General features: G+C 43.9%; 4 protein-coding genes across 5 annotated transcripts; 2 read left to right on the top strand and 2 right to left on the bottom strand.

Moving 5' to 3' along the window:
- Positions 1-9,681: 9,681 nt before the first annotated feature.
- Positions 9,682-128,902, bottom strand: LOC115463413 (cyclin-dependent kinase 16-like). Of its 2 annotated transcripts, none has more exons than XM_030193879.1 (17): positions 128,748-128,902; positions 80,447-80,598; positions 78,205-78,366; positions 76,582-76,718; positions 75,644-75,769; positions 75,416-75,472; positions 68,206-68,320; positions 67,964-68,058; positions 67,662-67,724; positions 66,684-66,807; positions 40,944-41,064; positions 40,739-40,836; positions 29,558-29,663; positions 29,274-29,316; positions 27,358-27,448; positions 13,887-13,964; positions 9,682-11,047 (listed from the first exon to the last, which is right to left on the bottom strand). In XM_030193879.1, exons 2-17 carry the CDS (start codon positions 80,574-80,576, stop codon positions 11,016-11,018), a joined length of 1,578 nt encoding a protein of 525 aa, XP_030049739.1. In that variant the 5' UTR covers positions 80,577-80,598; positions 128,748-128,902; the 3' UTR covers positions 9,682-11,015. The 2 variants fall into 2 exon arrangements, with proteins under 2 accessions (XP_030049739.1, XP_030049741.1); XM_030193881.1 differs by having other exon boundaries at positions 76,582-76,715.
- Positions 128,903-157,385: 28,483 nt separating this feature from the next.
- On the top strand, positions 157,386-168,587 carry LOC115461975 (mitochondrial cardiolipin hydrolase-like). The gene is made up of 4 exons (XM_030192025.1): positions 157,386-157,962; positions 164,983-165,211; positions 167,683-167,692; positions 168,447-168,587. Exons 1-4 carry the CDS (start codon positions 157,386-157,388, stop codon positions 168,585-168,587), a joined length of 957 nt encoding a protein of 318 aa, XP_030047885.1.
- A 12,738-nt stretch (positions 168,588-181,325) lies between these two features.
- LOC115461974 (olfactory receptor 1361-like) lies at positions 181,326-182,258 on the bottom strand. Its single transcript, XM_030192024.1, has one exon. The coding sequence runs from the start codon at positions 182,256-182,258 to the stop codon at positions 181,326-181,328; it is 933 nt and encodes a 310-aa protein (XP_030047884.1).
- Positions 182,259-212,419: 30,161 nt separating this feature from the next.
- LOC115461973 (olfactory receptor 1F1-like) lies at positions 212,420-213,352 on the top strand. Its single transcript, XM_030192023.1, has one exon. It carries the CDS (start codon positions 212,420-212,422, stop codon positions 213,350-213,352), a length of 933 nt encoding a protein of 310 aa, XP_030047883.1.
- The last annotated feature ends 30,441 nt before the right edge of the window (positions 213,353-243,793 follow it).

Genomic DNA, 243,793 nt, shown 5'->3' with positions numbered 1-243,793 from the left:
ATAAGTGATTTTCAGTCTCGGGCCCCACTGATTTAAATATCTTTTCACCAGGGCAGATTTATCTATTCATTGGTTAAAACATAAAATAAACCTCAACTATAAGCTACGAGGTGATTGCTTTAAAATTCAGGAATGGGACTCTAGAGCAGGGGATGGGAACCACGGTCCTGAAGAGCCACTATCCAGTTGGTTTTGGGTCCCCAACAATTGGTTTAATGACAGTTCATCTAATGGGCAATTGGTGTAAAATACATGACGGGTAATGGGTCAGTTGTTCTAATGGTACAATTGGTCTAAACAAAAGAGAATACTGATGCAAACATCAATGTAATTTTTGTAAGAAAAAACAGCAAGATACAGGTCTCAATCCTTTGATTTAAGAAATTAAAAGATTAGCACACAAACTTTATGGAAGAAGTTAATTTTATAAACATGAGTAAAGCAAGTTAATATGAGAAAATTAGAAAGCACAAAAGTTTGTCAATGTTGTTCTAAAAGCGCAAATTATGGACAATGCCGTGTAGAGTTAATGTCGATTAGATTAAAGCGTGTGGCGTATTCTCATTATTTACTTTAAAAAAGTGATCTGTCACATGACAAAATATTACTTCACATCTTTACCTTGATTATTTCATTTACACATCAATTGTCCATTAGATTAATTCACTTTTATATGAATTGTCTATTTGGATGAATTGGTGTTTAGATGAATTGTATCCTTAGACAAACTGTCATTAGCCAAATTGTACCAAACCAGACCCCCCCCCCCCCGACTCTCTCCACCCCCTCCCACTGTCAACCCTCCCCCGCTGCCGTTGCTTACCTTTGCTGGCGGGGGACCCCAACCCCCGCCAGCCGAGGTCCGCTTCCACCTGCCGCTGCCTTTAAAAATATTTCTTCAGCTGGCGGGGGACCCCAACCCCCGCCAGTCGACCCGAGGTCTTTAAAGTTCTTCGTCCGCCGTGGCCATGCTGCTGTTGAAAGCTGTTGAATCCAGTTCGGAGTCTGACGTTGCAGCGCCACTCGTGTTTTCAAAATGGCTGCCAAGACTGGAAGCCTCGGCAGCCATTTTAAAAACATGGCGGTGGCGCAGAAGAGCAGAGACAGAGTAGTGGCAGAGGGCAGGAAAGATTGGGATTATTTCCTGCCGCCACAGAGGCCACTACACCACCAGGGTGGGCTCTTCAAGGTAGGACTTGGAAGGGCTGTAGTGTGCGGCGGCAGCAGCCAATGGAGTGCAACGGGTAAGCAAAACATTGGCAGTTCCTGCACCCCTCAAATGTTGGTGCCCTCCTGCCGTGCATACCCTGCTTACCGTATTCCACTGGCCCTGGGACAGGGTGAGGGCTTAGAGACTGGTGGGGAGAAACAAGGACAGCAGCTGTGCAGTTGTCTCTTCCCTAACAATTTCAGTACGAGAGGTTCAGAGATTGGTGGGAACAGTGTAGGGAGAAAGTATTTGGGTCAGACTGGGAAGTGTGTGTGTGCATGAATTCACTACCATGTCAGGGGAATGCTCCTCAAAAAGGACGGGAAACTGAATTTCAATAAGCTCTTGAAATGAAGGCTGTGTTTTGGCAGGAAAACGGTGAAAGCCAAACAGCAGGCACTTGCTAGATTGAAATAAACAACTAATCAAGAAAATCAATCTAAACAAATTGATCGGAAAGGAAAAGTTAGTGCTAGGTAGGGATCCAATCTCCACATTTTCTGATTTAAGGGAGTATTAAACTCAATGTCAATGTCATCCTTTCTCACACACCCCTCAGCAAAACAACCCCATTCACACACCCCAGAATAGCACACCCCCGCTCACACTCACCCCTCAGTACCACACACCCCAGAGTAGCACACCTTCACACACACTCACCCCTCAACAGTACGCCCCAATTCACACACCACAGAATAGCACACCCTCATTCACATCCAGTCTCACACACCCCTCAGCAAAACACACCCTCACTCACACTCACCCATTCTAACATATCCAGTCACACTCTCAGCAGTACACCACCACTCAGACATTTTCACACACCCCTCAGCACTGTCAATGTTTAAGGCTCACTTAAAGTAGAATATATCTAAAGCAGGTCATAGTTTTGGGGCCAGATTTATCACAAAGCAGGATCATTATCACATTACCTAATGAAAAGCATACATTTCTACAAATCTATTAACAATTAAAATGTTGAAGCTGACTTTTGACAAACATTACCTGTTGCTCAAAAAGGTACGATGAACTCAAAGCTTGTCTCAAGTTCTCTACTCTGGAGTTCTATGCAGCATTTAAAACTGACCAAAAATATGCGAACAAAAACTTTAGGTAAAGAATCTGTTGAACTATTTTCAAAAAAGCTTCTGGAGTTAGGAGAAGGAAAAATAAAATGTGATGCTGATGGACAAATAGCTTTAATTCCAGATTTATTTATGCAACATTTTAGAAGAAATTAAGGGCCCTGTTTACTAAGGTTTGCTAGCGTTTTTAGCACACGCTAATGCTAGAGACACCCCGTATATTCCTATGGGTGTCTCTAGCGTTAGTGTACACTAATTTTTAGCATTTGTTAAAAACGCTAGTGCACCTATAGCACAGCTTAGTAAACAGGGCCCTAATAGTTTAAAGGAGAAAATATTTCCAAACATTGCAAATCATTATCAAATATACGTAATGAGAGCAAGTATAAATCTCCGAAATGGCAACTGTTAATGCTAATAGAGGAAAAGACTTCAGAATCTCGGTTTCAGCTGTTACCATATAATTCAATATTTAACTAGCTGACCGCTCTGCTCTGCGTGTTAAACTTTTCATACACGCTAGCGAGAATCCTCATCAGTCATAAAAACCTCTACTTAAACACTTTCTTTTGTTATGTGACTATTATTCAAATAGTACTTAGCTGTAGTGTGTGCAAGGGCAAAATATACTAGTCCAAGCCCAACGGCAAGCTTCCGCTTCGCTCGTGGCTTCTTAAGGAGCTGGACGGCATAACCCTTCTTCGCACCTTCACAAACCCTCAGCTTACACTTATACTTGCTCTCATTACGTATATTGTATTAACATTAAGTAAGAGCAAGGACCAAAGAGATTATTGTTGTAAAAATCATTATCAAAACCACAAATGGTTATGTGAACAAGCAATTCTAGCTCTGAAAAACTTAAACGTCAGTGAAATGAACAAAATCCACGAAATGCTACCAGTTGAAACTAAAGAGTATTTGTCCATTGACTCAATGCAAGATACTAACAACATTGTAAATTATCCGGTTGAATTTCTAAATTCACTGCATCCACCAGGAATGCAATCACATCAACTACACTTAAAAATTGGTTCACCAATCACACTGCTACGAAATCTAAATGTTCCAAAGCTATATCAAAAACCAATAAACCTATACACACAGTCACCCCCCCTCTCCTTGTCACAGATGGTGGCCTTTTTTTGATAATGGCTGCAAGAGCAAACCTTTCACTGGATGGTAATCATGGGCTCCTGGGATACGGACTGCAGTGACAGACTGCACCTGAGGAACAGCTCGAAATGGCAGCACATCATTAACACTGATTGCTGCATTGTAAGCATGCTGAAGTGCTCATATGGGGGGGGGGGGAAGGGAGAAGGACGGGATAAGGGAGGTTTGAGGCACCTGTTTCTGGCAGGGGGTTCTTTCTTTTGGGTTTTGGGTCAAATAGGGGTTCTCTCGGTTAAAGCGTGGGTATGTTTGTGTGGATGTTCTAATGGACAATGGATATGTATATGGTTCCTTTTCTGTGGGAATGTTCAGACGGGGAAAGTATTGGGGGATGTTGGGATGGGGTTTGGGGGAGGGGTTGGATTGAGTTTCCTGGATTTCTGGGGTTCTTGAGAGTGTGTTCAAGACAGGTAATCTTACCATGCCCTTGAAGCAGCCTGGTGGGGGAGGCATGGCTGGGACGCTGCCCTCACCTTGTTGACCTGTTGATTAACCTTTTGGGGTGGTCCTGCTCTCTGCAAACTGGGTAGCTTGAGCACTGCATCTTGGAATGTAGATGGCATCCACTCTCTAGTAAAGCGCATGAAAGTGCTATCGTATTGCTCCAAGATGAAACTAGATGTAATGTTCTTACAGGAGACCCACTTGTCTAACATGGAGCACTTAAAATTGCTATGAAATTGCGTGGGCAAGTTGGCTTATTCATCCTTTAATGGGAGACAACAGGGAGTGGCCATCCTAATCCACAAAAAGCACCATGTAGAACTTCACAAGCTCATTCAAGATCCTGATGGGCAGTATGTCATATGGGCAGGGGAACTTGCGGAAACCAAAGTGGCCTGCTTAGTGTATGCCCCTAATATTTATTCCCACTCCTTTTTTTCTCGATTACTGACCCAACTAGTGTCATTGAGTGGGTACCAACTAATTGTAGGGGGTGATTTCAATGTTACGGTAGAACCCTTAATAGATTGCCATCCTTCTAAGCCCCGATCTGTAGATTGGGAGGGTAGGGGAGCCAATCTGCTTCTCTGAGCGCTAAGGTTGCTAGATATTCGGAGGGTGTTGCATCCTGAAGACCATGACAACACTTTTTTTTCTCCATTACTTGGATTACTTGCTATTGGGCCGTTCCCTTTTCTCTCAGGTGACAGCTGCTGGAATTGATGATGGGGTTATCTCAGACCACTGTTTAGTGTGGGTGGATGTTCGCTGGTGTTCAGGGGATACAGCAAGGGTGTGGCATATAAATCCTTCTTTATACTTGGACCCCCAGTTTCGTACATTTCTACACTAAGCTTGGGCTGATTATTTGATGGATAATGATCCTGAAGTTGTTGGTCACATAACATACTGGGAAGTCAGCAAGGCAGTGCTTAAGAGGGAAAATACTAGCTTACACAGCACGCGCTCGAAGGGATAGAGATGACTGAATAATGTCTTTGACAGCGCAACTACAGACGGTATGGGGTAGTCATATTTTGACCTGCGATGTAGGGGTGCGGCAGGAATATCTTGAACTTCATAAACTTAACAATCTTTTACATAGGGCTGCCCAGGATATTTAGTTATATAAATACAATCTTCATATGTTGGGTAATAAAGCTGGTAAACTGATGTCAGCGCTAATTAAACCTAGGGGAGTGAAGCAGGTTATAACCCGAATATGCACGCTGGCGGGTTACCCGGTCACTGCTGCACAAGAGATACAGGAGGCCTTTGTAGATTTTTACAAGGCTCATGATAAAGGAGTTAGTGATTCTACTCAGCGGGTTCCACTCAGACTCTTCACCATACTTAGACCTGGCTGAATGAGTCTTGTTTCTGCCTTAGCTCAGTGGAGCCGTGTACACGCCCCAAAAAGCTCCAAGGTACAGCCCTATGCTCTGATTCTGAGGAAGCTTTCTCCAATGTCGAGAAAGGTACTGTATGTGCCGATGTCGACACCCTTCGAGGTGCCGGTGTTGAAGATGTCTGCACGGGCATGGGCTGAACCTCAGGAAGAATCTGGAGCTGATTTGCAGCTGGTGCAAGCGCCCTCGATGCCTGAGCAATTTGTAGCTGCTGCAGCATCTGCACCAGCTCCTTCCTGAGCATGGCTCGGAACCACTCATCATAGGAAGGCAAAGGCGGGGGATCCAGGAGACAGGCAGCCTGAGAAAGCGATGGTGCCAAACCGATAGCGGGGACCTGGCTGCCCCATAGACTTGCACACCAGCACCTCTTCAAAAGAGGGGAGAACTCCTCCTGGTGCTGGCATTGCTTGGGTACCGGCGAAGCCGATGCCCTGTTGCTGTCGGCACCATGCGTCAATGAGGATTGATGCTTGTGCTTCTTGGGTTTCTCCCGATGCTCAGCACCCCAGTCCTTTGGTGCCGACATTGACGACGTTGAACCCGGACATTTCCTCAGTGTCCGGTCTGATGCTGACCGGTCCTGGGGCCTGCTTTTAGTGTCTGATGTCAAGAGAGGTGGAGACCTTTTCGATGTTGGTGCGCTCCCAGTGGATGTTGAAGTCTTGGTAGCCATCGAGGTCGATGTTTCCAGTGCCAAAGACAATGTACCAGCCTTCAAGAAGCCAAAATGTTTCTCCTGTTGGACCTGCCTTGCCCTCTGTGTCCTTAACTGCATTTTTAAACAGAGAGAACAAGAGTAAGGCTCATGGTCAGGCCCAAGGCACCCGATGCACCAAGAGTGCGGGTCCGTCACAGACATCACCCACTGGGGATCTTCTGGGACATCAAGAAAAAAATCACTCAATTATGAACCGAAAAAGGGGCAGCATTCAAACTGAGGTTGGTGCTCCACCTAAATGGGCCTAGCAGCTCGAGCAAAATAAAGGAAACTTTGAGGAGCCGAAAAAACTAGTTAAAATAAAGGGAAAAGGAAGAATAAAAAATAATAGCCTAAAAGAGTAAAAATACCCAAACAGAAAGGCATTGCGAAAGAGAGAGAGACACATTGTGAGGAGAACACAAAATGCGTCCTCCCTGTTCCGTGGAAAAAATGAGACTGAGGGACCTGTGCTTGTGTGGCGAGTGAGAAAGTTCTCAGTCTCTCTAGTCTGCATTAGGCTCCGTCCAATGATGTCACCCACTGTGAGAATATGAAGGCCTGCTTGTCCTTGGAAAAATAACAGTTTATATGTTTTTCCAAAGGTGTGTGGCAGACCTCTTCTACTCCTGCAAGACATAATGACTTTGGGTTTTTGATGTGATGATGCACTGAATTTTAATTTGCAGTTAGGTCATATATTTTCATCTTCGGATGATACGACAATTGAAACCTGTATTGACTGAAGGTAATCTAATAATATTGGTGCATGCTTTAGTCAGTAGCAGGCTAGACTATTGTAATTCTGGTTTGATTAGACTGAGTAAAATTAGCCTTCAACACTTGCAATTGCTGCAAAGTACAGCTGCTCGTTTGATAACTGGGTCCAAAAGATTGGACCATATTACACCAGTACTGTACCAACTGCACTGGTTGCCTGTGGCAGTACATATTACACTCAAGATACTGTGTCAGGTATATACAGCGTATCATTTGGAACGTCCAATTATCTTTCTGGCAATTTGTCAAAATATATCTCAGCAGGAACTACGCTCCTCACAAAAGAATCTTTTTCAATTCCCAAGTGTTGATTTTATTAAGCTTATAACAACTAGAAAAAGAGTGTTTTCATATGCTGGACCTTTTCTCTGGAATTCTTTGCCTGAGGAACTTCGTAAAGTTTTGTTCTTATTTTACCTTTTGCAAACTTTTAAAAACCTGGTTGTTTCAACAGTATTTTAATTGATGTGTTGAGATTTTACAATAATGGAATTGTATGTTGTACTTTTTGTTTTGAAATTGTTAATTATAAACTGCTTTGACACTAAGGGGCCATTTTACTAAGTGACAGTATACACTACTGCAGATGCTCAGGCATCCTGGAGGCACCCCAGCCAGTCAGGTTTCAGTATATCCACAGTGAATACTCATGAGAGAGATTTGCATGCACAGCCTCCACTGCATGCAAATCTAACCTCATGGATATTCATGGGAGATATACTGAAAACCTGACTAGCTGGGGTGCCTCCAGGACCAGGTTTGGGAATCACTGCCCTAAGGTATTTATGCAGTATATAAAATCATTAAATCCCAATCCAATCCAACCAGATCAGTCTAGTATTCATCAATCTTTAATATTCTGTGCACTCTATTGCATTGAATTCAACAAACCATAGAAACATCAGGCATAGATGGTTCATATTACAACGTTTACAGCATTTCATTAAATAGTTCTATGCTAATTATTTGGTATCAGCATCATATAGATGGATGTGGGGGAGGGATTAACTGTTCATCTTCTGAAAGTGCATTAAATTCACTGAGATTCAGTGAGAGGACTCTGCTGTTGGTGGCAGGTGGGATGAAGGGTACAAAGGTTTCCCATTACTACAGCCAGCACAGGGAGGTGAGGTGACTGTGCTCTGTATATGCTTTCTTCAGGCTCTCTTAAGTTTCGGGAGGCTTGCTGTGGATTTTTAGGAGATTTGGTGGAAATTTGATGAAGCTTGGTCAGGTGTGCTGCAAAAGGATTTGCCAGCATTGGTGACATTGATGGAAATTTGCCAGAGAGAGTTCAGAAGGCTGGTGTGAGGATACTCACATACATGAGCTTAGCTCTCAAGTCAGTACTATTAGCTGATGTGACCCTCCCCCCCCCCCCCCCCCCCCCCGACACACACACACTTAGCACTTGAAAATTCAGGACTTAAGATGACTTCTTAACTACATAAGGAAGGTAAAGAGTTGCATTTCTCTCCATAAATCTGAAAATGTTTATTGACCTTCCTAATATATGTACTGCATTCATTTTTCTTACACTGGTAGAATTGTGAAATAACAGAGAAGGAAATCTATGTGTATGCAGTTATCCTCTGAGGTTACACTCATCTCAACCAGCTGATTACCTTTAGCATTTCGTCTCTCTTAACCTGGGGGAGCAATTCTTGGTGCTGCAGGCAGATACATGGAGGGCCTGGATTTATAGAGTCCTTTCACACACTTGCTTCTGACTCAAGTTTGTTCAGGGGTTCAAGTGATTATCCCTCCCCCCCAGTAGGGAAGAGGATGGATTAAGTTTCCTTAATTAGTCAGGGTGGCCAGAAATGCCCAACACTGGTCACACTGGAGTCAGGTGGGATTTCTTAGCAGGTTTAAAAACATCTCTCTCGTAAGTGTACTGTGACTTTTGAGGAGCTTAACAGCATTTCAGCTAAGATGGATAAACAAGAAATGATTCTCAAGCAGAACGAATCCAAGCTTGGGGAGACAGTCTGGCCATGGAAGAGGCTGAATGGATTAATACTGCTCCTGATAGGAGATGAGGACTGTGTGGGCCGAAAGGTGGAATTGTTGGAAAATTAGAAGACTGAACTCCAGACTGCTGAACTTTGCTAAATCTCTACCTTATTTCCCCCTGAAGATATGTTAAATAAATATTTTTTAAGATACTGCAAATCTTTCCCCTAGGCAATGCTACCTATATAGCTCAAATTTTTTGTACTTAACTTCTGGGACTGAAGGAATTCAGGACAAGGAAGAAAACCAGGGGAGGTCAATAATAGATAGCTTTGGGTGTGGTGGCAACCAAGGCACTGCTGTTAGCTGTTTTTGTCTTAGAGCCAGATTTTAATGCTATATTTGTTTATGCTTTAAACATATCAAGGAAAAATTCCTCAGATCATGTGTTCAAATCTATCTAGGGCTATGCAAGGATTTTCTAGCCCCTTAGGTGTAGGACCATGGCCTTGGGAGCACATTTTCAATACAAATTTCCTTGTAAATGCTCTGTTATTTTGGGGGAAGGGTAATTCATATTTGTTTTTTGAGCCCAGGGAACACAAACTCCTATGATTGTCATCTTCTCCCACAGGGTCTACTTGATTACAGTTGTGTTGCTTTGTCATAAGCTCCTGATTACTTCACTTTACCATGACACTTGTATCCTATATTCAGCCTCTTGAGTTCAATGTGGCTTACAATTATTGTCAAAACTATTAGAGGAAAATGGCTAATACAACGTCAGTGTGGACCTATAGATAATGTCAAAACAGGGGCATAGCCAGCACTGGATTTTAGGGGGTTCTCAGGGGTGGACTGGGGGGTGGGAAACACATTACCTCCTTCCCCTGCCACCGCAACGTTAATCTTATCTTTGCTGGCGGGGATGCCAAACCTCCATTAGTGGACAAGATCCACTGCCTGAACTGTCCAAGCAGGAAGAAGTCAGCGGCCTCCTTTCCAGCTGCTGCTGCCTGCACTGAGCATGCGCAAAGAGTGCAGACATCGGTAGCCACTAACTTCTTCCGGCTGAGGCAGTTCGGGCAGTGGATCTCATCCACTGGCAAGGACTGGGTATCCCTGCCACCCATCCAATATCTGCTCCAGTTGTGGAGGGGACCTGAGCCAAAAGTGGGGGTGGGGGGCCCAGGCCCCCCCATGGCTACACCACTGTGTCAAAACATGCAAAGGTAGCTAATACAACCTCAGAAGCTGAGTCAGTTACACAGCCAATCTCTTTTTTTGTTACAATTACCAATTTGAAAGACATTTGCACTCCATCTGACGGGGGGTCCTTGTTCCCTTCAATCTGGTGAACAATATTTAGAGATGTATATTTTTCTTCCTCTTTTGGGGTATGTTTCCTGCTACCTTACTTGCAGCTTGCTATTTCCATATTCAAGTAATTGTTGAGTTTCTTGAATTAAAGAATTGTAAACTATAAATAATAATAAAAAACTTCCACCATGTGACTTTGTATGGCATTATGGTCCCTGCTTTTTTTTAAAGGAAATTGAAATTACAGGTCTCAGCATACAATATGGACAAACCCAAGACAGGTTTAGTCTTTCCCCTTGACTAAGAGCATGTGTGTTTGTTCTGTTTCATACTCACTGCTGTCTGATTTTTGCTCAGTTTTCCCTACTGTGCTTTGCAAGGTCCGGTCGAGGATTTCTCTCTCAGAGACTCCATAAGCAGAAAGTAATGACACTCTATAGTTCCCCCACCAGTAGATGGGGCTTCAATCATGGAGAAATCACTGACCCAGAGTCAGAGACCTGCCCTCTTGTCAGACATCTTTGTCCTTTCCTTAGACTCCAGGCTTTGCCTACATTTTCTAAGCCTTTTTTTGCCTCTCCAAATGTCAAGTCCCTCCCCCATGCCCAATGCCACGCTCCACTCCTTCCTTGAGTTCCTGTACGTTGGAAGATGATGATGAAGGAGCATGATGATGGTAGGTCTTCGCTTTAATAATCAATGTAGGAAACCTCTCCAAAACATGGTGTGGCACTGATATGTCTTTGTAGTGTTCATAGTGGGCTGCCAGAGCCACCGTAATCCTCCTGTACGTGAGGAGTATGCATTTTGTTAAAAGCTTTGCTGGCCACACTGAAGCCCTGGTGGTGTTCTCATTCTTCTGCTGAGATCAGGCCTACTTTACAGGTCTCTTGGCCCAATTCTCTTCAGGAGGAGCCCCAGCTACCCAGCGAGTGCTATAAACCTAACTTTCCATTCTGTGCAGGTACTGTAGGAATATAGAGAGAGAAAGAGTCAGAGGCCACAGATGGCTTTCCATGAAATAAAGCTATTGATAGTAAAATAATACTTGAATAACAAATGATGCTTCATAAATTATAGGGCCCTTTTACTAAGCTGTGTTATGCGCTAACACACGCCTTAAACACAGCACAAAATGGAGTACCACAGGACATGTTACAACATCAAACAATCTGTGCACACTAACTGGTGCTAAAAAATTATTCTTTTTTTTTTTTGGGAGGGGCATGTTATGGGCGGAGTGTGGGTGTTCCAGTGCTAGCCAGTTATAACAGCTGCGTTATCGCATGCTAACTAGTTAGCACAAGGGTACTACGGGGGTCCTTACAGCCTACAAAATGGGCGGTGGTGGTTACTGTTCACATGGTAATTCTAAAAAATTGTCCACAAAAAAAATGGAAAAAAATCCATTTTTACAGCTTTGATAAAAATGGCCTTAACGAGCGGGAAAGATCCACGTAAGGGTGCACTAAGGCCACTTTTTGCCAGAGCTTTGTAAAAGGACCCCTAAATTACAATAACAGAATAATAACATTAAAATGATAAAACAATATAAGGCCAATCAAATAATGAATACAATAAAATAAGGAATATTATTATAATACAACGCTGATTTGATATTACCAATAACAAAATGATCATGCTATTAATAATAAAATAAAATCAAAGACAGAAATAAAAGGAATGATTTCCTCCAGATGGTTGTGTGGTAGCCGTGTTAGTCCACTCTTAAGGTTATCAATAGAAATCAAACAAAATAAAACAGGCCAGATGCTTAAGACAAGATTCAATTTACATAGACATCATATAAACAATGCTGGTGCCAGCAGGGTTCCCACGCCTGTTGGGCAGCATTTTACAGGACCAGGACACTGCACCAGTGACTTCACAGTGAGAATCCTCAAAGGTAACTTTAAAACCATACAAGAACGTAAGACCTTTGAAGTCAGAATGATTGAATATTTTAACACCCAACAGAAAGGACTTAACAAGGACCTGGGGTTCCTAGCCCATTATAAACCATAAAGCTGTATGTCTCTGTTGATCACCCTCCCCTCACCTATCCACACCCACCCTGTTAGAATACCAATGATATGCTTTGATGTCCCCATGCATACTTCCTACCCACTCCCATCCTCCCACCCTGTCAGACTGTCATAGCAATGCTTGAATGTTTTCACTTATATACACTGTCAGCTAGCACATTTGCTTATTTCCGATCTGACGAAGAAGGGCAACCTTCGAAAGCTAATCAAGAAATGTATTAAGTTATGTCCAATAAAAAAGGTATCATCTTATTTTCTTTTCCATGTTTTATTTTGTTTGATTTCTATTGATAACCTCCAGATGGTTGAATTTATTTACATTTAAGTACCCTTATTTACCCGTTTACCCCCGGATTCTATATAGTGCGCCTAGAGGTCCTCACCAAAATCGGCACAGATTCTATAACAATGCGCAGAAGTTAACAAGCTTAACATGCGAATGAGCGCTGATAGCAGCTCTTAACAAGCTAATTTAGGCGCACAAGTCGCTAAGAGTATTCTGTAACGATGTACGCCAAACTTCTAATATGCGAAGGCAAAAAGGAGCGTGGTTATGGGCAGGGAAATGGGCGTTTCGTGGGTGTTCCAAAATTGACACGTCTAATTATAGAATATGCCCATTGCGCTTAAATCTACACGCTGGAACCTATGCCACGTTTTCATTGGTGTAAATGGATGTGTGTAGATTTAGGCACTGAAATATCAGCTAAGCGTATTCTATAATCTAGGCAGAGATTATAGAATATGCTTAGTTGGCACTGATTTCAGCGCCGATTTTTTTAGGCGCCATATATAGAATCTCCCCATTAAAGTGGTATACTTTGGGGGTAATTAATTCTGTAATAAGCCTGCCTATTTTAAGATGAGAAGAATGTGTGCAAATGTCACCCTTCTAGGGATTTATATGCATATGTGAACACATACATGTGTAAATGACCATTTTCCAGCTCGCAGTATTCTGTAATTACATGCCAGTGTCAGTAACTGTGATCCTTTCCTCTTTTTTTTTTTTACATAAACCACTTTGAGGACCTGAAAGGCAGTATATCAAGAACCAATAAACCTATACAAGCGGCCACCTCCCTCTCCTGGCCAATAGGGCATAGAAACCAGATATCATTTGCATATATGAAAGGAACTAAAAGCAGATCATGACTCATTCGCCCTGCAGACTGAATATATAGTAGATATTAATAAAGAATAAGGAACAAAACTGAGCCCCATGGAGCAGTTCTGTTGTACATCTAGATTTGGTTCATGCCTTTTTGTGAATTATATTCAGGTACAGTATATATTTTTCCTGTCCCTGGAGGAGTTGCAGTCTCATTTTTTACCTGAGGTACTGGAGGGTTAAGTGACTTGTAGGAGATCAGAGAGCAGCAGTGAGAATTGAATTGTTTCTCAGTCTGCTACTCTAACCATCAGGCTCCAGCTCAGAGATATCCTCAGCCAGAGCAGTGTAGATAGAGAGCAAGTAAGCAGGCCAAATGAGTCTTTCTACCACCATTTACTATGTGTTAATTCTCTAAAATAAAATAATAACGCATGAATAGAATGCTAGCTAATAAGAGCATAACAAGGTAATAATTAGGATAGGAATAATACAAAATGGAAGGGCTATGTTTAATGTTGTTGACAGATGGGAGGAAGGCGCTAGCTAAGTGGGAAAGGACATGTATTTGAGGTGGTCATGGAAATGTGTGTGTCGGGGGGGGGGGGGGGGAGTGCAGGATCTGCACTGCCATCATTAGCGCAACCCACCTGAACTATGTAACACAGAAGATTTCTGTACCATCTCCTTCTGCAGCTGAATCTCCTTTAGTGCAAATATTGAAGATGCTGAAAGAAGAGAAAGAGAAAAAGGAAATATTAAAGTGTACACAGGGTCTTGCTAATGGAAAATGTCTATATGCCCAATGGCACTGGTTCTCAAACCTGGTCCTCGAGGCACCCCAGCTAGTCAGGTTTTCAGGATATCCACAATTGATATTTATGAGAGATTTGCATGAAGTGGGGGCAGTGCGTGTAAATTTCTCTTATGAAAATTCATTGTGGATATTGTGAAAACATGACTGGCTGGGGTACCTCCAGGACCAGATGTGGGAACCACTGCTCTGTGGTCAGGATTACATTAGTACAATAGTGATACCCTAAGGCCATGGTATTCACTTCAGTCCTCAAGGACCACAAACGACTTAGGTTTCCATGATGTCAATAAAGAATAAACATGAGATAGACCACTGGTCTGACCCAGTATGGTTATTCTTATGTACAATTTGTTTGCAGCTTTGAGGACCACTGGTGAATACCCTACCCTATGGCCAGTACATATACTGCAGGTATATATTTTCTGGATTCCACTGACACCTAGTAGTAAGTAGTAAATGAATAAGTAACCTCCTGGTTGTAGATGTGGTCTAGGTGACTGGCTAGTCACTGCCTGAGATGATGGAAAGAAGGACACATAGATAATCTATTTGTTTGGGACCAGGATCAGGAACGTCATGTCAGGATGGAATGCACAGCATCAGATTCATGGCTTTTACCAAATAAGTAGTCCACACCAGGTGTTATCTTGAACCAACATCAACGTTATTTATGCTTTCAATTGATGAATCCCCCCCACCAGAACAGTTCTTTACAGGTGGCAAACTTATTTACAGCAGTCCTCCTCCTTCTCTCCTGTACAGAAAATTACTTTAAAAGTTGAAGTTGTTACTTTCTACTACTACTACTATTTAGCATTTCTATAGTGCTACAAGGCGTACTCAGCGCTGCACAAACATAGAAGAAAGACAGTCCCTGTTCAAAGAGCTTACAATCTAATAGACAAAAAATAAAGTAAGCAAATCAAATCAATTAATGTGTACAGGAAGGAGGAGAGGAGGGTAGGTGAAGGCGAGTGGTTACAAGTGGTTACGAGTCAAAAGCAATGTTAAAGAGGTGGGCTTTCAGTCTAGATTTAAAGGTGGCCAAGGATGGGGCAAGACGTAGGGACTCAGGAAGTTTATTCCAGGCGTAGGGTGCAGCGAGACAGAAGGCGCGAAGTCTGGAGTTGGCAGTAGTGGAGAAGGGAACAGATAAGAAGGATTTATCCATGGAGCGGAGTGCACGGGACGGGGTGTAGGGAAGGACGAGTGTGGAGAGATACTGGGGAGCAGCAGAGTGAGTACATTTATAGGTTAGTAGAAGAAGTTTGAACAGGATGCGAAAACGGATAGGGAGCCAGTGAAGCGACTTGAGGAGAGGGGTAGTATGAGTAAAGCGACCCTGGCGGAAGACGAGACGGGCAGCAGAGTTTTGAACCGATTGGTAGAGGTGACTAAGTGGGAGGCCACAAGAAGCAGATTGCAGTAGTCTAAACGAGAGGTGACAAGGGTGTGGATGAGGGTTTTGGTAGAGTGCTCGGAAAGAAAGGGGCGGATTTTACGGATGTTGTAAAGAAAGAAACGACAGGTCTTGGCGATCTGCTGGATATGAGCAGAGAAGGAGAGAGAAGAGTCAAAGATGACCCCAAGGTTTCGAGCTGAGGAGACAGGGAGAATGAGAGAGCCATCAACAGAAATAGAAAACGGGAGGAGGGGGGAGGTGGGTTTGGGGGGGAAAATGAGATGCTCGGTTTTGGTCATGTTTAATTTCAGGTGGCGTTGAGACATCCAGACAGCAATGTCAGACAAGCACGCTGAAACTTTGGTTTGGATGCAAGGTGAGATATCAGGGGTAGAAAGGTAGATTTGGGAGTCATCAGCATAGAGATGGTAGGAAAAGCCATGGGATGAGATTAATGCACCAAGAGAAGAAGTGTAGATAGAAAAGAGGAGGGGACCAAGAACAGAACCCTGAGGTACGCCGACAGGCAGAGGGATAGAAGTAGAAGAGGATCCACCAGAGTGAACACTGAAGGTGCGGAGGGAGAGGTAGGAAGAGAACCAGGAAAGGACAGAGCCCTGGAATCCAAGTGAGGACAGGGTATCGAGGAGTATGCTGTGATCAACAGTGTCAAAAGCAGCGGAAAGATCAAGAAGAATGAGGATGGAATAGAGACCTCTGGATTTAGCCAGTAATAGGTCATTGGAGACTTTAGTAAGCGCAGTTTCGGTTGAGTGGAGAGGGCGAAAACCAGATTGTAGTGGGTCAAGAATAGCATGTGAGGAGAGAAAATCAAGGCAGCGGTGGTGAACAGCATGCTCAAGTAATTTGGAGAGAAAAGGGAGGAGGGAGATGGGTCGGTAATTAGAGGGACAAGTAGGGTCGAGTGAAGGCTTCTTAAGGAGAGGTGTGACCACAGCATGTTTAAAGGCAGTAGGGACAGTTGCAGTGGAAAGTGAGAGGTTGAGAATGTGACAGATAAAAGGAATAAGAGCAGGTGAGATGGTATTAAGAAGGTGGGTGGGAATGGGATCAGAGGAACAGGTGGTACATTTTGAGGAAGAAAGGAGAAGTGTAGTTTCCTCTATAGTAACTTCAGGAAAGGAGGAAAAGGAATGAGGGGAAGGAGAAAGAGGGGAACTGACTAGTGGAGGGAGAGGTGGCGAGGTAGAGAATTCAAGGTTTATCTTTTGAACCTTTCACTACTCCTCTTTCTATGCACAAACCCCAGTCACTGGGTAGGTGTGGGATATGCACCATCACTCTCTACAAATGCAGTTCCTTGTAGATGTTGAAAATCAAGATGGTGCACGCTTACAGGCTAGCAGGAGGCTTTGCTGATGGCCAAATTAGGCTACCCAAATAGCAGGCATATCTTTGGCTGCTATAAAATTAACCATCCAGTGCTGAATATTGACTTTGCCGGTTAAGTTTAAACCGACCAAATATAAAAAATGGATATTAAATGCCAGTCATCGGAAATGCCCAGCATTGAATATCTGGTCTAAATGCTGATCACAGCACATAGCCGGTCTGCCTCCTGCGGGCTGAATATTAGCTGGTGAAACACTACAGATTAAAGACAAAGAGAAACTGATGGCAGACAAGACCTGCAAGGCTTCTTTCTAGGCTGCTCATTCCAAATGGAATACTGCACACACCACTTGATCACAGACTTTCCTTCACATCTTCATATCTAGGAATCTGCGGTTTAACCTAGGTTTTCTTGAATTCTGTTTCTATTTTCGCTTCCGCCACCTACCCTGGGAAGCTAGTTCAATGTATCATTTATCGTTTATTTATTTTACTATACCATCACTTATTGTCAGGCAAATCAGAACAATTTACAATTCAAACATTATAATAAAACCATAAAATAATAAATAATTTGAGAAATTCATTAAAAGATAGGAAAGGACAAACAAATCTTTCATTTAAAGAATAGCAACAAAGCATCAGCTAAAATAACAATCATACATGAACCCGTTCAGTCTACCGTTTTAAAGTGCAACAGATTCAGTGAGCAAAAGCTGTCTGATAATAAAACATTTTCAATGCTGCACAAAAAAGAGGGTAAGGTTTTTCTAATCTAATTCCACAAATAAAAAGCTGATTTACAGGTCGATTCCCATTTAGCCCTTGATAGTGCATTCACTCTACCGCTCCCCAGTACCTCTCCACTCTTGTCTCCCTATGCCCCCCCTCGGGTACTCCGTTCTGTGGATACATCTCTCTTGTCTGTCCCCGTCTCCTCTACTGCTAATTCCAGACTTTGTTCCTTTTATCTCGCTGCACCTCACGCATGGAATAGACTTCCCGAGCCTGTGTGTCCAGCCCCGTCTTTGGCCGTTTTCAAATCCAGGCTAAAAGCCCACCTCTTTACCACTGCTTTTGACTCCTAACCATTACTCACTTGCCCTGTACCCTCTTATCCCCACCTCTTTAATTCCCTTACCTCTTAATTGTTCTGTCTGTTTACTTGTCTTACTTAGATTGTGAGCTCTTTGAGCAGGGACTGTCTTTTTCATGTATGGTGTACAGCGCTGCGTATGCCTTCTTGCACTACAGAAGTGATAAGTAGTAGTAGTAGTAGATAGTGGAGGTAGTAGAAGTCTGTTATCTGTCAGTGAACAAAGAGTTTGTATGGGATAGTCATAGCTGCTCTCTGTGAGGAAATGTGATCTCATGTTACTCCTCAGTCCATCCCTTCAAATATCATATCATGATCTCTTGTTTCAAATTGGGGGAGGAGGAATCACGTGGTACCATGCAAGAGAGCAGACACTGAACTGCAGAGTTCCTGCACTTCCCCACTGTTTTAACCCTCATACCAGCTACAAAGGCTTTAACTTAAGACAGAATTACCTACCTAGTGTATGATTTATTTTTTGATTAATTTTTATATCCTACAATTATCCAAAAACAAGTATCGGTCCAATGTGGCTAACAATTAACAGTTAGAAAAATTACAATTTAGTTATAAAATTACATATCGGTGTTGAAACATCAGTAACAGATTCAATTAACCATAAGATTTATTGAAAAGGTAGGTTTTTTAATTCTTTTCTAAATACTTCTTTGTCCTTTGGTATTGCATTCCACCATTTAGAACCCAAATAGCTGAAACCAGCAGTGTAAATACTCTTGTAAATTAATTTTTTACAATTGGGTAAATGAAGTAGTAAATCACTCACTGCAAACTGGACACCCGCCCCAGCTACCTTATAAAATCCGCCCCCGATCGATTCACAACAGATCTCACATCCCACCTAAACTTCATGCTCCAAGAAGGTCTCTTTCCCAAGGAAAATGGCAACATCCTACTCACCCCCATACGAAAAGACACCAAGAAAAACACAAATGAACTCACCAACTACCGCCCAGTAGCATTTATTCCACTAGCGGTCAAGCTGATGGAAAGTATGGTAAGAAAGCAACTCACTGATTACATACACAAATTCTCAATACTACATGAATCACAATCAGGATTTCACTCCCGCCATAGCACCAAAACAGTGCTAACCACCCTCCTGGCCAAATTCAAGCAGGAAATAGCAACAGGCAAAAGAATACTTCTCCTTCAATTCGACATGTCCAGTGCATTCGATATGGTAAACCATAACATACTACTAAGACTCCTAGACTACTTCGGGATTAGTGGAAACGTACTCAGCTGGATCAAGGGTTCCCTAACCACCAGAACATACCAAGTGAAATTGAACTCAAATATATCATCACCGTGGAAAGCAGACTGCGGAGTCCCTCAAGGGTCACCACTATCACCGATCCTTTTCAACCTGATGATGACCCCATTAGCCAAGTCTTTATCCATGCAGGGCCTCAACCCATTCATCTATGCAGACAACGTCACAATATACATCCCCTTCAAACATGATCTGACAGAAATCACCAACGAAATCAACCTTGGCTTGGACACCATGAACTCATGGGCAAATGCATTCCAACTAAAACTCAATACAGAAAAAACACATTCCCTCATCCTCTCATCCCAATATAATACAAACATACCCACAAACTTAGTCACCCCAGACCACATCCTCCCAATTTCAGATAACTTGACAATCCTCGGTGTCATAATCGAACGTAACCTTACACTCGAGAGCCAAGTTAATTCCATAATCAAGAAAATGTTCCACTCAATGTGGAAACTCAAACGCGTGAAACCATTCTTCCCAAGGGCAACATTCCGTAACTTAATACAATCAATGGTACTAAGCCATGCAGACTACTGCAATGGAATTTATGCAGGATGCAAAGAGCAACTCATAAAGAAACTACAGACCGCTCAAAATACAGCAGCCAGGCTTATATTTGGAAAATCACAATTTGAAAGCGCTAAACCCCTCCGAGAAAAACTGCATTGGCTCCTAATCAAAGAATGTATAACTTTCAAAATCTGCACCCTGGTCCACAAAATTATCTATGGCGAAGCCCCAGGATACATGACCGACCTTATAGACCTACCAACCAGAAACACAATCGGACCATCACGAACATACCTAAATCTTCACTACCCTAGCTGCAAGAGACTCAAGTACAAATCAACATAAGCACGCAACTGTGGAATGAACTACTGAAAGCCATAAAAACAACATACAACCACCTTAGCTTCCGGAAATCATTAAAGACCATCCTGTTTGAAAAAGTATACCCTACTGACCCTACTTAAGTGCGTAAACCCAGCAACACAACGAAACCAAAACCCTTCTCTACGATTCTCCTAATGTGTCTGTAACACATGAACCTCTTTGATAATAACATCACTTTGCATTTGTTTCATCACCGGAGGCGACTAACGCCTCACGGTACTAGGTAAGCCACATTGAGCCTGCAAATAGGTGGGAAAATGTGGGGTACAAATGTAACAAATAAATAAATAAACTCAGTCAAGTCTAACACCTATTCAGGAGACATGCCAATCAGTATTTTGAAAATAAGAGTGCTAGTTTTGAAAAAATAACATGGCTTAAATTGGGAGCCAGTGTAACATTGCAAGCAGTGGGGTTACTCCTTCATATTTTTATTTTTTAGATATCAATCTCGCTGCTGTGTTTTGAGTGGTCTGCAGGGATTTTAGTATGTTTTCTTTGCATCCTACATAAACTGTGTTGCAATAGTCTAACTGGGACAATATCAACGATTGTACTAAAAAACAAAATGATTGTCTGGGGAAATAATCTCTAATGCTTTTCAATTTCCATAAAGTTTTGAAACTTTTTTAGATGACTGCTGAAACTTGATTTAACAATGATAACTTTGGTACCTCTGCTACAGGAGCAAAATTTCTTCTTATGGCCGCAAAACCTCCTAAAACAGACAGGAAGAAAAGCAAGATGGTGGATACTTCGCAGTTGGAACATTTAACCCGTCCCAAACTTGAGCTCAGGGCCTTTGCGTTGGATGCACTCTTGCTCCTGTGACGCTGCTTTGCCAGCAGTTTCTTGAGACAATTCTCTCTGTCTGTGAGTGAGAGGGTTACTGAGACATTTCTTTGTTTGTGAGTGAGAAGGTTCCCGAGATGCTATCCTGTCTGTGTGTGACAGTGGGTTCCAGAGACGCTATTCAGTCTGAGTGGGGTCCTGTGACGCTGTTGGGCTCCTAAGCCAGTTCCTGGCTCCCTTACCCAGAGATGTTGGACCTGCCAGGGATGCTGCCTTGCTCTCTTCTGAGATTCAGCGCTGTTCCCTGGGTCGCTGACCTGTTCCAGCTGTCCTGGACTTGTTCCAGTAGCTTCTCTTTCTCTCTTCCAGAGACTCGCCTCCTGTTGTCCTTCTTACTACGGACCAGGGGTTCTTCACTAAACATCATTAGTCTTGTTCCTGAGAGCCTAGCTGTACTTCAGCCCAAAAGCTGTTCCTGTGTGACTTCTAAGAGCAGCCACCCTGTCCAGCCGGTGGCTCGTTCTTCACACCACTGTGGACCAAGGGCTCACAGCTCTAGACCTAACAGTGCACATCAGCATCTAATGCATCTTAGTAAAAGGGCCCCACTGTAAGTTATGTGCTAAAGTGCTGTATTTACATGCACTCACGTATGCCTTCTGTTGACATAGAGTAAGGTGGCATGCCTGAATGTAGGCTTGTAGATGCCAGTTTTTGCTAGTATTCTAGAATAGAATTTGGGTGCTCAAATGCCGTTATGGAATTAATGTTCAGTGTGCTGAGTCTAGGCACCAAAGTTTTGTCACCCAGTTATCAAATTACCCCATATGTGATTTAGCAAGTAATCTCAGCAGGCCTCCAAATCAGCAAAATGAGAATATAAATGTGACACTATTTCCAAAAGTTTCTTGCTTTCTTGAATGTTTTAAAAATTAGGTTAAACCAGCGGTTCTTAACCGGTGTGTTGCGAACACCTGGGAGGTGTGTCACGGGGCCATCACATGGAATGGCATTTTTTTTCCTGTTTGGGTTTTTCCCCTGTTTTCTCTTCTCTACCACCGCAGATCTTGCACCTCTTCCTTCCCTCTCCATGACTCCAGTGCCTCTTCCCCCGAGTCTGGCACTTCCTCATCCTCCCTAGGTGCCCCCCCCCCCCCACGTCCACAAATACCTGAGTTCTTTGTTGGTACCGTCAGCAGCAGCAAACAACAGGCTGTCTGGGCCAACCCAGGTCCTTCCCTCTGCAGCATCCCACCCCCTTACGTAACCTCCTGTTTATGCATAGGCGGGATGCTGCAGAGGAAAGGACCGGGTCGGCCCAAAAGCCTGTTGCCGTTGCCGGCACCAGCAAAGAAATCAGGTTTTTGTGGATGGGAGTGCTGAGGGAGGATGAGGAAGAACTGCTAGATTTGTTGGGGGAGGTGAAGTACTGGACTTACCAGGAGGGAAAGAAGAAGCTGGACCCACGGGGAGGAGATGGAGGAAGGTACAGGGAGAGGTGCTGGACATGTGTGGGGGAGGGAGACAGAAGAGATGCCAGACCTTAATTGAGGGAACAGAGGAGAGAGGAGGGACATGTCAGACCATGGTGGGGGGACATAAGGAGAGGAAGACATAAACCGTGGAGAGCGGGGGTTGGGGAAAGAGAGGTACTGGACTCATGGGGAGGAGATGGAGGAAGGCAGATGAAGATGGGAGAGGTGCTGGACCCATGGGGGGAAGAAAGAAGAAGGCAGAGGGAGAGGTGCTGGACATGTGTGGGGGAGGGGGGCAGGAGAGATAACAGACCTTGATTCAGGGAACAGGGGAGAGGAGGGACATGTCAGATGATAGGGGGAAGGTGGGGGAGAGGGGTACATATCAAACCGTGGAGAGCGGGGGTTGGGGAGAGAAGGAAAGGAGACGTACTGGACTCATAAGGAGGAGATGAAGGAAGGCAGAGGAAGAGGTGCTGGATGTGTGGGGGTCAGGAGAGATACCAGATCATGGCTAAGGGAACAGGGGAGAGAAGAGGGACATGTCCTTCACCCCCATCTCCACCCTCATGGTCTGACTTGGACTTGTCAGACCATTGAGATTGGGGGCTGAGGAGAGGGTGACATGTCAGAAAGAGGAAGACAGGACAGAATACCTAAATAAGCGAAGAGAAGCTGGAAAAGCTATCAGGAAAGCGAAGCGGCAAATGGAGGAAGAGATAGCTAGTACCGTAAAATTGGGGGACAAGACCTTTTTCAGATATGTAAGTGACGAGGAAGTGCCATAACAGCATTGTGAGGCTCAAAGCTGAGGGACAGAAATATGTGGAAGATGATAAGGATAAAGCTGAACTGCTTAACGATTATTTTAGCTCTGTGCTCACGAATGAAAGACTGGGGGTAGGGCTGCAGAAAACAAAGGCTAAAGGGGATGGATGTATGGTAGACCAAGACCCATTTACGGAGGACTGTGTTCGTGAGGAGCTTGCCAAACTAAAAGTAGACAGAGCGATGGGGCCTGATGGGATACACCTGAGGGTGCTTAAGAAACTTGGAGAAGTTCTTTTGGCTCTGCTGACGGACCTCTTCAATGCTTCCTTAGAAACTGGAGTGGTCCCGGTGGACTGGAGAAGGGCGGATGTTGTTCTTTTGCACAAGAGTGGAAGTAAGGAGGAGGTAGGGAATTACAGACCTGTCAGTCTGACCTTGGTGGTGAGTAAGCTAATGGAAACGCTTCTAAAGAGGAGGATTGTGACATTTCTTGAACTACATGGAATGCGGGACCCAAGGCAGAATGACTTCACTAGTGGAAGGTCGTGTCAGACGAATCTGACTGTCTTCTTCGACTGGGTGACCAAACAGTTGGATGTGGGAGGGGCGCTTGATGTGGTATACTTGGATTTCAGCAAAGCCTTTGACACGGTTCCGCACAGGCGATTGATAAATAAATTGAGTGCCCTCGGTGCGGGACCTAGAGTAACTGATTGGGTAAAAAATTGGTTGAATGGTAGGCGACAGAGGGTGGTGGTAAATGGAGCTTGCTCCGAGGAAAAGGAGGTAGTCAGTGGAGTACCGCAGGGATCGGTCCTAGGGCCGGCTCTTTTTAATGTCTTTGTGAGCGATATTGCGGAAGGGCTGTCTGGTAAGGTTTGTCTCTTTGCGGATGATACTAAACTCTGCAACAGGGTGGACACCCTGGAGGGTGCGAATGACACGAGGAAGGACCTAGCGAAGCTAGAGGAATAGACCGATATTTTGCAACTGAGGTTTAATCCCAAAAAATGCAGGGTCATGCACTTGGGTCGCTTCAGTGTGCGAAGAGCAGGACTTGGGGGTGATTGTGTCTGACGACCTTAAAGCTTTTAAACAGGTAGAAAAAGCGACGGCCAAAGCCAGAAGGGTGCTTGGGTGCATAAAGAGAGGCATGACCAGCAGGAAAAAGGAGGTGATAGTGCCGTTGTATAAGTCTCTGGTGAGGCCTCATTTGGAGTACTGTGTGCAGTTCTGGAGACCACACTTACGGAAAGATATAAACAGGATGGAGTCGGTCCAGAGGGCGGCTACAAAATTAGTAAGCGGTCTTGAATGCAAAAATTATAGGGACAGGCTTATGAGCCTCAACATGTATACACTGGAAGAGAGGAGAGAGGAGACATGATAGAGACGTTTAAATATCTCAAGGGCATTTATGTAAAGGAAGAGAGCCTTTTTCAAATGAAGGAGAGCTCTGGAATGAGGGGGCATACGACAAAGTTAAGAGGGAACAGGCTTAGGAGTAACCTAAGGAAGTATTATTTCACAGAAAGGGTGGTGGAGGCGTGGAATAATCTCCCGGTGGAGGTGGTGGAGTCGAGGACTGTTCCAGAATTTAAAAAGGCATGGGATAAGCATGTCGGATCGCTTAGGAACAGGAAGAATTAGGGGTTACAAAGGATGTGCAGACTGGATGGGTCATGTGGCCTTTATCTGCCGTCATGTTTCTATGTTTCTATGTCAGACTGCGGAGGGTGGGAGTTAGGAGAGGGGGACATGCCAGACTGTGGGAGTGCAGGCTGGGAAGAGGGGGCATGTCAGATTGTTGGGGCTGGGGGGAGAGAGAGAGTAAGTATGAGAAAGAGATGCTAGATTGCAGAAGAAGGAGGGAGATGCAGCTACACAAACCCCAACGCCTGTTCCTTCCCAGCTTGTGTAGGTGATAAACCACACTTAGCAGGCTTTCATTTCCAGTGCTTGGTTTGCTGCTTACACAACCTGGGAAGGTCACTGGGATTTTTGTAGCCGCATCTCCTGCTGCCAGGCTGCCTTCCCTCTGACCTGCTACCCTGATGAACACTGAAGCTGCAGTTTTTTGGTGGTGGGAGGGAGAGGGGGACACAGAGCTGCTGGGCTATACGGGGTTAGGAGAGACAGGGGGGACATGGAGTTCTGCAGCATAGGGGAAGAGGGGAAGGTAGAGGGGACAGGGCATTGCTGGATCATAAGGGGAAGGGGAGAGAAAGGAAAAGGAGTGCTGGACCATAGGGATGGACGGGAAGTGTTCAGCTATCTCAAAGGAGTGCACTTTGCAACTCCTTTGAGATAGCTGAATTTCTGGCATGAGTTCTTCAAGTTTGTTCATTGTGTGACACTTGAACATTATGTGGTAACGCCCTAATTATGCAGTTTCTCCAGCACCCATGGAATGGCAAGAGCTCAGAGGCCCTGATGATATACAGTGATTGTTCCTGCCCATGCCAGTTCCAGTCTCAAAATGGCGGGAGGCCCCAGCAGCCATGTCGACTGTGGAGCTGGCATGGGAAGGAGTGACTGGTCATCAGGGCTTCCAAGGTAGGCCTAGGAGGGCCTAAAGGTGGTGACTTTCGGTTGGGGTGGGGGGGGGGGAGGATGCCACCCCAGTTTCAGTTGAAAGTGTGTGGCAAATTTCGGCTGCTCATTCGGTTTCAGCCAAAACTGAAAACTTTAGTTTTGGTTGCCTTCTAAGTTAAGGACTATTTGCTGGAGGAGTGGCCTAGTGGTTAGGGTGGTGGACTTTGGTCCTGAGGAACTGAGTTCGATTCCCTGCACAGGCAGCTCCTTGTGACTCTGGGCAAGTCACTTAACCCTCCATTGCCTGCCGCATTGAGCCTGCCATGAGTGGGAAAGTGTGGGGTACAAATGTAACAAAAATAAAATAAAATGTTTTGCAAACAAAGTAAGGCTTCTCTCTTTGGGGTGCTTTTACTAAGGTGCGGTAAAATCTGGGCTTAACACACTCTAATGCTGGACCTTCCTGTGCACCAAGCCCAGATTTAACACAGAATTATTTTAGGACTTTTATTTTTTAATTGTAGGTTGTGCTTTAATGTTCCCATTATTTATTTATTTGTGACATTTATATCCCACATTATCCCAAACAAGTTTGAGTTCAATGTGGCTTACAGTAAACAGTATAGGATAGGTAACAAAGTATAAAGCACAAGGAAGTAATTTGTTGTAAGGAGGTGCTAACTGCTGCTGCATTAACCCTGTCTTATCCAGTCAGCATGCACTAATCCTAGCATGCTAGTTGGATTAATGCAGGAATACCCACTCTCTTGCCTATGACATGCCCCCTCCTAAATACATATATTTTTTAAATAGGTAATGCATGGGTTACCATGCAAAACAGGCAAAATGGTTACCTGTTAGCGTGGGCTAACTGTGTGTTAAGGGCATAACACCCTTTAGTATTACCTCATCGCTGTCTTATATACAGTAACTGTACTGGTGTCTTGCTTATCATTTTAAATGACTGTATCTATAATGAGACTAGCAGCAATTTTGATTATTCTATTTTATTTGTAGGTGGCAGTTTGATCCAGTGTATAAATAATCTGTCAGAATCCATGTGTTGATGGCAGTTTGATCAGTTTAACTTGGCTATGAAATCTCTCTTAATTTAGATGGTTTAAGATTTATTTTCCATCCTTGTTGGTCTTTCTGTTTGGTTGTTTTGTGCTATTTGCCTCTAAGGGATATGATACTAAGGTGCGTTAGCGTTTTTAACGCGCCTATAAAGTTAAGGTGCATAAATACTAATGCACCAATACATTCCTATAAGCGCATTAGCGTTTGACGCACGTTAAAAACGCTAACGCATCTATACTGCGCCTTTATAAACACAGGCGTAAGTCTGTCAGTGCTATTGATTATAGACTCTACTTGTTTCAAACATTTTAATTTTATTGGATCGTAGACTTTCTGTGTTACTTTCTGAATACATGTTTAAATATTTAATTTTAAAAATTAGATGTGATGTTTATTTTAGGTTACCACGTTTTGCACACCTCTTAGCGCTTGGTTGATATGGCAAATAAACAGAAACTACCCCAGGGATTCCACATGGAAAATGTTCCTGCAATGCACACACAGGCCACAGGATGCTGCTAATTTTCTCAATCTTATCCATATGAAACCTATCTGCAGGGCATACACTGAACATGTCAGTACAGTCTGTGCTATGCTTACTGTCTGGGAGCTTATGAACCCGCTCTCCCAGGAAGTGGAAGTAGGGGTGCCGCATGGCCTCCTCCGCTGAGATCCTCCTCTTCCCTTCGAACTGTAACACACAAATAAAAAGCAGAAAAACCTGTGAGGGTCTCCCTGGACTCTGGCTATATCCCTGTCAACGGTGGTAACCAGACAACAGCTGTGTAATAAATGAGAGGCCAGGACATCGCCTCTGATCCCCTGTCCAGTGCATAAATAATCTGTCAGAATCCAGAAAGCTGAACTCACTTCTGGCTTGCTTGCATAGAAAGGACACAGCTGTTATATTTTTCTTGGTTCCTTTATATTGATTTACGGGTTTGTGTAGGAGTATTACTTAAAAATGCTGGAAATTTAGAAGGATACTTTTGACAGTTTGCACTTTGCATGAGACGAGGACCCTAGCCGTCCCCCAAAAATACATCTTAAAATGTTCATTAGCCTTACAAGGGCTTCACCTCTGTCCAACTATCCTTGGTTTCCATTTAAATCATTTTAATTTTGTTGGGCTTACACACCTGGATTGGGCTCTTGGGATTAGTCTTCCATCAGATTCTGGATATCCTTGCACAGAGTTGTTTATAAATAAATGCAATATATTCCTAGTAATGTGTATTATCCACAGAAAGAGGAAGAGAGGCAAAGCAGCATCAATAAGTGATGTGTGAACCTTTGATTCCACCACAACTGCACACTTGGAGAGAACCTAGAGATGCAGAGTGCACAGGCTGTCAGCCACATAAAGGAAAGAGTAAACGAGAAACAAGGGCATGCCTTTAAAGATGAGACTCTTGGACGCTGTAGTCTACCATAGAGTTAGGACTCCACACAGCTGGAGGCAGACTGAGGGATAAGGCGCTGATAGTCTGCCAGGGAAGCAGAATCAATGCAAAGAGGAAAATAAGAAAGAGACACAGTGATGTGGAGGAGTAGCCTAACGGTTAGTACAGTGGCCTGAGAACCAGGGGAACCAAGTTCATTCCCACTGCAGCTCCTTAGGACTCTGGGCAAGTCACGCAACCCTCCACTGACCCAGGTACAAAATAAGTACCTGTATATAATAATATGTAAAAACTGCTTTGACTGTAACCACAGAAAGGCAGTATATCAAATCTCATCCCCTTTCCCCTGATGTCACTGTAGCCAAGAGATTTTTGGGTAGTGTGGTTCTGAAGATATGGAGACCTGGTGTTGCCAGTTAGGGCATAGTTTAGGTAGAAAGCAAAGTCCATTAGAAAAACTGGTCATGGAATCAGAGGATCAAAGAGCTGTCAGGAAGAGGCCTAAGGGGCAAGACTCTGAAAGGGAGGCAGGGCAACCAGAGGGGTCCAGAGGGAAAATACAAGAAGCCTAAAAGAGAGATTGGCTTCAAGCTTCAGCCCTTCAAGTGATGCGTGCCAGTCGAGCATTCAAGATATTCATGTTCAGTACACAAGAGAGGCATTTGCAAGCTTTCCTTCACTGGATGGAAAATATCTCATGTATATTCAGCGTGGATATCCTGGAAGCCCAACTGGCTTGTGGCACTTGAGAACTGAAATTGGTCTAGAGCTACCAATCCAGGGAGGCAGAGCCCTGTGGGAAGCCTATGGCTAGAGGACTGGCTTCAAGAGTGTCAGGTTAGAACTGTAAAGGGAGATTTAGGCTCTTGCATAGAGATTTTATACCTACTTATATTCAAATGCTTGTTGTCTCAAGGTAAGAATAAAGGACACTGTTCCTACAAGTCTGATTGCTTAATTATTTTGGGCTGTCTGCCAGGGATGCAGGATAGGATGCCAACAGTGTCCTCACTCCAGAAAGGTGAGAGGAAGACTGCATATGATACACAAATATGAAACACTGTCCTCTGCAACTCCTGAAAAGACAATCCTAGGAGCAAAAAATTCTCTCACCTGCAGCAATTGAGATAAGAGATCTGAGCCTTCAAGATCCAACCTGTCAATAAAACAAAGATTAGAGGAAATTAAGGGGAGGTTCAAAGATGCATCTTGTTATGAAGCTAGCACCATCAGATCCTCTCTTGTCATTATCTCCTTTTTGTTGGGTCTAGCCAGCGGGGACTTCAGTTTCAAGGGCTGAACTGTTCTCTCTCCCTCCCCCCCCCCCCTTGCAGGGGATATAGAAAGGGGATTCAGTCTCTAGAGCTGTCACTGGCCCTGTGCTAGGGTATACAGACCTGGGTGCATGTTTCTGTATAGGATCTGGATAGTATTTAGGATATTTGCAGCTTTTAAAATCTTTGTTGGACATAATTCCAGGCCACGTCTCCTCCGTTGGTGTACCTGATTGTGAAAAGAGAAGAAAAGATTGAACAGAAATGATTCCTTACTATGTTGTTAAATTCATTTAATGTAATATTCCACCTCTGACAATATACAGCACATAAAAGTGGTTTACAATATGAAGTCTTCACATAAAAATTCTAAATACATCATTATATCAAATTTGAATAAAAATCTCTCGCTCTCTAAATGCATGTACAAACAACCAAGCTTTCAAAAGTTCTCTAAAACAAAGGCAGTATGTGTTTCCTCACATAATACCTGGGGCAAAGCATTCCACAGTTTTGGCTTTAAAAGGTTGTTTCCTGGAAGCTGCTAATTAAACCAAATTCACAGATGGTGGCTGCAGCAGATCCAATCGAGAAGATTATAATGCCCTGCTAGGAAAATAGGACACTACTACACCTTCCAAATTAGTTAGTTAGTTATTATTTATTTATTTAAAAAAATTGTATACCACATAAAAACTAGGTGGTTTCCATAAAAACACATATACAGTACTATCACAAAACCAAAAACAACACAGTAGATTACACACACTATACAATTCTTCGTCCTGAATCACCATAAAAATCTGACTGTCCAACAAATGGACAAGACCTCTGTAACAATACTTATGAACCACACAAGACAACTTAAATTGCACCCATGCCTCAACAGGAATCCAGTGCAAACTGTTAAAACAGAGTGCACACTTTTTCTGGCTTATTAGTCACATTCTGTATCATCTGCAATCTCTTCAAATAAACATAAACCCCAAGCCCAGGTACAAAGAAGTACAATAATGAGTTCTAGATAAGGTCTAGAAATGCCCCAGCAAAGGTGATTTACTCATATCCAAAAATGGGCGAAGCCTAAGCAACAAGAAACTAGAAAAAAAAAACACGAATCTGTTAAGACATTGATAATGCCACATGAAATATTACTCCAAAACTTGTCAGATCCTTTGAAAAGACTAATGGGGAACCCATTATAAATGAGCACTGCCTCTAGTGTGCTTTGCTACTGTGAAATCCACAAACCCCTATTTTTTTTCTTGGATTCAATTTTAAACATTTCTTCCACAACCAGGCCTCACTCATAGCTAAATAGCCATTGATTCTGCTAATTTCTCTTTGATCACAAGGCACAAAAACAAGCAACTGCATGTCATCAGCGAAAAAATGGACTTCCGTACCAAATTTTACATTCTTTTCTATGAGGAGAGCCAGATGTTCATACAGCCAAGGTATTGGAGCCACAGGTAAAAAAAAAATGTATAGAAGAATGTCTTCTTTAGACTTAGACAGCTTAGGACAATCTGCCAATGTTTTTTGGAAGATCATTTTGTCTTGCTGTACAGAACTTGATCGTGACTTTGTTTGATTATTGTAATTCCATTTATTCTGAGGTATCACTTAAGGTACTAAAGAAAATTTGGCTTCTTCAGAACACAGTTGCAAGACTGATCTTTAAAATAAAAAGAAAAGATCAAGTCATTCCATTGTTTATAAGACTTCATTGGTTGTCAGCAGTGGCGTTCCTAGAGGGGCTGACACCCGGGGCGGATCGCCAATGCGCCCTGCCCCCCGGGTGCAGCGCCCCCCCCAGTGCAGCACGACCCCCCCAGCGAAAGGACACCCCCCCACCCCAGCGAAAGAACCCCCCCCAGGTGCACGCCGCTGGGGGGGGGTGCCGCGCGCCGGTCAGCGTCGTTCATTTCCATGCTCCCTCTGCCCCGGAACAGGTTACTTCCTGGGGGGGGTCGTGCTGCACTGGGGGGGGGGGCACTGCACCCGGGGGGCAGGGCGCATTGGCGATCCGCCCCAGCGGCATGCACCCGGGGCGGACCGCCCCCCCTTGGTACGCCACGGGTTGTCAGTGCATTTGTGGAAGGGTGGCCCATGGCAATCTGCCACCTGAGACGAAGGATGAGATGGCCTTCGTCCCGAGTCCAACATCTATCTCTTCACACTCTCTCTCTCTTCCCCCCAACTCCCCCCCCCCCCCCCACGGTGCCACAGTCTGGCTTCTCCCCCCTTCCTTTCTCAACCCCCTTTCTTCTCTTTTTGTTTTCTAAAATACGGCGGTGGCAGCAAGTCCCAAATGCTGCCCTGCCGCCGGCACCAGCTTTTTCTCTCTACTGCGGCCCACCTCTCTGATGTAACTTCTTGTTTCCTCAGAGGCAGACTTGCAATGAATCAAGTTTGCTTTTGTTTGGTGATATAAAAAAAATCCCACAGAGCATATACCTATTTCAATAGTGACATGCAAACAGTGAAACACTCTTAAATACATTTTTTATGTGTGCTCATCCATTTTAAAAAAGGACCATCACAGACCACAGAGGTCATATCGCCTTTTCTTCAATCTAATCATTGCACGCTTTTTAAAAAAAAGATTTTCATATATATCAAAATGAAAATTAACTTGTTTTAAAATGGGGTTTTTTTCAAACTTATCTTGCTTAGTGATATTGGATATTACATCAGCATTCAACATGGTTAATCATACCATACTGATAAAGGAATGATATGATTTGGGGATTTGTGGATTTGTGGAAAAGTATTGAATTGGTTTAAGTCCTATCATTTACATGAAAGGTCATTTGTAGTTAAAATTTGTGAGTGTATTTCAACAGATATTTGATAAATCATGGTGTCGCTCAAGAATCTGCTTTATCGGCTTTACTTTTTAATGTGTATATGATATCATTCAGTAGGGTGTTTCAAAAATTAGGGATATCCTTTAGAATTTATGCAGATGACATTCATTGTTTTTTTCCTATTACGGGTGATGCCCAGAAACCTACAAGATCACTGACTGTATATTTTGATGCAATTTCTGAGTGGATGCAACAGTATGAGTTGTCTGTACATTTTGCAAAAACAGAAATCATGTATGTTGGTAGGCATATAAATCCCTCATTGCTTCCTATTGTGAGATGTCAAGGAATGGATTTGAAGGTAAAACCATTCCTTTGTAATTTAGGAGTGATGTTAGATTCAGAATTGGTCATGCGAAAACAAGTGGATCATGTAATTACAACTTCTTTTGTCCAACTTCGTGTCCTTAGCAAGTTGAAAAGTATGATATTGGCCTGTGATTGTTGAACAATTGTGCAGAGCCTGGTAATACCAAGTTTGGATTATTGCAATTCACTATACCTGGGCATGTCAACAGCCAGGATCCAGGCACTGCAGGTCATTCAAAATGCAGCGGTATAATTACTTACTGGTGTAAACAGATCTGATAGGAAAGAAATCCGACAAAAGACGGCTTCCAATAAAACTTTGAGTTAAAGTATTGTTTCTGATACACCAGCGAGTGTACGCCACAGTTCCAAAGTATTTTATGAACGTTCTGTCTATGTGCCAATGTGCCAACTAAGTCGAGCCTCACGCTCTGGGGCAGCATTTTTCTGATACACACCATCAAGCCTTTTCCATTGCAGGAGCAAACTTATGGAATCATCTGCCTGGTCATAAGACTTTGTTCAAACAGACAACAATTTAAGAACTATCTGAAGACTTATTATTTTATGAAAGCTTTTACTGACGAATGATCTTGGATTTTTCTGGTGATTCTCCCTAGATAGTGTATTATTCTTGAATGAAATTATTGTAGTTTATTGTATTCTTGTTTGTTATGATTTTATGAATGTTTTAATTGTAACCCGCTTTGGTAATAAAGCAGGATATAAAATTTGAAAATAAATAAAATGGATCATTTTCTGTTACATTTCACACCATGTGGGGAGAATACTCAAGAGTTCTTTTCCTTTTCATGCCGCCCAATTCTGGAATAGTATGTCATTATTTGTCAAACAACAACCTACTTATGCCTTGTTTTGCAAATATTTAAAAATGTTTCTTTTCAAAAATATTTAAAGTAATATTATTTTCACCATACATTAATAAATATTTATTTAATTGTAGGGTCAATATCTATATTACTTTATTGTTAGCCACTTTGAACCAGATATTTGGGACTGAGCAGGTTATAAATACCTGAGATTGAGAGTAAGATTGAAATTAAAGCTGGAGAAAGAACAGACCCATGAAGAACCCCACAAACCACACTACTACGTGCCATATAAGATCCATTCCAATGCATTCACCGCTACCAGACTGACAAAAAACAACAGAAAGCTGGCCTGAAATCCACATCTCACAAAATCACCGCACAGTAAGCTGTAACTTGTAACATCATACACAGCCTTCAAATCAAACTGCAATCACATGAAATCATACTCCTGACCTGCATGAACCTTAATTCCAATTAACACAGCATAACTGTTTCAGTGCTACAGCTGCGCTGATAACCTGTCTGTACTGAATGGTACCCATTAACCATATCTAAAGGCTCTTCTGCTTGAGACAAAACTACCCTCTCCAGCAATTTATCTACTCAGGGAGACTAGAAACAGTGTGATATGAAGCAACATCCTTCTCGTCCCTCATACCACTTTTGAAAATGGGAGTAACATAGCCTGCTTTGAAACCTGGAGAATTACTCCTTCCCACAGTGACTTGTTCACTAATTCTGTTAAACAAGAATTAACCTCCACTACCAGATGTTGAATCACCTCTGCAAGAACTGCTTCCAGATTACTCATACATCGATTCCAAGACCTTACTGGTCTCCAAATGCAACAAAGAATGAAGGTGCAGACCAAGTTGTCCCAATTCCTGCACCATTATCTACCCTGTTTGGGGGAGCCTTGCCCAGCCCTTGATTTCCTGCCGGATCATCCAAACCTTCCACAGCTATTATGAAACTCTGAATGGACTCCTCAATGATTCCTAATGATGTACAAATAACAGAAACAGTCTTTACCAAAAAATGACAGGGAGTTCCCCGTGAATTGCCAAACCATGCTGAACAGCTTCCTTGGTTGATCACTGGCCTGGACAGCCTGTATATTCATTAAAGATCTTTTCACTAAACAAAGCTGGTGGCAATAAAATCTAGAATGCTTCCTACACCTATCTCTAAACTCTGACTTTCCATTTCTTCTCTCAAGGACATTGGAATGCGGTGAGACCTATCCTGTCCAAATTTTAGAACCCACCTCTGCTGTGCTGTTGCATCTCAACAGGACCACAGTAGTAGTAAAACAAACACTAAGTGTTGTCTATGGAACCTTTGAGTTCATGTAATCAGCACACTGACTCATCTGGCCCCTTCTGGAAACAGGAAGTATAAGAAAGGACAGGATGCAGGAACAGACTAGTCTGTTCTGCTACTGGGGACAGGCTTGGTGGGATGCAGCAGCAGGAGAGGGAGAGATGTTTCATGGGAAATGGTGGACTGAGCAAGGGCAGGGAGAGAGGGAAGCAAGGAGTTGCTGGACTGAGGGAGGGCAGGGAAGGGAGAGGAGAGTGGACGCTAGACTACAGGGAAATGGAGAGGGGAGATTCTAGATCAGGAAGGGGGAGGGAAAAGAGATGGGAAATGCTGGACCATAGAGGGAGTAAAGGCGGGATACTGAATCACATTTGGGGGAGGGAAAAGAAGGATAATGCTGGACATGGGGAGGGATAATAGAGAGACAGGTGAGATGGTTGGATGGAGAGTGGGGGAGATGCTGGATGGTGAGGGGCTTAAGAGAGAGAAAAGAGAGGGTAGAGAAGATAAGAGGGCATGATATTGGGAGAAGAATCTGAGAGGTTAAATAGAAGGAGCCTGGGAGCTTGGAAATGAGTCTGATGCTGGAGATGGGAAAAGAGAGCTGATGTTGGCAGATGGTGAGGGTGAGAGAAGGGGACTTAGGAAGTGAGAAGGAAGAGGACAGATATTGTGAAGGGGAGAAGCAAGAGCAAATGCAAGGGAAGGTGGAGATGGAAGAGTAGAAAGATGGATTCTGGGGTAAAGGAGGAAAGGCAGGCTAAATGGATTACTGAAAGAGGGAACAGGCAGGGGAGTGCTGGAGAAGGGAAGAGAAGAAGCTAGAGGTATGGGGGAAGAGGTGAGGGAATGAATGATGGAGATGGGAGAGAGGCAGGGGCAATAGATGTTGGGGAGATGGAAATAAAAAGCAAATGGCTATAAAGAGGGTAGGAGACAAAGGAAAGGGACGTCTTTGAAGAAGGTGAGGGGGAGTGGAAATAGGGGAGGGAAAAGGAAAATTGGGAACCTGGAGAAGGGAATAAAACATAAGAACTGGACTGGAGGGGGAGAGGGAATGAGAGGCAAAGGAAGGTATTTGATGCTGTGAAGAAAATGAATACGGGGGTAGAAATGGGGGACTAGAAAGTGGGTGAAAGATGGGGGAAAAGGAGGCTGGGGAAGAAACTAAAAACAGAAATGAGACCTTGCATAGCCAACAAAAGGATGTGGTAAAGAGAGACCAGGACCAACCCAATTAGAAAAAAAAAATCAGATAACAAGGTACAAAAAATTGTTTTGCAATGTTTGGTGAATGAAATATTTCAGCTTTGAAAATAAAAGTTTCTTCGTATTTTGTTCATTACAGGAGGAAAAGTATTTCTCTGTCTTTTTCTTAAGTGCTCCACACCTTTTAGATTCTGGGTTTTTTTTTGGTGGTGGTGGTGGTGTGTGTGTGTGTGTGTGTGTGTGTGGGGGGGGGGTTCCAAATCACTTTTTGTCTACATATTTTTTCTGGTCTGTAGTTTCTTTTTTTTTTTTTTTTTTTACTAGGTGATGGTTTGTATTTTCTATTGTAACCAAAGTGAAGGATTTTGTTAACATGTAGATTCTGTGTAGAAATCTGTAGCAGTCCAGCTTGTTCTCTTTTCTCAACTGGAAGTGTACTGGTGTTCTACAATATTTGCAGTGCTGACTCTTCATAGGTAGGGTTTATGCAGTTTGAGGTTTTTGGATATGGTGCTGGTATGGCTTGGTAAGCTTCTGAATATCCTTTTCCAGGGTTTTGTGTTACTTCACACACTGTCTGGCAGTGGAGGGTGTTTGTGATGCTGTTACTCATGTGACAACAGAATCTGAATAGAACTTTTTTTGTATGCTGAATATAAAGTGAACATTTTACTGCTCTGAATCCATTTTTTATTGGGTGATCTGGGAATGTCCAATTTGAATGAATAATTATGCGCTGCATGATTTACGTAAAAAAAGTGTACGTAAGAATGATTAAAGGTAATATGAGAAACTGGGATGGAAGTGAGAGGATGGAGCTTAGGTCCTACCAACCAAAAAGGCATTCCTCTGTCTCTGTCTTACCTGAAGTTTCAATAGCTGCAGCGCCAAATGATGCCAGGTCTGCATATACCAACCTTCTGTACTGAAGCAGATTGGAGAAAAAGAGCATCTAAAAAATACTCATGGGCCTCTTTCCACAACTGAACTCCCTTATCAAGTGAGACTCGTTAATCTGAGGCTCAACCTTTTCTACTGAAAGTACACATCTATTCCTTGCATTTTATACTCCTCTTCAATCACGCCTTTAACAAATAGCCTGTCAACTCAGTATTTAATATAATCAGGGCTTTTTTTGAGGGGGTACTTGGGGGTACTGAGGACCGGCACCTTTTCCACTGTCTGCTAAAATTGCCCCATGGTTCCCAAGTTTTACTGAAAGAGCTCAGGCTCTACACACCAATTCTGCCTCGTCATAGATTCTGTGACTGGTTGCAGTGGGCTTGGCTATTGTGGGGTGGGTCCCTCAGTGACCATGCCACCCCTGAAAGGTGGCCTGTCATTTGAGTACCGGCACTTTTTTCGCTAGAAAAAATGCACTGAATATAATCATCTTACAGTCAACACATAGAAACACAGAAAAATAATGGCAGATAAAGATCATATGGAGGGGCATAATCGAACAAGGACGACCATCTCTAAGGGCATCCATCTCTAAGGATGTTCCGGCGAAGGGGCAGGGAAACCTGTATTATTGAAACAAGATGGGCGTCAAGATGGGGGGTCGGGGACACCCAAATCTCAACATTTAGGTTGACCTTAGAGATGGTCGTCCCCACTTTTCGGCCATAACGGAAACCGAGGACACCCATATCAAAAACAACCAAATCCAAGGCATTTGGTCGTGGGAGGAACCAGCATTCATAGTGCACTGGTCCTCCTCACATACCAAGACACTAACTGGGCACCCTAGGGGACACTGCAGTGGACTTCAGAAAAAGCTCCCAGGTGCATAGCTCCCTTACCTTTGGTGCTGAGCCCCCCAAACCCCCCCTAAAACCCACTCCCCACAACTGTACACCACTACCATAGCCCTTAGGGATGAAGGGGGGCACCTACATGTGGGTACAGTGGGTTTTGGGTGGGTTTTGGAGGGCTCAAATTTACCACCAGGTGTAACAGGTGTGGGGGGGGGGGGGTCCGCCTGCCTGAAGTGCACTGCACCCACTAAAAACTGCTCCAGGGACCTGCACACTGCTGTGATGGAGCTGGGTGTGACATTTGAGGCTGGCATAGAGGCTGGAAAAAATGTTTTTTAAATTTTCTTTTTGGGTGGGAGGGGGTTAGTGACCACTGGGAGAGTAAGGGGAGGTCATCCCCCATTCCCTCTGGTGGTCATCTGGTCAGTTCGGGCACCTTTTCGAGGCTTGGTCGTGAAAAAAAAGGGACCAAGTAAAGTCGACCAAATGCTCGTCAGGGACGCCCTTCTTTTTTCCATTATTGGCCGAGGACGCCCATCTCTTAACCACGCCCCAGTCCCACCTTTGGTACACTGCTGACACGCCCCTGTGAACTTTGGTCATCCCCGCGATGGAAAGCAGTTGAGGACGTAAAAAATTGGCTTTCGATTCTGCTGATTTGGGCGACCTCGGGAGAAGGACGCCCATCTCCCGATTTGTGTCGGAAGATGGGCGTCCTTCCCTTTCGAAAATAAGCTAGATGGTCTAGCCAGTCTGCCCATCCATGCCATCTACTCTCCCTTTCACTCCCTTAGAGATTCTACGTACTTGTCCCAAGCTTTCTTGAATTCAGATACATTTTTCACCTCTACCACTGCACTAGGAGACCATTCCACAGATTCATCACCCTTTCCGTGAAACAGTATTTCCTCAGCTTACTTCTAAGGAACAATGATCTGACCAGGAAACTGTCTGTATATCTACTTTACCCCAAAACTCCTTCCATGCACATGGAATAAAAATCAAGTCCCAAGTTCCTTCTTGCTCAAGGGTGGGACTCTTAATCATTTGCACATACCTTAAATCACCCACTAAATGTAATCAGAATAAAGTATACTCAACAAGGCAATCAACTCCTCCAATTCTAAATGTGCTTGAGAATCACATACTGGTGTCCTATAAACTGGTAAACAATAAAGGACCAATATCAATTCACTTTCTCTATAAGATACTCAGTGCATCTTATAGACATTTGTGCAAGCAAACACGTAGCAGTCCAATGTAGTCCTTTGTTTACTAAGGGGCTCTTTTAATAAATTGTAGTAAGAAATGGGCTTAGCACATCCTTGTATGGGACTTTCCCACAAGCTAAGCCCATTTTAACACAGCTGTCAAAAGGGCTTTTTTCCATTTGTTGAATATATGTTCATGTGCTAATGTTAGCATTAGTGCGCAGCCATAGGAAAAAGATTACCACAGGAGCGCTTACCATCTCCCTTTTTGGAAGGCACTAAGAGCTAATCAGTTAGTGTGGCAGTAATGTCAGCGCACTAGCTGATTTAACATATGCCCTTCTCTGAACCGAAACACCCCCTCCAAAATAAATTTAAAAAGTACATACCATATGCTTAGATTGCAACATTGATAGGGAACGCTTTGGCATGTCCCATTAGGCCATCTTTGCTGCATTAAGCACGCATTAGCACCTAATTTTCTCCTTACTCAAGACCTATGTACACCAGATGGACATGCTAACTTGGGTGTATTGCTCTCATGAATCCATCTTTCTGTCATAGAGATTAACTGCAGTTCAGTTCCTCAATCCTATAATTTTGAGCAAGAGGAATTTCTGATAGACAGAACAAATATTAATATTAATCCCAACTTCTCACACATAAGAACCCTACTAGAGATAGATGGTGGTTTGCCCTTCAGGACTCTAGCCCTATGTTTCCCATTCCATCAATACCTCTTCCTCCCCACATCCCATCTAATCAAAACTGTGGATTCTGCGGCCACACCCATACTAACACACCATCAATAAAATAGAAAATATCCCCAGAACCAACTTCTATTCCCTCTCACTAATCCTTACAACAAAACACAAAATAACTCTTATCAGTTCTCACATCACCCAGCCAAATTTCAAAAAGCACTAAAAGAAGAGAAAAAAAACCCCCAAACCAAAGTAGTGAACTTCAAGGCGCATATTAAGGGGCATGCTTCTTTGGCATGCTCCTTCAGTGTGATGCCTCAGCAAACTGCCCCACATTACTTCCATTCTGCCTTTTCCAATAGCTCATCCCATAGGAACCACTACTCAGTGGCGTTCCTAGCCTGGCTGACACCCAGGGCAGATCGCCGATGCGCCCCCCCCCCCCCGGGTGCAGCACGCCCCCCCCCCCGGGTGCATTTTTACCTGCTGGGGGGTGCCGCACGCCTGTTAGCTCCGAGTCCGCTCGTTCCCTCCCTGCTGCTCCCTCTGCCCCGGAACAGGAAGTAACCTGTTCCGCGCAGAGGGAACAGCAGGGAGGGAACGAGCGGACCCTGAACAACAGGCGTGCGGCACCCCCCCCGCGGCATGCACCCGGGGCGGACCGCCCCCACCGCCCCCCCCCTTGGTACGCCACTGCCACTCCTCAACCATTCCCTAGAGTAACCTAAATAGTTAGCATCCTTCCACTATTCTCTGTTCACTCCTTCCAGTCAGCTCCACAACTCTCTACAGCGCTCTCCTCACAGCCAGCAGTTCTTCAGTCTTTTTTCTTACAACCCTCCGAGAGCCAGTACTCTTCTATCGTGCTCTACAACTCCCTCACTGTTAGTGCTCTTTACTATTACCTACAACTCCTGCCACAGCCAACACTTCTCTACTACTCTGTATAGATTCTCCCAGAGTCAATGCTCTTCCATCATTTTCTTAAGTTCCTTCACTGCCAGTGTTTCATTCTGTTAGAAGACATTTGGAAGGTAAAGGTTGAGCTAAGATGATCTCATTCTGATTTTATTTTTTCTTACCAAGTGTTCGAAATATGAAATGTAGTTGCTCCTCCACTGTTGAGCCTGGAAAGAGGGGTCTTCCTGTTATCATCTCATAAAATATGCAGCCAACACCCCTGCAGGGACAACAGACATATTACCTGAGATATAACTGTCAGCTTTCTCCTCAGCCAACATATCAGTCTCTACTTTATCTGCTTTTCATGAAAAATCTTAGACTCACCACATATCTATCTGAGTTGAATACTCGATGGACCCCAGAAGTATGTCTGGAGGACGGTACCAGAGAGTCACCACTTCATTAGAGTAGGTCTTGGTGGGGATTGATTTGGCCCGGGCAAGTCCTGAGAAACCAAGAAAGCTGCAGGTTAGTCCATTGTCAGCCACTTACATTTTATTGTCAACTGTGTAGGAAGCACAACTATAATTGTCCGGTCTGGGTAGAGGTGAGCCCTTAGGTTCTCTGAGGCCCGTAGGACCTCAGAGGACTGCCGCGCACCTCGGATCTTCACCCGCGGCGACCGCCGTTCACCGAGGGTTGAGCCCCCAGCTGCAGGCGGCCAGCGGGACTGCTGGAACCGCGGGGTGACGGCCGGCCTGGCTGGACGCCAGCAACACAGTCTCGACAGAGCCGCTAGCAAGGACGGCTAGCGCTGCCAAAGCACAGTCTCTGAAGGCGGCTAGCAAGGGCGGCTAGCTGAAGAGAACACAATCACTGAAGGTGGCTAGCAAGGACGGCTAGCTGAAGGAACACAGTCTCTGGAGGTGGCTAGCAAGGACGGCTAGCTGAAAGGAACACAGTCTCTGGAGGTGGCTAGCAAGGACGGCTAGCTAAAAGGAACACAGTCTCTGGAGGTGGCTAGCAAGGACGGCTAGCTGAAAGGAACACAGTCTCTGGAGGTGGCTAGCAAGGACGGCTAGCTGAAAGGAACACAGTCTCTGGAGGTGGCTAGCAAGGACGGCTAGCTGAAAAGAACACAGTCTCTGGAGGTGGCTAGCAAGGACGGCTAGCTGAAAGGAACACAGTCTCTGGAGGTGGCTAGCAAGGACGGCTAGCTGAAAGGAACACAGTCTCTGGAGGTGGCTAGCAAGGACGGCTAGCTGAAAGTCACACAGTCTCTGGAGGTGGCTAGCAAGGACGGCTAGCTGAAAGGAACACAGTCTCTGGAGGTGGCTAGCAAGGACAGCTAGCTGAAGACAGTCACTGGGGTAGCTAGCAAGGACGGCTAGCTGAAGGGACACAGTCTCTGCACTCCACGGCGTCGGCTTCTGACAATCGAAACGGAAGCGCTGGGCCCTTCTTGCTTCGGGGTTTAAATCCCCCGCCCATCTCTTCTCTTCCTGGAAGGGAGCCAATCCCGCCGGCCCTGATAGGCAAGGAGTGCCCGGATTGGCGGTCCTGCCTACCAGGCGGAGACTCCCCTACCACGCACCAATCCGGCGTGAGTGGGCAGGACTTGCCTGCTGCTGCTCTGGCCGGGGAGACGACGACGCCGGCACCGCCATCTTGGCCGGCGTCTCCCCTTCCCCGAGGCCGGCGTTTGCTCCCGCCGGTCGCCAGCCTCAGAGCGACCCGCGGTGATGATGGCCCCGTCGGCGGCTTGTCCCTGCCGCCCTGGAGCCCGCGCCCCCCGGCGATCATCGCTCCCCGCCGCGGGAGCACCGGTAAGGACCCGGGACGGGACAGTATCCTCCCCGGATGCCCCCTTTTCCCCGGGCCCGGGTTTGGACGGATGCCGGGTGTGGAAGGCTTTGATCAGCTCCGGGGCATGTACATTCGCCGCGGGCTCCCTGGAGTTGTCCTCGGGACCAAAATTCTTCCAGGACAATAAATAATATACAGTGGTGGAAATAAGTATTTGATCCCTTGCTGATTTTGTAAGTTTGCCCACTGACAAAGACATGAGCAGCCCATAATTGAAGGGTAGGTTATTGGTAACAGTGAGAGATAGCACATCACAAATTAAATCCGGAAAATCACATTGTGGAAAGTATATGAATTTATTTGCATTCTGCAGAGGGAAATAAGTATTTAATCCCTCTGGCAAACAAGACCTAATACTTGGTGGCAAAACCCTTGTTGGCAAGCACAGCGGTCAGACGTCTTCTGTAGTTGATGATGAGGTTTGCACACATGTCAGGAGGAATTTTGGTCCACTCCTCTTTGCAGATCATCTCTAAATCATTAAGAGTTCTGGGCTGTCGCTTGGCAACTCGCAGCTTCAGCTCCCTCCATAAGTTTTCAATGGGATTAAGGTCTGGTGACTGGCTAGGCCACTCCATGACCCTAATGTGCTTCTTCCTGAGCCACTCCTTTGTTGCCTTGGCTGTATGTTTTGGGTCATTGTCGTGCTGGAAGACCCAGCCACGACCCATTTTTAAGGCCCTGGCGGAGGGAAGGAGGTTATGAGGGAAAATCCACCAGAAGATGGAAAACTCAAGCACCCCACGGTAAAAACAGTGATCAAAAAGTGGGAGTACGACCAAGGAGACCAGACACTGGAAGACGTTCTTAAATAAAAAACTTTATTAAAGATTTGAAGACTCGACACGTCGTGTTTCGGCTGTCAGGCCTGCATCAGGAGTCTATAAAAAGTACATTTATATATGATATGTGTGATAAAAGGACAACAAAAATATTAATAATAAATAAAATAAAACACATATAATGCATATAATAAAACTAATTATAAAAAAATTAATTATAAAAAAAATTATAAAAAATTATAAAAAAAATATATATGCTGTGTATGAATTTATAAAATAATAATGCAATACACAAACGTCATATATAAATATATATAAATAAAGATCATTAAATAATTCAAAATGTATATGTACATATAAATTTAAACAATAAATATGAAATGATAAAAGTTACACATACATATAAAAAATAGTTATGTATACTTACATGTGCTGTATTAAGATAACATACATTTAAAGAATATGATAATATTGATCAGAAGTTTAAATTGAACTAAATGATTTAAAGAAATTGTGAAAAAAGAACTATGAGGAAAACATAGAGAACCTTATTGTTTTTCATGATACATAACCGCATTACTTGTAAAAAAATTATATGGAGAAAATAGCAAATTTGAATGATTGGGAAAGATCACAAAAATATAAATTAGAGAAGTACTTACTCAAAAAATAATATTGTATTTATTGAAAGGACTAACCTGCTGTGCAGAGTGCTGCAGAGTAATGACGATGAAAATGCTCTGGAAATCTTACAGCAGTCTGTCGAATGATATGTAGAAAACCAAATAAAAGGCTTACTCATTGAAAAAAAGAAAGAGAGAAAAAAAAAAAAGAAAGAGAGAAAAATGGAAAATAGTATATGGTGTATTGAAAAACACTAACCTCTTACACGGAGAGTTGCTATAGAATGATAAGATTAATTCTTCAAAAAAATGGCGTGGTAGTCTGATTGTAAATAGACAAATAAAAGAATGATGTCACAGAAGAAAAAACAGAAGTAACAATGCAACGTTTAGACAACAAGGGAAAACATGAAGCATAAGTGGTGGTATGGTCCGATAGGAACTATGATTATACATGCAAATAAATATATATGAAAAAAGCACGCATGAGAGTGAATTAAGGATAGAAGGACAGAATGTTATGTATAGTCTTTACATGGGAAAATGCATTAAAATGCGCAAATAGGCATAAAAAACAGAAACGAAGATATAGGAGGAAGTTCATATAAATAATGCTACTCACCTTGAAAAAGACTGTTCTGAAAAAATTCGTCATGAGCGCTGCTCGCACTGTTAGTAGTATAAATGAAAAAATGTATTGGTGGGGAGCAGGGCTTTAAACAAAAAAAGGCGCCAAAAAAACTTACGTACAAACGCTAAACCGGAAATAGTATCTCAGGAAGAATATTGAATTGCTAGTGCAACGTACGTTCCGCAAATAATACAGGCGAAAAAAAGAGATTTCGAAAGAGATGTGTTAAAAAACGGAACAGGCGCTAAAGAAAAGAAAGAAAAAAATATATTAGAAAAAATCGCTAAACCGGAAGTGACGTTCCGGGATATAATGAAACTTTGCATTAATGGTAATAGAATGAAACAGTTTTTATCAATAAAATAAATAAAATGAAAAACATAAAGTTAAAGATAACATGCACTTGAAAAGAATAAATATAAGAGAAGAGATGACGATGTGCCAATCCTGAGAGACAAGACAGACATTATGTAAAATAAATGACGGTTAATGCTATCTGGGGAAACAGAAACTGGACAAGAGATATAATGAAAAAATCTGTGGGTGAAAAGAATTAGAAAGTGAAAATAAATATAAAGACAAAATTTATTAGTACTTGGGTATTATGTCAGTTGTGTATGATAAAAAATAGAATGAAATATATCTACATAAGAATACATTTAGACAATTATGGTGCAAGAATACAAAAATGCAAAACAAAAGATATAACAAATGACATAAATGTTAATGTAAATAAATTAAACAAGAGTATGATTTGAAAAAAGGAAAAGAAGATGGTTAGTACTGAATTGTGAAAAATGTATATCAATGGAAATAATGACGGTTGGTTGCAATTGTATGTTTTAAAAAATTGGATTATATTTACATTATAAGAGGTAATGGTATCACATATACTTAAAAATTATATATATAAATATTATATACACAAAAAAGGAACAATTGATGGAGGGTGCTACGATGGGTAATTATACTAATTCTCTTCAAGTGTTTTTAAAAAAAAGTTATTCATAAAAAAGACCGATAATCGATCTCGTTGTTTAGTCCATCAGGTGTTAAGGTATTAAGGTCAAAAATTAATTTCTGTTCCTCCTGCAACAGTTGTTTATCCAAATCTCCTCCTCTCCATTTCTTCACAAAAGTTTTAAAAACAAAGTATTTTAAATCTGAGATGGAATGATTTGCTGAGTACCAATGTTCAACCAGGGGAGCGGATTCAATCTTTCGTTTAATGCAGCTTCTGTGTTCAATAATACGGGTTTTAACTGCTCTGAGAGTTTTACCCACGTATATCATTGGACATGGACACACAATAATATAAATGACGGATGAAGTAGTGCAATCTGACGTATGATTAAGTTTGTATGATTTCCTAGTTTTTGGATGGATGAAGTTGATAGTTTCAATGCAGTGAGTGCATACACTGCAATGTCCACATTTTTGATGTCCAAGTGGTGCTGTAAATGTAGTGATATCCGGTAATGTAGAGGGCACGAAATGCTCCTTTAAGTTCTTATTCCTGGAATAAGCAACAACCAATTGTTTATTCTGAAAACATTCTAGACCTTCTAGGATGTGCCAGTGTTTCCTAATAGAGCGTGAAATATGTTTAGCTAAAAAAGAATATTTCAATGTGCAGACAATATCTGGTGTTTTCTTTCTTGTAGATGGTTGTAATAATTCTGAGCGATCTTGTTCAATAGCTTTGTTGAGTCCATTATTGATATGTTGTGGTGGATAGCCTCTTGCTGAGAATCTATCTTTCAAAATTCTTGCTTGGTAATGAAAATCATCAAAGTCTGAACAGAGGCGTCGAAGACGAAGGAATTGACTCAAAGGCAAGTTGCTTTTCAAGCTAGGATTATGATAACTTGAATAATGCAAAAACATGTTGCGGTCTGTAGGTTTTCTATATATATTTGTTTTGAAGAAATAATCAGTTTTGGTAATTGAAATGTCAAGAAAATGGATATTATTATTGTCATATTCTAAAGTAAATCTAAGATTGGGATCTTGACTATTCAACCATTGATGGAATGTGAGGAGAGTTTCCTCATTACCTTGCCAAAGGATAAAAACGTCATCTATATAGCGCCGGTAAATTTTGATGTACTTTGCAAAGGGATGATTAGTGAGGAATTTTTCTTCAAAGTTACCGACGTATAAATTGGCTAGATCAGGTGCCATACTGGAACCCATCGCGGTACCTTTAATCTGCTGATAGTATGTGTTTTTAAAACAAAAATAATTTTTAGTAAGTGCTATCGTTGCGCAGGTCAAAATCAGATGGTTAGGTATTCTTCGATGAGTAGTCCTTTTTTGTAAAATTTCTTCAATTATGCTTAATGCTTCAAGTTGAGGAATGTTCGTGTATAGTGACTCGATATCCATGGTTACCAAAATTGTATCTATTATAGGGCCATCATATTGTTCAAGAATGTTAATCATGTGAGTTGTATCTTGCACATAAGATGGAATGGTAGGAACATAAGGTCGTAAAAAGAAATCGACAAAAATAGATAAAGGTTCTAGAATAGATCCATTACCAGAGATAATGGGTCTTCCAGGTGGATTTTCAGTGGATTTATGGATCTTCGGAAGTATATAAATGGTTGGAACAACAGGATGTTTAACTTGTAAAAATTGTTTTTCTTTTTCAGTGAGGAAGCCCATCTTTGATGAAATACTGATTAGTTCGTCTATATCTTCCTTAATACCTCCTGTAGGATCTTCTTGTAGGGGAATGTAAAAGTTGGAATCATCTAGTTGTCGTTGGACTTCTTCTATGTATTTGTCCCGATCCATGATTACTGTTCCTCCACCTTTATCTGCTGGTTTAATTACTATGGAAGTATTGGTTGAAAGATCTTTAATAGCTGTACGTTCTAACTTGGTGATGTTATAATACCGAGGTTTGGTATTCTTTTCAACCTTCTTAAGATCTCTATTTACACATTGATGGAATGCCTCAATAAGTGGATGTGGTGGACCAGGAGGTATCCAAGTAGAAGGTTTTTTAACCACAGAGATCTCTTGTCTTATATCTGAAGTATTAGAAAATGCTTGTATTATTTGTAACTTACGGTTGAATTTAAAGAGATCTACTCGTGTCTGGAAAGCATTGTATCCACTAGTGGGCACAAAAGATAAACCTTTCTGAAGGACACTAACTTCTGTTACTGTTGGAGTATATTGCGAAAGGTTAAAGATAGGTATTGTTACCTCTATTGATGATATGGATGTCGAAAGTGGCCTCTGTATGGTTGATTCTGTGAGTATGTGTTCTGTGTTCTTCCTCTTCCTCTGCTTCTTCCTCTTTGTATATGTCGATCCTGTGGATGGAGTGGATACCGTTGCGGTTGTAATCTCATATCTTTCTTCCAAAGTTCTTCTAAAAAAGAATTGGTCTGGATTTCTTGGCTGGCTAAAAGAGATGTATCACGCTCAGTTGAATGTCTAGATGTTCTCGTGGGTGGCTGTTGCATTATAGGGCTACTGATTGGGGAAGTGTATTCATCCCCAGAGTCACTTCTCACTCTTTTTCGTCTTTGTTCTGTGTGGATATTTTCTAAATGGTTGTTTGTATGGAGAGACTTGGGTTTAATTTGGTTAGACTGTCTTGTTGGTCTTTTGTTCTGAAAATATTGTCTTGATTTTGAAAAGGGATATATAGATCCCCTTTTGTAATCTGCCTCATCTCTTCTAAATTTGCTATTTTTTACTTCCTTTGTTTCTTTTTTGAATTTATCAATTTTGATATTAACATCTTTTGATATTACCTCGTAATTTGGATCTGAGTTATGTAATGCGGTTATTTTGGGTTCTAAGGTTTCCTTTAGTATTTTACTTTTTGCTTGTGCTGTTTCAGCTATCAAAATCATTAAATCAAGACTGCATTTATTGAGAATAGCGCACCACTTATCTAAAAATAATTGATTGTCTAAAAACATAGTTGGAGCCTTATTTATCCTAAGGCCTCTTGGTATGCGTCTAGACCTGCAATAACTAAGCATTGTACAGAAATGCAAGTCATTCCTGACAATGTTCTTTCTAATATCTATGATATTTAACCACTGTTCCATTAGTGATGTTGAAGGTTGGTTGTAGTCTTCTTCATCATCTAGATGTTGTAATAATTGATTGAGATGTTCATCACTATAGGTAAGAACGTCATCCCAGTTCTGAAAAGCCATGGTCGAGTTCAGGGGTAAATATGAGGGAAAATCCACCAGAAGATGGAAAACTCAAGCACCCCACGGTAAAAACAGTGATCAAAAAGTGGGAGTACGACCAAGGAGACCAGACACTGGAAGACGTTCTTAAATAAAAAACTTTATTAAAGATTTGAAGACTCGACACGTCGTGTTTCGGCTGTCAGGCCTGCATCAGGAGTCTATAAAAAGTACATTTATATATGATATGTGTGATAAAAGGACAACAAAAATATTAATAATAAATAAAATAAAACACATATAATGCATATAATAAAACTAATTATAAAAAAATTAATTATAAAAAAAATTATAAAAAATTATAAAAAAAATATATATGCTGTGTATGAATTTATAAAATAATAATGCAATACACAAACGTCATATATAAATATATATAAATAAAGATCATTAAATAATTCAAAATGTATATGTACATATAAATTTAAACAATAAATATGAAATGATAAAAGTTACACATACATATAAAAAATAGTTATGTATACTTACATGTGCTGTATTAAGATAACATACATTTAAAGAATATGATAATATTGATCAGAAGTTTAAATTGAACTAAATGATTTAAAGAAATTGTGAAAAAAGAACTATGAGGAAAACATAGAGAACCTTATTGTTTTTCATGATACATAACCGCATTACTTGTAAAAAAATTATATGGAGAAAATAGCAAATTTGAATGATTGGGAAAGATCACAAAAATATAAATTAGAGAAGTACTTACTCAAAAAATAATATTGTATTTATTGAAAGGACTAACCTGCTGTGCAGAGTGCTGCAGAGTAATGACGATGAAAATGCTCTGGAAATCTTACAGCAGTCTGTCGAATGATATGTAGAAAACCAAATAAAAGGCTTACTCATTGAAAAAAAGAAAGAGAGAAAAAAAAAAAAGAAAGAGAGAAAAATGGAAAATAGTATATGGTGTATTGAAAAACACTAACCTCTTACACGGAGAGTTGCTATAGAATGATAAGATTAATTCTTCAAAAAAATGGCGTGGTAGTCTGATTGTAAATAGACAAATAAAAGAATGATGTCACAGAAGAAAAAACAGAAGTAACAATGCAACGTTTAGACAACAAGGGAAAACATGAAGCATAAGTGGTGGTATGGTCCGATAGGAACTATGATTATACATGCAAATAAATATATATGAAAAAAGCACGCATGAGAGTGAATTAAGGATAGAAGGACAGAATGTTATGTATAGTCTTTACATGGGAAAATGCATTAAAATGCGCAAATAGGCATAAAAAACAGAAACGAAGATATAGGAGGAAGTTCATATAAATAATGCTACTCACCTTGAAAAAGACTGTTCTGAAAAAATTCGTCATGAGCGCTGCTCGCACTGTTAGTAGTATAAATGAAAAAATGTATTGGTGGGGAGCAGGGCTTTAAACAAAAAAAGGCGCCAAAAAAACTTACGTACAAACGCTAAACCGGAAATAGTATCTCAGGAAGAATATTGAATTGCTAGTGCAACGTACGTTCCGCAAATAATACAGGCGAAAAAAAGAGATTTCGAAAGAGATGTGTTAAAAAACGGAACAGGCGCTAAAGAAAAGAAAGAAAAAAATATATTAGAAAAAATCGCTAAACCGGAAGTGACGTTCCGGGATATAATGAAACTTTGCATTAATGGTAATAGAATGAAACAGTTTTTATCAATAAAATAAATAAAATGAAAAACATAAAGTTAAAGATAACATGCACTTGAAAAGAATAAATATAAGAGAAGAGATGACGATGTGCCAATCCTGAGAGACAAGACAGACATTATGTAAAATAAATGACGGTTAATGCTATCTGGGGAAACAGAAACTGGACAAGAGATATAATGAAAAAATCTGTGGGTGAAAAGAATTAGAAAGTGAAAATAAATATAAAGACAAAATTTATTAGTACTTGGGTATTATGTCAGTTGTGTATGATAAAAAATAGAATGAAATATATCTACATAAGAATACATTTAGACAATTATGGTGCAAGAATACAAAAATGCAAAACAAAAGATATAACAAATGACATAAATGTTAATGTAAATAAATTAAACAAGAGTATGATTTGAAAAAAGGAAAAGAAGATGGTTAGTACTGAATTGTGAAAAATGTATATCAATGGAAATAATGACGGTTGGTTGCAATTGTATGTTTTAAAAAATTGGATTATATTTACATTATAAGAGGTAATGGTATCACATATACTTAAAAATTATATATATAAATATTATATACACAAAAAAGGAACAATTGATGGAGGGTGCTACGATGGGTAATTATACTAATTCTCTTCAAGTGTTTTTTAAAAAAAGTTATTCATAAAAAAGACCGATAATCGATCTCGTTGTTTAGTCCATCAGGTGTTAAGGTATTAAGGTCAAAAATTAATTTCTGTTCCTCCTGCAACAGTTGTTTATCCAAATCTCCTCCTCTCCATTTCTTCACAAAAGTTTTAAAAACAAAGTATTTTAAATCTGAGATGGAATGATTTGCTGAGTACCAATGTTCAACCAGGGGAGCGGATTCAATCTTTCGTTTAATGCAGCTTCTGTGTTCAATAATACGGGTTTTAACTGCTCTGAGAGTTTTACCCACGTATATCATTGGACATGGACACACAATAATATAAATGACGGATGAAGTAGTGCAATCTGACGTATGATTAAGTTTGTATGATTTCCTAGTTTTTGGATGGATGAAGTTGATAGTTTCAATGCAGTGAGTGCATACACTGCAATGTCCACATTTTTGATGTCCAAGTGGTGCTGTAAATGTAGTGATATCCGGTAATGTAGAGGGCACGAAATGCTCCTTTAAGTTCTTATTCCTGGAATAAGCAACAACCAATTGTTTATTCTGAAAACATTCTAGACCTTCTAGGATGTGCCAGTGTTTCCTAATAGAGCGTGAAATATGTTTAGCTAAAAAAGAATATTTCAATGTGCAGACAATATCTGGTGTTTTCTTTCTTGTAGATGGTTGTAATAATTCTGAGCGATCTTGTTCAATAGCTTTGTTGAGTCCATTATTGATATGTTGTGGTGGATAGCCTCTTGCTGAGAATCTATCTTTCAAAATTCTTGCTTGGTAATGAAAATCATCAAAGTCTGAACAGAGGCGTCGAAGACGAAGGAATTGACTCAAAGGCAAGTTGCTTTTCAAGCTAGGATTATGATAACTTGAATAATGCAAAAACATGTTGCGGTCTGTAGGTTTTCTATATATATTTGTTTTGAAGAAATAATCAGTTTTGGTAATTGAAATGTCAAGAAAATGGATATTATTATTGTCATATTCTAAAGTAAATCTAAGATTGGGATCTTGACTATTCAACCATTGATGGAATGTGAGGAGAGTTTCCTCATTACCTTGCCAAAGGATAAAAACGTCATCTATATAGCGCCGGTAAATTTTGATGTACTTTGCAAAGGGATGATTAGTGAGGAATTTTTCTTCAAAGTTACCGACGTATAAATTGGCTAGATCAGGTGCCATACTGGAACCCATCGCGGTACCTTTAATCTGCTGATAGTATGCCTTCCGGAGCAGGGGGACCTTGCGGGCACTGCAGGATTGCAGTCCGTTATGTCGTAATGTGTTACCAATGGTTTTCGTGGTGACAGTGGTCCCAGCTGCCTTGAGATCATTGACAAGTTCCCCCCTTGTAGTTGTAGGCTGATTTCTAACCTTCCTCATGATCAAGGATACCCCACGAGGTGAGATTTTGCGTGGAGCCCCAGATCTTTGTCGATTGACAGTCATTTTGTACTTCTTCCATTTTCTTACTATGGCACCAACAGTTGTCTCCTTCTCGCCCAGCGTCTTACTGATGGTTTTGTAGCCCATTCCAACCTTGTGCAGGTGTATGATCTTGTCCCTGACATCCTTAGACAGCTCCTTGCTCTTGGCCATTTTGTAGAGGTTAGAGTCTGACTGATTCACTGAGTCTGTGGACAGGTGTCTTTCATACAGGTGACCATTGCCGACAGCTGTCTGTCATGCAGGTAACGAGTTGATTTGGAGCATCTACCTGGTCTGTAGGGGCCAGATCTCTTACTGGTTGGTGGGGGATCAAATACTTATTTCCCTCTGCAGAATGCAAATAAATTCATATACTTTCCACAATGTGATTTTCCAGATTTAATTTGTGATGTGCTATCTCTCACTGTTACCAATAACCTACCCTTCAATTATGGGCTGCTCATGTCTTTGACAGTGGGCAAACTTACAAAATCAGCAAGGGATCAAATACTTATTTCCACCACTGTAGCTTTCCCCGCCGTCCACTTCATACTCCGGATCGGGGTCAGCTTCTAGATCTTCGGACTCCTGCTGTTGGGGATGCCATCGAGACCCTCGGAAATTCTTCAATAAGGAGATGTGGAAAGCGTTTTGCACTCGCAGGGTCCTCGGTAGTCGCAACCGATAGGTCACAGCTCCAAGTCGTGATTGGATTGCAAACGGTCCAATATACCGAGGTCCCAATCTCCGAGAGGGCACCCGGAGTCGGAGGTATTTTGTGGTTAACCATACCTTCTGCCCTGGTTGCAAGACGGGAGCCGTCCTCCGGTGGCGGTCTGCGAAGACCTTGTATTTGGCAGCTGCCCTCTGCAGTTGTTCTCGGGCCATCTCCCAGACTCTTTGCAGGTCCGCCAGAGTTACCTTCACCATGGGGGTCGTAGAACCAGACGGGAAAGGTGCTGGCAGTCGAGGATGTCGTCCATATACCAAGAAAAATGGAGAGTCTCCCGAGGCCGAGTGGACACTGTGATTATATGCAAACTCGGCCCACGGAAGTAGGGAGACCCAGTTATCTTGGCGCTTGTTGACAAACGCTCGTAGGAACCCTTTTAAGGTTTGGTTCGCCCTTTTGACCAGGCCATTGGTCTGGGGATGGTATGCTGAGGAAAAATGGGTCTTCACCCCTAAAGCGGAGCACAGGGCCCTCCAGAAACGCGAGGTGAATTGAGGACCTCGGTCGCTAATAATCCGAAGAGGCAGCCCATGAAGTCGGAAAATGTGTTGGATGAAAAGTCGGGCCAACGCGGCCGCCGACGGAAGGCCCGGTAGGGGAACGAAATGGGCCATCCGGGAAAAACGGTCAATCACCACCCAGATCACCGTGTGTCCGCGGGAGCTGGGGAGGTCGGTGATAAAATCCATGGAAAGCTCCGTCCAGGGGCCTGTCGGTACGGACAGTGGTTGCAACTCGCCCATGGGGGTCCCGATGGTCGGTTTAGTCCAGGCGCACACAGGACAGGTGGTGACGAAGTGAAGAATGTCCCGCCTCATCTGAGGCCATCGGTACTGTCTGGCAATGAGACGCAAGGTTTTGTGATACCCAAAATGACCCGCCCACCTGGACGAATGCCCCCATTGCATTACCTTCGCTCGATCAGTGGCCGGCACTAGTGTCTTCACTGGCGCGACCTCCCCTACGGCCGCGCTGAGGCATGCCGGGTCCAACATGGAATGGATCTCCCTTGTCTCCTCTGGGACCTCAAATGCTCGGGAGAGAGAGTCCGCAGGGGTATTCTGAGCGGCCGCCCGAAAGACCAGTTGAAAACAAAATCTAGCGAAAAACAATGACCACCGGGCTTGTCGGGGATTGAGCCGCTGGGCCTCCTGCAGATATAGTAGATTCTTATGGTCGGTGATCACCGTGAACCGATGTTCCGCTCCCTCCAGCAGATGTCTCCATTCCTGCAGGGCTAATTTCAATGCTAAGAGCTCTCTATCCCCCACGGTATAATTACACTCTGCCGGGGAGAATCTACGAGAGAAGAATGAACAAGGCTGGCGCCGGCCCTTGAGATTCACCTGAGAGAGGACCGCCCCGGCTCCCAACGCGGACGCGTCCACCTCCACAATAAAGGGTTTCTCTGGATCCGGGGCTAGCAAAATGGACGCTGATTTGAAGGCCTCTTTCACCTGGCGAAAGGCCACTTGCGCCTCGGGCGGCCAGTCCCGGACGTTAGCATTTTTTCTAGTAAGGGCTGTCAGCGGCGCCGTCAGTTGGGAATACTGAGGAATAAACTGGCGATAGTAGTTCGTGAATCCCAAAAAACGTTGTAGGGCCTTCAATCCCAGCGGCTGTGGCCACTCTCGAATTGCCCGGAGTTTATCCGGCTCCATCTGTAACCCCCCGGGTAACAGAATGTGTCCCAAAAATGGTAGCGACCTCTGATGAAAAGCGCACTTACTGAGCTTAGCGAACAGGCGGTATTGCCGTAACCGTTGCAGCACGGCGCGAACATGGCTCACATGGTCCGTGGGGTTTTGGGAAAACACCAAGATATCGTCCAGGTACACAATCACTGTGGAGTTCAAAAAATCCTCAAGCACAAAGTTGATAAGTCGCTGAAATACCGCAGGGGCATTACACAGGCCAAAGGGCATCACCCGATACTAGAAATGTCCCTCGTGGGTGTTAAAGGCCGTCTTCCATTCGTCCCCTCGCCGAATTCGAACTAAGTTGTAGGCCCCCCGCAAGTCCAACTTGGTAAACATCTGGGCTCCTTGCAACCTGCCGAAGAGTTCGGGGATGAGCGGTAGAGGAAAACGATCCTTTACCGTGATGGCATTTAACCCCCGATAGTCAATACAGGGCCTTAAGGAGCCATCCTTCTTAGTGACGAAAAAGAATCCGGCCCCGGCCGGGGACGTAGAGGGCCGGATGAAGCCTTTCCGCAGATTCTCCCGGATGTATTCCTGCATTACCTTGGACTCTCCTCGGGACAGGGCATATAGGCGACCCCGCGGCGGCACGGTGTCTGCCATCAAGTTAATGGCACAGTCAAACGACCGATGGGGCGGTAGAACCTCCGCCTCCATGGGATTAAATACATCTGCAAAGTCTCTATAGTCCATCGGCAGCGAGCCCAGCTCTACCCGTGCCCCCCCGGGTACCACCGCCAGGGCAGGGCAGCTGCCGGTCCGGCCCTTACAACAGTTCTCCCGACAGGCACTACCCCAAGCTTGGATGCTTCCCCTGGTCCAGTCAATAACAGGGCAATGCCTCCGTAACCATGGCAGTCCTAGGACCACTAGATGAATGGTCCGGGATAGAATCAGGAATCGGACCTCCTCTCGGTGGTCCTCCCCCACCTGTAGTTCCAAATAGGGGGTGATCTCAGTGACCGGCTGCGGTAACGTCGTTCCCTGGATGGAGGTTATTTGCAGTGCCGGCCGCCGCGGGAGCGTGGGCCAGCCCATCTGTTGCAGCAGCTCGTGCCCGATGAAATTGCCCCCCGACCCTGAGTCCACCAGGGCCCGGGTCTGGATCGTGGTCTCGTGCCATCGTAGGGTTACTGGCAGAGTGATCAAGGCATCCGGTAGGGGAGCGGAATGCCCCAAGACCCCTCCCCTCAAGGTGCCTTGGGGGAGACGTTTCCCGCCCGAGAGGGACAGGCTCGGATAAAATGTCCAGCCTCACCACAATAGAGGCACAGTCCGTCCCACAGGCGTTTCTTCCTAGTGGAGGGAGCCAGCCGTTGAGGCCCATCACCATCGGCTCCTCCCCACTCTCCTTGAAGTCCCGGTTCCCACGGCGAGGAGGCAGCCCCTTAGCAGTCCGGGACGTTCCCCGCGTCCACTTCTGCCGTTCTGCCCGGGCTCTGGCTCGCTCCTGGAACCGGGTATCTACTCGGATACTGAGCGAAATCAGGGCATCCAACTGGCCTGGGACCTCTCGTCCTGCCAATTCGTCCTTGATTCGTTCTTGTAAGCCTTCCATAAAAATTGCCATCAAGGACTCCGGGTTCCAACGGAGCTCCGTGGCTAAAGTCCGGAAACGGATGGCATAATCGGCCACCATCCCCTCCCCCTGATGAATTCGAAGCAATTCCGACGCCACAGAAGATGGTCTCCCCGGAAGGTCGAACACCATCCGGAACCGGCGCTGAAATTCACTATAGTCGTCCAGGATAGGGTCCTGTTGTTCATTCAGTGGGGCCACCCAGGCCAGAGCCTTCCCTGCACATAGGCCCATGATATACCCCACTTTACTTTGATCTGAAGCAAATGTCTCCGGTTGCATCCGGAAGGCCAGGTTGCACTGATTGAGGAACCCCCGGCAACCTCCGGGGGCGCCATCATATCGTGCCGGCTCAGGGAACCGAGGTCCCGTGCGGAACCCTCCCGAACGGGGAGCTGCTGCGGCCCCCTGGACCGCAGCGGCCTGGTTCTGTACCTGAAGCGTTGAAAGTTGAGAGCAGACGTTCTGAAGCGCCCCTGACAGGGCGTTCAGCTGCTCCTGCTGCTGCTGAAGTACCTTGGCCAGGTCCCGTAGATCAGGCTGCGTCGGCGAGCTCATGGCTTCCGTTTCCTGTCCGGTCTGGGTAGAGGTGAGCCCTTAGGTTCTCTGAGGCCCGTAGGACCTCAGAGGACTGCCGCGCACCCCGGATCTTCACCCGCGGCGACCGCCGTTCACCGAGGGTTGAGCCCCCAGCTGCAGGCGGCCAGCGGGACTGCTGGAACCGCGGGGTGACGGCCGGCCTGGCTGGACGCCAGCAACACAGTCTCGACAGAGCCGCTAGCATGGACGGCTAGCGCTGCCAAAGCACAGTCTCTGAAGGCGGCTAGCAAGGGCGTCTAGCTGAAGAGAACACAATCACTGAAGGTGGCTAGCAAGGACGGCTAGCTGAAGGAACACAGTCTCTGGAGGTGGCTAGCAAGGACGGCTAGCTGAAAGGAACACAGTCTCTGGAGGTGGCTAGCAAGGACGGCTAGCTGAAAAGAACACAGTCTCTGGAGGTGGCTAGCAAGGACGGCTAGCTGAAAGGAACACAGTCTCTGGAGGTGGCTAGCAAGGACGGCTAGCTGAAAGGAACACAGTCTCTGGAGGTGGCTAGCAAGGACGGCTAGCTGAAAGTCACACAGTCTCTGGAGGTGGCTAGCAAGGACAGCTAGCTGAAGACAGTCACTGGGGTAGCTAGCAAGGACGGCTAGCTGAAGGGACACAGTCTCTGCACTCCACGGCGTCGGCTTCTGACAATCGAAACGGAAGCGCTGGGCCCTTCTTGCTTCGGGGTTTAAATCCCCCGCCCATCTCTTCTCTTCCTGGAAGGGAGCCAATCCCGCCGACCCTGATAGGCAAGGAGCGCCCGGATTGGCGGTCCTGCCTACCAGGCGGAGACTCCCCTACCACGCACCAATCTGGCGTGAGTGGGCGGGACTTGCCTGCTGCTGCTCTGGCCGGGGAGACGACGACGCCGGCACCGCCATCATGGCCGGCGTCTCCCCTTCCCCGAGGCCGGCGTTTGCTCCCGCAGGTCGCCAGCCTCAGAGCGACCCGCGGTGATGATGGCCCCGTCGGCGGCTTGTCCCTGCCGCCCTGGAGCCCGCTCCCCCCGGCGATCATCGCTCCCCGCCGCGGGAGCACCGGTAAGGACCCGGGACGGGACAATAATCACCTTAACAGTATCATAGCTATGGTTCTCATGCATCATTATTAGCCTTGTTACCATTCAAACTATCCATATCAACATCAGAGATGTTATTGGTCAAACAGCCTGGGGACTATCACTTCAACAGCATCAATATCATCTATAGCACTGCCATTGATATCAAATATTACAATGTACACCCCATACACTGCTCATAAACACTGCTCATTATATCACAGATCCTATCATCATCTTCAATACCTTCATAAATGGATCACCAGTAAAGCTACTGTTATTTCCCCTAAAAACTATTACTATTTGTATCAACTCTCTCATCTATAGCACCACAGTTAACTCAACGGGATCACAGATATCATCATGTTTTGTCACCAGGGCTTAACTGTAGACAAAAAGGAAATTGAACTGTGGAGCTGGGGGAGGGAGAATGCCGGGGGCTGGTGTGAACTGTGCAAAGGATTGAGTGGGGCTAGGGCCAGGTGTAAATTGTTACTCTCCAAAACCTTCCCCCCACACACATATTCTCAGGCATACACGCAAACATATTCTTAACACGCTTTCTCCTTTCTTCATGGAGGGTTGGTGGGTAAAGGATGGCTGGGAGTTGAGAACTCATAGAGCTAGGGGTGGAGGATCACTGGAGTAAAGAGGCAGAGGAGAGTAGAGAGAAATTTGGTGCTTTTCCTTTATCCTCTTTCTCCCCTTTGTCATTATGGTCTGAATCCTACCTCCCATGTCCCCAAATCTGAACTCAGAGAGATAAAGCGAGGTTCACACTCTCCACGGCAATCGAACACAACAGAAATGGGGTGGAGAGGGCCCAATGTCAAGAGATCAGTCACCACATACTAGGGTAAGATGCTCCAAAAAACTTTTATTAGGACCCAACACGGTCCGTGTTTTGGCTATATCAGCCTTCCTCAGGGGTCAATCGATTGGGATTCAGCAATACATCGACTGAAGGAGCATTTAATAGTCAATTAGTCGATGTATGTAGAGGCTGGAAAAAATGTTTTTTAAATTTTCTTTTTGGGTGGGAGGGGGTTAGTGACCACTGGGAGAGTAAGGGGAGGTCATCCCCCATTCCCTCTGGTGGTCATCTGGTCAGTTCGGGCACCTTTTCGAGGCTTGGTCGTGAAAAAAAAGGGACCAAGTAAAGTCGACCAAATGCTCGTCAGGGACGCCCTTCTTTTTTCCATTATCGGCCGAGGACGCCCATCTCTTAACCACGCCCCAGTCCCACCTTTGGTACACTGCTGACACGCCCCTGTGAACTTTGGTCATCCCCGCAATGGAAAGCAGTTGAGGACGTAAAAAATTGGCTTTCGATTCTGCTGATTTGGGCGACCTCGGGAGAAGGACGCCCATCTCCCGATTTGTGTCGGAAGATGGGCGTCCTTCCCTTTCGAAAATAAGCTAGATGGTCTAGCCAGTCTGCCCATCCATGCCATCTACTCTCCCTTTCACTCCCTTAGAGATTCTACGTACTTGTCCCAAGCTTTCTTGAATTCAGATACATTTTTCACCTCTACCACTGCACTAGGAGACCATTCCACAAATTCATCACCCTTTCCGTGAAACAGTATTTCCTCAGCTTACTTCTAAGGAACAATGATCTGACCAGGAAACTGTCTGTATATCTACTTTACCTCAAAACTCCTTCCATGCACATGGAATAAAAATCAAGTCCCAAGTTCCTTCTTGCTCAAGGGTGGGACTCTTAATCATTTGCACATACCTTAAATCACCCACTAAATGTAATCAGAATAAAGTATACTCAACAAGGCAATCAACTCCTCCAATTCTAAATGTGCTTGAGAATCACATACTGGTGTCCTATAAACTGGTAAACTGGTAAACTGCAGCGGCCTGGTTCTGTACCTGAAGCGTTGAAAGTTGAGAGCAGACGTTCTGAAGCGCCCCTGACAGGGCGTTCAGCTGCTCCTGCTGCTGCTGAAGTACCTTGGCCAGGTCCCGTAGATCAGGCTGCGTCGGCGAGCTCATGGCTTCCGTTTCCTGTCCGGTCTGGGTAGAGGTGAGCCCTTAGGTTCTCTGAGGCCCGTAGGACCTCAGAGGACTGCCGCGCACCCCGGATCTTCACCCGCGGCGACCGCCGTTCACTGAGGGTTGAGCCCCCAGCTGCAGGCGGCCAGCGGGACTGCTGGAACCGCGGGGTGACGGCCGGCCTGGCTGGACGCCAGCAACACAGTCTCGACAGAGCCGCTAGCAAGGACGGCTAGCGCTGCCAAAGCACAGTCTCTGAAGGCGGCTAGCAAGGGCGTCTAGGTGAAGAGAACACAATCACTGAAGGTGGCTAGCAAGGACGGCTAGCTGAAGGAACACAGTCTCTGGAGGTGGCTAGCAAGGACGGCTAGCTGAAAGGAACACAGTCTCTGGAGGTGGCTAGCAAGGACGGCTAGCTGAAAGTAACACAGTCTCTGGAGGTGGCTAGCAAGGACGGCTAGCTGAAAGGAACACAGTCTCTGGAGGTGGCTAGCAAGGACGGCTAGCTGAAAGGAACACAGTCTCTGGAGGTGGCTAGCAAGGACGGCTAGCTGAAAAGAACACAGTCTCTGGAGGTGGCTAGCAAGGACGGCTAGCTGAAAGGAACACAGTCTCTGGAGGTGGCTAGCAAGGACGGCTAGCTGAAAAGAACACAGTCTCTGGAGGTGGCTAGCAAGGACGGCTAGCTGAAAGGAACACAGTCTCTGGAGGTGGCTAGCAAGGACGGCTAGCTGAAAGGAACACAGTCTCTGGAGGTGGCTAGCAAGGACGGCTAGCTGAAAGTCACACAGTCTCTGGAGGTGGCTAGCAAGGACGGCTAGCTGAAAGGAACACAGTCTCTGGAGGTGGCTAGCAAGGATGGCTAGCTGAAAGTCACACAGTCTCTGGAGGTGGCTAGCAAGGACGGCTAGCTGAAAGGAACACAGTCTCTGGAGGTGGCTAGCAAGGACAGCTAGCTGAAGACAGTCACTGGGGTAGCTAGCAAGGACGGCTAGCTGAAGGGACACAGTCTCTGCACTCCACGGCGTCGGCTTCTGACAATCGAAACGGAAGCGCTGGGCCCTTCTTGCTTCGGGGTTTAAATCCCCCGCCCATCTCTTCTCTTCCTGGAAGGGAGCCAATCCCGCCGACCCTGATAGGCAAGGAGCGCCCGGATTGGCGGTCCTGCCTACCAGGCGGAGACTCCCCTACCACGCACCAATCCGGCGTGAGTGGGCGGGACTTGCCTGCTGCTGCTCTGGCCGGGGAGACGACGACGCCGGCACCGCCATCATGGCCGGCGTCTCCCCTTCCCCGAGGCCGGCGTTTGCTCCCGCCGGTCGCCAGCCTCAGAGCGACCCGCGGTGATGATGGCCCCATTGGCGGCTTGTCCCTGCCGCCCTGGAGCCCGCTCCCCCCGGCGATCATCGCTCCCCGTCGCGGGAGCACCGGTAAGGACCCGGGACGGGACAATAATCACCTTAACAGTATCATAGCTATGGTTCTCATGCATCATTATTAGCCTTGTTACCATTCAAACTATCCATATCAACATCAGAGATGTTATTGGTCAAACAGCCTGGGGACTATCACTTCAACAGCATCAATATCATCTATAGCACTGCCATTGATATCAAATATTACAATGTACACCCCATACACTGCTCATAAACACTGCTCATTATATCACAGATCCTATCATCTTCTTCAATACCTTCATAAATGGATCACCAGTAAAGCTACTGTTATTTCCCCTAAAAACTATTACTATTTGTATCAACTCTCTCATCTATAGCACCACAGTTAACTCAACGGGATCACAGTTATCATCATGTTTTGTCACCAGGGCTTAACTGTAGACAAAAAGGAAATTGAACTGTGGAGCTGGGGGAGGGAGAATGCCGGGGGCTGGTGTGAACTGTGCAAAGGATTGAGTGGGGCTAGGGCCAGGTGTAAATTGTTACTCTCCAAAACCTTCCCCCCACACACATATTCTCAGGCATACACGCAAACATATTCTTAACACGCTTTCTCCTTTCTTCATGGAGGGTTGGTGGGTAAAGGATGGCTGGGAGTTGAGAACTCATAGAGCTAGGGGTGGAGGATCACTGGAGTAAAGAGGCAGAGGAGAGTAGAGAGAAATGGGGTGCTTTTCCTTTATCCTCTTTCTCCCCTTTGTCATTATGGTCTGAATCCTACCTCCCATGTCCCCAAATCTGAACTCAGAGAGATAAAGCGGGGTTCACACTCTCCATGGCAATCGAACACAACAGAAATGGGGTGGAGAGGGCCCAATGTCAAGAGATCAGTCACCACATACAAGGGTAAGATGCTCCAAAAAACTTTTATTAGGACCCAACACGGTCCGTGTTTTGGCTATATCAGCCTTCCTCAGGGGTCAATCGATTGGGATTCAGCAATACATCGACTGAAGGAGCATTTAATAGTCAATTAGTCGATGTATGTTACTATGTTACTATGTATTGCTGAATCCCAATCGATTGACCCCTGAGGAAGGCTGATATAGCCAAAACACGGACCGTGTTGGGTCCTAATAAAAGTTTTTTGGAGCATCTTACCCTTGTATGTGGTGACTGATCTCTTGACATTGGGCCCTCTCCACCCCATTTCTGTTGTGCCCAAATCTGAACTGTCATGGCTGGCTGTATTCATGAAAACACCAGGGGCCAGCAATGTCCTTCTTCACATACAGCAGCCCCATTTCTCTTTGGGTTGAAGCCTCCACTACTTAGAAGCTGCCAGGACTTCAGGCACAGGGAGAGGAGTAGACACTGGATAACTGGTAGATGGAGAAGGCAGGAGTATATTGTTCTCATAATGTGTTCCATGCATTATAAATAGTTACCTAAGCAGCCCAACATCCAAAAGAAAAACATGCCTCAAGGGTTGGTACTGGGGCCGATTCTGTTTAATATATTCGTGACAGACATTGCTGAAGGGTTAGAAGGGAAAAGTTTGCCCTTTTGTGGATGACACGAAGATAGCCAATAGAGTGGATACCCCGGAGGGAATTGAAACCATGAGAAGAGATCTCCAAAAATAAGACAAATGGTCTTATAAGGCGTGGGCCAGGCGTACCATCATCTGGCTCAAAATAAAATCCACATAGTGTCCCTTGGTGTGTCTAAATAAATGTTGGCTACTTCTCTCACATCAACTACTGGGGTAACAAACGTGTATATATGCTTGTAGAACACAGAATACAGTTCAAATCAATTGCTTTCAGTTCTATTAGTGCAATTTATATCAATTCAATAATCATTGTCAGCCCTAGTGATCCAGCCATAAACAACTTAGCTTATAATCCAATTGCTGCAATGTTCTGCTGTCCTTGATATCACCAGCTGATCAACCCAACAGGGAGTCCCCGTTTCGGTTCAGCTGCGTCAGGGGTTTCAACGCTACATCTGAGAGTCCAATCCTGAGGTTTTTTGGATACAGCAGACTGGACACAGGATTGGACTCTCAAATGTAGCGTTGAAACCCCTGATGCAGCGGTTTTTGAGCCAGATGATGGTACGCCGGGCCCACGCATTATAGTCCGAAGTCTTGGGCTGGCTGGGTGGCGTTACTGAGGCTTTTTTTTCTCCACCGCTGAAAGCGTTGTGTGTGGTTGGTTGGGTGAAAGCAGGAGTATTCAGCATTTCTGTACGCAGTGTGTGTGTGAAGCTGCGTTTGGAGTTTCATTTAATTTCTAAGCTTGAGTGGATTATTAGTTCAAATTTAATGCCAAGAAGTGCAGAGAGATGCACTTGGGGTGTAGATATCCAAAGGAGATGTACCAGGTAGGAGTGAGATTGATATGCACAGATCAGGAGATCTGGGGTGATGGTGTCTGAGGATCTCAAGGTGATGAAACAATGAAACGATGTGGTGGCCACGGTCAGAAGGATACTAGGCTACATAGAGAGGGTATAACCAACAGAAGAAAGGGGGTGTTGAGGCCCCTGTACAAGTCATTGATGAGGCCCCACTTGACATATTGTGTTCAGTTTTGGAGGCCATATTTTGCTAAGGACATAAAAGACTTGAAGCTGTTCAGAAAAAAGGGACAAAAAATGGTATGGGGTTTGCATCACAAGACATTATGAAACACTTTTCTTTAACAGGTACTTATCTTAACAGTCCTCCAGCAGAACATTCCAAAATTGGCTGTATAGTTCCTCTTTAGCAAATGCAATGTAGAAAAAAATCCAACACATACTCCACTACTCATAGAGTCATTGAAAATGAAGCATTGTAAACGTCAATCCATTGAATCAATCCGTTAAGTCTTCACACTTTTATGGTAGTGTTCCAGATATCACATCCAACCAGGTGCAATGGGATACTGCTTAAATGTTTCACAGAGCTCCGATGTTAATATTTCAATCCAATCCATCTTAATATTGGTTTATGGACTTTTCTTTTAGAAAGCTATCCAAACCTTTTTTAAACCCCGCTAAGCTAACTGCGCTTACTACATTCTCTGGCAGTGAATTCCAGAGTTTAATTACATGTTGAGTGAAGAAATATTTTCTACAATTTGTTTTAAATTTACTACTTTGTAGCTTCATTGCCTGCCCTCTAGTCCTAGTATTTTTGGAAAGAGTAAACAAGTGATTCATGTCTACCTGTTCCACTCCACTCATTATTTTATAGACCACTTATTTATCTCCCCTCAGCTGTCTTTTCTCCAAGCCGAAGAGTCCTAGCCACTTTAGCCTTTCCTCATAGAGAAGTCATCCATCCCATCCCATTTATCATTTTCTTCACCCTTCTCTGTACCTTTTCTAATTTCACTTTATCTTTTTTGAGATGCAGTGACCAGAACTGCACACAGTATTTAAGGTGCATTTGCACCATGGAGCAATGAGTGAATCCTAAATAATATCTCTGTCAGACCTCTTATATGAAAATATGGAACCCATCCTACATTTATGGAGGATGGGACTTGAAAGTTGCTGTTCTATTATAAGCTAAACAGGGGAAACATTAGTATGTTGATCTGTCAACCACCAAGAAGCCAGCTTTCTGATGCCCTCAAGCAATGAATCATCTGCTGCTCTGCCATCTGTAGGCTGCTCCTCTGAGATCAGCAGTACAGAAAGGACCGTAGATATCAAGAATGCCAGCTCATCCCTGTGAAAAATGCAAACTACTGATTAATTCTCTCCTCAAGGTGCTCCTTTGTGGAAACCAAAGGGTCTCTCTCTGGTTCCTCCAGCCATGCTAAGGAGTTTGCTGAATCCAAGGATCCTGTGTCATCAAATCCTCTTCTGGGGCCACCCTATTTTTGTTTTTTGCAGATGGAGCAGCCCCTCAACTGACCTCCTGTTCCCAGGTCTTTTCTTAAGACAGGCCTGATGCATCAACAAAATAAACTCCATGGAAAAGCCCAACCCCAAGCTAAGGATGTGCCCATCTGCAGGAGAAATCAAAGATCTCTCTCTTCGGACCCCCACGGGGTTTAATACTGGAGGGGCCTTCTTCTAAACTCTGCTCCACAGCTGTGTCCAACAAAATGGCAACCATTCCCATAAGAATCACAGAATCATCTACTCCAGGCATGCCCTTCATTAAAGTTGTTCCTTCTGCACCTCCAATGTGGATAGATTCACTCAGGCTACCACCACCGGCACTGTACTCCCCTGTGACTGCAAACCTGCCTTTTCACAGGCATGATACCTGCCACTAGTGTTGATACTGGAGTTGCAGCTGCCACAGGCTGCACAGTACATGTGGTCCTTTGACACCTCCGTGGTCCAGCACACCAACCTGGATCAACTCCTCTTTGGCAGCAAATGTCCTTCATTGCTCTCTGTCACCTCTTTTTTCTGTTTTGTTACTCAAAACTTTATTGCCCAACGGACGCTTAATCTCCTGCTTCAGGCTCCCTCCCAAGATACTGCAGTCAATACTCCAAGCTAGTACTGGAGGGGAGGGGAGGGGAGGGGAGGGGAGGGAAGGGACCCAGCCCTACTGGATTTTGCACCCACAGACTCTGCAGACCAGACCAGCTAATCATAATCCACTTTTATTTTTCAAAGTCCACTTTAAGGGTGGCGAACCAAACCAGACTACCAGTCTCCCTCAAGGACCAAACCCTTTACCTATAGGTACCTCATTGCCACAGACCATATACAGGCTATACATCTAGTAGTGATACAGAAATAAGTAGTAGTAGTAGCCTACCACCTGCTGGAGATTGAGAAATACAGGCTGGTTGTGGGCTGCATAGGTCCCTTTATAGAATGATGTCATAAGCCACTGATTCTCAGTCTCCATCTGCTGATAGAAGAGTGCAAACCCACATGTCTGGATTGGTCTGGAAGGATGAAGAGGAATCAGCCTTGCTGCTGCTGTAGTGTATTGAGTTCCCTTTGTTTCAGCTCTGTTCTTTTTGCCATTGGTTATTCCAATAGGAAATATTTTTAATCATGTGAATTGGCTTGGTCCACCCAAAGCTCAATAAATGGTGAACATGGATTTCTCAAGAAGTTTAAAAAAGGAATATTTGTGCAGCATCCTGCTCTCAAAGAGATAGAGCAAGGCTGAGAGAGAGGGAAGAGCAGGCAGATCCGAGAAGCCTCAAACCTACCAAAGTCTGCTAACTTCAGCTCCCCCTTTTCATTGATGAGCAGGTTCTGAGGTTTCAGATCACGGTGTAAGACCTTCCGCTGATGACAGTATGCCAGCCCTCGCAGTAACTGGAAGAGGAACAGCTGGGAGAAAGATGAGAAAAAAAATAATATGCTGAGAGATTCCTCAATCTGCCCCACTCCCACCCTGAACCTCAGTCTCAGAAATATACAAGTATTTGCAGCTAAAACCTCATCTGCTACTGGCAGCACAAGCTGCTTCAGCCACATAGTACTAGATATAGCTGACATATAGAACCATTTGATACACTCAGCAGAATGGGATGATGACACAAAGTACCTGATACGCCTAGAAGCAATAGACAACAGGATATTATATAGCTGAGACTTGGAGAGTTAACTAGACCCAGAAGCATGGGATGGCTGAAACATGGTGTAGACACACCTAGCAGGAGGAAGAAATAGGCCTTTTTGGGGGTAACATGTCCTAATTGGAGTGGAGGAGTAGCCTAGTGGTTAGTGCAGCGGACTTTGATCCTGGGGAACTGGGTTCAATTCCCACTGCAGCTCCTTGTGACTCTGGGCAAGTCACTTAACCCTCCATTGCCCCTGGTACAAAATAAGTACCTGAATATATGTAAACCGCTTTGAATGTAGTTGAAAAAAACCTCAGAAAGGTGGTATATCAAGTCCCATTTCCCTTTCCCTAATTGACCTTGATGCTATTGGCTTATCAGGGGCCAATTCTAGCCATGCAGCAAGTGGAGGGAGATCATTCACTGGGGCCAGGACAGGAATAAAGCTTACTGAAAAGCAGTATTCCACAGAAGGAGTCTGCAGGGTTAGCTTTGTATGCTAATTCCACTTGTTGAGAGGGGCACCCACTGGCAGGTACAGGAACCTTTAAAAGCTAAGTGAAAGTTGACTCAGATCCAGCAGGGGGAGGAAGGGCTAACATCCATCAATGGAGCACAAACCTTCACATTATGTAGGCTGATGACATTCCTGCAGTCCTCCATATACTGCTTCAAGTCCTTGTCCTAAACCAAGGGGAGATATATAAAATAGAACACTTATCTTCCATCACCACCATTCATTCAAGTGTAATCCAGTGATCACCCGATTCTCTCTACTCTACCAGCCCTCTCACCCTGTGTAAATCAGACATAGAAAAGCAATTCTGGATGCAGTTTGGATAAAATGAACTGCATGTCCTACAGTCAATTAGAGTTTGATAGAAGCAAATTACAACCATGTAATCATCGTAAAACATACTCACCAGATATTCAAAAACTAGAGTCAGACATTTCTCTGTGTGAATGATATCGTGCAGGGTAACAATGTTAGCATGTTTCAAATCCTTCAGCAGAGACACTGAAATAAAAACACCATTACTTAGATTTTAAGAGACAGCCTCACCACTATCCCCTCCCCTTCCATGCTGGGGATATACAGAGAGGCTTTGGTCTCACTTTCTTTGCATGTCCCCAGAGAGGCTGTAATGCACAGATGGGTGTGTACCTTCCCGTATTGCTGTGCAGGGGGCGCCTTCTTCGTGCTCCAAGCGTATTTCCTTCAGAGCCACCAGGTTGTCAGTGAGCTTACTCTTCCCCTTGTAGACTGTAGCATAGGTCCCCTGAGTGACAGAGAGATACAGTCAGGGCAAAGGTAGTGCTGTTTACGTAGGTATTTTATTCTCGCCACAAAGGGACAAATTCTATTACTGGCCGCCTCCATTTCTGTGCCCTGATGCTGTGCACACAGATTCCATTATAGAATACTAGTGTAAGTCGGCAGAAATATGCACACATTTGGGCGGCCACTTACTCCATGTCTCTACAGGTGTAAATAAGCACACCTAAAGGTGGCATCTTTTGTGTGTAACTTATACTATTGTTAGTTATGTGCATAAGTGGAAAGGCAATTTTATCCCTCCTAAAAATGATTCAGTAAAAACACCTAATTTGACACCATATTTTAAAATATTAATCAGGTAAAAGCATGGCTTGATGGTTTTCTGAATTTATGAGGTTGACAGGATCTACTCTGCTGTGATTGCAACTGCTCTCTCCTAACACCCTTCCCTCCACACTACCAGAAGATGGTGCCCTGGGTGACCGCCTCGTCTGCCTAATAAGTAAGCTAGCTCTGGCCCCAGTACAAGCCCAAATCTCTTGACTGGCAGTATGAATTTCCTGCCCTCTCTTAATGTCCATTACATCTTCTCTAACCAGCTCTCTTTATCCTCCTTTCGTAGGACACACTCTCGTGGCAGAAGACCTTGAGTGAAAAGTAGCAAGGTGTTCATACAGTAAAGTGAGGGAAAGAGATCTCAGACTACAGTGTGGAGGACTCTCCTAGTATATCAGCCGAGGGGAGAGGCTGTTTGAGATATGTGCTAGATATAATTCCTGGTGAGGAGGCCTAAGCTTGTGGACTGAAATCCTGATGGTGGGGGAGGGGGTAGATGATTAAAGTTGGTTATAAGTACAAAACCAAAGAAAATTCTAAGAACCTTTTATACAATAAGGAAAACCCTCAACCAACTTCTGCTCCTCCAAACATATTAAAAATTTCAGCTGTATCATTCAGACAGTTTACTTACTACTTATGCACACAAAGAAATATTCAGATTTTACTATCACTTCAGTAAGTGACACAAACTGTCTTTGTTATCAGGTGTGTTGTAAAGAAGCACAAAACCTGGTTTAAAAAACCCCATACAACGCCTATATAGCAAACCTGCTACACTATAACAGCGATAATCCTACCTAATAAAAGCAGTGCCACAGCTATTACATTGTGCTCTACAACATCAACACACTTTCTAGTGGGAGGTGCAAATTGAAGAACAGAACAATCTGGGCTGCTATGATCCCAACCCAAAAACTACAGGCTAGCAGAATCCCTCACCTTGCTCACATATGCAGAACACTGACAGACCATCACCAAATTTTATGTTTCAACAATTTTATTGATGAAGGTGATGAAACCGAACAAACCATACAATATCCAAATATACAGCGGTACAAGTTTTGTTCATACATTATCCTGTATTAAACAGTACTGAAAAAGTCGCTTAGTGGGAAGCTTAATTAGACAAATTTGTCTGGTTAACTTTAGCTAGAGATTCGGCTCAAATTTGCTCTGATTATTAGGGCAAACTCAGTTACCTTAACAATTTTGACAATCAAAGTGAAACTGCATCCTGGGAATGCTCTCAGCACTGCTTTTTATTGACTAATCTAATCTAATCTAATCTTGATTCTCATAGCCCGCTAACTCCCAAAACAGGTTTAAAGCAGTGACATTTAAAGAATAATGGCCAGCTATTGCTAATACAAAGCGATGTAACATTAATCAAAAAAATAATGAAAATGTGTATGATAAGACGACTCATCAACTTGTAAGCTTCCTCAAGAACTTATTAAACAAAAAGATCTTTAACACATGACAAAAAGATATGGGGCTCATTTTCAAAGCACTTAGATGTTCAAAGTTCCATAGGTGAGGTGCCCACCTCTACCACCGGCTGCCTTTCAGGTGCTGTGGAGGACTTGCAGCTCATCTGCATATCCTTACAGCCTTCTCCGGGGTGACACCCAGGTCCACCCCGATCCACTCAGGGCCTCCGCTCTAGGTGCCCAGGGCTCCCACCAAGTGCTGTGGAGGACTTGCAGCCCTTCTGCATTTCCTCACAGCTGTATCCGGGGTGACACCCAGGTCCACCCCGATCCACTCAGGGCCTCCGCTCTAGGTGCCCAGCGCTCCCACCAGGTGCTGTGGAGGACTTGCAGCCCTTCTGCATTTCCTCACAGCTGTATCCGGGGTGACACCCAGGTCCACCCCGATCCACTCAGGGCCTCCGCTCTAGGTGCCCAGCGCTCCCACCAGGTGCTGTGGAGGACTTGCAGCCCTTCTGCATTTCCTCACAGCTGTATCCGGGGTGACACCCAGGTCCACCCCGATCCACTCAGGGCCTCCGCTCTAGGTGCCCAGCGCTCCCACCAGGTGCTGTGGAGGACTTGCAGCCCTTCTGCATTTCCTCACAGCTGTATCCGGGGTGACACCCAGGTCCACCCCGATCCACTCAGGGCCTCCGCTCTAGGTGCCGCGCGCCTAATGGCGCGCGGGGCATTTTTCTCTTTGTATCTAATCTTTTTCCAGTTGCTAAAGTACCTTAAGCGTTTATGGCCCCTATTCACATTCTCTTCCTAGCTCTGTCCCTTCCTAATCTTTTCCCTCACCCCCTACCTCTCCCCGCTACAGGAACTCACTTCCCATCCATTGACTTCATCACCTCACCTTCTCTCCTACCCTCTTCCTCCCTCTTGGCTTTTAATCTCCGTCTCTTTCTTCCCTCCATTTTGCCTTCCCCATTCCACCTAAATACCTCTCGCCTTCGACACCTTCGTGGCCACACCTCTCCTACTCTCCTCCGCTCTCTTTTACTCCTTCTCTTACTCTCAGCTGGTGACATCAATCCCAATCCTGGCCCTCCTCACCAACTATTATCCAAACTCTACAGATCTCACCGTGACCTCTCTAACCTCATCTCTATTCCTCTACTCCCCTCCTCTTCTCTGCCCTTCTCTTGCGCCCTATGGAATGCCCACTCTATCTGTAACAAACTACCCTATATCCAGGACCTCTTTATCTCGCGTCACCTCCATCTGCTCGCCATAACAGAAACCTGGCTCTGCCCTGATGACTCTGCTTCAGTCGCAGCCCTGTGCCATGGCGGTTATATATTTTCACATACTCCTCGCCCTGCTGGCCGTGGGGGCGGTGTTGGACTACTTCTCTCTCCCTCCTCCAGATTTCAACCCCTTCTTCCACCTCAATCTCACTGTTTTTCCTCCTTTGAAGTCCACTCTATCCGCCTTTTCTCTCCTCTGCCTCTTCGAATAGCGGTCATTTATCGTCCCCCTGATAAGTCCCTTTCATCCTTTTTCAGTGACTTTGACGCCTGGCTTGCCTTCTTCCATGATCCTTCCTCCCCCTCTCTCATCCTTGGTGACTTTAATATTCCTGCTAATGATCCTTCCAACTCTTATATTTCCAAGTTACTCGCTTTAACGTCGTCCTTTAATCTCTAACTATGCTCCACCTCCCCCACTCATCAAAATGGTCACTGTCTTGATCTCATCTTCTCCTCCAACTGTTCACCTTCTAGTTTCCTTGCCTCTGATCATCCCTCCTCTGATCACCATCTTATAACTTTCACACTTAAATCTCCTTCCTCCCAGTCCCGTCCTATCCTATCTAATTTATCTAGGAATCTTCACGATATTGACCCTTCATCTCTATCCTCCCATGTTTCAAACCTCCTCTCTACTGTGGCACCATCCACGTCTGTCAACGAGGCTGTTTCTTCTTACAACAATACTCTATCCTCTGCCTTAGACACTCTTGCACCTTTGATGACCCGCCCTGTAAGGCGTACAAAACCCCAACCTTGGCTGACTTCTAATATCCGCTACCTACGTTCCTGTACCCGCTCCGCCGAACGCCTCTGGCGGAAATCTCGGGCCCTTGCTGATTTCTTACACTTTAAGTTCATGCTGACCTCCTTCCAATCTGCTCTTTTACGTGCCAAACAGGATTATTATATCCAACTGACCAACTCTCTTGGCTCTAATCCTCGACTTCACTTCACCACATTGAACTCTCTCCTCAAGGTGCCCCCTCCCCCAACTCCCCCTTCATTATCTCCTCAGACCCTTGCTGAATTCTTTCACAACAAGGTTCAAAAGATAAACCTTGCTTTCTCTACCTCACCACCTCTCCCTCCACTAGTCCGTTCCCCTCTCTCTCCTTCCCCTCATTCCCTTTCCTCCTTTCCTGAAGTTACTATTGAGGAAACTACACTTCTCCTTTCTTCCTCAAAATGTACCACCTGTTCCTCTGATCCCATTCCCACCCACCTTCTTAATGCCATCTCTCCTACTCTTATTCCTTTTATCTGTCACATTCTCAACCTCTCACTTTCCACTGCGACTGTCCCTGCTGCCTTTAAACATGCTGTGGTCACACCTCTCCTTAAGAAGCCTTCACTTGACCCTACTTGTCCCTCTAATTACCGACCCATCTCCCTCCTTCCTTTTCTCTCCAAATTACTTGAGCGTGCTGTTCACCGCCGCTGCCTTGATTTTCTCTCCTCACATGCTATTCTTGACCCATTACAATCTGGTTTTCGCCCTCTCCACTCAACCGAATCTGCGCTTACTAAAGTCTCCAATGACCTATTACTGGCTAAATCCAGAGGTCAATATTCCATCCTCATTCTTCTTGATCTTTCCGCTGCTTTTGACACTGTCGATCACAGCATACTTCTCGATACCCTGTCCTCACTTGGATTCCAGGGCTCTATCCTTTCCTGGTTCTCTTCCTACCTCTCCCTCCGCACCTTTAGTGTTCACTCTGGTGGATCCTCTTCTGCTTCTATCCCTCTGCCTGTCGGCGTACCTCAGGGTTCTGTTCTTGGTCCCCTCCTCTTTTCTATCTAAACTTCGTCCCTTGGTTCATTAATCTCATCCCATGGCTTTTCCTACCATCTCTATGCTGATGATTCCCAAATCTACCTTTCTACCCCTGATATCTCACCTTGCATCCAAACCAAAGTTTCAGCGTGCTTGTCTGACATTGCTGCCTGGATGTCTCAACGCCACCTGAAATTAAATATGACCAAAACCGAGCTTCTCATTTTCCCCCCCAAACCCACCTCCCCGCTCCCCCCGTTTTCTATTTCTGTTGATGGCTCTCTCATTCTCCCTGTCTTCTCAGCTCAAAACCTTGGGGTCATCTTTGACTCTTCTCTCTCCTTCTCTGCTCATATCCAGCAGACCGCCAAGACCTGTCGCTTCTTTCTTTACAACATCCGTAAAATCCGCCCCTTTCTTTCTGAGCACTCTACCAAAACCCTCATCCACACCCTTGTCACCTCTCGTTTAGACTACTGCAATCTGCTTCTTGCTGGCCTCCCACTTAGTCACCTCTCCCCTCTCCAGTCGGTTCAAAACTCTGCTGCCCGTCTCATCTTCCGCCAGGGTCGCTTTACTCATACTACCCCTCTCCTCAAGACCCTTCACTGGCTCCCTATCCGTTTTCGCATCCTGTTCAAACTTCTTCTACTAACCTATAAATGTACTCACTCTGCTGCTCCCCAGTATCTCTCCACACTCGTCCTTCCCTACACCCCTTCCCGTGCACTCCGCTCCATGGATAAATCCTTCTTATCTGTTCCCTTCTCCACTACTGCCAACTCCAGACTTCGCGCCTTCTGTCTCGCTGCACCCTACATCTGGAATAAACTTCCTGAGCCCCTACGTCTTGCCCCATCCTTGGCCACCTTTAAATCTAGACTGAAAGCCCACCTCTTTAACATTGCTTTTGACTCGTAACCACTCGCCTCCACCTACCCTCCTCTCTTCCTTCCCGTTCACATTAATTGATTTGATTTGCTTACTTTATTTATTTTTTGTCTATTAGATTGTAAGCTCTTTGAGCAGGGACTGTCTTTCTTCTATGTTTGTGCAGCGCTGCGTATGCCTTGTAGCGCTATAGAAAAGCTAAATAGTAGTAGTAGTAGTAGGTTACTATGGAACTTTGTGGTCTAAGTGCTTTGAAAAAACATCTCCACATTAGTCATACATCTATCTGCAGGAAGAGTATTCCATTTGAGGGAGCATGAAAAAACAGATGATGTAGTAAGTACTCTTTTCAACAGAATACCTTTTGTAGCAATGAAGTAGAATAACAACTGATCAGTAGAATGGAAAAATCATCTAGAAATGACCTAAAAATGCAAATGGATCATATAACCTTGGGCTATACCAGCCATTATTCTATAAACAAAGCATAGCCATTTAAAAATAACCCAGGCCTGTACTGGCAGACAGTGAAGTTTAACTTGTAAAGGACAGGCTCTATCAAATTTCTAAGCCTTAAAAATAAGTTTGGCTGCTGTATTTTGCAATAATTGTAACTTAAATCTTAGCTTAACAGATGAGAGTTGCAATAATCTAATTGTGCCACAACCAATGCCTGAACCAACAAAATATATCCACCGAATGGGGAAGAGAATTAGTTAGTCAATAAAATCCTTTGAATATAGACCTCTACGTGATCAGCAATTAGAAACAGAAAGATGCAGAGAAAAACTGAAGTGGAAACCCCAAGAAGCCAGACTCTGCCTGTAATGCAACACAGGAGAAACTGAAACAGAAATGCTGCTGCATTGTGTGGAATAGAAAAAAAATATCAGAGATTCACATTTCCCATAAAACAACTACTGTATAATGTTGGAGGGAACTGGAGAAACACCAGCAAACTATTTGGTATCTGCCACCAGGCCAGAAATGTAATCTGACTAGATCAGAGGTTCTCAACCCAGTCCTCAGGACACACCATGACACAGATTTCCATGCAATGGAGGTAATACAGGCAGACATATCTCATGCATATTCATAGTGGGTATCCTGAAAACCTGACAGGCTCGGTGTGTCCCGAGGACTGGGTTGAAAACCCTTGGACTAGATATAATACTGGGAATTATCTTCATAATTATCTTTTCTATAACAGAATAATAAAAAAATGAAATAATGGCACATGTATTACTTTGGCTACACATGTGACATGTATAGATTGTTTCCTAATTAGGTGTCTTGAATCTGAAAGGCAGAGAAAGACACATACACAGAGGGCAGTAGAGAGAGAAGAGGACAGGTACCTCTCCCAGTTTATTCAGCTTCACGTAGGTCTCCAGTTTTCCAAAGCCAATCTGAGACTGCAGGGGGAAAAGACATGAAGAGGTGAGGGCTTTCTTATGAACGGGATTTCAGAGCTCTTTACAGACACACCACACGCGGCAGATAAACCGCACAATGTGCACACCACAATTACACACACGTAGTACAGACAGACACAGGCTCTAGGGACAGGTGGGACCAGAACTCACCAAGGACACGCGACGGAGGCGGCGGCTGAGCGGCCCATCAAAGGGAGGGCTGCCGAGCCCCAGCTTCTCCAGATAGCCCTGAGGAAGCCGGATGTCTGCCGGCAGAGAGAGACGCTTGTTAAGGTCCTGAAAGAGGAAACGCAGGGGTAAATTCTCGACATCTTGCAGAAATTTAGGCGCCAGAATGATGCACACAATTGCCATTCTAGAATACTAAGTCTGCATTTACACGCCTAAGTTTAGGCACAAGCACTTATGCCGGCTCAAAGGCTGGTGTAAATGGTTGCGCCTAACTGTAAACAGTAAGGCGCGTAAATGCTAGCGTTCTACAACCTGTGCATGTAACTGACCCCTTGAAGTTACATTTTCTGGAATTTGAGCATGCAGCTGATAGCATAGCAACTAAAGGCAGTTACACAAGAAATTGGTGCCAATTATTGAATTAAGTTACGTGCGCAACTGACCTTGTTCTATAACCTGCATGCGCACATTTGTATGCTAGTTGGAAATGTGAGTGCGCAAGTATATAGAATTAGAGGGATGGGCATAATGGGGGAAAAGCAGAGATGAACCTGAATGCTAATTCCCCAGAATCCTAATTCAATTCAAAAAAATGCCGAGAGTGCAGCTGTGGCAAAGCTGGATGGGCTGGTGAAGGAGCACTGGCTGGAGGGGGAGCTATAGAGAAGGGGTGAATAGTGCTGGCTGGGGGAGGGAGAGCTGGAGGGAATGGTGGAGGAGTGCTGGTTTTCTGAGATGGGGTATTGGAGGGAATGGTGGAGGAGTGCTGATTGTGGGATGGGTTGGAGGGAATGATAGAAATGCATTGACTTCAGGAGAAACAGTGGAAGGTGCTGGAAGGGTAATGGCTGTAGGAGAGGTGCAGGAAATAGTGAAACAGTGCTTATGTGTGGGAAGCTATGGGGAACAGTTATTACCTCAATCGAGATTTTTCTTGTACTGCCATTGCGCATCTTGACACAGACAGGAGAATGCACCTCATCAGAAGATGCCCCTGAGGCACGGTCACTCTCTCCATCTGAGCCCATCTTCAGATCCTCATGAACGATTTCTGCTTTTCAGATACAGAGTTATATGGATTGGAGAATAGCGCAAGAGAGAGAGAAAGAAAGAGGAAGAAAGAGAGAGTTCAGACTCAATTCTTCTGTTAAGGGCAAATCGCCATGTCTCTGGACTTTTCTCTGTAGATATGGTACATTGAACGTATCAACTACTTTCCTAGAAAAGGATGAGACTGCAGGAGCTGTAATCTCCCCACATAGCCAGCAGCAACCCTGTACTATATCCCCAGCATCTCCTGCTGGGAAAGGCTGGGACTGCAGGACTAGCTTCTCTGGCTGAGCAAGGATTGAAACCTTCCCTCACCATTTTACCCTGTCACACACCGCAAAAGATTGATTACATCCTGTGTAACACTGTGGTTTGTGCATTTGCTTATCACAGGATATGGTGATGCACTATCTTCATAATGCACTACCTTTCTTGGTAACTCCAATATGTCTATTTCACAGTGCTAACAGAAACTGACTTCTGTATTGTAAGATCTAGCATGATCCCTCAGAGCTCTGCAACCCAGTGCCAGGAAAAATCATGATAAAGTATATATGGTGCTCGATAGACAAGAAAAAGTTATCCAGTTAAAACTGGCTTTTAACCAACTGGTAAAAATTCTCTTTCCACCCTTTCTAACTATAAACCTGTGTGCCAAAATCACTGTGCTCTCAGATTTAGCTGTGAGAGCCAGTTTGGGTATGCCATGGGCTGGGTTTTCAAACTTAGTCAGTTAACGGCTTTCGGTGCTAACCAGCTAAATCTATTCTCCTAAGTGTGGCCATACAAATGTCTGCCTTAAATCTAACCACACCAGCTTTGTATGCTTAAATTTAACCAGATATTCAGCCCCAACTTTAGCTGGCTATCAGTGACTGAACATCCGGATAAAGTTAACCGTTTACAATTAACCTGTTAACATCACTGCTCAGTGAATCTTTGAAAATCTGTTCATGTTCTTTGTATTTTGTGCTGTATGGCATGCTACATCTTATTCCAAAGTAAACAATCCACAACATGGAATATCATTAAAAATGCAAAGCCCTAACCCTGTCTTTCACCAAGTGTGTGACTACAAGGGAGTCACTTTATCTCCTTCTGTCTAAGTTCTAAACCCTAGACTTCTCACTGGTCATATGTCCGATGACCAGAGGAGTCACTTGGATGGTCTTATGGACAAGTGGGCTATCCATCAATTTTGTCGATCTGTGGCTTTTTAGATCTGTACATCAAGACATCAATATTTACTTATGGACAAGTGGACTATGCTAAAGGCCAATGAATTTTGCAGACTTCTGCATGTAATTGAATGAACTATTCCCATAGGCCACATGGGCAACTGGGCCAATCACCTCAGGTGTGAAGAGTGGGTTTGCCTACTTGTCCAGAAGACCACCCACTTTATCTCTTTAAGTCTCAGTTCTAAGCCCTGGCACTGTCACTGACCTCAGGGGAGTCCTCTCAAGGAGGAGAAAGAGGGTGATAGGTACCTAGTGTTCCAGTCTGGTTCAAGAAGGAACTGAGGCTTCTGCAGAGAGTACGGTTCGGCCGGTGAGCTGATGGTTTTCGGAAGGCGTTGGTGGCGTACTGGTGCAGGAAGGCATGCATGCTGCGGGAGGGAGGAAGGGGCTGTCCCTTCCTCTTGGCAGGATCTGAGGGTAGATGTCACAAGGTACAGAAATGAAATGGGGAGGGAAAGGGAAAAAAAAAGAAGAAAGATGGAAAGAGTGCGAGCAGAAAGGAAAAGAAGATGAGAGACAGCAGCAGAGAGAAGGAGAAAGAAAGTGAGCAAAAGGAAAAAAGACATGACATCAAAACAGCACAGAGGGAAGAAACTAAAAGGGCAATTCTATAAATTGATACCTAAAGATAGGCGCCAATTGTGCGCATACATTATAGAATAACAGCACGTGTGTGCGTGATTGGGTCGCTAATTGGCAATTACATGTATAAAGACTAGGTGCTATTCTATAACGTAACATCAAAATTGCTTAGCGCTTAAGTGCGAGAGGGTGTAAACATGGGAAGGTCACGGGCGTGTCTCTGAGAAATGAACATAACTTACAGAATGCTAGAATTAGTGCTAAGCGCATGGCCTTGGGGCACCTAAATCTTGGCGCCAATTTACAGAATTGCCACCTAATTAACAAATAAAGAGAAAACAAAACAAAACACACTAGAACAACACTCCCAACCTCAATCTATACTTCAATAACAAAAGAGGTAAAAGGAAGCAACATGCAGCTGGCAGCCATGACACCTGGCTTACCTTAGCAGGACACAGGGCACTCACTAGACACTGACACTGTCCGCACAGCACTGAACTTCAGTATTTGGGTCCTGAAGGGGCCCACAGCACCACAGGGTGCATCATTGGGGGAGGGGGGCAGCTCAGAGACGCTTTGCAGAGCTGCTCTGGCAGGGTTCAGAAAATGTTCCAGGGAGAAGCTGCAGAGGGATTTAAAACCCTATTTGGATGACAGACAAAACCTTAGGTTTTGTTCAGTGTGTGAGCTGCAGTTTTTCTTCCTGCCCCTAAAGGGAGCACATTATATTGTTGTACCTATGATGCTCCATATCTGACTTGAACTCACCCTTGTCATGGATGCTGCTTTTCTCATTGGCTGCAATGCTCAAAACAGCAGTTTGCCTCTCTCCCTATCCCTCTCTCTCCCTGACCCAGGCACACCGCCCCTTTTGTTTCTCTCCATTCCATCTCACAACACACTCTCTTTTCATCTCCCTTCTCTTTAGCGGGCATATTACTCTGCTGCTTCTCTTTGACCTTCCCGCTTAGCCCCTGGCACAATCTCTTCTTGTTGTCCATGTCCTTCTCCATCTGATCCCTCAGGCACTCACTCTTTCTCTCCCTGACCTCTGGGCTTCTCCTCCTAACCTCTCATAAACTTCCTCTTTCGTTCTCATTGACCTTATGAACCCATCCTGTTCCTTTTTCTGACATTGTGGCTGTCCATTGTTTCTCACCTATGAAACTCTCATGTTTATTCTTTGACCATTTCTCCCTCACCTTAAATCCTACTGCAGAGTTTCCAAGTTGCCCAGGTCCAGGAGGAACACCTTAGGCCATTCCTGGATTTCTGACAACTTCATCTTGATGCATTATGGGGACCTGCAGCTCTGATTTAAATTAGAGAATTGCATGGGGACAGAAATTTCACCTGTGCCCACTTATCCCTGCTGGAATCTAACCTATCCCTGCTCGTCCCCACTGGAATCTCCTCCATCCCTGCCTGTCCTCTGTGCTAAACTAACCTGACTTGTGGTAAAATAACTCAACAGTAGCCCATGTTGATAACTTCCCCTTTCAGTTCTTATGGGGATTTCAATGCTATCAACCATATCCATTAATTTTTTTGTGCTATTATAACTGCCATGACACAAGGAAAGGATAGTTAGCTGGCCTGGCACTACACTACTGTGGGAACCCCATAGGACCCACATCTATTCCCGTGGGATCCCCACAGGGCCTGCTTCCATCCCCAAGGGAGTCCCAAGGACATGTCCCGTGGACATTGAGGGGATCCCCGTGGGATTCCTGCTAGCCTGATTCCCATGCAGCTCTCTAATTTCAATGACAAGAATCAGGGACTACAAATACAACCCTACTCTAGGATGCAAGTTCAAAACCAGGGCTGGTCAACAAGATCTCCCTCCTGGAAGTGGGTAACTTGGCAGCTCTGCTACTGCCCTCTTCTCAGTTTCCAGACTGACCAATGTCAAGGCTGCTGGTCTTTTCCTCTCTGGGGATTTGTTCCAGCTGTTCTGTTCGACTCTTCTCTCCCGTTCTTCCTCCCCTTAATGTCATGGAGAGTTGCCGCTTAATCTTCTTCATGCGGTCCATGCTTAGAGCTGGGTGAGGGGCACTGCAGGAAGAGGGGTGAAAACAGAGAGAAATGTAGGACATGTAAAGGATGTACGCAACACACAGCATTTGAAAATACTGAAGATTCCAAACCATTCTCTGAACCCATTCCATCCCCTGAAATCAGTGACCAAGGGGTGAGAAACCCTGCATCCCTCCCCTGAATCCATCCAGTTTCCTGAAAACAATGACCTAAGGGGACAGATTCTGTATCGTTGTGCCAGACCACCCTCAAACTTGTCCTTTCTTGATAAACCAATAGAAGTGATTCTAAGACAGTCGCTGCCTTTTCTGGATGTCCGTGATCTACTGGACCACTGTCAGTCTGGTTTCTTTTCTCATTTTAGTTCAGACACTGCTTTAGTGGCTCTTCTGGATGATTTGCACAGTTTTTTGGATCAGGATAGGAAATCGGCAATTGTCTTATTACATCTGATGGTGGCCTTCAATACAATGCAATATACATAGAATTAGCAAAATACCCACAATCAAGATGTAACATAACAGCCAAAATAAACAGTCAGTAAAAATAGAAAATTAAGCATCATCAAACAAGGCCAGATTTTCAATGATTTTCCAAAGAGATATGTCTTTAGTTTTTGACAAAAAGACATAATTAGTTTGAACGCCGTGAACCACGGAATCCTAATGAGAATCCTGTAGTCCTGTGGTGTTGAGAATCTATCCAAATAAGCTGCAAACTGTTTACTTACAAGAGTTTCCATCAATTTTGTAAAGAAAGGAATATTGGCTACTAGTCTAAAACTCGCAGGAAAAGAAAAATCCAAACTAGATGCCTTAGGATGAGTAAACAAAACTATTCTACCCATATCAACAGGTAGAAGACCTGACCTCAATAGATCACTGACAGGTGAGGATAACCGGCCTAACAGTTCTCATGGCATATAAGAGAACAAATAAGCAGAACGTTCATCCAAACAGCAGTGAGAATGAAGTTTCAACAGGGATTCCACCTCTTCCTCCATAACCACAGATATCATCACTTCGGGAGTTCTTTTGTTCTACATGTTTTATGATTCTGTGAAGTTGACTGACTTGAACTGATTCGACCCCTGAGGAAGGCTCTTCAGCTGAAACACGGTCTGTGTTGGGTCTTTTCTTTGGGTCAGATTTATCACTGGGAAATAAACTTTTGGACGCTCTTTATCCGTGATTTGCTTTGGTTATTTAGTACAGTCCCACACACCAAACTCATTCACAGCTGAACAAAGCATGCCTAAATAGTAACTTAAAGTAACATAGTAGATGTCAGCAGACCATCCAGTCTGCCCAATGAGATATGTATGCCTGTTGTTGGATTTATCCTTGCCATTTTAGGGCATAAACTAGAAGTCTGTCCAGCACTGGTCTTGTTCTAAAATTTCTGAAGTTGTTGTCAAAGCCCCCGAAAAGCTCCACTCTGGCCCATCCAAATCTAATTCAGCCTCCATATTTCATTGTTTAACTGTGTATAGTATGAATTTGCCTATTTCATATAAAAAAACTGTATGCAACATATCAGTCCAATATTTATATTCCAAGTCTGGTGTTACCTCAGTAACAACACAAAATCCTTCCACTGCCAGATAGTGTGAAGCAACCCGGCGGGGGGGGGGGGGGGGGGGGGGGGGGTCGGCAATGGCGGGAGGGTCGGCGGCGCTGGGGGGGGGGCTAAAATGTGCCCCCTCACCTCGGGCTCTGGACCCCCCTCCCGCCAAAGTCTGGCTACGCCCATGCGCACTACCCACGTGGTAGCTCTTCCAAACCTTTGTAAAAGAGCCCCTGTGCTTGTTCTTTCAAGTAGTGTATGGATTACTAAATAATTTATTGCATCCTTCTTTATTTGGTTTCTCATCTAGATTGCATAGTTCATAAATTTTTCGACCTCCTTGTGTACGAGGCATTCGATATTTGCATATTTTTAGCTTACAACCTCAAAAATTCTCATCCAAAAATTTCTAAGTGCTATGACACCATAAAAGTCAGCTGGATTTGATGTTCAATAAGGACTTGGAAGTCGTCATTACAGACTTTGGGGGACAGTGAGCTTAACCAACAGATAAAACTTTTCAATTTTAGTCAGTCAGTGAGTTCTCGTGGCATTTTTGTTTTTAAAACATGAAGTTCCAAGAAGGACTGTGCTGTACCAGAAGGATACAAATAAGCTTCCAGCAGTGACCTTTTGAAACATTTGAATGTGCCAGTGCTGTCAGATGTAATTGATGGGGTAATAATATTTTGAACATGTGCAATATGGGATATGTGTTTTATAAAAATAAATGTTTTTGGTTTATCAATAAAATGTTTTAATATAGTAAAGGTCTGATAGTTACCAATATTGTTTGGAACATTGGATGCATTTTCATACAGTGCCTGTATTATTTATTTATTTGTTTGTTTGTTTGTGACATTTATATCTCACATTATCCCAAACAAGTTTGAGTTCAATATGGCTTACAATAAACAATATAGGATATATAACAAAGAATAAGAAAGTAATTTGTCGTAAGAATCCAATTTTACAATACAGTATTATGCTTAATTTTCTATTTTTACTGACTGTTTATTTTGGCCTTTCCTCTTACTGGAGGAGTTCCATCACCTTTATCATTTTGGTCGCTGTTCTCTGAACCTTGAGATACGGCGACCAGACTTGAACATGATACTCAAGGTGAGGTTGCACCATGGAGCAATACGTAGGCATTATAGTATTCTTGGTCTTGTTTACCATCCCTTTCCTAATAATTCCTAGCATCCTGTTTGCTTTTTTTGGCCACCGCTGCACACTGAGTAGAAGATTGCAGCATATTGTCTACAATGACACCTAGATCTTTTTCTTGAGGGCTGACTCCTAAGGTGAACCCTAGCATCAGGTCACAATGATTCAGATTATTCTTCCCAATGTGCATCAATTTGCATTTGTCCAATTTGCATTTGGATGCCCAGTCTTCCAGTTCCCTAAGGTCTTCCTGCAATTTTTCACAATCTGCATGTGTTTTGACAACTTTGAATAGTTTTGTATCATCTGCAAATTTAATCACCTCACTAGTCGTTCCAATTTCCAGATCATTTATAAAATATGTTAAATAGCACCAGTCCCAGTACAGATCCCTGCGATATTCCACTATTCACTATATGAGGAGTCTAATATGATACCCATCACTTTCGTAGAGTTTTCAATTATCAATGAGTCCTTAGAGACAAAACCCCTCCCCCTTTTTATAGAGCCATACAGCAAGTCTGACACAGCGAATGGGTTGTGTTGGCATTACTGCACCAGCAGGCACTAGCGCGGCTTTGTAAAATGGGGGGAGGGGTGTAAAGCAGAGCTTCCCAAACTGTGGGTCGGGACCCAAATGGGGTCACAAAACCTGCTTTTGGGGTCATGACCTAGGTGGGTTATCCATAGGTACATCATTATTCTGTATCTCTGGGGGGGGGGGGGGGGTCACACAATTTTATTTGGTTGCAATGATGGGGTCACAGGCACAAAAAGATTGGGAAGCACTGGTCTAAAGGTAAATTTGGGGTGAAGATCCGGAATGAGGTCCTAGCCATAAAATTTTGGTTTTACTTGTATTCAGTTTCAACATATTAGAGAGTGTCCATTTTTTTATCTCATTTAGGGCTTCTTTTATATAGCTGCACTAGCGATTCCTGTGCAGTAAATGAGAGAAAGCCCAATCAATTCCTATGGGCTTGCTCTAGGGTAGCTTTGTAAAAGAGGCCCTTATGCAATTAAAAAATGTTAGCAAAGGTCTCTTCTGTATGAAATGAAGCTGTCAGCAAAATAAATATATCATTGGCATAAGAATAGCATGCTCCTTTATCTAATTTAATAAAATTTAATGAAAGCATAAAGATATTAAACAATATGGAAGACAGGAGAACCTTGTGGAACCCCACACACAGGTTTCCAAGACTGAGAAAGGGCACCTTCCATTTTCACCACAAAGGATCTTTCTTCCAAAAATCCTTTCAGCCATTCCAGAACTGCTCCTGTTAGTCCCAAGTAACTCAGTCTTCCCAAAAGAAGGCTACGATCGAACATGTCAAAGGCCACTGATAATGTAACTAATAATAATCCTCAATAAATAAATAAAACAGCCCCCTGAAACCAGCTCTGAGTCCATGTGTCAAACCTGAATCATCCAGTCCACTGGAACCAGTGATCTAAGAGTGACAGCTCTGTATCCCCATGCTAATCCCTTGAGTCTCACCCCACCCCTCCAAAAAAGTCTTATTAGCCAACATCTCATATATATAATAGAGAGAATACATTTCTAGGTGCCTGAGTTTTCCAGTGACTCATTCAGCAGGAGTCTCTTTTTCAGGATGCATGTGATGTACTCCAGCTCAGTATAAACAGCTGTTGTGTGTTCAAAGTGCCAAAATATACAGCTGTCTCCAATGTTAAAGAGAGAGAGAGAAAGAGACAGGTGTGCTAGAGGACACAGTAATGCTTCAATATCCTTCTCTCCAGACTCAAATTTACAACACGCTTCAAGGACCCTTACCCCTCCTGTAAAAACATTAAAAAAATAATCTAGATTACTCAATCATTTCCAACTCTTCGTAAACACATTACTAGCAGAGGGTCACTTACTAGACTGCCTAAAAATAAGCCATAGTAAAACCAGCATCTGATGCATCTTCCTGTTGCTGTATAGGCGGGACCAGGTCAGAGAGAAGCTTTGGGGCCAGCATGAGTAACAGTATGAGTAGCTGCTCGCTGCCAGTGAAAACCTGAAGGCTTTAAAAGGTACCAACGGGTTGTGGAGGGAGGCGGAGGAGAGTTGAAAGACCTAATCACATGCAGAAGGAGAGATGCTGGGCAGGGGCGGAAGACCCATAACTCATGGAATTCTTTCTAACGGCTATGTGCGTGTTGTCTCTGTGAATGTCTGAGACCTGGAGGGGAGAGAAGTGGGATGGCTTGAATGAAACAGTACCCAAACATTCTGCTGGTTTTGGAAAATATAATAAAAACAAACTAAGTCCCATTCAAAAGAATCATGTAAAGATGGTATATCGTTGGTATATTACCATTGAAATACTAACCATATGGTTTTCTAATGCTTCTCCGAATTGTTGGGAGGGGTTGTTCTAGTAGAGGCACTATGATGCACATTTGGTGGACATGCCCCAAGGCAAAGGCATACTGGAAGTGTGTTCAATTCCATTTTCACATACTCAAAGGTTTCCTAATAGCATGGGACCCAGGAATTTTTAAATTAAACAAGAATATTCCTGGATATATTGTTGCTAAAACACCTTAGTGCGGTTTGCTTAAGCGCTGGAAGACTGGTCTTCTCAGCATCCTGGAAGGACGCATGAGTTTCCTCTGTATATAAATGGTTGAGTAAATTCAGATATATCTGTGAGATGGAATACAATCCAGCTTATAATCGAACGAGAAAAACGCCCAAGTTCCGACCTAAATCGGGAGATGGGCGTCTTTCTCACAAAAACAAATAAAGCGGTATAATCGAAAGCCGAACTTTGGACGCTTTCAACTGCACTCCGTCGCGGATGCGGACAAAGTGGATGGGGGCGTGTCGGAGGCGTGGTGAAGGCGGAACTGGGGCGTGGTTATCACCCGAACAGAGATGGGCGCCTTTCGCCGATAATGGATGCGTTTGTAGCTAGAATTTAGGGCACTTTCCTGGACCCTGTTTTTTCACGAATAAGGCCCCAAAAAGTGCCCTAAATGACCAGATGACCCCCAGAGGGAGTCGGGGATGACCTCCCCTGACTCCCCCAGTGGTCACTAACCCCCTCCCACCACAAAAAATGATGTTTCATAACTTTTTATTTTCACCCTCAAATGTCATACCCTCCTCCCAAGCAGCAGTATGCAGGTCCCTGGAGCAGTTGTTAGGGGGTGCAGTGGACGTCAGGCAGGTGGACCCAGGCCCATCCCCCCCCTACCTGTTACAATTGTGCTGCTTAATGCTTAGTCGTCCAACCCCCCCAAACCCACTGTACCCACATGTAGGTGCCCCCCTTCACCCCTTAGGGCTATAGTAATGGTGTAGACTTGTGGGCAGTGGGTTTTGAGGGGGATTTGGGGGGCTCAACACCCAAGGGAAGGGTGCTGTGCACCTGGGAGCTCTTTTACCTTTTTTTTGTTTTTGTAAAAGTGCCCCCTAGGGTGCCCGGTTGGTGTCCTGGCATGTGAGGGGGACCAGTGCACTACGAATGCTGGCTCCTCCCATGACCAAAGGGCTTGTATTTGGTCGTTTTTGAGATGGGCGTCGTCGGTTTCCATTATCAGCGAAAACTGAGGTCGTCCATCTCTAAGGTTGACCATCTCAACATTTAGGTCGACCATCTCTTAGGTCGACCTAAATTCTGAGATTTGGGCATCCCCGACCGTATTATCAAAACGAAAGATGGACGCCCATCTTGTTTCGATAATATGGGATACCCCGCCCCTTCGCGGGGACATCCTCAGAGATGGGCGCCCTTAGAGATGGGTGTCCCTGTTCGAAAATGCCCCTCAATGGCAATATGTCATAAGATGCTGTCTAAATGCGGTGAAATATGGGGTACTCCAAATATAAAAAAAATCAGCCTGGATAGCACCATAATATATAACAAATATAAAGAGTATCCAGGAAATTACATGAAATCAATAAAATATAATAACATGCTCAGAAATAAATCAGTGCCCCAAAGTAATTTTTAAATCACATCTAGGCGCCCTTATCTCAATCATCACACACAATACCATTTTTTACTTAATCAAGAACAATGGACAAAGATACTTAGCTTGCAGAGGACACTAGCAATACTACAGCATGGGCGAAATGAGAGGGTGTCCATTAAAAATGAAGCCCCAACAAAGATCCGTGTTTTAGCCATTATATATGGCTTCATCAGGAAGTAGTTAAAAACCAGGTCTGTGGCTGAGTGTTTTTTGACAGTTAATCCAAGATGGAGTTGGGTGGAGTTATCTAGCCTGGTAGCTTCTTTAATTTTGTTAGAATTTTGATTTATGTTTGATGCTTTTTTTTTTAAATTATACTATTTTGACGTAAGACCCCCTGATGAAGCCGTATATAACAGCAAAACACGGATCCTTGTTGGGGCTTCATTTTTAATGAACTCCCTCTCGTTTCACCCATGCTGTAGTATTGCTAGTGTCCTCTGCAAGCTAAGTATCTTTGGCCATTGATCTTGATTAAGAAATGATATTCTGTGTGATGATTGAGATAAGGGTGCCTAGATGTGATTTAGAAATTACGTTGGAGCACTGATTTATTTCTGAGCACATTATTATATTGATTTCATATAATTTTGTGGATATTCTTTATATTTGGTGAAATATCGGGACTATTGAAGGACAAGATCTGAGCACCTGTATCCCATGATATTTCCTACTATAATTATGTATATGATTTTTTATATTCCCGTCCCCATTTTTCTTTGTTCCCCTTCTTTTCTTTTTCTTTTCAGAGTTCTGTATAAATCTTCTTGACAACCCCACAAAAATGTTTTTTTGGGAGGTTTCACTTTAGTATTGCCGTATTGATTGACCAGCATGAGTTTTATTTATTTATTTATTGCATTTGTATCCCACATTTTCCCACCTTTTTGCGGGCTCAGTGTGGCCTACAATATGAGATGAATGATGGAAATACAGTTTGTTACAAATTGGTTATGGATTACATTGTGCAGAGTTATGCGAGACAATCGAGGTGTCGTTAAGGAATGTAACAATGGAACACAATAATTGAAACGTTGGAAGGAGACAATGGGAGCTTAAAGGGCGATATTCTATTGTAGATGTAAAAGCTTTTATAAGTTTGTTTGCTGCAATTGCATTATACCTCTATTCTATTCTATTCTATTCTTAATCTTGTATACTGCTTTTAACAAAATTTCAAAGTGGTTTACAACAACAACAAAAATCTGGTATTAGCTGTATAAATGCTGGCAGACTATTCCAAATTCTCAGGCCCTAAAATACAAAAGAATGTTCCCAGACAACTTTCAACTTCATCTTTCTCATAGATGGCATATCAAGAATCAAATTTTTTGAACTCAAGTAATGTCTTAATCCTGGAAGTAATATTAAATTTCCTACCATAACAGAGTTCATACTGTAAATACACTTGTAAATTTGGCATACAATCTTGAATTGAATACATGAGTCCAATCTTAACCAATGTAAATCACTGAATAAAGAACTAACTTCACTAAATTTCCCTAAACCAAACATCAATCGAACGGCTACATTTTGGAGAAATTGAAGCCGACGCATCTGTTGTTTATTTACACTGCAATGTAGTGAATTACAATAATCAAGTAATGTAGTTTGTGCAATTATTCAAAATCCTGTAGGGCTTAAAGATATTCGAATCGCTCAAAGTTTTCTCAAATGGGAAAAAAAATTCCTTACTGTAGGGCATTAATCTGATGTTCATAAGTAAGGGCCCTGTTTCCTAAACAGTGCTAATGCTAGAGACACCTATATATTTCTATGGGTGTCTCTAGCTTTAGCGTGCGCTAACTTTTAGCGCGTGCTAAATAGAACGCCTACAGCTCGGCTTAGTAAACAGGGCCCTAAGTCTAGAATCCAAAATTATTCCAAGTATCAATCTTTAAGGATCTGCTTGAAGAGAGACTTCTTATTTCTGAAAATTAAAACAAAAAGGAACTAAGGGGCTCATTTATTAAAGCTTAGCATGCGCTAAATGCTAAGAAGCCTACAGGAATAAAGGGGGTCTTTTACTAAGGTGTGCTAGCGCTTTTAGCGTGCGCTAAAAATGCTAGCACGCTTTAGTAAAAGAGGCCCAAAATGAGATTCTTAGTATTTAGCACGTGCTAATTCTGTTAGTGCACGCAAAGCTTTAGAAAAAGGGACCCTAACCAGCTTATTTTCGAAGGAGATCGCCGGCCATCTTCCGACACAAATCGAGAGATGGCTGGCAATCTCCTGAAGCCGGCCAAATCGGTATAATCGAAAGCCAATTTTGGCCGGCTTCAACTGCGTTCCGTCGCGGAGCCGGCGAAACTTCAAGGGGGCGTGTCGGCACAGTAGCGAAGGCAGGACGGGGCAGGACGTCCCTGGCGAGAATTTGGTCCGCTTTATTTGGTCCCTTTTTTTTCAGGTCCAAGTCCCAAAAAAGTGCCCGAACTGACCAGATGACCACCGGAGGGAATCGGGGATCACCTCCCCTGACTCCCCCAATGGTCACTAACCCCCTCCCACCCTCAAAAACACAACTTTAAATTTTTTTTTTGCCAGCCTCTATGCCAGCCTCAAATGTCATACTCAGGTCCATCGCAGCAGTATACAGGTCCCTGGAGCAGTTTTAGTGGGTGCAGTGGACTTCAGGCAGGCAGACCCAGGCCCATCCCCCCCTACCTGTTACACTTGTGGTGGTAAATGGGAGCCCTCCAACCCCCCCCAAAACCCACTGTACCCACATGTAGGTGCCCCCCTTCACCCATAAGGGCTATAGTAATGGTGTAGAGTAGTGGGGAGTGGGATTTGGGGGGCTCAGCACCCAAGGTAAGGGAGCTATGCACCTGGGAGCTATTTTTTTTAATTTTTAGAAGTGCCCCCTAGGGTGCCCGGTTGGCGTCCTGGCATGTGAGGGGGACCAGTGCACTACAAATGCTGGCCCCTCCCATGACCAAATGCCTTGGATTTGGCCGGGTTTGAGATCGCCAGGCTCGGTTTCCATTATGGGCAAAAACCGAGGCCTGCCATCTCTGACATTTGGCCGGCCCCAACCGTATTATCGGAAAAAAAGATGGCCGGCCATCTTTTTCGAAAGTAAGGTTGGCCCCGCCCCTTCGCGACACCGTCTTCGGAGATGGCCGCCCTTAGAGATGGGCATCCCCGTTCAAAAATGCCCCTCCACATGTAGTAACAAATCAAACTATTATATGTTACTGTCAACAGATTTAAGAGGCTGTATTTTTCAGTTTCATCGTGACCACTTGTTGTCTACACATTCAGCCCTGGTCAGCTTCATCCCCTCTTTGATGGCCCTGCCACAGTCACCCAGACCTGTGTGATCTCCTAGTTGGATTACTGCAACTTGTTCTACATCCCGCGTCCAAACAAACTCAGCTGGTTCCTGCAACTTATACAGGGGTCTTTTTACAGAGGCATGGTTTAAAGTGGCCTGCGGTAGTGTTGGTGTGTGGGATTGCCGCCTGACAAAGCCACTTTTTACCGTGACCATAAAAAGCCTTTTTTTCCATTGGCATCTTTAATGGCCAAGCACTAATTTCATGATTAGCGTGCAGCCATTACTGCCTGAGCCCTTACCGCCATGTATTTAATTGGCTGCAAGGGCTCACATGCTAATCCGGTGGTAATTGGGCAATGTGCGGCGATGGATATGCGCTGCTCGATTACCGCTGGGCATGTCTACTCCCCACCCACAACGCTAGCATATAATTTCTATTTTACACAGGAAACGGCACGCGCTGAAGCCAGAACTATCACAGGGCATCTGGCCACTCCCCATGGTAGTGCTGTTTCGCTGCTCGCTACTTGCGCAGTAGCCCTGTCACCCTTTAGTAAAAGGGCCCCACAATATTCTGCAAGTCAAATACATGCTGGATACAGGCAAACTCAAAAGACTTACACTAACCTTACAGTGTCTACATTGACTCCTGGCACTCTGCCATGCCAAATTGAAAATCTTGTTTTTGCCCTACATGACCATCAACGACTATGTTCAGCTCTAGCTTGGCAGTCATCTTACCCCATATATACATTTCCATCCACACACAACAGATGGAGTTCCTTTTTTAGGATCAGTCCCAAGTCTATGAATCTCTGCTACCAAACACCAAACTAACTAGAAATCTAGTTTTCAGGAAATTGCTAAAACATGGCTCTTTGAAGCAGCATTTGGTCCACAGCTGTACACCGAGCGCTTTGATTATTAAAGTCGTGGTTCACAGAATAGAACTGTAGGGACTTGATTTACAGTCTCAAATTCACATTAAGCACTGCAAACATTGCCCTATGTTTATTCTTCCATGTTCTACCTCATTGCAGCTTGCTTCCTTGATAGTATTTAATGTATTTGACTACCTCAATTTAATTGTTTTCCTGATGTTTACTGTACTGTGTTTAAATTGTAGACTATTAGAGCTTTTCTTGTTGGAAAAGTGTTAAATGAATAAATGAGGATGATGACGACGATGATAATCTCATTTAACTAAACAAAAAAATGTATAGGGATGGCCCAATGACTCATTGTTAATGCTGTGCACTACCATATAATGATAACTGTAATAATTTCCAAATTGTCTGTATTAATGTTGCAAATATACAAAATTCCCTAAAAAAAACTCTATACTAAACTCCACCTTCTACCTATATGCTTCCCATTATCTAATGCTCCGCTCATTCATCCACCATTCACACCCCATTCAATAGCATTAAAATCAGTGACCTTCATATTATGACATCAGAGTACAAAGTACAAAGACTAGGGGATACTTGAGGCAGTTACATGGAAACACTTTTAAAACAAAAAGGAGCAAATATTTTTTCACTCAACAAATAGTTAAGCTCTGGAACCCTTTGCCAGAGGAGGTGGTAACAGCGGTTTGCGTATCTGGGTTTAAACAAGGTTTGGACAAATTCCTGGAGGAAAAGTCAATAGTCTGCTGTTGAGGCAGACATGGGAAGCAACTGCTTGCCCTGGGATTGGTAGCATGGAATGTTGTCACAATTTGGGTTTCTGTCAGGTACTTGTGACCTGGCTTGGCCACTGTTTGGAAAACAGGATACTGGGCTAGATGGACCACTGGTCTGACTCAGTATGGCTGTTCTTATTGTAAGAATATCCTGATTACATATACTGCCACTATGAGTCCATACTATGGGCCCTGTTTACTAAGGTGCACTAGCGTACTTAGCACCCGCTAAATGCTAGAGACACCCATAGGAATATATGGATGTCTTTAACGTTTAGTGCGTGCTGTTTAGCCTGCGCTAAAAACACTAGCGCGCCGAGTTGCTTAGTAAACAGGGCCTTCTATGAATAACAAGATTTTAACAATAATATTCTTACATCACTCTATTTTTATAACATCCCCACAAAAATATAAATCCTTATGTTAAATATCAAATGTAGTTCCTGATGTTAAATATCAAATCCATAAATGAAACGAAGACGAGGTGATATAGGGATTATTTCTTCAAAGTATCATAACGTCTGTCTTCCGTGATAATAAATACCACAATTCCTTCATTCCAGGGAATCAGTTCCTTTGAAAATCATTATCCAGCCATCTTGAATATATCTCAGTTTATCTGGGTTTTCACTGCAGATGCCTTGAAAAGCATACTGTGTCCTGAGGTTTCAGATGAGAACCCCTGTTGCAGAGAGATGAAACTTATCACTAGGGGAAAGGGGTAGGGTGGGGTGGGGGTTTGTCCAAAAAGATTTGTACTTGATACTCATCTAGGAGTTTGAAAATACAGAGAACCGACATACAGTCTGAACCTACAAATCTGTGGATAGTGCAAACAGTGTCACATTGTCCCCATATACAGAGTATTTTAACTGGTTCTTCTAGCCAGGACTCAGTCTGATAACTCATATGCTCGTGTACTTGCTTATGAAACATAGAAATGGGCCAATGAAAAATATGTATAGGAGATGCCTGAAAGGATACCTAGGCAGCACTCCCGATTATTTTTGGGAGGGTTACCCCCCATGTCACAGGACTCCCTTCCGTCATTGTATAATGCAACATAACCCAAGTTACAAATTGTTCTCTGTAAGCTCTTTGAGCAGGGACTGTCTTTTTTGTGTATAGTGTACAGCGCTGCGTATGCCTTGTAGCGCTATAGAAATGATAAATAGTAGTAGTAGTAGCTTTCCAAAATCTATTCTGTATCATCAGCAACACTGCTATTTAAAATGAATCGGAGAAAACATTTCTTCACTCAACAAGTAATTAAACTGGAATTTGTTGCCAGATAATTTGGTAAAAGCAGTTAGCTTAGCAGAGTTTGAAAAAGGTTTGGCTAATTTCCTAAAAGTCCATAAGCCATTAGTAAGATGGACTTGGGAAAATCCACTGCATATTCTAGGCTAAGCAGCTGTTCTGGGATCTTGCCAGGTACTTGTGACCTGGATAGGCCACTGGGAAACAGGATACTGGGCTTGATGAACCTTTAGTCTGTCCCAGTATGGCAATGCTTATGTTCTTATGTTCTATTGTAATGTCCAAGTGCAACAGATCTTTCAGTTTAAAAAAGGATCAGCTCTGGCTAGTACCTGGATACCTGAAGGTTGCAGAACGCAATAGCAAACTAGTGTAGCATCTTCTCAAGAATGGTACAGTTCCATAAAACAGAGGTAGGCAATTCCAGTCCTCGACAGCCCCAGGCAGGTCACGTTTTCAGGATATCCACAATGAATATGCAGGAGATAGATTTGCATACCAAGGAGGCAGTGCTTGCAAAGCTATCTCCTGCATATTCATTATGAATATCCTGAAAACCTGACCTACCTGGGGCTCTCGAGGACCAGAGTTGCCTACCCTGCCATAAAGGGCCATGACTGCCTCAGTCTGGATTGGATAAGTTACCACCAACATACATATATTTTCTGTATTATAAATACAGTCGAACCAAGGACAGTTCCAGATGACTGGAAAATCGCAACTATCACACCTACAGTAAAAGATATCTTTAAACTCATGGACAGTAGTAACTACCAACCAATTGCTAACCTTCTGTTTCTTATAAAAATCACTGAGAAAATTGTATTTGACCAACTGCAGGACTTTCTACATAAAACCAATGCTCTTCATCTGAATCAAACAGCACAGAAACTGCCCTTTTGGGGATCACTACTTATATTTGTTATCGATTAGACTCCAACAGCTCTGTCGTCATTTTATTTATTTGTTTGTGACATTTATATCCCACATTATCCCAAACAAGTTTGAGTTCAATGTGGCTTACAATAAACAATATAGGATACATAACAAAGAATAATGCATAAGAAAGTAATTTGTTGTAAGAATCCAATTTTAAAATACAATATCATAAACATACTGGGATAGCTATGGATGTTTAACATTTAGAAAATCTATTATGAATGAGAAATTGTACATGAAGCAAAGAGAAAGTTAATGGTAAATACAGAAATAACCAATTCAGGAAATAATTAATTGTTTGAGATATGGTCATTCTTTGTGAGGGTTTGTCTGAATAGGCACGATTTGAGTATTTTCGGAATCTAGTATATTCCTGTATATTTCTAATTTTGGGTGAGAGGTGTGGTAGCCGTGTTAGTCCACTCTTAAAGGTTATCAATAGAAATCAAACAAAATAAAACATGGAAAAGAAAATAAGACGATACCTTTTTTATTGGACATAACTTAATACATTTCTTGATTAGCTTTCGAAGGTTGCCCTTCTTTGTCAGATCGGAAATGAGCAAATGTGGTAGCAGATAGTATATATAAGAGAAACATCAAAGCATTACTTTGACAGTCTGACAGAGTGGGAGGGTGGGGGTATGCATGGGGACATCAAAGCATTTCATTGATAGTCTAACAGGATGGGTGTTGGTAGGTGAGAGGAGGGAAATAAACAGAGAAATACAACTTTATGGTTTATAATGGGTTAGAAAACCCAGATCCTTATTAAGTCCTGTCTGTTGGGTGTTAAAATATTCAATCATTCTTATTTCAAAGGTCTTACGTTCCTGTATTGTTTTAAAATTACCTTTCAGTATTCTTACTGTGAAATCACTGGTGCAGTATTCTTTTTTAATTTTGGGTGGTAAGGAGTTCCACCATTTGGTTCCTAGGTAAGTGAAATCTGCAGAGTGGACAGTTTTGTAGATCACTTTTTTGCAATTTGGGAGGTGTAGTCTGAGATAATTGCTTGCCTCATATTTAGTGTTTCTTTGATGTAAGCTTATTAATGGTACCATATAGTCTGGAGCTGTGCCATTTAGTATTCGAAAGATAAAGGTACATAATTCGAAGGTAATTCTCGCTTTGATGGGAAGCCAGTGTAATTTGATTAATAAAGGGGAGGCACTTTCAAAACGAGAGACTTTATATATGAACCTGGCTACAGTGTTTTGAGCTGTTTGGAGTTTTTTCAACAGATACTCCTTACAGCCAGCATATATGGCATTACAATAATCGAATTTGGATAATGTTAATGTTTGTATCAATAGTCTGAATGTTTCTGATGAGAAATAGGGTTTGATCCTTTTTAGTTTCCAAAGAGACTTAAAAGCTTTTGTGATTACTGAGGAAACGAGTATCGAATGTTAAATGCTTGTCTATAATTATACCTAGAATTTTCAGATTACTGTCAATGGGGAATGAAGTGTTGTCAGTTATGAAACTGTTGTAGTCGTTTTGGTCAAATAGGTTGGTAATGACCATGAATTTAGTTTTTTCTTTATTTAGCTTTAGTTTGGATTCTGAGGCCCAGGTTTCCATCAGATTTAAGCCAAGTTTTGCCTTTTGTAAGATGTCTTTAATGTTCTTTTTTAAGGTTATATATATGGTAACATCGTCAATGCATATGAATGTTTTGAATCCTGCTGTTTCTAGTCTGTTGCCTAGTGGTGACATCATTACATTAAACAGAATGGGCGATAATGGAGAACCCTGAGGGACACCACAGTCCGGTGACCAAGAAGAGGATAAGGTTCCTTTCATTTTCACTTTGTAAGATCTTGATTTCAGAAATGCTTCAAACCATTTGTGGACTGTGCCACAAATACCAAAGTTGTCTAGTATGTTTAGTAGGATATTATGATCTACTACATCGAATGCGCTAGACATATCGAACTGCATTATTAAGATCTTAGACCCTATGCTAATTTCTTTTCTGAGATTTGATACTAGGGTAGTAAGGACAGTCTCGGTGCTATAACATGGTCTGAAACCTGATTGCGATTTGTGTAGTAGAGAGAAATGTGAAAGGTAGTCCATAGTTTGTGCTGCTACTATTCCTTCCATCACCTTTATCATCAAAGGAATGGAGGCTACTGGTCTGTAGTTTGTTACATCACTTATGGTGATTGAATTGGGTTTTTTTTTTGTATTGGCGTTAGGATAATAGAACCTTTATTATCAGGGAAAGTGTCGTGGAATAGTAGGAAGGAGATATGCTACTGAATCAGATTGATGAATATATTAGGAGCTTCCTTCATACTGTAACTAGGACAAGGATCTAATATGCATTATGAGTTTGAATATTTTAGGAGGTAATGTTTTACTGTGTCATGGGTTGGTAGTTGGAAAGAAGACCAGATTCTGTTGGTGGCTATTCCTGTATGTGTGTCTGACTGTTTTTCGTAAATATCTTGATGGTTGAATTTTAAGTTGAGAACTCCTTCTCTGATTTTAACTATTTTTTGTTCGAAAAAAGTAGCCAGTTGCTCTGCTGTTGGTGGAGACTCTGTGGTTGTGGATAATAGGCTTTTTATCAGATTGGAAAGTTTATTGGTATTAAGGAAATTACCACCGATTATTTTGTTATAGTATTGAGCTTTTGCAATTTTGATCTCATTTTTATGTTTTGACGGCAGTTTTCCAAGGTAATTTGTTTTTGTTTGATTTGTCTTTAGCCCATTTTCTTTCCAGTTTTCTACATTTTCTTTTCAAAAAAAGGATTGATTGATTAAACCAAGGTTAAATTTTCTGGGTTGGTTTGGATGTAGATTTGAGGGGAGCTATGTTATTTAAGGCATTTTTGCACAGGTCATCCCATTTAATCATGAAGTTGTTATTGTCTGCTGGAGGAAGAGCAGGATTATTCAAGACGTTAGACCAGAATGTTGTTGTATTTATTTTTCCTCCAGTTTTGTGAGGAATCATAGTACATTTATTTTTCATTGATTTCGTATTTTCCCTACAATAGAGAGAAAACTCGAGTTTACTGTGATCCGACAAGGGAGTTTGAGTCCAAGTATGGTTACTTAGATGAAAGCTGTTGTTATCTGCAAATTTATAGGCTAATAGGTCAAGTGACCTTTATTGTGAGAGGTATTGCTGAATGGTTGTGTGAGTTGCCAGTAGTTTAAAAAGTCAAGTCGATGTTTTGTATTACTGTCATTCTGATTATCTAGATGTAAATTGATGTCCCCTATTAGTAGGGAATTATCAAATTTAGTGCATATACAAATTCAGTGAGGATGTTTTCTGCTGATTGCCACCTCCCAGGTGGGCGGTAAAAAAGGATGATGCAGATAGGATCACTATAGAGTGTCACTGTTGATTTTGCAAGCAATTGTTTCAATAGTAGGGGAGTTAATATGAGATATCAGTTCTACTTTGAAAAAGGATTTATATATTATGGCAATGCCTCCTCCTTTTTTCCTTTTTCTAGCTTGGTGAAGAATATTGTAACTTGGGGAACATAGTTCATTTAATATTGGATCACCTTGCACATGTAACCAGGTTTCAGTAATCAGCAGGAGGTCTAATTGTTCTTCTTCTAGCCATTCTCTGATTATCTGTGTTTTGTTTATTATAGATCTGGCATTAACATATCCAATTGGGACTGGTGTAAATGAGAGTGAATTATAAGTGTTGCATTTAACATTTATGAGATGCTTTCTTGTTGAGAAAGGGTTATGTTTTGTTTTTGAGTATGGTGTCTTTGAGTCAGGTGTTATTTGAAATTGCCATATTGTGTATTTTGGTTTCCTACTTTAACTTTAAACCTGTTAGAAATAATGACTGGGATATTAAAGTAGGTTTCTAAAGCGATGGAGGGAGAACCAGTTAAAATGTGACATAGAATAGCAATACATAACCAATTAACTGTGAATAATTGGAAGAACATTTTTAGACTAGTGTGAAATAATGTCTGGAAGTAGACTTACTGCATATGATGAATTTAAGACAGATATTTGATAAAGATGAAGCAGGTGAAGAACTCAGGAGGCAGCACACATTTAAATAATACATTTAGTGGTGTCACCCACCAGTGTCTGGTTTACAGAGGCCACTTTTTCCCTGTTCTGAGTACTGGAAACTGCTCTCCCAATGTACAAATGTACAAAGGCGCAGACAGAGGACTTGGAGCTGGAGTCATGCTGTCTCTGGGTTTATCTGCAGCATTCAATCTGGTAGATCATGACATCCATTGAAGAATACGCAATACAGCTTTCAATTGGTTCCAATCATATCACTCAAACAGACTTTTACATTGTCCATTTTCAGAATGACACATCAGAACCATATTCAACATGATCAGGAGTGCCGCAGGGCTCTATTTTATCTCCCATGCTATTCAATATTTTTATGGCACCTGTTTTGACCTTGGCTCAATCTTTAGGCTTTACAGCATACGTCTATGCTGACGACATTCAACTCCTACATCCTGAAATTAACTCTAAGCTGACCTCATTAACCACTTGGTTTAACAATAATAGGCTTGCTCTTAATCCTGGTAAATCAAAATGTGTTTTATTTTCAAATTCTCTAAATACTGTTTTGCCACAACCTCTCATTCTTTCATCAGTACCGGTTCCCCAACATTCTGCTGTAAAGGTGTTAGGATTATCCTTGGATGAGACATTATCTTTTCAACTACAGATTACCTATCTGTAGATGTTTCTTGCATCTGAAACAAATTAGAGCAATTAAATCTTTAACCTTATGCACTAAACATCTTGATTCATTCTTTTATCATAAGTCAACTTGACTATTGCAATGCTTTATATAATGGTCTTAACTGCAAAGATATCCGTTGTCTACAACTTGTGCAAAATACCGTTATAAAACTGATTACTGGTTCAAAACAATTTGATCATGTTTCTCCACTTCGCAAGGAAACGCATTGGCTTCCAATACCACATAGAATTACATTAAAAAAACTATGCTTTTAGTTTACAAGATCAAAGTTTCTGGTGAACCTCAATATCTTTCTTGCCTTCTAATTCCATATGTTCCTTCATGAACACTACGATCGGCGACTCATTCCCTTTTGATTATTCCATCTTTCCTGGAAATGTTCTGTGAGCCCATACAATCTGTTATCTTTTCGGTCCAAGGCCTGAAAAACTGGAATAAACGCCCACAATCGCTGAGGGAACATGCAAAGCTTGAGGATTTCAAAACTGACTTAATAGCGTTCCTTTTCTGGGATGCCTATGGTTAGAGTTGTTGCATACATATAAATACTTTCACCTTCAGATGTGGGACTGGAATGCAGTGCACCCTTCCTCTGTACCTTCCCCTGCTGTCCTATTAATATTAATATTGTGTCTGGTTTTTGTTCATCCCTTTCTTGATTTTTCTGTTTTTAGCATGTAAGCCACCTAGATGTAATTGATGATGGGCTGGGTAGTAAACCCACAGTAAACTTGGAAACTTGGACACATATATCACTAAAGCAGGGATGTCCAACCTCAGTCCTCGAGGGCTGCGATTCAGTCAGGTTTTCAAGATTTCCCCAATGAAAAAGACATGAGATCTGTTTGCATGCACTGCCTCCACTGTATACAAATACATCTCATGCCTATTCATTGTGGAAATCCTGAAAACCCAACTGGGTGAGGGCCGAGGCTGGACACCCTTGCACTAGGAGTAACAATCTAAAAGCACTGGATTACTACAAAACAGGTCATTAGTCACATATCCCACAGAGTTGGTATTTTCCTGTCCCCTAAAGACTTGTGATCCAAGTGTATAGATGTGATGGGGGATTAAGCAACTTGCCCAGGATCTCAAGGACTTTCAATGGGATTTGAACCCTAGCCTTCCTGGTTCTCAGTCCATCACTCTAACCATTAGAATACACCTCTGTGCCAGTAACAGAAAGGAAGGGTACCCATCCACCCATGAGAGAAAAATCTAAACATTAAATAAATTCAAGCTACTATCTCTGTAACTGAGTACTACAACATGTGTAGTAAGGGTTCCAGATCTTGTTATACATATATCTTTTTGTTAACCTGGCTCCTCCATGCATCATTCAACAGTTTCTTCTTCCAGAAAAACACCATGGTGAATTTCATAGCATGAAATAAATGCGTTACTAGTCTTGTATTACCCTTAGGGAGTGCATTGTTACCACCAAAACTCAGAAGACATGGAGGCCCACTTTCAAAGCATCTAGACTAAGATGCTATGTAATTTTCTAAGTGCTTTGAAAATATGCCTCCACTTAATTTTGTAAGTCTAAGTGCTTTGAAAATGAGCACCATAATTGTGATGTAAATGATATTTGGGCTCCTATCGTAACCACAATTTCATTCCTTCCCAAAGATCAACACATGTGTTTATGTGTGCACTGTTCTCCCCATACCCACTAATACACTAAGTTGAATTAGATTGTGTATAAGGGATTGGGTGTCTGTAGGTATGATGCGGCAAAACCTGATGAGCACCTCTGTTCCTTTGGAGAAAAATGGAAACCTTATGCACTTGTAGCCAGAAGGAATGCCAATCAACTTCATCCAAATTAGACAGAAATTCTGCATTCCATTGTAAAATAATTCTCTGAGGAGTAAAGCATGCACCATTGCTGTTGAGTCCAGCACAGGTTTATACAGCAGAGGGAGCAGACTATGAAATGGGCTGCTATTATTTCTTAGCTCTTCCAGGTAATCAATAGAAATCAAACAAAATAAAACATGGAAAAGAAAATAAGATGATACCTTTTTTATTGGACATAACTTAATACATTTCTTGATTAGCTTTCGAAGGTTGCCCTTCTTCGTCAGAGCTCTTCCACAAAGTGGGATGCCTGAGTGGCCCTTCTGTGCTGTCAAAGTGTGCCAGTGCAGTCCTTACTTGTAAATAAGCACTAAAGGGAATCTCTTAGGATGTCAAATATTTCAACTCAACTGTCAAACAAAGTTACCCCCAGCTGCTATCCACAAATTTTGGCTATACTGTTGCTATCCTTTGAAGTCATTTGAAAATGTACTGAATGCAATGTAGGAATCAGCATGTAATGCATCTATGGGAGGATAAGCGTTTTGCTGTTACTCCATATTTACACAGATACCACTAGACTTGGACCCTGTGAGTCTACAAAATACTGAGTGGAGTGGAATGGGTAGAGGTGAATCACTTGTTTATGCTTTCCAAAAATACTAAGACTAACGAGCATGCAATGAAATTACTAAGAAGTAAATTTAAAATAAACTGGAGAAAATATTTCTTCACTCAATGTATAATTAAACTCTGGAATTCTTTGCCAGGGAATGTGGTAAAAACAGCTTAGCAGGGTTTAAAAAAGGTTTGGATCATTTCCTTAAAAAAAATGTCCATAAGCCTGCGTAAAATCTGTTCTACTGTTCTGGGATCCAGGTACTTGTGACCTGGATTGGCCAACAGGATACTGGGCTTGATGGACCTTCAGTCTGTCCCAGTATGGCAACGCTTATGTTCTTAATTATAGGGCTGGATCTTGAGATCTAACTTACTCTTAGAACTCCTGGGCTAGCTGTCATTAGAACTCTCAGCAGAAGTAGAAGTAGATTAGACATTTATCATTCCATTTACAGCTGTGGGGTTTCACACGCTTCATCCAGCCACTCCCTAAGGCATTGAATTCTGGCTGCCAATTAGAATAACTTGAGATGCTGTAGTCTTATCCCCCAACCTCTTCTCACTTCTGAGGTGCGTCTAATCGAATTCTATACACTTTTGTGTTCTAAATGTAGCTGAACGTATATCCATTTACCTCAGCAAATACCATTAATACAATATGGCATAAAATATGCTGGAATAAATAGAGAAAATTGGGAAGGACACACATCTTAGGGATATTTATGCTACCAGCTCAGGATGTCTAGAGCTCAGATCACTCTGACACATCTTGCTTAACCCTCCTGATTAATGGATTACAGTTAACTTTAAATAGATGTTGCATACATGCTACAACTGTTCTGGCCAAGTACACCATTATAGTACTAGCTAACTTAAAATTACACAAACACCAAGGTACCTGTAATTTAGGCCCTAATGGAAAAATCTTTTGACTACAATTTTCTAGTATCTCCAGTATGGCAGATGCTGATCTGTCCACTTGCATTAAGTATATCAGCACATCATTTGCATAGAGGGATATTTTCTGTGACTACCTGTCATATCAATCTCTGTCAACGTCTTCAAGAAGTGTGTAGTGTCTTTAATATAGGAGAAATTCTCCATCACACTTGGTTTCACTTGACAGAGAACGAAATGACTGTTAATTCACCGTTTCTAATGGCCATGTTGGACATCAAATTCCTATATACCATGATTCCACAAGAGGAGGCTTTGGAAGTGATTTGGGATACATCAGACTCCAGACTAAGGCCGCATGAAGTTCCAACAGAATTCTTACACGCACTGGTCAAGTTAGCGTTATGTGAAAATTATTTTTTGTTTTTATATGACCTGTATTTACAGACATTGGGGGTACGATGGGGGCTACCTTTGCTTCCACGATAGCCAATTATATACATGGCAGCCTTTGAATGTAAATGGATTTTGCAGTCACCCTTTTTTGTAGTACATTCTCCTTTGGCGTAGGTATATAGATGACATCTTTATGCTTTGGACGGGAGACGAATCTACATTTATGACCTTTATAACATGATTAAATTAATGCCACAAGGATATGTGGAGGGGCATAATTGAACAAAAACGTCTATCTCCATGGGCGTTTATCTCCGAGAACGGGTCCGTGAAGGGGCGGACCGAACCGTATTTTCGAAAAAAATAGACGTCCATGTTTTATTCGACAATTTGTGAGCTGGGCGTTTTTGTTTTTCAGTGATAATGGAAAATGAAAGCGCCCAGCTCAAAAACGAATAAATCCAAGGCATTTGTTCGTGGAAGGGGCCAGGAGTCGTAGTGCACTGGTCCCCCTCACATGCCAGGACACCAACCGGGCACCCTAGGGGGCACTTTTACAAAAACAAAAAAAAAAGTAAAAGAGCTCCCAGGTGCATAGCACCCTTCCCTTGTGTGTTGAGCCCCCCAAATCCCCCTCAAAACCCACCGCCCACAAGTCTACACCATTACTATAGCCCTAAGGGGTGAAGGGGGGCACCTACATGTGGGTACAGTGGGTTTGGGGGGCGGTTTGGAGGGCTCCCATTTACCAGCACAAGTGTAACAGGTGGGGGGGATGGGCCTGGGTCCACCTGCCTGAAGTCCACTGCACCCCCTAATAACTGCTCCAGTGACCTACATACTGCTGCCAGGGAGGTGGGTATGACATTTGAGGGTGAAAATAAAAAGTTGTGAAACGGCATATTTTGTGGTGGGAGGGGGTTTGTGACCACTGGGGGAGTCAGGGGAGGTCATCCCCGATTCCCTCCAGTGGTCATCTGGTCATTTAGGGCACTTTTTGGGGCCTTATTCGTGGAAAAACAGGGTCCAGGAAAAGTGCCCTAAATTCTCGCTAAAAACGCATATTTTTCTTCCATTATCGGCGAAAGGCGCCCATCTCTGATCGCCCGATAACCACGCCCCAGTTCCGCCTTCACGCCTTCGACACGCCCCCATCAACTTTGTCCGCATCCGCGACGGAGTGCAGTTGAAAACGTCCAAATTTGGCTTTCGATTATACCGCTTTATTCGTTTTTATGAGATAAACGTCTGTCTCCCGATTTGGGTCGCAATATAGGCGTTTTTCTTTTTCAATTATAAGCTGGATAGTTTACTTCATCATATTCAAGAACCACCATACATTTTTTGGACCTCAATATCCAGAATCTGTACAGTGGATGAAGATTTCAAGAACCAATCTAAATAGGTTCCATCACAATTTCATCAAAAGGAATTATCCTCAGGATGTGTTGCGGCAGGCTTATAAGTGAGCCAAATACAATAACAGAGTGTTGTTATTGGGAGATAAACAACAACCTGTACTTGATGGCAACATTACTACCTTAGTAATGTGTTTTATGTTGGGGGGGAGGGAGGATGCAGTAGTCAATATCATCAAGAAAAACTGAGATGTTATGAGAACTCACCTGCTTTTTAAAGATCAACACCTAAGGGTGGAATTTTCTCGAGCTAAAAACTTTTGAGTCCAGCTCAATTATCTATCATGAATGTGGAACCAGGCCCAAAGAACTTGCCTGCAGGTCATTTCAAATGCGGTAGACTAGGCTGCAAGACTTGTAAAATCACACAACAAACTAGTAGCTTTGAGAATGCAGTGGATAACAGGACCTACCATTTGAAATATCACACAACCTGTCTGACCACTAATGTAATCTACATATTGAGATGTCCCTGTAATAAAATATATATAGGAAAGACCAAAAGACCCGCACACACACGTATCACTGAGCATCAGTGTTGCCAGGTGGGCGGTTTTACCGCCCAATTGGGCGGTTTTCCGCGACCTGCCGCGGGAAATTTTTGCCCGCGGCGGGTTGCGGTTTTTTGGGCGGTTTTTTTAGGCTTCCGGGCGGCTTTTTGGGCGGCTTTTTGATTTTTTTCGGCCGCGGGGGGCGGGGTTAGTGACGTTTTTGGGCGGGGTTAGTGACGTTTTGGGCGGGGCCGATGACGTGGGAGGCGGGGCCGATGACGGGGAGGCGGGGCTGATGACGGGGAGGCGGGCCCGATGACGTGGGAGGCGGGGCTGATGACGGGGAGGCGGGCCCGATGACGTGGGAGGCGGGGCCGGTGACGGCGGGGGCGGGGCCGGTGACGCGGGGGTGGGGGTGTCAGGGGCGGGGTTTGTGTTTGGGCGGGTTTTGGGCTGGTTTCTGGCCCGGATTGGGCTGGAAAAAAAAATTCTACCTGGCAACCCTGCTGAGCATCGATCATGTGTGACCACACAACTTTTAGGAGCACCGTTAGTGCAACATCATGTGACACAATCCCATAATTTTTATGATATAGTTTGCTTTGCGATAGATCATATAGCTCCCTCCAGTGCATTTTTTCTAGCAAAAAAGGTGCCGGTACTCAAATGCCAGGCCACCCTTCAGCAGGGCCGCCGAGAGGGGGGGGGACAGGGGGGACAAAATTCCCCGGGCCCGGGCCTCCAGGGGGGCCCGGCGCCTGAAGTCCCACCCGCCCTCCGTCGTCAGGAGCGGTCGCACAGGGCCTCGCGCCTCCAGGGGCCCCGCGGCACTTCCTGTCGCTCCCTGCCACATCGTTGGCGTCTCAGCTTCTTTCCAAGTTCCAGCCGCCCTGCATTTAAAAAGTTGCAGCGGCGGCGAAAACGCAGGCTCGACGGCTCGTCTCTCCTTTAAGCCCTTCCCCTTCTCTTTAGCGTGCACTGATGTAATTTCCCGCTTCCGCGAAGGCGGCACAGTGCACGCTGAGAGAGAAGGGAAAGGGCTTAAAGGAGAGACGAGCCTGCGTTTTCGCCGCCGCTGCAACTTTTTAAATGCAGGGCGGCTGTAAGGAGAGGAGGGCTGTGGTGGAAAACTGATGGCACAGCTGGGGCTGGGAACTGAAACTCGGAGGGGGGGGGGTGAAAAGGGGGGGGTAAGTTGGGGCCTGGGGCGAGTCATTGGACATGAAGGGGAAGGGAGGACAGGGAGCAAAGGGGATGGGTAGGGAGGGCAGGGGAGAGAGGATAGTTGCTATGGATGATGGGGAGGGTAGGAGAAATGCTGGACATGGATGGAAGTGAGGGAAGACAGGAAGGAGATGCACATGGATGGAAGGGAGAGAGAGGAGAGGGCAGGGGACAGAGGAAAATCACTGGATGTGAATGAGAGGGGAGGATGGGGCAAAGGAGAATCACTGGACATAGATGGGAGGGGAGGGCAGAGGAGAATTGCTGGACATGGATGGGAGAGAGGGAAGACAGGAAGGAGATGCACATGGATGGAGGAGAGGGCAGGGGACAGAGGAAAATCACTGGATGTGAATGAGAGGGGAGGATGGGGCAAAGGAGAATCACTGGACATAGATGGGAGGGGAGGGCAGAGGAGAATTGCTGGACATGGATGGGAGAGAGGGAAGACAGGAAGGAGATGCACATGGATGGAGGAGAGGGCAGGGGACAGAGGAAAATCACTGGATGTGAATGAGAGGGGAAGATGGGGCAAAGGAGAATCACTGGACATAGATGGGAGGGGAGGGCAGAGGAGAATTGCTGGACATGGATGGGAGAGAGGGAAGACAGGAAGGAGATACACATGGATGGAGGGGAGAGGAGAAATTCTGGCTACAGATGGAGGAGAGGGGAGAGTTGAAATGCTGGATATAGATGGAGGGGAGGGAAGAGAGGACATGAGACGAACATGGATGGCGGGGAGGAGAGACAGAATAAATGCTGGACATGGATGGAGGAGAGAGAGGAAGGAGATGCATCCTGATGGAGATGAGGGAAAGGGAAAAGAGGAGAAAAACTGCACATGACTGGAGAAAATAGGCAAAAGCTGGATCCACTCTATACCTCTTCCAGTCAAGTCCGCGGAGGACCCAGCTTTTACCTATGGATGTAGGGCAAGAAATGAAGAAGAAAGGAGGAAAGTAAAGAAATAAATGGAAAGGAAACTCTGAAAGTGGAGTTAAGGGAGCAGAAAGAGAGCAGCAGAATCAGAGACTGGGACCAACATGATCTGAAAAACAGTCACAAGACAACAAAGGTAGAAAAAAATCATTTTATTTCACTTTAATGTTTGGAATATGTCCAATTTGAGAATTTACATCTGCTGTCTTATTTTGCAATGTATAGCAATGTTCTGTTTTTCTGGTATTGTGCTGCATGCAGAATCTGTATGCTAATTTGTTTTTTGTCATTTTGGGTATACTGGAGCGGGGCTGGATGGGGTGGGTGGGCCCCAGCGAACTGGTCTGCACAGCTCCTTACAGTTGCTAAGACTGGCCCTGTCCGTCGTTGACTGTCTGCCACTGGGCCGGGCCCCCTGCATTGAAATCACAGCGCCTCTCACCTCTATGTGAAAGCACTGCAGGCAGCAGCAGATCGCCTCCCTTCGGGCTTCCTTCCCTCTCTGTGTCCCGCTCTCACGGAAGTTATGTCAGAAGAGAGCGGGACACAGGGAGGGAAGGAGGCCCGAAGGAGGGAGGCGATCTGCTGCTGCCTGCAGCGCTTTCACATGGAGGTGAGAGGCGCTGTGATTTCAATGCAGGGGCTCGGCCCGGTGGAGGGGGAGTGGCGGCGACCTCAGGGGGGGGGGGGCCCGGGTATGGCCTTGTCCCGGGCCTGGCCCAGTCTCTCGGCGGCCCTGCCCTTCAGGGGTGAGGTGATCACTGAGGGACCCACCCCACAATAGCCAGGCCCCTTGCAACCAGTCACAGAATCTATGACAAGGCAGAATTTGCATGTAGAGCCTGAGCTCTTTCATTAAAATTTGAGGTCCATGGGTCAATTTTAGCAGACAATGGAAAAGGTGCCGGTACTCCGTACCCCCTCAAAAAAAGCCCTGGCTCCCTCACAACGTAGAGGTAACACAGACAGAATCTTGCTACAAAGAGAACTCTTTTGGATTTATCATTTACAATCTCTGGAGCCTACTGGTTTGAACACGAGCGTTCATTGGGGTTGCTTCATGTGAATTTGCCCCATGATGTCACTAGGACTGCGTCAGTTCCTGTCTTCTGTATCGTAAATTTCCAGCTATTATTCAGTTAAAAAACGCTGCCACCATTGTTTTCAGTCTGGCGGCACAAGCATTGAGCATGCCAGTAACATGCAGCGTAAGCCAGGTTATATTTAGTTGATTTTGTTCACTGTTTTTGTTTTACAAAGAGTTACATTTGTTATTTTTTTCTAGGTATTCAATTGGCTCAGATCCCTTGAAAATGCGGCAGCAAAATGGGTACCTGTTGGGGTTCAACAAGCTTTAAGATAAGTGATACTGCATTCTGTGAGCTTCGTGCCAATTGTCAGTCGCTCCGTATAGGATTTTTTCAGTGTTATTATTCAGTTGAAAATATTTTGAAAAATGACTAAAAAAGATACCTTTAAAAATATAGGAAGGATGTTTGTTCTGTTATTGCTCTGGTGTTGGGAGTTATTTTGATCTGGTTAACATATATGGAGGGGCATAATCGAACGGAAACGCCTATATCCATGGGCGTTTATCTCCGAGAACGGGTTCGTGAAGGGGCGGGCCGAACCTTATTTTCGAAAAAAATGGACATTTTTGAGCTGGGCGTTTAGCGATAATGGAAACTAAAAACGTCCTAATCCGAGCCATTTGGCCGTGGAAGGGGCCAGGATTCGTAGTACACTGGCCCCCCTGATATGCCAGGACACCAACTGGGCACCCTGGGTCAGTGCGATTGACTTCAGAAAAAGCTCCCACATGCATAGCTCCCTTACCACAGGTGCTGAGCTCCCAACCCCCCTCCCCCCAAACCCACAAATGTACAACACTACCATAGCTCTTAGGGGTGAATGGGGCACCCACATGTGGGTACAGTGGGTTTTGGAGGCCTCCCATTTACCAGCACAATTGTTACAGGTAGGGGGGGATGGACCTGGGTCCCGTCTGCCTTAAGTGCACTGCGGTACCCACTAAAAGTGCTCCAGGGACCTGCATACACGCAGGCCTCTAGGACTTGTTGCTGTTGTATAACATGGGCACACCAGTTGACACCTGAAGACTAATCTCTCCGAAAACGTCCTTTATTGGAATAAGCACATTTACTCACAGTTAACTGTAGATCAGAGGTTGTGCCCCACTGGCAACGAGTCTCCCTGGTACTGAGATTAGCAGTAGGTCAGAACTGGCAGAATGCTGTACAATGCCCTCTTTCAGCCACATTCAAGGTAAGAACTAAGTTGTCTAACGTGGCTAACACAGGAAAGGGATCTAAAACTGGCTTACAAAAATGGCCACTACCTCATGGACTACCGGAAACAAAACTGGACACCCTCTGACCCAGTAGGCAGGGGGAAAAGCACCATGGGAGAAGAGCCTACCAACTACCAACATCGTGAAACTGTAACACAAGCTAATGAAATCACGGAGCCCAATACCCTACACCCATCACAATGCAATGCTGATGTGACCCTGTAGTGCACCCGAGAGCCACATCTGACCCAGGGAAAGGCTATGACAGGATCGAACACATTCTGCTGTCATGGAGGTGGGTACGGCATTCTGCTGTCATGGAGGTGGGTACGGCATTTGAGGCTGGCATACAGGCTGGAAAAAAAGTTTTTAAAGTGGGGGTTTTTTTGGTGGGAGGGGGTTAGTGACCACTGGGGGAGTCCGGGGAGGTCAACCCCGATTCCCTCCAGTGGTCATCTGGGCAGTTGGAGCACTTTTTTGGGACTTGTTCGTGAAAAAAAAAGGTCCAAAAAAAGTGACCCAAAATCGCGGTAAAAACGCCTTTATTTTTCGATTATCAGCTAAAGACGCCCATCTCTCCTCGGCTGATAACCACGCCCCAGTCCCGCCTCCACCACGCCTCCGACACGCCCCTTCAACTATATTCGTTTCCGCGATGGAGTGCAGTTGGAAACACCCAAAATCGGCTTTCGATTATACCGATTTGGGCGCCTTTGCGAGAAAACGCCCATCTCCCGATTTGGGTCAAAATATAGGCGTTTTTCTCTTTCGAAAATAAGCAGGATGGTGATATGACACTGTTTTTGTAAAGAAGGAGAAGGGATGACATATAATGGGGGAAAATGAACAAATCACACAAATTCATGGATGTAATGTTTTATTGATTGTTCAATAAAAAATGTTTAAAACTAAAGTTTAGGACGAAAGTGATAAAAGTAAATTTCAACTTTTGTTAAAAGAATTTCAGTTCTGATGATCATTACAATTGCAAATTATATTGTTTTGTGCTGTATAATAATAGATAATAATAAAAATTTTTAGCCCTCCAAAAAAAAAAGATAGGAAGGAGGTTTTTTTTTGTTGATGATAAGTCACCAGTGGGTTTTACCTATTTACCTGGTGTTGATGACAAGGGTACTAAGACCCTGTGACAAATGAAACTCTTTCCACCCTATATAATAGTTTTAAAGTGAACATCACGACTACTATTTGTTGAGTCAACTGAGAGTCAAACATAGAAATCAGAAGCTTTTTATATTTAATAGCTCTGACTTCCAGAAAATATGCTCTGTTTGAAAAAGGCAAAGTAATAAGGGAAGTCAGATAAGATGGCGCTATACCAAGGCGGTTTAATGATAGGAGATGGCATGAGCCTATCTGGCCCATTACCTGGACTGAAGGCAGTGGGCAGCGCTTGCCATCATATTGGTTTGTCCAAAACAATAGCAAATTTGTGAGGTTTATATTGTTTTATTAAACCTCCTTGGTTTTGCATTTTCTCTGTTAGGAGGGGATGGGGGGTTGTAAAGGGAGTTTGGGTGGGGTCCGTGAAGGGGGAGAGGGTTAATGTTTTTGTCAGCTAGCTTTGTTATTTGCAATGCTGTATTGTGGATTTCAGTGATGCACTAAATGCCTTTTTTTCTCACCTCAAAAAGACATTTATTAGAGAACATGCACTGCAAGTTATATGAAAAGTTGATACAACAACAAAATTGGTTCCCTTCTAACATTTAGCATATAATGAACATTCATTCCTGTCTGTCTGATATGATTAGACTCCAACTGCCCAATGCAAAGTGATTTAACTGGGCAGGAAAGGCTCCTGCCCGGCTAAATCGCTTGTGGTGTGGGCTGAATACTGACCAGCAAGTCTCCGTCTTCCTCTCTCTCCATGATTCTGCTCATTGTCTTGCACACAGAACCCCCTGGAAGCCTTTCACCACTCCACGTGCTCTCTGACAGCTTTTTTATTTATCTGAAAGCTTCCCATATGTAGTTTCTCAGTGTACATCCCTATGCTGCACAAGCTGGCATGTTTCTAAATATAACTGAGCTAGAATAATGCACAACATGGATACTGCAGCTGATAGTCTGTTTTGGACATACCAAGATGGCAGCTGCTGGGGGAACCAGCTTCAGCTTTTTGACATCATGCCGTCTCTGTATTAAACCTCCTTGCACTAAACCATGCAAACTTTTAAAACCAAACAACAGACTTTAAATTGTATTTGTGCTTCCACAGGAAGCCAATGAAGCTCATAGATATCATTTATCTAAAGCAAGCATAGGATCTAGACTGAAAAACGCCAAATATTTTTCAAGTAGATTCAAAGGGAATAACAGTATTATCAACTTACAGTTGCTGACAAGGTGAAAAAAAAATATTGCAGAGTTAGAAAAGGTACAGAGAAGGATGACCAAAATGATTATTTATTTATCTATTAGGATTTATTTACTGCCTTTTTGAAGGAATTCACTCAAGGCAGTGTACACAAAGACTAGAACAAATAAGAGCAATAGGCAATTACAGCAGTAAAAGTATTCAAATAACAATACAAAATATGGCATGGTATACTACTTACAATGTCAACACGATACATAGAACATTTTAATTGATAGTGAAGGGTAAAGCAAAGATGGAACATATAGATAGGTAAGACAGTAAGAGATTAAGAAGATGCGTAAAACTAACCCACTTGGAGAAACTGCCCCCCCCCCCCCAAGAGGAAAGGCTAGGGAAGTTGAGTCTCTTCAATTTGGACACCACTGAGGGGAGATACAACAGAGGTCTAGAAAATCATGCAGAGTGGAACGGGTAGTGTGAATCGATTGTCTACTTTTTCATAAAAGGGCAAAGAGTACAGAGAACACACCATGAAATTACTAAGTAGTACATTTAAACAAATCAGATAAAACGCACAATTAAGCTCTGGAACCTGTTGCCAGAAGATGTGATAAAAGCTGGGGTTATAAAGTTTGAATAAATTCCTGGAAGAAGTCCATAAACAATTATTAAGTTAAATTTGAGAAAAGCCACTGCTTATCCCTATGGACAAAGCAATGCTACACATGCACTTGAGGCAGTTACCGGAATTGGTGACTCCCCCTTGACAAAGTTAGTATGAAACGGGGACCTGTCGGGGTTCTTGAGTGCACCAACTTGCCTAAGTTAAGTGCTGCATATATTTTGTTGACTACGATTAGATTGTGAGAGATTTATCAATATAAGTTATAAGTTGGTTAATAGTAAAGGTTGGTGGAGGTCAAGTCAATGATTAGATCATACACACGAATTATACATTCAGTTATTGAGTGATAAAATTACTCTATTCGTGTTATTTATATGAGACTTCACTCCACTTTATATACAAAAAACCTGCATTCACATTTGTTTGAATATTTTGTGATATCCCTATGGGTAAGCAGCATAGACTCTTGCTTCTTTTTGGGACCCTGCCAGGTACTTGTGACCTGGATTGGCCACTGTGACACAGGATGCTGGGCTTGATGGACCTTTGGTCTGATCCAGTATGGCAATTGTTATGTTCTTATGTAATATTTATTTTTCTTATTTGTTCTTGTGTTTTAATAGCTGATTAAACATAATTGCTTTGATATTTTTGGTTTGGTTTATGATGTAATGCCAGATTATTGTTATATGATGTTGACTTTGACTTGTAGTTTATATTGCTTTCCTAAAGCCAACAGTGGATAGGCATTTTTCTAAATGTAATAAATACATCATTTTTTTTAACTAAGTCATTGCAGTGATGGTTGTTGGCTAGGGACTGTAAGACAGAGGTATCCTTCTCCCAGGAGCTGGGAACACGGCTTCTGTGGTGTCCTTTGCCTTGACAAAGCTGAAACATGAGCACAAAATTGAACCCAAACCTTTCCCATAAATGCGCCACTAGGCCAGTCCAATAAAAATGATCTTTGGAGCCAGATCCACTGAATTATTTTTCCTCTTTATACAAAAAGTCACTTAACCCTCCATTGCCTGCCGCATAGAGCCTGCCATGAGTGGGAAAGCGCAGGGTACAAATTTAACAAAAAAAAAAAAAAATGGGAGAAGACCATTTAGAACACCTGGGGCTCAATATTCAGAAAATGCATTTTCGGTCAAATTTAGGAATATAACTTTTCAGTTGAAAATTCATCTGAATTTAGGAGCTTAACAGTTATGCTTATACGTTTAGGCCTGACATTTATTTGCCTAGACATAGGAGCCTAATTTATGAGCCTAGGGGTTCTTTTACAGAGAGGCGGTAAGCCCAACGCGGGACTATCACACGTTAATCTGGAACTACTGCTGGCCGAATGCGGGCGCCATTGGTATTTCCAGCCCTGGCGAGTGCCATTTGCTGCACTACAGAAAATAGGTAGATATTTCCAGTGCGGCGCTAACCCGGTGGTATTCGGGCAGCACCGCATGCTACCCGGTTACCACTGGGTTAGCATGGGGACCCTTAACACCACTTCAATGGATGGCATTAAGTGCTCCCCAGCCACGAGGTAAGTGAAATCTGACCGCATGACTGTGCCATTTATTGTCCAAGAAAACAAATAGGCAGGCGATTCTCAAAGGTAGTCAACTCTGGAATGCACTACCCAGACCCATCCGCTCTATCAAAGACTATCTACCCTTCAGGAAATCTCTGAAAACCCATCTATTCAAGGAAGCTTACCCAAATGCCACGACCTAACTCTATTAATCTGTCTATTCATCACATGATCCTGCAACAATGGCTATGACTCAGACCACACCTTGTTTCATTTTCTCTCTATACTCACCCCGACCTTTCCCCTGATTTCTCTATTTAACCTAAAACTAGCACCTCCTTCTACCTCTTTTACCCCTTCTCCTCATAATATTACCTATCTACACATCTCCATCACTCTGCATCTCCATCACTCTGCTAAGATTAGCCTGTTTTCTCTACACTTTACTTTACTTTGTAATCCTATTACTATGTAAACTGCATTGAGCCTGGTATGAGTGGGAAAGTGCAGGGTACAAATGTAACAAATAAATAAATAAAATGCAGTGCGGAATAGAAAAAAAGATGCGAATCACCAATGGCAATGTTGAGAAAAATAATTTATTCACATTTTAAATAATGTGGTGAATAAATTATTTTTCTCAACATTGCCATTGGCGATTTGCATCTTGATGCCATTCATTGGCCTTTGTTCCCTCTGCAGTAAAAGCTTGGTAAAAGGACCTCCTAGTGCTGAAACAGTGCTCCTGTTTTCCCTGCCCTAAATCCACCCCTATTGCCACCTTCTTCTTATACTCCTAAATTTAAGATTTTAATGAAATTTTGAGTAAAAATTTATTTTCTAACAGGGGCCCTTTTACTAAGCTGCAGTAAGTGCTAGTGCGTGTGTACTGCAGCTTAAAATGGAGCATGTACTGTGATAAGTTCCAAATCGGCACGCGGTAACAGTGGGCTAAAAATATTTTAAAATTTTTGTTGGGGGGGGGGGATCGTTCCTGCACTATTCAGTGCAGCTACATTATCGTGACTCTTAGTGCAGGATTAGCGCAACAGCCCTTTCCACCTACAAAATAGGTGTCAGTATGTGCCACATGTTAATGGTAACACTAGCACATGGATTTTAATACAAAAATTTTAACACTGGCTTTAGCAGTCAGGAAAAACCTGCACTTTTTACCGCAGCTTAGTAAAAGGACCCCATAATTAGGAGTATAAATGCTTTGAATATCAGGCCCTTGGTTCTTAAAGACAAACTCTTCCTCAGAGTTTGTGATGTTAGGGACCAAGAAGTTATCAGGGACATAACAGTGGGGTGGGTAGACAATCGTACCGATCCTGTCTTGCTCTGACACATACACACAAACACATGTTTACACACCCACCCTCAGAGATATATATATCTATACATTTACATCTGCACGACACATACCCGTGTACAGAGACGCAAACAAAAGCAAACACACTGGGATATAAAAATCATAACCAGGGGCATAGCCAGACACCCAATTTTGGGTGGGCCTGGGCCCAGGATGGGTGGGCAGAATAACTTTGCCCTATCCCACAAGTGATTTGGTCCCTCCCTCTCTCGCCTGCATGCCATTTGGTCTCTTAAACATCCTCCCTCCCTCGCATGCAGCAACTAATACACTTTGTCTGGGAAGAGTGTGAGCCCTTAGGTCCCGCAAGGCCCCGAAGGACCTCAAAGGACAGCCGTGCAACCCCAAGTCTTCACCCGCGGCGACCGCCGTTCACCGGGGGTTGAGCCCCCAGCTGCAGGCGGCCAACGGGACTTCCGGAACCGCGGGGTTGACGGACTGACCTGGCACCGGAACCGGGAGCAGGGAAGGCAGGTGGAAATCAGAGTAGTCCAGAAACAGGCAACAGGTCAGGGCAGGCGGCTATCAGAGTCGTCCAATGACAGGCAACAGGTCAGGGCAGGCCGCTATCAGAGTTGTCCAACAACAGGCAACAGGTCAGGACAGGCGGCTATCAGAGTTGTCCAGTAACAGTCCAAAGGTCAAACCAGGAGAGCAAGGGAAACGCACTGAGTACAAGAACACACGAAGACTGGCCTCGGGAAACAGAACCTGAAGCAACGTCCTGTTCCAGCCCCGCTCCTTAAATACTGTCAGCAATCAACCACCCAGCCCCAGCCGACATGGGCGGCCAATCGGAACTCGGCTACTGAAGGAATCCCTCTGGTTGGTTCCGTCCGGCCTCCCAGGCGGGGCTACAGTACCGGCATCCAAATCTGGTTCCTCTGAGGTGGAGCTTCGGGTTCCCGCCCCCGAATGTGGAGAAGACGCCGGCCATCGCGTCTCGGCGCCATCTTCCCTGCTGGTGCAAGCGCGGACTCCGTAGCCGGCGACTGAGAGCCTGGAAGCCGCAATCACCGGCCTACGGGCCCGGCTGCGAACAGGGCGGCTATCGCTGTGACGGGTCCTGGCTCTTAGCCACGGTTCTAGAAAGGCCGGCCATCGCCGCAAGGGATACCGGCTCGGCCCCAACTGTACTCGAGATAGGCGGCCATCCGGGGAACCGTCGGGTAAGTCCTCCCTGGCTGCGGGTCCTTCCTCCCGGCCCTTGCTTCCCGCAGAGGAGCAGCCTGAGGGAGCGAAGGATGTGACATACACACTGCTCATGTTGGCCCCACAGCCTTCCCTCTGATGCAACTTCCTGTTTCCGCATAGGTGGAAATACATCAGAGGGAAGGCTGTGGGGCTGGTGTGAATAGTATGTATCCGTCACTCCTCGCTGCAGGAGAAGATCTGCTATTTACAAGATATGCAGGAGGGACAGTTGTTGGGAGTTTTTGGCTGGTGAGGCTTAGGGATCCCTGCCAGACACATCATAGGTGTGCTGCTACGCCACTGATCATAACACACATTCATCCAAACACACACACTTGACAGAGAATTAGTGTGAGATAGCTTTAGGTGGGTTTAATCCCTCTGCTGTGTCATGAGCAAGTAAAATGGGCCCATCACAAACCACCAGTGACCCATGACAATAAAACCTTTGCTGAATTCTGCAAACACCCTGCAATTGGGTCACACACTCTTTCATGCCATAACTAAACAGCACTTTTCTAAGAAGAATGACTATGACCCCTTCCCTACTTCTGGTAGCTCTATCCCACTCCTGGGGGCAGGGTAGATAACCTAGGAATTCAAAGATGACAGTAACATTTTTTGACCCCTCTACACACTTATCAGTCCAGCAGTTGCCTGGAGGTATTAAGGCTGCCTATGTGCTGAAGGAAGGCTGAATTATATACAAAACCAAAGATGGGCGAGGGAGGTTCTTTTTGGAGTACAAAGATTTTGTGAAAAGAAAAGACACTGCTAAATAGCTCTCAGCAATGCGGATCTAAGAAGAAGCTGGAATGCGGAGCAGAGAGAACTGAACAACCTGCTTTTCAAACCCATATAAAGCCTAAAGAGGTCATTTTAGGACACCTGTGTGCAGGGGCTATGGAACATCTTTTTGTTTGGCAGTGCATATAAGCTTGTGTTGGCAGCAAAAATCGTCACCCACAGATGTAGGTGCCGGCGCTGAAAGGGCTTAATGATGTCACTAATCATATACATAAACATTTTCCTAAGTACACATACATTTCCTTGTGGCCCTATACATATTTTACAAAAGACTCTGCAGTTCAGTGAGTCTTTTGTAAAACAGACTGGAAATTATGAATGTTTATTTATTTAATTGGATTTATTTACCACCTTTTTGAAGAAATTCACCTTAGACACTTACAGCAAGAATAAGCTGGACATAGGCAACAGGCAATTAAAGCAGTTAAAATATTCAAATAACAATAAACATTATGACATGGTATGCTATTACAATCTTAACACAATACATCAGTGGCGTTCCTGGGGGGGCTGGCACCCGGGGCGGATCGCCGATGCGCCCCGCCCCCCGGGTGCAGCGCCCCCCCCCCAGTGAAAGGACACCCCCATGAAGGAACCCCCCCCCCCCCCGCTGGATGCACGCCGCTGGGGGGGTGCCACGCACGCCTGTCCTCCGTTGTTCCATGCTTCTTCTCTGCCCCGGAACAGGTTACTTCCTGTTCCGGGGCAGAGAAGAAGCATGAACAACGGAGGACAGGCGCGCGTGGCACCCCCCCAGCGGCGTGCACCCGGGGTGGACCGCACCCACTGCCCCCCCTAGGAACGCCACTGCAATACACATTAAAACTTCTTAATAGACTGCATAGGTATAAGTGAAGATAGAACAAATGGGCAGATAAGATCAAATAACATGAGTTAGGACTAATTTAAGGAAAAAAAATGCACATGGGGTGTGTAAATAGAGGAAGATCCTGTTCTTCAAGTATTCTGGCCCATTTCCTCTAAGTGCCTTGAAGATCTGACAATAGAGTTTTAAATTTAGCCCTGTATTGTACCGGTAGCCAGCGCAATTTTTGCAGAAATGATGTCATAGAACGCAGCTCTGTGGGTGTTTGAGCACCCCCAATATTGAGCAAACTCCTTGTCTGTGCCCAGGGAGAGGTAATTTCCATTGAGTTTAGCATCCTCAATCATTTTGAAAGTTGGCTCCAAATGGGTTAGTTTTTGCGCATACCATGACAGGAATGAACCTCACTCCTAAACCAGGGCATGCGATGATCTCAGTCTCTGAAATTTACTGCTAATGCTTGCTAAAGGCTGATCGAATCTGCTTTTTTCAGTTTAGCTGAAATTGAAACTGCTACCGGAACTGAAACTACAGCCACAATTTATTACCTGGGTTTGACCAAAGCTGAAACCGAAACTGAAAAACTAAAGTTTGGTTATGTGAATGTGAACCAGTGAGGCCCACTGGGGATTGTCAGAGCTTGCAGTCAGTAGCCGTCTGCTAAACCTGCAGGAGATTATTACCCTCCAGTCCCAGGAGCAACAAGCACAGGCTGACAACTTGAAAGAGCCATTTTAACAAGGACTTCCCAATAAGTCTGGCACCTTTAGGTTCCAAAGTCAATGCAGATGTAGTTAAATATCCTCTAAGTCAGTAACATTGTAAGACTATGTAAAACAGATCATGATTCCAACTTTTTATGCTTACCCAAACTGAGCACAAGTAACAAGAGAAAGTAGCACTGTTTTGTGTTTCGTTATAAAACTAATTAAGGACAAATACAAGGGCCCTTTTACTAAGATGCGTGTCTACGCACGCCCAATCCCCGCCAAAATGGAGTTACCGCACGGCTACCGCTTGGCTCTTACGGTAATTTCATTTTTGGCAGGCGTCCGATACGTGCAGCCAAAAAATAATTTTTATTTTCTGCTGCGCGTATCAGACGTGCATCAAGTGGCATTTGGCACGTGTAGGTCATTACTGCCCGGTTACCGCATGAGACTTTACCGCTAGGTAAATGGCTGGTGGTAAGGTCTCAGACCCAAAATGGATGCCCGGCAATTTTCATTTTGCCGCACGTCCATTTTCGGCAAAAATTTTAAAAAGGCATTTTTTGTAGGTGCGCTGAAAAATAATTCTGCGCGCGCCCAAAACACGCGTCTACACTACCGCAGGCCATTTTTCAGTGCACCCTAGTAAAAGGACCCCATAGATTTTTTACGAAAATAGGAGATACTGGTCTACACTGTGGACATTATACCAGCCTAATGAACAATTAGGAATAGAAAAAGGTGCATTAATGTTACTGAATATGAGGACTATATGCTCTGAAAATTTACAATCAAGAGCAATATATTTCTCAAATTATTTTCTAATATATAAACATAATTTTATTGTAATATAATTTCCCTACTAATTATATAAGCTGACCGGTACTTGTACTTGAAAACAATCACTGCAGATTCCTTTGTCATAGAATCTAGCTTCTGTGCACCACAAGTTTGATTAAAATGCTGTATCTTCATCATACCTAGCAGAGCCTGGAAATTCTTTAGAATCACCCACATAGTATCCAAGACAGAATATATCTAATTTAAACAATGAAAGGCCATATTTTACCTCCCAGCAAAATAGCCTCCGCACACACACGGACCACAGCTAATGAAAACTGAAACTGCAAGCCACAGTGCTTTTACAATGGCTGACTTTGCGCCACATTTGGGAAGCCAGCTGACGTCATATCTTCACAGAGAGGCTAATTCCTAAGGAGCTTATCATCCCAAATTTACAGTCTTAAATTCCTGCTAAACTTTTGTATCAAACGCATTTATCAGGAGAACTGTTTACCATGAAAACTACAATGCAAGATCATAACTGCATTACTTGCAATCACATTTCACAAAAACAAAAAAAAAGAATGCAAAGAATAGCCTCCTCCAAACTACCTTACAATTCAATCTATGATTGTCTAGTGGTGTAGTCAGTACAGAAGTGATCCACAGTCGCTCTTGCCCATGTCAATTCTGCTCTCAAAATGGTTGCTGTAACCTCTTGTGAAATTGCCACTAGATGTTTTGGGGATCACTCCTGCCCAGACTATATCTCTAGATTGTCAGGGACTGTAGGATAGGCCCGAGAAGGGCACCTAGGTGAGCAGGGAGGAAAGGCAACTCCTGTTCAGAGGGAATGAGACAAACAGGACAAAACACAAATTTTTGGCTTCTATGGAAAACACACAGTCAGTTTCAGCCAAAATTGAAACTATGGCCATAGTCTTTTGGCCAAAACCAAGACCAGGCAGAAAAAGGATTTGGGGACAGTTTCAGCACCATAACCGGAACTAAAACTGAAATTTGGTTGGCCTCTAACTCTCACTGTAGTACTTACATTGTGCTAAACTGGCTGCTATGAATGGTGTGATGTGATCAGGTTGCTTACAACCTTGTATCAGTCATGCTGCAGCCTTCTGAATCAACTGGAGTTGGTGCAAAACCCTTTGTAGTCACACCAATGTAGAGTACATTATAACAATCCAGCCTGGGTATCAACATGGCATGAACCATATGTGCTACATTCTAAGGGAACGGGTAATAGCTTGGATGCAGATAAATTATCACAGTATAAACTAATTATTTATATTTTCCAAAGAAGATAAAGGATAATTAAAATCAGAAGGCAAGATGAAGTTTAATGGGGGGGGGGGGGGGGAGGGGAAGCTCTTCCAGTTTGAGACATTCAGCTGTAGCCTGCCTCTCTCAATTGTGCTTAAACAGGATTACTGTTTTGTTTTCCTCAGGTTTTGAGAGCCTGTATCATGGAACTACCAACTTTCCACTGCAGAAGAAAGGTAGACAGGGAGCAGTGCAGCCGCAATCCCCCAGGTCCAGGAGGGAGATTTGAAGTTGTACACCGCCTTGAGTGAATTCCTTCAAAAAGGCGGTAAATAAATCCTAATAAATAAATAGTTCTGGATTTCTGACAGCCCTATCATGATGCATTATGAGACCTTCCACACTAATTTCCATAGGTAGAATCAGAAACTACAACTACCACACTGCTTTGTACTGTATGTAAAATTCAAAACCAGGACGGGCCAAAAATCTCCCTCCAAGAAGTAGGTAACTTGGAAGCTTTGGGGGAGGGCTCATGAAAGGACTCAGTCTGGAGTTCAGTAAGGGCCACACAGCCCATCTCCATGTCACCAGTTTCCATAGGGATCCATGGCATCACACAGCAATCCAAGTGATGCAGGCCTAAGCCAGTCACATTACGAGTCTGTTTAACCTCAGACAGATACAATTCGTACACAGCATAAATAGGGGAACTGTATGGCATGTCAAATTATTTCACTGTTTACTTATGAGCAGGGTCCTTAAGCATCTCTAGGCTATTAGAGACAGGTTGAGCCGTGCCTGGGTTCACTCCACTGCACTTAGGAAAGTGTACTGCTTAGAGGCACTGACATGACATGCTGCCCCTTAAAGTCATGGGAGCAGGGAGTAGGACTGGATCAGCCTTCCAGATGGCTAGCAAGCAATTGATACATAAGAACATAAGCATTGCCAAACTGGGACAGACAAAAGGTCCACCAAGCCCGGTACCCTGTTTCCAACAGTGACCAATCCAGGTCACAAGTACCTGGCAAGATCCCAAAAGAGTAAAACAGATTTTATGCTGCTTATCTAAGAAATATGCAGTGGATTTTCCCCAAATCCATCTTAATAATGGCTTATGGACTTTTCTTTTAGGAAAGTAACCAAACCGTTTTTAAACCCCATTAAGCTCTACTTTTACCACATTCTCTGGCAAAGAATTCCAGAGTTTAATTACACGTTGAGAGAATAAATATTTTCTCTGGTTTGTTTTAAATTTACTACTTAGTAGTGTCATTGCATACCCCATAGTCCTAGTGTTTTTGGAAAGGGTAAAGAAGTGTTTCACATCTACCCATTCTACTCCACTCTATGTTTTATAGACTCTATCATATCTCCCCTCAGCCGTCTCTTCTCCAAGCTGCTTTAGCCTTTCCTCATGGGGAAGTTGTCCCATCCCCTTTATAATTTTTGTCGCCCTTCTCTTTACCTTTTCTAATTCCAATATCTCTTTTTTGAGATGAAGTGATCAAAACTGCATACAGATTCGAGGTGCGGTCACACCATGGAGCAATACAAAGGCATTATAACATTCTCATTTTGTTTTCCATTCCTTTCCTAATAATTCCTAACATTCTATTTGCTTTCTTAGCCGCTGCTGCACACTGAGCAGAGCGTTTCAATATATCATCAATGATGACACTTAGATCCTTTTTCTGGATGGTGACTCCTAATGTGGAACCTTGCATCGGTTAGCTATAGTTTGGGTTTCTCGTTCCCACATACGTCACTTTGCACTGGCTCACATTAAATGTCATCTGCTGTTGGGATGCCCAGTCTCAGTGGTGTGCTGGAGCCGGCTCGCAATGGCTCTGCAGAGCCGGTTGTTAATTTTTAAAGAATTTTGCGAGCCGGTTGTTAGCAGGGACGGGAGTCGGGACAAAGTTTTTTTCCCCCTGGCTGGAGGCACGCGCATGCCCGCACACACCAGTTGCCCTGCCTCCTTGTGCTGCAGGCTGGTTCCAGTGACGTGCCGAGGGCAGCGGGGGGGGGGGGGGTGCAAACCAATGTGTGCGTGTCCTTCTGCTCTGGCCTCCGTCCGTGCTGCACCGGCGCACGCCTTATCTCTCTGGCTCACTTGTTGTCTCCTCCCAGTGGCTGTCTCCTCCCAGCAGGCTCCGTCCTCTTGCTCTCTCTCGGCCTCGCCAGTGCGCCTGCCCCTTCCTATTGTGGTAGGCTCCTCTCGCTCTCTCTCCGCCTCTCTAGCCGAGTCCTGCCCATCAACATCAAGACGCCTGCTTCCTCCCCCTGCAGCACCGTGCGCGCCAGTGAGTGCGCCCTTTCTGCTTCGGCTCCTGCAGACCTGCACGTGTGTTTGTCGTGACTCCTCTCGCAGCCGACCACCACCACACTCTTCATCCTTGCAGCCAGCCACGCGCTAGTAAGTAGCGCCTTCTCTTCTGCTTCCTGCACTGCTAGTGCACGACACCCTGCCCTGCCGGACCACTAGTCTATCGTCGTCCTCTTCCATCCAGCCAGGTAATCCAGCGGCGCGATCTTAATATTTATTTATTAATTGACAAAAAAAAAACATTTTTCGGGGCATTTTCTGCTGCTGCTACTGCTAGTTTCAGCCAGGGGGGATAATAAATGTGAAAAGGAAGGACGGGGGGGGGGGGGGGGGGGGGGGGCAAGATAGAACAGTAGCAGCTCTGGAGGGATTGGGAGAGAAAGGGCAATGGCATTGGGCATGAATGGCTAAATTTCAATCCATCCTGATGCCTGGGTTAGTCTTAACTGTTGTTGTTGTAATCTACCATGGGGAAGCCTGGTGTTATAAAGTTGATGGAATATTGAAATTAAATAAAAGTAGAATTATTATTAAACTCTCCTTTCATTGAGGCACACATGGAATCAGATCTTCATCTGTTCTGTAAAAGTTTACCTTTTTACACAAATAGATTATTCTGTTTTGAACATGTTTCAGGGGGAAGTGGTTTTATTAGTCAAAATAAATATTTTGTTTCATGCAGATTTCTTTTGTTTATACATAAATGGGCTATATAAGCCCCTAATGCAGCCCATATTGGTTTGCTTATATTTTGTGGGGTGGGGGGGGGGGGGGTGCAGAGGTGGGGGGGGGGGGGGGGGGGGGAGAGGGCCTGTTGTTAAAAATTTACCAGCACACCACTGCCCAGTCTCCTCATCTCATAAGGTGTACTTGCAATTTTTCACAATCTTCTTGCAAGTTAACAACTTTGAATAACTGTGTCATCAGCAAATTTAGGAACTCTTTTATCAAGCCGTGGTAGCGACTCCCAGTGCGGTAATGCCGACAAAGCCCATTCACTTTGGGCCATTAATAACCTCACTAGTTATTCCCATCTCTAAATTATTTATGTTTAAATATTTTTATGGCATCAAAAGAAGAAAGATACAATAACCATTATTGAAAACTGCAACAAGTTTACAGAAATACTTCCTATCCCTACCCCCCACCCTACCCACAGTAATTATTTATAAATATGTTAAAAAGTGGCGGTCCCAGCACAAACCCCTGGGGAATCCCACTATCTATTCTTCTCCATTGAGAATACTGACCATTTAATGCTACTTTCTATCTTTTAACCAGCTCTTAATCCACAATAGGACATTATTTCCTATCCCATAACTTTCTAATTTCCTCAGGAGTCTTTCATAAGGTACTTTGTCAAATGCCTTTTGAAAATCCAGATACACAGTAGGCACCAGCTTACATTTATCTACATGCTTACTCACCCCTTCAAAGAAATATAGAAGATTGGTGAGGCAAGATTTCCCTTCACTAAATCTATGTTCACTTTGTCTCACTAAGCCATGCCTTTGTATTGGGGACCCCCGCCAGCAAACAAGGTACCTGATGTGGCGGCAGGGCGGGGCGCGGCAGGGGGGGGGTCGGCAGCAGGGGGGAGGTGGCTAAACAGTGCCCTCCCCACCTCTGGCGCTGGCCCCCCCTCCTGCCGAGGTCTGGCTACGCCCCTGGCGCAGATAGCATGCAAATGTATTCAAGCTCATTTAAATGAGGGCATTTTGTATTCCTCCCCAATGATCAGAAAAGAGCACCCGAAAGAAAGGTGCCTTACCGCTATAAAAAATAACACCAGTTGCGAGCAGGCATTAGGGTGTTGGAAGAGATTCTCGTTTCTTTCTGCAAAATCTACCAGTTTTGATTGCTTTTGGAAGCAGAAGGAAGCTCGTGGAAGCCCTTGAGTGTTGGTTGTAAGAAACAGCAGACCCGATGCTTAAAAAAAAACAACCCCAAAGCACACATTGGCATCTGTTATTTGCATCTAAATATAAATATCCAGAAAAAAAAATTAAAAACACTCATATTTAGGCTGCAGAAAACAGACGCCAATGTGTGCTTCATGTTTGGGTTTTACCAGGTGCAGGCTCACAGGAGCTGAGTTTACCGCTGAACTCTTCTGTGCATGTGCCAAGCACAATCCTCCCTCTGAACTCCTTAATGCTCAAAGCTATGAGCGCGCCTATATTTGCATATCATTAGCTTTGAGCATTAGGGTGTTGTTCTTCTGCACTGTTCCGATGCTATTTTTTTTTTTTTATTTCAGAACAGCACCAGAGTTTTGATCATCTGCCCCTCAGAGCATCATGAATGGACCTACTGCTAAGGGGCAGAGCTCTTATAACATACATGCACTACAAAATCCCCTCCCATGAACAGTGAAACAAAGTCTCCTGTACTCTCTTGATATCAGGCACTACCAAGAGCTGTAGCACCAGTGGCGTAGCCAAGGGTGGGCCTGGGTGGGTGCAGGCCCACCCACTTTTGACTCAGATCCACCCAGTAGTAGCACACCTATGATGCGGCTGGCAGAGATTCCCAAGCCCCACCAGCTGAAAACTCCCAACAACTGTCCCTCCTGCATATCTTGTAAATAACAAATCTTCACCTGCAGTGAACAGCGACTGATACATATACTTCTTGCAACAGCCCCACAGCGTTCCCTCTGACATATTCCCGCCTCTGTGAAAACAGGAAGTTGCATCAGTGGGAAGGGTGTGGGGCCAACATGAGCAGTGTGTATTAGTTGCTGCTTGCTGCCAGTGAAAATCTGCTATTTAAAAGGTATGCAGGAGAGGGAGAAAATTTGAGAGAGAATATGACATGCAGGTGAGAGGAGAGACCAAATCACCTGTGGGACGAGGAGGGGTTCTTCTGCCCACCCATCTTGGGCCCAGGCTCATCCAAAATTGGGTGTCTGGCTACGCCCTGTGTAGCACTATGCTTCATGTCACATGACCAGAAATAGAGGCCTATATCCTATTTCCTGATGGTAAAAATTTCCCCACCTCATCCAAATTACATAGAAAGAAAAGACCCCACCACACAACACTGACCTAAGAGCGGCTGAGCGTCAGGGACATGTAAACAGGGCAGTTTCTCTGGGCCCATAAAGCTGAAGGAGATATGGTCTGCTGGCGGGCTTTGGGGTCCCCCTCTCCAGCTTGCTTAACTACTGGTGTTGCCTGAACTGCTGAGACGCTCAGCAGAGACAGGTATGGCTTGTATGTGGGTAGATTGTCCAGGAAAACCAGATACTGTGGGCTGCAGAATACATCACCATAGTATACTGTCAGAAATGCTACTGTCACTTAGAAGGGCTCTTAATACCCACCCAAAATTTTAAAAAAAATGAGGACAAGAAAAACTAAGAAATTAAAAATGCACCAGGGAGATAAAATGATTATAAACAGAAACTATATTAACCAGAGGAAAACATAATTAGAAATATCAGGGTTAACATTCAATCTGCATTTTTTCTTTTTTAACACTAACCACCACTGGCTAAAGTTGACCCAGATATTCAAAGGCAGGCTTCATCCAGCCACCAATTCTGAATATCCAGGTCTTTGGCAGCACTCGATACTCTCCAGATATGGCCGATACTCATTGCTGTATCCACCTAGCTAACCGTGCACAGTCAGGATCGCTATTCATGTGGTCCTACTTGCCTGGTTAGCTATGCAGGGCCTAGCATTGAATACTGCCAATGCCCACAGGTGCCCACATAACTCCCGGCTTCATCCCAGCACCAACCACCAAAAAAGTGTCCAGTTATATGCCACTGAATATCCTCTCCTGATCCATTCAACACTATTTAAACAGGCAGGAGCCTCTTCTGCCCAGTTCAATTGTTTTCAATATTGGGCCCATTTTAGTCAGCTATTAAATAACGTAGTAACATAGTAGATGACGGCAGAAAAAGACCTGCATGCTCCATCCAGTCTGCCCAACAAGATAAACTCATATGTGCTAGCTTTTGTGTATATCTTACCTTGATTTGTATCTGTCATTTTCAGGGCACAGACCGTATAAGTCTGCCCAGCACTATCCCCGCCTCCCAACCACCAGCCCCACCTCCCACCACCGGCTTAAAGGCCGGTTGGGCTGGGAGTCCTATGGAGGTAGTTCACACTAGGTCTGAAGTGAGGAGACAGGAGGTAGGATGGTTTCTGTTACTGTGACAACATCTGCTGGCCAACAAGTAGCGATTAGGGTGTGCTTTTGAGGCGGTAACCTGTAACCCTCAGGCTGGCAAGGCCTCCCTGGAAGAACTGGTGGTTAAAGATACATAGCTATAAAAATAAAATAAAAAAAAAACAAAGCTTTTTGAAAAGTAAGCTACCTTGTTCTGTGTACCCCCAGCACAGCCTTGGGAAGTTAATGATTCTTCCCTAGGTGACTCTGCTAATACATGTGGAGATTTGACAGTTTTAACCAGGGCTAAATTAACTTTGATAATAGCCCAGGGCATTTAAATTCTGCCAATCACCGACCCCCCTATCCTTCCCATTTCCCAGCTAGATGCCATCTGGCATCTTCTGCTACCTGTCTCTCATCTAACATGTGGTCTCACAGGATCTGTGGCATGCCACAGGGTTCAATTCAAACTGCAATTGCAGCCAGGTGGCAGAGGATATTCATGTGGTATGAAGCTCTGCTTGCATGCTGGCTGGGGGGGGGGGGGGGGGGGGGGGAGGGGAGGGGAGGTGGGGAAAGACAGAGGTGATCAGTGTGGTCATGTGAGGAAAGGACTGCAGGCACAGGTCAAACAGTTTCTGTTGCCTCCCTCCCACTCCAAACATGAAGCCCCTTTCTGCACACACACCCCCCTCCCAGACCCCACTGGATAAATGCAAACCTTGCTGTAAAGGGATAGACTCCAGCACATAGCCGGTGTGAAGGGTGGTGGGCACCCCCTCAGTTAAGTTTCAAATCCCTAGTTTATAGGTCCTTCCTCGTCATTTGACTGCAGCTGCTCTTTACTGCCCCTCCACCAGAAGCTGTTGCCCTAGGCGACTGCCTAGCCATGCCTAGCTCTGCCAGCCCTGTTACAAGGAGAATCTGCCACTGTAACAGAGCATACTAGCACTACTGTAAGGGCCCATATATAAGAGAGAAGGGTCCTGGCAGTACAGCTGAGGGAATTTCTCTTATGTGTCCTGCAGTTCCCAATTACCACTTCTCCCATGCTTGGGGAATAAACTCACAGAGCACAATAATTCCCTCTCCTATGTATACCTATCTAGTCTTTCCCGTTCTTTCTGGTCCCTTCTCACTAACAGAGCAACTAATCTGCCTTTGGAGAGAGAGAGACTGCTGGAAACCACTTTGGAGGGGAAAATAGATAGAGGCTGCTTTGGTAATGGAAATCCTTTGCTCTTCCTACCTCGGTCTCTCTCCTTTCTCTCCAGTTGTCCCTGCACCCCTGCCCTCCCTTTGCTCTCACTGCAGAGACGACAGGGCCTGGCTGCTGACCCAAAGGATGTTGGTGCCCATGGGTGGAGGGTGGGGGTAAAACATTTCTCTCATGTTAGTAAATACTGTAATCAGGCCCGGATTCCTACACACTGACAGCTCCCGGGAGGGAGACTAGTACGGAGAGAAAGAATGCAAAGCAGGCTTACCCTGGAGGGGGGGATCTGTAGGGGACGGTCAGACGACAAAGAGGTGTCACTGCCACCCGAGGGGGTCTTCCTCCCAGTAATCTTCAGCCATGGCTACGCTGGCTGCCTGAGATCCCAGCAGCCATAATCCGAGTGGATAATCTTACTGCTGCTGTCAACTCAGCTCCTCCTCCTCCTCCCCCTCCCACTCCTCCTGCCTCCAGCCTGAGAGGCCAGGGCTCACCCTCTGCCACCTCCTCCTCTCCCTCTCCCTCCCTTCCTGCTGCCTCAGAGTTCAGAGCTTTTGCCTTATTCTCCTCCCTCCCCTCGCAGCCCCTGGCTACTTACTCCTCCTCGCTGTCCTTGTTATTGTTCTCTCTGTTCCCTGTACAGTAATTCTATCCTACTGTCACTGTTATATAATATTTTCTCTTTTAGTTTAACCATTTACGTGTTACTTTGGCAACACTATCTGTACACACTGTCCTGCCTATAAAGATAGCTGAATAATCCTCCTTGTCTCTTTCCTTTTCTCTTAGGGCCCAATGCTCAAAACTCCAGTGCTAGAGGCAAAAGCACATATCCCATAGCGCAGAAAACTAGCCTCCCCCCCCCCCCCCCCGTGCCCAAAGCAAATGGAATGCAAATTTTATGTACGCTCATGCCTAAAAGTGAAAGAAGGGTGAGGAACGTGACTGACACATTCGCACAAGAGCTGCGCTTACCGTGAAACGCCTGTATGCATGTGCCAAGCACCCTTCCCCGCAACACGACATATAAGCCCCATCAAAACATTTTGCAGTTTAAATCACCTAAAAGGCTCACACCAAAGCACAGGAAAATAGGCACCAATGCCTGCCCCTCACCCCCGGCTTTGCTCGGACACGCAGACATGTTTTTCCCTCACTATCAGCACTACAGGCTGCACCTTTCAGGCTTTCTCCTTTCAAAAGAAGCCCAAATCTGGCAATTTAATTTGAAAAAAAGCAGGAGAAATCCTCTCCTCAAAATCTGAATGCCATCCCTGACCTAGCATTTTGGACGTTAAGACCAGCGTTAGTTTCTGCGCTGTCTTCTGAGCATTGGAGCAAAAACATAATGACCTGATTTGATTTCAATGCATTTAAATACAATTTGTGCACAGATTAGCATGCACCCAAGCAAAGTCCACCATAAAGAAAATGTTTTTCTCAATGTGGAAACTGAAACGCGTAAAACCATTCTTCCCAAGGGAAATATTTTGTAACCTGGTACAGTCCATGGTATTTAGCCACGCAGATTACGGGATGCAAGGATCAAATCATAAAGAAATTTCAGACCGCCCAAAATACTGCAGTGGAAAAACACGTTTCGACAGCGCCAAACCACTCAGAGAACAATTGCACTGGCTACCAATCAAAGAACGCATCACTTTCAAAATCTGCACGACTGTTTGCAAAATTATTTACGGCGAGGCACCGGGCTACATGACAGACCTTATCGACCTGCCAACCAGAAACTCCACACAAATCTGCACGATCATATCTAAACCTCCACTACCCAAGTAGCAAAGGACTCAAATACAAATCCACCTATGCAACCAGCTTCTCCTACCTAAGCGCACAACTATGGAACGCATTCCCAAAAGCAGTAGAAACTACGCTCGACCACCTACATTTTCGGAAAGCACTAAAGACAGACCTGTTCAGAAGAGCATACCCCAATGGCCTGACATAAAAATACCGGTCACTTGCGACACAACATAACCAAAGACTGCAACGGACATTACCTGACTCTTCTTCCCCCTTTTCCTCTCTAAGTTCCCCCCAACTGTTTCCTACCATACATATACCTCATTATACCACAATATCACTTTGTATTCATTCATACTATGTACATGTTCAAACCGTAATCGGCTAACACCGTTAATGGTTATATGTAAGCCACATTGAGCCTGCAAAAGGTGGGAAAATATGGGATACAAATGTAACAAATAATAATAATGTACACTGGAGCAGTGGCGTAGCGGGGGCGGCTGCCACTCGGGGCGGATCGCCGCTGCACTCCCCCCAGGTGCAGACCAACACGACACCCCCCCACCGGCGTGGACCCTCCCACCGGCATAGCGCCACCCCGACAGGGTCCCCACCTGCCTATGAGCTCCATCCATCTGCAGCGCTGCTGTAAAGAAGAAATCACTTCGTCGGCCCTTCCCTCACTCACTGTGTCCCGCCCTCTGACGTAACTTCCTATTTCCTCAAGGGCGGGACACAGTGAGTGAGGGAAGGGCCGACGAAGCGATTTCTTCTTTACAGCAGCGCTGCAGATGGATGGAGCTTGTAGGCAGGTGGGGACCATGTCGGGGAGGGGGGGGCGCTGCGCCGGGGGGGGTGGACGGATGCACCCCCCCACCCGTTGACACCCGGGGCGGACCGCCCCCACCGCCCCGCCCTTGCTACGCCACTGCACTGGAGGGATTTATGTATGCTGAGACATTAGAATACATGCGGTTCCAGTGCTAATCACTTCTAGCACTGGTGTTAGGTTTTAAGCATCTGGGCCTTAGATCTCAGGAATTGTACAGTTGCCGATTTATCTTGTTCCAATAGTCCTCCTTTTCAAACTACATTCCCCTATTGAAATCAATGCTGAAGTCACGTGGAGGGGCATTTTCTATATGACGTCTAAGTCTGACTTTGGATGTTTTGCAAAAAGAAGTCCAAAACTTGAATAGGAAAGAAGGTCATTTTCAAAAAAGAAAAATGTCTATCTTTTTTTTTTCCTGAAAATACTGTTTTGAATGAGGTTTTGTGATTTGGGCGTTTTGTTTTTTGGTCCATTTTTGAAAAAAAAAAAAAAAAGTCCAAGTGCAAAACGCACAAAATCAAGCCATTGGGATGTAGGAGGGGCCAGCATTTTTAGTAAACTGGTCCCCCAGACATCCCAGGAAAGCAATAGGGCACCCCAGGGGGCACTGCAGTGGACTTCATAAAATGCTCTCACGTACACATCTCACCATTGCTCCCTTTTCTTGTCTGTTGAGACTCCCCAACCCCACCCCCCCAAACCCCAATACCCCCAACTCTACACCACTAGCATAGCCCTTATGGGTGAAGGGGGCATGGGCACAGTGGGTTTCTGGTGAGTTTTAGTGGGGTCACAATTTCCTCCACAAGTATAACAGGTAGGGGGAGGTATGGCCCTGGGTCCACCTGTCTGAAGTGCACTGCACTGCACATACCACTAAACTACTCCAGGGACCTGCATTCTGCTGTAATGGACCTGAGTTTAACATCTGAGGCTAGTAAGTAATGTTTTAAATCACATTTTTGGGGAGTGGGAGGTGGTCAGTGACCACTGGAGGAGTAAGTAGAGGTCATCTCTGATTCCCTCCAGTGGTCATCTGGCCACTTAGGGCACCATTTTATGCCTTATTCGTTATAAAAACAGGTCTAGTGCAAAACATCTTAGTTTTAGTCCTGGACAGTTTTGTTTTGTTCCATTATGGCTGAAAAATGTCCAAGAGGCTCATTTTCAAAGCACTTAGCCTCCCAAAGTTCCATAGAAACCTATGGAACTTAGCCTCCCAAAGTGCTTTGAAAATATGCCTCCAAGTGTTAGGAACGCCCAGATCCCGCCTTTAACATGCCCCTGATATGCTCCCTTGTGATTTGAATGCATTTCTGACGAAGTTTGTAGAAAAATGTCTAAAATTTGGTTTTGAAAATACCAATTTGGACGTTTTTACGAGAAAAACATCCAAATGCTGCGACTTCAGACTCCGAACTGGATTCAACGAATCAGCAGCGTTACTTAGAGCATGGCCACGGAGGAGTCGGAGGAAGACGAAATATGAAGACTGCGGGTCGGACCTCGGCTGGCGGGGGTTGGGGTCCCCTGTCAGCAAAAGTAAGCAGCGGGGGAGGGTTGACGGCGGGGAGGGGGGCCAGGGCGAAATCTGCGGGGGCCCAGGCCCCTGTGGCCCCATGCAGATACGCACCTGCGATCAACTCTCCCCATCCCTCCCGCTCCCATCTCTACCTGCCCGCCCTCTTCTCTGTTCTGTTTCAATTCTTCAAGTAATATTTAAATTTACCTCCATTGCAGCTGCACAGCGTCAGTGAAAGCGCTGTCTTACGTCTCTCCACCAGCCTTCCCTTGGCTCGTTCATTCCCTCAGTGCCCCGCCTTCTTCTGACGTCATTTCCTCGAGGGCGGGGCACTGAGAGGGAACGAACGAGCGAAGGGAAGGTTAGAGACGTCAGGCAGCGCTTTCACTGACGCTGCGCAGCTGCTGCGACGTCAGAGTCTGGAGCCATGTAAATTTAAATACCGCGAGTGCTGGGATGGAGTGGAGGAGGCTGACTGAGGTGCGCCGTGCGGGGCCCCCTTAAGCGCGAGGCCCTATGCGGCCGCCTCGGTCGAAGACTGGCCCTGCTGCCTCCATTGCATGCAAATCTCTCTCATGAATATTCATTGTAGATGTACTGAAAACCTGAATGACTGGGGTGCCTCCAGGAATAGGCTTGGGAACCACTGATTTAAAAATCCTCTCTTCAAATCCCCCAACGCCAGCTCTGAGCTGGTGATAGGTTTCCACCAGTAAGAGCAGGGTTTGTTTGTGCCAGTGATTCCCAAACCTGGTCCTGGAGGCACCCCAGTCATTCAGGCTTTCAGGATATCTACAATGAATATTCATGAGATTTGCATGCAGTGGAGGCAGTGCATACAAATCTCTTATGAATATTCATTGTGGCTATCCTGAAAACCTGACTGAGTTGGATGCCTCCAGGACCAGGTTTGGAAACCACTGCTCTGAGCATTGGGAGGGCAAAGTAAATGACCTCATTAACATCTGTTTGACTACATTTAAATATAACATGCAGCCATATTTGATGTGCATGTTCATTCCTGCACTAAAGGCCTCTGAGCATTCTGTGCAGATTAATGCCAGCATTAATTGGCTCTAATGCTGGCATTAGGTTCTAAGCATTGGCACCTCGAAGCCCAGGGCTTTCATCTTTTCTTACTCTGCCTCTTGGACCAGGAAGCCAATTTTTCGTCACCTTCAGTCCAAGAACATCACGTAAATTCAAGAAACTTTATTGACAAGTCAATTTATACATATGCTGTCAAAGCAATATCAGAAATGCTAAATTACCCAGTTCCTGGATTTCTGACAGCCCCCATCTGATGTGTTTTGGGACCTACAAGGATGATTTCCCAATGAGTAAAATCAGGGACTACAAATCCCACACTGCTATGGAATGCAAGTTCAAAACCAGGACAGGCCAAAAAGTCTCATTCCTAGAACTGGGTAACTTGGCAGCTCTGAGTTACCAAGTAATAAAGAAAACAAATACTAAGCTGCCCAGAGACCCAATTTAAGATAGGACTTTTAGCCTGGCTTCTTATGAATTTACATTTTACTGCATCCTGGTATTTTTAGGCCCTGCTTTTACCACTTCAAATCAGCCCCAAAGGGGTTGTTAGAAATCCAGAACTCTGGCCTCACTCACTCTTGAATCACTTGGCATATTTGCGGTTCACCCACACTTCCTCAGCCTGTTTTAGCAGGTCTGCTCTATAAAAAGAACTGCAGCAGCACAAGGACAGAGTGAGCACGCACATGCCTGGTCCCTCCCTGCAGCTGCTCTTCCCCCATCTCCATGCTGACACGAGAAGCAAGTGAGAGAGGGGACCAAAAACACGTGCTCTCTCGCTTTTCTCACTCTGCAGATCTACAGCACTCACTCTAGCAATCAGTGAATAGGAAAGAAACGGGGGCGACTGGGGAGATGGAGGGAAAATGGGGACGTGACAGGGTGGGGGTGGAGAGAAGCAGAATGTTGAACCATATACCTCTAGAAAAAAAGATGACATATTGAGGTAGTCCGGATTTTTCTTCCTTTGATGGAAGTAAAACCCAGACTGACTCAATTTGTTCTCTTTTTCATGGAGCCATATGGTAACTCACATCAGTGCCGCTGTTTTGTGCCTTTAAATGTAAGTTTTTCAACATTTTTCTTTTTACGTGTGTAATCCTTTGTTAGGTTGGAATTACTTGTACAGTAAGTTCCTGTAGAGAGTCACTAGGAGGAGTGACTGGGAGGTAGCCCAGCCCAAGGAGAGTAGTTTGGAACAAAATGCAGAGAAATAGTGTCCTGAGACTATAGCTACATAATGTAAGGTTCTATGTTAGGAGTCACCAGGGCTTTATTTGTGCTGGTACGCACTGGTATGGCGTAGCGGCACCTTTTTTTCCCTGGTGCAGCGATTGAGAGAGGCTGGCAGCATCGGAGCTTCCCTCTGCGAGTCCCGCCTATACGGAAACAGGAAGTAGAAACAAAGTAGGCGGGACTCGCAGAGGGAAGTTCCGAGGCTGGCAGCCTTTCTTTATCGCTTCACTGGCTGGCATGCAGTGGAGAAGGAGGATGGGCTGCGGGAAGAAGAATCGCTGGACAATGATGAGAGGGGAAGGCAGGGGAGAGAGGAAAATTGCTGGACATAGATGGGAGGGGAGTGCAGGGGAGAGAGGAGTCATGCTGGACATGGATGGCAGGAGAGGACAGGGAAGAGAGAATTGCTGGACATGGATGGGAGGAGAGGGCAGGGAAGAGAGGAGACATGCTGGACATGGATGGGAGGAGAAGGCAGAGAAGAGAGAATTGCTGGACATGGATAGGAGGAGAGGGCAGGGGAGAGAGAGGAGAATCACTGGACATGGATGGGAGGGGAAGGCAGGGAAGAGAATTGCTGGACATGGATAGGAGGGGAAGGCAGGGGACAGAGGAGAATCGCTGGACATGGATTGGAGGGGAGGGCAGGGGAGAGAGGAGAATCACTGGACATGGATGGGAGGGGAAGGCAAGGAAGAGAGAATTGCTGGACATGAATAGGAGGGGAGGGCAGGGGACAGAGGAGAATCGCTGGACATGGATTGGAGGGGAGGGCAGGGGAGAGAGGAGAATCACTGGACATGGATGGGAGGGGAAGGCAGGGGACAGAGGAGAATTGCTGGACATGGATTGGAGGAGAGGGCAGGGGAGAGAGGAGACATGCTGGACATGGATGGGAGGGGAGGTCAGGGAAGAGAGAATTGCTGGACATGGATAGGAGGGAAGGGCAGGGGAGAGAGGAGAATCACTGGACATGGATGGGAGGGGAGGGCAGGGGAGAGAGGAGACATGCTGGACATGGATGGCAGGAGAGGACAGGGGGCAGAGGAGAATTACTGGACATGGATGGGAGGAGAGGGCAGGGGAGAGAGAGAGGAGAATCACTGGACATGGATGGGAGGGGAAGGCAGGGAAGAGAGAATTGCTGGACATGGATAGGAGGGGAAGGCAGGGAAGAGGAGAATCGCTGGACATGGATGGGAGGGGAGGGCAGGGGAGAGAGGAGAATCACTGGACATGGATGGGAGGGGAAGGCAAGGAAGAGAGAATTGCTGGACATGAATAGGAGGGGAGGGCAGGGGACAGAGGAGAATCGCTGGACATGGATTGGAGGGGAGGGCAGGGGAGAGAGGAGAATCACTGGACATGGATGGGAGGGGAAGGCAGGGGACAGAGGAGAATTGCTGGACATGGATTGGAGGAGAGGGCAGGGGAGAGAGGAGACATGCTGGACATGGATGGGAGGGAGGTCAGGGAAGAGAGAATTGCTGGACATGGATAGGAGGGAAGGCAGGGGAGAGAGGAGAATCACTGGACATGGATGGAGGGGAGGGCAGGGAGAGAGGAGACATGCTGGACATGGATGGCAGGAGAGGACAGGGGGCAGAGGAGAATTACTGGACATGGATGGAGGAGAGGGCAGGGGAGAGAGAGAGGAGAATCACTGGACATGGATGGGAGGGGAAGGCAGGGAAGAGAGAATTGCTGGACATGGATAGGAGGGGAAGGCAGGGGAGAGAGGGGAATTACTGGACATGGATGGGAGGGGAGGACAGGGTAGAGAGGAGACATACTGGACATGGATGGGAGGGGAGGTCAGGGAAAAGATTCGCTGAACATGGATGGAAGGGGAGGGCAGGGGAGAGAGGAGAATCATTGGACATGGATGGGAGGGGGGCAGGGGAGAGAGGAGAATCGCTGGACATGAATGGGAGGGGAAGGCAGGGAAGAGAGAATTGCTGGACATAGATAGGAGGGAAGGGCAGGGAAGAGAGAATTGCTGGACATGGATGGGAGGGGAGGGCAGGGGAGAGGAGAATCGCTGGACATGGATACCAGGGGAAGACAGGGGGCAGAGGAGAATTGCTGGACATAGATGGGAGGGGAGGGCAGGGAAGAGAGGAGACATACTGGACATGGATGGGAGGGGAGGTCAGGGAAGAGAGATTTGCTGGAAATGGATGGAAGGAGAGGACAGGGGAGAATCATTGGATGTGGATGAGATGGGAGGGAAGGGGCGAGAGAAGAATCGCTGGACATGGATGGCAGGGGAGGACAGGGGACAGAGGAGAATTGCTGGACATGGGAGAGGAGGGCAGGGGAGAGAGGAGACATGCTGGACATGGATGGAGGGGAGGGAAGACAGGAAGAAGATGCACATGGATGGGAGGGGAGGGCAGGGGAGAGAGGAGAAATGCTGGAAATGGATGGAGTGGAGAGCAGGAGATAGAGGAGAATTGCTGGACATGGATGGATGGAGGGTTTGGCAGGGAGAGGAGAAATGCTAGGACTTGAATGGAGGAAAGGGGAGAGAGAATGATTGCTTTATATGGATACAGAGGAGGGAAGAGAGAAGAGAAGTGCTGGACATGGATGGAGGGGAGTAAAGAAAAAAGAAGAAGATGCACATGGATGGAGATGAGGGAAATGTTAGGTTTTCAAGGCAGAAACTAGGTTTGTGAGCCCTTGGGCCACTGCCAAGGAGCGGCAGTGGCAGGCAAAACCACCCCACACCAGAGACAAGGCAGAACTCTGACAGAAACAGCTAGACTTCACCTGCACTTGACCGCCCTTCCCCAGGAGTTGAGCCCCTGGGTACAGGTGGCCGGCAGGACTTACCAGACAGGGCAGGAAGTGGATACCAACTAGGCTGAACAGAGACTGAGGGTCAGAGGGGGAAGGAATATACACGGGCAGCAAGGCAGGAAACTGGGCTAGGACTCACAGATAGACAATACTACACAAAGCAGGAAATGGACAAGCTAAAGGATAGGAACTGAAAGCTGACAAGCAGCCACTGAAACAGGGTACAAACACTGACAGAAAAGAGTCAGGACTGAAAGCTGCCATGCAGCCACTACAAAAGAGACACAGACAAACAGAAACTAGACCAGGAATAAAGACCAGAAACAAGACTAGGAAATAAGCAATAAACCTAAGCTAAACTACACACAAACTAGGACTGGACAAGAAACTCAAACAAGAAACCAGACTAGGCAGAAGAGCAACAAAGCACCAACAAACCAGGGACCTTAGATGATGCAAAGGCAAACACAGAAGTTTCCAGGTGATTAATAAAGCCCATCAGCTGCTGAAGTTCAGCTGAAGGAATCACAAGGCAGCTACGGGTGCTGTTCAGGTACAAACAAGAGAAGCAAGTCTGGCAGCCCAGAAGATCCAGACCGGACTGGGCTGAAGTCTGGAACGGGTGACAGTTCATAGCAGCCACCGGTTCTGGCCACCAGAGGGCAAAGTGAGCACAGACAATGAAACAGTGACAGGAAAGTGACAGGAAAGTGAAGAGAGGAGAAAAACTGCACATGGATGGAGAAAATAGGCAAAAGCTGGATCCACATTATACCTCCTCCAGTCAATTCCACAGAGGAGTACCCAGCTTTTACTTATGGATGAAGGGCAAGAAATGAAGAAGAAAGGAGGAAAGTAAAGAAATACATGGAAAGGAAGCCCTGGAAACGGAGTTAAGAGAACAGATAGAGAGCAGCAGAATCAGAGACTGGGACCAATTTGGATAGAAAAACAGTCACCAGACAACAAAGGAAGAAAAAAAAATCATGTTATTTTCATTTTAGTGTTTGGAATATGTCCAATTCGAGAATTTACTTCTGCTGTCTTATTTTGCACTGGGTATACTGGAGCTGTAAAAGCTTACAGAAATTATTTATAATAAAAAAAATCACGTTATTTTTTTTCCTATACTAGTATAATATTTTCAATGATGTCTGTTTATACGCGCCATGGCTGGTATAAGGGGTGTGGCTAATGTGGGTGTGGCTATCATAAGGGTGGAGCCATATGTGGTGACCCCGCCCACAATGAGTACCGGTACCTTTTTTTCTACAAAAAAAGCACTGGGAGTCACCGACCAAGAAAGGGATCTCGGCGTCATTGTTGATGATACGTTGAAACCCTCTGCTCAGTGTGCAGTGGCAGCTAAGAAAGTAAATAGAATGTTAGGTATTATTAGGAAAGGAATGGAAAACAAAAGTGAGGACGTTATAATGCCTTTGTATCAGTCCATGGTGCGACCGCACCTTGAATATTGTGTTCAATTCTGGTCACTGCATTTCAAAAAAGATATCGTGGAATTAGAAAAGGTACCGAGAAGAGCGACAAAAACGATAAAGGGAATGGGACGACGTCCTTATGAGGAAAGGCTGAAGCAGCTAGGGCTCTTCAGCTTGGAGAAAAGACGGCTGAGGGCAGATATGATAGAGGTTTATAAAACAATGAGTAGAGTGGAACGGGTAGACGTGAATAATTTGTTTACTCTTTCCAAAAATACTAGGACTAGGGGGCATACGATGAAGCTACAAAGTAGTAAATTTAATATGAATCGGAGAAAATGTTTCTTCACTCAATGTGTAATTAAATGCTGTAATTCATTGCCAGAGAATGTGGTAAAGGTGGTTAGCTTAGCGGGGTTTTAAAAAGGTATGGACGACTTCCTAAAGGAAAAGTTCATAGACCATTATTAAATTGACTTAGGGAAAATCCACTGCTTATTTCTGGGATAAGCAGCATAAAATGTATTGAACTTTTTCGGGATCTTGCCAGGTATTTGTGACCTGGATTGGCCACTGTTGGAAACAGAATGCTGGGCTTGATGGACCTTTGGTCTGTCCCAGTGTGGCAATACTTATGTACTTATAAGACTGAAGAATAACAGGGGATGAGGAGATTAGAAACAGATAAAGAGGCGTGTTTGTCCTTTTGGGGGGTTCTTGGTTGCTTGACGGTCCCCTGCCACTGACCTGGAGGAATAAAGGGGATTCCCAACTAGGAGAAGGGGCTTATATTTAGGGCCAGAAAACAGGCGCCAATGTATGCTTTTACTTTCGTTTTTTTTTCGTACTCGAGCACATTTATTTCTCAGTACTGGTGCTTACAACTCTCCTTTCGTTTCGAAAAGAAATCAAAACTGGGGTGAGAGGGAGCACTCAAGTCCAGATAACTTCCTGAGAGAGTTGCTCCTCGGGCACATTTAATAAAATCATCTATTTCCGGTAACCGGGTGTACTTTTTTCAATAATTTTGATCCTTTCTTGTACTGTGAAGATGTCATCTCAGAAGCTACTTTTAATGTTGGTACTGGGATTAAACACCAAAACCCTGAACCAGCTTCTCCTGCAAAAGGACCCACATCTAAAGATGGCACCAGCATATTGCTCGATATTACTGAACATTTCAACAACTTCATAGCCATACTTACGGACAGCAATGCTGCAATTAAGGGAATGGGACTTATATACTGCCTTTCTGTGTTTTTTTCCAACTACATTCAAAGCGGTTTACATATTACATACAGGCACTTATTTTGTACCAGAGGCAATGGAGGGTTAAGTGACTTGCCCAGAGTCACAAGGAGCTGCAGTGGGAATTGAACTCAGTTCCCAAGGATCAAAGTCTACTGCACTAACCACTAGGCTACTCCTCCACTAGCAACATTCCATGTAGAAGCCTACCTTTGCAGATCAGCAATGTGGCTGCACAGGCTTCTGTTTCTGTGAGTGCAGGACGTCAGACTCAAAGAAACAGAAGCCTGCGCAGCCGCGTTGTTGATCTGCAAGGGCAGGCTTCTACATGGAATGTTGCTAGTGGAATAACAACATTTCATGTAGAATCTCAAATAGTAGCAACAGAATCTCAATAGTAGCAACATTCCATCTAGAATCTCCAATAGTAGCAACATTCCATGTAGAATCTCAAATAGGGAAAAGGAAATGGGACTTGATATACCGCCTTTCTGTGGTTTTTCCAATTACATTCAAAGTGGTTTACATATTATATACAGGTATTTATTTGTACCTGGGACAATGGAGGGTTAAGTGACTTGCCCAGAGTCACAAGGAGCTGCAGTGGGAATCAAACCCAGTTCCCCAGGATCAGAGTCTGCTGCACTAACCACTATGCTACTTGGATATTAAGGTAGATATTTCTCATCTGAATGATCGCTTTTCGCAGTTTGAAACACATTTAATTGCTGCTGAGAACAGAATAAGCGCACTAGAGGATGGCTCCACTTTCAGCTGCACCAATTTTAAACAAATCATATAAATAAATATTCTTGAAGACATATGTAATATGAGGAACAATACCAGGACAATAGGCGTACTTGAAGGCTCAAAATGCAGTGATATCATTACATTTTTGGAAACTTTTATTCCCCAAGCATTGCAACTTAAATTTGATAAACCTTTTGAAACTGAAAGGGCCCACCGGATTCCACTGCGTGCATTTAACAAGCTGAAACTACAGCATCCTATAATAGCCAAAATCCTGCGTTTCCCACAAGTGCTCCAAATACTACAATCTGCAAAATCAAAATCTCTCCTTAGTTGGAACGGTAATCGCATTACCATCACTACTGAATTTGCAAAGGTCACAGTAGAACAGAGCGAACAGTTTCTAAATCTGTGTCAAAGACTCAAGGCTGTTGGTGCAAAGTAACTAGCCTGTTTGTGCCGGCTGTTATGAGAGTAACTCATCTGAATGTTACAAAATCATATTTAGATTCCAAACTACTGCAACAATACCTGGAATCTAAAGAGGCACTGCAAATGGCCAGTACCTGACAGTTATACATTTGTGCTGCTGGATTTTCTCATTGACTAACTTTATTCCTTGTTATACCTGTTTTCGATTGATTTCTACGCCAATTGTGGACAACCAGACTTCACTTTATTCTCCATCCCTCTCCTCAGTGCCCATTCTTTTTCCTCTTGTCTAGGATGTTAGTGGGATATAAAAAAATATTCATGACCTTATCAACTTCCGAAAATCACTAAAGACCTACCTTTTTAACAAGACTTACCATACTAATCAATAACAGGAACTCCAACACATCATTACTTACTAGAGAATCTGTCTGTTTTTTGATTTATCGAATTGTTTAATCAGTCTGTTTTCTGATTTATTGAATTGATTTTATCCATTATGTTACACTTGTTCTTTATGTAACCAATGGTTTTATCTACTCTTGATTGACGATTATTAGGATGTATTTGTAAGCCACATTGAGACTGCAAATAGGTGGGAAAATGTGGGATACAAATGCAACAAATAAATAAATATGATTTTTTTCCCCGCTTGTTGCCCTGATGGTTTTGTTGTGTGTAACTTTAATATCTTTATGCAGTCATACATGCCTGTCTTCTAAATCTGAGCTACTGGTTTACTCCTTTTGCCTACTATCATGCTGCAAATGATTCCATGCATACTCTCTACGTCACGGTAATTTATGTCTTGTCCACTTAAAGTTTTCTCCTTGAATGTAAAGGGGATGAACCATCCAATAAAATGCAAAAAAATTATTAGTTTAATTTAAAACATTAAGGTGCGCTAGCATTTTTAGCGTGCGCTAAAAATTAGCACGTGCTAATGCTAGAGACACCCATAGGAATATCTGGTTTCTCTAGCATTTGCACCTGCTAAATTTTTAGTGCACGCTAAAATCGCAAGTGCGCCTACAACACAACTTAACGAACAGGGCCCTAATCTTTTGGTGGTATTTGTCCAAGAACTCCACTTATCTGCCTCAGAATCCAAAAAGTTACAGCAAGATTGGGTTAAAGACTGCTTTTATTTGCCTGCGACAAATAAAAAAAAATGAGGTGGCCATTTTGTTGACAAAATCTTTGCAATATTCAGTACTAACTCGTGTTATTGATGAAGATGGTTGCTGGATTGTGTTACTTCTCAAAACTGGTCAGTACAAATGTGCTTTTATTACTGCAAACACTCCAAATTTGGACAAATGTTTTTAATGCTATTTCCCATCAAATGGCTCTAACAAGTGAAGATTATATAATTTTTGTCAGTGATATGATTTACATCTCAATCATAAATTATCTTTCAAAACAAGGCCCCTTAAAGCTTCTAAGACTACAACACCGTCTGCAAAATTGGGACGTATTGGACTCATGGCTAGAGAATGACACGGTTACTGCTACTGTAGATTTACTACGGTAAACCGTAGTAATGGTAACACTGCTAGCAGAATTATGCAGATACAGAAACAAAACTTTTTACCACCCTGCAGGAAGTAAAAAATCTTGTTCTCGTGGCAAAACAAACAAACAAAAAACAATCATTTGCCCACTTCCTCCAAGACACCTACGATTCTGCACCCTTTGCTCCCTTCCTGTTCTCCTCACCATGGGTCTGGCACCTCCTTCTATACTGCTGCTCGTAGCTTACATTTTCCTGCGACCCAGCAATGATTCATACAGGCTAGCCCCAGGGCCTTCCTTCTGCCATATCCCACAACTTCCTGTTTTGCGAGCTAAAGAAGAAGTTGCTTTAGAGAGGGCAGGACTGTGGCAGAAGGAAGGCCCTGGAGCAGGCCTATGTGAATTGTTGCCAGGCTGCAGGAAAACATAAGCTACAAGCAATGGGGTAGAAGGAGATGCCAGACCATTGGGGAGAAGGACTGGAAGAGAGAGAAGTGCTGGACCCCTGGGAGGAGGGGGGCTGCAGGGAAGGGAGAGAGGTGCTAGACCCATGGGAAAAGGGAAGCTGGAAGGAAGGGAAAGAGGTGCTGGATGCATGTAAGGATAAGCTGTGCTGGAGAGAAGAGAGTGAGGTACTGGAACCACGGGAGGAGGGGGCTGGAGAGAAGGGAGAGAGGTGCTGGACCCATGAGGGGGGGGGGGGGCTGGAGAGAAGAGAGAAAGGTGAGCCAGATGCTGGAAGGAGGGGCGGGAGACAGGGAGAGGAACTGGGTGGGGTTAGAGAAAAGAGAGACACATTAGTGTGGAAAAGGAAGAGAGGGGACAAGCTGAACTGTGGACACACGGAGGTAACAGAAACAGGGGAGATGATGTACATGTGGGGGCATAGGGCCAGGGACACAAAGGGGAGATGCTGGGTGGGGATGGTATATGGACACAGAGAAGGAGTATATGGCTGCAGAGTGGAGATGTTAGATATGGGGGAGTATAGGAACACAAAAGGGAGATGCTAGACACAGGAGGCATAGGGATATAGAAGAGTGATGTTCTACCCACAGGGAGTGGATCGAGAAATAGAGAAGTGATGATGGATGTGGGGATATGAACCCAGGGAAGATACTGTACAGGGTAGTATAGGGACACAGAGAAGTGCTGAACATGGGGGATGGTAGGGACACAGAGATGGAAGGTGGATGGTAGATTTAGAGAGAGAGAAAAAATGTAAAATGGAGAGGAGATCTTGGTGAGTGAGTTAAAAGAAGACTGAGGGAAACAGAAACCAGAGTCTGAGACCAACATGATTTGACAAATAAAATGAGACATCAACAGGTAGAAAAAAATAATTTAATTTTCTACTTTATTTTCTACTTTATTTATTTTCTAATTTTCTAATCAGAGTATGTCATATTTGAAATGTGTATCCTGCTAGATCTGGTGTTAGACATGGCTGGGGCCCAGGGCAGAAATCTGGGAGGGACCCCAAAGTCCAATACCAAGCTGCACCTTCTTCAGCTTCCAGCAGTCTTGGGGCTCTTTCTAGCCAGGGGGGACAAGGGCAGTTGCCCTAGTCGCACTCCCCTAACACCATCCCTGGCATGTGCCATCTTTTATATTTTGCATAGTACAGGAGTAAATGCATCTCTTTATCTGTGGTGTTGTACTACATAACTGTTCGAGGCTTGTGCAGAACGGGTCAGAGCTTGCAGGGTTTGGGTGAGGGTGGGGATGGGACTGGGCGGAGTTGTTCATTCTCTATTCATGGCATCTACTTCACCCTAATGATCTGGACAATACTTTCTATTCTGCTCCTCATAACTCCTTCTCCAGACTGGATTAATCTCCTTTTTAAAATCCTTGGCTGCACACTTAACCAAGGCAACGACTGAGCCAATAATCCTCTTGGATCATGCTGCATTTCTGCTCACTTCAATATACCAACATCTACTGATCAGAAATATAAATCTTGGAGACTTAATGCATCTCATTTACAGGACAAATCATTTTGTACTTCTTGGAAATCATGGTCTGAGGAATATTTTGGTTTTAATAAATCTGAAGACATGGGATTTGCTATAGTTTGGGACCCATATAAGGCTAATATTAGGGGTGAAATATTTCATTTGTCTATGTTCCAACATAAATTGAGAAAAGAGAAAATCTCCAAATTAGAAACTGATAATAAAAATATAGAACTGGCGTATCATAGTCAGCCATACTCAAATACTATACTAACTTTTATTCAAAAACTGAAATTCAAACTTAACCAACTTTTAAGTGCTAGTTTCACAATCTTATTATTGTCTGATCAAGCAGTTTACTATTCAAGTATGAGTAAAGCAGGTAGAATCCTTGCTAGTTATTTAAAAGCTTTAAAAAAGGCAAATTCTATTACTGCTATTAAAAATGAAAATACTACAGGGCCCTTTTACTAAGCTGCGCTAAAAGGTGGCCTTCGCTATCACTAGCGTGTGGGTTTCCCCCGCACACTGATGCCACCTTTAACGCAGCTGTAAAATGGCCGAGTTTTAATTTCTTCAATTAATGTTCATACACTGAGGGGCCCTTTTACTAAGCCGCGTTAAGCGTCTACACGTGCCCAATGCACGCCAAAATGGAGTTACCACATGGCTACAGCGTGGCTCTTGCAGTAATTTCATTTTTTGGCATGCGTCCGATACGTGTGTCTGAAAAATATTTGTTATTTTCGGATGTGCGGAATGGACGCACGTCAAGTAGCATTTGGCGTGCATAGGTAATTACTGCCCGGTTACCACATGAGTCTTTACCACTAGGTCAATGGCTGGCGGTAAGGTCTCAGACCAAAAATGGACGTGTGGCAATTTTCATTTTGCCGCATGTCCATTTTCAGCAAAAAATTTAAAAAGGCCTTTTTTTACAGGCGCGCTGAAAAATGGATCGACACGCGCCCAAAACCCATGCCTACACTACCGCAAGCCATTTTTCAGTGTGCCTTTGTAAAAAGATCCCTAATTCCCCCCAATTAACTCATGGCCATTAGCACGTAAGCCCTTACAGACATTTATTTAGTAAGCAGAAAGGGTAGCCAGGTTTCTTCTTTGGTGAAAAAATGTTTCTTTATGATGAGAAAGCTAAGATGTGTTCAAAATTATTTTGAGGTGGAGCAGTTCAGATTTTTGGTTCAGTCACTTTTGATTCCACAGTTAGATTACTGTAACCTTATATATTTAGGCTGCAGCAAAAGCTTGTTGAGACGGATCCAGACAATTCAGAATACAGCGGTTTGCCTAATTTTCGCTCTTAAAAAATGTGATCATGTCTCTTCCAGCCATGTTAAAACTACACTGGCTTTCAATTGAGCCTAGAATTATTTTCAAGCAGGTACTTTCTCTGTCCCCAGAGGGCTCACAATCTAAGTTTTTGTACCTGGGGCGATGGAGGGGTAAGTGATTTGCCCAAGCTCACAAGGAGTTGCAGTGGGAATCAAACCCAGGTCATCAGAGATGGAAGATGGATGGTAGACATGGAGAGAGAAAAGATGACAAGTGGAGAGGAGACCCTGGTGAGTGAGTTAAAAGAAGACAGAGGGAAACCAGAGCCTGAGACCAACATGATTTGACAAATAAAATGAGACATCAAAAGGTAGAAAAAATGATTTAAATTTCTATTTTGTGATTAGAGTATGTCATATTTGAAATGTGTATCCTGCCAGATCTGATGTTAAACATGGCTGGGGCCCAGGGCATAAATAAAGATATTGCATGGTTCTGCACCTAATTATTTGTATAACCATTTTCAGTTTTTGAATGTGCAGAGGTCTAGACACAATAATGATATGTATTTTACTTATCATTCAGCTAAGGGAAAAAGAAAATTACATTTATTTGAATTAACTCTGGCATTTCAAGCAGCCACAAACTGAACAACGTTAAAGGCTATTTTTAATTCTGCTATATCCTATTTAGATTTTAGAAAGAAAGTCAAAACATTCTTCCTTCAAAAATATGTAATAGATTCTATATCTTGATTTCCTTGTTACTGTATTCAGCATATTCCCAGGGGTCTGTCTCTGGCTTCTTCATATAACGTTACCTGCTTAGAACTGTTTCTGGTATTAGCGGGATACAAGACTAATTTATCATTATCTTAATTGGTATGCGTGCGGCAACGTAGCTGCGCTAAAAAATTAGCACTGGGCACAAAATATAAGGTATTGTTTTAGTGCCTGGGAAGTGTGTACAGATGCCAACACTACCGCAGGATGTCTGTGTGTGCCCTGCGGTAGTGCATTTTCCTGAATGGTAAGCACATGCTAGTGCTTATCGCTGCTTAGTAAAAGGACCTCTATGATTACTAAATCAGAAGCTATTGCATCTCTCTTTTCTCAATATTATTCTGAAATTTACCAATCACAAAAATCCCTTCACAACAAATTAATGATTTTTAAAATAACATTATGGAGCTCATTTTCAAAAGAGAAAAACATCTAAAAAGTGTCATAACTCTGCATTTGGACGTTTTTCTCACAAAAACGTCCAAATAAGTATTTTCAAAACCAATGTTTAGATGTTTTTTCTATGAAGTCCATCAGAAGTGCATTCAGATCACAAGGGGGCATGTTAGGGGCATGTAAAGAGCGAGATCTGGGCATTCCTAACACTTGGACGTTTTTTCAGCCATAATGGTACAAAACAAAACCGCCCAGGACTAAAACTAAGACGTTTTGAGCTAGACCTGTTTTATAACGAATAAGGCACAAAATGGTGCCTTAAATGACTAGATGACCACTGGAGGGAATCAGGGATGTCCTCTCCTTACTTCCCTAGTGGTCACTGACCCACCTCCCACACCCCAAAAATGTGATTTAAAACATTACTTGCCAGCCTCAGATGTTATACTCAGGTTAATTACAGTAGCATGAAGGTCCCTGGAGTAGCCTAGTGGTGGATACAGAGCACTGCAGACAGGTGGACTCAGGTCCATACCTCCCCCTACCTGTAACACTTGTGGAGGAAACTGTGAGCCCTCTAAAACTCACCAGAAACCCACTGTACCCACATATAGGTACCCCTTCACTCATAAAGGCTATGGTAGTGGTGTACAATTGAGGGTAGTGGGCTTTGGGGGGCTCAGCAGACAAGGTAAGGGAGCGATGATAAGATGTGTACCTGGGAGCATTTAATGAAGTCCACTGCAGTGCCCCCTAGGGAGCAAAAGGGGGATCTTAAGTGAAAAGTACAGCACTTCACTTCAGACCATCCAAGGTCCTACCTCCACCCACTCATGACTGAAGAACCCCTCACCTTCTGAAGATGGCAGAATGGGCTTCTTAACTTTAGAGGTGAGGCATAGGGAAGGTGGAACAGGAGTCAGGGAGTTTGGCACTTCTGGTTTTTATTTTTATTTTTTTCAATTTCTCCCTTCCTGACAGGAAGGGAGGTATTTTACTCACAATGCAATATTATTGTGGTGGTGTGTACTCTTTTTTTTTCTGACAGCAAACTATTTTTAACTCCATGGTAATTAAAATGTCATTAGTTTACTGTTTTGGTAGTAAAGATTGTTTAGTGTGTGTGCATTAGGCTGCTGTGTACTGAATACAGTGTTCTAATGCACCAAAGCCTCAATCTTTTAGATTGTAAGCTCTATTGAGTAGGGACTGTCTCTCTGTGTCAGGTGTTCAGCGCTGCATATGTCTGGTAGCGCTATACAAATATTAATAATAATAATCTCAAACTGCCTATCTTCATCTCTAGTGGTACACTCCACCTTCCTGTCAGGGCATGTGCATTATCTATTCTGCACTTTTTCTCAGCAATTCCCCAATCTTTTTATCACCTTTGCTTTTCCTCTAACTGTTCTCTTTTTCTTTCTAACCTCTTGCCCCTCTATCTCCTCAGCAGGTCCTGTATCTCTGTTTATTGCCACTGCTTTTCCCCTCCTGCCCCTTCTCTCTCCCATCAGCAGTTCCTGTACCTTTGTTTATTGCCCCTGCTTTTCCTCTCTGCTAGGGCCGGTTCAAAGGATAGCGGCACCCTGAGCCAGCTTGCTTTGGCGGCACCCCCACCATATTGCATGGCTTCCGGTGCCCCCCCATCCCCTTTGGCTTTGGCATCTCTCCATCCCTTGGGCTGGTATGTTTCTGCCCACCTTCCCAGGTCCAGCCTCTCTGTTCCCCTCCCTACAGGTCCAGCACTGCTCCCTCTTCTCTCTCACTCCTCACAGTCCTGTAAAGCTTATGTCGGTCACCAGTGGCAGCAGCATGACAGACTGCCTTTGGCCAGCACCTGGGTCTTCCCTCTACTGCATCCTACCTCCTCTGGTGCAATTTTCTGTGGACTGGAGGGCTGGCCAAAGGCAGTGTCATGCTGCTGCCCATGACTAGCATAAACTTTAAAGGCCCACTGGGGAATGAAAGAGATGAGAGAGCAGTGCTGGACCTGTTGTGGGGGAGGGAAGAAAGAAGGGGAGAGACCGGAAAGGGGGGGGGGGGGAGAAAAGGCTTAATCTATGCACCAGAGTAAGTAAAACGCTGGATATTTTGGCACTTTTTAATCACCAGCACCCTGGGTCAGAGCCTCACCTGCTCCAATGGTTAAGCCGGCCCTGTCTCCTGTTCCCCTTCTCCCCTCAGTAGTTCCTGAATCTCTCTTTATTGTCCCTGCTTTTCCCCTCCTGCTCCTCTCTCTCCTCAGTCTCTGGCCTCCTGCTCCTCTCTCTTCTCTCAGCTGTTGCTGTATCTGTTTATTCCTCTCCAAATAGTAAAGTCAAACAAAAACAGAATAAAAGACCTCTACTGTGGGAAAGCACCAGGCATCAAACAGTAGAGGAAAAAAGAAAAGAGGGACCTCTCGCAGATGGTGTCTAGGAAAGATCTTTATTTAACCACAGTCTTCAAAAACAACTACTGTTTGATGCCCATATGTTCCTCTCCCCCACACTGCGAGTGGGGGAGAGGAACATATCTCTCCATCTTCTCTCCGTCTTTCTCCTTTCCCTCAGGTCCCAGCATATCTCTCTCTCTCTCCTTCCCCTACTCCTGTGAGCCCCCTAAATATCTTCACCTCTTCTCCTCTACCCCTGGCCTACCAACCTAGCATGTGGGGGTGGCAGTGCTTGAGACATGCTGCTTCTGGCTGTGGGGGACCTTCCCTCTGTCGCATCCTGACTACCAGAATGGAAAGTTGCATCAGAGGAGGCGGGACGTGGCAGAGGGAAGACCCCTTTCCCCACAGCTGGCCATAAATGCTAGGTTGACAAGCCATAGTGAGGAGGGAAGGAGGAATGAGAGTACTGGATCCTGCCATGGGAGGTGGGGAAGGAAAGGTGAATGAGACTGGGAGCCAGAATGTGTGTGAGGAGGGTACGTCTGCGCGTGAGCATGAAAGTGAGAAGGGCACAAATGAGCGTACCACATGCTGAATAAGTTTGGCTTGGCATGTCTGCCTCAGAAGTTCCTGGATCTGTATTTATTGCTCCTGCCCCTCCCCCCTTCAGCAGTTCCTATATCTCTGTTTATTGCCCCTGCTTTTTCTCTCCTGCCCCCCACTCTCCCTCTCTCCTCAGTAGTTCCTTTATTTCTGTTTATTGTCTCTGCTTTTCCCCTTCCGCCCCTCTCTTTCCCCTCAGCAGTTCCTGCATCTCTGTTTATTGCCCCTGCTTTTTCTCCCATTCTTCCTCTCCCTCCCTGTTCACCAGTTCTTGTATCTCTGGTAATTGCCCCTGTTTCTCCCTCTGTCTGCTCTATTCTGTCCTTCAACAGTTTCTGTGTCTCTGTGTGTTGCCCCTGCTTCTCTGTACTCACTACCCCCTGGCTTGTTCCCCTACAGTCCCTGTATCTGTTTATCCATTTTCCCTTCTTGCCACCGTCACTCCCCTCTGCAGATGCCCTATCTGTTTATTTCCCCAGATTTTAATGGGGGAAGGTGTCCATATGTATGTGAGAAATCTGCACCATCTCGTGTTATGTGATGATCTTAAAATAACCAGCTGTATATGGATATTTTCTCATAAATATTTGAAAGAGCTTTTCCTTTGAGTGATTTATAAGGCTTTACTGCCATCTCATGGCTATTTCTTGTATTATTCGTATTTTTGCCTTCTTTGGAAACTACAGTATTTTCCAACATATTTCTTTAAAGATGTCAGTCAGAAGTGAAAGTGCATACAGTTATTGATTCCTGTTTTCAAATTCAGATTTTTTTTTATTTCTTTCCTTTGGTGATATAGTAATTAGGTCAAATTTTAGCGGCAATACTCTGTGATTTTTTTTAAATAGTGATCACAGTGTATAGTGAGGGTAATGTATACTGTATATAACAAGTTGCTAAGGTGGGGAAATCAAGTGCTTGCCTATTTCATGCCTATTATATAAAGACACACAAGTGCCTATGTTTCTTTATAAAACATTAGCACAAATCCTGTAGAATTTGTGGTTTTGATAAACTTTTGTGTACATTTTCATCCACTGAAGAGCAGGTTTAAATGTTATAGGGACCAGTGGCGTAGCCAGACAGCCAGTTTTGGGTGGGCCTGAGCCCAAAGTGGGTGGGCACAAAATTTTCTCTGCTCCGCCCTACCTCCACCTCAAAATATAAATACTTTAGCTAATGAGGATCCTCAAGCTCAGTCAGCTGAAGACTTTCTCTGAAGGTGGCCAGAACTCTCTTTTATCAAGCTTGGCAGGCAGCAGCAATGACCCTAAGCCACTGATGCCAGCACCCCACACATGCTTAGCTGTCGATGGCTCAAGGATGCTGTTGCCAGAGCTTGGTAGAAGGAAGTTCTGGCCGCCTTTGGAGGAGGTCCTTAGCTGGGGATGCCTGGGAATCCTCACCAGCTATACAGCAAGGGTTAGGACTGGTGTTCTACTTGGCCCAGGTCAGAAAATAAAGGAGGGCTCCCCTCCCCGATTCCCTCTCCTCTTTGCCTCCCCTCCAATCTCCCACCTGCCATTATTATCACACCAATAGACCCTCACTAAATATAGAACAAGGGATCACAAATTAGAAATAAAAATATTTAGACAAAAATTGAAAGGGAACCCTAAGAAGTTAAACATAGCATTACTGCAACACTGGAGACATAAAACAGAGATGCATTTCCTTTTCTACAGAACACAATAGAAAGACATTTGCATAGGCGGTCGGTGGCCCAACTGTTTGGGGAGGCTAAAGAAGGTGGGGTTAGGGGTGGGGCCAGGGGTGGAGCTTAAATCCATAATTGTCTGATAACACACAGAAAAAAAAATAAATAAAAATAAAAGTAACAATTAATACCTTTTATTAAATTTAGATATTAGATATGTATCATATGTCAAAGAATAAAGTGGTTGCTCAAAGCATATACTAACCACAATCGCTCAACTGCAAAACATTATGCACAACTTTGTGCAAAATCACACTCAGAACCTTACTGTACCATAAATATTACACTGGGCAGAACCTAATACACCAATATACCACCCATACGGAAAATGCAGACTGTCAATAATATGAAATAAGGATCATAATATCACAATTCTCATGTAGAGCCACAAAACATCCTAATTCATGTTTAATGTGGGATAAAATGCCATACATAAGTAAATAAATATAAACATTTAATGTTGAGCACCTGATTCTCAAAGTGGACATATTCCAAACACTATAATGAAAATAAAATGATCTTTTCTATTTTTGTTTGGTGACTTTGTTTTTCTGATTGTGCTGGCCCAGTATCCGATTCTGCTGCTATCTGTCCTCTTAACTCCGTTTCCAGGGCTTCCTTTCCATTTATTTCTTTACTTTCTGCCTTTCTTCTTCATTTCTTGTCCTACATCCGTAAGTAAAAGCTGGGTCCTCTGCAGACTTGACTGTCCAGTGGATCCAACTTCTGCCTATTTTCTTCATCCATGTGCAGTTTTTCTCTCTTCCTTTTCCCTCATCTCATCTCCTTCCTCACTCTTCCCTCCCCTCCATCCATGTCCAGCATTTCTTCTCTCTCCCTTCCCTCTCCTCCATCCATGTCCAGCAACTCTCCTCTCCCCTGCCCCCCTCCAGCCATCCACACCCACCCAGCGATTCTCTCCGCTCCCCTGCCCCCCCTCCAGCCATCCATACCCACCCATTGATTCTCTCCTCTCCTCTCTGTTCCCGGGCAGATTTTCTAACAGGAGCTGCTCATCCAATCAGAGAGCTCTATTTGAATGCAGGTTAACATACAGACACTCTAATGGGAATTTTTAGTCAAAAACACTAGCTAAACCCTTCATTTTTGGATCAAAGTTCACATTTTTGATCAGAGCCATGCCCTAACATTAAGGCTGTAAACATTTCCAACAATTGTTACCCATAAATATGCAAATGAGAACCTCCCAAAAATGGACTAATTTGCATATGGCTTGAGCAAATTTGAGTACATAGCATACCAATCCCACTTCCTAGCACCTAAATTCTGCAATTAGATTTAATGCAACTTATTTTTAGCACTTTTAAAATTTTAGGGGTCAGTGCATGTCTCTTTGGTATGAAGTGCTCATGTGCAGGAATTCATCCTAGTTAAATATCTCCCTGGCAACCCATGACACCTCCAGCCAACCCCCCTGTTCTGCTCTCCCAGCAGTAAGGTAATCAAATTACAACTGGTTATGCACAAGGCTAGAGACGGCTTTCACTGCAGCTGCTGCTATTTAAACCCCCCCCCCCCCAGAGCAGCGGGACGCGCGGGAGAACTACTACTACTACTATTTAGCATTTCTATAGAAACAGGTGATCCATCCTGCTGTGGCTGGGGAGGCATAGCCTCCCCAAGCCTCTTATACCGGGCGCCTATGGACATTTGCTATGCACATTTCCAAAAGCTAACATATTCCATTTAAAACATTCAAAATAAAATGCTTTGTTTCTACCTTTCTTGTCTGGACATTTTATTTTTCCATCTTGCTAGTTCCAATTTCTCTTTTCTGCTTTCCTCTCTGTCGTCTGCTAATTCTTCTTCAAGCGGCTGCAGTCCATTTGTCTTTTCTCCTCTCTCCTATCTGTTCCCTCATTATTCCCGCCTCTGACATATTGATCATTCCTTTTTAGCTCTTTTCTGCCTCTCTCTCACCCTTCTTCGTCTCCTTTTTACTTTTCAACTACCTATCAAATTTCCATCTTCTTCTTTCACCCACTAGCTCTCTCATTCCCCATCTTACTCCCCCCCTCCCTACTTTCTCTTTTATCTAATCCCCATTACCATATTTCTACCCTCTGTAATCACTATCTCTCATTCATTTCCTTGCCACCCCCTCCTCCCCCCTTGGCCTCTCCCACAGGGTTCCACCATTCCCATTGTCTTCCTCCCTCCACCCTTCTAACCCACATCTGATCGCCTCCCCACCCCACCCTGGTAGCCTTATATTTTCCTGCCCCTTCTCTCTTCATTCCTGTCCTCTCCCCTATGGCCCATTTCCCCCCCTCTCACCACCTACTGTGTACCTCTTCCTCCCTCTCATCCACCCCCATGTCTATGTTCCCCTCTCATTCCCACTGTCCACCATCTCTCTCTCCCTCTCCTTTGTGTTCTGGGTCCAACATCTCTCTCCCCTTCCCATACAGCATCTCTACCTTCCTCCCCTCTACCATCATGTCCAACATTTCTCTCTCCCTTTCCCTTGTGTTCTGGTCCAACATCTCTCTCCCCTTCCCATGCAGCATCTCTCCCTTCCTCCCCTCTACCATCATGTCTCTCCCTTCCCTCCACCCCTATGCCCACCATTTCCCCCTCTCACCACCTATCCCCTCTCTATACAGCATGTCTCCCTCCCCTCCACCTCATAAGCAGCCAAGACTTCTCCCTTCCTCACCCCTTTGCTGCATCTCTCCCTTCTTCCCCGTGCAGCATCTTTCCATCTTCCCTCCCCCCTGTGCATGTTCATTGCTGGATTTCCGGTTGAAGGATCTTAGGTATACATAAGGGAGGAGAAGGGATTTCAGGGATGGAAGCAGATGATCAATGAGGATCTCAGTAGCGGGGAGAGAGGTAAGGAGGCGAGAAGAGAGGAGTGAAGATGGGTAAACACAGGGAGAAAAGATGAGGGCAAGAGTTAGGAGGAGAGAGAAAGAAAGAAGTGGGGGCATAAAGGGAGAGGTAAAGAGCAGACTGAAGTAGGGGGAGGAAAGGAACAGGGAAGGGGGTGATAAAGAGGAGAAATACTGGGATTACAGTAGGAGAGAACTGTAATCACAAGGAAACTAAAAGAGCAGGCATGTTAAAGGAGGTAATTCATCCCCTGCTTCTCCTGGCTCCCTTGGTATCCCTATCCCTCTATCCTTTTTCCCATATTCTCTCCCCATTCCTCATCTTCACCTCCCAATCCTGTATGCCTTCTCTCTCTCTCTCTCTCACACACACACACACACACACAACATGAGTTCTGATCTGTTTCAGATCTACTTACAACCCTTGTTGCCAATCACCTCTCTCTTTCTCACACACATCTTTCCATCTTCCGTTCCCCCTGTGCAGCTGCTGTCCCCCGTCTTCCCTCACCCTCCTTGCAGGCCCACCCAGCAGCAGTGTTCCTGACAGCGATTCCGGTTGCAGGCTCGGCTCGTAGTCGCAGCAATTCCCACACACTGCCTGCCGGCTGCCGCTCAAGTTCAACAAGCTCCTTGCAGCTACTAAGCGCTAACCCGGAAGTCTCTCCTCTTCCGGGTTAGCGCTTTAGTAGCTGCAAGGAGATTGTTGAACTTGAGTGGCAGCCGGCAGGCAACGTGTGGGAATCGCTGCGACTGCGAGCCAAGCCTGTGACTGGAATCGCTGTCAGGAACACTGCTGTCTGCTGCTGGGCAGGCCTGACCCCAAATTGGGTGGGCCCAGGCCCACCCGGGCCTGCCAGTGGCTATGCCCCTGCTTGTAATTGCAATGAGGCACTTATCATTTTGTAGCAAATAGCTCCCCTCCTGGGTATTCAATGGATCACTCCAATTGGATCTTGCATATTACATTCCAGCAGGGTGAGATATCACAATTACTCTATCCTTGTCCTTTCCACGATGCTTCTCTTCTGTGTAAGGACAATTCCAACGTCTTTGTTATCCTAATGTAGAGGCGCTCATGCATACTCAATAAATCATAGAGAGTCCATCCTTGTCCTTTCCACATTGCTTCTCTTCTCTGTAAGGACAATTCCAAAGTCTTTGTTATCCTAACGTAGAGGTGCTCATGCATCCTCAATAAATCATAGAGAGTTTGTAGAGGCGCTCATGCGTCCTCAATAAATCATAGAGAGTCCATCCTTGTCCTTTCCACAATGCTTCTCTTCTCTGTAAGGACAATTCCAACGTCTTTGTTATCCTAACGTAGAGGTGCTCATGCGTCCTCAATAAATCATAGAGAGTCCAACTCTGCAGGGTTTCGTATAAACTTCCTCAGGAACTCAAATATGATGTGAAAAATGAAATAAAGCAAAGAAAGGTGCCTCTGCTTGGGTGAATTTATACTCTGAGAACTCTCCACTTACACAAAAACTTTATTTATTAAAATTCACAGTGTCGGATTGATCTTCTATCTACATTTTGACTCCATTCTATGGTTCTCTGGTTTCTTTTTGGATACCTATTCTATAACCTGCACACTTAATTCATCTCACTCCAAAGGGGGTGTAACCAAGGGAGGGGCATGGACGAGGCATGGGCATTCCCAAGATTTAGGTATGGAGTTATACAATACTTCCATTTCCGTGCCTAACTGACAGTAGTTAGCAGTGAGCAGGTGTAAATACTTGTGCCTAAAAGTTAGATGCAAAAATGACTTAAGCTAGTATTCTATAAAGACATTTTCATATGTTAGTATGCTAACATCGTATTATATCTGTTATTTGAATGTTCTTCCAGGCTGTCTATTATAGTAGTTTGTACTGTACTGACATTTATATTCTTGTTACATGATTGTTCTACAGTGCTGTTAATTGTGTATATTTCTGGTACTGTTTAATATTAGCATGATTACTAGATTTTAATTTGCTGTTTCCAAGTTTACCTCATTTATTGTATTTATGCTGATGTTTGGCACATACTCATCCTGCTGTTAAAAACCTCTTGTTTGCCGGCACCAATTCTCCATGCAAAATGTCATATTAAATATCAGCATCATTTTACATGAAGGAGTGATGAAGTTTTTGATAGCAAGATGAGTATGTGCCGCTGAGGGGTCGGGAGATAAATTCATTTAACCTATTTTGTTATTCACTTGATTTTTCTTTCTATGCAGCTCATAAGACCTACAGTTTCCCCATGAAGAAGCCTGTGTTCATAGGCGCCCCATATAAGAGGCTTGGGGAGACTAAGCCTCCCCAGCCCAATCTTGATCATGTGGGCTACTGTGGCCTCGTGGAAGGCGCTGGGCCTGGTGTCGCTGCTGCTGGCGCCGGGGCTGGAGAGCGTCACTCGGCTCCTGCTGTTCATACTGCAGGGGCGGCAAGAGCGGTGCTCGGTGTCCGAAGTGCTCTTCTTCCCGGCGCCACCCACGTGCACCGAAGCGCTGCTGCGGCCAAGCCGGCCCCTGCGCTGCGCCTGCAGCCTGCCGCACGCCGAGAGCTCGCTGAGCCGCCTCATGCTGCGCCTGTTGTCAGCCCGCCGCAGCCTCGAGCTCTGCATCTTCTCCTTCTCCAACCCGCAGCTGGCGCGGACCGTGCTGCTGCTGCACCGGCGGGGCGTGCGGGTCCACCTCATCGCCGACTCCGATTACATGGTGGTGAAAGGCTCGCAGGTCGGAGTGTTGCCGAAAGCAGGTATCGCAGTGCGGCATGACCAGCACACGGGGTACATGCATCACAAATTTGCAGTGGTTGACAAAACTGTTCTCATCACGGGCTCTCTTAATTGGACAACACAGGCTATCCAGACCAACAAGGAGAACATCCTGATCTTGGAAGATGTTACAGTGGGCCAGCATGATCAGACAAAGGTAGAAAAGATCATTTTATTTTCATTGTACTGTTTGGAATATGTCCACTTTGAGAATCAGGTGCTCAACATTCAAAGTTTATATTTATTTACTGATTTATGGCATTTTATCCCACATTAAACATGAATTAGGGTGTTTTGTGGCTCTACATGAGAATTATGATGATATGATCCCTTGTTTCATATTGTTGACGGTCTGCATGGGTGGTATATTGGTGTATTAGGTTCTGCCCAGTGTAATATTTATGGTACAGTAAGGTTCTGAGTGTGTTTTTGCACAAAGTTGTGCATAGTGTTTTGCAGTTGAGCAACCACTTTATTCTTTGACATATGATACATATCTAATATCTAAATTTAATAAAAGGTATTAATTGTGACTTTTATTTTTATTTATTTATTTTTTTCTGTGTGTTATCAGACAATTATGGATTTAAGCTCCACCCCTGGCCCCACCCCTAACCCTGCCCCCTTTAGCCTCCCCAAACAGTTGGGCCACCGACCGCCTATGCCTGTGTTGGTGAAACGGGTCCCCGTTGGGATCAGGTCGGAGACAGAGCAAGTTTAAAGCTAAGTGCTGTTTTTTTTTTTTTGCTGTGCTCTGTTGTTGGATATTAGTTATTATGCACATGAAATTCATACGTTTGCTGCAAGTATTGTGAAGAAAGTGAACACTGAAAATGAAATTAAAAAGACTATTGGGAAGTTTTTGCCGATGATTGGTCTGAGTCAACTTGCATCTGTGGTACTCATGTCAGACTGAGTGGAATGGACACTGCCTAGTTTCCACAGCATGAAACTATGACTGCTGAGGCTTTTTTCCTCCCTTTTGGAAAAAATATTAACAAATTAAAAAATGGTGTATTAAGATATCGAAGTGAGAAGAATTAAACAGTGTAATTGAGAGAATTTCTAAAGGTTAAATTGGTGTCCACAAGGCAAATGTTATAGATACCAATTCAGCCTTCATTTTTACCTGCCCTTACTGCAGACATATCTCAACCTAATACTTTTTGTGGTTCTCAATACCCAGGGCCTCAAGTTTCTGTTATACAGATGGGAAAGGAAGAGAACTGGTGTATTTAGGAATCATGTCCTTAGTAAACAGACAAGCTAACCATTCAATGAGCTGAGTTTCCACACATCTGTCTTTAATTCGTCCCTGCTAATTTTATTTTATTTTTTTGTTTGAAAAGTTTTCCCTTCTCTAATTGTAGCACTGATAGGAATCAGAGACTTAAACTTTCTCTTCTCTGAGGAATTAATTGTGTCTGCATGTTTCCAAAGCCATACTAATGACCTCACCTGGGATATTGAAGTCCCTATAGAAAGCATTGCAGCTGGGGCAGAAACAGTGGTTATCTTAATTACTCCTGCAGGGAAAGCCAGAAAGGCTCATTTCAATTTAACTTGGAGACTAAAAAAGTTTATAATTTGCAGACACATAACACACTTTTTCTTCACTGTAGTGAAAGGGTCTGGAGCCTCCGGGGAAGAAGAATTACAGCAGTGACTGTGGAAGACTTAGATCATGTATTAATTTTTTTCTCTCATCCTTTCAATACAGATGGGAGTTGCCTTTGTTTTAATAGAAAGCTGTGATCCCCTGTGTTTCCTACATAGAGTTTCCAAACTCTGCTCTGTAATTCTGCCAGTAATGAGGCAAGTCCATGTTTTTTTCAGCCTTGTGTGACCCTCACGGTGTAAGCAGCCACATCCATAGTGTGTGTGTGTGTGTGTGTGTGTGTGTGTGTGAGAGGTCATGTGTGTGATAACAGAAAGGACAGGCACTAGTCAGACCCAGAGGGAGTGGGTGTGAGGTCCCTGGTGACCATCTTAGCCCCTCCAAGCAGAATCAGGGATACAGCCTAATGAATTTTAAAAATCACAGGTTGTGGCAACCTCGGAGTCATCTTTGACTCCTCCCTCTCCTTCTCTGTGCATATCCAGCAGATAGCCAAGACCTGCCGCTTCTTCCTCTTTAACATCAGCAAAATTCGCCCTTTCCTCTCTGAACACACCACCCGAACTCTCGTCCACACTCTCATTACCTCTCGCCTTGACTACTGCAACTTACTCCTCACCGGCCTCCCACTTAGCCATCTATCCCCCCTTCAATCTGTTCAGAACTCTGCTGCACGTCTCATATTCCGCCAGAACCGATATACTCATATCACCCCCTCTCCTCAGGTCACTTCACTGGTTTCCAATCAGATACCGCATTCAATTCAAGCTTCTCCTTCTTACCTACAAATGCACTCAGTCTGCTGCCCCTCACTACCTTTCTACCCTCATCTCCCCTTACGTTCCCGCCCGTAACCTCCGTTCACAGGACAAATCCCTCCTCTCTGTACCCTTCTCCACCACCGCCAACTCCAGGCTCCGCTCATTCTGCCTCGCCTCACCCTATGCTTGAAACAACCTTCCTGAGCCCTTACGCCAAGCCCCCTCCCTGCCCATCTTCAAGTCTTTACTTAAAACCCACCTCTTCAATGCTGTATTCGGCACCTAACTCTTACCGTTCAGTAAATTCAGACTGCCCCAATTTGACCGCCCCTATCGGACTGACCGTTCACTTGTCTCTTAGATTGTAAGCTCTTTGAGCAGGGACCGTCCCTCTATGTTAATTTGTACAGCGCTGCGTAACCCTAGTAGCGCTTTAGAAATGTTAAGTAGTAGTAGTAGTATAGTAGTAGTAGTAGTTGGGTACTGGGGCTGTTTGTCTGCATTTTGCCTTATAGTACCCAGGGAATGCAACTTCTATTCTAAACTATGGCTCTGTGGTGCAGAGATCTAAGAGTTAAATCGGTCCTGGATAGCACTGGATTATTTCTGTTATAATGTGTTTTCAAGTTTCAAGTTTTATTAGACTTGAGATACCACCCAGTCAGACACTTTTCTGGGTGGTTTACAATATTACTAACAATTCACACCAGAGATGTGAAAGGATAATAGGTAAAATAGGAAAGGAAAGGAAAGGAAGAAGCCTTGGGGAAAATGGATAAAAAATGATTAAACTGAGAGAATTGATTGATTTTCTTCAGGATGCGATAGCTTCTATTGGGCTGGTATCCTCAAATGTGAGGATGGATATAAGCTTTCAAGACCTCCCAAAGCTCTCTTCATGTTAAACATCTGGAAAAGGGGCTTCCAAAGCTTCTGTGTAACATCTTTTGGTATTTAAGTTAGGAGAGCAAAAGTCATCGCAGGCCACAAAGAATCTAAAGTGGTTTTCTGAGATGATGCCCCTTACGGTTGTTAAACAGGACAGTTGCAAGTCTATCCTCTCTTCCACTGAGGGAGGATGACAGTATTGCAGATTGAAAATGTGCAGGAGAAACTCTGTATAATCCTAGGAGAAACAACATGTAGTTAGGACTTCTAGTTTTAGGTGAAGTGTTTATTATCTGTTTAGTTGAGGGTTTTATTTAATGGTACAAAGACTAGGGTTTATCATCATGGAAAACGCATAACTACAGAGTTGAGAATTATAGGGACATGCATTCATTAGAAACCATATGGGCAATGTCATGTGTTTTTTTTAAATCCCAAAAGGGTGTGCCCTATTTATGACGTTTCCCTAAATGAAACAAAACAAGCAGGAAAGTAAAGAAAAGGATATATTTTTTGGGCTGCACACCCCTAGAGAATTCAAGGTAGGCAAGGGAGGGCTGAAAGGGCCCTAGGGAGGGCAATGTTTTTCTGATCTTTATTCAGTAAACACCTGCGTTATTTTCTTGCACCCAGGAGTGTTTTATTGATGTTTTATCAGTTAGAAGGTAAAGTCTGAAGCGTTAAATATGTGCTATTCTTTTGCCAGGCTGGAAATGTAATCTGACCAGAAACAATACTGAGCACCACCCAGAACTCGGAAATAACCACATCGGTGTCCCCTTTCTACTCTGTCATTCTATTGTAACTGTTATTATCATCCTTTTTGTAAATATTTTCCCTTTTATTTTAATCACTTTGGGGTAGATTCAAGAAAATGTGCCAAAATTAGATGGGGAAAATATGGGCGGTAAGCACCAATTCTATAATGGCAAAAGTGTGCCAAATTGCTGGTGTAAAATAGAATACAAGTCGGCATCCGCATGCCTAACTTAAGCATGAACACTTATACCACGTCAAAAGCCGGCTTAAATGCTGGTGCTTAATGTTGGCAGTTGGATGTGTAAGTGATAGTATTCTATAATATAGATGTGCAACTGTAAGACACGCCCCCTACTCTACCCATGTACATGCCCTCCTTTGTAGTTGTGCTCTATAGCATTTAGGCACCAAGGGCCGGATTCTATATTCCAACACACCTATTTAAATGTAGGTATGTTGGAATAACGCACATAGCGCTATTCTATAAACCGCATCTGCAGTAAGACGTGGTTTATAGAATAGCGCATAGGCCAGGGGAACGCATGTACATTTACTTGTGTTCCCCTGAATTCTATAACAATGCGCGTAAATGTGAATAACACCCCTACACTCCTCCCATGGCCGTGCCCCCTTTTCAGCTACACATGTTGGAATTTACACGTGCCTTTTTTTAGAATACGCTTAAAAAGAAACGCACGTAAATTCCAATTATTGCCAATTGGTGATGATAATTGTTTTTTATCGGCCAACTATCATAACTAATTGGCTCATTACTCAATTGTGTAGTGTGTGTAAATTGGCCATGCATACCTTATAGAATAGCGCCTAAGTGCTGTTACGCACATAACTGCAAATTAGTGCCAATTATCATCAGAGTTGGAGTCGGAGTTGGAAGCAATTATGGATGGAGCTGGAGTTGGTAAAAATGTACCAAGTCCGACTACAGCTTCAAAATAAAAACTTACAACATTATGATGGTTATTTTAGAAGCTCTATTTGTGTTTTGGATGTCTAAAAACTGGCAATTAGATGTCCATATTGCATAGATGTCCAAATTTCAATTTTACAAAGCAGGATATGGACATCTAACACTGCAGTATGTCCATATGGCTAGGGGGCATAATCTGGGTGTGTTTTGGATGAGACTAGGGAGAGCCCAAAACATGGCTGTTCCAACTCCTATCACAGAAGGGGAAGGGACATCCAAGTCTAAAAAGATGAACATCTGTATTTAGACCTGGCACTTGTCACAAAAGTGGTGTGATTGACAACACCTCCTTAATCCCCCAGTGGATGCTGCCCCACTTTCTCTCCCCTGACTGTAAAAGTGGAAAGGGATACCAGGCTCTATGACAGCTTCAGGTATTTTGGACATTCTTAAAAGGGCAGCATACAGGTTTGAGGAGTAGCCTAATGATTAGTACAGTGGCCTGGGACTCAAAGGACTCCGGTTCAAATCCTACTTTATCTTTTTTTTTTTTAAATTAAATTGTGAGCTCTCCAGGGACAGAAAAATACCTACTCTACTAGAATATATAAGCCACTTGCAAGCCTGAATTCTATTGAAGCGGTGTACATTCAGGTACAGTAAGTATTTTTCTGTTCCTAGAGGGCTCCCAATTAAAAAAAAAAATCACAAACAGCTGAAGTGGGATTAGAACCTGGGTCCCTTGATTATCAGCCTACTGCTCTAACCAATAGGCTACTCCTCTGCTCTACTTGGATGGTTGTGTGACCAGTTTTTAAGACGGACAGTTGGATGCTGCCACACAGATGTCCATGTCCCTTGTTTTCCTCTGTTCATAATTCAGACATTTCATTGTGTAAAATGGATGTTTATGCTGGACATTTCCAGTACATGGATGTCCATCTCACATGTATTTTAGTACAAGCTATATCCTGCTCTAAAATACATGTGAGATGGACGTCTATTTGTGACGTTCTGACTTGGATGTCCACATTCTGATCTGGATATCCTTTCTAAAATGCTGCTGTACGTTATTTGGCAAAGTTATCATTTTATGCTTTGATATCTATCTATCTATCTATCTATCTATCTATCTATCTATCTATCTCTATCTTTGTCCTGGTAAATATAATTTATATTTACCAGTAAATATAATTTATATTTACCAGTACTTTAGATCCAGAACAAAAACGTTAATGCCTAATATCAGTAGGAGTCAAAGTCGGAGCTGGCAATGGAGTCTGACAGTAGAAAATTGGAACTGCTATTAGGCAGACTAAAAGGTTTGGTGAACCAACTCCACAGCCCTGGATCTGCTAGGAAACAGTGATCATAACATGATCAAATTTGAGCTGATATCTAGAGTGAAGTCACTAAGGGGGTCTATTATAAAGCTTCTTATTTTCTTCATTTGAATCCTTTTTCATTCTTTGAAGGATGTTCTTTTGGCTCTAATAGCTTCTTTCACTTCACCATTTAACTATGCTGGCTCTTGTTTGGCCTTCTTTCCACCTTTATTAATATGTGGTATACATCTGGTCTGAGCTTCCACAATGGTATTTTTAAACAACGCCCATGCCGGATTTAAAGTCTAAACCTTTGTGGCCAATCTTTTTAGCTTCTTTTTAACCATTTTCCTCATTTTGTCATAGTTGCCCTTTCGAAAATTAAATGCTGCTACAGTAGATTTCCTTAGGGATCCTTTTACTAAGTAATAGTAGTGTTTTTAGCTCACTGTAGAAATCAGCTGGCGGTAAGCACCAAGATGCCCATTATATTCCTATGGGCTTCTCAGCGTTTACCGCCAGCTGATTTCTACTGTGAGCTAAAAACACTACTATTACTTAGTAAAAGGATCCCTAAGGAAATCTACTGTAGGTTGTAAGGGGTCCTCCTTGAGCCCTCTTACCAGCAAAGTGCCTCTTCCATCTGAGGGTCCTGAAAGGGGTGAGATTGAGAGGAATTAAAATTGTACTAACCATTAGCCTCGGTATTCCCCCATAAGAGTGACCGTAGTGGTGCAGCCCAAAGAACATGGTAGTGGGTCCACAAGAGTTTCAGATCAAAAGGAAGGACCACAAAGAGGAGGAAAGCTGAAGTAAGAAGGAGAGAAGGAAGGAGCAGAAGTAAAAGGCATGTTCTCAGTGTCTGCCTCTCTCCACAGGGCAGAAGAAAGGAGTACGAGTCGTGTTGTGGGAGAATAGCGGAAGGATGACTGGTACAGAGGACACTGAATATCTGGAGGTGACTGACTGTCCAGAGACAGATCAGGAGTTTCCTGAAGGAGTATCTGAGGAACAGATGTCCAGACAGTGCCCAGGATCTCCACAGTTAAACAGCTACCATCCTGGCTCTCTGATAGGTACCCAGAAATCCACAAAAGGGAGACCAAAGTGAGGAGAAATCTCTAAGAGTGAGGAAGAGAAGGGATGTGATGTTTAGAGCTGTGCTGAGGAGTTGTGTTCATGCTGCTTTTAAGTGTTTTGATGGAATGGAGGAATTGTAAATTTGTTCTGAAAAAGAGGCTAGGATCTGCACTATTGTTCAGGAAACAGTGAAGCAGATCCAAATGTAGCAAAAGCACATACGAGAAAAGTTAGACAAATATAAATTTATTGTACAAACATAAATACAGTACAGTCTTGCTTATCTGATCTTCGTTGGTCCGACCATCCGGCTTATCAGACCACTGGTGACGTCACGCGGCTTCTCTTTCTGTTTTCCGAACCCGGGACCCTACTTTTACCAGTGTTGTGAGCTGGGACCCTGCTTTTGCTGCCTTTGTTTCTGCATTGTTTAAGGGATTACCATTGTTTTTTGTGTTATCTGATTTTTCATTTATCCAACGATGAGTTGGTCCCATTTAGGTCGGATAGTTCAGACTTTACTGTATGGGCAAATTAAAATTATATAACACGTTCAGATTAAAAGATTCAACATGGCCAAATTTTGCCCACTGCTTCTCAGTTCTTTCAAAAAGGCACTCAAAAAGGTTCAATGAAAGCCAAAAAACAAATGGTCATCTGTGACTTCTGAAAGGTCTGTTAACATTGTAACTGCTGTGAGAGATATGAAGGTGACCTGGAGGAACTGGGTCTTGGAGAGTTGGAGTTTTGTTTTGGGGTCCTGTAGAATATAAGGGAGAAATGGAAAACCTGTGTTTATGTCAGTCACATGATGAGGAAGGATTGTTAAGATCCTCTGGAGCGGAACTTAACCTTGAAGAGTATAGCCTGTAAATGCCTGGCTATGAATGACTATCTGTTAAACCAAATGTCCTAGCACTAGACCTTGAAAACTAGACATAAAAGAGAAAATAGTAAATTGTGTAGTTTAGCAAAAGGAGGAAAGATGTAGGGCCAAAAAGATGTGATGTATCTATAAAAGTATTAAGACAGAGCCTGAGAAAGAAAAGTTGTCTTGCTTGCCAATTATGTTACCATGGAAAACAATGAATCTGTAGTCCAAAAATTTGCTAATAAAAGACAGCTCTGCTAGAAGGGAGGGCAGAAATTTGTTTGGCAAGGCAGCTGTGATTTGCAGTTGTGACAAACCTCTCCTAAACTGGCTTAACCTAATTATTCACTTGTAATCTGTGTTGTGTTTTATTTCCCAAACACACTTTGGGCTCTGAAACCTAAGAGCTGAAGTAATGGCAAGGAGTCCCCAGGGTTCTACTAGCCATCATAACCAACTGGTCAGAAGCATCCACTATGTGCAAAACTACACTAGTATCCAAAAAGAGAGCGGTTATTCCAAACCACCATAATTAAAATGAAGGCCTTTTGAAAGAACTGACAAGCACTGTCTGCATACCCTGATGCATCCCATGTCTGGGTGAAACTTGGCCATGTTGAGTCTTTTAATTTGAATACGTTTTTATGACTTTAATTTGTCCATATTTATGTTTATTATACAATTATAAGATACAAATTTATATTTGTATCTTTTTTTGTTGGTTTTGCAACACTTGGATCTGCTCCATTTTTTCCTGAATTGTCAATTTGCTAGGATTAACTTCCGTAAAGCGTATCTGTTTGGAACAGCACTTGCGTGTCTATAGAAGAGAAGTACAGTCATGCCTTAGACCTTCTTCCTATCAGAAAGGCTAGCCTGAGAGTTTTTGACACCTTAGATGAATCTTCAGCCTTGTCCTCCCCCATCAAGCTGCCTGCCACTCAAGACCATTCCCCTATGTCCATCATGTTCCCTTTCTTTTCATAATCCAGCATCTCTTTAATTTGAATTGATTGGTTGGTTTTGACATACTGCCTATAAAGTGCTTACTTCAGACGCCATTGCCATCTTGCGTATGATGAAAGGGCTTCTTGATATGTGTGCCGAAGAAAGCTAAGCGAGTGAGTGATTAGAGTGGACCTTCTTGTTTGGTGGATGTATCTTTGTATAATCTGAATGCTGATTCTGAAATTGTCTTCACAGAGTCGTTTTCCCTGATGCAGTTTGGAGGCAAAACATGGCGCTATGTTGGACTGACTCTCTGTGAAGAAGTTTAAGCCTTATGTAGCAATACCTTTCCCTCGCACCGGAGCAGGATGGATAATTCTCGCAAAGCTCTGGTTCACTGGATCTCAATAGTCGTGGCAGCGCTCCCAGAAACTCAGCTCTCCGGTGTGGGGAAAGGGCAAGATCAAATTAACCACGTCTGTGACTTTCTAAAAGCCAGAGAGGAATTTAAAACTAAGTTCAGGATTTTTCCCCTCTTTGAGGATATCAAATGGAGTCACACAAAATTTAATTTCTAAACTATAAAATTTTAATAATAGAATTAGGACTTAGGTACCACAACAGATAATAATGATAATATTGTCTTTTGCAGATATTGTCTCTTTTACCCACTTTCCAGGAGGAATCAGGTAAGTATCTTTTTCTTTTTCAGGTTTGCCTGTTCAATTAAACCCTCAGGACTGTCCCTGTGTCCCACAAAGTCACTTAGCTTCAGTAGATTTCCTTTTCTCTGATGTGTCGGGTAGCTTTTCTTGCGTTGGGGCCTGTGCTGACTTCTGCAATTCGTTCTCGCGTTCCGGCGTCTCGCTTCCCCCTACACCTTCCACTTAATAAAGTAAATGGAGGGAAAGCCCTGCCTCCCTATTTTCACCGCAGGTTCTAATGGGAAATGTTATCAAAAACTGTGGCCCAATAGCTATAGCAAAATAAATTAAATATAATTTCCCTTTTACTTCCGGGCCTAAGCTTATTTTCACCGTCCCTAGCTGTTCAGAGTGTCTGACCACCTCTCATTCACAGCACAGCATTCAAATTCCATCAGCACACTCAATTAGCAACATTCTATCCAGCACCCCCTCCTCACACAGCTAACTAGGATTTTTTTCCCTTTCTGGTATTTTATTTCCTAAATTATCCCCCTAACACATTCACAATCCTCCCATCTATCTACTTCCAATCATTTAAACCCGCTTTCCCTAAAAAACCACTCAGCCAATAGCCCAAACTCACAACCTCCATATAAAATTCCTGAGTTTCCTGAGTTACACCTCCTTACTCACAGTAACTAGACCTAAAATCCCTCTAAATTCCCTTCCTTAACTGTCAAATCTCATCACTGTCACTCTCATACAGCACAGCACATCCTGTCTCTTCCCATGTCAGCTTCACTCTTCCAACTGCCAGCCAGAGAGCCTCTCTGTAACAGTCAGCAAAGCCGTTGCTAAGCCAACAGAAGCTCAGCTCTCAGCTAATTCTAAGACCTGTGCTGCTGGCCACAATGGAACCCTGGGACAACTTGAGTAATTTTATTTATTTTATTAACCCCTTGGGTTACACTTACACTGATGGATATCAATAAGATAAATGGACATTTTTCAGAATTAAGATTTAGTATGAATATCAGATACGTTTTTAAGAAAAAGAGAGAAAACATTAAAAGTGAAGATAATATTTGTTAAGAGAGCGTGATTAAATAAGGATTTAAAAAAGACCTGGCCTGATGAGGAACTTTTGATGGTACATAATCACACCAAGTTGGTGAAGATTGATACATCGACTCAAATTCTGATAGTCCTCAAAAACATAGTATAGAGAGTATTGTTTGTACCTTTGAAGAAATGAGGACTACATTTTACTTTGGCAACATATGTAAAATTGTCATGCCAAAAATGTTATCTGAATCTGACCAGAGAGAGTGGTTGTTCTGATCCCATGTTTCTTGTTTCAGTCTTGGATTCCTGTTTTCTCTGTCTTGTTTCAATCTCCAGCCACTTCTCAGTTCTGTGCCATATTCCCTCAGGCTGCATTTTTCTGTTCCTCTTTGGCTGCCAGGGGCCACGGTGCCACTCTTTGAACTATGCAGCACTGTGATGTCCCATACAGTTGAAACCATGACACTCCTTCCAATGCTAACAGAATATAAGATACAAGGTGTTGCGTTGCTGCCATTCTTTTATAGATAAGCTGGGATGAGTGAGATGAGATATGCATTGTCTGGTACCACCACTGTTTACACGTCCACCTGGCCCCAGTCTCTTGCACAGATCCTGCTGGAAATAGGGACTTTCACTGTGATAAATTGTGTGGTCATTCGCTGTAGAATAACAGATCAGAAGCCCCGAATATAAGCAGGTTTCAAGTGTTTCCAGTGGGTGATCAAGAGGGGCATAATCGAACGCGGACGCCCATTTCCATGGGCGACTATCTCCGAGGACGGGTTCACGAAGGGGCGGGACAGACTGTATTTTCGAAAATAATGGGCGTCCATCTTTTGTTTCGATAATACGGTTGGTGCCGGGCAAATGCATCAGATTTGGGTGGATTTTGAGATGGGCGGTATTGGTTTTCAGCGATAATGGAAACTGAAGCCGCACAGCTCAAAAATGAACAACTCCAAGGCATTTGGTCATGGGAAGGGAGGGATTCGTAGTGCACTGGTCCTCCTCACATGCCAGGATACCAACCGGGCACCCTAGGGGGCACTGCAGTGAACTTCACAAATTGCTTTCAGGTGCATATCTCCCTTACCTTGGGTGCTGAGCCCCCCCCCCCAAAACCCACTCCCCACAACTGTACACCACTACCATAGCCCTAAGGGGTGAAGGGGGCACCTACATGTGGGTACAGTGGGCTTCGGGTGGGTTTTGGAGGGCTCACATTTACCACCACAAGTGTAACAGGTGGGGGGGGGGATGGGCCTGAGTCCACCTGTCTGAAGTCCACTGCACCCACTAACAACTGCTCCAGGGACCTGCATACTGCTGTCATGGAGCTGGGTATGACATTTCAGGCTGGCATACAGGCTGGCAAAAAAAAGTTTTTAAAGTTCTTTTTTTTTGGTGGGAGGGGGTTAGTGACCACTGGGGGAGTCAGGGGAGGTCATCCCCGATTCCCTCCAGTGGTCATCTGGGCAGTTGGGGCACTTTTTGGGGTCTTGTTCGTGAAAAAAAAGGGTCCAAAAAAAGCGGCCCAAATTCTCACTACTGCCGCCCTTCTTTTTTCCATTATCAGCCGAGGGCGCCCATCTCTCCTCGGCTGATAAACATGCTCCAGTCCCGCCTTCACCACGCCTCTGACACGCCCCCGTCAACTTTATTTGTTCCCACGACAGACTGCAGTTGGAGGTGCCCAAAATCAGCTTTCGATTATACCGATTTGGGCGCCCATGAGAGAAGGGCGCCCATCTCCCAATTTGGGTCGAAATATGGGTGTCTTTCTCTTTCGAAAATAAGCCTGTTACTATCCCTGCAGAACCACACTCAAACAGTCCTTCATTACACTAAAAAAAAACCTGAGAGTTTTCAGAAAATATTTCACTCTAGAAACTTTCCGACTTCTAGTCCAATTCTTAATCCTCCCTAGACTGGACTACTGCAATCTAGTGCTAGCCATATGCTCTAACTCAATGATTCACCGTCTACAGCAAGTTAGACTAATCGTTGGATTATCATGGCCTGAATCTCCCCAACCCTACCTTTCTAAACTACACTGGCTACCAGTCAGGGAAAGAATACAGTTTAAACTGGGTGTCACCGCTTTCAGTGTTAAAACAAGCAGGCATTCCTAGATTGTTACCTTCTCTTTCTCCAACTTTATTTCTTGTTACCAAGATGCTTTTGAGAAAAAGATTTATCCCATGTGTAGAGACTCAAGATTTAGGCTTACTGAACTGAGAAATAAAATGCAAAGTCAATAGAAGAATGATTAGATTATGTATTGAAGTTTTTTTTATAGAGGTGACAGAGTTTATGGAGTCCATTAAACATTTCGAAACAGTGTGACAAGGCGGTGGCCATAGCTAGAAGGTTGCTAGGCTGTATAGAGAGAGAGGGGTGACCAGCAGAAGAAAGGAGGTGTTGATGCCCCTGTATAAGTAGTTGGTGAGGCCCCACCTGGAGTATTGTGTTCAGTTTTGGAGGCTGTATCTTGCTAAGGATGTAAAAAGAATTGAAGTGGTGCAAAGAAAAGCTACAAGAATGGTATAGGATTTGCATTACAAGACTTATGAGGAGAAACTTGCTGACCTGAACATATATACCCTGGAGGAAAGGAGAAACAGGGGTGATATGATACAGACGTTCAAATATTTGAAAGGTATTAATCCGCAAATAAAACTTTTCCGTAGATGGAAAGGCGGTAGAACTAGAGGACATGAAATGAGATTGAAGGGGGGCAGACTCAAGAAAAATGTCAGGAAGTATTTTTTCACAGAGAGAGTGGTGGATACTTGGAATGCCCTCCCACAGGATGTGGTGGAGATGAAAACAGTGACGGAATTCAAAAATGCGTGGGATGAACATAAAGGAATCCTGTTCAGAAGGAATGGATCCTCAGAAGCTTAGCACAGATTGGGTGGCAGAGCCGGTGGTGGGAGGCAGGGTTAGTGGTTGGGAGGCAGGGCTAGTGTTGGGCAGACTTCTATGGTCTGTGCCTTGATAATGGCAGATACAAATCAAAGCCAGGTATACACATAAAGTAGCATATATGAGTTTATCTTGTTGGGCAGACTGGATGGACCATACAGGTCTTTCTCTACCGTCATCTACTATGTTACATATGTTACTATTTCGATATGTGGCAGAAACTATATTTGCAGGTTTCTGTAGAACTCACATTTGCACTAGATCTCTATAATCATTACCTAACTATTCAAAAGTGAGCCTTGGGTTTGCAGTCTGAAGGTGATATAACTGAGGCAGCCCCTCATATTTCAGTGGAGAATGGGGAAAGCTCCTCTTGCTCAACTTCAGAGCCTTCCCAGAAACCAACAGCAGAAACAGGGTGGATGCAGTCTCTTAGGGGTATGTTTACTAAGGTGTGTTAGTGTTTTTAATGCGCCTGTAAATTTAAGACGCGTTAAATGCTAACGTACCTATACATTTATATGGGCGTGTTAGCGTTTAACACGCATAAACCGTTTACGCGTGTTAAAAATGTTAACATGCCGCTTAGTAAACATAGGCATTAGTTTGGTATCTATGCTGTAAACTGCCAGTTGCTTGCCTCAGGGAACTAACTGTGTAATGTTAATGCAAGAGTTCATCGTTGTGCCTGATACCTTTGGTTTTGAAAGGGAGACAGGACAAAACTCAAATATATTTTTGCCTTAGATGTGAAAAGCACAGTTGCTGAATCCCCTGTACCTAATCACACTGAAGTCACGGGACAGCATGATTCAGTGGATAAAGGATAGGGAAACATATCCTTTGCCTAAGAAGTTAGATGTTCCAGAAGATAATCCTGTCTGTATAATGTTTAATCAGCAGAGTCCAGTAATAGAAGCAGTGCAGGAAATAGAGGCTGGGTGCCCTGTACTTTAGCATTCTGGAATTGGAAGTCAGCGTGGTACATCTCCTAGAGGGGGTGATAAAGCATCTATTCTGCGTTTGGATTTGACAAAATACATAATCTGAAAAAGCTAGGGAAGATAGGTTAGCAAAGTGGGACAAAACAGTTACTGGGTTACCTTATGATGTAAAAAATTACACTGGTTGCTATATGCCCTGAATGTAAGCCAGCTAAGATAAGAAGGCAGCAGGAATCCTTTGATAAGGTGGGGAGGGGGTGAAGCAAATGGTTCATTGACTCGATATGTGTGTTTTCCTGTTTCCTTCAGCAACTCTGTTGCACAGATTAAAGAGAAGAAATGGAAGCCAGAATGCACCAGATATCATCATAGGCTGGAGTGCCTCCAGGACCAGGTTTGGGAAGCAATGAGATAGGGTGCTACGTGATTCTTTTAGATATAAGTGTTGGTGGCAAATAGAAGTAACACTATAGTGAATTCGTGCAAAAGGATGTTGTTTATTGCACTTAGGGAGTCTTTTACTTAGGAATGCTGGCATTTTTAGTGTGCATTAAAAATAGGCGCATGCTAAACGCTAAAGATGCCCATAGGAATACATTGGCGCCTTTAGCATTTAGCGCACCTATTTTTAGCACATGCTAAAAATGCCAGCGCGCCTTAGTAAAAGACCCCTTAATTTTGTTTACATTAGAATCTTTGAGTTACAATTTAAAATTTCAATTAAAATCCTTAAAATCTGTTAAAATTTTGAAAACCCTTTAAAATCTGAATCCAGTCTAATTAAAAGTTCTATTTTTTTTTCTTCAGTAACAAACCAGTTATAAATATCTCCAATCAAACCATTTTCAATTACAGAGATATAAATCCGTTAAGTAAAAAGTCTTGTTTTGCAGTATTTAAATATGTTTATTAATAGTGCCAAGAAATTGACACTTTTTCTTAAAATATTTTTCTGTTTTCTTTTTACAGGCTCATTTTCGAAAGAGATGGACGTCCAAAAAGGTGGGCGTCCATCTCACAGAGACGTCCAAATCGGTATAATCGAAACCCGATTTTGGATGTCTTTCTCGGATGTCTGTCGCAAGGACGTCCAAATCTCAAGGGGGCATATCGGAGGCGTGTTCAAGGCGGGACTTGGGCGTTCCTAAGACTTGGACATCTTTGAGCCATAATGGAACAAAGCAAAGACGTCCAGGACTAAAACTTGGTTGTTTTCATCTAGACCTGTTTTTATTACGAATAAGGCACAAAAAAGTGCTCAAAATGACCAGATGACCACTGGAGGGAATCGGGTATGACCTCCCGTTACTCCCCCAGTAGTCACCCTCTCCCACCCTCAAAAAACATGATTAAAAATATTACTTGCCAGTCTCTATGCCAGCCTCAGGTGTCATACTCAGGTCCATGCAGGTCCCTGGAGTAGTTTAGTAGTAGGTGCAGTGCACTTCAGACAGGTGGACCCAGGCCCATACCCCCCCACCTGTTACATTTGTGGAGGAAATAGCGAGCCCTCCAAACCCCACCAGAAACCCTCTGTACCCACATCTAGGTGCTATGGTAGTGGTGTACAGTTGGGGGTAGTGGACTTTGGGGGGGGGGGGTTTGGGGGGCTCAACACACAAGTTAAGGGACCTGTGTACCTGGGAGCAATTTATGAAGTCCAATGCAGTGCCTCCTAGGGTGCCCGATTGCTGTCCTGGCATGTCAGGGGGACCAGTCTACTAAAAATACTGGCTCCTCCCACATCCAAATGGCTTTGCGTTCGAAAATGGCCGAAAATCAAAGTCATCCAAATCCAAGGACATCCATGGTATTTTTGAACACAAAGATGGATGTCCATCTTTTTTTCGAAAATGACCTTTTCCCCGCCTCCCAATTTGGACGTTTTACAAAGACGTCCAAATTCCAACTTAGACGTTTCTTTCGAAAATGTCCCTCTGTCTCAGGTAATTAGGCTTCGTTCTGTTTCTGTGAGTCTGACGTTCTGCATGTTGTATACGTGCAGGACGTCAGACAGACTCAGAAACCAAACGAAGCAAGAAGACTTCAGCTGGCGGGGGTGGGGTCCCCCGCCAGCAAAGGTAGGAGACGGCGACGGCAGGTTGGCGGCGGGGGGGGGGGGGGGTTGAGAGGGTCGTTGGCAGGGGTTCCAGGGCCAAATCTACGGGGGCCCTGGCCCCCGTGGCCCCATAGCAGCTACGCCCCTGATGCGTACACTGCTGATTACCGCCCAGATAGCGCTGCCTGTTTGAAAAATATTTTTGGACTTGCATAAAAATTTGAATTACCGCGGTAGTTCCAAATTGATGTGTGTTGTGCATGCGTAGGTGCCTACATGGCTTACCCTGTTTTCCCGAAAGTAAGACATCCCCCAAAAATGAGACCTAGTAGAGGTTTTCCTGAATTGGTAGATATAAGGCCTCCCCCGAAAGTAAGACCTAGCAAATTTTTGTTTGAAAGCAGGACCGCCGAGAGCCGGACAAGGCCGCCCCCGGGCTGCGCCCCCCCCACCCGAGGTCACCGGGCCCCCCCCTCCACCCATCCTCCGTCGCTCCCGGAACTAACCTTAAACGCCTCCTTTCACCTTCGCAGCAAGCAGCAGCAGGGCTGACCTCTCCTTCCTTCCGTGCCCCGCCCTCGCGGACGTTACGTCAGGTGAGGGCGGGACACGGAAGGAAGGAGTGGCCTGCTCTGCTGCTGCTTGCTGCGAAGGTGAAAGGAGGCGTGTAAGGTTAGTTCTGGGAGCGACGGAGGGCGGGCGGGCCAACCCTGATCCAACCCCGATGTTTCCCCCGAAAAATAAGACAGCCCCTGAAAATAAGACCTAGCGCATTTTTGGGGGCAAAAATTAATATAAGACAGTGTCTTATTTTCGGGGAAACATGGTAGTAAAAGGGCCCCTCAGTGCGTCAACCACCATCAGGTATAATGTGTAGAAAAAACAGTACTTATTTACTCCATACTATAGCGCCATCTAGTGACAATATGCCTTTATTACTGTAACTATGGTAAGAGCAGAGTTGGAAAGTCAGTGGCTCTAGGTCAGAAACAGCAGTGTTCCTGTTTGGTTCCTATTGTTGTGAGAGGTGGTAGGGAGTCAAGGAAAAATCAGTGGCAGCTGAAGCAGCTCTACTTTAAACCTAGAGTTAAGACCATTTAAAATGTGCTACAAAGAGAGGGAATAGGCAGAATGAGAACAGGACTAGCTGAAGGGTATCTAACACCCTAGGCAAATCTTTAGTCACATTCCACACCCATACTCCATACTCTCAATTCTGTTGCCCTAGGTGAATGCCTAGTATATCTAGTGGTAGGGCTAGCCCTGAGTGAGAGGGGTAGCATTCAAGTCAGCTCCAACTGCTGTAACAAAGGGGTGAGGGTGGGGAGCTAGTTAAGAACCACAGCAAATCTAGATGAAAAGTCCTCCACCTACAGTCCTACCAGTGGAGGGTGCTGTTTCACTATCACATTTCCAATAGTGAGGGACAGGGAAGCTCTGTAGGACTCCAGGGAATCTGCCTGTCCTTAGAGACTGAAAGCACAGTATTGAAGTATCACCCCTAGTGGCAGCAATGCAGTTGGAGGACTCCCGCTCAGCTTAGAGGGAACAGTGGTGAAGGCTGATGCTATTACTTGTTTAAAAAAGCTTACAAAATGGATCCCTCATAACAATCTGACTCCTAAACTACACCAGACACAAGTTACATTGGAACTCTTTTAATTTGCCTATTTTATTTACTGATAATTACACCATGTCCTGATATCATTATGTTATGTTGTTACCCATTCATCCACTTCTTACTCAACATAATTTTTGTATGCACTTTAATAGCAAAATTTCTGAAATTCTTCTCCGTTAATACGATTGCCCCAATATTCCTATACACCTTATCTGTTATATATACTCTGATTCTCTATTCCATCAATATGATTGTAGTATTATATTGTAAGCCACATTGAGCCTGCAAATAGGTGGGAAAATGTGGGATATAAATGCAGCAAATAAATAAATAAATAAATAAAAGTCATCTTTAGGGGAAACAGAAGCTTGGGACTGGAGAGACCTGCGAAATAAAATAAGGGGGCATCTATTTATTATGGAGGTATTTTCATGAGGGGCCCTTTTACCAAGCTGCGGTAAAAGGAGCCCTACGTGAGCACCCAGTCATGTTTTTGCTGCGTGCTGAGGCCTCCATTACTGCGAAGGGTAAAAAGGTGAAAAAAAGAAATGGCCGTGCGGTATGTTCACACTTGCTGCATATCCATTTGGGGGGAGGGGTGGGGGAGCACTTACTGCCACCCATTGAGGTGGCAGTCCATGCTGCCTGGTTACAGTCGGGTAGCCACAGTGGTAAAATACAGAAATAAATTTCTATTGCACCAGAAATGGTGCACGCTGGGGGTAGATTTACAGCTGGGCTACTGCAGTAGCCTGGCAGTAGTTCCAGATTGGCGCACGGCATAAAGCAGAGAGCACAGGTGCATGAACGGAAGGGAGTGGGCAGGTGAGCCGGACCTCACAAAAATGGTGCCGGTACACTGTACCGGTGCGTACCGGCACAAAAAAAGCACTGGGGATGTGAGAGGGAATATGGATTCTCATACAGAAAGCTGCACATCACTCTTTTTAAAATTCAATACTAACCATTCACAATAGTTCGTTTGCTTGTGTGCCTTTAAAGCCTAAAAAAAAAAAAAAAAAAAAAGCCTTTTTTATTTCCTGAAAGAAAAAACATCTGTCTGACACTAGGGCTTGTGCGGGGGGAGGGGTGGAATCTGGGATTGAGTCTTTTTTTGCAGTTTTATAAGTCAGCACGTATTGAAAGCCTGATAAGCCATACCCTCCAATGGCTTCTTGTGAAGGTTATCTTAAAACAGCTTTTTGCTCTGCTGCCTGATACTTCATGCTGTGAAAAATCAGAGGGAGCGAAAAACAAATAGAGGACTCGATCCAATTTAAAATCGTTAGAGCATGATATCCTTTTGAAAGAAAAAAAAAGGAAACAGTCTGAAGGCTAAAATGCCTATTTTCTTTCATTCCTCCAAGACTGTAGAGCAGTGTTTCCCAAGTCTGGTCCTGGAGTACCCCTTGCCAGTCAGGTTTTCAGGATATCTACAATGAATATGCATGAAAGAGATTTGCATATAATGGAAACAGTGTATGCAAATCAAATTCATGCATATTCATTGTAGATATCCTGAAAACCTGACTAGCAAGAGGTACTCCAGGACTGGACTTGGGAAACACTGCTGTAGAGGGCAGTGTCAGGGGTATTTGATGTCACTTCCCATTATGTGACCCCATTCAAGATGGTGGCGAGTAGTGTGAAACAGGAAGTGATGTGATATATACAGTGCTTGCCATCATCTTAGAAAAAAGGGAATGACTATAAAGTCACTTCCTGTGACATCACTGAAAGGGGTGGGGTTATATAAAAGGGGCAAGGCTATGACATCAAATCTGGTGATGTTATCAAAGGGGTGGATATGAGCAGGGAGTGGGCAGGGCTTGGGCAGAGCATGAACGGGGCTTGGGCATGTCCTGATTGGCTGAGACTCTGGAACCTTTTTAAAAAATTGGCGTTACATTGGCCACCCTCCAAGCTTCCGGTATCGTGCTTGATTTTGAAGATAAATTACATGTTACTAGCAGTACTTCCACAAGTTCATTTCTCAATTCTGTCAGTACTCTGGGATGAATACTATTTGTTCCAGGAGATTTGCTACTCTTCAGTTTGTCAAATTGAGCCTTCCTGACTCAAGAAAAATGTCAGGAAGTATTTTTTCATGGAGAGAGTGGTGGATACTTGGAATGACCTCCCGCGGGAGGTGGTGGAGATGAAAACGGTAACAGAATTCAAAAATGTGTGGGATAAACATAAAGGAATCCTGTTCAGAAGGAATGGATCCTCAGAAGCTTAGCGGAGATTGGGTGGCAGAGCCGGCGGTGGGAGGCAGGGCTAGTGCTGGGCAGGCTTCTACTGTCTGTGCCCTGAAAATGGCAGATAAAAAATCAAGGTCAGGTATACACATAAAGTAGCAGATATGAGTTTACCTTGTTGGGCAGACTGGATGGACTATACAGGTCTTTCTCTGTCATCATCTACTATGTTACTATCAGGCTTATTTTCGAAAGGGATCGCCGGCGATCTTCCGACATAAATTGGGAGATGGCCGGCGAACTCCTGATCCCGGCCAAATCGGTATTATCGAAAGTTGATTTTGGCTGACTTCAACTGCTGTTTCATCGTGGTGCCGGCCAGCCTTCAAGGGGGCATGTTGGGAGGGTAGCGAAGGCGGGATTGGGGCGTGGGTACGAGATGGCCGGCTTCGCCTTATAATGGAAAAAAAGACGCCGGCTCGAATGAGCATTTTGCTGGCCGGACTTGGTCCATTTATTTTTAGGACCAAGTTCGGAAAAAGTGCCCCAACTGACCAGATGACCACCGGAGGGAAGCGGGGATCACCTCCTCTTACTCCCCCAGTGGTCACCAACCCCCTCCCACCCCCCCAAAAAACTTTTTTTGCCAGCCTGTATGCCAGCCTGAAATGCCATACCCAGCTCCTTGACAGCAGTATGCAGGTCCCTGGAGCAGTTTTTAGTGGGTGCAGTGCACTTCAGGCAGGTGGTCCCAGGCCCATCCCCCCCTACCTGTTACACTTGTGGTGGTTAATGTAGAGCCCTCCAAAACTCCCCCAAACCTACTGTACCCACATGTAGGTGCCCCCCTTCACCCCTTAGGGCTATGGTAATGGTGTACAGTTGTGGCGAGTGGGTTTGGGGGGGGATTTGTGGGGGCTAAGCACACAAGGTAAGGGTGCTATGCACCTGGAAGCTATTTTTGTTTTTTAATTTTTGTAAGTGCCCCCTAGGGTGCCCGGTTGGTGTCCTGGCATGTGAAGGGGGCCAGTACATTACAAATGCTGGTTCCTCCCATGCCCAAATGCCTTGCATTTTGCCGGGTTTGAGATGGCCGGGCCCGGTTTCCATTATGGCTGAAAACCGAAGCCGGCCATCTCATATAAACCCAGCGATCTGCTGGCGATCCTGTTGTAAACCCGGCGAGTGATTTGGCCGGCGCCAAGCGTATTTTCGAAAATACTCTTGGCTCCACCCGCTTACGGTGCCGGCCCAGAAGATGGCCGGCCATCGATTTGGCCGGCGCCGTTTGATTATGCCCCTCTATGCTACTATGTAACCTGGAAGTAGGCATGTCACCTGTCAAAATCAATCAGTTTGACAAAAGCAGATGAGATACACTGCTCATAGGGATTAGCATTCCGAATTGCTGACTACTTGGCAGATGCTGTTAACTGGATAAGTGTTTTTGAATGCAAGTTTCAGAACCAAGAACAGCTCATGCTATTTCAGCACAGAGGTAAATGTCCATCCTGCTGTCCTAAGTTAACTGGATAGTTATCCAGGTACTGCCACTGGAATATCAGAGGTGCCTGCGTAACTCTCAGCTCTACCACGTTTCCATTCCCAGACCAACCCAGTACTATACAAATAATACTGCAGTGGTCTCCCCATATTTTCAAGAGCACTATCTGGTTATATGCCATTGAAAATCTGGGAATCTCCTGCTGAATATCAGCCTCATAGTGACTAGCAAGGGGAAACATCCTCATTCAGCCCAGCTAACTAGACCAGTCAATCATTTTAGTATCAACCAACTTCAGCCAGTGCAGTGTGGATTTCTTTTCATTTATAACTTGCATATGTCTATTTTTAATTTTTTAATTTTACTCGAAAATATTATGGTGAAAGGCATATATAATAATGTGAAGGAATGAGAGACCATAAACATGTGCCCAACTTTATTTTGGCCAAGAACTAAATGCTTATAACTGCAGTGAGCACGTGAAATGTATCACTTCAGGGAGTCTGCTGACCTATATCTCATTAATGTATCACATTTTGACTGCCCCATTGGTAATTTATTTCAAAACACCAATATCACAGAAAATATTAGAATTCAAATTAATATTTCAGTCTCAAAACAGATAGGCAGTCATTGCAGGGCTGGAGAGGATAATCTGAAAGCACATACGTGTCATCAATAGTAATTAGGTAAATGAAGGCCCAGATAAATAAAATCTATTTCCTCAAGTTAACCACAAGAGTCAGCAGCAAAACAAAGGTTAGAAATAAGGCACAGGGGATACAGTGATTTGCTGAACATCGTACAGCCAGAATTAGTCCTAGAGCAAGGATTAGAACCAAGTCACAGTTGACTGCCCAAAAAAAGAAATAGCTTCTTCGGGTGTTTTCAAGTGTGGACACCTCTGGATGATTTCTTTACCTAATTCTTACAGTTCCTCATCTGGTCAGTGGTATGTTATCAGCCAGTTGTATCTTCTATGCTGTTATTACATTGCCTATGGAAAGTAAATACATATTTAAGAACAAAAAGAAAAGAAAACAAACAAATGAGAAAAATAAACCTATGAAGCTCACACATGGAGAATATGAAGAGCCAGGTATTAGAACTGAGGTACAAAGGGATAAAATAATTTGCTGAATTCAAATGCTCAAAGTCATTGGCTGAACTAGAGATGCAAACTTATTGTATGTCAAGCAATACCTGTTGTACACTGCCTTGGGTGAATCTCTTCATAAAGACAGTTAAAAAAATCCCAATCAATCAATCAATCAATCAATTATGTCTTCCATTTGAAAGTCGTTTCCCCCAAATACTGTAACAACTGAGTTCGTCAAGACTTGACCTTACTCAGTGAACAGGTTGGCAGAGTCGTAGAAGCTTAGCCAGGGCCCCTTTCACTTCAGTATTTCTCAGACTGTAAATGAAAGGGTTAATCATGGGGGTCACAGAGGAGTAGACAGCACTCACTGCTCTATCATAGTCCAGTGAGGAACTGGAAGATGGCCGAAAGTAGATGAACATTACTGTGCCATAGAAGAAGACCACCACAGTGAGGTGGGAGGAGCAGGTGGAAAAGGCCTTGCTTCTTCCTTGGGCAGAGCGTATCTTCAGGATGGCTGAGATGATGCGGAAGTAGGAGAGGACAATGAAGAGAAAAGGACCCATAACTACCAAAGCACCCTCACTAAACATGGCAGACTCACTCATGGAAGTGTCAGAGCAGGACAGCTTCAGCAGTGGTGGGATATCACAGAAGAAGTGTTGAATGGTGATGGAACCACAGAAGGATAATTGGGAGAGCAATAGGCTATGCAAAGTGGAGTTGAGAGCAGCTACTGCCCAGGATCCAGCTACCAACCCAAGGCAAAGCCTCTTGCTCATCACCATGGAATAGTGCAGGGGGTTACATATTGCCACATAACGGTCAAAAGCCATCACAGCCAAGAGGAGGAACTCCATACTGCCCACAAAAAACAAGAAGTAGACTTGTACAATGCAGGCAGGCAAAGAAATGGTCTTCTGCTCAGACAGCAGATCCCTCAGAAGCCGGGGGACAGTAGTCGAGCTAAGACACATGTCCACCAGAGAAAGATTGCCCAAGAAAAAGTACATGGGAGTATGGAGACGCTGATTAAAAGCAATCGCCAGGATGATGAGGCTGTTTCCCATTATGGTGATAAGATACAAGGAAAGAAAAAGTACAAACAGAAGAGTCTGATACTTAGGGAGGTCTGAAAAACCCAGGAGGAAAAATTCCAACACTTTGGTTTCATTGTCCATTTCTGCTGGTGGGAATAAACTGCACCTGTGGACAAGCAAAAGAAGGTGAAAATTCAAGGAGTATTTGTTGGGCTAATTCATGATGGATTAATCTACTAGTCTATTCCACATTACAGACCCTGGAATGCCATGCTAGCCTATTATCATGGACAAATCAAGAACACATCACAGACAGATGAATTGCGGATCTTCATCAGCGCAGATAAAATCTAAATTCCCATATCAGCAGTAGTTGTATAAAGCATTTTCCACATGAAAGGTATGTTTTAAACATTGAGAAAGACTGTTATAATACTGTGCAGGGATATATACACATAAATAGTAGGAAAAATATCTGAACAAGCATGATTTGTTAATGAAAACTCAATCGATATTCAGAAGCGGTTTTACTACAGAAATGCTTCTGGACTCTTTGATATCTGAAATCGGCGGCCTTTGATCTGGTAGACATTCCATTTTGCTGGGTGTCCTGGAAGAGAAGGGAATTACTGAAAATCTCATGTCTTGATTTGAGAGGTTTTTATGACATAGAACATATCAGGTAAAAATGTGATCAAAATCATTGGATACTTGGAAGTCAGTGTTGGGGGTACCACAAGGCTCATCCCTTTCCCCAATGATGTTTAATGTTTTGATGTCTATACCGAATACGTTTTTTGACCTCTCTAAGGTGAGCATATACTCACAAGCTGATGACATAACTATAATGATTCCTGAATTAATATCAATTGAGGCTAGCTTGATAGATATCTGCCAGTGTTTTCAAAAGCTGGAATGCTGGGCCAATCAGTTCAGACTGAAGCTCAACATTAAAACAAAATATGATTTTATGGCTCTAGCCACCTTCAAAAGAGCCATTCTGCCATAAGTTTTCTATTATAAATGAGGATTTATAATCTTCACTAATCGTATTAGGTGTCATATTGGATCCCAGTTTATCTATGTCTTGCAAATCAAAGAATTGATAAGAAAAGTATTTGTTAAATGCACAATTTTAGGAAGTATTTCTTGCAAGACTGTTTTCAGTTAGTGGTACAGGCAATTGTATCATCAGAGTTAGATTACTACAATTTGCTGTATTTGGGATGTATTGATAACACTATATGACAGTTGCAGTTGATGCAAAACACTGCTGCTAAACTGATTTTTGGGAAATATAAGTTTGACAGAGTCTCTCCACTGCTGTGTAGCCTTCATTGGCTTCCTATTGAGGAATGATCTCAGTTTAAAATAGGTACTTCGGTTCATATAATTTTGTATGGTCAGGCACTGGAAAACGTGGTCACATTGATTATTCTGTTCTCCTCTGAATAGTAAATCAATGAGACAAGTAAAATTTAAACAAAAGGGAGTGGAGATGGACAAATCTAATTCCAACACAAGAGTAACTTAAAAAGTCTTTAATTAGAAAGTCTAAAATACATAAATACAGTGGACTTGACACAGATTTGCGTTTTGGTGCCCAAGTGCCTACCTCAGGAATCAACCTTTCAGTTTCGAAGGTTATGAACATCAATGTTCACAAAGTATTTGAAAGAAAAGTGTGCTCAATTGTACATACCACATACATGAAGCCAATGTAGAACGCAGACTGTAGTGATTTGTGAGAGATTCACTGAAATTGTCATGGGATGCCTATAAAGCTTTCATCAGTGGTGAAGTGGTAGCATTCCTAAAATAGCGTTTACAGAAGGAGAAAAAGTCTTCAGGATGAAATCAAACAGCTTGAATCCCTTCTCTTTCAAAAAATGGATTTTAAGTTTATGTCCAAACTATAGCATTTAAAATTTCAATATTATTCTTTTTTTATTTGCAAATTGCCAATCTAAATTCCAAGAATAAATCTTGATATATAAAAGAAAAGTAATATTAGACATTAATGTATATCACATTACAAAATAGGAAATATTATATTGTTTATTTATTTATTGCATTTGTATCCCACATTTTCCCACATATTTGCAGGCTCAATGTGGCTTACCTTGCTCCTTCGTGGGGTCACCACGACAGAATGGCATATACAGTTATAATTTCATAAGAATATGGGAAACATAGTCTATAAAAGTATCATGTATAAAGATATCAATATCGGAACAACAGGTAAACACGGCAATGTACTAATGTTCAAATGATGGATCGTTATGGTATATTCTGTTAAAGAGGTGGGTCTTCAAGGATTTCCGAAAGTTGAATTGGTCGTGCATTTTTTTCAAAGCAGTTGGTAGTGCATTCCATATTATTACATCTTTAGTCCACAATTGACTGAAGGAACAAAACACAATACCTAGGAAAAAGAACACAGTTTCCTCTCTATTCAAGAAATATAAGGAGTCTAGGAAGGAGTATTCAGGATTATATTCAAATTAATTTACGGAGTAGATGTAACTACTGCTCTTGGCTGTGAAAGTGGAGTTACAACAGTCTTGGAATCCAAGAATGAAGTTAAATGTGTAGGCTCAAAGAATACATATTTCACTGAGTTCAATTTCAATACACATTTACAGGGGAAATTCAACTAGAAAAGACCTCCTAGTTGCACCCCTCGTGGACGAAGTTTAAGGAAAAAGCTGATTCTTCTGTTGGGTTAATTTAGAAACATCTGGAAACATTCTAATCTTATAGTTCAGAAAAAGTTCTTCTCTGTGACGGAAAAATTGTTTCAAAATCCAGTCTCTGTCAAGTTGTACAAAAGCCACTATTAAAGTTATGGGCTCAATACCCAAATTGTTATCTTCAAGTACCTATGTAAGGTTTAAAGTCTCAAAAGATACTTCAGACCCTTCAGCCACAGGTTGTTCAGTAGTTTTCTTTTTATAAGGCAATAGGTAATAGATTTTAGGAATTGGGGAATAAGCTTGTTCCGGAACCTTCAATATCTCAGACAAATATTTTTTAAATGTTATAAGAGGAGCAATTAAGGGTTGTTTAAGAAAATTTATTAAATGTAATGTTTTAGACCTCTGTTGATTTTCCAATTTTTCAATCTTATTATGAAGCAACAAGTTCTCTTCAATCATATTTGCTTGTATTTGTTGAAGAGTTTGAATATCCTTAAACATTAATTTTAATCTTTTTATCCATTGTTGAAATTTTATTCTCCAATATAGATACTTTCTCTGAAGGAATTTGAGCTTGTTGAAACACTGATAATAAGTTTTGAGAAAAAGATGTTTCTAAACCCACTAAAGCTTCCCAAATAGTGTCCAGGGTAATAGTATCTGGTTTAATAGGCAAAAAAGACGTGGAGGGGCATAATCGAACGCGAACGCCCATCTCCATGGGCGTCTATGTCCGAAAACGGGTATGTGAAGAGGCGGTTTGAACCGTATTTTCAAAAAAGATGGGCGGCCATCCTTCATTTCGAAAATACAGGTTTTGTATGGACCAAATGCCATGGATTTGGTCCTTTCTGAGATGTGCGTTTTTTTTTTGCGATAATGAAAACTAAAAATGCCCAGCTCAGAAACGTCCTAATCCAAGCCATTTGGTCGTGGGATGGACAACTGTACAACAGTACCATAGCTCTTAGGGGTGAAGGGGTCAAGTACAAGTGGGTACAGTGGGTTTTAGAGGCCTCCCATTTACCACCACAAGTGTTACGGGTGGGGGGGGGGGGATGGGCCTGGGTCTGCCTGCCTGAAGTGCACTGCAGTACCCACTAAAAGTGCTCCAGGGACAGGACTTGTTGCTGCTGTATAACCTTGGCACACCAGTCCACACCTGAAGACTAATCTCTTGGAAAAAGTCCTTTATTTGAATAAGCACGTTTACTCACAGTTAACTGCAGATCAGAGGTTGTGCCCCACTGGCAAAGAGTCTCCCTGGTACTGAGATTAGCAGTAGGTCAGAGCTGGCAGAATGGTGTACAATGCTCAATTAACCCCTAGCTGCAATAGTAGAACAGCCACTCCATTCAAGGCATCCCTGGCAGAAATGCCATCATACAAAGTGCTGTGCTTTTATATATGCCTGTCTGTCCTAACAGGATCCCCAGATATTTCCAATCACCATTCAAGACATATCCATCAGCGGCATTGGGAAAGTGACCTATATAACATAACAGAGAGTCTTGAAGACCACAAAACCCTTGTAATTCTAAGTGGTTAGTAAAATAAGAGCTGGAGCAAATTCCAGGAATAACATAAAACCAGAGAAAATTCAAAACATTGAATAGTACAATAATAATCTAAGCATAGAAAATTGTAAATTACACTTATAGTCATAACAGAAATTACAAGTTGCTTCATAATACAAGTTTACAAAATAATAAATTTTAAAGATTTTTTTAATTAAATTTTAATAAGAAGATGATTACTGAAAAATAAAAGAAAACTCCTTCCAGAAAATTGCCACCATATATAGGATTTCTTGCTCACATTCCAGTTTTCAACCCAAGACAAGGATAATGCTTGTCTTCAGACATCTAGTTAAACAGAGAACTGGATTCTAAAAATTTGGTGCAGAAAAAAAGCACTATTCTATTAGCTGCGTTTAACGTTAGGTGTGGTTTATAGAATAGCATTATGCCTAGTACTCACGCCTACGTTTAGGCGTGGCCATTGCACCAACATTTGCACCATCTGAAACGTGGAACAAATGTATGTGCCTAAATTAGGTGCATATTCCTGTTATTCTACAATAACGCATGTTAATTTTAGGAACACCCCCAGTTCTGCACATGACCCTCCCATTTCCATGCCACTCTTTTTTACTCACATGTAAAGTTTAGGTGCAGATCCTGTGCCTAAATTTATGTGCGTAAGTTCCAATGAAATCTAATTAGTGCCAATAATAGCTTGTTAAAAAGTTAATTATTGGCACTAATTGGAATGTTATTTAGTTAAATTGTGCATGCAAATTGGACACACCCATATTTGCACGCTCAATTTTAAAGAATTAGGGGGAGAATGTACAAGTACTTTGACAAACTTCCTTTTCTAGAAGGGACAAAGAAAAACCTCAAACATTTTTAGCTTTGTTTCACTTGTCTCCTGAATCTTTCCTGGTAGGTCTACATGTGACTGGTGAGTATGAGCACAAGAGTATAGATTCAGGTGCACAGCAATTTACATATATGGTCATTTGGTCATTTCAGGGTATGGAAGCTAAGGATAGTAATGAAGTGTGTATGATGGCTCCACATCTTGCTCAACCCAATATCTTTAAGTTAAGTGACTGTTTTACTGTCAGTCCTTAGTATTTTCTGAAACACATTTGTACATCCCAAATACCTACAGCTTTTCAACCAAGGGAGCATTTAAACTGCACCGTTGAATCAAGCACAATAAGGATTTAAGACAAACATAAGCGAATGTTTCTTCAGTTATTTTGTGGGACTCATTGCTACAGGAAGTGGTGAAATAAAAAGTAAAGCCAGATTTAAAAGGGGGATGAGATGAGTTTATGATTGACAATCAAGGTTACGCCTGCAAATATATTAATATTTATTACATAAAGGAGAAAATTAGTACACAATAGTTCCTTATTTTACTGGGTAAATATCCAAGGTTTCATTGATAAACACAAGCATAATGAACCACACATCCTTTCCTCTTGAGCTAACAGGGAGTGGAGGAGTAGGTTAGGGGTTAGTGCAGTGGACTTTGATCCTGGAGAACTGACTTCAATTCCCACTGCAGCTCCTTGTGACTCTGGACAAGGCACTTAACCCTCCATTGCCCCTGGTACAAAGTAAGTACCTGAATATGTGTAAACCACTTTGAATGTAGTTGCAAAACCTCAGAAAGGTGGTATATCATTTCCCTGTAGGGTCATGGGATTTGAGGAGCAGAGATCAATTGGGGAGGCTGGTGAACAACATGCTACAAGAGCAGGGGAAGAAACTGGGCCAGTCATGGATTCTGCAAGACTAAACACAATTCTGTGTGTTGACTCTTACAAAATTAGGATGAAAACTATTTACAAAAAATAAACCTACATAAAAATTGGTTAAAACTGAAAAGAAAAATCCTACAGATAATTCAAGCTATTTAGCACAATAATTTACTATATTTTGACTCTTAGAGGTCAGTTGTTTTAAAGTGTTTTACCTTTCTTGATCAGTTGCTGGAAAATTGCTGTTCCTCAATGTATCTAAGATTCCACATCTATCCAGTCCTGCATCTGAGCTCCTCCTTCTTGCTTTTCTTGAAGGCAAGATGCTGGCTAGATGAATCTCTCTCTAACAGTCATGCCAGGATTGTTTTGTTTCTTTCTCCCCTCACACAGCTGTCACAGTCCTGCCCTCAGCTTCCGTTCCCACTTCCCTCCTCATCTCCATAACTAACTCTATAACTTGGAAGAAAAAAATACAGTTCAAAGCATCTCCTTGCTTTAAAGTCTCTGGAAAGAAGGTGGGTTGGGCCTAACTGAAGATCATCCCTCTGAGCTGCCATCCAGTACTCCCGGTGCCCCACAGTGCACTCTGAAAAACTTACATGTCCTTGGTGACTTATGCTAAATGCCCACCTGTGGTTGACAAATTTTAGATTGTAGTTTGTATGCTAAGGGAAGGAGTTATGAATGTGTGCTACCAATAAGACATGTTATTTTTAGGATTAATATATACTATTTTAACACAGGTGTCATTTTATGCAATGAAATCTAGTTACTATTAACTGGGGTTAACAGTAAAAACACATTTTAACAGTAGCCCACGTTGATAACTTCCTCCCTAAATATGCCCAACAAGGGCAATGAATGTGACTTCAAGTTAAATACATGGATTTGGCCATCTGTCCTCAAAAACAATATCCGTAAATAATAAAAATGCACAAAAAAGGGCCATTGAGGTAATAAAGGGAACATGAGGGCTGAAAGTCTCCAGACTAGGGGGTTATTTACATCTCAACAAAATATGTTTAAGGGACAGTTTAATTATGAAAATGATGGAAACACAAAACTGAGGAAATCAAAACTGAATGGAGGAAAGCACTCATAAAATACAAATAGGCTATAAAATTTGCCAAATTCAAATATTATGAAAAATCCATTGGTGAGGGTCAAAAATCTGTAACTACACTTTTTAATTTAGTTAATAATCTACTTGATACAAAAGACCTCCAACTATCAAGTGAATCTGTTCCATCTGCCCTTGAAGTAGCAACATTCTTCGAGCAACAAATTGCCAAAATTAGAATTAGCTCCAATCCTTGTAGCAATTTCATCAACTACTTGAATATCACAAATCAATACGAAGGCATAAAAACTGATAGGATTTGGTCCTATTTCAATCCTCCTTCTACCACAGAGGTCAGATCCTTCCTTAGCAAATACTCATGCTCGCATTGTACTCTTGACACATGCCCTAGCTACATTCTCTCAAAAGCTCCTGAATTTTTCATCAACATCCTACATAATTAAATATGCTCCGTGTTTAAAAGTGGATCCTTTCCAACTGAGAAGGGAAATATAATTTTAACTCCTATTCCTAAAAATCCTTTAGATAAATGAATGAAATATCTAATTACTGACTAGTGGTTTCAATACCCCTGTTCATGAAGGTAGTGGAGGGCTTGGTAGGAAAACAACTAATGGAATATGTATCACACTTCTCCTTACTTCACTACATACATTCGGGATTTAGAGCCAACTACAGTACCAAAATGGTTCTAATTACACTATTATATAAATTCAGATGAATATTAAGCATGGGTAGGAAGATTATCTTACTACAATTTGACATGTCCAGTACATTTGACATGGTAGATCACAACCGTCTTATCTACAACTCTTGATGCAGTGGATATCTGTGGAGATGTTCATAAGTGGTTCATGGGTTTTCTCAAATCCAGAACATTCAAAGTCAAAATGGGAGGAGTCACATCTCTAGCCTGGTCCCTAGACTGTGGAGTTCCACAGGGATCTCCAATATCTCCCATTCTCTTTAACTTCATGATGGAACCCCTAGGTCACCTCTTAGAGGCTAAAGGTTTGCAGTGTTTTATATACGCCAATGATGTGACTATTTATCTTCACTCAAATTCAGGATATCCTCTCCAAAATTCAATCAATCTTAGATCTCATGTAGAACTGGGCAACATCCTTCCATCTAAAATTATACAGGGAGAAAACTAAACTTCTCATAATTTCTAGTCCTAACAACTTCCACAATCAGACCAGTTTTACCATCAATCAGACAAACTATCCATTGGAACATCATTTGAAAATTCTTGGGATCATCTTTCACCAATTCCTATCATGTGAAGATCAAGTTAATTCCTTAGTAACCAAAACCTTTAGAACTTTATGGAAGCTGATAAGAATCAGATGTTTCTTCCCATTTTCTACTTTTTATTCCCTTACAAATATTAGTCATTTCACAATTGCATTACTATTTAGGGAATAAGGAATCCTTCATCAAAAAAACTTCAAACTACCCTAAATACTCCTGCTAAACTCATATGCAAAGCTTCAAAATTTGATAGGGCATCCCCACTATTATCTCAATTCCATTGGTTACCAATCAAAGCCAGAATCATCTACAAAATTATCTGTGGCATGAGCCTTGATTACATGATGAAGCTGATAGATTTACTTACCTTCAATATGTCTACTAGATCAAGAAACATCTCATACTGCATTTTCCTAGCTATAAAAACATCAGATATCTCTAGTGAGATAAAAAGGATTCCCAACTATCTAATATTTTGCAAATTTCTCAAGGCACTCCTTTTTAACAAATTTTTGCATTGCTAGACAATGAACTAAACAGCAAATGTTATGAAATCTTTATTTGTTTGCTCTTTTCAAAATCTTACTATTTATGTTTTCTTCATACTTGTAAAAATATATTGTATGCATTTCTGGTCTTAATTATTGTAAGCCACATAGAACTGAATAATTAACATTTGGATTATGTGGGATATAAGCAACAATAAACACATAAACAATTATTATATAATAATATGTATTAGTGGACCCTAAAGGGATTTTGCAGACAATATTTGCACTTGACAAGTATAAAATTAACCAAGGGCTCACACTGTCAAGCTACAGGAAAATAGACTTCACCTCTTTCACAGGAAGAGATACTTTACTTATGAACATAAGAACATAACAGTACCTGGTCAAAATAACCCTGACAAAAAAGCTCCAAGCAAAAAAAGCTCCCGACTTAATAGTCCCTGCCATAACAGCCACTGTCAAAATGTCCTGCCTACAATATAACCCTTGACAAGTTAGCCCCCTGACAAAAGGGCCCGATCAGGCTGCCCAGAATATAGGACTGCATTTTTTCCTAATAATCTTACCTTGCCAAACAGGATAAGGTTGGTAAGACTATGAAAATGATGACAATATTGTTTTTTTTAATTAGCATATTGATGGAAGAATAGTTTCTTTAAATAGCAGAACAGATTATGAATACCAGTTTGTAGCTATAGAATGTTGTTTATTTATATACTAGTAAAAAAGGCCCGTTTCTGACACAAATGAAATTGGTGCTAGCAAGGTTTTCCTCGGAGTGTGTATGTTTGAGAGAGTGTATGTGAGAGTGACTGTGTGTGAGAGAGAGAGTGAATGTGCGAGTGTGTGCGTGTGAGAGAGAGAGAGTGAGTGGGTGCGAGTGTGTCTGTGAGAGAGAGAGTGTATGTGTGAGAATGAGAGTGTGTGCAAGTGCGTATGTGAGACAGTGTGAGAGAGAGAGTGTGTTTCACACAGATACAGTGTGTGCGAGAGAGTGTGTGTGAGACACAGACTCTCTGTGAGACTGAGTGTATAAGACCAAGAGAGTGTGTGAGTGACTGTGACATATAGAGAGTGAATGTGATACAATTTGAGACATAGAGTGTGTGAGAGACAGTCCAGCTTATTTTCGAAAGAGAAAGACGCCCATATTTCGACCCAAATCGGGAGATGGGCGTCTTTCTCCTGTGTGCGACCAAATCGGTATAATCAAAAGCCGATTTTGGTCGTCTTCAACTGCACTCCGTCGCAGGAACGAACAAAGTGGACAGGGGCGTGTCGGAGGCGTGGTGAAGGTGGGACTGGGGCGTGGTTATCGGCCGAGGAGAGATGGGCGTCTTTAGTTGATAATCGAAACAAGAAGGGCATTTTTGACGAGAATTTGGTCCGCTTTATTTGGACCCTTTTTTTTCAGGTCCAAGTCCCAAAAAAGTGCCCCAACTGACCAGATGACCACCGGAGGGAATCGGGGATGACCTCCCCTGACTCCTCCAGTGGTCACTAACTCCCTCCCACCAAAAAAAAAAAAAAACACTTTAAAAACTTTTTTTCCCAGCCTCTATGCCAGCCTCAAATGCCGTACCCACCTCCATGACAGCAGAATGTGTTCTATCCTCTGACAGGCTTTCCCTGGTTCTGATGTGGGTCTCGGTTGAGAGTGACACCTTTTCTGTTAAGGGCACTGCAGAGTTACATCACCAATGCATTGTGGTGGGTGTAGGGTATTGGGCTCCGTGATTCCACTAGCTTGTGTTAAATGCTCACGATGTTGGTAGTTGGTAGGCTCTACTCCCATGGTGCTTTTCCCTCTGCTTACTGGGTCAGAGTGTGCCCTGTTTTGTTTCTGGTAGTCCATGAGGTAGTGGCCATTTGTGCAAGACACTTTTAGATCCCTTTCATGTGTTACCCACGTTAGAGAACGTTAGTTCTTCCCTTGAATGTTGCTGCAAGAGGGCATTGTACAGCATTCTGCCAGCTCTGATCTACTGCTAATCTCAGTACCAGGAAGACTCTTTGCCAGTGGGGCACAACCTCTGATCTGCAGTTTACTGTGAGTAAACGTGCTTATTCAAATAAAGGACCTTTTCAAAGAGATTAGTCTTCAGGTGTCAACTGGTATGCCAAGGTTATACAGCAGCAACAAGTCCTAGAGGCCTGCGTGTATGCAGGTCCCTGGAGCACTTTTAGTGGGTACCGCAGTGCACTTCAGGCAGGCAGACCCAGGCCCATCCCCCCTACCTGTAACACTTGTGCTGGTAAATGGGAGGCCTCCAAAACCCACTGTACCCACATGTAGGTGCCCCATTCACCCCTAAGAGCTGTGGTAGTGTTGTACATTTGTGGGTAGTGGGTTTTGGGGGAGGGGTTGGGGGCTCAGCACCCATGGTAAGGGAGCTATGCATGTGGGAGCGTTTTCTGAGGTCCACCGCACTGACCTCTAGGGTGTCCAGTTGGTGTCCTGGCATGTCAGGGGGGGCGAGTGTATGACGAATCCTGGCCCCTCCCACAACCAAATGGCTTGGATTAGGACGTTTCTGAGCTGGGCATTTTTATTTTCCATTATCGCTAAAAAAAAACAAATGCCCAGCTCACAAACAACTAAATCCATGGCATTTTGGTCCGTACAAACCGTATTTTCGAAATGAAAGATGGACGCCCATTTTTTTCAAAAATACGGTCTGGCCCACCCCTTTACGTACCCTTTCTTGGACATAGACGCCTATGGAAATGGACGTTCGCGTTTGATTATGCCCCTCAGTGTGTGAGAGTGAGCGAGAGAAAGACATTGACTGTGAGAGAGAGAGAGAGTGTGAGAGAGAGAGAGAGAGAGAATGTGTGTGTGACAGAGATACCTCCCCCCCTCTTTGGTGTCAGGCCCCCCCCTCCCTCTCTCTGGTGTCAGGCCCCCCCTCTCTCTCTGGTGTCTGAGCGTTACTGTGCAGGACGCTGAGCTCTGGCTGTGCTTCAAGGAACTGACCAATCCTATTTAAAGGAATGCACCTCCAACATTCTGAAGCTGAGAAACCTGGTGTGGTTGGTCACTTCTGCTTGTGACGAACACGGAAGGACATGATGTCAATTCAGGAGATGGATACAGAGAGCAGGAATGCCTCAGCCATGCAGTCAGCTTCAGAATGTTGGAAGTGCATTTTATTATATAGGATGCTTTATGCAATTGAATGCTGGTAGGAGTCTTTATCAGTGAAGATTTCAGTTGTAGTTTATTATATTTTTTGTGATGTGTTATTTTTTCTTAGGGGGCTGTTTTGTTTAGGAGGCTATTTTGTGTAGGGGCTATTTTGTCAAGGGTTGTTTTGTGGGAGGGGCCATTTTGTCAAGGGCTATTTTGTTAGGGTGTGAAATGTCAAGGGTTATTTTGTTACAAGACTGTTTTGTCAGGGCTTTTTTGTTGGGGCTATTTTGTCAGGGCTATTATGACTGGGTGCCGAACATAACAATAACCATACTGAGTCAGACCAATGGTCCATCTAGCCCAGTATCCTGCTTCCAACAGTAGCCAATTCAGGTCACAAGTACCTGGCAGAAATCCAAATTAGTAGCAAGATTCCATGCTACCGATCCCAGGGCAAGCAGTAGTTTGCTCAATAACAGATTATGGACTTTTCCTCCAGGAAAATCCAGATATGGTAACCGCCATTACCACATCCTCCAGCAATGACTTCTAGAACTTAACTATTCTTTGGGTGAAAAAATATTTTCTCCTATTTGTTTTAAAAGTATTTCCATGTAATTTCATTGATTGTCCCTGGTCTTTGTACTTTTTGATGAGGAGATACTTTGTTTAAGATTAAATAGATTTTACCTCTTTCACAGGAAGAGATAATTTACTTATGATCAAATAGACCACTTCTCTCACAGGAGGAGATACTTTACCTAAGACTAAATAGACTTCACCTCTTTCACAGGAGGTTATTATTGCTGTTATTCTGGTAAACTGGTATCCTTGGCAGCATTCTTTTGTCTGTATGCAAGTAGAGGAGTGGTCTAGTGGAGTGGAGTGACCTAGTGGTTTGAGCACTGGTGTTGACATCCAGAGGTGGTTTGTCCAAATCCCATTGGTGCTCCTTGTGAAGTTGGGCAAGACACCTAAACCTCCATTGCCTCAGATACAAACTTAGATTGTGAGCCCTCCAGAGACAGAGAAACACCCAGTGTACCTGAATATAACTCACCTTGAACTACTACTGAAAAAGGGGTGAGCAAAATCTAAATAAATAAAACTGAGGCCCATTAAACATTAGGCTTTAGCTTTGAAAAATGAAAAGTCAGGGTCTGTCTTTTAAAGTCAGGTTGTTAATACTGGATAGTGCCATGTATTATAATCATATATATCTTTATTATAAAGGAATACATCTAATGTTGTATATAGTGCTTGTTTTGATCCTACATTCTTCCCCTTAAGTACATAAGTATTGCCACACTGGGGCGGATCAAATGTCCATCAAGCACAGCATCCTGTTTCCAACAGTGGCCAATCCAGGTCACAAATACCTGGCAAGATCCCGAAAAAGTTCAATATATTTTATCTTGCTTATCCCAGAAATAAGCAGTGGATTTTCCCTAAGTCAATTTAATAATGGTCTATGGACTTTTCCTTTAGGAAGCCGTCCAGACCTTTTTAAAACCCCGTTAAGTTAACTGCCTTTACCACATTTTCTGGCAACGAATTCCAGAGTTTAATTACACGTTGAGTGAAGAAAAACTTTCTCAGATTCGTATTAAATTTACTACTTTGTAGCTTCATCGCATGCCTCCCCTAGTCCTAGTATTTTTGGAAAGAGTAAACAAATGATTCACGTCTACCTGTTCCACTCCATTCATTATTTTATAGACCTCTATCATATCTCTCCTCAGCCGTCTTTTCTCCAAGCTGAAGAGCCCTAGATGGTTCAGCTTTTCCTCACAGGGAAGTCATCCCATCACCTTTATGATTTTCGTTGCTCTTCTCTGTACCTTCTCTAATTCCACTATCAGGCTTATTTTCGAAAGAGAAAGGCGCCCATCTTTCGACACAAATCGGGAGATGGGCGTCCTTCTCTCAGGTTCGCCCAAATCGGCATAATCGAAAGCCGATTTTGGGCATCCCCAACTGCTTCCTGTCGCGGGGACGACCAAAGTTCCCGGGGGCATGTCGGAGGCATAGTAAAGGCGGGACTGGGACATGCCTAACAGATGGGCGTCCTCAAGTGATAATGGAAAAAAGAAGGACGTCCCTGACAAGCACTTGGCTGACTTTACTTGGTCCTTTTGTTTTACGACCAAGCCACAAAAATGTGCCCTAAATGACCAGATGACCACCGTAGGGAATCGGGGGTGACCTCCCCTGACTCCCCCAGTGGTCACTAGCCACCTCCCACCCTGAAAAAAACAACTTTAAAAACTTTTGTCTTTTTTTTTTAGAGTATGTGTGAAGGACCTCCTTCGCTATGCCTCCATCCCTGCGACGGCAGTTGAGGACGTCCTTCGCTATTTATTTATTTAGATTTTTTTCACACCTTTTTCAGTAGTAGCTCAAGGTGAGTTACATTCAGGTACACTGGATATTTCTATGCCTCCATCCCTGCAACAGCAGTTGAGGACGTTCTTCGATATACCTCCGTCCCTGCGACGGCAGTTAATGACGTCCTTCGATATGCCCACGTTCCTGCGACGGCAGTTAAAGACATCCAAAATTTGGACGTTTGTGAGAAGGATGTCCATGCCTCTGACACCCCCTTTATTTATTTGGATTTTGGATCACAAGTAGCAGCAGTGGGATTTCAACCAGCCACCTCTGGATTGCAAGACCAGTGCTCTAACCACTAGGCCACTCCTCCACTTCTCTATGCCACTCCACTCCCTTGAAATTTGGCCATTCCTGTGGGGGGGGGGGGGGGGGGCAGTATGCTGGTCCTTGGAGGAGGGGGGAGGTATGTGTGTGTCAGCGGCGGCATAACGAAGGCGTGTACATCCTTCTTTCAAACATTTTGGACGTCCTCAACTGCCCCCCCCACAAGGATGGCCAAGTTTCAAGGGAGTGGAGTGGAGTGGAGTGGAGGAGTGGCCTAGTGGTTAGAGCACTGGTCTTGTAATCCAGAGGTGGCTGGGTCAAATTCCACTGTTGCTACTTGTGATCAAAAATCCAAATAAATAAAGGGGGTGTCAGAGGCATAGCAGGCATGGACATCCTTCTCACAGAAACATCCAGGCATGGCCATCCTTCTCACAAACATCCACATTTTGGACTGCCGTCGCAGGGACAGAGGCATAGCGAAGGAGGTCCTTCACACATACTCTAAAAAAAAAAAGACAAAAGTTTTTAAAGTTGTTTTTTCGGGGTGGGAGGTGGTTAGTGACCACTGCATGCCTTTTTCCATTCAGTTAGTGCATCAGTTAGTCCACTGCAGTGCCCCCTAGGGTGCCCGGTTGCTGTCCTGGCATGTCAGGGGAACCAGTTCACTAGGAATGCTGGCTCCTCCCATGACCAAATGACTTGAATTTGGTCGTTTTTGAGATGAGCGTCCTCAGTTTCCATTATCGCCGAAAACTGAGGACGACCATCTCTAAGGTCGACCTAAATGTTGAGATTTGGGCGTCCTCGACCGTATTATCGAAACGAAAGATGGACGCCCATCTTGTTTCGATAATACAGGTTTCCCTGCCCCTTCGCAGGGATGTACTGCGAGGACACCCTCAGGAAAACTTGGGCGCCGCGTTTGATTATGTCCCTGTATATCTTTTTTGAGATGCAGTGACCAGAATTGAACACAATATTCAAAGTGCGGTCGCACCATGGAGCAATACAAAGGCATTATAATGTCCTCACTTTTTTTTCTATTCTTTTCCTAATAATTCCTAACATTCTATTTGCTTTCTTAGCTGCCGTGGCACACTGAGTAGAGGGTTTCAACATATCATCAACAATGAAACCGAGATCCCTTTCTTGGTTGGTGACTCCTAACATGGAACCTTTCATTACGTAACTATAGTTCGGGTTCCTCTTTCCCACATGCATCACTTTACACTTGCTCACATTAAACGTCATCTGCCATTTAGATGCCCACTCTCCCAGTCTCGTAAGGATTTTTCAGAATCCTCTTGTGATTTAACAATTTTGAATAACTTTGTGTCATCAGCAAATTTAATTACCTCACTAATTATTCCCATATCTATGTCACGTCTGTGGCCGTGACCACCCTCAGACTTACCTTATTTCTGGGGGTCAGCATCTGTGCTGGCTTCTGTCTGTTTCTGTGTTAGTTTTGTCTTTGTCTCTGTGTGCTGATTACCTCACTAGACCTCACCTGTGTGGGCTATGCCTCTCTGGGGAGCCAGCATCTAAGATGGCTTCTGCCTGCTCTGTTCCAGCTTCCAAGATGGCTCCTGTCTGTCCTTCCTGTGTGTGCACTTCCTATGTGTGTCAAGCCTCTCTCTGTTGTCACTGTGTTTCCTGCTTCCGTCCTGCTGTAGGTGACATCAACAGTGAGAGCCTTCATAAGGAAGTGCTGTACTGGCATTCAGGGCCTTTGCATAGTAAGTAAGAGTGTTATGCCAATAGGCCGTGAGGTTAGTGAGAGCCAGTGGCGATCCTAGCCGGCATGACACCCAGGGCGGATCACTGATGCGCCCACCCCGGGTGCAGCGCGACCCCCCCCGGGTGCACCCCGCTGGGGGGGGGGTGCTGCGGCGCGCGCCTGTCAGCTGAGTTCGCTAACTTTGCTGCAGCTCCCTCTGCCCCAGCCAGAACAGGAAGTAACCTGTTCTGGGGCAGAGGGAACTGCAGCAAAGTTAGCGAAGTTAGCGAACTCAGCTGACAGGCGCGCGGCACGGCACCCCGCAGCGGCGTGCACCCGGGGCGGACCGCCCCCACCGCCCCCCTTGGTACGCCACTGGTGAGAGCACTGTTGCGCTGCTACTTAGCCTTTCTCTGGGGCTCCTGCCCATCTGCTATTTGTGTCTGTGGCCTGCCAGTCCTTCTGTGTGGGCGCTGCCCTTCTGCTTTGTGTCTGTGGATTGCTAGTCCTTCCGTGTGGGCTTTTGCCCTTCTGTTTTGTGTCTGTGGACTGCTAGTCCTTCCTTTGCCTTGCTCTGCGTTTGGAGTCTGAAGCTTCAGCCATTTTCTCTCTGTCTGTGTTTGGAGCTGCTGAAGCTTCAGCCTAGACTCTGTTTGCTCCTGGTTTATTCTATTGCCTGCTGCCTGCCCAAAGACTCTATTTGCTCCTGGTTTATTCTATTGTCCGCTGCCTGCCCAGAGACTCTGCTAGTTCCTGGTTACCTCTTCTGTCTGCTCTGCCTAGCTTGCCTGTATATCCCGAGTCCTGTTTCTGCCAAGCTTGCTTGTATATCCTGAGTCCTGTTTCTGCCAAGCTTGCTTGTATTTCCTGAGTCCTGCTTCTGCCTAGCTAGTGTGTACATCCTGAGTGTATATCCTGAATCCTGTCTCTGCCTAGCTAGTGTGTATATCCTGAGTGTATATCCTGAACCCTGTCTCTGCCTAGCTAGTGTGTACATCCTGAGTGTATATCCTGAATCCTGTCTCTGCCTAGCTAGTGTGTATATCCTGAGTGTATATCCTGAATCCTGTCTCTGCCTAGACTTTGTGTACGTCTTGTTCCCTTGGTCTGTCTTGTGTTTCTGGCTTAGTGGCTGCATGCAGCTTTCAGTCCGAGTCTAGTATTTAGCCTAGTCTCCCTCGTGTACCCCGGACCCAGGGTGGGTCCTCTGGATCTTTAGTTCCTGCCTTATCCTGCAAGTCCTGCCGGCCACCCGCACTCCGGAGCTCAACTCCGGAGGAACGTTGGTCAAGCGCAGGTGAAGTTGTTCTTGTTCTGCCTGTTCTAGTACTACTCCAGTCCAGAGTTCCAGTCCTGCTCTTCTGTGTATCCAGTTCCAGTGTGGTCTTGCCTGCCGCTGCCGCTCTTTGGCAGTGGTCCAAGGGCTCACGAATTCCAGTCCTGCCTCGAGGTCTTGACAATCTAGATCATTTATAAATATGATAGAAAGCAGTGTTCCCAGCACAGACCCCTGGGGATCCCCACTATCTACCCTTCTCCATTGAGAATACTGACCATTTAACCCTACTCTTTTTTTCTATCCTTTAACCAATTTTTAATCCACAACAGAATACTGCCTCCTATCCCATGACTCTCCAATTTCTTCTGGAGTCTTTCATGAGGTACTTTGTCAAACACCTTTTGAAAATCCAGATACACAATATCAACTGGCTCGCTTTTATCCATGTGTTTGTTCACTCCTTCAAAGCAATGTAATAGATTGGTGTTTATTAATTCACCTGCTCTTCCCAACCCAGAGGATGCTCCACACACTCCAGTAGTTAGGGAGAAACAAAGTGGACGCCACAAAGATATGAGAAAATACTGAACTTTATTCACTTACCATGTTAGAAAAACAGACAGTCAATAATGGTAAAGTCTACAATGCTTTTCTCATGGGAGTGTACATAGGATGCATAAAGGTGCAGTCTCTAAGCACATCTCCGACTAAGTCCAGCTGACACTCAGGTTATATACCTTTTTTTCTATCACCATATAATTCTAATAGTTTGCAAGCGTTAGACCTGCCCCCAATATTGCTAAACATTTGCTTCTACAGCTGATCAAGATTATTAGGGTGGTACAGAGCAACATCATACCGATTAGAATGTTTATTCGCTTGCTTCACAGTCCATTTCACCAGCGACCTTTTATCTTATGCCTGCAGATCCAGATAACTCCAGAAAGCCCCTAACCACATTCTGTCCTACGCCCCTGGCTGGAACATTTTTGCTCTAGTTTCCTCTTTCTGCAAAGCTGCAAAGCCAGCTTGTCACAGAGTGCAATCTCTGGGTCCTGAGACCAACTTCTCTTCACGGGTGTTCCCTGACAAAGATGATTGATAAACAAGATTGTCATGGGGCCTCAGTAAGGGCTCAGCAGGTAAATATGCAGGGCTCAATCTGCCACCTTGGACATATCTGTCTAAATCAACCAGTGTGCAGCAAAAGACAAGCCCCATTACCCCAGCATGCCCACACCCATTTGGCCTCAGGAAAGGTATATTGTCTAGCCCCACAACTATTTAGGTATGAAGCTGCCAGTGTGTGGTGGCAGGGTACAGAGTTTTTGCTCTGTGTTTTGCAGACCATGAGGCAGAGGAATAGTGCTAGAGGTGACCCACAGAGGAGCATGCCACTACAGGCAGCAGGTGAGGGACCAATCTGGGAAGGCCATTAGCTCATCCATCAGCAGCCACAGCTGGGGTCCATGCTGGTTTGCAAAACATGAAGGCCAGGGCAGGCAGTTACACACAGGATGTTCATCACCAACCTCACCCTTGAGGAACAGATGGGGCATGGACCCACTTCTAGGGACCCCATCTCCCACCGATGCCCAGGCATGAGGGATTTGGGCAAGCATAAACATCTGTCTCCATTCTAGCAGAATATGGACACATCCCCACAGCTCCACTGTCACAACATTAGAATAATAAATACAAAAGTCAGTTAAAAGGTGACTCAAAATCCATGGCTGTGCCTGGTTTGCATGCTGACCAGTGCCAGCATTCTATTCAGTTTAACTGCCAGCTTCTACAAAATGTGAGAAATCCTGGGTTACCAAATAGATTAGGCACACAAGGTGCCTGGTGATATCCCTACAAAAAGGGTAAGGGTAAGCTCTAAGTTCAATGCTTCCCTGGAGACACTAGTACATATCGAGGGGCATAATCGACCAGAAACGCCCATCTCCATGGGCGTTAATCTCCGAGAACGGGTCCGTGAAGGGGCGGAGTGAACCGTATTTTTAAAAAAAAATAGACGCCCATGTTTTATTCGCCAAGGTGTGAGCTGGGCGTTTTTGCGTTTCACCGATAATGGAAAATGAAATCGCCCAGCTCAAAAACGAATAAATGCAAGGCATTTGTTCGTGGGAGGGGCCAGGATTCATAGTGCACTGGTCCCCCTCACATGCCAGGACACCAACCGGGCACCCTAGGGGGCACTTTTACAAAAACAAAAAAAAAGGGAAAAGAGCTCCCAGGTGCATAGCACCCTTCCCTTGGGTGTTGAGCCCCCCAAATCCCCCTCAAAACCCACTGCCCACAAGTCTACACCATTACTATAGCCCTAAGAGGTGAAGGGGGGCACCTACATGTGGGTACAGGGGGTTTGGGGGGGTTGGACGACTAGTAGCATTAAGCAGCACAATTGTAACAGGTAGGGGGGGGATGGGCCTGGGTCCACCTGCCTGACGTCCACTGCACCCCCTAACAACTGCTCCAGGGACCTGCATACTGCTGCTTGGGAGGAGGATATGACATTTGAGGGTGAAAGTAAAAAGTTGTGAAACATCATTTGTTGTGGTGGGAGGGGGTTAGTGACCACTGGGGGAGTCAGGGGAGGTCATCCCCGACTCCCTCTGGGGGTCATCTGGTCATTTAGGGCACTTTTTGGGGCCTTATTCGTCAAAAAACAGGGTCCAGGAAAAGTGCCCTAAATTCTAGCTACAAACGCATCCATTATCGGCGAAGGGCGCCCATCTCTGTTCGCCCGATAACCACGCCCCAGTTCCGCCTTCACCACGCCTCCGACACTCCCCCGTCAACTTTGTCCGCATCCGCGACGGAGTGCAGTTGAAAGCGTCCAAAGTTCGGCTTTCGATTATGCCGCTTTATTTGTTTTTGTGAGAAGAACGCCCATCTCCCGATTTAGGTCGGAACTTGGGCGTTATTCTCGTTCGATTATAAGCTGGATTGAGTTCTGGTGGTTCCCGGCCTCTTCCCTTCCGCTGCCTGGTGTTGGGGTGGGGTGGGGGGGGGGGGGGGGGGCGGGCGGCAACAATGAGAGTTGAAAATTGCATCTAAATCTCTCTATTTAGAGATCATGCTACACCAAATGTTCAAATATGTGGGCCATTATAGAACTCCGCACGTCTCTACCCAAAATTTCTAACTGCCTGTGGCTGAGACGTCTTGAACGCCCTATAAAAAAAGTCCATCTTGGGATTTTCAAACTTCCACATGCCATACTAGGCATTGCAGCCTATAAGAGTCCCTCTACTAGGAAGGGGAACTGTAGCCCTGCTGAGGTGGAACTCCTAGTGAAGGAGATAGTGGCACACTTTACCACTTTCTTTGCCCCTAAAGGGCAAAGGGTTGGGGTATACACAAAACAGTGAGCGTGGGTGGCTATATGCCACATGCTAAATGCTGTCTTCCATGAGAACAAAGATGTGGAAGACTGTAAAAGAAAATGGAGGCAGCTGAAGAAAGATGTCAAGGCCAAGGCTGGGGCCAACCCTCAGGAGGCTGACATTCAGAACCTCACCCTCTGGAGCAAGCATTTTACTGAGTCCTTCCCTGAGCGTCCACCCATGGCCTTGGAAGCCAGGACACCTTGACACAGGCTGGGGAGCCAGGTAGGACTTTTGAAATCAAAATGTGCTGGCAGCTCTCTCGATCTAATCCTATCTGAGACACTATTAGGGGGGTGGGGTATGATAGGAAACCCTTATGTACTAGAGGTTTTCAGAGAAAAGGAGGAGAAGGCACACAAGACTACAGCCATAAAAGCAGGTTTGCAGGGGCTATGTCTTAAAAATGGAGCATAGAATAATGGTTACTGCCTTGGTATGGGAGCACTCAGGTCACTGGTTGGAGTCCCGCTGTTTCTGGCTTTTGATATACAGTCTTCCCGCTCCACCCGTTACCAACCACTGGGTATTCTTGGTTTCCAGCCACCTGTAGCTCACTCACTCTGGCCTACAGTACACTCCCACTATTCTCTCTCCTTTACCCACCTGCTTGTATGGTTGTCCAGCACCCTGGACTCTGAGGTTCACAGTGCACAATACCTCTGCCCTCCTTCACTGTGGGGGTGTGATAAATTCATGTATAAAAATAGAACAATAATTTGAAATCTTAAAATCATACATAATGAAAAAAATGTAAAAAGTGAGAAGAATACAGTCACATTGGAAATATGATAAATGAAATACATTATAAAAACGTGGAATGAATGATGTATATGCGGTTAAAATCAAGTGAAGAAATCTTGATGTGTTTACTTGACAGTCACATATATCCTTGGTAAAGGCGTCCGGTAAAACAAACAAGAATTGGCCTGAAAAAGGAAAAAAGGTAATGAGACCTAACTTTCCTACTTACATCATGCGATGTGATATGGAATGTGGATGTGTGAGCTCTTGGTTTATTTTACACCTCTGGAGTGGAAATATTGGGGTCCTTTTACTAAGTTGGAGTAAGCACTAATACATGCTTACTGCAGGTTAAAAAGCACTAGGTTGTGGGGTGCGCTCAGGCGTCCGGCAATAGTTTTGGGATTGGTGCGCTGGAGGCATGTCTGGGGGCAGAGAGTAGGCGTGATCTGCGCTAATCAATTAGTACAGAAACATCATCGTACGCTAACCAATTAGAGCGTGGTTAGCGTGTGAGCCCTTACCGCCTAGAAAATAGGTGTTAGTAAGTGATCAAATGCTAATGGTCACGCGTTAATGGAATATGAGTCCATTTTACAGCCATGCTAAAAGTGGGCTCAGCGTGCAGGAAAGACCCACACTGGGGACAGTGCTGACCACTTTTTAGCGCTGCTCAGTAAAAGGGCTCCATGGTCTGCATGATCCCTCTAGGGTTCACCAATACATATTATTATTTTATTTATTTATTGCATTTGTATCTTATTAATTTTCTCTTAATCATCTTTTGGTGCAATGTGAATAATCCCAACTTTGGAGAATATTTCAGCCCTCATGTCTCCTATATTACCTCAGTGGCCCTTCTTTGTACCTTTTTGCTATATTCAGATATTGTTTTTGAGGATAGGTGTTCAAAACTAGGTACTTAACTTGATGTCACATTCAAGGGTCCCAGAAAACAGCAAGGCAAACGATCTGCAAAATCCAACATGGAGAATAAGCCAGCAGATCAGTATAATATCCAAAATATTTTATTGAAGATACCGTATGTTAGACAATTGCCCGACACAGGCCGTGTTTCGCCCCAAAAAAGGGGCTGCATCAGGGGCTAGTCTGTATCTTTCTTAAATAAGAACGATCGCAAATTACCTATCAGGACAAGGATAAAAGGAATTTTAAAAACCAGCACTAGCAGCACAAAACAGTGTCTCCTGTTCTGTTGCCAAGTGATTGGTAAAACATCTACTGTCAGGAGTGGCCTAGTGGTTAGGGTGGTGGACTTTGGTCCTGGGGAACTGAGTTTGATTCCCGGCATAGGCAGCTCCTTGTGATTCTGGGCAAGTCACTTAACCTTCCATTGCCTGCTGCATAGAGCCTGCCATGAGTGGGAAAGCACAGAATACAAATGTAACAGCAAAAAAAATGTGGACTACCGTTAAGCCATGTTATTTTACCGTTAACCCCAGTTATTAGTAACTAACTGTTATTACATATAATGGGACTTTTGCTAAAATAGCACAAATTAGTAGGTAAAAATAACACGTCCTATTAGTTATCAAACATTGATAACTTCGTCCCTTAGCACACAAACTGCAGTCTAAAACTTACCAGCCACAGGTGAGCATTTAGCCTAAATCTCCAAGGATCTGTTTGTTTTTCAGGTTGCAGTGAGGAGTACTGGGATTAATGAATAGAAGCCCACACAAGGGAAGAGAGCTTCCAGGGATCCCAGAGAGACGATCTTCAGTAAGGCCCAACCCACCTTCTTTCCAGATTTCAAAGCAAGGAAGCTGAGGGCTGGACTGTAACAGCTGTGTGAGCATTGACTGTTAGCAGGGCTTGATTTATTTATTTTCAGTATTTATATACCACCTAGACCTAAGCGGTTTATCATTTTTTCTTTTTCAGGTACTGGGGGAACTGCCTGGAAATCAGTTCTACCATTTTTTTTTCAGGCTGCAGAGTAATAGGGGTTGGGTGTTTTTTTTTTTGCTGTAGCTTCTCCCTTCCAGGCAACTGTCAGGAAACAGAAAGAGAGAGGATGACCCAAGAGAACAATCCCTTTACTCCCTAATCCAGGCCCTCTTCTTCTGTTGTTCCTCCCTCTCTCCAGCTCCATAGTTCTACGCCCTTTTTGTCTCAAATAAACCCAATAGTGAGGGGAGAGAGATAGCAACAGAGAAAAATGCTTGGCATGACAGTTACAGAGAACTAAAAATAGCCAGTCTATCTAGCCAGTATTCTGCCTTCAAGAAAAGCAGGAGTTCAGATGAATTACTGGATGTGAAAAGCCATGTGGAGTCTGAAGACACAATGAAGAAGAGCAATTTTCAGGCAACTGAATGACACAGGTAAACACGTAGAAAACTGAACTAAGAGCTAGATACAGTATGCTCTTGTGTTAAATAGCTTGAATTATCTGTACAGCTTTATCTTTTCAGTTTCAACTAAATTTTACAGGTTTTTACAAACTATGCAGTCCTTTTACTAAGCTGTAGTAAAAAGTGGCCTTAACGTGTCTTTACGTGGGTTTTTCCCGAATGCTAAGGTCATTTTATTGCAGCAGTAAAGTGACTGATTTTCCATTTTTTAAACTATTGGTCATCCACTAATGTTGCTATTATTTATTATTTTATTTTTATTTTTTGTTGCATTTGTATCCCACATTTTCCCACCTATTTGAAGGCTCAATGTGGCTTACATAGTACCGTAAAGGCGTTCGCCAATTCCGGTATAAACAGTTACACAGTAATGTTATGGTAGAATAAGGTTCATGTGGAACAAACATATTAGGGAATCGTATAGGGGAAGAGTTACGTTATATCCATTACGTTCTTTGGTTTCGTAGTGTTGCAGGGTTCAGGTATTTAAGTAGGGTCGGTAGGGTAAGCCTTTTTGAACAAGTAGGTTTTTAGTGATTTCCGGACATTTAGGTGGTTATAGGTTGTTTTCATGGCTTTTGGTAGTGCGTTCCATAGTTGTGTGCTTATGTAGGAAAAGCTGGATGCATAAGTTGATTTGTATTTGAGTCCTTTGCAGCTTGTGTAGTGGAGGAACATTCACTTATGTTTGTCTTAAATCCGCTAATCCTTGTTGTGGTTGATTCAACAGTGCAGCTTAAATGCTCCCTTGGTTGAAAAGCTGCAGATATTTGAGAGGTACAAATGTCTATCAGAAGACACTAAAGGCTGAAAGTAAAACAGTCACTTAAAGATATTGGGTTGAGCAAGATGTGGAGCCGTCATAGACACTTCATTACTATCCTTAGTTTTCACACCCTGAAATGGCCAATCCTGAACCACAAATGAGCCTTCCATTTCTGCGCCCTGTATTTCGAGGCATGCTTAAATTTTAGGCATGGATCATGTGCTTAAATTTACGCGCGTACATTTTAATTGATTCCAATTAGCACCAATAGTAGCTTGTTAAAATGACAATTATGCATGTGGGAAAAAAGAACCCAAATTATAGGTACGTCATGCAAGGTTCCACGTTAGGAGTTACGGACCAAGAAAGGGATCTGGGTGTCGTCGTTGATAATACACTGAAACTTTCTGCTCAGTGTGCTGCTGCGGCTAGGAAAGCGAATAGAATGTATTATTAGGAAAGGCATGAAAAACAGGTGTGAGGATGAGTGGGAAAGCGCGGGGTACAAATGTAACAAAAATAAAAATAATGCCGTTGTATCGCTCCATGGTGCGACCGCAGCTTGAGTATTGTGTTCAATTCTGGTCGCCGCATCTCAAGAAAGATATAGTAGAATTGGGAAAGGTGCAGCGAAGGGCGACTAAAATGATAGCGGGGATTGGACGACTTCCCTATGAAGAAAGACTAAGGAGGCTAGGGCTTTTCAGCTTGGAGAAGAGACGGCTGAGGGGAGACATGATAGAGGTATATAAAATAATGAGTGGAGTGGAACAGGTGGATGTGAAGTGTCTGTTCATGCTTTCCAAAAATACTAGGACTAGGGGGCATGCGAAGAAACTACAGTGTAGTAAATTTAAAACAAATTGGAGAAAAGGTTTCTTCACCCAACGCATAATTAAACTTTGGAATTCGTTGCCGGAGAACGTGGTGAAGGCGGTTAGCTTAGCAGAGTTTAAAAAGGGGTTAGACGGTTTCCTAAAGGACAAGTCCATAAACCACTACTAAATGGACTTGGGAAAATTCCACAATTTCAGGAATAACATGTATAGAATGTTTGTACGTTTGGGAAGCTTGCCAGGTGCCCTTGGCCTGGATTGGCCGCTGTCGTGGACAGGATGCTGGGCTCGATGGACCCTTGGTCTTTTCCCAGTGTGGCATTACTTATGTAATTTTCTAACTGCAAAACTGAAAATGTGGTTTATGCGGCACAATGCCCCTGTGGACTGGCATATATAGGAAAAACTAAGAGAAAACTAAATGTTAGAATTATCGAACATAAAAGTGCACTGAAAAGAAATGTACAGGACAAACCTTTAGTAGAACATGCTATGAAATTTGGACATACATTTGAAGAGTTCCGGATGGTCTGAATATGGAATTGGATCTATCCGTATTTTTATGAGATGGCTCATATATGTTTGATTTATTAGTTTATTCATAATAACTTACATCCTCATAGTTTATACATTTAATTTTTTTTTTATATATTTATTGATTTTCAAATATTTTAAGTACACTATTTTTAATAATATTTTATATATTTCAAAGTTTTCATTTGCATGCTCTATAGTGGTTTAATTTAAATTTTGACTTTGGTTAGCAATTGTTACATTTGGTAGTTATTTTAATTTTTATTCTATTATTTGGTTATTTATAAATATTTGGTCAGCGTTTCTCAAATACTGGTTTAGATATCGAGTTATATAGATTGATTGTTGTCTCTTTTTTTTAGTCAATGGTTTTTTTTTTTGGAACACATAGAAAGAGAAAAACGCCTAGATTTCGACCCAAATCGGGAGATAGACGTTTATCTCACAAAAACGAATAAATCGGTATAATGGAAAGCCGATTTTGGACGTTTTCAACTGCACTCCATCGCGGAAGCGTACAAAGTTGACAGGGGCGTGTCGGAGGCGTGGCGAAGGTGGAACTGGGGCGTGGTTATCGGCCGAGGAGAGATGGGCACCTTTCGCCAATAATGGGAAAAAAGTATGCGTTTGTAGCTAGAATTTAGGGCACTTTTCCTGGACCCTGTTTTTTGACGAATAAGGCCCTAAAAAGTGCCCTAAATGACCAGATTACCACCAGAGGGAATCGGGGATGACCTCCCCTGACTCCCCCAGTGGTCACTAACCCCCTCCCACCACAAAACATGATGTTTCACAACTTTTTATTTTCACCCTCAAATGTTATACCCACCTCCCTGGCAGCAGTATGCAGGTCCCTGGAGCAGTTGTTAGGGGGTGCAATGGACTTCAGGCAGGTGGACCCAGGCCCATCCCCCCCTACCTGTTACAATTGTGCTGCTTAATGCTTAGTCGTCCAACCCCCCCAAACCCACTGTACCCACATGTAGGTGCCCCCTTCACCCCTTAGGGCTATAGTAATGGTGTAGACTTGTGGGCAGTGGGTTTTGAGGGGGATTTGGGGGGCTCAACACACAAGGGAAGGGTGCTATGCACCTGGGAGCTCTTTTCCCTTTTTTTTTGTTTTTGTAAAAGTGCCCCCTAGGGTGCCCGGTTGGTGTCCTGGCATGTGAGGGGGACCAGTGCACTACGAATCCTGGCCCCTCCCACGAACAAATGCCTTGCATTTATTCGTTTTTGAGCTGGGCGCTTTCATTTTCCATTATTGCTGAAAAGCAAAAACGCCCAGCTCACAAATTGTCGAATAAAACATGGACGTCTATTTTTTGCGAAAATACGGTTCGGTCCGCCCCTTCACGGACCCGTTCTCGGAGATAAACGCCCATGGAGATAGACGTTTTTGTTCAATTATGCCCCTCATAGGCCACCGTAGTCAATGACCTTTGACACAACATTTAGTATAACATGGCGCTGGTTCCTTTTCCTGTTTTTTCCAGCGTCTGATTGCAGCATGCATATGATGTCTCTCCTCTGAGCTAAGTAAGTGTTTGTTAAAATATTACCTACCCGTGTATCACTTAGTGTTGTTGCAGTCTCTGACTGCTTTTGTATATTTAGTTTATTAAGCCTTGTCTGGAGGAAGACACTGCACTGGTTTTATTTCTCCGAATTGAGCCTGGTTTCTATTTCAGTGAGTGATCAAATTTTACAACTTACCCGAGTTTTTTTGCTAGAGCTTTATTGGGTAAGTTACTATGCATATATAGAATGTATTTAGCTGTGCTCAGATTGTATTAGATAACTAGTTTTTATATCTAATTTTTAGCTATTAGCAATCTATGGACCACTGACTTGAATTTTTTCTTTTAACCTTTAGCTAATGGAGTTATAGAGCCATGGTTAATTTTTTAATTTTTCAATTTTATATATTTTTTAGTCAATATTTCTGCTTCACATCATTAGATTCATTATATGCTTGTCAAACATATATGGCCATCGCTAGCTCTCATAATTATTATTAATATTTTTGTCTGTTATTACGATTTATATGTATACTTTTTGTGTTTTAGTAAATTATAATATTACTACCTCCTCTGCTGTTTAACATATTTATAACACTTGTTTTTATTTAGTTTTTTGAGATATTTCTAACAATTGTTCCAATTTTTTAAATATATATTTTATATTTACCCAAGATTTGTTCTAATTAGGTTGTTTATATATATTCTTATATATATTATATGCATGTTCAACACCAGTTCTAATCAGGTTTATGTTATATGTTTTAATATATATTTTGTATTTGGTTGTATGTTTTAGATTTTAATTACTTAATTATATACATTTTTTAGTATGTATATTGGCACATTATGATATTAAAATTATTTTTATTGTTCGTCATCATGGTATTAATATGTTTCCTTCCAAGGTATTTATCTATTTATATAAGTATTCTATGTGATATAGTTTTATACATGTCGGTATACGTGTTTTAATTTGGTGATTTGTTATTGTAGAACCTCTGACGCAGCCCTTGTGGGCGAAACACAGTCTGTGTCGGGCGAACAATTTAGAATAAAGGTTTGAACTATACCATTGATTGATCTGCTGTGTTCTGTTTCCACATTGGATTTTGCGGATCGTCTGCCGTCTTGTTTTTTGGGACCTCTGCCCTCCCCTCCATGTCCAGTGATGCCATAAACCCCACCTGCCCCCCCCCCCGAGTTCTAGTTCCAACCCCCCCTCTTCTCCCTCAACAGCCCTCCTTGCCTTCCTGCCGGCCAGCCAGCGCTTAAAACTCATTTTACTAACCTGACTGAAGACGTGACTGCAAAAGATGCAGAGTACAGCCGGCTCGCCGTCAGCCTTCCCCTTCTCTCTCAGCATCCCGCCCTCATTTCCTGCTTATGCAAGGGCGGGACCAGAGCTGAGAGAGAAGGGGAAGGCTGAAGGTGAGCCGGCTGTACTCTGCTTCTTTTGCAGTCACGACTTCAGTCAGGTTAGTAAAATGAGTTTTAAGCGCTGGCTGGCCGGCAGGAAGGCAAGGTGGGCTGTTGAGGGAGAAGAGGGTGGGTAGGTCGGGCTGGGGACATTGGAACCGGAACTTCGGATGACTGACGGCCGGGAAAATATTGGGGGTGCTTTAGCACCCACGGAGTCGGCGCCTGTGACTCAGAGGGAGGGAGGGAGGGGGTCCTGGAACTCGAAGTGGAGGGGGCCTGGAACTCAGAGGGGAGGAGAGGGAGGGAGGGAGGGAGGGAACTTGGAGGGGTGGGGGGAGAGGAGGAGAGGGGGGCCTGGAACTCGGAGAGAGGACAGGGGAGGGAGGGGGCGATTCTCTCCTCACCTCCAATGTTCTATGGCTGGCTGGTGCTGGCTTCCCTTCCCTCTCACTGATCCACCCTCTGACGTCATCGCGAGAACGGACCAATGGGAAGTGTGTTACAAACCCAGGCATCCAGACACAGGTGCAAATTATTATATTGGACGTTTGTATATTCTATAAATGTATTACCAGTAACAAACATTTTCTGAGTTACACTTCATAGAATTACCCACAAGCAGGTAATTTCATAACAGCGTACCAATGTGAAACATCAAAGGTGTAAGTATGTATGTATATTCTATTCATCTACATACATCTACCCCATCTCAACCCAAACTAATCTCTTGGAAACGAAACACAGATAAGTAAAATGAGGTACAATCTTGTTGTGCACCTACTTTTTATATGTATATATACAGTTTAAAAAAAATGTTTAAAATATCCTTTTCATGTGGAAAATGCTTTATAAAATTAAGCCTGATATGGGAATTTAGATATTATCTGTGCTGATGAAGATCTGCTCTTTAGCTGTCTGCGATGTATTCATGCTTTACAAATGTTAAGTATTTTGCTAGCATAGCATCCCAGTATATGTAATGTGGGATAGACTAGCAGATTAATTCATCATGAATAAGTCCACCAAATACTACTCTGAATTTTCACCTATTTTTGCTTGTCCACAGGTGCAGTTTATTCCCACCATCAGAAATGGTCAATGAAACCAAAGTGTTGGAATTTCTCCTCCTGGGTTTTTCAGACATCCCTGAGCATCAGACTCTTCTGTTTGTGCTTTTTCTTTCCTTGTACCTCATCACCATACTGGGAAACAGCCTCATCATCCTGGTGATTGCTTTTAATCGATGTCTCCACACTCCCATGTACTTTTTCTTGGGCAATCTTTCTCTGGTGGACACATGTCTTAGCTCGGTTACTATCCCCCGGCTTCTGAGGGATCTGCTGTCTGAGCAGAAGACCATTTCTTTGCCTGCCTGCATTGTACAAGTCTACTTCTTTTTTTTTGTGGGCATTATGGAGGTCTTCCTCTTGGCTGTGATGGCTTTTGACCGCTATGTGGCAATAAGTGACCCCCTGCGTTATTCTTTGGTGATGAGCCAGAAGCTTTGCCTTGGGTTGGTAGCTGGATCTTGGGTGGTGGCTGCTCTCCACTCCACCATGCATAGCCTATTGCTCTTACGATTATCCTTCTGTGGTTCCATCACCATTCAACACTTCCTCTGTGATATCCCACCACTGCTGAAGCTGTCCTGCTCTGACACTTCCCTAAATGAGTCTGTCATGTTTAGTGAGGCTACTTTGTTAGTTATGGGCTCATTTCTTTTCATTGTCCTCTCCTACTTCCGCATCATCTCAGCCATCCTGAAGATACGCTCTGCCCAAGGAAGAAGCAAAGCCTTCTCCACCTGTTCCTCCCACCTCACTGTGGTGGTCTTCTTCTACGGCACAGGAATGTTCACCTACTTTCGGCCATCCTCCAGTTCCTCACTGGACTATGATAGAGCAGTGAGTACCGTCTACTCCTCTGTGACCCCCATGATTAACCCTTTCATTTATAGTCTGAGGAATGATGAAGTGAAAGGGGCCCTGTCTAAGCTTCTACGATCCTGCCAACTTTCTCACTGAGTAAGGTCAAGCCTTGACAAACTCATTTGTTATAGTATTGGGGGGAAACTGAACTTCAAATTGAAGATATTTATTGTTTGATTGGGATTTTTAAAATTGCCTTTATGAAGAGATTCACCCATGGCAGTGTACAGCAGATACTGCTTGACATATGTTGTTCTTAAATTTTTATTGACTCGCCATAGGCAACATAAAAGATAAAAGAAAAGTAATATTAGACATTAATGTATATCACATTACAAAAGAGGAAATATTATATTATTTATTTATTTATTGCATTTGTATCCCACATTTTCCCACATATTTGCAGGCTCAATGTGGCTTACATTGCTCCGTCGTGGGGTCACCACGACAGAATGGCATATACAGTTATAATTTCATACGAATATGGGAAACGTGAAAAAGTATCATGTATAAAGATATCAATATCAGAACAACAGGTAAACACGGCAATGTACTAATGTTCAAATGATGAATCGTTATGGTATATTCTGTTAAAGAGGTGGGTCTTCAAGGATTTCCGAAAGTTGAATTGGTCGTGCATTTTTTTTCAAAGCAGTTGGTAGTGCATTCCATATTATTACATCTTTAGTCCACAATTGACTGAAGGAACAAAACACAATACTTAGGAAAAAGAACACAGTTTCCTCACTATTCAAGAAATATAAGGAGGCTAGGAAGGAGTATTCAGGATTATATTCAAATTAATTTACGGAGTAGATGTAACTACTGCTCTTGGCTGTGAAAGTGGAGTCCAAGAATGAAGTTAAATATGTAGGATCAAAGAATACATATTTCACTGAGTTCAATTTCAATACACATTTACAGGGGAAATTCAACTAGAAAAGACCTCCTAGTTGCACCCCTCGTGGACGAAGTTTAAGGAAAAGCTGACGCTTCTGTTGGGTTACTTTAGAAACATCTGGAAACATTCTAATCTTATAGTTCAGAAAAAGTTCTTCTCTGTGACGGAAAAATTGTTTCAAAATCCAGTCTCTGTCAAGTTGTACAAAAGCCACTATTAAAGTTATGGGCTTAATACCCAAATTGTTATCTTCAAGTACCTATGTAAGATTTAAAGTCTCAAAAGATACTTCAGACCCTTCAGCCACAGGTTGTTCAGTAGTTTTCTTTTTATAAGGCAATAGGTAATAGATTTTAGGAACTGGGGAATAAGCTTGTTCTGGAACCTTCAATATCTCAGACAAATATTTTTTAAATGTTATAAGAGGAGCAATTAAGGGTTGTTTAGGAAAATTTATTAAATGTAATGTTTTAGACCTCTGTTGATTTTCCAATTTTTCAATCTTATTATGAAGCAACAAGTTCTCTTCAATCATATTTGCTTGTATTTGTTGAAGAGTTTGAATATCCTTAAACATTAATTTCAATCTTTTTATCCATTGTTGAAATTTTATTCTCCAATATAGATACTTTCTCGAAGGAATTTGAGCTTGTTGAAACACTGATAATAATTTTTGAGAAAAAGATGTTTCTAAACCCACTAAAGCTTCCCAAATAGTGTCCAGGGTAATAGTATCTGGTTTAATAGGCAAAAAAGACGTGGAGGGGCATAATCGAACGCGAACGCCCATCTCCATGGGCGTCTATGTCCAAAAACGGGTATGTGAAGAGGCGGTTTGAACCGTATTTTCAAAAAAGATGGGCGGCCATCCTTCATTTCGAAAATACAGGTTTTGTACGGACCAAATGCCATAGATTTGGTCCTTTCTGAGATGTGCGTTTTTTTTTTGCGATAATGAAAACTAAAAATGCCCAGCTCAGAAACGTCCTAATCCAAGCCATTTGGTCGTGGGAGGGAAAACTGTACAACAGTACCATAGCTCTTAGGGGTGAAGGGGTCAAGTACAAGTGGGTACAGTGGGTTTTAGAGGCCTCCCATTTACCACCACAAGTGTTACGGGTGGGGGGGGGGGATGGGCCTGGGTCTGCCTGCCTGAAGTGCACTGCAGTACCCACTAAAAGTGCTCCAGGGACAGGACTTGTTGCTGCTGTATAACCTTGGCACACCAGTCCACACCTGAAGACTAATCTCTTGGAAAAAGTCCTTTATTTGAATAAGCACGTTTACTCACAGTTAACTGCAGATCAGAGGTTGTGCCCCACTGGCAAAGAGTCTCCCTGGTACTGAGATTAGCAGTAGGTCAGAGCTGGCAGAATGGTGTACAATGCTCAATTAACCCCTAGCTGCAATAGTAGAACAGCCACTCCATTCAAGGCATCCCTGGCAGAAATGCCATCATACAAAGTGCTGTGCTTTTATATATGCCTGTCTGTCCTAACAGGATCCCCAGATATTTCCAATCACCATTCAAGACATATCCATCAGCGGCATTGGGAAAGTGACCTATATAACATAACAGAGAGTCTTGAAGACCACAAAACCCTTGTAATTCTAAGTGGTTAGTAAAATAAGAGCTGGAGCAAATTCCAGGAATAACATAAAACCAGAGAAAATTCAAAACATTGAATAGTACAATAATAATCTAAGCATAGAAAATTGTAAATTACACTTATAGTCATAACAGAAATTACAAGTTGCTTCATAATACAAGTTTACAAAATAATAAATTTTAAAGATTTTTTTAATTAAATTTTAATAAGAAGATGATTACTGAAAAATAAAAGAAAACTCCTTCCAGAAAATTGCCACCATATATAGGATTTCTTGCTCACATTCCAGTTTTCAACCCAAGACAAGGATAATGCTTGTCTTCAGACATCTAGTTAAACAGAGAACTGGATTCTAAAAATTTGGTGCAGAAAAAAAGCACTATTCTATTAGCTGCGTTTAATGTTAGGTGTGGTTTATAGAATAGCATTATGCCTAGTACTCACGCCTACATTTAGGCGTGGCCATTGCACCAACATTTGCACCAACTGAAACGTGGAACAAATGTATGTGCCTAAATTAGGTGCATATTCCTGTTATTCTACAATAACGCATGTTAATTTTAGGAACACCCCCAGTTCTGCACATGACCCTCCCATTTCCATGCCACTCTTTTTTACTCACATGTAAAGCTTAGGTGCAGATCCTGTGCCTAAATTTATGTGCGTAAGTTCCAATGAAATCTAATTAGTGCCAATAATAGCTTGTTAAAAAGTTAATTATTGGCACTAATTGGAATGTTATTTAGTTAAATTGTGCATGCAAATTGAACACACCCATATTTGCACGCTCAATTTTAAAGAATTAGGGGGAGAATGTACAAGTACTTTGACAAACTTCCTTTTCTAGAAGGGACAAAGAAAAACCTCAAACATTTTTAGCTTTGTTTCACTTGTCTCCTGAATCTTTCCTGGTAGGTCTACATGTGACTAGTGAGTATGAGCACAAGAGTATAGATTCAGGTGCACAGCAATTTACATATATGGTCATTTGGTCATTTCAGGGCATGGAAGCTAAGGATAGTAATGAAGTGTGTATGATGGCTCCACATCTTGCTCAACCCAATATCTTTAAGTTAAGTGACTGTTTTCCTGTCAGTCCTTAGTATTTTCTGAAAGACATTTGTACATCCCAAATACCTACAGCTTTTCAACCAAGGGATCATTTAAACTGCACTGTTGAATCAACCACAATAAGGATTTAAGACAAATATGAGCAAATGTTTCTTCAGTTATTTTGTGGAACTCATTGCTACAGGAAGTGGTGGAGTAAAAAGTAAAGCCAAATTTAAAAAGGGGATGAGATGAGTTTATGATTGACAATCAAGGTTACGCCTGCAAATATATTAATATTTATTACATAAAGGAGAAAATTAGTACACAATAGTTCCTTATTTTACTGGGTAAATATCCAAGGTTTCATTGATAAACACAAGCATAATGAACCACACATCCTTTCCTCTTGAGCTAACAGGGAGTGGAGGAGTAGGTTAGGGGTTAGTGCAGTGGACTTTGATCCTGGAGAACTGACTTCAATTCCCACTGCAGCTCCTTGTGACTCTGGACAAGGCACTTAACCCTCCATTGCCCCTGGTACAAAGTAAGTACCTGAATATGTGTAAACCACTTTGACTGTAGTTGCAAAAACCTCAGAAAGGTGGTATATCATTTCCCTGTAGGGTCATGGGATTTGAGGAGCAGAGATCAATTGGGGAGGCTGGTGAACAACATGCTACAACAGCAGGGGAAGAAACTGGGCCAGATATGGATTCTGCAAAAAATAAACCTACATAAAAATTGGTTAAAACTGAAAAGAAAAATCCTACAGATAATTCAAGCTATTTAGCACAAGAATTTACTATATTTTGACTCTTAGAGGTCAGTTGTTTTAAAGTGTTTTACCTTTCTTGATCAGTTGCTGGAAAATTGCTGTTCCTCAATGTATCTAAGATTCCACATCTATCCAGTCCTGCATCTGAGCTCCTCCTTCTTGCTTTTCTTGAAGGCAAGATGCTGGCTAGATGAATCTCTCTCTAACAGTCATGCCAGGATTGTTTTGTTTCTTTCTCCCCTCACACAGCTGTCACAGTCCTGCCCTCAGCTTCCGTTCCCACTTCCCTCCTCATCTCCATAACTAACTCTATAACTTGGAAGAAAAAAATACAGTTCAAAGCATCTCCTTGCTTTAAAGTCTCTGGAAAGAAGGTGGGTTGGGCCTAACTGAAGATCATCCCTCTGAGCTGCCATCCAGTACTCCCGATGCCCCACAGTGCACTCTGAAAAACTTACATGTCCTTGGTGACTTATGCTAAATGCCCACCTGTGGTTGACAAATTTTAGATTGTAGTTTGTATGCTAAGGGAAGGAGTTATGAATGTGTGCTACCAATAAGACATGTTATTTTTAGGATTAATATATACTATTTTAACACAGGTGTCATTTTATGCAATGAAATCTAGTTACTATTAACTGGGGTTAACAGTAAAAACACATTTTAACAGTAGCCCACGTTGATAACTTCCTCCCTAAATATGCCCAACAAGGGCAATGAATGTGACTTCAAGTTAAATACATGGATTTGGCCATCTGTCCTCAAAAACAATATCCGTAAATAATAAAAATGCACAAAAAAGGGCCATTGAGGTAATAAAGGGAACATGAGGGCTGAAAGTCTCCAGACTAGGGGGTTATTTACATCTCAACAAAATATGTTTAAGGGACAGTTTAATTATGAAAACTAAATCAACACCATGGTTTGATACTAACACTATGAACGCAAAAAGATTATGCAGAAAACTTGAAAGGAAATGATGGAAACACAAAACTGAGGAAATCAAAATTGAATGGAGGAAAGCACTCATAAAATACAAATAGGCTATAAAATTTGCCAAATTCAAATATTATGAAAAATTCATTGGTGAGGGTCAAAAATCTGTAACTAGACTTTTTAATTCAGTTAATAATCTTCTTGATACAAAAGACCTCCAACTATCAAGTGAATCTGTTCCATCTGCCCTTGATGTAGCAACATTCCTCGAGCAACAAACTGCCAAAATTAGAACTAGCGCCAATCCTTGTAGCAATTTCATCAACTACTTGAATATCACACATCAATACGAAGGCATAAAAACTGATAGGATTTGGTCCTATTTCAATCCTCCTTCTACCACAGAGGATGGATCCTTCCTTAGCAAATACTCATGCTCGCATTGTACTCTTGACACATGCCCTAGCTACATTCTCTCAAAAGCTCCTGAATTTTTAATCAGCATCCTACATAATTAAATATGCTACATGTTTAAAAGTGGCTCCTTTCCAACTGAGAAGGGAAATATAATTTTAACTCCTATTCCTAAAAATCCTTTAGAAAATATTGAATGAAATATCCAGTTACTGACCAGTGGTTTCAATACCCCTGTTCGTGAAGGTAGTGGAGGGCTTGGTAGGAAAACAACTAATGGAATATATATCACACTTCTCCTTACTTCACTACATACATTTGGGATTTAGAGCCAACTACAGTACCAAAATGGTTCTCATTACACTATTACTGTATATAAATTCAGATGAATATTAAGCATGGGTAGGAAGATTATTTTACTACAATTTGACATGTCCAGTACATTCGACATGGTAGATCACAACCAACATCTTATCTACAACTCTTGATGCAGTGGATATCTGTGGAGATGTTCATCAGTGGTTCATGGGGTTTCTCAAATCCAGAACATTCAAAGTCAAAATGGGAGGATTCACCTCTCTAGCCTGGTCCCTAGACTGTGGAGTTCCACAGAGATCTCCAATATCTCCTATTCTCTTTAACTTCATGATGGAACCCCTAGGTCACCTCTTAGAGGCGAAAGGCTTGCAGTGTTTTATATACGCCAATGACGTGACTATTTATCTTCCCATTGGCACTCAAATTCAGGATATCCTCTCCAACATTCAATCAATCTTAGATCTCATGTAGAATTGGGCAACATCCTTCCATCTAAAATTATAGAGGGAGAAAACTAAATTTCTCATAATTTCTAGTCCTAACAACTTCCACAATCAGACCAGTTTTACCACCAATCAGACAAACTATCCATTGGAACATCATTTGAAAAATCTTGGGATCATCTTTGACCAATTCCTATCATGTGAAGATCAAGTTAATTCCTTAGTAACCAAAACCTTTAGAACTTTATGGAAGCTGATAAGAATCAGATGTTTCTTCCCATTTCTACTTTTTATTCCCTTACAAATATTAGTCATTTCACAATTGCATTACTATTTAGGGAATAAGGAATCCTTCAAAAAAACTTCAAACTACCCTAAATACTCCTGCTAAACTCATATGCAAAGCTTCAAAATTTGATAGGGCATCCCCATTATTATCTCAATTCCATTGGTTACCAATCAAAGCCAGAATCATCTACAAAATTATCTGTGGCATGAGCCTTGATTACATGATGAAGCTGATAGATTTACTTACCTTCAATATGTCTACTAGATCAAGAAACATCTCATACTGCATTTTCCTAGCTATAAAAACATCAGATATCCCTACTGAGATAAAAAGGATTCCCAACAATCTAATATTTTGCAAATTTCTCAAGGCACTCCTTTTAACAAATTTTTGCATTGCTAGACAATGAACTAAACAGCAAATGTTATGAAATCTTTATTTGTTTGCTCTTTTCAAAATCTTACTAGTTATGTTTTCTTCATACTTGTAAAAATATATTGTATGCATTTCTGGTCTTAACTATTGTAACATTAAAAACAAACAGTACTCCTGTTCAGTGGCGTTCCGAGGGGTGCTGACACCCGGGGCGGATCGCCGATGCACCCCGCCCCCCGGGTGCAGCGCCCCCCCCATGCAGCGCACCCCCCCATGCAGCGCGACCCCCCCCGGCGAAGGGACAACCCCCACCTCGGCAAAAGAACCCCCCCCCGAGTGCACGCCACTGGGGGGAGTGCCATGCGCCGGTCAGCGTCGATCGTTTCCATGCTCCCGCTGCCCCGAAACAGGTTACTTCCTGTTCCAGGGCAGAGGGAGCATGGAAATGAACGATGCTGACCGGCACGTGGCACCCCCCCCCCCAGTGGCGTGCACCCGGGGCGGACTGCCCCCACCCCCCCCCTTGGTATGCCACTGCTCCTGTTCTATACAAATTACAAAATCTTTATTAGTGAAAACAATAACAGGAGTACTGTTTGTTGTTTATATAGCACAGGAGTACTGTTTGTTGTTAATGTTTTAGGTACCTCCTATATATATCCCCTCTTAGGATTAAGATCTTAATTATTGTAAGCCACATAGAACTGAATAATTAATATTTGGATTACGTGGGATCAGTACCTAGGGTAGTTGACACCCGGGGCCGGTCATTTTTTAACACCCCCCCCCCCAAATCCAGTACTAGGCATGCCGAGAATACAAAACACTCAGGACCTATAGAGCAATTCTACCATACCATAAGCAGTCATTTCTACGAGTCACACAAGGAAAAGGAAAGCATCTTAAACAATACAGTGAGCACTAGAACATCAATTCACCTATTGTAAAACGAAACCAGACAGAATAGTACAGATCATAGATCCTGCACAGTCAATGCCAACTGAAAGCCATGTCTTTTTCACAAACACAGATACACCCTAATCCACTATAGAATAAGTAATCATAAACTTTCTATTTAGACAAAAATTAAACTGAACCCCCAATGCCAGACTCTGCATACAATGCAACACCACAGAAACAGAAACTGTCCCCTAGTACTGTGCAAAATATAAAGACAGCAGATGTAAATTTGAAAAAAAAAACCTAACAAGTACCAATCACCACTTTACAAATTAACAAATAGAAATAAAACAAATATAGAAAGTAAAATAATACCATTTTATTGGACTAATACATTTAGCTTTCAGAGGCCAAAACCTCCGTCCTTGGGTCAGTACAGTATAGTGCTGTTACAGTATCCTATCCTGATGTGAGGAAGGGGGTTTTGTTCTCCGAAAGTTAGTCAAAATGTATTAAAATTAGTCCAATAAAAAGATTACCTTATTTACATGTTCTATTATAAACATTTAACACATCTACAATACTTTATCCTAAAGCAAAAAAAATAAAAAAATATATTTTATTTACAGTTTGTTGTCTCTGGTTTCTGCTTTCCTCATCTTCTTTCCATCCAGCATCTGTCTTCACTCTCTCTCTCTCTCTGCCATCCACTGCCTGCCCTTTCTCTTTGCCCCTTCAATCCACCATTTGCCCTCCCTCTCCCATCCATCCAGGGTCTGCCCTCTCTCTCGCTCCCCCTTCCATCTAGGATCTGTCCCCTCTCTCTCTCTGCCCCTTTTTTCAGCCCCCAGTTCTAGCCCCTTCTCCCCTCTGAACACCCCCACCCCAGTCCCCTTCTCCCCTCCCCTGTCTGAGACCCCCACCCCAGTCCCCTTCTCTCCTCTGAACACCCCCATCCCAGTCCCCTTCTCCCCTCCCCTTCTCCCCTCTGAGATCCCCCACCCCAGTCCCCTTCTCCCCTCCCCTCCCCTGTCTGAGATCCCCACCCCAGTCCCCTTCTCCCCTCCCCTTTTCCCCTCTGAGACCCCCACCCCAGTCCCCTTCTCCCCTCTGAACACCCCCACCCCAGTCCCCTTCTCCCCTCCCCTGTCTGAGACCCCCACCCCAGTCCCCTTCTCTCCTCTGAACACCCCCACCCCAGTCCCCTTCTCCCCTCCCCTTCCTTTCTCCCCTCTGAGATCCCACCCCAGTCCCCTTCTCCCCTCCCCTGTCTGAGACCCCCACCCCAGTCCCCTTCTCCCCTCTGAACACCCTCACCCGAGTCCCTTTCGCCCCTCTCCTTCCCCACCTCAGTCCCGTTAAAACCGGCGAAGCAGCGTCGCAGGCAGCGCCTCGTGCCCTGCTTGTAAAAATAAAAATCAAATCTCCTTCCTTCTCCTCGTCTTGACGTCTTGACGTCGACTCGGGCCTTCCAATCAAATTGATTGGAAGGCCCGAGTCGACGTCAAGACGTCAAGACGAGGAGGAGAAGGAGGAAGGAGATTTGATTTTTTTTTTTACAAGCAGGGCACGAGGCGCTGCCTGCGACGCTGCTTCGCCGGTTTTTTAAATGTGCGGCGGGAGCGGAGCACCCCCCACCCACTGGCACCCGGGGCGGACCGCCCCCACCGCCCCCCCCTTGGTACGCCACTGCGTGGGATATAAGCAACAATAAATACATAAACAAATATTATATAATAATATGTATTAGTGGACCCTAAAGGGATTTTGCAGACATTATTTGCACTTGACAAGTATAAAATTAACCAAGGGCTCACACTGTCAAGCTACAGGAAAATAGACCACTTCTTTCACAGGAAGAGATACTTTACTTATGAATATAAGAACATAACAGTACCTGGTCAAAATAACCCTGACAAAATGGCCCTGACAAAAAAGCTCCAAGCAAAAAAAGCTCCCGACTTAATAGTCCCTGACATAACAGCCACTTTCAAAATGTCCTGCCTACAATATAACCCTTGACAAGTTAGCCCCCCGACAAAAGGGCCCGATCAGGCGTCCCAGAATATAGGACTGCGTTTTTTTCCTAATAATCTTACCTTGCCAAACAGGATAAGGTTAGGACTATGAAAATGATGACAATATTGGTTTTTCTAATTAGCATATTGATGGAAGAATAGTTTCTTTAAATAGCAGAACAAATCATGAATACCAGTTTGTAGCTATAGAATGTTGTTTATTTATATACTAGTAAAAAAGGCCCGTTTCTGACACAAATGAAATGGGCGCTAGCAAGGGTTTCCTCAGAGTGTGTATGTTTGAGAGAGTGTATGTGAGAGTGACTGTGTGTGAGAGAGAGTGAATGTGCAAGTGTGTGTGTGTGAGAGAGAGAGAGAGTGAGTCTGGGTGCGAGTGTGTCTGTGAGAGAGAGTGTGTGTGTGAGAATGAGAGTGTGTGCAAGTGCGTATGTGAGACAGTGTGAGAGAGAGAGAGAGTGTGTTTCACAAAGATACAGTGTGTGAGAGAGAGAGAGTGTGTGTGAGACGTGGAGGGGAATAATCGAACGTCGCCGGTGAAATAGGTCGCCGGTGATCTATTTTGGCGGCGGCGCAACAGCTGGCCGGAACTGTATTTTCAAAAAAGATGGCCGGCCATCTTTTTTTTCGATAATACGGTGTGGGCCAGCGAAATGCCTTGGATTTCGCCGGGTTTGAGATCGCCACTTTTGTTTCTCCGCGATAATGGAAAAAACTGCCGGCGATCTCAAACCCGGCGAAATCCAAGGCATTTGGCCGTGGGAGGAGCCAGCATTTGTAGTGCAATGGTCCCCCTCACATGCCAGGACACCAACCGGGCACCCTAGGGGGCACTTCAAACATCGTTTATAAACAACCAAATTAGCTTCCAGGTGCATAGCACCCTTCCCTTGTGTGCTGAGTCCCTCAAATCCCCCCCAAAACCCACTGCCCACAAGTGTGCACCATTACCCTAGCCCTAAGGGCTGAAGGGGGGCACCTACATGTGGGTACAGTGGGTTTTGGGGGGTTTGGGAGGGCTCACCATTACCCACCACAAGTGGAACAGGTAGGGGGGATGGGCCTGGCTCTGCCTTTCTGCAGTCCACTGCAACCAACAACAACTGTTCCAGGGACCTGCATACTGCTGTCAGGGTGCTGGGTATGACATTTGAGGCTGGCATACAGGCTGGCAAAAAAGGTTTGTATTTTAATAATTTTAGTGTGGGAGGGGGTTGGCGACCACTGGGGGAGTAAGGGGAGGTCATCCCCCATTCCCTTCGGTGGTCATCTGGTCAGTTGGGGCACCTTTTTGAGGCTTGGTCATGAAAATAAAAGGACCAAGTAAACCCGGCGAAATACTGCTTATCGCCGGGTTTTATTTTTCCATTATCCGCGAAAGCCGGCCATATCCCGATTTGTGTCGGGAAATAGCCGGCGATTACTTTTGATTATAAGCTGGACAGACTCTCTGTGAGACTGAGTGTATGAGACCAAGAGAGTGTGTGAGTAACTGTGTGACACATAGAGAGTGAATGTGATACAGTGTGAGACATAGAGTGTGTGAGAGACAGTTCAGCTTATTTTCGAAAGAGAAAGACGCCCATATTTCGACCCAAATCGGGAGATGGGCGTCTTTCTCCTGTGTGCGACCAAATCAGTATAATCGAAAGCCGATTTTGGTCGTCTTCAACTGCACTCCATCGCAGGAACGAACAAAGTGGACGGGGGCGTGTCAGAGGCGTGGCAAAGGTGGGACTGGGGCGTGGTTATTGGCTGAGGAGAGATGGGCGTCTTTAGCTGATAATCGAAACAAGACGGGCGTTTTTGATGAGAATTTGGTCCGCTTTATTTGGACTCTTTTTTTCAGGTCCAAGTCCCACAAAAGTGCCCCAACTGACCAGATGACCACCGGAGGGAATCGGGGATGACCTCCCCTGACTCCCCCAGTGGTCACTAACCCCCTCCCACCAGAAAAAACCCACTTTACAAACTTTTTTCCCCAGCCTGTATGCCAGCCTCAAATGCCGTACTCACCTCCATGACAGCAGAATGTGTTCTATCCTCTGACAACCTTTCCCTGGTTCTGATGTGGGTCTCGGGTGAGTGTGACACCTTTTCTGTTAAGGGCACTGCAGAGTCACATCAGCAATGCATTGTGGTGGGTGTAGGGTATTGGGCTCTGTGATTCCAGTAGCTTGTGTTAAATGCTCACGATGTTGGTAGTTGGTAGGCTCTACTCCCATGGTGCTTTTCCCTCTGCTTACTGGGTCAGAGTGTGGCCTGTTTTGTTTCCTGTAGTCCATGAGGTAGTGGTCATTTTTGTAAGCCAGTTTTAGATCCCTTTCACGTGTTAGCCACGTTACAGAACTTAGTTGTTTCCTTGAATGTTGCTGAAAGAGGGCATTGTACAGCATTCTGCCAGCTCTGATCTACTGCTAATCTCAGTACCAGGAAGACTCTTGTCCAGTGGGGCACAACCTCTGATCTGCAGTTAACTGTGAGTAAACGTGCTTATTCAAATAAAGGACTTTTTCAAAGAGATTAGTCTTCAGGTCTCAACTGGTGTGCCAAGGTTATACAGCAGCAACAAGTCCTAGAGGCCTGCGTGTATGCAGGTCCCTGGAGCACTTTTAGTGGGTACTGTAGTGCACTTCAGGCAGGCGGACCCAGGCTCATCCCCCCTACCTGTAATACTTGTGCTGGTAAATGGGAGGCCTCCAAAACCCACTGTACCCACATGTAAGTGCCCCATTCACCCCTAAGAGCTGTGGTAGTGTTGTACATTTGTGGGTAGTGGGTTTTGGGGGAGGGGGTTGGGGGCTCAGCACCCGTGGTAAGGGAGCTATGCATGTGGGAGTATATTCTGAAGTCCACCGCACTGACCTCTAGGGTGTCCAGTTGGTATCCTGGCATGTCAGGGGGGCGAGTGTATGACGAATCCTGGCCCCTCCCATGACCAAATAGCTTGGATTAGGACGTTTCTGAGCTGGGCGTTTTTATTTTCCATTATCGCTAAAAAGAACAAACGCCCAGCTCACAAACAACTAAATCCATGGCATTTTGGTCTGTACAAACCGTATTTTCGAAACGAAAGATGGATGCCCATTTTTTTCGAAAATACGGTCTGTCCCACCCCTTCACGTACCCGTTCTCGGACATAGACGCCCATGGAGATGGGCGTTCACGTTCGATTATGCCCCTCAGTGTGTGAGAGTGAGAGAGAGAAAGACATTGACTGTGAGAGAGAGAGAGAGTGTGTGTGAGAGAGAGAGTGTGTGTGTGACAGAGATACCTCCCCCCCTCTCTGGTGTCAGGCCCCCCCTCTCTCTCTCTGGTGTCTGAGCGTTACTGTGCAGGACGCTGAGCTCTGACTGTGCTTCAAGGAACTGACCAATCCTATTTAAAAGAATGCACCTTCAACATTTTGAAGCCGAGACACCTCGTGTGGTTGGCAGTGGCGTAGCTAGGGTAGTTGACACCCGGGGCCGGTCATTTTTTAACACCTCCCCCCCCAAATCCAGTACTAGGCATACCGAGAATACAAAACACTCACGACCTATAGAGCAATTCTACCATACCATAAGCAGTCGTTTCTACGAGTCACACAAGGAAAAGGAAAGCATCTTAAGCACTACAGTGAGCACTAGAACATCAATTCACCTATTGTAAAACGAAACCAGACAGAATAGTACAGATCGTCGATCCTGCACAGTCAATGCCAACTGAAAGCCATGTCTTTTTCACAAACACAGATACACCCTAATCCACTATAGAATAAGTAATCATAAACTTTCTATTTAGACAAAAATTAAACTGAACCCCCGATGCAAGACTCTGCATACAATGCAACACCACAGAAACAGAAAATGTCTCCTAGTACTGTGCAAAATATAAAGACAGCAGATGAAAATTTGAAAAAACTAACAAATACCAATCACCACTTTACAAATTAACAAATAGAAATAAAACAAATACAGAAAATAAAATAATACCATTTTATTGGACTAATACATTTAGCTTCCAGAGGCCAAAATCTCCTTCCTCAGGTCAGTACAGTATAGTGCTGTTACAGTATCCTATCCTGATCTGAGGAAGGGGGTTTTGTTCTCTGAAAGTTAAGTCAAAATGTATTAAAATTAGTCCAATAAAAAGATTACCTTATTTACATGTTCTATTTATAAACATTTATTAACACAGCTAAAATACTATATCCTAAAGCAAAATAATAAAAATATATATTTACAGTTTGTTGTCTTTGGTTTCTGCTTTCCTCATCTTCTTTTCACCGTCTTCCTTCTATCCAGCATCTGTCTTCGCTCTCTCTCTGCCATCCAGTGTCTGCCCTCTCTAATGTCTCTTCCATCCACATCTGCCCTCTATTTCTGCCCCTTCCATCCACCATCTGCCCCAGTCTGCCATCTCTCTCTCCCCCTTCCATCCACCATCTGCCCTCTCTCTCTCTCCTTTCCCTCTAGCATTTGCCCTCTATCTCTGCCCCCTTCCATCCACTGTCTGCTCTTTCACTCCCTTCTATCCACTGTCTGCCCTTTCTCTCTGCTCCTTCGATTCACCTCTCTCTTTCCCCCTCCCATCCATTCAGGGTCTGCCCTCCCTCTCACTCCCTATTCCATCCAGGATCTATCTCCCCTCTCTCACTGCCCCCTCTTTTCGGCTCCCAGTTCCCACCTGCGGCTGCCCCTAGTTACTACTACTACTACTATTTAGCATTTCTATAGCGCTACAAGGCATATGCAGCGCTGCACAAACATAGTAGAAAGACAGTCCCTGCTCAAAGAGCTTTACAATCTAATAGTTCCAGATCCATTGATTCTCCCATCCACCCCTGCCCCAGGCATGACCCCATTCTCCCTCCTGCTCACTTTTCAGACCCCAGTTCCAGCTCCATGCCCCTTCTCCCATCTGTCTCCCACCCAGTCCCTTCTGCCCATTCGAGTCCCCCTCACCCCATCTGTCTCCCACCCAGTCCCTTCTGCCCATCCGAGTCCCCCTCACCCCATCTGTCTCCCACCCAGTCCCTTCTGCTGTCCAAGTGCCCCCCACCCTCACCCCATCTGTCTCCCACCCAGTCCCTTCTGCCCATCCGAGTCCCCCTCACCCCATCTGTCTCCCACCCAGTCCCTTCTGCTATCCAAGTGCCCCCCACCCTCACCTCATCTGTCTCCCACCCAGTCCCTTCTGCTATCCGAGTCCCCCCCACCTTCACCCCATCTGTCCCCCACCCTCACCCTGCCTCGTCTTCTCTCTGCCACCCGGTCTTTAAAAATAAATTGCCGACGCGATAGCGAGCGCAGCACCTCGTGTGCAAGTAAAAGAAGTGGATCCGATCATCTCATTGGGCCTTCCTTCACTGTCCCGCCCTAGAGGAAATAGGAAGTTGCGTTAGAGGAGGGCGGGACACTGAGGGAAGGCCCAATGAGATGATCGGATCCGCTTCTTTTACTTGCACACGAGGTGCTGCGCTCGCTATCGCGTCGGCAATTTATTTTTAAAGGGCTGGTGCGGGGGGGGGGGGGGGTGCCAGGAAGCAGAGCAGCGGGAGCGGCGGCACCCCCCCTTTCTGGTGACACCCGGGGCAGACCACCCCCTCCGCCCCGCCCTTGCTACGCCACTCGTGGTTGGTCACTTCTGCTTGTGATGAACACGGAAGGACGTGATGTCAATTCAGGAGATGGATACAGAGAGCAGGAATGCCTCAGCCATGCAGTCAGCTTCAGAATGTTGGAGGTGCGTTTTATTATATAGGATGCTTTATGCAATTGAATGCTGGTAGGTGTCTTTATCAGTGAAGATTTCAGTTGTAGTTTATTATATTTTTTGTGATGTGTTATTTTTTCTTAGGGGGCAGTTTTGTTTAGGAGGCTATTTTGTGTAGGGGCTATTTTGTCAAGGGTTGTTTTGTGGGAGGGGCCATTTTGTCAAGGGCTATTTTGTTAGGGTGTGAAATGTCAAGGGTTATTTTGTTACAAGACTGTTTTGTCAGGGCTTTTTTGTTGGGGCTATTTTGTCAGGGCTATTATGACTGGGTGCCGAACATAACAATAACCATACTGAGTCAGACCAATGGTCCATCTAGCCCAGTATCCTGCTTCCAACAGTAGCCAATTCAGGTCACAAGTACCTGGCAGAAATCCAAATTAGTAGCAAGATTCCATGCTACCGATCCCAGGGCAAGCAGTAGTTTGCTCAATAACAGATTATGGACTTTTCCTCCAGGAAAATCCAGATATGGTAACCGCCATTACCACATCCTCCAGCAATGACTTCTAGAACTTAACTATTCTTTGGGTGAAAAAATATTTTCTCCTATTTGTTTTAAAAGTATTTCCATGTAATTTCATTGATTGTCCCTGGTCTTTGTACTTTTTGATGAGGAGATACTTTATTTAAGATTAAATAGATTTTACCTCTTTCACAGGAAGAGATAATTTACTTATGATCAAATAGACCACTTCTCTCACAGGAGGAGATACTTTACCTAAGACTAAATAGACTTCACCTCTTTCACAGGAGGTTATTATTGGTGTTATTCTGGTAAACTGGTATCCTTGGCAGCATTCTTTTGTCTGTATGCAAGTGGAGGAGTTGTCTAGTGGAGTGGAGTGACCTAGTGGTTTGAGCACTGGTGTTGACATCCAGAGGTGGTTTGTTCAAATCCCATTGGTGCTCCTTGTGAAGTTGAGCAATGCACCTAAACCTCCATTGCCTCAGGTACAAACTTAGATTGTGAGCCCTCCAGAGACAGAGAAACACCCAGTGTACCTGAATATAACTCACCTTGAACTACTACTGAAAAAGGTGTGAGCAAAATCTAAATAAATAAAACTGAGGCCCATTAAACATTAGGCTTTAGCTTTGAAAAATGAAAAGTCAGGGTCTGTCTTTTAAAGTCAGGTTGTTAATACTGGATAGTACCATGTATTATAATCATATATATCTTTATTATAAAGGAATACATCTAATGCTGTATATAGTGCTTGTTTTGCTCCTACATTCTTCCCCTTATGTACATAAGCATTGCCCAGTGCATTTTTTCTAGCAAAAAAGGTGCCCGTACTCAAATGTCAGGCTACCCTTCAGGGGTGGTGTGATCACTGAGGGACCCACCACATAATAGCCATGCCCCCTGCAACCAGTCACAGAATCTATGACAAGGCAGAATTGGTGTGTAGAGCCTGAGCTTTTTCATTAAAACTTGGGGACCATGGGCCGATTTTAGCTGACAATGGAAAAGGTGCCGGTACTCAGTACACCCAAGTACCCCCTCAAAAAAAGCCCTGGTATTGCCACACAGGGACAGATCAAATGTCCATCAAGCACAGCATCCTGTTTCCAACAGTGGCCAATCCAGGTCACAAATACCTGGCAAGATCCCGAAAAAGTTCAATACATTTTATGCTGCTTATCCCAGAAATAAGCAGTGGATTTTCCTCAAGTCAATTTAATAATGGTCTATGGACTTTTCCTTTAGGAAGCCGTCCAGACCTTTTTAAAACCCCGCTAAGTTAACTGCCTTTACCACATTCTCTGGCAACGAATTCCAGAGTTAATTACACGTTGAGTGAAGAAAAACTTTCTCCGATTCGTATTAAATTTACTACTTTGTAGCTTCATCGCATGGTCCTAGTATTTTTGGAAAGAGTAAACAAATGATTCACGTCTACCTGTTCCACTCCATTCATTATTTTATAGACCTCTATCATATCTCTCCTCAGCCGTCTTTTCTCCAAGCTGAAGAGCCCTAGATGGTTCAGCTTTTCCTCACAGGGAAGTCATCCCATCACCTTTATGATTTTCGTTGCTCTTCTCTGTACCTTCTCTAATTCCACTATCAGGCTTATTTTCGAAAGAGAAGGGCGCCCATCCTTCGACACAAATCGGGAGATGGGCGTCCTTCTCTCAGGGTCGCCCAAATCGGCATAATCGAAAGCCGATTTTGGCATCCCCAACTGCTTCCTGTCGCTGGGACGACCAAAGTTCCCGGGGGCATGTCGGAGGCATAGCAAAGGCGGGACTGGGACATGCCTAACAGATGGGCGTCCTCAAGTGATAATGGAAAAAAGAAGGACGTCCCTGACGAGCACTTGGCTGACTTTACTTGGTCCTTTTGTTCTACGACCAAGCCACAAAAATGTGCCCTAAATGACCAGATGACCACCGTAGGGAATCGGGGGTGACCTCCCCTGACTCCCCTAGTGGTCACTAGCCACCTCCCACCCTGAAAAAAACAACTTTAAAAACTTTTGTCTTTTTTTTTTTAGAGTATGGGTGAAGGACCTCCTTCGCTATGCCTCCATCCCTGCAACGGCAGTTGAGGACGTCCTTCGCTATTTATTTATTTAGATTTTTTCACACCTTTTTCAGTAGTAGCTCAAGGTGAGTTACATTCAGGTACACTGGATATTTCTATGCCTCCATCTCTGCGACGGCAGTTGAGGACGTCCTTCAATATTTATTTTATTTTTATTACATTTGTACCCCGCGCTTTCCCACTCATGGCAGGCTCAATGCGGCAGGCAATGGAGGGGTAAGTGATTTGCCCAGAGTCACAAGGAGCTGCCTGTGCCAGGAATTGAATTCAGTTCCTCAGTTCCCCAGGACCAAAGTCCACCACCCTAACCATTAGGCCACTCCTCACCTCGATATGCCCACGTTCCTGCGACGGCAGTTGAAGACATCCAAAATTTGGACGTTTGTGAGAAGGATGTCCATGCCTCTGACACCCCCTTTATTTATTTGGATTTTGGATCACAAGAAGCAGCAGTGGGATTTCCAGCAGCCACCTCTGGATTGCAAGACCAGTGCTCTAACCACTAGGCCACTCCTCCACTTCTCTATGCCACTCCACTCCCTTGAAATTTGGCCATTCCTGTGGGGGGGGGGGGGGGCAGTATGCAGGTCCTTGGAGGAGGGGGGAGGTATGTGTGTGTCAGCGGAGGCATAACGAAGGCGTGTACATCCTTCTTTCAAACATTTTGGACGTCCTCAACTGCCCCCCCACAAGGATGGCCAAGTTTCAAGGGAGTGGAGTGGAGTGGAGGAGTGGCCTAGTGGTTAGAGCACTGGTCTTGTAATCCAGAGGTGGCTGGGTCAAATTCCACTGTTGCTACTTGTGATCAAAAATCCAAATAAATAAAGGGGGTGTCAGAGGCATAGCAGGCATGAACATCCTTCTCACAGAAACATCCAGGCATGGACATCCTTCTCACAAACATCCACATTTTGGACTGCCGTCGCAGGGACAGAGGCATAGCGAAGGAGGTCCTTCACACATACTCTAAAAAAAAAAGACAAAAGTTTTTAAAGTTGTTTTTTCGGGGTGGGAGGTGGTTAGTGACCACTGCATGCCTTTTTCCATTCAGTTAGTGCATCAGTTAGTCCACTGCAGTGCCCCCTAGGGTGCCCGGTTGCTGTCCTGGCATGTCAGGGGGACCAGTTCACTAGGAATGCTGGCTCCTCCCATGACCAAATGACTTGAATTTGGTCGTTTTTGAGATGGGCGTCCTCAGTTTCCATTATCGCCGAAAACTGAGGACGACCATCTCTAAGGTCGACCTAAATGTTGAGATTTGGGCGTCCTCGACCGTATTATCGAAACGAAAGATGGACGTCCATCTTGTTTCGATAATACAGGTTTCCCTGCCCCTTCGCAGGGATGTCCTGCGAGGACGCTCTCAGGAAAACTTGGGCGCCGCGTTTGATTATGTCCCTCTATATCTTTTTTGAGATGCAGTGACCAGAATTGAACACAATATTCAAAGTGCGGTCGCACCATGGAGCAATACAAAGGCATTATAATGTCCTCACTTTTTTTTCTATTCTTTTCCTAATAATACCTAACATTCTATTTGCTTTCTTAGCTGCCGTGGCACACTGAGTAGAGGGTTTCAACATATCATCAACAATGAAACCGAGATCCCTTTCTTGGTTGGTGACTCCTAACGTGGAACCTTTCATTACGTAACTATAGTTCGGGTTCCTCTTTCCCACATGCATCACTTTACACTTGCTCACATTAAACGTCATCTGCCATTTAGATGCCCACTCTCCCAGTCTCGTAAGGATTTTTCAGAATCCTCTTGTGATTTAACAATTTTGAATAACTTTGTGTCATCAGCAAATTTAATTACCTCACTAATTATTCCCATATCTATGTCACGTCTGTGGCCGTGACCACCCTCAGACTTACCTTATTTCTGGGGGTCAGCATATGTGCTGGCTTCTGTCTGTTTCTGTGTTAGTTTTGTCTCTGTCTCTGTGTGCTGATTACCTCACTAGACCTCACCTGTGTGGGCTATGCCTCTCTGGGGAGCCAGCATCTAAGATGGCTTCCGCCTGCTCTGTTCCAGCTTCCAAGATGGCTCCTGTCTGTCCTTCCTGTGTGTGCACTTCCTATGTGTGTCAAGCCTCTCTCTGTTGTCACTGTGTTTCCTGCTTCCGTCCTGCTGTAGGTGACATCATCAGTGAGAGCCTTCATAAGGAAGTGCTGTACTGGCATTCAGGGCCTTTGCATAGTAAGTAAGAGTGTTATGCCAATAGGCTGTGAGGTTAGTAAGAGCCAGTGGCGATCCTAGCCGGCATGACACCCAGGGCGGATCACTGATGTCCCCCTCCCCGGGTGCAGCGCGACCCACCCCGGGTGCACCCTGCTGGGGGGGGGTGCTGCGGCGCGCGCCTGTCAGCTGAGTTCGCTAACTTCGCTGCAGCTCCCTCTGCCCCGGCCAGAACAGGAAGTAACCTGTTCCGGGGCAGAGGGAGCTGCAGCGAAGTTAGCGAACTCAGCTGACAGGCGCGCGCCACGGCACCCCGCAGCGGCGTGCACCCGGGGCGGACCGCCCCCACTGCCCCCCTTGGTACGCCACTGGTGAGAGCACTGTTGCGCTGCTACTTAGCCTTTCTCTGGGGCTTTTGCCCATCTGCTATTTGTGTCTGTGGACTGCCAGTCCTTCTGTGTGGGCGCTGCCCTTCTGCTTTGTGTCTGTGGACTGCTAGTCCTTCCGTGTGGGCTTTTGCCCTTCTGTTTTGTGTCTGTGGACTGCTAGTCCTTCCTTTGCCTTGCTCTGCGTTTGGAGTCTGAAGCTTCAGCCATTTTCTCTCTGTCTGTGTTTGGAGCTGCTGAAGCTTCAGCCTAGACTCTGTTTGCTCCTGGTTTATTCTATTATCCGCTGCCTTCCCTAAGACTCTGTTAGCTTCTGGTTTATTCCTCTGCCTGCTGCCTGCCCAGAGACTCTATTTGCTCCTGGTTTATTCTATTGTCCGCTGCCTGCCCAGAGACTCTGCTAGTTCCTGGTTACCTCTTCTGTCTGCTCTGCCTAGCTTGCCTGTATATCCCGAGTCCTGTTTCTGCCAAGCTTGCTTGTATACCCTGAGTCCTGTTTCTGCCAAGCTTGCTTGTATTTCCTGAGTCCTGCTTCTGCCTAGCTAGTGTGTATATCCTGAGTGTATATCCTGAGTGTATATCCTGAATCCTGTCTCTGCCTAGCTAGTGTGTATATCCTGAGTGTATATCCTGAACCCTGTCTCTGCCTAGCTAGTGTGTACATCCTGAGTGTATATCCTGAATCCTGTCTCTGCCTAGACTTTGTGTACGTCTTGTTCCCTTGGTCTGTCTTGTGTTTCTGGCTTAGTGGCTGCATGCAGCTTTCAGTCTGAGTCTAGTATTTAGCCTAGTCTCCCTCGTGTACCCCGGACCCAGGGTGGGTCCTCTGGATCTTCAGTTCCTGCCTTATCCTGCAAGTCCTGCCGGCCACCCGCACTCCGGAGCTCAACTCCGGAGGAACGTTGGTCAAGCGCAGGTGAAGTTGTTCTTGTTCTGCCTGTTCTAGTACTACTCCAGTCCAGAGTTCCAGTCCTGCTCTTCTGTGTATCCAGTTCCAGTGTGGTCTTACCTGCCACTGCCGCTCTTTGGCAGTGGTCCAAGGGCTCACGAATTCCAGTCCTGCCTCGAGGTCTTGACAATCTAGATCATTTATAAATATGATAGAAAGCAGTGTTCCCAGCACAGACCCCTGGGGATCCCCACTATCTACCCTTCTCCATTGAGAATACTGACCATTTAACCCTACTCTTTTTTTCTATCCTTTAACCAATTTTTAATCCACAACAGGATACTGCCTCCTATCCCATGACTCTCCAATTTCTTCTGGAGTCTTTCATGAGGTACTTTGTCAAACACCTTTTGAAAATCCAGATACACAATATCAACTGGCTCGCTTTTATCCATGTGTTTGTTCACTCCTTCAAAGCAATGTAATAGATTGGTGTTTATTAATTCACCTGCTCTTCCCAACCCAGAGGATGCTCCACACACTCCAGTAGTTAGGGAGAAACAAAGTGGACGCCACAAAGATATGAGAAAATACTGAACTTTATTCACTTACCATGTTAGAAAAACAGACAGTCAATAATGGTAAAGTCTACAATGCTTTTCTCATGGGAGTGTACATAGGATGCATAAAGGTGCAGTCTCTAAGCACATCTCCGACTAAGTCCAGCTGACACTCAGGTTCTATACCTTTTTTTCTATCACCATATAATTCTAATAGATTGCAAGCGTTAGACCTGCCCCCAATATTGCTAAACATTTGCTTCTACAGCTGATCAAGATTATTAGGGTGGTACAGAGCAACATCATACCGATTAGAATGTTTATTCGCTTGCTTCACAGTCCATTTCACCAGCGACCTTTTATCTTATGCCTGCAGATCCAGATAACTCCAGAAAGCCCCTAACCACATTCTGTCCTAAGCCCCTGGCTGGAACATGTTTGCTCTAGGTTCCTCTTTCTGCAAAGCTGCAAAGCCAGCTTGTCACAAAGTGCAATCTCTGGGTCCTGAGACCAACTTCCCTTCACAGATGTTCCCTGATAAAGAAGATTGATAAACAAGATTGTCATGGGGCCTCAGTAAGGGCTCAGCAGGTAAATATGCAGGGCTCAATCTGCCACCTTGGACATATCTGTCTGAATCAACCAGTGTGCAGCAAAAGACAAGCCCCATTACCCCAGCATGCCCACACCCATTTGGCCTCAGGAAAGGTATATTGTCTAGCCCTACAACTATTCAGGTATGAAGCTGCCAGTGTGTGGTGGCAGGGTACAGAGTTTTTGCTCTGTGTTTTGCAGACCATGAGGCAGAGGAATAGTGCTAGAGGTGACCCACAGAGGAGCATGCCACTACAGGCAGCAGGTGAGGGACCAATCTGGGAAGGCCATTAGCTCATCCATCAGCAGCCACAGCTGGGGTCCATGCTGGTTTGCAAAACAAGAAGGCCAGGGCAGGCAGTTACACACAGGATGTTCATCACCAACCTCACCCTTGAGGAACAGATGGGGCATGGACCCACTTCTAGGGACCCCATCTCCCACCGCTGCCCAGGCATGAGGGATTTGAGCAAGCATAAACATCTGTCTCCATTCTAGCAGAATATGGACACATCCCCACAGCTCCACTGTCACAACATTAGAATAATAAATACAAAAGTCAGTTAAAAGGTGACTCAAAATCCATGGCTGTGCCTGGTTTGCATGCTGACCAGTGCCAGCACTCTGTTCAGTTTAACTGCCAGCTTCTACAAAATGTGAGAAATCCTGGGTTACCAATAGATTAGGCATACAAGGTGCCTGGTGATATCCCTACAAGAAGGGTAAGGGTAAGCTCTAAGTTCAATGCTTCCCTGGAGACACTAGCACATATTGAGTTCTGGTGGTTTCCGGCCTCTTCCCTTCAGCTGCCTGGTGTTGGGGGGTGGGGGTGGGGGCAGCAACAATGAGAGTTGAAAATTGCATCTAAATCTCTCTATTTAGAGATCATGCTACACCAAATGTTCAAATATGTGGGTCATTATAGAACTCAACACATCTCTACCCAAAATTTCTAACTGCCTGTGGCTCAGACGTCTTGAATGCCCTATAAAAAAAGTCCATCTTGGGATTTTCAAACTTCCACATGCCATACTAGCCATTGCAGCCTATAAGAGTCCCTCTACTAGGAAGGGGAACTGTAGCCCTGCTGAGGTGGAACTCCTAGTGAAGGAGATAGTGGCACACTTTGCCACTTTCTTTGCCCCTAAAGGGCAAAGGGTTGGGGTATACACAAAACAGTGAGCGTGGGTGGCTGATCGTTGCTGAGTTCGCCGGCTTTCACTGCTTCACTGTAGCTGCTGCTGAAATCATCGTTATGCCTCCTCTAAACTGATCCCTGCTGGAATCGTTGTCCTCTGCGGGCTTCTTCAGAGTCGACTCTTCGTCCGTGGAGGAGGACTCTGGCTCTGACGGTTGGGCATGTAGAGGACGACCGTTTGGTCTGCCATTTTGAATCTTGTGCCGCTGACTCCATTGTAGAGGATGTCTGCCTCCGACTTCGTCCTGTCTTTGCATGCAGCTGCTGTTACTCCAGAGCTTCATTCGCCGTGCTGGCCCTGTTCACATCAGACTGGATTTCTATACTTCCCCTTGGTCTACCTGGGCCTGCTGCCCATCTTTGTCTCCCTTACTTCTCCCTTCTTATCCTGTTCTTCTGCTCTAAATTTTGAAATGTAACTGTAACTACCTATTTTATTGTTCATTGTAAGCCGCTTTGGGGCTGCAAAATGTGGCAAAAGGCGGGGTATAAATGAAAATAAATAAATAAATAAATAAATAAATAAATAAATAAATAAATAAATAAATAAATATATGCCACATGCTAAATGCTGTCTTCCATGAGAACAAAGATGTGGAAGACTGTAAAAGAAAATGGAGGCAGCTGAAGAAAGATGTCAAGGCCAAGGCTGGGGCCAACCCTCAGGAGGCTGACATTCAGAACCTCACCCTCTGGAGCAAGCATTTTACTGAGTCCTTCCCTGAGCGTCCACCCATGGCCTTGGAAGCCAGGACACCTTGACACAGGCTGGGGAACCAGGTAGGACTTTTGAAATCAAAATGTGCTGGCAGCTCTCTCGATCTAATCCTATCTGAGACACTATTAGGGGGGTGGGGTATGATAGGAAACCCTTATGTACTAGAGGTTTTCAGAGAAAAGGAGGAGAAGGCACACAAGACTACAGCCATAAAAGCAGGTTTGCAGGGGCTATGTCTTAAAAATGGAGCATAGAATAATGGTTACTGCCTTGGTATGGGAGCACTCAGGTCACTGGTTGGAGTCCCGCTGTTTCTGGCTTTTGATATACAGTCTTCCCGCTCCACCCGTTACCAACCGCTGGGTATTCTTGGTTTCCAGCCACCTGTAGCTCACTCACTCTGGCCTACAGTACACTCCCACTATTCTCTCTCCTTTACCCACCTGCTTGTATGGTTGTCCAGCACCCTGGACTCTGAGGTTCACAGTGCACAATACCTCTGCCCTCCTTCACTGTGGGGGTGTGATAAATTCATGTATAAAAATAGAACAATAATTTGAAATCTTAAAATCATACATAATGAAAAAAAATGTAAAAAGTGAGAAGAATACAGTCACATTGGAAATATGATAAATGAAATACATTATAAAAACGTGGAATGAATGATGTATATGCGGTTAAAATCAAGTGAAGAAATCTTGATGTGTTTACTTGACAGTCACATATATCCTTGGTAAAGGCGTCCGGTAAAACAAACAAGAATTGGCCTGAAAAAGGAAAAAAGGTAATGAGACCTAACTTTCCTACTTACATCATGCGATGTGATATGGAATGTGGATGTGTGAGCTCTTGGTTTATTTTACACCTCTGGAGTGGAAATATTGGGGTCCTTTTACTAAGTTGGAGTAAGCACTAATACATGCTTACTGCAGGTTAAAAAGCACTAGGTTGTGGGGTGCGCTCAGGCGTCCGGCAGTAGTTTTGGGATTGGTGCGCTGGAGGCATGTCTGGGGGCAGAGAGTAGGCGTGCTCTGCGCTAATTAATTAGTACAGAAACATCATCGTACGCTAACCAATTAGAGCGTGGTTAGCGTGTGAGCCCTTACCGCCTAGAAAATAGGTGTTAGTAAGTGATCAAATGCTAATGGTCTCGTGTTAATGGAATATGAGTCCATTTTACAGCCATGCTAAAAGTGGCCTCAGCGTGCAGGAAAGACCCACACTGGGGACAGTGCTGACCACTTTTTAGCGCTGCTCAGTAAAAGGGCTCCATGGTCTGCATGATCCCTCTAGGGTTCACCAATACATATTATTATTAATTTTCTCTTAATCATCTTTTGGTGCAATGTGAATAATCCCAATTTTGGAGAATATGTCAGCCCTCATGTCTCCTATATTACCTCAGTGGAGTGTGGTAGCCGTGTTAGTCCACTCTTACATAGTAAGATAGTAACATAGTAGATGATGGCAGAAAAAGACCTGCACGGTCCATCTAGTCTGCCCACGATAAACTCATATGTGTATACCTTACCTTGATTTGTACCTGTCTTTTTCAGGGCACAGACCGTATAAGTCTGTCCAGCAGTATTTCCCGCCTCCCAACCACCAGTCCCGCCTCCCATCACCGGCTCTGGCACAGACCCCGTATAAGTCTGCCCTCCCCTATCCTAGCCTCTCAACCACCAACCCCTCTTCCCCCCGCCACCCAATTTCAGCTAAGCTTCTGAGGATCCATTCCTTCTGCACAGGATTCCTTTATGCCTATCCCACGCATGTTTGAATTCCGTTACCGTTTTCATGTCCACCACCTCCCGCGGGAGGGCATTCCAAGCGTTCACCACCCTCTCCGTGAAGAAATACTTCCTGACATCTTTCCTGAGTCTGCCCCCCTTCAATCTCATTTCATATCCTCTCGTTCTACCGCCTTCCCATCTCCGGAAAAGATTCGTTTGCGGATTAATACCTTTCAAATATTTGAACGTCTGTATCATATCACCCCTGTTCCTCCTTTCCTCCAGAGTATACATGTTCAGGTCAGCAAGTCTCTCTTCATACGTCTTGGAACGCAACTCCCATACCATCCTCGTAGCTTTTTTTTGTACCGCTTCCATTTTTTTAACATCCTTTGCAAGGTACGGCCTCCAAAACTGAACACAATACTCCAGGTGGGGCCTCACCAACGTCTTATACAGGGGCATTAAAACCTCCTTTCTTCTGCTGGTCACACCTCTCTCTATACAACCTAGCAACCTTCTCGCTACGGCCACTGCCTTGTCACACTGTTTCATCGCCTTCAGGTCCTCAGATACTATCACTCCAAGATCCCTCTCACCGTCCGTGTCTATCAGGCTCTCCCCACCTAACACATACGCCTCCCTTGGATTTCTACTCCCTAAGTGCATCACTTTGCATTTCTTCGCATTGAATTTTAATTGCCAAATGTTAGACCATTCTTCCAACTTCTTCAGATCTTTTTTCATGTTTTCCACTCCCTCCGGGGTGTCCACTCTGTTGCAAATCTTGGTGTCATCCGCAAAAAGGCAAACTTTACCTTGTAACCCTTCGGCAATGTCACTCACAAATATATTGAACAGAATGGGCCCCAGCACCGATCCCTTCTTTGTACCTTTTTGCCATATCTAGATATTGTTTTTGAGGATAGGTGCTCAAAACTAGGTACTTAACTTGATGTCACATTCAAGGGGAAAGGTATCAATCAGGCTTATTTTCGAACGTGATCGCCGGCGATCTTCCGACATAAATCGGGAGATGGTCGGCGATCTCTCAAAAGCGGAGAAATCGGTATAATCGAAAGGTGCTTTTTTGACACCTTCGCCGCTTTCCCGTCGCCGTGCTGGCGAAAGTTCAAGGGGGCGTGTCGGCAGCGTAGCAAAGGCGGGACATGGGCGGGCATGGACGTGGCTACCAGATGGCCGGCTTTTGCGGATAATGGAAAAAAAAGCAGCGTTAATCAGTATTTCGACCGGTTTACTTGGTCCTTTTATTTTCACGACCAAGCCTCAAAAAGGTGACCCAACTCAACAGATGACCACCAGAGGGAATGGGGGATGACCTCCCCATACTCCCCCAGTGGTCACCAACCGCCTCCGACACTAAAAAAATAAAAATAAAAACCTTTTTTGCCAGCCTGTATGCCAGCCTCAAATGTCATACCCAGCTCCCTGACAGCAGTATGCAAGTCCCTGGAGCAGTTTTTAATGGGTACAGTGCACTTGAGGCAGGCAGACCCAGGTCCATCCCCCTCCTACCTGTTACACTTGTGGTGGTAAGTGTTGAGCCCTCCAACCCCCCCCAAAACTCACTGTACCCACATGTAGGTGCCCCTCCTTCACCCATAAGGGCTATGGTAATGGTGTAGAGTTGTGGGGAGTGGGTTTGGGGGGGATTTGGGGGGCTCAGCACCCAAGGTAAGGGAGCTATGCACCTGGGAGGTATTTGTATATATTTTTTTAATTTTTAGAAGTGCCCCCTAGGGTGCCCGGTTGGTGTCCTGGCATGTGAGGGGGACCAGTGCACTACAAATGCTGGCTCCTCCCACGACCAAATGCCTTGGATTTTGCCGGGTTTGAGATCGCCGGCATTTTTTCCATTATCGCTGAAAAACAAAACTGGCCATCTCAAACCCGGCGAACCCTGGCATTTGGCTGGGCTAAACCGTATTATCGAAAAAAAGGTGGCTGGCCATCTTTTTCGATAATACGGTTCCGGCCAGCTGTTGCGGCGCCGCCAATATAGATCACCGGCAATCTATTTTGCCGGCGACGTTCGATTATGCCCCTCAATGTGGACTACTACTACTACTTAACATTTCTAAAGTGCTACCAGGGTTACGCAGCGCTGTACAATTTAACACAGAGGACAGTCCCTGCTCAAAGGAGCTTACAATCTAAAGGACAAAAAGTGCAGTCAATCAAATTGGGGCAGTCTAGATTTCCTGAATAGAAGTATAATGATTAGGTGCCAAAGGCGACATTGAAGAGGTGGGCTTTCAGCAAGGATTGAAGATGGGCAGGGAGGGGGCTTGGCGTATGGGCTCAGGGAGTTTATTCCAAGCATAGGGTGAGGCGAGGCAGAAAGGACGGAGCCTGGAGTTGGCGGTGGTGGAAAAGGGTACTGAGAGGAGGGATTTGTCCTGTGAGCGGAGGTTACGGGTAGGAGCGTAAGGGGAGATGAGGGTAGAGGGGTAATGAGGGGCTGCAGATTAAATGCATTTGTTAAGCCATGTCATTTTACCATTAACCCCAGTTATTAGTAACTAACTGTTATTACATATAATGGGACTTTTGCTAAAATAGCACAAATTAGTAGGTAAAAATAACACGTCCTTTTATCTCACATTGATAACTTCGTCCCTTAGCACACAAACTGTAGTCTAAAACTTACCAGCCACAGGTGAGCATTTAGCCTAAATCTCCAAGGACCTGTTTGTTTTTCAGATTGCAGTGAGGAGTACTGGGATTAATGAATAGAAGCCCACACAAGGGAAGAGAGCTTCCAGGGATCCCAGAGAGATGATCTTCAGTAAGGCCCAACCCAACTTCTTTCCAGATTTCAAAGCAAGGAAGCTGAGGGCTGGACTGTAACAGCTGTGTGAGCATTGACTGTTAGCAGGGCTTGATTTATTTATTTTCAGTATTTATATACCACCTAGACCTAAGCGGTTTATCATTTTTTCTTTTTCAGGTACTGGGGGAACTGCCTGGAAATCAGTTCTACCATTTTTTTTCCAGCCTGCAGAGTAATAGGGTTTTTTTTTTTTTTTTTTTTTTTGCTGTAGCTTCTCCCTTCCAGGCAACTGTCAGGAAACAGGAAGAGAGAGGATGACCCAAGAGAACAATCCCTTTACTCCCTAATCCAGGCCCTCTTCTTCTGTTGTTCCTCCCTCTCTCCAGCTCCACAGTTCTACGCCCTTTTGGTCTCAAATTAAGCCCAATAGTGAGGGGAGAGAGATAGCAACAGAGAAAAATGCTTGGCATGACAGTTACAGAGAACTAAAAATAGCCAGTCTATCTAGCCAGTATTCTGCCTTCAAGAAAAGCAGGAGTTCAGATGAATTACTGGATGTGAAAAGCCATGTGGAGTCTGAAGACACAATGAAGAAGAGCAATTTTCAGGCAACTGAATGACACAGGTAAAACACGTAGAAAACTGAACTAAGCGCTAGATACAGTATGCTCTTGTGTTAAATAGCTTGAACTATCTGTACAGCTTTTTCTATTCAGTTTCAACTAAATTTTACAGGTTTTTACAAACTATGCAGTCCTTTTACTAAGCTGTAGTAAAAAGTGACCTTAACGTGTTCTTACGTGGGTTTTCCCCGAATGCTAAGATCATTTTACTGCAGCAGTAAAGTGGCTGATTTTCCATTTTTTAAACTATTGGTCATCCACTAATGTTGCTATTATTTATTATTTTATTTTTTTGTTGCATTTGTATCCCACATTTCCCCACCTATTTGCAGGCTCAATGTGGCTTACATAGTACCGTAAAGGCGTTCGCCAATTCCGGTATAAACAGTTACACAGTAATGTTATGGTAGAATAAGGTTCATGTGGAACAAACATATTAGGGAATCATATAGGGGAAGAGTTACGTTATATCCATTACGTTCTTTGGTTTCGTAGTGTT

The sequence above is a fragment of the Microcaecilia unicolor genome, chromosome 2, assembly GCF_901765095.1.
Source record: "Microcaecilia unicolor chromosome 2, aMicUni1.1, whole genome shotgun sequence".
In the NCBI taxonomy this organism is placed as follows: domain Eukaryota; kingdom Metazoa; phylum Chordata; class Amphibia; order Gymnophiona; family Siphonopidae; genus Microcaecilia; species Microcaecilia unicolor.
The sequence above is the reverse complement of the archived record's forward strand: the minus strand, read 5'-3'. Positions and strand labels throughout refer to the sequence as shown.

Coding starts and splice junctions, on each gene's coding strand:
- LOC115463413 (XM_030193879.1), bottom strand. CDS start 80,576: ATGGACCGCATGAAGAAGATTAAGCGGCAACTCTCCATGACATTAAGG. Junction 68,321..75,415: donor AGCTGAATAAACTGGGAGAG/GTACCTGTCCTC, acceptor TCTGTCACTCAG/GGGACCTATGCTACAGTCTA. Junction 67,725..67,963: donor CTCTAGTTTTTGAATATCTG/GTGAGTATGTTT, acceptor CCCTTGGTTTAG/GACAAGGACTTGAAGCAGTA.
- LOC115461975 (XM_030192025.1), top strand. CDS start 157,386: ATGTGGGCTACTGTGGCCTCGTGGAAGGCGCTGGGCCTGGTGTCGCTG. Junction 157,963..164,982: donor CTTGGAAGATGTTACAGTGG/GCCAGCATGATC, acceptor CTCTCTCCACAG/GGCAGAAGAAAGGAGTACGA.
- LOC115461974 (XM_030192024.1), bottom strand. CDS start 182,258: ATGGACAATGAAACCAAAGTGTTGGAATTTTTCCTCCTGGGTTTTTCA.
- LOC115461973 (XM_030192023.1), top strand. CDS start 212,420: ATGGTCAATGAAACCAAAGTGTTGGAATTTCTCCTCCTGGGTTTTTCA.